General features: G+C 43.5%; 2 protein-coding genes across 3 annotated transcripts; one reads left to right on the plus strand and one right to left on the minus strand.

Annotated features, from left to right (window-relative positions):
• The first annotated feature begins 32,752 nt into the window (after positions 1–32,752).
• CD99L2 (CD99 molecule like 2) lies at positions 32,753–134,908 on the plus strand. 2 transcript variants are annotated; one of them, XM_008158703.3, is made up of 11 exons: positions 32,753–32,883; positions 92,748–92,807; positions 103,398–103,466; positions 105,056–105,130; positions 112,053–112,121; positions 112,231–112,314; positions 119,595–119,660; positions 127,089–127,127; positions 127,632–127,751; positions 133,424–133,489; positions 134,725–134,908. In XM_008158703.3, the coding sequence occupies exons 1-11, from the start codon at positions 32,817–32,819 to the stop codon at positions 134,787–134,789; spliced, it is 780 nt and encodes a 259-aa protein (XP_008156925.1). In that variant the 5' UTR covers positions 32,753–32,816; the 3' UTR covers positions 134,790–134,908. The 2 variants fall into 2 exon arrangements, with proteins under 2 accessions (XP_008156925.1, XP_054573293.1); XM_054717318.1 differs by lacking the exon at positions 105,056–105,130.
• Positions 134,909–138,809: 3,901 nt separating this feature from the next.
• Positions 138,810–205,473, minus strand: MTMR1 (myotubularin related protein 1). Its single transcript, XM_008158701.3, has 15 exons — positions 205,207–205,473; positions 198,051–198,156; positions 178,883–178,958; positions 176,261–176,355; positions 175,789–175,896; positions 173,829–173,930; positions 173,438–173,521; positions 170,298–170,447; positions 169,064–169,252; positions 158,376–158,561; positions 157,724–157,930; positions 155,355–155,447; positions 147,763–147,876; positions 146,191–146,367; positions 138,810–141,201 (listed from the first exon to the last, which is right to left on the minus strand). Exons 1-15 carry the CDS (start codon positions 205,347–205,349, stop codon positions 141,040–141,042), a joined length of 1,992 nt encoding a protein of 663 aa, XP_008156923.2. The 5' UTR covers positions 205,350–205,473; the 3' UTR covers positions 138,810–141,039.
• Positions 205,474–228,906: the final 23,433 nt, after the last annotated feature.

The following is a 228,906-nucleotide window of genomic DNA, read 5'->3' on the forward strand; positions in this document are numbered from 1 at the left end:
ATAAATAGAATCATGGAATACATGGTCTTTTGTGATTGGTTTCTTTCATTTAGCATGATATTTTCACAATTCATCTATGCTGTAGCATTAATCACTACTTTATTCCTTTTGATGGCTGAAAAATATTTCATTGAATGGCTATAACACAATTTGTTTATTCATTCATCTGTTGGATGGATCTTTAGGTTGTTTCCATCTTTTGGCTATTGTGAATAGTGTTATAATGAACATTCATGTACAAGGTATTTGTTTGAACACCAGTTTTTAATTCTCTTAGATATAAAAAAATGTAGAATTATTGGGTCATATGTTAATTACTTTTAATATATTTTTATTGATTTCAGATAGGAAGGGAGAGGAAGAGAAAGATAGAAACATCAATGATGGGAGATAATCATTGATCAGCTGTCTCCTGCACGCCTCACACTGGGAATTGAACCTGCAACCCGGGCATGTGCCCTGACAGGGAATCAAACTGTGACCTCCTGGTTCATAGGTTGATGCTTAACCACTGAGCCACACCAGCCCAGCAGGTCATATGTTAATTCTATGTTTAATTATTTTTTAGAAAGTGCTAATCTGTTTTCCACCATGGCTGCATCATTTTACATTCCCATCAGCAATATAGGAAGGGTCCAATCTGTCAATTTCTTGATAGTGTCCTTAGAAGCACAATGATTTTAAATTTTGATTGAGTCCAATTTATCTACTTTTTCTTTGATCACTTGTGCTTCAGGTGTCATATCTAAGAAACCATTGCCTAATCCAAGGTCATACAGATTGACAACTATGTCTTATTCTAAGAGTTTTCCATTTTGAGTTAATTTTCGTATATGCTGAGAAGTAGGAGTGCCAATTCAGTCTTTTGCATGATTCCCCAGCACCATTTATTGAAAATATTATTTCTTGCCCAACTGAATTGTTGGGGCACAATTGTAGAAAGTCAATTTGTCATAAAGTGAGTTTATTTCTGAACTCTCAACTCTATTGCATTTATCTATTATCGATTCTTATGCCAGTACCACACCCATGGATTTTTTTCTCTCTTTTTTTAAATCCTTACCCAAGGATATTTTTTTCCATTTATTTTTTTTTATAGAGAGTGGAAGGGAGGGAGAGATGGAGAGAGTTGGGGCAGGATTGAACCTGCAAGGTACATGCCCTTGACCGGGAATGGAACCCATGACCCTTCAGTGCACAGGCTGATGCTCTAACCATTGAGAAACCTGTTAGATGCCCATGCCATTTTTATTCAGGGGTATTGAAACAATATTACAGCAAGGAAGTATCCTCACCAGGATATATCCTTGCCAGGATGTATTTTTTGAAAAGAACTGTTTTTAATTTTAATGCAGTTCCATTTACCTATTTTTTTCTTTGTTAGCTTGTGCTTTTGGTGTCATGTCTAGAAAACCATTGCCAAGGTCATGACAATTTACCTCTATGTTTTCTGCTAAAGATTTTATACTTTTATAGTTGTAGCTCTCATATTTAAGTCTTTTATCCATTTTAAGTTAATGGCAAAAATGACAGGTTTGATTTATATTCTGTCTGGCTCAAAGTCTCATTTGCTAAGGTTGCTATTTCATTTTTAGTTTCTGAAGGTGAAGTGCAGTCAATGCTTGTTCTGCTATAACTTGATCAAGAGGCTTTGCAGGGGAAAGAGTAAGACTCTTTCAGCAGGGTCTGGGGAGCCTGCCACCAGACCTCACCCTCTGGAGGGAGGATCTGAGCACAGGAATTTTTAACCATCTCCCATTTACAAACAAAGAGACTCTCTCTGGAAGGGAGTGGCTGGCTGAAGGTCACACAGTCAACAGGTCCACTCTATGAACTCCAGTTCATGTCTTTTGACTCAAATCCTATGTTATTTATATTCTGTCTTGATGCCTGCCTTAAAATGAAACAAATAAGAATCAGCAGAGGCCCTGGCTAGTGTGGCTCAGTTGGTTGAATGTCTTCCCATGCACCAAGGGGTCGCCGGTTCGATTCCCAGTCAGGGCACATGTCCAGGTTTTGTGTCCCCAGTAGGTGTGCAGGAGGTAGGCAATCAATGATTCTCTCTCATCATTGATGTTTCTATCTCTCCCTCTCCCTTCCTTTCTCTGAAATCAATAAAACTATAATAAAAAAACAAACAAATAATCTACATATAAAAGACTAATGTGCTAAGTGTCCTACCATCAGACTGGTTGCTATAACGCACACTGACCACCAGGGGGCAGATGCTCAACCTAGGAGCTGCTGAGCTGCAGTGACTTGGCAGCAGTGGTTCTCGGGTGATGACCCCGAAACCAGAGAGGAGGGAGCCTGATTCCTCACGGGGCCACACAATTCCACCTTCCGCTGTGGGTTATGTTGTTGCTGGGGCACTGTAGGCCCCGAATATGGTGTACTGCACACTTGCGTTTGCATTCCACACCCTGTACGACAGCAACTTTACAGAATGCCCTCTTGCACTCCAGGACCCTTCGGGGGATGTCAGAGAGCTGGTTTTGGCCCAATCCCCACAGGCCAGGCCAAGGGACTCCACTCACTTTGCAGATGCCCATTGAGCCACAGCACCACCCCAGATGTGGCTGGCAGGCCCACCTCGCCAAGTCCCACCCCACCAGCGACGTTTTAATTAATTTTCTTTCAATGTGCACGAATCTGTGCACTGGGTCACTAGTAAACAAATAAAAAAAAGACTGAGAGGCAGACTGCCTTTAAAACTAAACGAATCAGCAGGGGACAGAAGACCAGTGGGGAGAGAAGGAAAGAAAGTGAGTTCACAGCAGATCACTCAATGGGTATCTTTTAGCAGTGACAGTTTGGACATAGGAGAATTTATGGGTCTTGTAAAAATGGTGGAATAAAGTTTATTGCAGTGTGGGTAATTCCTAAGAAATATTAAAGGAGTTGAAATGATTTCACCTAATCAAAAGGCCTAAGTAAAGAAATGGTGCTTTTCTGGTCTATGAATGCTCTATTTAGAAGCTATTGTACACTTACCCTGAGAACTGAACAAGAGCAAACAAAATGGGTTTTCATAATGGTAGGAAAGATTTAAAATAGCCCCAATGAAGAGCTCCTAGCAGTGGAGTTGTTAATTGAGAAGAAGCCTTAGCAATGACCTTGAAATGGTCCAATCACCTGGAACCCCTTTACATTGACCTTAATGCTCTCTGGGGCAAAGACCCAGTCAGCCTTGAGCACCTAGCATGTGCAAAGCAGTATGCCTGGGACTGAAGGCACCAATCACTTTCGATACCATTGGTGGGGAGCCTGTACATAGGGAGGTAGGAGATTTTACCTCATGGCATTTCCAAGTGGGAGAGTCTTCTACAGAAGACACAGAATGACTAGGGTACAAAATATCCTCCGTTTCTCTCTCACAGTAATCCTCTGAGAGAGACTGCATCAAATGATCAATCTAAAAAGGAACTTCATGGGGACAAACTGTAGTCTATTTTTGTACTTTTGCACGTGGCTTTCCAATTTTCCCAGCCTCTTTATTGAAGAGGCTTTCTTTTCTCCATTGTATGTTTTTGGCTCCTTTGTCAAAAATTATTTTTCCATATACATGTGGTTTTATTTCTGAGCTCTCAGTTGTTCCATTGGTCTGTGTGTCTGTTTTCTTGCCAATACCATGCTGTTTTGATTATCGTTGCTCTGTAGTAAGATTTGAATTCAGGTAGTGTGATATCTCTGATTTTGTTCTTTTTTCTATATATTCAACCCAATGTTTATTGTGGCATTATTCACAGTGGCCAAGACATGGAAACAACCAAAGTGTTCTTGGATAGATAATTGGATAGAGAAGATGTGGTACATATATACAATGGAATACTATTCAGTCATAAGATGAAATACTGCCCTTGCAACAACATGGATGGGCCATGATAAGCAAAATAAGTCAGTCAGAAAAAGCTAAGAACCTTATGATTTCATTCACATGTGGGATACAAAACTGAAACTGGGAGACACAGACAACAGTATGGTAGTTACCAGAGGGAAGGGGTCAGGGGGGTAGTAAAGGGGAAAGGAGGCCAAATATATGGTGACAGAAGATGATTTGATTTTGGGTGGTGGACATACAATGCAATCCTATCTAATAAAAGAGTAATATGAAAATTAACCCTCACTCTGCTACACCCATAAGCCATGCTCACAAGCCACGCCCACAAGCCAATCAGGGTGAATATGCAAATAAACCCAACCAAGATGGCTACAGCCACAGAGAGGAGGAGGGAGGCTTGGGTTTCCCAGGCAATGGAGGAAGCCAAGCTTCCTGCCTGCTTTTGCTGGCCTAGGCCTCCACTCAAGGCTACAAAGTTTCAATTATAGAAGGTAAACACATCCAAACAGAAATGGCGGCAGCCACAGAGCTGAAAAGAGCGGGAGGCTAGGGTTGCCCCCAGCAATGGAGGAAGCCAAGCTTTCTGCACACCCTGGCTGGCCCAGGTCTCTGCTTAAGGCTACAAAGTTTCAATTATAGAAGATACATACCCCAACAGAAATGGCTGCTGCCACGTAGCAAGCAGAAGGCTTGGCTCCACTCCCGGCTACAAAGTTTCAATTGTAGAAGATAAATAAACCCCAGATACCAGGGCCTCCACTTGGGTGGCCGGGGGGTGTGGCCAACCTACAAACCACCACAGGCCCCTTGCCCAGGCCGCCCCATGCCCCAAGGGAACCCCCATGCTGATCCGGGACACCCTTCAGGGCAAACCAGCTGGACCCCACCCGTGCACCAGGCCTCTATCCTATCTAATGAAAGAGTAATATGCAGATTGACCATCACTCCAACACACAAGATGGCTGCCCCCATATGGTCAAAGATCCTGCCCCCATGTGGACACAAGATAGCCACCATCATATGGCCAGCAGGGGAGGGCAGTTAGGAGGGACCAGGCCGGCAGAGAAGGGAAGTTGGGGGTGACTGGGCATGCAGGGAAGGGCAGTTACGGGGAGAACCAGGCCTGCAGTGGAGAGCAGTTGGGGGGCACCAGGCCTGCAGGGGAGGGCAGTTAGGGGTCACCAGGCTGGCAGAGGAGGGAAGTTGGGGGTGACTGGGCCTGCAGGGAAGGGCAGTTGGGGGGGACCCAGGCCTGCAGTGGAGAGCAGTTATGGGGGACCAGGCCTGCAGGGGAGAGCAGTTAGGGGTGACCAGGCCTGCAGGGGATGGCAGTTAGGGGCAAACAGGCTAGCAGTGGAGCAGTTAGGCATCAATCAGGCTGGCAGGGGAGAGGTTAGGGGGTGATCAGGCTGGCAGGCAGAAACGGTTAGGGGCAATCAGGAAGGCAGGCAGGTGCGCAGTTGGGAGCCAGCAGTCCTGGATTGTGAGGGATTTCTGCCTGCCCGTTTAGGCCCGATCCTGGTGGGATCGGGCCTAAACGGGCAGTCGGACATCCCTCGAGGGGTCCCAGATTGGAGAGGGTTCAGGCTGGGCTGAGGGACAACCCCCTCCCCCTGTGTAAGAATTCCATGCACCTGGCCTCTAGTATACACATAACTACCATAGAAATATACATTTGAGACCTACATAATCCTATTCACCAATGTTGCCCCAATAAATTTATTTTTTTAAATCCTCCACAAACTTAAAAATAAAATAAAAAGGAACTTCACTGCTATCAGCTCCTCCCCAAGAAAATGTCCATTCCTAAACCCAGAACCAGTGACTATCTTACTTTCCATGGCAAAAAGGATTTTGCAGTCAAGGATCTTGGAATGCAGAAATTATTTTGAATTACCCAGGTATACCCAATGTAATCATAAGGGTACCTATAACAAGGATAGAGGAAGGTCAGAGGAGAGAAAGAGAGAGAGAGAGAGAGAGAGAGAGAGAGAGAGAGAGAGGAGATTGAAATATGCTATGTTTCTGGTTTTGAAGATGGAGGAAGGGGGCATGAGCCAAGGAATGCAGGTGGTCTCTAAAAGTGAGAATAGGCAAGGGAACTGATTTTCCTCTAGAGCTTTCAGAAGAAATGCAGCCTGCCCACACTTTGATTGGAAAACTTCTGATACCCATAACTATAAGTTAACACATTTGTCTCATTTGAAATCACTAAGTTTGTAGTAAGGTGCTACAGCAGCAATAGGAAACTAAAACATTCACCAAGCTGCAGGCTAGCCTTAATACTATAGAACAGAACAGAGTGGGGGTAAACATCAATTATCTTCAAAAACTAAGTACAGGTTATTCAGCAAACATAGATTTCCTTGTTGCATGTCAACTGAACCCAAGTGATAATTTTAAAATGTGGGTGGGGTACAGCAGAGTAGTATTCCCTTGTATAAATGAGCCATAACTTTTTTTAAATGGCCTGTCCAGTAGCCAGTGCCACCTGTGGATTTTTATTTTATTTTATTTTATTTTTTAAATCTTTATTGTTGAAAGTATTACAGTTGTCCCCCTACTTCCCCCATTGACCCCTTCTAGGCTGCACCCACCTCCTGCCCCAGGCCTTCACTGTATTATTGTCTGTGTCCATGGTTATGCATATCCTATATAATAAAAGGCTAATATGCAAATTGTCCCCTTGGGAGTTCGACTAGGAGACCAGGAGTTCGATCGCTCGCTATGACATGCACTCACCACCAAGGGCAGCGCAGAACATGGCAGCCGACCAGCAGCTGTGTTGGCAGGGCACTGAGGGAGTGAGGGAAGGAGGGGGCAGAGAGGCTGGGAGGCGAGGAACCTGATCAGCCCTGATCACTGGCCAGCCTAGGGACCCTACCCATGCACAAATTTCATGCACCGAGCCTCTAGTATGCATACAAGTTCTTTGGTTAATCTCTTCCCACCCACCCACCCCTGCCTTCTGTCTGAGATTCGACAGTTTGTTCTATGCTTCTATGTCTCTGGATCTCTTTTGTTCATCAGTTTATTTTGTTCATTAGAATCCACATATGAATGAGATCATGTGATACTTGTCTTTCTGGTTTATTTCACTTAGCATAATGCTTTCCAAGTCCCTCCATGCTGTCTCAAAGGGTAAGAGATCCTTCTTTTTTACTGCTGCATGGTATTCCATAGTGTAAATGTACCACAGCTTTTTTATCCACTCATCTACTGATGGGCACTTGGGCTGTTTCCAGATCTTAGCTATTGCAAATAAGGCTGCAATTAATATAGAGGAACATATATTCTTTTGAATCAGTGTTTTGGGTCTCTGGATATATTCCCAGAAGTGGGATCACTGAGTCAAAAGGCAGTTTCATTTTTAATTTTTTGAGGAAATTTTATATTATTTTTTACAGTGGCTGCACCAGTCTGCATTCCCACCAACAGTGCACCAGGGTTTCCTTTTCTCTGCATCCTCACCAGCACTTGTTTGTTGATTTATTGACGGTAGCCATTCTGACAGGTGTGAGGTGATATCGCATTGTGGTTTTAATTTGCATCTCTCTGATGATAAGTGACATTGAGCATCTTTTCATTTGTCTATTGGCCATCCGTGTGTCCTTTTTGGAGAAGTGTCTATTGAGGTTCTTTGCCCATTTTTTATTTTTATTTTTAAAATATATTTTATTGATTTTTCACAGAGAGGAAGAGAGAGGGATAGAGAGTCAGAAACATCGATGAGAGAGAAACATCGATCAGCTGCCTCCCACACCCCCCCCACTGGGTATGTGCCTGCAACCAAGGTACATGCCCTTGACCGGAATCGAACCTGGGACCCTTCAGTCCGCAGGTCAATGCTCTATCCACTGAGCCAAACCGGTTTTGGCTCTTTGCCCATTTTTTAATGGGATTGTTTGTTTGGTGTTGAGTTTTATAATTTCTTTATAAAGTTTGGATATTAAGTTCTTAGCAGATGAATCATTGGCAAGTATGTTCTCCTATCCAGTGGGTTGTCTTTTCATTTTGTTGATGGTTTCCTTTGCTGTTCAGAAACTCTTTAGTTTGATATAGTCCCATTTGTTTATTTTTCTTTTGTTTATATGCCTGTGGAGATATATCAGAAAAAATATTGCTATGAGAAATGGCCAGAAAAAAAACACACCTCATAGACACAGGCAATAGTATGGTGATTACCAGAGGGAAAGGGGAGGTAGGAAAGGTAGAAGAGGGTAAAGGGGGGGTGGGGAACACACAATATAATATACAGATGATGTACTATAGAACCGTATACTTGACACCTACATAATTTTATTAACAAATGTCACCCCCTAAATAAATCCAATAAAAATATAAAAATAAATAAAATAAATATATTTCTTAAAAATTATGGGTGGGGTAAACCCAAATTAATTAAATAAAACAACCATGTAATGTCAAGGCAGTTGAGTGTGAGACTTTCATACAAACATAGCTGGATGGGAAATATATATATATATATATATATATATGTATATATATGTATATATATATACTAGAGGCCCAGTGCATGAAATTCATGCACAGGGGGGGTGTGTCCCTCAGCCCAGCCTGCACCATCTCCAATCTGGGATCCCTCTCACAATCCAGGACTGCTGGCTCCCAACTACTCGCCTGCCTTCCTGCCTGATTGCCCCTAACTGCTTCTGCCTGCCAGCCTGATCACCCCTTAACCACTCCCCTGCCAGCCTGATCGATGCCTAACTGCTCCCCTGATGGCCCGATTGCCCCTAACTGCCCTCCCCTGCTGGCCTGGCCGCCCTCAACTGCCCTCCCCTGTTGGCCTGGCCCTCCCCCAACTGCCCTCCCCTGCAGGACTGGTCCCCCTCAATTGCCCTCCCCTGCAGGCCTTGTCCCTTCCAACTGCCTTCCCCTGCAGGCCTGGTCCCCACAACTGCCCTCCTCTGCAAGCCTGGTCACCCATAACTGCCCTCCCTTGCTAGCCTGGTTGCCCGTAACTGCCCTCCCCTAATGGCCCAATTGCCCCTAACTTCCATCCCCTGCTGGCCTGGTCACCCCTAACTGCCCTCCCCTGAAGGCCTGGTCACCCCCAACTGTCCTCCCCTGCTTGCCCAGTCATCCCTAACTGCCCTCCCATGCAGGTCTGGTCACCGCTAACTGCCCTCCCCTGCAGGCCTGGTCACCCCCAACTGCCCTCCCCTGCAGACCTGGTTGCCCCTAACTGCCCTCCCCTGCAGGCCTGATTGCCCCCAACTGCCCTCCCTTGCAGGCCTGGTCCCTCTCAACTGCCCTCCCCTGCCAGCCATCTTGTGTGTTGGAGTGATGGTCAATTTGCATATTACCTCTTTATTATATAGGATATATATATATATATATATATATATATATATATATCATACATACATAGGTAACAAGAAATTATAGCATGTTTTTAAGTAGCTCTATGGGAATATAATTCACATATCACATAATTGACCTATTTAAAGTGTAAACTGCAGAAGTTTTTAGTATATGCAATGATCAACATAGTTAATTTTAGAGCATTTTCATCAATTCAAAAAAGAAACCCTGTCTGTACCTTTTAGCTGTGACAGCCCTTTACCTCCACCCCACCTCCCCATCTCTAAGCACTGACTGATCTGCTTTCTGTCTCTATAGATTTTCCTGTTATGGACTTTCATATGAATAGCATCACACTATACGTATGTGGTCTTTTATGTCTGGCTTCTTTCACTTAGCATGAAGTTTTCAAGGTTCATTCATTTTATGGTATGTATCAGTACTTCATTCCTTTTTTTGCCAAATAATATTTCTACCATATGGATAGAACACAGTTTGCTTATCCATTCATCTGTTGATGAGCATTTAGGTTGTTTCTGCCTTCTGGCTATTATAAATAATACTGCTATAAACATTAGTGTACAGGTTTCACTTGATCCAAGTTTGGGGCAGAGGAATACCCACCATTGCTGATAGCCCCTCGCAGCTAGGCCAGATTGACTGAAGTGAGTCAGGAGAGTAATTATTCTATGATGTCTGGAACTATGCACATTTATTCATTGAGCCTGCTCGCTGATCTTGAATACCCAGGCCCTGGAGGTGGCTGCTTCTTATCCCAACGTTCTAGATAGCAGAAAAAAAAAAGGAACACGGTGGACACTGAATGGGAGGAACAGTCAGCTTTGCCTCAAAGTAGCAAGAAATTGCAAGACTGTTTGGAAGATATTATGGGTTGAATCATGTCCCCAAAAGGATATGTTGAAGTCCTAATCCCTGGTACCTGTGAATGTGACCTGATTTGGAAACAGGGTCTTTGCAGATGTAATCATGTTAAGATGAGTCCACACTGGATTAGGGTGGGCCTTAAATCCAACAACTGGTATCCTTGTAAGAAGGACATATGAAAACAGAGGCAGAGATTGGAGTGATGCTTCTATAAACCAAGGAACACTAGAAACTAGGAGAGAGGCCTGTGACAGATGCTTTCTTAAAGCACTCAGAGGGAGCATGGCCCCTGGTGAATGTTTGGTGAATGAATAAGCAAATATAGATCAGACTTTAAGCCAAACATAGTTGAAAGCACAACGTAGAAACTCATAAAAGTCTGATGATTACTAAAATAAGCCAAGAGATCGTTTCTTGAAGTAGACCCTAAAGAGGAGGTTTGTTAAGACAGTGGAAGAATAATACTCCTGCCAAGCCAGCATGGCTCAGTGGTTGAACATCAACCTAGGAGCCAGGAGGTCACAGTTGGATTCCTGGTTAGGGCACAAGCCCAGGTTGCAGACTCAGTACTCAGTAGGGGGCGTGCAGGAGGCAGCTGATCAATGATTCTCTATCATTGATGTTTCTATCTCTCTCTCTCTCTCCCTTCCTCTCTGAAATCAATAAAAAATACATTTTTAAAATATTAAGAATAATACTTCTTTGACCATATTCTGCCCTGACAGGTAGGGCAGATGGCACTGTCAGATAGCTGGGCAGAGTTGGGCAGGAATGGCTTCACCCAGAATCCCTGGCTAAAGGAATCTGATCCTGTGCACTAGGAAGCTGCTCTGCTAAGATTGAAGAGTGTGGCCCTCCACTATGTCTCCTGTTATCCTATGGAATATGCCAGCAAGTGCCAGAACAGCCGGGGCAATACACATAAAGGAACTTAGTTAGGCCAGTTTAAACTGTCCTTGGCAAGGAGCAAATGCACACTGAATGCCCTGTTCTTGAGCCCAAACTTCTGTGACTACAGTAACTTCTCAAAAGCATATCACATCAGGGGAGTTGTATCCATTTCCTTGGGCTGCTGTAACAAGTTACCACCACATCGGAGGCTTCAAACAATATATCTTTATTCTCTTAATTTCTGCAAGTCAGAGATCCAAAATCAGTTTCACTAGGCTAAAGCCAACATGTGGGCTGGGCTACCTTCCCTGAGGAAGCTTTAGGAGAAAATCTGTTTGCTTGTCTTTTCCAGCATCTATAACTGCATTCCTTGTGTTTCTTGGTTTATGGGCCCTACTTCCATCTTCAAAGCCAGCAGCAAAGCATCTTGATTCAGTGGTCACATTGCCTCTGTGGGCAATGATCCTCTGTCTCCCTCTTATGAGAACATTTGTGATTATATTTAGAGCTCAGCTGGATAATCCAAGATAATCTTCCCCCCAAAAAAAGAAAGAAAAGAAAAACAAGATAATCTCCCCATATCAGGATCCTTAACTAAATCACATCTGCAACATCTGTTTTGCCATATAAGGTAACATTCACGGGTTCTCAGAATTAGGATTCAGATATCTTTGTAGGTCAGCCTCCCATAGGAATGGAGGTGGCAAATGTATGCCTGTGGATTTGAAATTTCCATTGACCAACCCAAACCTTCCCCCCTTAAATGGCAATGAGAAAGGCTCCAGATCCCCTAAGAGGTTCTCTTTCTGCTGGTCTGTGTCACAATGACCCCAATTCCCATGCTCTCAGGTGGAGGGGAAGCAGCCACCTGGTGGATCTAGAGTTGACTATAGATCCACATTCCCTGATTCTTGTTTGTAGACCACCTGCTTTTCTTTGTTGATATATCATGGCACTTTCCAGCCTTCATATATGCAATTGGTGTGGCTTAGTGGTTGAGCGTCGACCTATGAATTAGGAGGTCATGGTTCAATTCACGATCACAGCACGTGTCCAGGTTGCAGGCTCGATCCCCTATGGGGGGTGTGCAGGAGGCAGCCAATAAATGATTCTCTCTCATCATTGATCTCTCTCTCTCTGAAATCAATAAAAAATATATTTTTAAAATTTACAATTTGAATTTCAGCTCCCCTCCTGAACCATGAAATGACCTCCTAAACAGATTTCTGATGTATGTAGGGGGTGTTTTTTTTTTTTTTATCTTCTAATCATCACTTTAGACTAGAGGTTTTTGCCTTCAGAACTCTTAGGCCAAAATCTAAAATCAATGTGTGAAAGTGCTGCTCCATAGATGTCCTATATGGTGAGAATGTGTCCACATGTAATGCACGAACAGCTATTTTGTTAATGCCTGGTCCTCAACTTAAATCCATTCAAGTGAATCTCTTTGAAGACATGCCACCTACAGGTCAGGGTAGTTCGACATCAGTTGAATTCTTTTCAAGTACACTCTGTGACAATTTCTTCATTTGTACAATATTTGCCTTTGAGACAGGCCTTGAGCTTATGCGTTTAAAGGGGGGAGTGGGATTGAGAGACTGTCAAGCAAGCTAAATGATTTGGGTTGGTTTGTTCTGTTCTGTGCCCATGAATAGCACTTGATTCATGGACTGCAAATGGAACACTGCACAGGATAGGCTCGTCAATGGGCACAGCAGAATTAGTCTCGGAACACTCTCCAAACCTCTCTTCTTCTCTTACCAGATGGCAAGCCAAACTGAAAATAAGCACAAATCCTCTAGTAAGAGTAATATTGTTTGCACTTCCAAAGAGCCCACAAGAAATGGCACTAAGAGAAGCAGCATCACCTGTAAATTAATGCTTGCAAATTACAAACATTAACTTACTAACATTTAGATCAACAATTATCACCCCTTCAAATGCTGGGCTCCATTGGAGAGAGTCAAGTTATCCCTGTGCTGGGTCAGTAGCTGGTCCCTCCTGCGGTTTACAAGTGAAAACCCTGCTGGTGGTTAAAAACCACTCTGCTTGATTCGAACTTGGCAGAAGAATCTGACGCAAATGAAAGGCCTTCTTAGAGGACCAGGTGCAGGAGTGGCCCCCAGGGAGCCACTAAACAGCCACGGTCTAGGAAACTGCACCAACAACAACTCCACAGAAAGGCAGGAGGCCTGTTTTACATAATTGATGCTGTGTGACCTTGGACAAGTGGTTTTCCCTCTTTGGGCCTTAGTTTCTTCATCTTTATATTAGGGGCTGCTGAACCAGATAATATTGAAGGAAGGAGCCTTCTGCGCTATTGGGCTGAGCTAGGAAAGCCTCCCATGTACCACCTTTCATCATCCATCTCAATGAAAGAACTCTGTAAAGGCATGGATCACACTTAAACGTCAGAATTTCATTTTTAAGAGATGAAAGGGCATTGTGTACTTTAGAAAGGATGTGCTGGGCCCCAATTCAGCAGCTAGACCCTGGCCTTGATCTAGATAGAATCCCAAGACTTTTTTTTTTCAGTATGTTTGCTTTTCCTATTCATCCATTCATCTTGCTTCTAAATACAAAAGCTCCTGGCAGAAGCTCTCTCACAGCCTCACTTTCTCAGCTCAGCATCACAGGGTAAGAATGGAAAGGTAGGCAGAAAAATCTATGTCCATTCAACTTGGCCACAGGCAGGATGTGGCAAAGCCTCAAAGGTGTGTCTCAAATTGAGTTTAGACTAAACAGAGGACCTGCCAAACCCTCTGTTTGCTTTGCTCTAACAGTTTTGGAAACCAGCCTTTCACTATTGTCCTGGCCAAAACCTGGTCGGGGGGGGGGGGGCGGTCAGTGTGTCATAAGGTCTCCAAGATGAAAGGAACATCAAAGAAGGACTAGAGAACCAGGCCTAAGCATCCCTAAGAGACCAGCCAGCTCTTCCATCTTGAGGTTGTTCTACCTCTTAGAAAGTTCCATCATCCCATAACTTGTCCCATTTATCTTTGTTTCCACAAATTGAGGCCACTCACAACAGTTCAAATCCCCCATAAATACCCTACAGGATTCTCCTTCATCACCCTTCCCCCTTTAACCCTTTAAAGTCATCTTTTTCTCTTACCTGAACACTTCCCAAGATTATTCCTTGTATGAAAATCCTGAGTTCCCTTTGACATCCTGATCGCTTGTTCCTAGAACAAGTCCAGCTTGTTAATTAATGCCTCTCAGAGAGGTTACTGGTAGCCAGAACAGAGTATGCATCCTGAAACTGTGGGCTGACCAGGAGACAGGAGGACTGTCACCTCCCTCCTTGTACAGCAGAACAAGGCTTTTTGAGAGGGTATAAGGAAAAAACATGTAAAAATATTTTTTGACATTTTTTTATTGAGGTATTATATGTGTACATATCTTAACATTGCCCCCCCACTCCACACCCATACATGCCCTCACCCCCCAGAGTTTTGCGTCCATTGTTTATGCTTATATGCATGCATACAAGTCCTTCGTTTGATTTCTTATCTCCCCCACCTCTCCCTAACTTTCCCCCTGTAATTTGAAAGTCTGTTTGATGCTTTACTGTCTCTGTATCTATCTTTTTGTTCATCAGTTTATAATGTTCTTTATTATCCATAAATGAGTGAGATCATGTGGTATTTTTCTTTCATTGACTGGCTTATTTCACTTAGCAAAATGTTCTCCAATTCCATCCAGGTTGCTGCAAATGATGAGAGTTCCTTCTTTTTTATGGCAGCATAGTATTCCATTGTGTAGATGTACCACAGTTTTCCGATCCAGTCATCTGCTGACGGGCTCCTAGGCTGTTTCCAAATCTTAGCTATGGTGAATTGTGCTGCTATGAACATAGTGGTGCATATATCCTTTCTGATTGGTGTTTCTAGTTTCTTTGGAAATATTCCCAGGAGTGGGATTACTGGGTCAAATGGGAGTTCCATTTTCAGTTTTTTGAGGAAACTCCATACTGTTCTCCACAGTGGCTGCACCAGTCTGCATTCCCACCAGCAGTGCATGAGGGTTCCTTTTTCTCCGCATCCTCGCCAACACTTGTCGTTTGTTGATTTGTTGATCATAGCCATTCTGACAGGTGTGAGATGGTACCTCATTGTTGTTTTGATTTGCATCTCTCGGATAATAAGTGACTTTGAGCATGTTTTCATGTGTCTCTTGGCCTTCCTTCTGTCTTCTTTTGAAAATATTCTGTTTAGGTCCGTTGCCCATTTTTTTATTGGATCATTTATCTTCCTTTTATTAAGTTGCATAAGCTGCCTGTAGATGGAGATTAAACCTTTATCAGTGGTAGCATTTGCAAATATGTTCTCCCATGCAGTGGGCTTTCTTGTTGTTTTGTTGATGGTTTCTTTTGCTGTAAAAAAGCTTTTTATTTTTATGTAGTCCCATTTGTTAATTTTCTCTTTAGCTTCCATTGCCCTAGGGGCAGTGTCAGTGAAGAAGTTCTTTTGGCATATGTCTGAGATTTTGTTGCCTGTGGATTCCTCTAGTATTTTTATGGTTTCTCTTCTTATGTTTAAGTCCTGTATCCATTTTGAGTTTATTTTTGTGTATGGTATAAGTTGGTGATCTAGTTTCACTTTTTTGCATGTATCTGTCCAATTTTCCCAACACCATTTATTGAAGAAACTGTCTTGACTCCATTATATGTTCATGCCTCCTTTGTCAAATATTAATTGAGCATAGTGGTTTGGTCGATATCTGGGTTCTCTATTCTATTCCATTGGTCTATATGTCTGTTCTTGTGCCAGTACCAGGCTGTTTTGAGAACAGTGGCTTTGTAATACAGCTTCAAATCTGGTATTGAGATCCCTCCTACTTTATTCTTCTTTCTCAGGATTGCTGTGGCTATTTGGGGTCTTTTTTTATTCCAGATGAATTTTTGGAGAGTTCTTTCTAGGTCTGTGAAATATGCTGTTGGTATTTTGATGGGGAGTGCATTGAATCTGTAGATTGCTTTGGGTAGTATGGACATTTTACTGATGTTGATTCTACCAATCCATGAACATGGTATGTTCTTCCATCTGTTTACATCTTCCTCTATCTCTTTTTTCAGTGTCCTGTAGTTTTCCACGTATAGGTCTTTTACCTCCTTAGTTAAGTTTATTCCTAGGTATCTTAATTTTTTTGGTGTGATGGTAAATGGGATTGCTTTTTTAGTCTCTCTTTCTGTAAGTTCACTATTGGTGTATAGAAATGCCATAGATTTCTTGGCGTTAATTTTATATCCCGCTACATTGCCGAATTCATTTATTAAGTCTATTAGTTTTTTGATGGAATCTTTTGGGGTTTTTTATGTACAATATCATGTCATCTGCAAATAAGGACAACTTCACTTCTTCTTTTCCAATTTGGATGTCGCTTATTTCTTCTTCTTGCCTAATTGCGATAGCTAATACTTCCCGTACTATGTCAAACAGGAGTGGTGAGAGTGGGCATCCCTGTCTTGTTCCTGTTCTTAGGGGAAATGGTTTTAGTTTTTGCCCATTGAGTATGATGTTTGCTGTGGGTTTATCATAAATAGCTTTTATTATATTGAGGTATGATCCTTCTATTCCCACCTTGTTGAGAGTTTTTATCAAGAAAGGGTGTTGGATTTTGTCAAATGCTATTTCTGCATCTATTGATATGACTATGTGATTTTTATCTCTCAATTTGTTCATGTGATGTATCACGTTTATTGATTTGCGGATATTGTTCCATCCTTGCATTCCTGGGATAAATCCTACTTGGTCATGATGTATGATCTTTCTGATGTATTGCTGGAGCCGATTTGCTAGGATTTTGTTGAGGATTTTGGCATCTATGTTCATGAGGATATTGGTCTGTAATTCTCTTTCATTGTGTTGTCTTTATCTGGTTTTGGTATTAGGGTGATGCTGGCTTCATAGAAGGAGCCTGGAAGTGTTCCTTTCTCTTGAATTTTTTGGAGTAGTCTGAGGAGGATAGGTTTTAGTTCTTCCTTGAAGGTTTGGTAAAACTCTCCTGTGAAGCCGTCTGGCCCCGGGCTTTTGTTTGCTGGAAGCTTTTTGATGACTGCTTCAATTTCTTCCATAGTTACTGGCCTGTTGAGCTGTTTAGATTCTTCCTGATTGAGTTTTGGAAGGTTGTATTTGTCTAGGAATATGTCCTTTTCCTCCAGGTTGTCCAGTTTGTTGGAATAGAGTTGTTCATAGTATTTTTTAACAATCCTTTGTATTTCGTCGGGGTCTGTTGTTATTTCACCTCTTTCATTTCTGATTTTGTTTATTTGGGTCCTCTCTCTGTGCTTCTTTGTGAGCCTGGCTAGAGGTTCATCAATCTTGTTTATCCTTTCAAAGAACCAGCTCTTGGTTTTGTTGATCTTTTGTATTGTTTCTTTGGTCTCTATGTTGTTTATCTCTGCTCTGATCTTTATTATTTCTTTCCTTCTGCTTACACTGGGTTTTTCTTGTTGCTCTCTCTCTAACTCTTTGAGTTGTTGGGTTAGGCAATTTATTACCATTGTTTCTTGTTTTTTGCAGTAGGCTTGTAGAGCTATGAACTTCCCTCTCAGGACTGCTTTCGCTGTGTCCCATAGATTTTGGATTGTTTTCATTGTCATTTGTTGCCATGATGTTTTTTTATTTCTTCCTTGATGCCTTTGGTAACCCAGTCATGGTTTAATAGCATGCTGTTTAGTCTCCATGTGTTTGATTTCTTTGGGTTGTTTTTATTGTAGTTGATTTCCAGTTTTATGCCACTGTGATCTGAGAAGATACTTGATATGATTTCTATCTTCTTGAATTTGAAGAGACTTTGCCTATGTCCTAACATATGGTCTATCTTTGAAAATGACCCATGTGCACTTGAGAAGAATGTATATTCCATGGCTTTGGGGTGAAATGTTCTGAAGATGTCGATTAATTCCATCTGGTCTGGTGAGTCATTTAGGATTGATGTTTCTTTGCTGATTTTTTGTTTAGAGGATTTGTCCAATGGTGATAGTGGGGTATTGAAGTCTCCTACTATGATTGTATTGCTGTCAATCTCTCCTTTGATATCTTCCAGGAGTTTTTTAATGTATCTTGGTGCTCCTGTATTGGGTGCATATATGTTTACCAGAGTTATTTCTTCTTGTTGGATTTCTCCTTTTAGTATTATGAAGTGGTCTTCATTGTCTCTTGTTATGTCCTTCACTTTGAGATCTAATTTGTCAGATATAAGTATTGCTACCCCAGCTTTATTTTCATTTCCATTCGCCTGGAAAACCTTTTTCCATCCCTTTACTCTCAGTCTGTATGCGTCCTTTTTTTTGAGGTGGGTTTCCTGTAGACAGCAGATATATGGGTTTTGTTTTCTTACCCAATCTGTTACCCTGTGTCTTTTGATTGGGGCATTCAATCCATTTACATTTGAAGTTATATTTATAGGTACTTAGTTGTGGCCAGTTTGATTCTATACCCCTGTGTTTCTTCTTTGCTTCCTATTTCTTTCTTTTCTGTCTTTTTTTTTTTTTTTTTTTTTTTTTACAGCAGACCCTTTAGCATTTCTTTCAATGCTGGTTTTGTGGTGATAAACTCCCTTAGTCCTTTTTTTTCTGTGAAGCTCCTGATTTCACCTTCAATTTTGATTGATAGCCTTGCTGGGTACAGTATTCTTGGATTGAGACCCTTCCTTTGCATGACTTTGTATATTTCATTCCATTCCCTTCTGGCCTGATGAGTTTCTGTTGAGAAATCACTTGCTAGTCTGATGGGGGTTCCTTTGTATGTAACTGTCTGTCTCTCTCTGGCCGCTTTTAAGATTCTTACTTTGTCGTTGGTGTTTGCCAACTTAATTATAATGTGCCTTGGCGTCAGTCTTTTGGGGTTCATTTTGCTTGGAACTCTGTGAGCTTCTTGGATTTGTGTGGGTTTTTTCTTCCCTATATCAGTGAAGTTTTCTGTTATTATTTCTTCAAACAGGTTTTCTATTCCTTGCTCAGTTTCCTTTCCTCCTGGTACCCCTATTATCCTGATGTTGTTTTGTTTTGTGTTGTCCCGAAGTTCCCTTAGGCTCTCCTCATGCTTTCTAATTTTTGTTTCTAGAAGCTGTTGTAATTGGGTATTTTTTTCCATCTTGTCTTCTAGCTCACTTATGCGGTCCTCTGCTTCGTCTAGTCTACTCTTGATGCTTTCTATTGAGTTCTTTACAGTAGTGATGTCATTTTTCATTTCTTCTTGGTTCTTGTTCATTTCCTCTTGACTCTTACTCATATTGTCGAATTTGTCTTCCATCCTTTTCAGCCACCTTATGACCATTTCTCTGAATTCTTTCTCTGATAGATTGTTTGCCTCTAATTCGTTTACTTCCTTTTCTGGTGATGCCTGCTTTTCTTTCCTATGAGGGCTATTTCTTTGTCTCCCCATGGTCTCTCTTCTCCGGATGTCTGGTTATATAGTTCTCTCTCTCCTGCGTTGATTTAAAGGTATAAAATACAACACAACCAGGCACAACACATGAGGCACTGAACAGAACTGTATTCATGATATTAATAACCTCCAATAAAGGTAACCACCAGAGAAAGACAAATTAGGGAATAGGAGTGGAAGACGGAGAGTAAAAAGAAAGAACAACAACAGAAAAAAAGAGTGTGAATCTGAACTTGGGAAAAGAGCAGGAAAAAAAAGTAAGAGAGACAAGAACGATACTAAGAGAGAAAAGGGGAACAAACTATATATATGGGGAGTAAACTCCACTAGAACAACCACTAATCCCAGCAAATTCCAGCAACACGGGCCTGGAGATTAATACAAACTGCAACACCAACTAATATCAAGTGAGGCAAGGGAAAACAAAAGTAAAAAACAAACAAAAACAAAGCAAACCAAAGAACCAACCGAACAAACAAAAAGAATAATCAAAACAATCTCATATAAAAGCATAAAAATTCAATCTAATCAACATTCAAGCAAACAACAACAAAAGGCCACAGAGAAAAATAATTTTTTAAGGTAGCATAGAGAGAGGTATGTATGGATTTGGAGCAGGGGGTTGGGAATTAGATATATAAGTAGGGTGAAATTTTAGCAGAGGGTAAACTGAAAAAGTAGGGAAAATCTAAAGCCAGAAAGGATTAAGATAAACAGGAGACCAAAAGGGGAAAGGTTAGGAGGAGAGTGATGGCATAATGTTAGCGTTGAGATAGGGTAAAATGATTGTAAGGGAAAGATGCAAATAGAATGTAGGACACTAATCCCAAAATAAAAGAAAGAGAAAATAAATCAAATGACATTTTTAAAAAAAGTAAAATAATAGTAATAATAATGCTGATTGAAAATAAAAATGTAATAATTAAAAAGGTGAAAATCGAGTGAGGAAAAGGAAGAAAATTTAGTTTCTTAAGTAAAAGATGCAAAAAATGAAAATAAAATAAAAAAATTAGAATAAAAAAATTAAAAAAAATTGAAAAAAGAATTTAAAATTAAAAAATAGGAAGACTAAAATGTGCAGTAGCGGCTGTCATTCACTTCCTCTATTATTCTGTTTGGTATGCCTGTTTCCAAGTCTGGGCAGTATTTCAGTTCAGCTTCGTTCCACTGCTTCTCAGTGTTGTAAGCCAGTCCTGCTTTTTTCAAAATAAGTAAAAATATTTCTGTTGTGATTCAGGAAGTATACATAACCCAGATGATTTCCCTATTGTGCCTCCTTCCCTTCTCACCTACTATTTTGTGTACTTTCCATGTGTGTTAATGTATTTTTTAAAATATATATTTTTATTGATTTTAGAGAGGAAGGAAGAGGGAGAGAGAGATAGAACATCCATGATGAGAGAGAATCATGGATTGGCTGCCTCCTGCAAGTCCCCCACTGGGGATTGAGCCCACAACCTGGGCATGTGCCCTTGACTGGAATCTAACCTGGGACCTTTCAGTTCACAAGCCAATGCTCTATCCACTGAACCAAACCGGCTAGGGCATGTGTTAATGTATTTTTGCAAGCCACCCAGTCTATGGCACTGTTATAGCAGGTCGAACAAAGACAACGTTCCCAGCTGCAATCTTTGAGGGTTTAAATTCATCCATATCCCCACCAACACTTTATCTGCCTTTTTTTATTATAGCCTCCCTAGTGGGAATGAAGTGGGATCTCATTGTGGCTATTGCTTTCTTTAGAGAGTATTTATTGGCTTCATACTGGGAAAAAGCTCCCAGATGGGAGGAGTGCTGAGGAGACAGTGCTTGCAGAGGAGGTGAATCTTTCAGGATTGGTTGTGAGTGTTCAGACATTCCAGGAAAGGGGATGGCCTGGACTGAACCCAGAGACATCCATATTCCCACTTCATTTTATAAGTAAACAAAGTGTGCCAGTCCAAGCCGGTTTGGCTCAGTGGATAGAGTGTTGGCCTGTGGCCTAAAAGGTCCCGGGTTTGATTCTAGTCAAGGGCATGTACCTCACTTGCAGGCTCCTCCCCAGCCTAGGTCCTGGTCGGGGCTCGTGCAGGAGGCAACCAATCAATGTGTTTCTCTCACATCAATGTTTCTTTCATTCTAAAAATCAATGGAAAAATACCCTTGGGTGAGGATTAAAAAACAAACAAAACAAAACAAAACAAAACAAAATGTGCCATAGTGCAGTATCAGAGTCATAGGAGTTATGACAGGGTCTGAGCCTCAGGGTCAGATGGTGGGGGTGCCTGGAATCCCACATTCAGGAGCTAGGAGACAAGTTGCCATTTGTAAGCTCAGAAGTCAAAGGAGGAAATCTGTTTCAGGAGAGCCACCCAAATGCCTATAGAGCATGGGTTCGTGGGTGCAGTGCTGGAGGCAATGGGACCAGGGAGCAGCTGGTCCAATTATCCTGATGTGAGATGGGGACAACTGGAACCAGGGAAAAGACAGTGGTGACAGCATGAAGAAAGTCTCAGAAGACACAGTGAGGAGATCCCTTAGTGAGGTACTTTAATTCAGTTCTTTTTTAAAAAAACATTTTTATTGATTTCAGAGAGGAAGGGAATTGATTTCCTCTGGAAGGGAGAGGGAGAAAGAGATAGAAACATCAGTGATGAGAGAGAATCATGGATTGGCTGCCTCCTGCACGCCCCTCACTGGGGATCGAGCCCACAGCCCAGGCATGTGCCCTGACCAGGAATCTAACTGTGACCTCCTGGTTCAGAGGTCGCTGCACAACCACAGAGCCAGGTCGGCCAGGCTCACTCAGTTCTTTCACAATTTTTCACCACAGAAAGATAGTCTCAGAAAAATTCAAAGGTCAGAGTTTCCAAAGGAAAATTCCCACAGATGACAAAGGGAAGGTTACTGACCTCCCTATGCTCTATGCCCAATGCCGTCTCCCCTCTCCCTGAGAGTCTGACGGAAAGAACGAAGGTGCAGAGGAAGGAGGGACTCAATATTTAGATGTTCCCCTCCTTTTCACCCAACCAACTTGACCAAAATTCATTTCATATCCATTACATGCACTGTGGAGAGAAACACAAAGTAAGAGGTGTCCCTGGCTTCCAGAAACTTTCCATCTAGATAAAATCAACATCAGCGTATATGTGAAAAATAGTAAAAGATGGGAAATGCCCACCCAAGATAGTAACAGAGGATAGCTCATTAAATAGACAAATAATATCTGACTTTCAAAGGTTTAGAGAAAGAGGTACAAGTTGACCTTGGGCTTAGGGTTATTAGCATTTGGATACCAGGATATCCATTGTGCTAATGGGTAGCAGAAAGGAAAAGATATGTTCACACAAACACTTTTACATGCATGTTTATAGCAGCATTAATCATAATAGCCCCAAACTGGAAACAACCCAAATGTCCATCTATCAATGAATGGATAAAATGTGGTCTATCCATACAATGGAATATTATTTAGCCATAAAAAGCAACCAGGATCATGCTACAACATGGATAAGCCCTGAAAACATTATGCTAAGTGGAAGAAGCCAGACACAAAATGGCACATAGTATATGATTTATTTGTATGGTATGTCTAGAATAGGCAAATCCATAGAGACATAAAGCAGATTTGTGGTTGCCAGGGGCTGGGGAGGAGAAATAGGGAGTGCCTACTAATGGGTATGGGGTGATGGAAATAATCTGGAAGTAAATAGAGGTGATGGTTATGTAATGCTGAATGTATTGAATACCACTAAATTGTACACTTTATTTATTTATTTATTTATTTATTTATTTATTTATTTATTTATTTTAAACTAGGGGCCCAGTGCACGAATTCATGCACCTTGAAAGGAACTGTGGCCTGCGAGGCTGCAGTAGGCACAAGGGCTGGTCTCAGCCCATCCTTTGTGCCCTCTGAGTCCCTAGTCCCCTGTCTGTTGGCAGCCCCGCTCCTGCCTGCTGCTGCTGCTCCCACCCGCTGATGGTGTGGAGCGATTGGGGCCAGCGCCAATAGTGGGTGTGAGAGGTGGCTGCCAGCTCCAATTGCCCCTCAGGAGCAGGGGGAGGTGGAGAAGCAGCAGGTGCGAGTGCCGGGGCGGACAGTGGAGTACAGGAGCAAAGAATTTTCAGTAACCATCAGAGGCTTGCCCTGATGACAGCAACTGGCACCCCGCCTTGGTCTGGCGCCCCCGCTCACCTACTCCACCATCCTGCCTGCCGTGGCTGATGCCCGCCATGTTCTGTCCTCTGCTGCCTGCTGCCAAAGCTGGCCATGTTCTACACGCACCCCCTGGTGGTCAGTGCACATCATAGCGACCAGTTGTTCCACCGTTTGGTCTATTTGCATATTAGCCTTTTATTGTATAGGATTATACACTTTAAAAGGGTGGATTTTGCCCTAGCCGGTTTGCCTCGGTGGATAGGGCATCAGCCTATGGACTGAAGGGTTGTGGGTTCAATTCTAGTCAAGGGCATGTATCTTGCCAACCAATCGATATGTCTCTCTCACATTGATGTTTCTCTCTCTGTGTCTCTCCCCTCCCTTCTACTCTCTCTGAAAAAAAAAAGGGGGGTGAGTTTTATGTTATGTGAATTTTACCTCAATTTATAACAATTTTTTTTAAAAAAAGCTTCTATCATGTCACCAGGGCTGAGAACTAGGGGATCAGTGAGAGGAGACAACAATTTTCAAAGTAGCAGGCCCAGTTCTAAGGGAGAGTCAAGCACAGAGATCATAGGAGTAGAAAGAATGGGCCCCTCACCCTTCTGTGGCTGTGGGGGGCGGGATAGGGAGGGCAGTGTGCTCTAGTAAGGCCTGGGGGATAAAACAAAGCCAGCCAGGTGGAAAAGAGAAGGAAGGTCATTTAGTCAGGCATTTGGATTTGCTCTAAGTGAGATGAAGAGTCTTTAACATGAGATTTATGGATTTTAAGCAAGGGAACAACATGATCTGATTTATTTTTAAGAGTCTCCCTCTGGCTGCTGGGTGGAGAATGGGCTGGAGGCAGCGACACAGTTATTCAGGGCAGAGATGGGTGCCTACATCCAAGGCTGTTTAAAAATATGTTTTTATTGATGAGAGAGAGAGAGAGAGAGAGAGAGAGAGAGAGAGAGAGAGAGAGAGAAACATTCATCAGCTGCCTCCCATATGTATCCCCAGACTGGGGGTGGATCGAGCCTGCAATCTGGGCATGTGCCCTGACCGGCCTCAGTCTTTCAGTGCACATGACAACACTCAACCAACTGAGCCAAACCAGCCAGAGCCATCCAAGGCTGTTTAGAAGGCAGAGTTTTTTGGACTTGATAATGGAGTGGATTAGACCAGGAGAGGAGTCAAGGCTGTCTCCTAGGTTTGTGGCACCAGCAACTGGGAAATCCGTGGTGCCATTTACTTGTGGGGACCATGTGGGGGAGTGGCAGGGTGAAAAGGATGGATAGTTCTGTTTTGGACATTGCAATGCCTCTGAAAAATCCATTAGACAATGCAGAACATCCATTTGAATGTAGATATCTAGTTTCACAGAAGAAGCATGGCTGGAGAGGTAAAGGTGGGTATGATCTGCATGTGGGTATGAATGAGATGGCTCAGGGAGAGAGTTAGAAGAAAGAACCTGGCAGAAGGTACAGTGTGAGCAAAAACACAGTGAAAGCAAGAAGCACAGAGGTTTGGGGCCCAGCAAGTGCTCCAGTGAGGATGGATGCTGGGGCCAGGAGTGGTGGGAGGAAGATGGTTGAAGATGTCATCTGAGGCCAAGTCCTGCAAGGTCTTGGATGCTGAGCTCAGGAGTTTACACCAGGTCCCAGGAACAATGGGAAGAAGTTTGAGCAGGGCAAGGCTGTGATCTGACTGAACACTTTCAGATCCCTCTAGTGTGAAGAGTAGACAGAGAAAGGGAAGTAAGGATCCCAGTTAAGATGCTCCATTTTCTTGCAGTAGTCTCAGGTGGTCACTTGTGTTGGGGTGTCCTTAGTGGGGATGGAAAGAGGGAAGTGCTTTGAGAAGTCTTGAAGGAGTTGAATTGCTAGGTATTTAATACATGGTAATTAAGTTTTGTTCAAATTTACAAAATCAGTTAGTGGCAGATCCATACTGCTCTGATTTTTCTCTCCCTCAGGTTACCCATGCCTGGGGATAAAAGTCTGCAGTCAAACAGAGGTTTGACATTTGCATAGGAGTTAATGGAATAGATTGGTCTTGTTGGATGGACTGGTATTTGGCTACTATAATATCCAAATTCACGTCCACCAGTACCCTGTGTGTGTGTGTGTGTGTGTGTGTGTGTGTGTGTGTGCATGCGTGCATGTGTCTGTCTGTGTGTAGAAGGGTGTTTGATGTATTTGGTGCCCCAAAGAAGTGGCAATGCCCATTGAAAAACAGCAGGAGGTAATCTGAACACAATATTGTTACTATTAATCGGATGCTGCTTTCCACATTTGTGTCCTGTAAATATTGGTTTCTGTGGGTTGTGTTTCCCAAGTGCTTCAGGTAGACTTCACTACGTAAGTTAAATAAGTTCCTACATCTTCACATTTGGTAGGCAAATGTTAAGTCCTGTTCCTGCAGAGGTCAGGATTCAGAGTGGAAAATGCTGCCTCGGAAGTATTACAGAGACATAAATTATTTCTTGCCAAGTGCTTATGCAAATTTCATATTAATTCGACTGAGCACTAGAAAGAAATGTACAGAACAGTCTCTTGCATTAGGAAAACATGCAGGTATGAGGTTTTGCCCTGCTTAACTTGGCACACAGGCTTCCAGAAGATGGGAGGGTGTTCTGCATTTAGATTTCCAGCGAAGAGGACTCCTCATGATAATGAGCCTTGAAACCAAGTCCTGACCCATTGGCATTTTGTATACATCTTCTTTTCCTCAGTATTCTTGTCACCATGACCACCATTGCCATTATCATCACTGTTGTATGGTCCTTGATGTATTAAGAAAAAACTCATGGGGGGCGGGAGCAGCCGGGGAGAGGTCAATGGGGGAAAAAAGGAGACATATGTAATACTTTCAACAATATAGAATTTAAATTAAAAAATAAAATAAAATGAAGAGAAAAGAACTGAAACCCCCAAAGGGGAATTCTAACAGAAATAAAAAGGATGAGATGATTAGTATCTAATGGGAATCTGTGACACTGGATTACAAAATGCTCTGATCAAAGGATCCCTTTGGAGGGGGGGGGTCGGGCGTTGAGCAATTTTATGACATGAAGTTGCAACAGGTGTGATTGGGGAGGAAGGATTCTGAAGAGGTGACTTCCAGAGAGATCGAAGTCACCTCTTTCTGTGAAGCTTCAGCTCCTGACCAGCCACACTGGGTTGTCTCCAGGCATCCAGCAGAGCCTGAGAGTCTACATCCTAGCTCCCTGCTCTGCCTAAGCCTGGCTAAGCACTCCTGGAACTCTTGTCCCAGCCTCCTCACTCTTCTCCCTGCCTCTATGCCCCATCAAGATCCCCTCTCTACTTTTCCCAGCTTTTTATTCTTCAATGGCTCTGTCACCTAGAGCAGCATTTTCTAAGGGAGATGCTGGATTTTGTACAAGAGACCCCTGAGTCTCAGTAAAGAAATGGTCCATGAGCCTGGCTGGCGTGGCTCAGTGCTTGAGTGTCGATCTATGAACAAGGAGGTAGGTCATGGTTCGATTCCCAGTCAGGGCATATGCCTGGGTTGTGGGCTCGATCCCCAGTGAGGGATGTGCAGGAGGCAGCCGATCAATGATTCTCTCTCATCATCGATGTTTCTATCTCTCTCTCCCCTTCCCTTCCTCTCTGAAATCAATAAAAATATATATATATTTTTTAAAAGAAATGGATCCATGAAATATCAATCTGATCTTGTCACTCTGCAGTCTCACCCCGGCCCCACTGAAAACTCTTCGAGGTTCCCAGTTGCCTTTGGATAGAGTCAAACTTCACTTGCTTAGTGAGTCCTACATGACCCGGATACAGCATACAGCTGTCTCATATTCCTTATGTTTTGAGCTTTCCCATTTCTGGGCCTTTGCTTCATGGGTTTTCCACGCCCCGCCCCCGCCACACACACCTATCTATCTGCATGGTGAATTATTACTTTTCCTTAAATCAGCTCAACCCTTGTCATCCAAATGGGATGGGCCCCACAGTGCCCTGTGCTCCCCTCTCTAATTGCCTGTATCACATGGATTATAATTGCTTGTCATCTGTCTTCTCCCCACAGGGCACCTGGGACTAGCTTTCCTCCCTGTCCTGAAAACTGGTCCAGACCTACATACCTATCCCCTTCTTTCATGGACACTGCTTCCTCTACCACATATGTACTCTGAATCTAAGTAAACTTTTCTCTTCAGCCCCACAGATCCCAGCCTCTCCCCCCTAGATGATGCCAGTAGCCACTCCTATAGCCACTCTGCTGTTTAATGGTTAAAACCCTATAGTGGCTTCCCTTTGTTCTCAGAATCAAATCTTTGCTCATTAGCATGGCATTCAAAGCTCTGCCTGACCTTGCCTTATCATAAAATCCAAGAACTCTGTGGAGAGGCGTAGAAGACTGAGAGATAATTTGCTTACAATTAAAAACTATGAAAGGGAATATTGTTTTAGAATCCATTTTCAGGGCTTTTGTTTACATATGGGGTGTGGTGTGTTAAAAAAAAGTCCTGTTTCAGGGTCCTGGGTGGGCTGAATATGCTGGTATAGAGAGTGATTCCCAGACTTGTGAATTTTACTAACAAGTAGATCTTTCTTTCTTTCTTTCTTTCTTTCTTTCTTTCTTTCTTTCTTTCTTTCTTTCTTTCTTTCCTTTTTCTTTTTTAAATTTGGGGATGGGTAGGGTTGCCAACTTCCTATTTTGCAAAGTAAGCACATTAAACAAAACACTGCCATCTTTTCATGAAATAAAGGACTTTTGTATACTAAAAAGCCTATGATTTCAGAATAAAGGTCAGTACTCTAGCTTTATAGGGAAAAACTTGCAACAACAACCTCATTTTTCTTCTTTCGCCTGGGACTGGTAAAGACCTGATGTGTGATGTCAGGCATTTGGGGAACTGTTGTAGCCCTTGGTGCTCCTCCTCCCCTCTGCTAGCTAGCCTCTGTAATTCCCATTGAAATGCACGAAGTCTTTGTCTCTTAATTGGCCTGCACAGTGGGGAGTTCAGGGGGTAGGGGAGGTGTTGCTCCCTTTCCCACCCCTATGGTGCAGGGCCCCACAAACTAGTTTGGTTAAGAGGGATTAACTAAAGGCTGTGCCAGAAAAGAGGAAGCAGAGGGAAGGGCTGTTGAAACCATGAGCACAAGCTGAGCTGCCTTGGGTCCCATCAGCCTTTGTCGCTGCCCTCCTCCATTCTGCCCCCCCCCCCCCAAGGATCAATGCGAGTGGAGGTTAGCAGGAAATGGCACTCCTGACATGGACAGTGGTGCTCTCTAGTGGCTCCTTCCACTCCACAGTGGTGGTGGCAGAGGCAGCGGTGGCAAGGCCTTTCCAGTGGCCTGGTGGGCAGATGCTACTAGTGATTTTGTTTTTATTTTATTTTTAAATCTTTATTATTGAAAGTATTACATATGTCCCCTCCTTTTTCCCCATCAACCCCCTCCACTCACCCCCATACCCCGTCCCAGGCCCTCACCACTGTTGGGAGTGATTTTGGCCATGGGTGAAGGAGGTCCCCTTGAGGGACGTTGCAAGGAAGGGTCTGTGGCACTTGTGATCTTGACTGGAACTCTGCACTAGTGATAGTGAGATATAGCTGTTTTGGAATTTAGAGCACTCTTCCCAAGACTATGGTGTGTAATAAGGGTGGGGGCAGAGGTTGGAAAATGGTGGAATATCAGGCTAGCCCTCAGAAGTCCTCCCAGCTTCATCTTTGCCTCTCTTGTACTCTCAGACTCAACTCCCTTAATGGCCATTTGTCTATTGCATACTTCTCTGTCAGAGCTGAGGAAAATAGGGCCTTTTAGGAGAGGAGCTTGTCAGACCAAATGGTTTTCCAATTGGTGACAATTTTCAGGATGTGAGAAGTTCAGGAAGGTGTAAGGAGTTACAAGAGGGTGGGGACAAGGCCGGCTGGGCCAGGAGTTGGCCTCAGTTCCCATGTTCAGGGGCAGTGGGGAGTGTGTGTGTGTGTGTGTGTGTGTGTGTGTGTGTGTGTCCAGAGGCAGGCACAGAATCAGAGTTTCTAAGTGTAGAATTTCCTGTTTGTAAATCAACTCCATGTTCTATTTCAATTCAGCAGGATAACCACTATCTGACTGACAGGATTACCAAGTTCTAGGCTGGTCCTCAGCCTGGCAGACTCAGGACCTAGATGTCAACAGCCTTTTCAGACTCACACTAACCTAATTTACATGAGACTTAGAGACTAGCCTGGGCCAAGATGAGTCATTTTACTAAGTACATAGGGAGAGTTATCTGGTAGGATAACTGAACTCAGACATTTTCAATGTTTGAAAATTGATTAATTACAATAATTTGTAATCAATTTGTAATTGATTAATTACATTTTTTTGAGTGGGTGTCTTTTGGCACATGGTAAACATTACCCTTTCCTTTTTTAAAAAAATATTTTTATTGACTTCAGAGAGGAGAGGAGAGGGAGAGAGATAGAAACATCAATGATAAGAGAGAATTATTGATTGGCTACCTCCTTCACACCTCACACTGGGGATTGAGCCTGCAGTCCAGGCATATGCCCCAAACCCGAATCGTGACCTCTGGTTCATAGGTCGACACTCAACCACTGACCTACGCCAGCTGGGCAACATTACCCTTTTCTGTTGGTTCTTATTTCTGTGTCATCCTGTGCTCTGGTGGAGCACACTGTTTAGGTCTAGCACCATCACCTGTTAATATTCATCCTTGTCACCCCTGGCTGGTGTGGCTAAATGGTTGGGCATTCTCCTTGTGCACCAGAAGGTTGCCGGTTTGATTCCCAGCCAGGGCACATGTCCAGGTTGTAAGCTTGATACACTGCAGAGGGTGTGCAGGAGACAACCAATTGATCACATCCATGTTTCTCTTTTCCTCTCCTCTCCTCTCTAAAGCATTCAATAAAAAAATATTTTAAAAATATTCATCCTTGTCAGAGTTCAAGCTGCTAGAACAGAGGCCAGCAAACTTCTCTGTAAAAGGCTAGGTAGTAACTATTTTAGGCTTTGTGGGCTCCATGATCCCCATCACAATAACTGAACTCTGCTGTGCCAGCACAGAGACAGCAATCAACAATACAGAAATTAATGGGTGTGGCTATGTGCCCACAAACTTCATGGGCCCTGATATTTGAATTTCATATAACTAACTCTCCCATACCACAAAATAATCTTTTGATTTTTTTAAAGCATTTAAAAATACAAAAACACTCTTAGACTGCAGGCCATGCAGAGACAGGTGGGCTGGATTTGGCCAGTGGGCTAATTACCCCTGAGCTAGAAGACAGTTTTACTGTGTATTACACCATAACCAGTGTTCTGCTGGTGGGATTTAGGTGTCTGCATTACACATGTACCAGTTAGAGCTCCTGGTGGGTGTGACTGTCCAGGGCATGTTGACTGAGATGGCCTCAACTCAGAGGCTGCATTTTCCTCACCTCCTCAGTGTAGGCCACCGACTTTCCACTATGTCAATTAATCCTTAACACAACCTTATTGAGTCCAGCCAAGATTTCATCTCTGCCTGACTCTAAAGCACATGTTCTTAGCCATTCACCCACTGGGCTTCCTACTGATCCCCTTGTGTCTATGGACACTAAGGAACTGGAGTTGATTTACTCCTCAACCTCAAGGAACCTCCATTTTGCTTCTTTCCCCTCATTAATCATTGAGGTGTTACATGAAGTTGTGAGGAATTAAAAAATAAGGGCAAAATACCTAGAATATACCACGCATGTAGTTTGTGTTCAATAACTAGCTATTTCTGCTGGTAGTGACACAGAATAAGTAAACACTGCCCTGAAAATCGAAACAGCCACTTACTCCTTACGTTTTATTTTTCAAGCCCCAGGATTCAGGGCAATGGATGGAAGTCACAGGCTCCATTTCAAGGAGACCCTTACCCCCCACTATGGCTCAGAGAGTGATTGATGGAAGACACTGGTGTGTGTGTGTGTGTGTGTGTGTGTGTGTGTGTGTGTGTGTGTAGGGTGTCTTTGGAGGGGTGGGCCCGGCGGTGTGGGGCACAGGAAGTCTGCGAAGGGACACTGGGTGGACGTGGTAGTAGCTGCCCTTTAAGGACGATGTGGCCAAACGCAGCCCATGTCGAATAATGGTAGGGACAGGCTCGACGCCCCTACTCTGCCACTCAGGACAGCAGCGGTGCTTTCTCTTTGTCCTCGAAAGCTGGCTGCAGCTGGAGCCCTTCTTGAGGGCGTTGGCGGGCGTCAAAGGCTGGAATGGGTATTTGGCTCTTCAGGGCAGTGCCAGAGTCTGATTTTGCCCGGTCCAGGACAAGGACTTCGTTTGCGGGGGTTCATGGGAAAGGACTGCAGCGCGTTTGTCTATTAGTGAGCACGTTTACAAAGCGACTCTGCAGATATGAACTTGCGCTTTCGGCGCATTCATCAAAGTCTCCGGAGAGCTAACCCTTTGCCTACCCCCTAGTCCCAGGGGCCCGCGGCGCTCCAGTTTAGTCCACCCCCACCCCTTCCCTCTGGCCTGCCAGGGCGCCCTGACCTCGGGCTAGTTTCCTCCAGACGTATCGCTGTTTGCCAACCGCCGCCAGACACGAAAACAGCCCTTTTTGTTAATCTCTGGACGGGGTTCCACTACAGTTTCCTGCAGGCATCAGCGTGTGGGCGGGCAGCCAGCGCCTCAGAAAAACTAAGGTCGGCCACAACGACTGAGGCAAAAGCGCGGGTGCCATCCTGGAGCAGCAGCCGGAGGGGCCTCTAGGGAAGAGCCTTTTACCCTGAGGACACCAAGGTCAGAAGGGGTAGAGCTCTGTCCAAGGGTCACCAGTCTGGCAGACCGCACTGGGCAAGTGCGCCGCCCTAGGTCCCGCTAGGGCCCGGAGTCTGGCGGCGCACTGCGTGTAATTCACCTCACACTCGACTCCCGCGCCTCTGGCTCCTTCACTACTGTTGACTCACTGCTCAGGGCCCGCAGGGTCCACCTTGGAGACTTCCATCTCCAGGACCCGGGTGGGAAGGGCCTGCGGGCAGCTCGCTGATGCTGGCCCCTCACCCAACCCAGACAACCTCACCCGCGGGGTGTCCTCTGGATCCGCCCCTGGCGCACCAGCCCCGCCCCCGAAACTGCAGGCTCCCCCAGCCGCTCGCGCCTCTGTCGCAAACCCTACCCCGCACCCTGTCACCCAAGCAGGGCGCGCACCTGGCGTCAGCGCTCGTGCGCGCCCCTGTCGGCACTCCCGGAGCGCGCTGCACGCTCCGGCTCTGGGCGGGTCCTGCGGTGGTGGCAAGGCTCCTCCTCCTGCTGCTCCGCCCCTTTCCCCACTCCATCTGGACCTACTCCTCGGGTGCTCTCGCGCAAACTGTTCTCCTCTGGGTCCCCTCTGTCCGCTCCCAGCAATGGTGGCCTGGCGCTCGGCGTTCCTCATCTGCCTCGCTTTCTCCTTGGACACTCTGGTCCAGAGAGGTAAGGCGAGCGGGGTGCACGCGGGGACCACCGCCCTGGGGCCCGTGGGGCGGGGGCTCGACGCCCTTGAGGCCCAGTGGTGCGCATGAGCGGACCGGTGCCCGCCCCAAGGGCCTGCGCCCGACACAGTTGGCGGGCGGTGGGGCGGGGGTGCGAGCCCCATGCCCACTGGGGGCTGACCCTGCTGCGATCCACGTGGCCGGAAAGGAGGCAGAGGGACCCCTTCTGGTGCTGGGCTGGAAACAGCAGGATAGTACCCCTTAAAATCCTGAACAAGGTGTCACCACCGGTGACAACAGCTGTCCCCAGGAGATTGCCTTTGGGAAACCTTGAAGAGAGCACTCATTCCCTCCAGCGGGGCTTCCCGAAATGTGTTTCTAGGCCGCCTGCGACAGAAACACCTGGCGAGCTTCTTGGGCGCATTCCTACCCCACTTTTCAGGATCTCTGCAGAGACTGGGACATGTAGGTCTAACCAGCTCCCCAAGTGCCTCTGGTGACCTCCCCAGTTTTTGAACCATTAATGACATTTTGCCAAAGATGGGGAGAGAGAAATTCTGCCTAATCAAGGCAGTAAGTTTCTTAGATCCTGGCTATTCAAAGTGTGGTCCAGGGCCCGCGCTCCATCACCTGGGACTTGTTAGGAATGCAGCATCTGAAGACCCCTGCCTCTGATCTATGAGTCAGATTCTTTATTTTATCTGGATCCCCGCATAATTTGCACTCAAGTTTGAGAAGCATTTTAGAATAAGTTGTCTGTGGTTAAAAATAGGGTCTCACACTTGTACTGGCAGAATCTTCTCACAATTATTTATATCCCATCCCCACATCAAAAAAGGGGTTTTAAAAAAACACTGCAGTTGAGTACAGAATTGTGCTCTGAGCTTCCTGACAACCAAGGCAAATTCAACTAATGAAAAACAAATGAGCTGAGCAAAAATAAGTTTGTCCTAGTACTGACTTCTTGTGGGATTTATGTTACATATAAGGAGCACTGGAAAGCAGTAGACAGCGCTAGACAAAATAATTTTGCAAAAGATGCAGAAATGTTTCTCATCTGGGCAATTCTCCTGGAGTTGGTACAACGTGGGACAAAGGTGCTAGGTTCTGTTCTAGACACTGGTAGTGCAGTGAACAGAACTGGACTGTCCTCATGGAGCTGATATTCTGGTGGGGGGTGAAAACAAATACAAACATGACAGTCTATATCAGGGGTCCTCAAACTTTTTAAACAGGGGGCCAGTTCACTGTCCCTCAGACCATTGGAGGGCCGGACTATAGTTTAAAAAAAAACACACTATGAACAAATTCCTATGCACACTGCACATATCTTATTTTGAATTAAAAAAAAAATGGCAAAAACACCCGCATGTGGCCCTTGGGCCATAGTTTGAGGACGCCTGGTCTATATGGCATATTGTTAGTGCCTTGAAGAAAAACGAAGTTACAGGATTGTGGAGTTTTCTATTTCTTTTTGAGGTTAAAATTTTAATTTTGTGTATAATGCATTTGTGGAAAAAGTATAATCATTTAATTGACTTACATCTAATGATGTGGAAAATTTGAGTGTGGAAGCACAAAAAAGTTAGGAAAATGATACTCTTTAAAGGCTCTCTTCTGAAAGTTTTCAACAGGGTACGTACATTGAGAAGGTGAGGAATGTAAATGATCAAGTCTCAGTTTTTCACCATCACGTGTTACACTAGGTGATTTAGGAGGTGGTGGAGGAAACTGCGAACTGGTAAAACCATTAAAAATTTTTTTTGTGGCCCAGCCAGCATGGCTCAGTGGTTGAGCATCAATCCATGAATCAGGAGGTCATGGTTCGATTCCCAGTCAGGGCACATGCCCAGGTTGTGGACTCGATCCCCAATAAGGGATGTGCAGGAGGCAGACGATCAATGATTCTCATCATTGATGTTTCTATCTCTCTCCCTCTCCCTTCCTCTCTGAAATCAATAAAATTTTTAAAAAAATTTTAAATGAGCAAATATTTTTTTTTAAATTAAAAAATGAGCAAATATTTTTTGGTTTAATTCTCACTTGAGGATATATATATTTTTTTAAATATATTTTATTGATTTTTCACAGAGAGGAAGGGAGAGGGATAGAGAGTTAGAAACATCGATGAGAGAGAAACATCGATCAGCTGCCTCTTGCACACCCCCTACTGGGGATGTGCCCGCAACCAAGGTACATGCCCTTGACCGGAATCGAACCTGGGACCTTTCAGTCCGCAGGCCGTTGCTCTATCCACTGAGCCAAACCGGTTTCGGCGAGGATATATTTTTAAATAATTCTTTATTGTTGAAAGTATTACACATGTCCCCCTTTTCCCCCCATTGACCTCCTCCAGCCCGCCCCTACCCCAGGCCTTCAGCACCCTATTGTCTGTGTCCATGGGATATATATATATATATATATATATATATATATATGGTCTTTGGTTGATTACCTCCCACCCACTCCCCCTCCCCCTTGTTCCCTCTGAGATTCTGCACTATGTTCCATGCTTCGAGTCTCTGGATCTACTCCGTTCAGCAGTCGAGGATATTTTTTCCATGTTTTTTTCAGAGAGAGTGGAAAGGAGGGAGGGAAGGGGAGAGAGAGGAAAGAGAGAAAGAAACATCGATGTGATGTTAGAGACACATCAGTTGGTTACCTCCTGCACACTCCCTGACCGGGGCTGGGGATTGAACTTGCAACCCAGGTACGTATCCTTGACCAGTAATGAACCCGAGACACTTCGGTGCATGGGCCGACACTCTACTGGGCCACGCCAGCCAGGGCCGGTGAAACCATTTTACAGATAAGTAAATGGAGGTGAATAACTTCTCTCATGTGGCAAAGCTAAGATTTCATCCAGGCTTGTCTGATTCCTGATTCCACAGTCCTTGCTTTCAAGCACTATATACACTGAGTGGCCAGATTATTATGATCTCTGAATGCATAATAATCTGGCCTCTCTCTCTCTATATATATATATATATATAGATAGATAGATAGATAGATAGATAGATATAGATATAGATATAGATATAGATATAGATATAGATATGGATATGGATATGGATATGGATATAGATATATAGATATATCCCATGTCCCCTCCCCCTGGCCAGACTGGCCAGACCCCACCCATGCATGAATTTGTGCATGGGTGGGGTCTGGCCAGACTGGCCAGGGGGAGGGGACATGGGCGGTTGGCCAGCCTGCCTGCTGGTCGAACTCCTGGTCGAGGGGACAATTTGCATATTAGCCTTTTATTATATAGGATATACACTGAGTGGCCAGGTTATTATGCGTTCAGAGATCATAATAATCTGGCCACTCAGTGTATATGCCCTTACTCCTGGAGGCTGCCCTCCTTCTACAGCTTACTGGCCAAGTGGCCTTGGTAAAGTACTCTGAACCTTGGCCAGTTTGCTTATCTGGATAGTGCCTAACAACTCACAAAGATTTGTGGAGGGGACCAGGCATGTGTCACTCAGATCTGCAGCACTGTCACCAGCTGCCATCTCCAGGGTGCTTGCTGTGTGCTAGGCACTTCACATTTATTGTTTTTAATTGCCCCAACAATTTTGCTGGTCCTTCCAATTGAGGGACACCTGGTCAAATAGCTTAAAAGAGAGAGAGCCAGGATACCATTAAGCTGCTACCCAGTGAGCTTTTTAAATTTTATTTATTTTTAAAATATATTTTAATTGATTTTTAGAGAGAGAGGAATGAGTGGAGAGAGAGAGAGAGAGAGAGAGAGAGAGAGAGAGAGAGAGAGAGAGAGAGAGACAAGGAGAGACACAGAGAGAGATTGATTGGCTGCCTCCTGCACACCCCTTATCAGGGATTGAGCCGGTAACCTGGGCATGTGCCCTGACCGAGAATCGAACCTGCAACCTTTTTGTGCAAGGACCATGCCCAACCAACTGAGCCACACTGGCCAAGGCCCTTTTTATTTTAAGTAAGAAAGCTGAACCAGAAGAAGTTTTTTTTTTTTTCAGAAGAAGCTTTTGCTTCAAGGTAGAGACCCAGGTTTCTGGATCTTTTGTGCAAAATACAGTGATAATTATGGGTTTTGCATTGTTGTTTTTTTTCAAGGTATGTGGGCAGTTACAGTTTTAGAGTGGCTGTGTCTCCTGGAGCCCCAGAGTGCTAGATTGGGTGGGCCTGCCCAAGAGCCACTTTATTCTGGTCCTCATCCTCAGCAGTGAGGTATGACTGAGAAATCCTGGTTGGCCTCAGAAAGCGCACACAATCTTGAAGCATGGTTTTTAAAAATATATGTATTTTATTGACTTTTTACAGAGAGGAAGGGCAAGGGATAGAGAGCTAGAAACATCCATGAGAGAGAAACATCCATCAGCTGCCTCCTGCACGCCCCCCACTGGGGATGTGCCCACAGCCAAGGTACAGGCCCTTGACCGGAATCGAACCTGGGACCTTTCAGTCTGCAGGCCGACGCTCTGTCCACTGAGCCAAACTGGCTAGGGCTTGAAGCATGACTTGTGAAATCCCTCCAGATGCTGGCAAGTTGAGACAGACTTTAGGATCCAAGGAGTTTAAAACAGTGGTTAAGAAATCATCCCTGTTCTAATTAGAGATGGGTTTTTAGTGCACTGTGTATTTTACTAGTTCAGAGAGCTCTGAGGACAGGTCTGTAGCCTGTGTGCACCTACAGAAATGGGAAGCTGTTCTTTTGAGCAGTGGGGAGAAGCAGCTCAGTGGTACAGGTGGGTAGTAATCATAAGGAGGGCTCCGTTTCCCCAATGTCTTCCACACTCCAGGCCCTCAGTGCCTCACACACATCTCCTCATCATAACTGCCCAGAAAGGTTGGCATGGTGACTCCTTTTGTCTCCTGAGGTCTATAAGGAACGTTTGCTTATAGCCTTGAAAGTAACTGAGTGGTAACCCATATCTCAGATGAAAAATACGTGGTCCAGTGAGGTTTAGGACTTGAATGCAGATTTATCCTGAATAACCAAAGCAGAGGGCGTGAATGCAGACACTTCCAGGATTGAGGTAGGTCATAGAAATGTGAGAAGTGGCTGAGAATAAGTGTGGTGAGAGAGCCTGCTCCCTTAAAGAGAGGTCGCCCAGCTGACAGGGAGAGTGCAGGCTTTGGAGCAATCCTGTCCAGTGCTACTACACCCTGGGCAAGTCACTTAACTGCTTGGTACTTTGGTTTTCTCATCTGAAAAGTGGGGATAACCACACCATCTATCTCATGGGATTGCTATTAGTATTACATGAGTGCAGTGCTTAGCAGAGCACCTGGCTCCAAGTTAACTTTATGTTAGTAATTATTTTCATTGCCTAACACCTTCCAAGCCACATTTGAAAAACACACAATGCCAACCTTGAAGTAATTATGCTAAGTGAAAGAAACCAGACACAAAACCCCACATATTGTATGATCCCACTTATATAAAACTAGAGGCCCAGTGCATAAAATTTGTGCATGGGTGCAGTCCCTAGGCCTGGCCGGTGATCGAAGTGTGAGCGTCTGGCATGGAATGGCAGGTCCCAACTGACCTCTGGACCCTGGGCAGCACCTGGGCCACTGGGACCCTGTGTGCCCACCTCCGCCTGAGTCACAGCACCTGAGTCCCCACACAGAGATGTGGTGAGCGCGGCCAGACGCCAAAGGCCAGGGCACAACGTGGGCCTCTGGGCTGCCCAGCAGCACTGCACAGAAGCCAGGCAGGCAGCGCTCTCTCCTGGCCGGCCTAGCAGACTGGCTCCTGCGCGAACCCACAGGGAGACTGACCAGCCCTTGCGGTCCCAGCGGCTGTGGCCTTGCTCACCCAGAAGAGGCTGCGCGGGTGCGAGGTGGTCTCCTCACGGGCGCCTGGCACCTGAGTGATGGGGCTTCCCCGGCATGCAAGCCAGGGTGTCTGGGGGGAGGGGCGGGTAGCAGGAGGAGTGAGAGTGAGCAGCGGACACCTTGCATTCTCACCATACCTCTGTCCCATCACCCCCGCCCCCACATAGCCGGTGAGAGGTCGCAGCGCATTGCCAATGCCTGCCATGTTCTGTGCCACTCCCTGGTGGTCAGTGCACGTCATAGCCAGTGGTCAAACTCCTGGTCTCCCAGTCGAATGACTGCCTGAGGGGACAATTTGCATATTAGGCTTTTATTATATAGGATGTCCAGAGTTGTCAAATCCATAGTGATAGAAAGTAGATCACTGTTTGGCAGGTACAGAGGGAAATGGGGAGTAACTGTTAACAGGTACAGGGTTTCCTGATGGAGTGATGGAAATATTCTGGAACTGGAAAGAGGTGATGGTTGCACAACCTCGTGAATGTACTAAGAACCACTGAATTATACACTTTGAAAGTGTGAGTTGTATGGAATGTGAATTACATTGCCATTAAAACATTAATTAATCCATTAGAACAAATGAAGGAGGTGGAGCATGTGACCCATGAGTTTGAATTGGTCTTCAAGAGCCCTTGGATTTGGTTGGGCAGGGGAGAAAGCAGAGCAGAGTGGGCCCCAAGGGCCGGTTACACTGAGATGCCAGGCTAGAATTGAGACAGAAACTCTCTGGGCTGACTTGAGCTGTTGGGTACGAGCCATATGGGCCACAGGGTTGGAGAGAAATGCTTAACCCACTTGTCTGAGTTCTGGAATTGCCCCTGGAAAGGAATATCCTGGGCAGAGGAGGAGAACCTTCCCTTTTCTGGATGGCTCAGCGTTACCATTATGCACCCCAGATAGTCATTGTATTAGACTGAAATGATCTAGGGACTGTTTGCCTTGAAGTCTCATTTGTTTTGGTTTTTGGCTTCTTCCTAACTGTCACAGGTCACACCCCTATCCCCTCATCATTTTTAAAAAAAATTGTTTTGTTGATTAAGGTCTTACATATGTGTCCTTATTCCCCCATTACCCCCCCCCCCATTCATGCCCTCAACCTGTTATCTGTGTCCGTTGGTTAGGCCAGTGGTCAGCAAACTGCAGCTCGCAAGCCACATGCGGCTCTTTGGCCCCTTGAGTGTGGCTCTTCCACAAAATACCACGTGTGGGTGCGCACATACAGTGCGATTGAAACTTCATGGCCCATGTGCAGAAGTCGGTTTTTGGCTCTCAAAAGAAATTTCAATCATTGTACTGTTGATATTTGGCTCTGTTGACTAATGAGTTTGCCGACCACTGGGTTAGACTTATATGCATGCATACAAGTCCTTTGGTTGATCTCTCCACCTTACCCCCACCCTCCCCTACCTTCCCTCTGAGGTTTGGCGGTCTGAAAGATGCTTCTCTGTCTCTGGATCTGTTTTTGTTCATCAGTTTATGTTGTTCATTATATTCCACAAATGAGTGAGATCATGTGATATTTATCTTTCTCTGACTGGCTTATTTCACTTAGCATAATGCTCTCCAGTTCCATCCATGCTGTTGCAAATGGTAAGAACTCCTTTTTTACCTCAGCGTAGTATTCCATTATGTAGATATACCACAGTTTTTTAATCCACTCATCTGCTGATGGGCACTTAGGCTGTTTCCAAATCTTAGCTATGGTGAATTGTGCTGCTATGAACATAGGGGTTCATATATCCTTTCTAATTGGTGTTTCTAGTTTCTTGGGATATATTCCTAGAAGTGGGTTCATTGCATCAAATGGGAGTTCCATTTTTAGTTTTTTGAGGAAATTCCATACTATTCTCCACAGTGGCTGCACCAGTCTGCATTCTCACCAGCAGTGAAGGAGGGTTCCTTTTTCTCCTCATCCTCGCCAACACTTGTTGTTTGTTGATTTGTTGATGATAGCCATTCTGACAGGTGTGAGATGTACCGCATTGTCCTTTTGATTTACATCTCTCAGATGATTAGTGACTTTGAGCATGTTTTCATATGCCTCTTGGCCTTCCTTCTGTCTTCTTTTGAAAAGTATCTATTTAGATCCATTGCCCATTTTTTGGTTGGGTTGTTTATCTTCTTTTTGTTAAGTTGTATGAGTTCCCTGTACATATTGGAGATTAAACCCTTATTGGTGATAACACTGGCAAATATGTTCTCCCATGCAGTGGGCTTCCTTGTTGTTTTGTTGATGGTTTATTTTGCTGTGCAAAAGCTTTTTATTTTTTATGTAGTCCCATTTGTTTATTTTCTCTTTAGTTTCCATTGCCCTAGGAGCTGTATCGGTAAAGATATTGCTATGACATATGTCTGCTATTTTGCTGCCTATGGAATCTTCTAAGATTCTTACGATTTCCCATCTTACAAATTATTAAGTACTTGATCCATTTTGAGTTTATTTTTGTGTATGGTGTAAGTTGGTGTTCTAGTTTCATTTTTTTTACATGTACCTGTCCAATTTTCCCAACACCATTTATTGAAGAGACTGTCTTGACTCCATTGTATGTTCATACCTCCTTTGTCGAATATTAATTGAGCATAGTGGCTTGGGTCGATTTCTGGATTCTCTATTCTATTCCATTGATGTATATGTCTGTTCTTGTACCAGTACCAGGCTGTTTTGAGAACAGTGGCTTTATAATACAGCTTGAAATCTGGTATTGAGATCCAACCTACTTTGTTCTTCTTTCTCAGAATTGCTGCAGCTATTCGGGATCTTTTTTTATTCCAGATGAATTTTTACAAAGTTCATTCTAAGTCTGTGAAATATGCCGTTGGTATTTGAATGGGAAGTGCATTGAATCTATAGATTGCTTTGGGTGTATAGACATTTTGATGATGTTGATTCTACCAATCCATGAACACGGTATGTTCTTCCATCTGTTTATGTCTTCCTCTATCTCTTTTTTCAGTGTCCTGTAGTTTTTTGCATATAGGTCTTTTACCTCCGTAGTTAAGTTTATTCCTAGGCATCTTAATTTTTTTGGTGCAATGGTAATTGGGATTGCTTTTTTAGTCTATCTTTCTGTAAGTTCATTATTGGTGTATAGAAATGCCATAGATTTCTTGGCATTAATTTTGTATCCTGCTACATTGCTGAATTCATTTATTAAGTCTAATAATTTTTTGATGGGGTCTTTAGGGTTTTCTTTGTACAGTATCATGTCATCTGTGAATAAGGACAGTTTTACTTCTTTTCCAATTTGGATGCCTTTTATTTCTTCTTCTTGTCTGATCACAATGGCTAGTACTTCCAGTACTATGTCAAACAGGAGTGGTGAGAGTGGGCATCCCTGTCTTGTTCCTGTTCTTAGGGGAAATGGTTTTAGTTTTTGCCCATTGAGTATGATGTTGGCTGTGGGTTTGTCATATATGGCATTTATTATGTTGAGGTATGATCCTTCTATTCCAACCTTGCTGAGAGTTTTTATCAAGAAAGAATGTTGGATTTTGTCAAATGCTTTTTCTGCATCAATTGATATGACTATGTGATTTTTATCTCTGAATTTGTTTATGTGATGTATCACGTTTATTGATTTGCGGTTATTGTACCATCCTTGCATCCCTGGGATAAATCCTACTTGGTCATGGTGTATGATCTTTCTGATGTACTGCTGTATCTGATTTGCTTGAATTTTGTTGAGGATTTTGGCATCTATGTTCATGAGGGATATTGGCCTGTAATTCTCTTTCATTGTGTTGTCTTTATCTGGTTTTGGTATTAGGGTGATGTTGGCTTCATAGAATGAGCTTGGAAGTGTTCCTTTCTCTTGAATTTTTTGGAATAGTCTGAGGAGGATAGGTTTTAGTTCTTCCTTGACTGTTTGGTAAAACTCCCCTGTGAAGCCATCTGGGCCTGGGCTTTTGTTTGCTGGAAGCTTTTTGATGACTGCTTCAATTTCTTCCATAGTTATCAGCCTATTGAGATTTTTAGAATCTTCCTGATTGAGTTTTGGAAGGTTATATTTTTCTAGGAATACGTCCATTTCCTCCAGGTTTTCTAGTTTGTTGGAATAGAGTTGTTTATAGTATTTTTTTTTAACAATCCTTTGTATTTCTGTGGGGTCTGTTGTTATTTCTCCTCTTCATTTCTGATTTTGTTTATTTGGGTCCTCTCTCTTTGCTTCTTGGTGAGCCTGGCTAGAGTTTCATCAATCTTGTTTATCCTTTCAAAGAACCAGCTCTTGGTTTCATTGATGTTTGGTATTTTTTTTTTTTTTGTCTCTATGTCATTTATTTCAGCTCTGATCTTTATTATCTCCTTCCTTCTGCTCACTCTGGGCTTTGCTTGTTGCTCTCTTTCTAATTCTTTGAGTTGTAGAGTTAGATGATTTATTACCATTTTTTCTTGTTTTTTGAGGTAGGCTTATAGAGCTATAAACTTCCCTCTCAGGACTGCTTTCATTGTGTCCCATAGATTTTGGATTGTTGTGTTTTTATTATCATTAGTTTCCAGGATGTTTATAATTTCTTCTTTGATCTCTTTGATAACCCAATCACTGTTTAATAGCATGCTATTCAGCTTCCAAGTGTTTGAATTTTCTGGGCTGTTTTCATTGTAGTTTATTTCTAATATTATGCCATTGTGGTCTGAGAAAATGCTTGATATGATTTCAATCTTCTTGAATTTGGAGAGACTTTGCTTCCAACCCAATATATTGTCTAGTTTTGAAAATGTGCCATGTCCACTTGAGAAGAATGTATATTCCATGGCTTTTGGGTGAAATGTTCTCAAGATGTCAATTAAGTCCATCTGATCTAGTGAGTCATTTAGGATTGCTGTTTCTTTGCTGATTTTTTGTCTAGAGGATTTATCCAGTGATGTCAGTGGTGTATTAAAGTCCCCTACTTTGATTGTATTGTTGTCGATCTCTCCTTTGATATCTTCCAGGAATATTTTTTTCTATATTTGGGTGCCCCTGCATTGGGTGCATATATGTTTATTAGGGTTATATCCTCTTGTTGTACCAATCCCTTTAGTATTATGAAATGGCCTTTCGTACCTCTTGTTATGGCCTTCACTTTGAGGTCTATTTTGTCAGATATAAGTATAGGTACCCCAGCTTTTTTTTCATTTCTATTTGCCTGAAAGATATTTTTCCATCCCTTCCCTTTCAGTCTGTGTGAGTCCCTTGTTCTGAGATGGGTCTCTTGTAGGCAGCACATATATGGGTCATTTTTTTTATCCATTCACTCACTCGATGTCTTTTGATTGGAGCATTTAGTCTGTTTACATTTAAAGTTATTACTGAAAGGTAGTTGTTTGTAGCCATTTTTATTTTTTGTGCCTGCGTTCTTTCTTACCTTTTTATTTCTTTTTACACCAGTCCCTTTAGCATTTCTTGCATTGCTGGCTTGGTAGTGATAAATTCCCTCAGCTTTTTTTTTTTTTTTTTTTTTTTGTCAGTGAAGCTCCTTATTTCCCCTTCAATTTTGAATGATATGCTTGCTGGATAGAGTATTCTTGTATTCAGTCCCTTGCTTTGCATCACTTTGTAAATTTTCTTCCATTCTCTTCTGGCGTGATGTGTTTCTGTTGAGAAATCATTTGATAATCTAATAGGAGCTCCCTTGTATGTAACTTTCTGTCTCTCTCTTGTAGCCTTTAAGATTCTGTCTTTTTCCTGAATATTTGCCATCATAATTATGATGTTTCTTGGTGTGGTTATTTTCGGGTTCATCTTGTTTGGGACTCTCTGTGCTTGTGTGACTTTTTTCTTCCCCACATCAGGGAAGTTTTCTGACATTATTTCTTCAAATAGGTTTTCTAACCCTGTTCCTCTTCCTGTTGTTCTGGCACCCCTATTATTCGTATGTTGCTTCGTTTCATGTTGTCCCATAGCTCCCTTGTGCTCTCCTCCTGTCTTTTATTTTTTTTTTCTCCAATTGCAGTTCAGTTTGGGTGTGTTTTGCTTCCCTGTCTTCTAATTCGCTAATTCGGTCCTCCGCTTCTCCTAGTCTACTGTTGAAACTTTCCATGGTGTTTTTTATTGCAGCTATATTACTCTTCATTTCTTCTTGATTCTTACATAAGTTATTGATTTTTTCATCCAATTCTTCCTGGTTCTTTCATAAATTTTGATTTATGACCTGTATGACTCTTTTTCTGATATATTTCTTGCCTCTGTTTCACTTAGCTGCTTTTCCGGTGATTCCTCCTTTTCTTTCCTTTGGGGGTTTCTTTATCTACCCATTTTTGGTCTCACTGACTGATCTAGATGTCAAGTCGTGCAGGGGCTGCTCCTTGGATGGCAGTGGCTCCTCGGGCTGTGGTTGCTCCTCAGGCTGTCGCTGAAGTGGCTGCTCCTCAGTTGGCAGCTGCTCCTCTGGTGGGTGCTGTTCGCAGCAGTGGTGTCTCCTCTGGCTGGTGGGGGAGGCTGCTTGCACATATGCTGTTCCTTGATGGGGATGGGCTACTCACGTGGCTGCTGCTCCTCAGACAGGAGCGGACTGCTCACAGGGATGCTGCTCCTTGGATTGGGGCTGGCTGCACACTGCTGCTGTTCCTCAGATGGGGCGGGCTGCTCGTGAGGCTGCCGCTTCTTGGACAGGGGCAGTTTGCTTGTAGGGATTCCGTTCCTCGTACAGGTGCGGGCTCCTCGTGCAGCTGCTGCTCCTTGGACAGGGGACGGGCTGCTTGTGTGGCTGCTGCTGCTCAGGCGGTAGTGAGCTGCATGTGCGGCTACTGCTCTTCAGTTGGGGGCGGGCCACTCACCCACCCAGCTGCTGCTTGTTGAGCAGGTGCAGGCTGCATGTGGCTGCTATTCCTCGGACCAGTGCAGGCAGGGCAGGACTGTTGGTCCTCAGATGTGGGCGGTTTGCTCGTGTGGCTGCTGCTCCTTGGTCCAGGGTGGGCTGCTTTGGTGGCTGCTGCTCCTCAAATGGGGGCGGACTGCTTGTGGCACTGCTGTTCCTCGTACGGGGGCAGGCTGCTCCCACAGCTGCTGCTCCTCGGATGGGGGCAGGCTGCTCGTGCAGCTGCTGCTCCTCGGACGGGGGCAGGTTGCTTGCACATCTGCTGCTCCTTGGACTGGTGCAGGGTGCGAGCTGCATGCAGCTGCTGTTCCTCGGATGGGGGTGAGCTGCGCGGGGCTACTGCTCCTCAATCGTTGGCGGGCTGCTCTTGCAGCTGCTGCTTCTCAGATGGGGCGGGCTGCTCACATTGTTGCTGCTCCTCGGACGAGGGAGTGGGCCACTTATACAGCAGCTGCTCCTTGGACAGGGGCAGGCCACATGAGGCTGCTGCTCTTAGGCCTGGGCGGGCTTCTCACGGAGCTGCTGCTCCTTGGACAGGAGTGGGCTGCTCACATGTCTACTGCTCACGTGGTTGCAGTGCCCTGGGCTAAAGCGTTGGGCCGGTCAGAGGGGAGCGTGCTTCAGAACTCACAGGAGCCTGCACCCAGGGTGGCTGGAGACTCGTTGACCATGGGACCACAGCCAAGGTAGCAGGTCCCTGGCAGGGGTGGCTGTAGAGTCCCAGGTGTTATCTGAGGGCACCCTGGGTGGAGGTGAGGCTGGGCTCCCAGTTACAGCAGCTCTCTCCTTCAAAAAGGCTAGGCCTCTGAGGACAAGCTGGCCTCCCAGTACTGTTTGCAATGGTAGCAGAGGCTGCCTATTTAGGCGAGCCCGGTTAGCCTGCCCTCGAAGTCCTGTGGGATCTAAATGTGACACACACACACACACACACACACACCCCACATGACCACACACTCCTCTTTTGCTCCCTCCATCACTCACACTCTCACCCTCACTGCCGTCTTCTTCCTGCCTCTGTAGTTGCATCTGGGGTGTTATTGTCCCGTTCGTGGATGGAGTTTCCTCTCTAGGTGTCTGGTTATGTGGCTCGCTCTCTAGCTCCTGGCCGTACAGGATAAAATTCACCTCGACAAGACCAAACACAAAGGGAACAAACACGAATATACTCACAACACCAATGACCCCACTATAAGTAACCACCTTTCTCCAGGGATCCTATGTCCTTCCTGGCTGCAAACTGTCTCACCCGCTGAGTCTCCTTTGCCAATTCGGGTTGATGTTATTCGTTTCAGCTGTTCATTCTATCTGCTCCGGGACAAGGCTCGGGACATGTCTGTCTATTCTGCCGCCATTTTGTTTCCCGAGCTACTTTTCCCCTTCTGACGATATGTTTATTGATTTTTATAGAGAGGGGAAGAGGGGGGGAGAGAGAGAGAGAGAGAGAGAGAGAGAGAGAGAGAGAGAGAGAGAAGAAGGGAGGGGAAAGAGAGAGAGAGGGAGAGAGAGAGAGAGAGAGAGAGAGAGAGAGAGAGAAACATTAATCAATGTGCCTCATGTATACTCCCCAACTGGGGGTCAAACCTGCAACCTAGGTATGTGCCCTGACCAGGAATTGAACTCTCAACCTTTTGGTGTGCGAGATGACACTCCAACCAACTGACCCATATCGGCCAGGGCAAACGTGTTTTTTGAAACAGCAATGCAGAAATAATCCACGAGTCAGCACCAGCAGGCACTGATGAAGGGCCTGAAGCTGCCTCCAGTAGAGATGACAGTAATGAGGACAATGAGGCTCTTTGGCCACTTAGAGGGTAGTGTGGAGACAGCTGGTTTTGGTTCTTGTGGGTTCCAGGAAAGGTACCTTCCAGGTGCACTGACTCTCCTGTTCTGGGTTCTTCCCCCACCTGCTGTTGGCGCTTCCCCTGATGCAAGTCCACTTCTGCTCTGCCTTTGGCTTGTATTCCTTCGTTGCTCTTGATGTGCTTGGGAGGACTGGCTGCAGGGGTTCCAGTCCCCCCAGCCCAGACTTTGCCCTCCTTGAGGCTTGGTCACAAGTCCACTGACTAGCCAGTCTTGGTTTGCATGTAAAAGCTTAAAGTCATACTAAACACGTAACAAATGGGCAGGAAAACCTTTCTTGCAGGTGCCAATGGAGGCAGGTGGTAATAATCCTATATAATAATAGACAAATATGCAAATTGACCATACCTCCGACACACCCACTAAGCCACGCCCACAAGCCATGCCCACCATCCAATCAGAGCGAGTATGCAAATTAACCCAAACCAAGATGGCTACAGCCACAGAGAGCAAGGTTTCCTAGGTAACAGAGGAAGCCAAGCTTTCTGCCAGCCATTGCAGGCCTAAGCCTCCACTCAAGCTATAAAGTTTCAATTATAGAAGGTAAACAAATTCAAACAAATGGCAGCAGAATGGAGCTTGAGAGAGCAGGCCAGGGTTGCCGCCGGCAACAGGGGAAGCAAAGCTTTCCACACACCCTGGCTGGGCCCACCCGCTTAAGGCAACAAAGTTTCAATTATAACCCCAACACAAATGCCTGCGGGCCTCGGAGGGAGCCCCAGGCTTGGCTCTGCTCCAGGCTACAAAGTTTCAATTGTAGAAGGAAAATATATTCCAGATACCAGGGCCTCCGCTTGCGTTGCCAGGGGGCGTGGCCCATCTGCAAACCACCACAGGCCCCTCACTCAGGACGCCCCACGCCCCAAGGGTACCCCACCCTGATCAGGGACACCCTTCAGGGGAAACCAGCTGTCCTGCCCCCATGTGGACACAGGATGGCCACCACAAGATGGACAGCAGGAGAGGGCAGTTGGGAGGCACCCGGCCTGCAAGGGAGGGCAGTTGAGAGGGACCAAGCCTGCAAGGGAGGGCAGTTGGAGGTGATCAACCCTGCAGGAGAGGGCAGTTAGGGGTGACCAGGCCAGCAGAGGAGGGAAGTTGGGGGCAAACAGGCTGGCAGCAGAGTGGTTATGGGGTGATCAGGCTGGCAGGCAGAAGCGGTTAGGGGCAATCAGGAAGGCAGGCAGGCAAGCAGTTGGGAGCCAGCAGTCCTGGATTGTGAGAGGGATGTCCAACTGCCCGTTTAGGCCCGATCCCGATCTCAGGGATCGGGCCTAAACGGGCAGTTGGACATCCCTTGAGGGGTCTCAGATTGGAGAGGGTACAGGCTGGGCTGAGGGACAACCCCCCTCCGTGCACGAATTTCGTGCACCGGGCCTCTAGTAATAATAATAATGACCCCAGAGATGTCCATGCCCTCATCTCTGGAACCTGTACCTATGTTAAGTTACACGGTAAAGGGGAATTAAGGTAGCAGATGGAATTAAGGTAGTTCATCCTGGGTTATCCTGGCCATTTAAAAAACAGAGTCCTTTAAATATGGAAGAGGGAGGAAGTAGAGTCAGGATCAGAGTGATGCTATGCAAGAAAGATTCAGCTGGCCTTTGCTGGCTCTGAAAATGGAAGAGTCCTTGTGGTAAGGAAAGCACATACAGCCTCTAGAAGCTGGAAGAGGCAAGGGAACAGACTCCTAGAGCTTCCAGAAGAAATGCAGCCCTGCACACACCTTGAATTTAGCCCAGTGAGACCTTATTGGACTTCTGACCTCCAAAACTGTAAGATAAAAATGTGTTTCAAACCCCTAAGTGTGTTGTATTTTGTTATAGCAGCAAGAGGAAACTAACAGAGAAGCTGAGGGGTAGATATTAGTGTCCTCTTCATTCTTTAAAAAAACAAACAAACAAACAAAAAAAAAAACAACCACTAGCTTGTGATGTTTCTTTACATTGTTTTAATTTTTCCAATTTAAATCCATCACCAATTCTCTCTGAGTTTAGGATTTTAAGATAAATGTGCATAAAATTGGGTGGCAGTGATTATTTTGGTGCAGCAATAAACCTCAAAGGGCTCTGGAAGGCAGCCTGATTTCTTTAGCTTGGCTTTGATTTTTTTAAAAAAATTTAAATTGATTTCAGAGAGGAAGGGGGAGAGAGAGAGAAACATCAATAATGAGAGAGAATCACTGATCAGCTGCCTCCTCACACCCTCCACTGGGGATCGAACCCGAAACCCGGGCATGTGCCCTGACTGGGAATTGAACCATGACCCCCTGGTTTATAGGTTGATGTTCAACCACTGAGCAACACCGGCTGCACAAGCTTGGCTTTGATTTTAAACTACTTCACAAGGAGATTGGGGCCTGCCCCTGTTTCAGAGTGCATCCCGTTTTGTAGGCCTGCAGTGGGGGCCACCGGCTGTCTTCCCAAGAGGCCCTTCTCCCATACCCAGTCCTCATGGCTGCTCATGAAGCAGGAAACAGTCTAGGGCCAGCAGACAGAAGGTGTTTTTGAACAATTTTGGGGAGGAACATTACTTGTAACCTTGGTGTATCAGGACAATGCTCTAACCCACTGAGCTGCCAACTGGCTACGGCAGACAGGGTTTCTTATTTGTTGAGGCTAGGCCTGCCCCTTTGCTGCCAGATGACTGCTCTCTGGAGACAGGTCCGGGGAGAGGAACAGAGCAAGGGTCAATAGCCTGGACCTCCACTCCAGCTTCAACCAGTTTTGAGCTCTGTTTTTATTAGTTTTCTTCCTAGGGCTGCTCAGAAGATGTCAGAGGGTTCTGCAGCTTTAAAACAAACAGTTGTCCTAGCTGGTTTTTCTCAGTGGTTAGAGCATTGGCCCACGGACTGAAGGGTGTCAGGTTCTATTCCAGTCAAGGGCATGCACCACAGTTGGAGGCTTGATCCCTGGTTAGGGCATGTGTGGGAGGCAACCAATGGATGTCTTTCTCACATCGATGTTTCTCTCTCTATATCTCCCCTGCCCCCTCCCTAAAAATCAAAGGAAAAAAAATCTTCAGGTGAGGTCAATAACCACAAAAACACACAAACCAAACAAAAATAAAATAAAACAAACAAAATCACTTTGAAAACTAACGCAGAAGAATGCTTTAGTTGACTCCCACTGAGAGGAATGCCCCTGCTCAGTGAACATCTGTTTAAAGGAGAAGCTCGACATTTGGCTGGCATCATGAGGTGGCTTTATTTGGGATTATTCTACTTGGGATTATTTTCTAAATTAGAGGCGGTATCCTCAGCAGGAAGCATTGTTGCAGTGCAGAACTCATTACGACCGACCAAAACAGTGCCAAGGCACAGACGGGGCTCATTTTGGCATTTTTCTTTTTATTCATTTTTTGCTGCCTCAGCTAGCCTAGGGTGAGGGAATTAACACAGGGCCTGCATTCCAGTGTGGCCCCACCATTTGCTGTCAACAGTGGTCTTATCTGATCTCTGCTTTGTTGGCCTCACAGAATTGTCCAAGTAGGCAATTAATTACTAATGCAAACAGACTGTGTGTTGTCAAGGTATTACCCAAGTTAGTCTCCCTAGAGGGCAGTGGTCGGCAAACTCATTAGTCAACAGAGCCAAATATCAACAGTACAACGATGGAAATTTCTTTTGAGAGCCAAATTTTTTAAACTTCTTCTAACGCCACTTCTTCAAAATAGACTCGCCCAGGCTGTGGTATTTTGTGGAAGAGCCACACTCAAGGGGCCAAAGAGCCACATGTGGCTCGCGAGCCTCAGTTTGCCGACCACTGCTAGAGGGGACTGGAATGCAAAAGGGGCCACCTGCTTCTTTGGTTCTAATGAGAATCCAGGGGCTGATGTTTACAGCGTTTGCTTGGCCAGAACCAAAGTGCCAGCTAAATTAGTGAGCTGGGCTCAGAGTTTGAATGAGCTCAGGAGGAATTGCCCCAAGAGCAACTCTAATTGAGTGGCTTACATATCCTCTTGGCTTCCTGCAGAGTTTTTTACAGTTCATTTGGCTATCCAGCTAAAAAAACCCCAAAAAAACAAAAAAACAAAACCAAGAATCCAAAGTATTACATAAAAAGAAACCAACAAAAACCATGTTTTCATCTTTTATTTGTCAAATACAATATACCATGTGGAGTTGTAGTTTGGGGCTCTCATTAATTGCCACCCAACACTTTGCTTCCTACATCTCCCATGAAACTGCTCCTTGCCATGGTCAGTGATGTCTTCTGTGTTGCTAAATCAGGTCATCTGACACCTCTGATCACACCCTCCCCCTCGAAGCATTTTCTCTAGCTTCTGGGAAGCCACACTTTACTAGTCATTCTTGCCTTTCTTACCTCCCTGACCTCAGGACTGGTGGCAGTGCCTGGGGATTAGTTTTTGGTCAGCTTCTTCCTCAACAGGCTTCTTTCCCTCCACTTGCTTTCCAGATGGCTTCCACCAGCCTCATGGCTTTAAATGCCTGTGAGTCTTCAGTTTCTATCCCCAGACCTGCTCTCTCTTGACCTCCAGGCACCTACACCCAACATCTCCACTTGGTTGTCTCATGCCCTGATGGGGTAGGTTATTGAAATCCTTCAGGTTCACTTATTCCCACCCAACATCTGAATCCTGGCTCTTACCCCAGGGTCTCCGGACCTCCCCGAAGCCCAGCAACCAAAGGGTTCATGCCCTGCACGACATGCTAAATTATTTTGACTATTACTCCTGCTAATAGGCATCTCGAAAGGACTCTGTGCAAACCTGAGTTTCTGCTTGCTCCCTTCAAACCCCCTTCTCCCACCTGAGTAACTGGAAGCCCCATTCTGCTGGTGGTTCTGGCCACTCCTCCAGTGTTGCCTTTTCTTTTTGCCCCACAACTGATCTCTCACTAGATCACATGTGAGTACCCTCAGAATCATCCAGACTCCCACCTCTTTTCACCTCCTGTCTGGCTCCCTCCCTTATCTGGACCACCATTCCCTCTCATTGGAGCCCTTGCAGTGTCCTCCCCACGAGTGTCTCAGAGTCCACTCCTGCCCCTACAGTTATCTCCATATAGCAGCCAGACAATCTTAGAGACATAAGTCACATTGTGTCCCTCTGCTTAGAACCCTCCAGTGGCTTCCAGCTGTAATGAAAATAAAACCCAAACCCTTATCATGGCCTACAAGTCCCAACAGAATGGACCTCTGCTGGTGCTCTGACCTCAGCTTCCACCCCTGCCCAGGGCTGGCTTGCCAGTCTTCCAATGTGCTAAGTGCTCCTCCACTTTGGGACCTTGTGTTTGCCCTCTCCTCTGGCTAGTTCTTCTCCTAGGGAAGTGTCTGTCCTTACTCTTACTTCTTCCCAAATACCCCCACCTTGGAGAGGCCATCCCTGAGCACTGTACCTGAAATTGTACTGTAAATACCCTTCTATCACCAGCTTGCCCTTATCTGCTGATATTATCTGCCCACCTGTTTGTTTACTGTCTGTCTCCAGCACTTGACTTTGGGCTCCATGAGGGCAGGGATTTTGTTTTTGTCTGCTTTGTTACCAGTATCTAGAACAAAACCTGGTGAAGTCAGGGACTCGCCAGGAAATGGATGGCATCCTCAAACCTAGTAATTGAATATCTAAGCAAAAGGCTATTTACAAGATATGGGCAGGGTTAAGGGAGACCAACAAGGGGTGGTGAAGCCCCTTAGGTGATGAAGAAGCATCTGGAGGGTTTACCACCCTGGGCTTTGTGGAGTAAATCAGATCATAGCCAATCTTTGTGTATTGGTAGCAGCTCCCTTTGACTCTAGGACAGTGGTTCTCAACCTTTCTAATGCCGCGACTAGTCATTCTTGCCTTTCTTACCTCCCTGACCTCAGGACTGGTGAGGTCAGGGAGGTAAGAAATTTTGCTACTGTTAATGAATTGTAATGTAAATATCTGTGTTTTCCGATGGTCTTAGGCTCTACAACAGCGGTTCTCAACCTGTGGGTCACGACCCACAGGTTGAGAACCGCTAGCAGGGTCACCTAAGACCATCGGAAAACACAGATATTTACATTACGATTCATAACAGTAGCAAAATTACAGTTATGAAGTAGCAACAAAAATAATTTTATGGTTGGGGGTCACCACAACATGAGTAACTGTATTAAAGGGTCGCGGCTTTAGAAAGGTTGAGAACCACTGCTCTAGGAGTATACCCTAGGCTCCTTGGTGAGCTTTGAGCTCATCCTAGTTAGATCAGGCACATCACTAATCTCTTTAGAGAGTTATGTTCTGCCTAAATTTCCAGAGATGGCTACCCCGTTTATTTTGTGTTGATCCTTATTAGTCTCAATTTTAGATGGTGGCCTTGTCTTGTTAAATATGTTTTATGATTTTCTGAGAACTGGTGGAAAAGAATAAACAGAAAACTGAGCCGAAGACTTGACCAGGCAATTCATACAAGAAGAAATCAAATTGGACAACAAACATGAAAAGATTCTCAGCTTCATTAGTAATTGGAGAGATTCAAATTAAACGATAAGATAAAATTACATACCCTCCAGTAGGCTATAATTATAATAAAATCTGACAGTACCATGTGTTTACATGGCCAGAAGAGTAATATGTGCTCTTGGTAGTAAACTTGCAAATATAGAGAAAATGCAAACCCCATAACCCAGGGTTAGCCATTGTTAACATATTGGAATACAGTATTTCAATACTTTATTTCTCTGCAGAAATATATATTTTACATTATTGGTATCAACTTGTATATATAGCTTTTCCCCTTTTTGTGAAATATAAATACAGAAAAGTGTGCAAGGTCTTTAATGAATAAGTGTAAAGTGAAAATCTGTGTTATCACCAATCAGGGTGCGAAATAGAATGTTGACAAACACCCAAGTAGAACTCGTTTGCCCCTCTTTATCACAGCCCCATATCCCCTCAGAGGTGACTACTAGTTTCACTTCTATGCAGTCATTTTCTTGCTTTACCACCTATAGTTTAGTGTGGCCTGTCTTAGAAATCAAATTACACTGTATACAGGCTTTTGTGTTTTGTCTCCTCCCCCGCCCCGCCCCCCAAAAAACCCCATAAGATTATGATTTGTTGTGTGTGTTTGTGCTTCATTAATTTTGATTGCTATGCATTATTCCACTGTTGAAATAAACACACTTTTTTTCTTAATTCATTCTTTTATTGATGGGCATTTGGGTAGTTTTCTCCTTTTGACTGTTTCAGGCAGTGCTGCCATGATATGGTTATACAGATATGCATAAGTTTCTCTAGGGTACTGGTTCTTAAACTATGATTTGGGGACCCTTGAAGGGCCTCTGAGACTTCAAGGCTTAACTATTTTCATAATGACACTAAGATGTCAATTGCCTTTTGCAGTGTTCTCAAGAGTGTACAGTGTTTTCCAAAGTTGATGTGACATGTAATATCATTGTTCTGATGCCTAATAGAATGTGTACTGTGTCTTCCTGTCTTTAAAATTTTGTCGGTTTTAATTTCTTTTAAAAATATTTTTATTGATTTCAGAGAGGAACAGAGAGGGAGAGAGAGAGAGAAACATTAATGATGAGAGAGAATCATTGATCTGCTGCTTCCTGCACACCTCCTACTGGGGATTGAGCCCACAATCCGGGCATGTGCCCTGACTGGGAATTGAACTGTGACCTCCTGGTTCATAGGTCGATGCTCAACCACTGAGCTATGCCGGCTGGGCCTCAGTTTTAATTTCTAATGTGAGAAATATAATGGATATAACCCACATAACAAAAGCTCTTTCGAGATTCTTAAATTTTTGAGTGATAGAGTCCTAATACCAAAAAGTTTGAAAATTGTGGTTCTATTTGGGTTCTACCTAGGAGTGGAGTTTATGGATTATGAAGTTTGTAACTTCAATCTTGCCAGGTGATGCCACACTGTATTCTAAAGTGGCTGTACCACTTTATACTCCTATCAAGATTGTATAAAACTTTCTGTTGTGCCAAAACCTCACCAACACTTGGTATTATTAGACTTTACTATAATTTTAGCTATTGATAAGTGTGTAATTTTATATTATTACTAGAGGCCCAGTGCATGTGCACTTGGGGGGTTGCGTCCCTCAGTCCGGCCTGCGCCCTCTTGCAGTCTGGGACCCCTTGAGGGATGTCAGACTGACAGTTTAGGCTCGCTCCCTGGGGGATTGGGCCTAAGCTGGCAGTCAGACATCCCTCTGGCAGCCTGGGAGCGGTCCTACGCCATTAGTCGGACATCCTTAGTGCTGCCGCAGAGCCAGGAGAGGCTCCCGCCACTGCCACTGTGCTGGCCAACCATGAGCCGGCTTCTGGCTGAGTGGCACTCCCCCTGTGGAAGCTGACCACGAGGGGCCAGCTCTGGCATTTAGCGTCTGCCCCCTGGTGGTCAGTGCACGTCATAGCAACCTGTCGTTCTGCCATTAGGGTCAATTTGCATATTACTCCTATTATATAGGATGGTTTCATTTGCATGTCTTTTGTTACTAATGAGGTTGAGCATCTTTCCATATGTTTATTTTCCAAATTGATTTCTTCATTTATGAATTGCCTGGTCAAGTTTTAGCTCATTTTCCTGTTATTTTTCTATGGTTCTCACTCATGATGCTTTATTTCCTCTTGTGCTTGGTTATTTTTGGCTGTGTACTGCTCATTGTTCTTAAAATATACTTGTGGGGCTTCTTTGAAGTCTAGGGTATGTGTGCCTTCTTCCAGGGGAGATTTGTCTTTGATTTTTGTCAGGTGCCTTGGGATGTTATTAGCCTGGGACCATCTGAAATAAGTTCCCAACCTTTTTCCCTTGTTTCCCCAGCACCAAGAAGCCTCCCTTGATCTGCTCTGGAGGTTGAATTAGGGAGAAGCAAGTTTGTTTCTGAGTCACCGTTACATCATGGGTGTAGCCCTTTGGAGTCCCAGTTTAATATGGGAAGGCATTCTATTAGACTCTTCAATTTAGGTGGTCATAGGCCTAACTTCAGTCCCTTTGCCTGCCTTGGAAGGGGGCTGAAATGAAAGGCCAAGTTTGTCCAGCTTTCAAATGCCTTCAGATTTGTTGGCTTCTACATTTGTAGACTTTATGCTGTCTCTTAGGTTTTGTTTTGTTTTTCCATGATCAGTTTTATACCATCTTGTCAGTTCTTCCATCCTTTTAATTAGATGTTTTTAAAATGAAACATTTTAGTTGTTTTTAATTGGAAGGTTGGTCCATATAATCTATTCTGCCATTACTAGAAACACAAATTGATATATATCTTTATCCTATTTAGGTATTTAATCTTATTTGAGTATTTTCTTATATAATTAAAATGGTTTTGAATATATGATTTTTGATGGATATTGTGTGGACTCCAGGTCTTTGCTGTTATAAAGTATATTTCAGTAAGTATCTTTGTACATAATATTTAGCTGAGGATAATGGTACCTAATTACAGAGTGGCTGGGAGAGGTGGGAGAGAGAAGTTCTGAATCTTACTTAATAGGTATTAGATGCATGCCAACTATTGTTACTGTTATTATCACATATGCACATGGAGTGGTCCTGTCTGATGGCTTCAGTCTTTTCTATGGATGGGGAGGCAGGTCTTGTGCTAAGAGTGCTGGGAGCTGGCTAAAGAGTTAAGGTTGGAAGGAGTAATGCCAGGGAACAAAGGGAGCTGATTATGGAAATGTGGATTTCCAAGGTACCCTGAAGGCCTGTCTCAAGTCAAACATTTTGAACTGGCAGTTGTGATAATGCTAGTCAGCACAGGGATGTGAGACCTGCTACTGCCAAGTGACGCCACCCCAGAATGCAGCAGGTCAGGTGGCGGGATCACTTGGTATAGTCAGTTTATTTCAAGCAGTAATTAAATGCTGCTTGAGTGCCAGGCACCCTGCATAGTGCTGAGCCAAAGGAAATGACTCAGACACTGGCCTTGTTTCAAAGAGCTCTCAGTCTAGTGTGGCTAGAGAGTGGGTTCTCCTGTCAAAGTTGGGGATTGGTGGGAGAGGGCAGAATGTTGTGACAGGGATTGTCGATGCTGGCTTGAGTCTCTGCCATGACTGACTAGGGACTGTTCCAGGTGGGAAAAGAGGAGGAGACAGTTAAATATCCCTAAGGAAAATAGGAAGGGATGGCAAAGGGCTGTCTGGCAGGTTCTGCAGATTTGCTGGGGCAGGAGGTCTAGCCAGAATTGGGAAGATAGTGCCAGGCCAGAGAGTGAGATTTCCAACGTGGCACAGTTTCTTTTCCAGAGTGGGGATGGAGTTGCCTTTAGCTAAGTGAGGTGAGTGAAGGATGTTGGAGATGAGGAAGGAGGTGAACCATGGCTTGGTAATATAGTTTGATGTCTGGTATTGTGATCCCTCCAGGATTTGAAGTAGATCCAGGCCATAGATGCCAGCATAGGACAGGCAGACTTAGGGTAGTGAGAGAGAGAGAACCCAGCCATTGCCAAGCAGCATTACCTCATTCCATGACTAGGAGGCATTGTGCTAGATGTCATAAGATTATGGTCTCAAGGAAAGGGGCTGCAGCCTTAAAAGTGTAGGGAGGGTTCTTTGACAGTGAAGGTGAGTTGCTTAGAGGGCCCCAATATTTTCTCTAGAGGAGGAAAGGGACTTGCCCATGGTCACAGGTGGGACCTTTATATCTGCTACCTCTGAACTACAGAAGCCTTTGTATAGCAGGTTGATTTCATTTCCCCTCCCATATGTCAAAACAGTTCCATTTTCATATGTTATACAATTCACCTACTTAAAGTGTACAATTCATTGGTTTTTAGTATATTCAGATTTGAATGACCATTTCCTCCACTGAATTTTGGCACATATTTTTCAACCCCAAAAGAAACCCTTTAACCCTTTAGCAGACCCCTCCCCCAGGAACAACTTTTCTGCTATTTATATAAATGGAGTCATAAAATATGTGGTCTTTTGTCCCTGGCATCTTTTAGTGGCATAATGTTTTCTTTGTTGTTTTTTTAAATTAAAATTAAAAAAATCTTTATTGTTGAAGGTATTACATGTGTCTCCTTTTCCCCCCAATTGACCCCATCTAACCTGTCCTCCCTCCCCCTGCCCCTGGCCTTCAACACCCTTTTGTCTGTATCCATGGGTTATGCAAATATGCATACAAGTTCTTTGGTTGATCTCCCCCACCTTCCCTCTGAGGTTCCACAGTCTGTTCCATGCTTCTATGTCTCTGGATCTATTTTGTTCATCAGTTTATTTTGTTCATTAGATTCCACATATGAGTGTGATCATGTGCTACCTTTCTTTGACTGGCTTATTTTGCTTAGAATAATACTCTCCAAGTCCATCCATGCTGTTGTACATGATAAGATTTCATTTTTTACAGCTGTATAGTATTCCATTGTGTACATGTACCACAGCTTTTTAAAAAAATTTTATTGTTTAAAGTATTACAAATAATAGTACATATATCTCCTTTTCTTCCCCCATTGACCTTCCTCTGGCCTCCCCTCCCCTACCCCCGGCACATGCCCTCACCCCACCGCCCCAGTGTCTTGTGTCCGTTGGTTATGCTTATATGCATGCATACAAGTCCTTCGGTTGATCTCTTAACCCCCACCCCCAACACTCCCCAGCCTTTCCACTGTAATTTGACAGTCTTTTTGATGCTTCTCTGCCTCTGTATCAATCTTTTTATTCATCAGGTTATAATGTTCTTTATTATCCATAAATGAGTGAGATCATGTGGTATTTTTCTTTCACTGCCTGGCATATTTCACTTAGCATAATGCTGTCCAGTTCCATCCATGCTGCTGCAAATGGTAAGAATTCCTTCATTTTTTATAGCAGCATAGTATTCCATTGTGTAGATGTACCATAGTTTTCTAATCCATTCATCTGCTGATGGGCACTTAGGCTGTTTCCAAATCTTAGCTATTGTAAATTGTGTTGCTACGAACATAGGGGTGCATATATCCTTTCTGATTGGGGTTTCTGTTTTCTTGGGATATATTCCTAGAAGTTGGATCACTGGGTCAAATGGCAGTTCCATTTTTAAATTTTTGAGGAAACGCCATACTTTTCTCCACAGTGGCTGCACAAGTCTGCATTCCCACCAGCAGTGAACGAGGGTTCCTTTTTCTCCGCATCCTCTCCAGCACTTGTTATTTGTTGATTTGTTGATGATGGCCATACTGACACGTGTGAGGTGGTACCTCATTGTTGTTTTGATTTGCATCTCTCGGATGATTAGTGACTTTGAGCATGTTTTCATGTCTCTTGACTTTCTGAATGTCCTCTTTCGAAAAGTGTCTATTTAGGTCCTTAGCCCATTTTTTGGTTGGGTTGTTTATCTTCCTTTTGTTAAGTTGTATGAGTTCCCTTTAAATGTTGGAGATTAAACCCTTATCGGAAATAACATTGGCAAATATGTTCTCCCATGCAGTGGGCTTTCTTATTGTTTTGTTGATGGATTCTTTTGCTGTGCAGAAGCTTTTTATTTTGATGTAGTCCCATTTGTTTATTTTCTCCTTAGTCTCTCTTGCCCTAGGATCTGTGTCTGTAAAGATATTGCTACGACATATGTCTGCAATTTTGCTGCCTATGGAGTATTGTAGGATTTTTATGGTTTCCCTTTACATTCAAGTCCTTTAGCCATTTTGAGTTTGTTTTTGTGTATGGTGTAAGTTGGTGATCTAATTTCATTTTTTTTTAATATAGTCTGACCAAATTTTCCAGCACCGTTTATTAAAGAAGCTGTTTTGGCTCCATTGTATGCCCTTGTCCCCTTTGTCAAATATTACTTGAGTATAATGGCTTGGGTCAATTTCTGGGTCCTCTATTCTGTTTCATTGGTCTATATGTCTGTTCTTGTGCCAGTACCAGGCAGTTTTGAGAACCATGGCTTGGTAATATAGTTTGATGTCTGGTATTGTGATCCCTCCAACTTTGTTCTTCTTTCTCAGGATAGATGTGGCAATTCGGGGTCTTTTTTTTTTATTCCAGATGAATTTTTGTTCTAGATCTTTGAAATATGCCATTGGTATTTTAATAGGTATTGCATTGAATCTATAGGTTGCTTTAGATAGTATGGACATTTTAATCATGTTGATTCTACCAATCCATGAGCATGGTATGTTCTTCCATTTGTTTGTGTCTTCCTCTATCTCTTTTTTCAATGTCCTGTAGTTTTCCGAGTACAGGTCTTTTACGTCCTTGGTTAAGTTTATTCCGAGGTATCTGAACTTTTTTGGTGCAATGGTAAATGGGATTGTTTTTTTTTCATTTTTCTTTCTGTGAGTTCATTATTGGTGTATAAAAAGGCCATAGATTTCTGGGTGTTAATTTTATATTCTGCTAAATTGCCAAATTCATTTATTAGGTCTAGTAGTTTTTTGATGGAGTCTTTGGGGTTTTCTATGTATAGTATCATGTCACCTGCAAATAAGGACAGTTTTACTTCTTCTTTTCCAATTTGGATGCCTTTTATTTCTTCTTGTCTGATCGCTATGGCTAGTACTTCTAATACTATGTCGAACAGGAGTGGTGAAAGTGGGCATCCTTGTCTTGTTCCTGTTCTTAGGGGAAATGGTTTAGTTTTTTCCCATTGAGTATGATGTTGGCTGTAGGTTTGTCATATAGGGCTTTTATTATGTTGAGGTATGATCCCTCTATTCCCACTTTGCTGAGTTTTTATCAAGAAAGTGTGTTGGATTTTGTCAAATTGCTTTTTCTGCATTGATTGATATGATTATATGATTTTTGTCTCTCAGTTTATGTGATGTATCACATTTATTGATTTGCGGATATTGTACCAGCCTTGCATCCCCAGGATAAATCCTACTTGGTCATGGTGTATGATCTTTCTAATATAATGCTGAATCCGATTTGCTAGAATTTTGTTGAAGATTTTAGCATCTATGTTCATCAAGGATATTGGCCTGTAGTTCTCTTTTTTTGTGGTGTCTTTATCTGGTTTTGGGATTAGGGTAATGCTGGCTTCATAGAAAGAGCTTGGAAGTGTGCCTTCCTCTTGAATTTTTTGGAATAGTCTGAGGAGGATAAGTTTTAGTTCTTCTTTGAATGCTTTGTAGAACTCCCCTGTAAAGCCATCTGGACCAGGGCTTTTGTTTGCTGGAAGATTTTTGATGGCTGTTTCAATTTCTTCAGTAGTTATTGGCCTATTCAGGTTTTTTACTTTTTATTTTTATTGGTTGAGTTTTGGGAGCTTGTGTTTTTCTAGGAATATGCCCATTTCATCTAGGGTGTCCATTTTGTTGGAATAGAGTTGTTCATAGTATTTTTTTCATAATCGTTTGTATTTCTGTGGGATCTGTTGTTATCTCACCTCTTTCATTTCTGATTTTGTTTATTTGGGTCCTCTCTCTTTGCTTCTTTGGTGAGCCTGGCAGGAGGTTCATCAATCTTGTTTATCCTTTCAAAAAACCAGCTCTTGGTTTTGTTGATGTTTTGTTTTGTTGTTGTTTTTTTTGTCTCTATGTCATTGATCTCCAATCTGATCTTTATTATTTTCTTCCTTCTGCTTACACTGGGCTTTTCTTGTTGCTCTCTTTTTAACTCTTTGAGTTGTAGGGTTAGATAATTTATTACCATTGTTTCTTATTTTTTGAGGTAGGCTTGTAGAGCTATGAACTTCTCTCTCAAGACTGCTTTCACTGTGTCCCATAGATTTTGGATTGTTGTGTTTTCATTGTTTTGTTACCAAGATGCTTTTTATTTCTTCTTTGATCTCTCTGGTAACCCAGTCATTGTTCAATATCATGCTATTTAGCCTCCAGATGTTTGGTTTTTTTATTGTTTTTATTGTAGTTGATTTCTAGTTTTATGCCATTGTGATCTGAGAAGATGCTTGCTATGATTTCTATCTTCTTGAATTTGAATAGACTTTGCCTGTGACCCAATATATGGTCTATCTTTGAAAATGACCCATGTGCACTTGAGAAGAATGTATATTCCGTAGCTTTTGGGTGAAATGTTCTGAAGATGTCAATTAATTCCATCTGGTCTAATGAGTCATTCAGGATTGATGTTTCTTTGCTGATTTTTTGTTTATAGGATTTGTCCAATGGTGATAGTGGGGTATTAAAGTCCCCCACTATGACTGTATTGCTGTCAATCTCTCCCTTGATATCCTCCAGAAGTTTTTTTTTTTTTAATGTATTTCAGTGCTCTTATATTGGTTGCGTATATGTTTACCAGAATTACATCTTCTTGTTGGATTGCTCCCTTTAGTATTATGAAGTGGCCTTCCTTATCTCTTTTTATGTCCTTCACTTTGAGACCTAATTTGTCAGATATAAGTATTGCTACCCCAGCTTTTTTTTCATTTCCATTTGCCTGAACATCCTTTTTCCATCCCTTCACCATGAGTCTGTGTGAGTCCTTTTTTCTGAGGTGGGTTTCCTGTAGACAGAAGATATATGAGTCATGTTTTCTTATCCACTCAGCTACCCTATGTCTTTTGATTGGGATATTTAATCCATTTACATTTAAAGTTATTATTGATAGGTATTTGTTTGTTGCCATTTTTATTCTTTATGCCTGTGTTCCTTCTTCGCTTCCTATTTCTTCTTTTTACAGCAGACCCTTTAGCATTTCTTGCATTGCTGGTTTGGTGGTAATAAACTCCCTTACTCCTTTTTTGTCTGTGAAGCTCCTGATTTCACCCTCAATTTTGATTGATAGCCTTGCTAGGTACAGTATTCTTGGATTCAGACCCTTCCATTGCATGACTTTGTATATTTCATTCCATTCCCTTCTGGCCTGATGTGTTTCTGTTGAGCAATCAGTCGCTAGTCTGAGGGGGGATCCTTTTTAGGTAACTTTCTGTCTCTCTCTGGCCACTTTTAAGATTCTTACTTTGCTGTTGGTGTTTGCCAATTTAATTATAATGTGCCTTGGTGTCGGTCTTTTGGGGTTCATTTTGTTTGGGACTCTGTGAGCTTCTTGGATTTGTGTGAGTTTTTTCTTTCCTGTATGAGGGAAGTTTTCTGTTATTATTTCTTCAAACAGGTTTTCTATTTCTTGCTCAGTTACCTCTTCTTCTGGCATCCCTATTATGCGGCTTTTGTTTCATTTCCTCTTGTCCCAAAGTTCCCTTAGGCTCTCTTCCTGTTCTTTAAGTTTTTTTCTAGATGCTGCTCTGCTTGGGTATTTTTTCCTACCTTGTCTTCTAGCTCACTGATGCGGTCCTCTGCTTCTTCTAGTCTACTGTTGATGCTTTCTATTGAGTTCTTTATAGCAGCGATGCCATTTTTCATTTCTTCTTGGTTCTTCATTTCCTCTTGGCTCTTACACATATTGTTGAATTTGTCTTCCATTCTTTTCAGCAACCTTATGACCATTTCTCTGAATTCTTTCTCTGACATCTTGCTTGCCTCCATTTAGTTTACTTCCTTTTCTGGTGATGCCTCCTTTTCTTTCATATATGGACTGTTTCTTTGTCTCCCCATGATGTTTCTTCTTGGGTGTCTGGTTATGTAGCTCTCTCTCCTTTCCCTAGGTGAAATCTGACCTTTCGGTGAGAAGGTGCAGAGGTCGTCTGAGTCCGCGTATTTGTGCTGCTTGAGATCTGGTGTTCCTGGGTTCACAACTGGTCCCTGGGTGTTGTGGTTGTAGCGTCCCGGGATGTATAGGCTTCTGGTCACAGTCACTCTCCCCTTCAAGATGGCATGGTCTCCGTGGCAGAGCCAGTCACTCTGGGAGAGATTTCAGCAGCAGTAGAGGCTGCCCAGTCAGGGGAGCCCGGTCCAGCAGTCCCCAACAGTCCCTTGGAGTATAGCTGTCCCTTACCCACAAATATACACTCCCCGTACGTCCACACACTCTCCTTTCATTCTCTCACTCACGTTGGCAGCCATCTTCAGTCCTCCTGTACCACAGCTTTTTTTATCCACTCATCTGTTAATAGGCAATTGTGTTATTTCTAGTTCTTATCTATTGTAAATTGTGCTTCTATGAACATAGGGGTGCATATGTTCTGATTGGTGTTTCTGATTTCTTATGATATACCGGTATTTCTAGAAGTGGGATCACTGGGGCCCATGAAACATTTTTAATGCTTTATATGGTTTAAGGGAAGTAACTTTGGAAGCTTGTCAGGGGTGGGCCTGCAAAGGAGAAGAATGGAAGCAAAAAGACCAAGGCAGGAGTCAGTAAAACAGTGAACTGGGGGAAGAGCCAAAAATCACCTTCTAGAATCATCTAGTTCAATCTAATTGGTGACCAATGGTTGCAGGAGGAGCAGGCAATTGGGCATTCCAGGAACATTATCAAATCATTCAAAAGCTCCATTCTGTTTCATTTAGCACCAAGGATGGGAAGGGAAATGGATAGACAAACACTATTTCAAACATTCCCAGATCCTGGCATAGAATGTCAGTGGTTACCAGATGATTCAGAGTGTGAGTTTTTCAGAGAAGAGGGAGGGATAAGCACACTTCCCATAGTAAGTTTACCAGGGAATTTGGAGTCTGTCCATGGAAAAACTATAGACAGCTTAAATAAGGAAGCTTTGCTGGATTTAGCAATAAAACTCCATTCTGTTCTGAGAGTCAGTTAGCAAGATTTGACCAGTTGGGCCAAAGTCAGACCATTACATCTAGCTGTAGCCTTCCTGTTATATTTATTACCTAAATTAGCTGCTGAAGGAAGAGCTTATGATTATATCAAGTTCTGAAAGAACCCAAATGGTAGAGGTTGAATTTCATCCTCAAATTTTTTTGAAGAGGATCCCTGATGTCCATTTCACCTGGACTAAAATTTAGTAGCAAAGCAAACAATATTAATATTGATTGAGCACGTACTATGTGCCAAGTACTTAGCTAAATGCTGGACTTAAATTTACTTATTATTTACTTATTTAATCCACATAGCATCCCTCCAAGTATGGTTAAATATCACTCTCACATCCATTCACACTTTATCCTGTTTACACTATTATTATCTCCATTTTACCAATGAGGAAACTAAACTGGTGTGCAGGGAATTTCAGTAACTTATCCAGAGTTACCCAGTTAAGAAGTGGCAGAGCCAGGATTTGACCCAGGCAGTCTGTTTTTGGAGCTGTCACTACCAACCACCCCATTGTCCTGCCTCATATCTATATTGTGCTGCTCTGGGGTGTAAAGCAGAATAGAGACACTCCCAGAATTGCTTGAATGTGCCTCTTGCCTTTTTTATTACTACACTGATAGATGTCTGTTGGGATTTGTTCACAGCTGCCCTATTCACTTGGGATTTCAGACATTGTGTAGTAAAAGCCTTGCTAATTTTCCAGTAATGAATTGTAGGCAAACTAACTTAAGGGAGAGGTCTGAATTAAATAGTGATTCCATAAATTCCATGTGGTGGCATGTTTCTTTCCCTCTGTTTTCAGATCTGTGATTTCCCTGTAATACTCAAGGGTGGTGGAGGTGAAGCAGATATGGTTATCTTCATTTCTCAGATGAGAAAATTGATGTTCTGATTTCAAATGACTAGGCAAAGTCACACACCTCTTATTGCACAGGAATTAAGGGATGACATAATATTCCTAGGTAGATGATTTATCTCTTCTGGTGATCATTTTTAAAAATATATTTTTGTTAATTTCAGAGAGGAAGGGAGAGGGAGAGAGATATAGAAACATCAAGGATGGGAGAGAATCATTGATCAGCTGCCTCCTGCACAACCCCCACTGGGGGTCGAGCCTGCAACCCAGGCATGTGCCCTGACAGTGAATCGAACTATGACCTCCTGGTTCGATGCTCAACCACTGAGTCACACCGGCTGGGCTGGTGCTCATTTTTTTAAAGAAGTCTAGGCAGAAGGATCAAATCACTTATCAGAGGAAAAGAAGCTATGTTTACTTCACCCTTTTTCATGACAGGAGTTGATGTCAGAAGCCACCAGGGCCATACCTCTACATAGCTTTGAGGGTAGGTAACACAAAGGCACTCTGAAAAATGTAAAGCTTCCTATCTCAAAATGTTGATGGCAGCTTTATTTCTAATTACCAAACACCAGAATCAGCCCACATGTCCTTTGATGGGTGAATGGATAAACAACCTATACATCCGCCCCATGGAACTACTCAGCAATAAAAAGGAGCAAACTGTTGATACAATAAGCTGGATGAATCTCAGATACATTATGTTGTGTGAAAGAAGCCAGACTCAAAAGAATACATACTGCATGGTTCAATTTCTATGACATTTTTGAAATAACATCATTATAGAGATGGAGAGCAGATTAGTGGTTGTCAGGTGTTAGGGGCATGTAATATAGGAGACAGGTAGGTATGCTTATAGAAAGGCAGCACGAGGGATCCTTGTGCCAATGGAACTGTTCTTTATCTTGACTGTGGTGCTGGTCACATAAATCTACACATGTCATAAAATTGTATAGTACTTAATAAATGCACACAAATGAATGCAAGTAAAACTGGGGAAATCTGAATGAGATGGGTAGATTGTATCAATGTCAATATCTTGATTGTGATCGTACACTATAATTTTGCATAATATGACCTCTGCAGGAAATTGGGTAGGTATAAAAAGGATCTCCTTGTATTATTTCTTTCCACTCTATGTGAATCTATAATCATCTTGATAAAAATTTCAATTTAAAATTGTAATGCTTTGGAAGCTGTGTGTCACTCAGGAACCCTGCTGGAGACATCTTATCTAATAAAAGAGTAATATGCAAATTAATCATCACTCTGCTACACCCACAAGCCACGCCCACCAGCCAATCAGGAACAAGTATGCAAATTAACCCAACCAAGATGACTGCGGCCATGGAGCAAGCAGGAGGCTAGGCTCCGCTCAAGGCTACAAAGTTTCAATTATAGAAGATAAATAAATCCCAGATACCAGGGCCTCCACTTGGGTCGCTAGGGGCGTGGCCAGCCTGCAAATCACCACAGGCCCCTCACCCAGATCGCGCCACGCCCCAAGGGACCCCCCACCTTGATCTGGGACACCCTTCAGGGCAAACCAGCCGGCCTCCACCCATGCACCAGGCCTCTATCCTATCTAATAAAAGAGTAATATGCAAATTGACCATCACTCCAATACACAAGATGGCTGCCCCATGTGGACACAAGATGGCTGCCACAAGATGACCAGCAGGGGAGGGATCAGGCCTGCAAGGGAGGGAAGTTGGGTGTGATCAAGCCTGCAGGAGAGGGCAGTTAGGGGTGACCAGGCCAGCAGAGGAGGGAAGTTGGGGGCAACCGGGTCTGCAGGGAAGGGCTGTTGGGGGGTCCCAGGCCTGTAGGGGAGGGCAGTTAGGGGTGACCAGGCCTGCAGGGGAGGGCAGTTAGGGGCAATCAGGCTGGCAGGGGAGCAGTTAGGCATCAATCAGGCTGGCAGGGGAGTGGTTAGGGGTGAACAGGCTGGCAGGCAGAAGCGGTCAGGGGCAATCAGGAAGCGGTTAGGGGCGATCCCAGTAGGATCAGGCCTAAACGGGCAGTCGGACATCCCTCGAGGAGTCCCAGATTAGAGAGGGTGCAGGCTGGGCTGAGGGACACACACCCCCGTGCACGAATTTTGTGCACCAGGCTTCTAGTCTAGTTAATATTACAAAAGAGCCAAGCAAGGGGTGATTCAAAATAATGATTCAGAAAAGGGGAAGCCAAGGGAAGGAAGAGCTGGCAGTAAACACTGAAGCATTTCAACAGATCTCAGGCTGATAGATCAGAGAGGTGTGTGACAGGAGGCCCTGGGTCCAGAGCTCAGAGCCACTTTGTGTTGAGGATTTAGATTTGGGAGGGGGCAATAAGAACTGAAATTATGGGCCCTAGCCGGTTTGGCTCAGTGGATAGAATGTCGGCCTGTGGACAGAAGGGTCCCAGGATTGATTCTGGTCAAGGGTACATGCCAAGGTTGCGGACTTGATCCCCATAGGGGGCGTGCAGGAGGCAGCTGATCAATGATTCTCATCATTGATGTTTCTATCTCTCTCTCCCTTCCTTTCTCAAATATATTTTTAATGGGAACAAGTAGGATCACTCTGGGAGACGGTGAACATGAGCTATCTGGGGAACACCAAAATTGAATGAGAGGGGAGAGTCAGAGTAGGATCAGTGAAGGAGAATGAGAAGTAAGAGGACAAGAGCCTGAGGAGGAAGTGTCGCCCAGATTCAAGATAAAGTGTTTAAAGGAAGGTGTCACATGCTGTGGAGGGGGCAGAAAGATGAGTCCTATTGTAAATCATGCTGTAGTGATCTAGGGGTGAATATATCGTTTCAAATTAGTGTTTTTTATTTCTTTGGATAAATACCCAGAAGTGGGATTGCTGGGTCCTATGGTAGTTTTATTTTTAATTTTTTGAGGTAACTCCATACTGCTTTCCACAGTGGCTGTACCAATTTATAATCTCATCAACAGTGCATGAGGGCTTCCTTTTCTCCACATAGTTGCCAACACTTGTTTGTTGTTTATTGATGATAGCCATTCTCACCAGTGTGAGGTGGTATCTCATTGAGGTTTTGATTTGCATTTCTCTGATGATTAGTGAAGTTGAGCATCTTTTCATATGTGTATTGGCCATCTGGAGGTTCTTTGAAGAAATGTCTGTTCAGGTCCCCTGTCCATTTTTTATTCAAATATTTTAAAATTAATTATTTATTTTAATATTTTTATTGATCTCAGAGAGGAAGGGAGAGGTAGAGAGAGATAAAAACATCAATGATGAGCCCTAACTGGTTTGGCTCAGTGGATAGAGTGTTGACCTGCGACTGAAGGGTCCCAGGTTCGATTCCAGTCAAGGGCATGTACCTTGGTTGCGGGCACATCCCCAGTAGGTGGTGTGCAGGAGGCAGCTGATAGATGTTTCTCTCTCATCGATGTTTCTAACTCTCTATCTCTCTCCCTTCCTCTCTGTAAAAAAAAATCAATAAAATATATTTTTTAAAAAAACATCAATGATGAGAGAAAATCATTAATTAGCTGCCTCCTGCATGCCCCATATTGGGGACTGAGCCCACAACCTGAGCATGTGCCCTGACAGGGAATTGAACCATGACCTCCTGGTTTATGGGTCAACACTCCACCATTGAGCCACACCTGCCAGGCCAGGTGTTTTTTTTAAATGTTGGATTGTATGAGTTGCTTATATAGTTTGGATATTAACTCCTTATTGGATGTATCATTTGCAGATATCTTCTCCCATTCATTTTATTTCACTGTGCGGATTTTTTTTAGTTTGATGTCTCAGTTATCTATTTTTGCTTTTATTACCTTTGTCAGAGGAGACATCCAAAAATATATCACTATGACCTCTTTCAAAGAGTTTATTGCTTTTATTTTCTTCTAGGACTTTTATGGCAAGGCAACTGATGGTTACTAGACTGGTGGTGATGACATCATAGCTATATAAATGTCAAATCGAATCACTTTGTCGTACACCTGAATACCAAGTATCCTATATAATAAAAGGCTAATATTTGACCGGGAGACTGGGAGTTTGATCACTTGCTATGATGTGTGCTGACCACCAGGGGGTGGAACATGGCACGTGACCAGCAGTGGTGGCGGGGCACTGAGAGAGCAAAGGAAGGAGGAGGTGGGGAGGCAGGGAGGCGGGGAACCTGATCAGCCCTGATCATCGGCCAGGCCTAGGGATCCTACTCGTGCATGAATTTCATGCACCAGGCCTCTAGTACTCAATAAAAGGCAATTTTTAAAAACTCAGAAGGATGAGTCTTCAAGTCTGCCTGGACATGGCATTTCTCCCCAAAGCTGGCCTCTTCTTTTATGCTCCCCAGCTTGGTGGGTGGTATCACCATTCTAGCCCACATGCCAAGGGACATGTGTAGGTCATCCTCATATTCCTCTCACACCTGCATCTCTTCTTAACTATCCTCACTACCCTTACCCAATATGGCCTTTCTCATCTACCTTCTCTGGCAATTTCCTGCCACATACTTGGTTCTAGCCCTCCTAATTTCTCCCTCCTCATGGTACCTCCTTGCTCTCTGAGAATGGCGGATGGGCTACTGTATCTCTAAGGCAGAGGTGGGGAACCTTTTTTCTGCCAAGGGCCATTTGGATATTGATAATATCATTCGCGGGCCATACAAAATTATCCACTTAAAAATTAGGCTGCTATATTTGGTCAAACATTTAATTAACTCATCCCTAATGCCTTGGCAGGGCCAGGCCAAATGATTTCAAGGGCCTTGGGGTGGACGTTCCCCACCCCTGCTCTAAGGCTTGACTCAGGAGGTTTCCTTTGTGCCAAGGTCCTCTCCCCTTGCTCCCAGAGTATGTCACCCACTCCTTAAAGCCTGCCAGGCAAAGCTAGTGATGGGCTGCCAAGATGCACAGCATCTGGCACATGAAGCTATCATTACCCCAATTGTTTAAATGTCTCCGCCACTGGACTGAGGTTAAGAACTGTGTCTTTTGTTGTTGTTGTTGCTGTTGTTGTTGTTGTTGTTGTTATTGTTGTTGTTGTTTGTTAGTTTATTTTCATCTTTCTCTCTTCCCCAGTCTCTGGGATCTGCTAGGTCCGTGGTCAGCAAACTGTGGCTCGTGAGCCACATGCAGCTCTTTGGCCCCTTGAGTGAGGCTCTTCCACAAAATACCACAACCTGGGCGAGTCTATTTTGAAGAAGTGGCGTTAAAAGAAGTTTAAGTTTGAAAAATTTGGCTCTCAAAAGAAATTTCAATCATTGTACTGTTGATATTTGGCTCTGTTGACTAATGAGTTTGCCGACCACTGTCTAGGTCTTCAGTGTTTGGTGACTAAATAATTCTGTGTGAACTCTTTTTTCATAAGCCTATGAAAAACATTCACTAAGGATTTCCTTTAAATGAAAGCTCCTAGAGTCACTGAAAATAAGATTGGATTTGCAGAAATTTGAATCACATGTAACAGAGTCAGAACACTTTAGTTGTGTTTAAGCAAATCATACCAGGCCCTGGAAGTACACCCTGTTTTATATTTGGGCAGTCAGGCTCAGACCCTGATTAGGAGCCAGGTATATTTATAGTGGGTAAAGACATCTGCCCTATCTCTCCTCCTCTTCACACCCCGGGCACTGCTTACTTCCCATTCTCCCTCCCACTTCCTATTATGCAAGCCAGCCCTGGTTCTAGATGGGAGTAGGAGCTGGGGCAGCCAGAATCCAGCCCAGCTCCCTGTAGTCTCTGACTCAGATCACCTTTACACTGGCTTCCCTGTGAATATATCCTCTTGAAATGTAGTTTCCTTTTTCTGTGGCTTAAAATTTTTGAGATAAAATTCACAATAACATAAAATTCACCCTCTTAAAGAGTGGCATGGAAGACATTCACAAAGTTGTGTGACCATCACCTCTGTCTAGTTCTAAGACATTTCATCACCCCAAAAGGAAACCTCGTACAAATTAAGTATTCAGCCTACATTCTCCTCGTCCAGTCTTTGGCAACCGCTAATCAGCTTTCTGTCTCTGTGCACTTACCTATTCTTGATGTATCATATAGTATATGGAATCATGCAGTATGTGCTCTTTTGTGTAAGACTTCTTTCAGCAAAAGGTTTTCAAGGCTCATTCAGATTGTATGTAGCATGTGTCAGAACATCATTCCTTTTTATGGCCAAATACTCTTTCATTGTATGGATAGACCACTACCTCTAGAATGCTGCTCTGTGAGGGCATCACTTGGAGCTGCCTTGTTCATGGATGTTTCCTAGGGCTGAAATCAGAAATGGGCACCTTGCCATGCTGATCAGTAGCTATTTGTTGGATGAATGAATGGAGGTTGCTGGTTTCCCTGTGTCTGGTGATTCTCTGTGTCTGCTTGTATGCTTGAGTGGAAACCCAGCTGGAATTTCCTCTTCCTGGGCAGGAGGCTGGCTGCAATCTGGGAGGATGGGAAGGCTGCATATTGGGGCTGTGGATGGTGAGAGAGCTAGTGAACAGGCTAGGGTTGGCCTGAATGTATCCCCTTCTAGGTCCCAGGACTGCTCAGCTGCCAGCTCCTCCTTGCCAGCTTGCTCAGTTTCTTTAGAGCAGCGGTTCTCAACCTGTGGGTCGCAACCCCTTTGGGAGTCGAACGACCCTTTCACAGGGGTCGCCTAAGACCATCGGAAAATACAGATATTTACATAATGATTCATAACAGTAGCAAAATTACAGTTATGAAGTAGCAACGAAAATAATTTTATGGTTGGGGGTCACCACAACATGAAGAACTGTATTAAAGGGTCGCGGCATTAGAAAGGTTGAGAACCACTGCTTTAGAGAGATTTCCATTTTCCCTGCAGTGAGGGGGCTGTGCAGCAGGCCAAGGGGAGCACCAGGTCTGCACACAGTTCCTAGGCTCCTCCTCCTTCCATCTCCCACCATCTGCCTCCCCTGACACTGAGTAGAGGAAGGGGTAGGGGTTCTCCCACCTAGCCCGCACACCTCCTTCTGGACAGATGATGTGCTCCTGAGTTTGGTTCCTTTCCACATTTTTTCTTGTTAGTTTCTTTTTTATGGGAAATATGTCATATTTAGAAATCAGGGAGAATTGAAATCTTTATGATATTGTAACTTCCTATCCCCAACTTAGTATTCAATTGTTCAGGTCTTCTTTTAGTTTCTTTAGTATCATTTAAATTTTTTTTATTTACTTAATTCTAGTACATTTGCTAAATATCTTTTTAAATTTACATACAGGTAAATGCCAACTTGAATGCATATCAAAACAGACCATTTCTATCACCACAGAAATTTTCCTTATATCACCTCCCAGTCTCCCTCTCCCCTGTGCAACCACTGATCTGATTTTTACAATATAAGATAGTTTTATCTCTTCTAGAATTTCATAAAAATAAACCATACCATGTTTACTCTTGTGTGTCTGGCTTTTTCATGCAGTATGATGCCTTCAAGGTTCATCCATGTTACAGCTTATATCAGCAGTTCCTTTAAATTGCTGAGCAATTCTCCATTATATGGATATATCACAGTTTATCCATTCTCCTGTTCACTGACATTTGGGTTGTTTCCAGCTTTGCCCTATTAAAAATCAAGCTGCTATAAACATTTGTGTACAAGATTATTTGTGAACATATGTTTTCATTTCTCTTGGATGGAGACCTACAAGTGGAATAGCTAATTCATGGGGTATGGATAGGTTTAACTTTTGTTGTTATTGGTAATCCTCACTGGAGGATATTTTTTCCATTGGCTTTTAGAGAGAGTGGGAGGGAGGGGAGAGAAACATGGATGTGGGAGAGACACATCGATTGGTTGCCTCCTGCATGTGCCCCAACCAGAGCCAGGGATTGAGCCTGCAACTGAGGTACTTGCCCTTGACTGAAATCGAACCCATACTCTTCAGTCCACAAGCTGATGTTCTATCCACTGAGCCAAACCGGCTAGGACAGGATATGTTTAACTTTTTAAGAAACTGGTAGAGTTTTCCAAAATCATTGTACCATTTTCCACTTTCACCAACAGTGTGAGAGGTCCAGTTCTCCCACATCTTCTCCAATATTTGGTGACATTCAGCTTCTCTGACTTTGATTTATCTGTTATTCTGATGTCATCCACCTTTGTTTTTCTGAAGTTCATCTCTTCCCCACCCCTTCCTGCTCCCAGTGCTATTTTGAATGCACTCAAGCGCGCTCCTTTTCTTATATCTCCCAGTGGTTTTCAGAGACAGGGGGTGTAAATATGCTTGGTCCACCATCTGGAACAGGAAGCCAGGGCAGATTTTTAGTTATCTGAGTAGTCTCTAGTGTGACATTTTATCTTGAAGGTCTCTGTAAAAAAAGAAAAAGAAAAGGCAAAACAAAAACAAAAAAAACCCAACTGTTCTCCTGTCTTGTTTTCTTCCTCTTTTCTGCACTTGTTTTCAAAGCAGCAAAGAACAAAATCAGTGACTTTTGTTTTCTCCACACTTTCCAATAAAGGAATATTAACATTTCGGCCTAAACTTGTTTACATGTCCAAGAATAACTTATTTAAAGGGAAATGGGACTATTGACATTTTACACAATTTTAAATGTTAAAATTTTTTTCCATGGGTGGGATTGAATGGAAAAGGTCTGTATGAGATGGAGGTGGAAGATGAGTGGTAGGAATTGTTTCACTCACTCCGGGGAATACTCAGCCCCTAGCCTGCATCTCATGTGCAACTGGTACCCTCACTTCTTGCATTTCTCCTTCTCTGGAGTATGTGTTTGCATGGTCTTGCTTGTCACATCTTCAGGAAAATAACTGCCTGAAGCTTTTCCTTCTCCCCGGAGCAATACAGTTTCTCCCCAGAGGGTTAGGGAGTCTAAGGCTGGTAGGAAGGGGGTGAAATGGGGCGAGACAGTGGTTCTGGCTGTCCTTGCCCCAGTTAGAGGAGTGTAGTAGGTGGGTCTTTCTGCTGGCAGCAGTGCCTGGGCTGGGTGAATATATGACAAGGACATCCATTGTGACCAGGCATTAAAATGTTTCATACACATAACCTATACTTTGGGGGTTTGATGTATTGCTTAGGTCAGTGGTCGGCAAACTCATAAGTCAACAGAACCAAATATCAACAGTACAACAATTGAAATTTCTTTTGAGAGCTGAAAACCGACTTCTGCGCATGGGCCATGAAGTTTAAATCACACTGTATGTGCGCGCCCACACATGGTATTTTGTGGAAGAGCCACACTCAAGGGGCCAAAGAGCCACATGTGGCTCACGAACCGCAGTTTGCCAACCACTGGCTTAGGTTATCTTTTTGAGAATAGAATATGATATATCTGCAGAGCAGGGTGGACAAATTTGCATGGTGCTAAACTGCCAGGAAGCAAATTCTAGAATGCATTGCTGCTGCTCCTTTGCTGCTGCCTCTGAAAGTACTAGTATGGCTCAGAATCTCTGTACTCTGCAATGTGTCCACTTTTTCTCCTCCCTAACAGTCTTTGACTGTCTGTTAGTCTATCAGGGATGTTTTGAAGAAACATAAACATGCTTTCAGCAAGGAATATTCTGCCTGGGAGGGAAGCACAGGGTGTCAGCCCAGGTTGTAGGCCTGCCGATTTGAAACATCTCATTTCAACAGAATGTCTCATAGCCAGCGAAGCTGGGAGTGGGGGGTGGGTAGAGTAAGGAAGAAAGCTAATTATGCAAATTTTGATCTTAAACCTTTATTCATATGTTTCCTGGCAGGCTGTTCTTTAATCTCAAGAGCAAGATTGCTCAGAGTTACCATGTATTCCAGTTAATTGCGATAAAATTATAGCAAAGGTTGTTTTTGCTATAATCAAGAGTGATTTTGATTAATACTTATGAAATCAAATGCCTCACCAGCACTGGGAATGAGAACAACCTTTTCAGTCAGCCTTCTCTTCTTTTCCACGCCGCCCCCCCCCCCCCTCCGCCCCGCTTTTCCCCAAAGGCCAAGATAGAAATATATTTGAAAGGTTTTCTTTTTTAAATCTACTTACTTATATGGATAGTCATTTTTAAATAAATTTTTTCAAAGAGGGAGTCTGATTATTTCCCTCGGTCTTTAGTGCAAAGTTATAAAATAGCTCTTTATTGAGGAAAGCAAAGAGGGCCTCAGCAGAGGTCTAGGCTAGTGACAGTGACAAGAGCACATGCCATGTCCTGATTGGCTGTCCCGGTACTGGTAGAAATTCAGGGCACTCTAAAGGGTATTTTCTATTGGATCATTAGAGCACCTTGGGAAGATCCAGAAGAAACCTGCTGGAGAAGAGATGACAACACACATGAAGAAGACAATAGAATTAATATAGGTATCAGATAACAAAGTGGAAATTAACTATAGAGCAAGGTGTGTACACTTAGTTAAAGGACTAGGGTGGTGAAAGTGGGCATGAAAGAAATGGCTGGACTTGTGTGGCTCAGTTGGTTGAGCATCATCCCATGCACCAAAAGGTTGCGGGTTCGATTCACGGTTAGGGCACATGCCTGGGTTTCTGGCTCAATCCCCAGTAGGGGGTGTGCAAGAGCCAGCTGGTAGATTTTTTTTCTTATAGATGTTTCTATCTCTTCCCTCTCCCTTCCTCTGAAATCAATAGAAAAATATTTTTAAAGAGAAATGGTTGGACTTAATATTTTTCAGTTGAATTGACTGCCTTCATTGATGAGTTGGATGTGGGTGGTGAGGAAAAGGAAAACTCAAGGGTAACATAATGTCCAAATTTTCAGCCTGAGTGGCAGTAACTGGTAGTTCCACTTACTCAGATGATGATGATGATGGGTGATGATTTGGGGAAACCTAGTCTGGAGAAGAAAAGGAGAATGCTTGCTTTTTAGCTCTGATAGAAGCAGTAGGCAGTGGGTAAGACAGCAAGAGCCTCTAGAGTCATTCTAGGGTGTACCCTTTCACCTCAGGGTTGCAAATCTACCTCTCTCAGTCTGGTCACTCCTCAGTAAGGACCAGAATAAGTCCCACTTGGCAGAGGTATTCATGAGAGCATTCTGGGGGATGATGTAGAACACCTAGTACAGTGCCTGGTACCAGCTTCTTCCTGAGCCTTCTGGGTATAGTAACAAACTACAAACGGAAGACTGCTTATCTTCCCCATCAGCAGAGAGGTTGAGAGTTGGACTTGGCAAGGATGCACAGTGTTAGGCCAGTGGAATCACCTGCCAGTATGGATGGAATGATACAATTTGAACATACTTTGTATGTCAGAGACCCTTTACTTTTCAAGTACTTCTGCATATGCTGTCTAACTTTTATATCCAAACGTATACTCTGTGCGGACAGTAGAGCTATTGTCCTGACTTAAGAGATGGTGGAATAGAGGGATAGAGAAGTTAAACTGCAGATGGCCACATAGCATGTTATGTAATGAGCTTTGGAGTCAAGAGACACCAACCAAAACTAAGCACCTACTGTGTGCCAAGTACTGGGCCGCTTCAGTAACTCTGAGATATGTAGGGATTGTCAGCTCCAATAAATCAAAGAGGAAATGAGTCTTGGGTGTAGCTATGCTCACAGGAGAGATCATGGAATGGCCTAGGTTAGGGCTGGAGACATAACTTGGGAGGTCTCAACATGAGATGAAAACCAAGTCATGGTCCTAGACCACATCACCCAGGAAAGGGGGTCAGGAAGGAAGAGAGGGAGGGAAAAAGGAAGGGGTAACAGCATAGTTTAAGGTTGAGGAAGAGATGTCATCAGGAGCCAGAGAGGAGATGGCCAGAGAGGTGAAAAAAAATCAGAAGAATGAAGCCAGGGTGGAACAACTCAAAAAACAGGGAGCCCTTTCCTGTGTTCTAGCTCATGTTCCTGAGAAAAGTTTCTGGGAGTGCTGGGTGGTGGAGTGAGGCCTGGAGTCCCTTTTTGTCTTGCCTAGGGAGTGAGGGAGGGATAGAGAGGGCAGTGGCTGAGGGACAGCAGGGGCTAGGGAGACTTGACTATTTCCCAGGCTGTTCAGGAAAGGAGATAATAGAGGTGGGGGAGGATACCATTACTGGAACGAATGCCTCTACATACATGCACATCCAGGATCTCATCAGGGCCTCCCAGGACCTATAGGAAGTATAATGGAGAAAACAGAGGTTCTGGGAGAGGTACAAATCTGTCCAAGGTCACATAGCTAGTGAATGGCATAGCTGAGTTTGGATGTAGTTGGCCCAGCAATTTTGCCTTTCAACGGGTTGCCAGCAGGCCCTATGGCTGGAGCTCTCAGTATTATGTTCCTGAGTAGGAAGTGTGATTTTCAGATCAGCTCCCCACTGACTTGGTTGGGCTGCCTTCCCCTAGTTGATCTAGTTGTGTGTCATCTCCATGATTAGCCATACCTCTGTGGTCAATGTTAGATACAAAGATGAGGGAATCTCAGGGCTGGACTTTGGGACTGGGTGATCACTGTAGGAAGTGGGAGCTGGTACCTCCCTGGCTACTTCTGAGGGCCTTTGTGTCAAAGACAGTGCAGCTCCAAAGATGGGTCTGTAGACAAGTAGAGGCTGGAGATGAGGCCAGGAGTCCAGGTGAGTTATCTGTGTAGTGGAAGCAGAGTCTAAAATGTCTACAAGGGCTTAGATCCTACTTGACACAAAACACTTCCATGGGCTCTATTCAAAGGAATGAAGTCTCCAAAGGAAGCCACCCACCTCTTTGAGTCTCTTAAACCCAGGCTGAGAAGTAGGATGAAGTAGGTTCAGGGACCTGTCAGAACTTTAAAAAAAAAACAAAACCAAAACCTTTAAATTTTAGACCAGTCTTATATTTACAGAAAATGTTCAAAATAGTGCAGTTCCCATATGCCCCATACTCAGTTCCCCTGTTATTAACATCTTAAGTTAGTATGGTACATGTCACAATTAATGAACCAATGTCGAACTAGGGTCCCAGCTTTATTCAGATTTCCTTAGTTTTCCCTAATGTCTCCCTTCTGTCCCAGGAACCCATCCCCTACCTGGCATTTTGCATCTGACAATTACTGGGCTGAATGGTCAAGAATTCCAAGATTGGAGTTCCCAATGCCTTTGGGTTCTCCATGGCCTGAATTGTAGAAAGTTTCCTAAATTGGGTTTTTAAAAACACTACTACCCAAACTTTAGTATAGCTTTCATCTTCTTTTTTCCTGTTGCAATGAAAGCTGATGGAGTTCAAAGTTACCCCATGAATCTGTTTCCAAGTATGCCCATGGAAAAGCATGTTAATGCTGGGGAGGGGAGAGTTTCCTGTGAGAGGACTTCCTGTGCACCAGCCACTGTGATGGGCTGAGGTCTTCTTTGCCTGGTTAGTCTTTCTCTCTTAGCTCCCTAGTGTGGATAATGGAGTTCATCTCACTTCTTGGTACCGGCTCACTGTCACCATGGTGGCCTTACAAGGCCTCTCTTTCATTTTGTTTTATATTAGTTTTTATTCCCCTTCATCCCCGTCCCACCTTCTTTCACCCCCCTTCATTAAGCACTTGTTCTTTTTTTTAAAAAATATTATTTTATTGATTTCAGAGAGGAAGGAAGAGGGAGAGAGATAGAAACATCAATGATGAGAGAGAATCATTGATCGGCTGCCTCCTGCCCACCCCCTACTGGGGATGGAGCCCACAACTCGGGCATGTGCCCTGACTGGGAATCAAACCATGACCTCCTGGTTCATAGGTTGATGCTCAACCACTGAGCCACACCAGCCGGGGTAAACACTTGTACTTGATACATGTTATTAAATATGTACATTTCTGTGAAATGTGTGGAGTGTGTGATTTGCATAAATCATACAGTGCCTGTCTGTTTCTTGTTTGCATTCAGTACCATGTTTTCAATATCTCCCCATGTTATCACATTGGATTTGTTGCTTCCAGCTGCCCTATGGTATGAATATTTTTTTGTAAACATTCACCATGTTATACTTTGATTCTCTGCCAGCCGTGGACACCCTCTGGAGTTGTCGCCAGTTCTCCACCTTGCTCCCTTGCTCCCTCTTAGACTATGGATAGAATCCTTGCCTCTTCCTAGCTTCTGGTGGTAGCTGCAATCCTTGGCGTTCTTTGGCTTGCATCTGTAACGCTTTAATCTCTGCCTCTATCTAAATATGGAGTTCTTCCCTGGGTCTGTGTTCAAATTTCTCTTAATAAGAATACCAGTCATTGGATTAGGGGCTATTCTAACCCAGTATGACCTCATTTTAATTTCATTACATCTGCAAAGACCCTATTTCCAACCAAGGTCAAATTCACATGTTCTGGGTGAACATGCATTTTGTATTCTGGATTTGAATGACCAAAATATGCTTTTCTCAGGTAAATAAAGGCTCTGGTAGTTAGACCACCATCATTTGTCACCTTGCCCTGCAAGTACAATAATTGGAGAAAACTGCACAAATGACAGAACAATGGTGTAACGTTCACAAATGCCAACTTATGGCAAAGGTCTAATAATATACTAGGTGTGAATTATGGACCATAAGTAAAGCCTTTGTCAGTCATATTACCCAATTAGAAAATCCATAATTGTAAGTAGGACTCTTTTTAAAAAAAGAGTAATTGCTTGTTGAAAGGGTGACATTACAGGTTTAGCAGAATAGGATCTGGAAAGATTTCTAAATTAATACTGCCAACCTGTTAAAAGCAAAGGTGGGCACTTAACCTCTTTCAAACAGTAGCATTTCTGGTGACTTCTCCAGGGCAGGGAATGCATTGTTCTTGCTGTTCTCCAGGTCTGGGATAATGTGTTGCTCAGCAAAGTTTTGTTGACAGAACAGATGAACACTTACATGGAAGAAAGGAAGGTAGGTCTATTGCTGCTGTAACAAATTATCACAAACTTAGAGGCCTAAAGCAACACAAACATATTTTCTTACATTATGGACATTGGGAGTCTGACACAGATCTCACTGGGATAAAATCAAGGTGTTAACAGAGTTGCATGTTTTTTTGTTTGTTTGTTTTGTTTTTGCATGTGTTCTTTCTGGAGGCTCTAGGGGAGAATCTGTTTCCTTGTCTTTTCCAGCATCTGGAGGTTGTTTACAATCCTTGGCCCATGGCCCCTTTTTCCAATCACATTGACTTGTGTACCCTCCCTTTTCCCTCTTTTACTTATAGGGACCCTTGTAATTAGCTTGAGTTCACTCAGATAATCCAAGATCATCTTCCCACCTCAATAGCCTTAACTTAAGCATATCTGCCAAGTCCCTTTTGCCATATAAGGTGACATATTCACAGGTTTCCAGGTTAGGCTGGGGACTTCTTGAGGGATTCTGCCTACCACAGCGGATATTGGTTACTTTGTGTTACATTACATTGCTTGGTGTTTTTTTTTTAAATAGTTTTGTTTTTTAAATATGAAATTAATAGAATCCGAGAAAATAAAGAAGAAAACAGGCATCTCCTCTGGACAACTACTGTTAATATTTTGTTATATATTATTCCAGACTTTATGAAAACACCTTGAGGAGGTTGGTGAGGTGGGCGGTAGATCTGTGGGCCCTCAGAGGCTATTGTAAGGATTTTGGCATTTACGTTCCCCCGAAATGGGTGTATTTTTTATTAGCTTTATTGAAGTATAATGCACATACAATAAAGTGCATGCATTCAAAGTGTATGGTTTGATCAGTTCTGTCATATGTATACACCTGTGAAACCATCACTAGAATCAAGATAATGACTCTTCATCAGCCCTAGATGTTTCCTTGTGCCCCTAAGAAATACCTCTCTGCCCTTATCCCTATCCACGGGCAGCACTGATCTTTCTCTCACTATAGATTAGTTTACATTTTCCAGCATTTTTAAGAAATGGTATTATGCAGCATATACTCTTTCATTTTCGCCTGGCTTCTGTCACTCAACATACTAGTAATTATCCTTAGATTTATTGATGTTGTGTGTATATTAGTCATTCGTTCCTTTTCCTCCCACAAATGAGAAAAGTCTCCTTTTTGTAGGTTTTCGTGTTACTAAAAAATACTGGGCTAGGTGACTTCATTTAACAAATGTGCTAAGTGCCCAGTGGATCCATGCCACACCTGGCCTTGCTTCAGGTGCCATGGAGGAGAAGAGGCACAAATTTCAGCCTGAGATCTCCTAGACCAGCAGTTGCCAACCTTTCAGACCTCACAGACCACCAGTGGTCTGCAGACCACCGGTTGGCGACCGCTGCTCCAAAGGTTTCCTCCTAGATACCTTTCTGTGAATAAGGTAGTTATGAAGAGAAGTTAGAATTCAGCTTGCTGAATTTGTTTCTGTGTTTGTCAAAGGTGCCAAGACAATTCAATGAGTAGCCTTTGTTGCATCATTTGTTGCTAGGTGCATGTCTAGGGATGCAAACTATGTTTCTACTAACTCTGGGATCCATGTCAGCAACAACTGGGAGATACATATGGTCTGATGAGTTGCTGAGGTTCTTAATGTTGAGCGTGTCCACTGCTGAGCCTGGCTTGGTTCATGTTTTAAGGGACACCTTTGGGCTGAAAAGAAGCTTAACAAATAGACAAGTTGGATTCTGCTCCATGACACACAGGAAGCTTTCTTGGGGCCCTTCCAGCTTCCCTCTCCAAACTGAGCAGAAATGTTCAACAAGGGAGACTTACAGGATGCTTGCCATTTCTAGTGGATTTTTAAAAATTGTCATTGTATCCTTAGCATCACCCCCCATTGGCTTGTGTACAGAGACACAAGTAGAGTGGTGAAAAGGGGAAAGGTCAGCTGAACAGCTATGATTTCATTTTGTATAGTATTAAATACATTATTTGATTTATATTCACTCAAAGAACTGGCTGATTTAAGGACTTATTTGACTAAATCAAGCAGACACAGGCCTGGATGTTTCTTAAAGTTGCTATATAGCCTAAGACACCAATCTTCCCTTTTCTACAGAGGTGAAAACTGAGGAGGAGGTCTCACTCCTTTTGAGAATTTGTGTTAAAGGATGAGTTAAATTGATGGCCTACTTCAATGATAAGCTAGCCCTAGAAGGAGGTTATGGTGCAGAGTGTATTTATACCCACAGACTGGCTTTTTCTGTTTTACACACAGCTTCAAGGTTGCTTACTCAGTGTTTACAGAGTGCCATCCAAGTGCCAAGGGATGTCTGTCATTGGATATATCAGGAAAGAGAATTGGAGGAAGGTATTTCTTGCAGATATGACACACATGGACAGGTTCATGGAAAAAAGTCGTTCAAGTCAAAGGGAGGAAGGGGTTGAAGAAATGAGGCATGTGGCAGGGAGATGAGATCTGGTGCTGGTGACTGGTGACCCTCACCACAGAATTCAGGTGTCTGTCATGGGCAACTGGGGATGGACTTATTCGTTGTAGTGCCAGAGGATCAGGGTCAGTTTGGGGTCAACACAAAAAAAGAAGTTTCCAACAACCTGCTTCTTCCAATGAATGACTTTCAAAAGCACCTGCTAGGGCCCCCAACTCAATTGATTCTGAGAGAAGAGGTTCCTAAGTTTGGTCAGCCGGTCCTTCCTGACTGAAAATCTCTGAGTTATACATTTTGAGTTTGCTGTATTCTGAGGAATGGTTGATTAGCTTACATTTAAGGTTCTGCCCAAAGTTAATAAGTCCTGAGATAGTTGACCTTGCCTTTGTGAAGTTTGTTTTTAAGAATCATAGCTTGCCCCACCCGGTTTGGCTCAGTTGATAGAGCATTGGCCTGCAGACCCAAGGGTCCCGGGTTTGATTCCAGTCAAGGGCACAGACCTCGGTCGCAGGCTCCTCCCTCGGCAGGTGGCTAGGTCGGGGCTCCTGCAGGAGGCAACCAATTGATGTGTTTCTCTCACATCGATGTTTCTCTCTGTCTTTGCCTCTCTCTTCCACTCTCTCTCTAAAAAAAAAAAAAAAGCAATGGAAAAAATATCCCTGGGTGAGGATTATAAATAAATAGTGTTTTTTAAAAAAAGAATCATAGCTTGCTGTGGTTTGTTAAATTTTTAATTGTGGAATTAAAAAAAAGCAAAAACAATTGTGGTAGAAAGCACAAAACCTAATGTTTACTATTTTATACATTTATGAGTGTACAGTTCAGAAATTAAGTATATTCACATTGTTGTGCAACCATATTCACATTGTTGTGCAACCAATTTCCAGAAGTTTTTCATCTTGCAAAACTGGAACTCTGTACCCATTAAACACTAACTCCCCACAATCCCTCTCCCCTCAGCTCTTGAAAACAACAATTTTACTTTCTGTCTCTATGAATTTGATTAATCTAGACTTCACATAAATGGATTCATACAATATTTGTTTTTTTTTGTTTTTGGCTTATTTCACTTAGCATAATGTCCTCAAGATTCATCAATATGATAATCACTTGCTAATATTTTAATTCTTATTTTTTCACATCTTGTAAGATTCCCAGGGTGGACATACGTTATTTGAAAACAAATTTAAAAATATACATAACACAGTGAGAGGCATAGTACAAGAGAGACTTACAGAGAGAGGTAGGCAGGGGCCAGGTTAGGCTGGGCTTTGCAGGCTATAGTTTGGCATGTGGAGTTTATATTCAGTGTAGTGAGGAGGTCTTTTAGCAGGGAAATGATGTGCTGTGATGTTTGTTTAAAAAAGAAAAAGGGTATCTCCCTGCCTACTGTGTGAAGAATAGGTTACGGTGGGGAGAAGACTTAGAACGCCCAGGTGGATGGGTCTTATAGTTGTCCAGGCAAGAGATGATGGCTGCAGTGGAGATGTGGATAAGTGGGTGGACCAAGGGCATGTTGTGGAGGTAGACTGGACAGTTCTTGATGGTAATGTGGCTATGGAGTGTGGGAGAGATATCTAGGATGATGTGCAGTTTTCTGACTTGGACAATGGGTGGGAGTGAAACAGATGAGCCCAGGACAGGGTCTAGTTTGGTGGGGCAAGTGCAGGTATTTGGTTTTGGACATGCTGAGTATGAGGTGGCTTTGAGGCATTAAGGAGTGATTGGAAGGGGTGAGAGTGAAGGCATCGAGTAAAAACAGCCATTTTATAAGTTTGGTTATGAAGAGGAGGAGAGAGAAGGCAGTGTCCATTTGTACAGTAAAAAATAAATTTTCTAGTTTAAAGTGGGAGAGATTTTAGCATGTTTAAAAATAGATGGGATAATACTTCCCAAATTGACCTACAGATTTAAGGCAATCTCAGTCAAAATCCCAGCTGTTGCTTTTGCAAAAATTGACAGGCAGATCCTAAAATTTATATGGAGATTCAAGGGACCCATAATAGCTAAGTTTTGAAAAACAAGAATGAAATTGGTGGACTCACACTCCCCAATTTGAAAACTTATTACAATACAGCAGAATTCAGGACTGGCTAGTACTCGCACAAGGATAATCCTATAGATCAATGGAATTGAATTGAGAGTCAAGAAATAAACCCTCAAATTTATGATCAGCCAAATTTTGACAAAGGTGCTAAGATAGTTCAATGAGGGAAAGAACAGTCTTTTCAACAAATAGTTCAGGGACAACTGGATTTATATATATATATATATATATATATATATATATATATATAAATATATATATAAAAGAATTTGGATCCCTACCTCATACCATACACAAAATTAACTTAAAATTGATCATAGATTTTTAATGTAAGAACTAAAACTATAAAACTCTTCTGAGAACCTTTGGGATTTTCTCTGAACAGCTGTGTGGAAAGAAAGAATAAAACTGTTCTTTTAATGAGGTGACTTACGCAATTTATAATTTTTTAAAAATCCTCCTCCCACCTTTAAAATCCAGCTACTTTCCATGTATGTAGGACACATAGATGCTTCCTAGAAATATGTAAAAATGCTTTTAGCAATGACACCTGAATCTAAATCCTTCTCTTGTTTACCAAGTTTTCCTTTAAGTAGCAGGTAACTGGAGTGCAGTGTGTCCTGTGAATACCTGTAATCAAGCGCCTGGGTCGGACACTGCAGGTGTATTAATGGTGGTGGCTGTTTTGGACTGAAATGCTGATCCCTGGCTTCTGGCCTTTGCATCATTATTGTCCTCTCTGGGAGTGCTTTAAATTTATTCATGAAACTAGTGGGAGCTCAGGTGGCAATAGCTATATCCATTTAGTAATCAGAATAAGAGGAAAGCCATTTTCATGTTCCCTTACAATGCTGCAGTGCTTAGCTAACCTAGAGGATATTAATTACTCAGCATGCTTTAAGGTGTAAAAGCATACATTTAGCAAGACAAATGTGTTCAAATCTAGATTTAAACAACAAGAGTTAATTTAAAACAGTGCAAACTTTCAGGGAAATCAGGGGCTAGCATAATTTAGCGTTTTTGGTTTGCTCCCACCCTCTCTAGCACCAGGTGGGAGACCTACTTGTTTGTGTTAAGGGAGAAAAGTTATTTTTACCAGAGACATTTGTAAAATTGACCATACATGCCAATGAGTTTGTTGCATCTGCAGTGTTCAGGAATGTTTCCATGGCAGGCAGAGGCTTCCTGCAGCACAGAGGTTTGAAGTTGTTTTTCTGACCTGCAGGTTTTCCTTTTATTACTCACTAGAGGCCCGGTGCACGAATCCGTGCATGGGTGGGGCCCTGCAGGCCTGCCCCGATGGGGGCCCATCAGGCTGGGCCAGTGCGGGGAGGGGCTGTGGGCAGTTGGTGGCCGGCCCCACCCTTGATTGGGGTGTTGGGGGCTGATGGGGAGGTCAGTCAGGGCCTGGATCAGGCTGGTTGGCTGCTGCAGTGCATGTCATAGCAACTGGTCGTTCTGGTCATTCTGCTGTTCCGGTTGCTGGGCTTTTATATATATAGATGGCCTTAGTGGCCCCCTGCTAGAGGGCAGGGGAAACACATGGCTTTTACAAGCTGCCCCATCAGGTGAGGTCTTTATTGTATTAAGGTGGAGCATCTTTCTTCTATAGCTTATTTCAGGTTAAATCAAGTTGTCCCCCTCACCCCTCCTTCTTTAGGTTCAATCTTTTAGGGCTGATTTTAGTCTTATTTTTTTAAAATATATTTTTATTGATTTCAGAGAGGAAGGGAGAGGGAAAGAGAGAGAGAAAGAAACATCCATGATGAGAGAGAATCATTGATCTGCTGCATCTTGCACGCCCCCTAATGGGGATTGAGCCCACAATCCGGGCATGTGCCCTGACCGGGAATCGAACCATAACCTCCTGGTCTGTAGGTCACTGCTCAGCCACTGAGCCACACCAGCCGGGCTAGTCTTATTTTCTGAACCCAAGTGATTATGGGTGTACGCCAGAGTCCTGTTAAATGTATTATGTTTTGACCCCTCAGGTAGGAATTTGATTCTTGCCTACCTTCTAGTGGGTCCTCCCTGCATTGGACAAATTTAAGTATAACATAGATGTTTATGGAAGCTCCATTTAGACATACAAATGGAAAATCCGGAGATGTCATATCAATGATTTACCAGTCTCAGGTGTCCCTTGCATTCTTATTCATCCACAGAAAATGGCCAAGATTTTAAAATTTGGAAACAAAAGCAGTTTATGTGAGTTTTTATTCGTTTAGGATTTGTACTGGACCCTTTCCAAAAAGAAAAAAAAATAGAAAGTGTCTCATATGTACAAAGGAAAAAGGGAGATGAGAAACCATCCTTAGAGAGCAAGGGAATAGATGTAATTGGACACTTGAGAGGCACCCATCTCCATGGCTGAGTTGTGACTATAACTCCGAAATCTTCAGCAGCCAGAGGTCCATATCTCTGCAGTTCTTAATCCATCAGCAGAGAGCAGACATGTTCCTCTGCAGAGATGAGTTTGCTCTTGGCATGAAACCCAAATGGATTTGTTACAAAGTAATATCATGTACTATCTACTGGTGAGTTTGTGGGGAAAAGATCGAAGGTATTCTCACAGTATGGAGACACCCTTTGAATAATCACAATGAACAGAGAGTACCTCCTTGCTTCTAAGGCCTGTGCATAGGCATAGAGATGACCAAGTCCTAGTCTCTGCTTCAAGCAGCTCACTGTCTAGAGCAGCACACTCCAATGGAACTTTCCATGATGATGGAAATATTCTCTGTTGGTGCCTTCGAACACAGTAGCCACCAGCCCCATGTGGCTATGGAGCACTTGGAATGTGGCTAGTGTGACTAAGGAACTGAAACTTAACATTTTTATTGGATTTTCATTAGTTTTAATTTAAACAGCCACATGTGGCTAGTGGTTCCCATGATGGACAGGACAGGGCTAGAGAGAATGAACATAGACACATACCTGCAAGGGTCAAGCTTTCAGGAAAAACTAAGTGGAGCAGGCAGGAGAACAGATGAGATAGTGGCTAATTAAATAAAATCCAAATAAAAGACTACTTAAGGGGCACATCATGTGGGTGCTCTCGTGGATCAGAGATTTCAATAAAGACAGGTGCTGGATCCTGCCAGTTCCTGGTAGAATTCTCCAGCAATTGCCTGCTGTGCCTTGTTTTACAGCTCTTGTAAAAGTTCACCCTTAGCTTTAGACCCCAGTCATGGTGGGTCAGGTTGCAATATGAGATCAAGTTTGTGTTCCCTCCCCAAGGGACAAAATCTACTTTAGGACAGACACAGGCTGCTGGGCTATCTGTGGGTAGAAGCAGCATTTTCCTTACTAAATGGATCTTCTCAAGGACATACACAAGGCTTTGTGTAATATTTCCAAAAGTTCTGCTCTATGAAAGGATGTTTTCATACAGGTGTGACCAGTTCACTACATGCTTTTTCCATTAAAACAAATTTTGGTGACCCTCTGCAGTGGAATGAGGTAACTTTTTCTTTTAGAAAAGCAAGCAAGAGTTTATTGACGGCAGCAAAAATATCATGAGGTCCCTTATAGGTTGGGGAATATGTCCCTGCGGGGGGTCGGGGGGCGAGAATGGCATGAGTGTGCTACCTGGAGGGGGAGAGGGCTGAATGAGGTAAATTTTCTGCCCAATACTTGAACACTGGTCCCCCAGATACACAGTGATTTGGGGCTTGTAAATTGAGCCTACGATGAATAAGCTGATTTCTAATGTGTGCCTGGTGCCAAAGGGTGAATCAGTGTTGTTAAAGTGGGGGAATCCTTGTCTGCCTGCACCCAAACTGAGTTGTTTAGTTACAGATTGTATAGAAGAGGTATGGAATACAACCCTACTTTAGACCATTTGAGATGTGGTATTTCTCATAAAAATATTTGTTCCCATCTTGATTTTAGCAGCTATGCTTGGTCGTACGCTCTGAAGTAGCCTTAAGAGCTCAGTATGTATAGATTGAGATAGAATGGTTTTGTCCACAGATGGTTTGGGTCTATTGAATCCAAGGTCAATGAGGAATTAAGAAATACTGCAAAACTGTGTTATATTGTTCCTAACTCTTTACTTGATGATATATAACAGAATGTGTCAGCAAACAGTAGTGGGATGGCTGAGGCTAAAAATATTACCCGTGCAAGATGTTATTTGGAAGAACCGATTCTTCCAATTCTTGAGTTAGAAAGTAAGAATAGAGTTTTAAAGGAAGACCCAGTAGGATGATAGGCTTATGATTTTGGAGGGTTGATACAGAGCTTTTAAATTATCCTATATAATAATAGACAAATATGCAAATTGACCATACCCCCGACACACCCACAAGCCATGCCCACAAGCCACGCCCACCTTCCAATCAGAGCGAGTATGCAAATTAACCCAAACCAAGATGGCTACAGCCACAGAGAGCAAGGTTTCCTAGGTAACAGAGGAAGCCAAGCTTTCTGCCAGCCGTTGCAGGCCTAAGCCTCCACTCAAGCTACAAAGTTTCAATTATAGAAGGTAAACAAATTCAAACAAATGGTGGAAGAATGGAGCTTGAGAGAGCAGGCCAGGGTTGCCGCTGGCAACAGGGGAAGCAAAGCTTTCCACACACCCTGGCCAGGCCCAGGCCTCTGCTTAAGGCTACAAAGTTTCAATTATAACCCCAACACAAATGGCTTCGGGCCTCGGAGGGAGCCCCAGGCTTGACTCCGCTCCAGGCTACAAAGTTTCAATTGTAGAAGGAAAATAAATTCCAGATACCAGGGCCTCCGCTTTCGTTGCCAGGGGGCGTGGCCCACCTGCAAACCACCACAGGCCCCTCACTCAGGCCGCCCCACGCCCCAAGGGTACCCCACCCTGATCAGGGACACCCTTCAGGGCAAACCAGCTGGCCCCCACCCCTGTGCCAGGCCTCTATCCTATCTAATAAAAGAGTAATATGCAGATTGATCATCACTGCAACACACAATATAGCTGCCCCCATGTGGTCAAAGATCCTGCCCCCATGTGGACACAGGATGGCCACCACAAGATGGCCAGCAGGAGAGGGCAGTTGGGAGGCACCCGGCCTGCAAGGGAGGGCAGTTGGAGGTGATCAACCCTGCAGGAGAGGGCAGTTAGGGGTAACCAGGCCGGTAGAGGAGGGAAGTTGGGGGCAAACAGGCTGGCAGCAGAGTGGTTAGGGGGTGATCAGGCTGGCAGGCAGAAGCGGTTAGGGGCAATCAGGAAGGCAGGCAGGCAGGCAAGCAGTTGGGAGCCATCAGTCCTGGATTGTGAGAGGGCAGTCGGACATCCCTTGAGGGGTCCCAGATTGGAGAGGGTACAGGCTGGGCTGAGGGACAACCCCCCTCCATGCACGAATTTCGTGCACCGGGCCTCTAGTCATTATCATAATCACAGTAAGAGAAATACATGTACATTATTAAAAACAAAAAAGGCAGAGAAAGGTTTAAATTAATAGTAAAATGCTCCTTCTTCCTGACCTCTATTTTTTCATTCTCTAGACATAACTACTGTTACCAAATTTTCTGGAAAATTTTTATGGATATGCATATAGATAAATGGAAAAACTCTCTGCACCTTGCTTTATTTATTTAATACTCTATCTTGGAGCCCTCTCCTACGTCATTATATAGGCTTTTGTCATCCTTTTTTCAATAGATTTTATTTTTTATAGCAGTTTTAGGTTCACAGCAATATTGAGCAGAAAGCATGGGGTTTTCTCATATATCTTCCGCCCTCATACATGCACAGTCTCCTCCATTTTTTTTTTTCATTTTTCATAAAGGTCTATTTTATTATTGGTGGCTAATGCATTTAACAGTTAAATACATTAAACAATGTATGGGTGACTTCATCCTCCATTATTAACAACCCCCACCAGAGTGGTACATTAATTATAATTGATTAATCTATATTGACACATCATTATCACCCAGAGTGTATAATTTACATTAGGGTTCACTCTTGGTGTTATATATTCTATGGTCTTGGACAAATATGTTTCTCACTTCTTTTTTCCATTTAGTGACTTTTTTGGATTGATTTTAGTTATTGTTGTTGAACTTACATGTTTATTTATTTATTTATTTATTTTTTTTAAATATATATTTTATTGATTTTTTTTACAGAGAGGAAGGGAGAGGGATAGAGAGTTAGAAACATCGATGAGAGAGAAACATCAATCAGCTGCCTCCTGCACGCCCCCTACTGGGATGTGCCTGCAACCAAGGTACATGCCCTTGACCAGAATCGAACCTGGGATCCCTCAGTCCGCAGGCCAATACTCTATCCACTGAGCCAAACCGGTTAGGGCTTACATGTTTATTTTTGGAAAGAGTTGAGGTTACAGATCATACATCTCTTAGTGGTTACCCTTAATTTTTGCTATAGGAAATGGATATTAAAATACACTTTATTTTTATAACAGTTTTAGATTTAGAATGCAAAGCTAGTGCAGAAAGTTCCCATATGCTCCACACCTAGTTTCCCCTATTATTAATATAGTACATTTGAGCCCTTGCCAGTGTGGCTCAGTTGGTTGAGCGTTGCTCCATGCACCAAAAGGTTGCCAGTTCGATTCCCGGTCAGGGCACATACCAAGGTTGCAGGTTTGATCCCCAGTCTGGATGCGTGTAGGAGGCAACTGATCTGTTTCTCCCTCACATTGATGTTTCTCTTTCTTTGTGTGTGTCTCTCTCCCCCTCCTTCCCTACCCTTTCTCTTTTCCTTTCTGTCTCTCTAAAATAAACAAAAACATATAAAAATATGGCACATTTGTCACAATTAATGAACCAATATTGATACACTATTATAAACTAAAATTTCAGATTTCCTTAGTTTTTATCTAAAGTCCTTTTTCTGTTCCAGAATCCAATCTAGGATACTACTTGACTTTCCATAACTATATCCCCTTAGACTCTTCAGGCTATTCCAGTTTCTTAGACTTTCTTTGTTTTTGATGATCTTGATAGTTTTGAGGAATACTAGTCAAGTATTTTGTAGGATGCCTTCAATTGGAATTTGTCTGATGTTTTTCTCATGATTATACTTAGGTCATGTGTTTTTGAGAGGAAGGCTACACACGTACTATAGCGCCCTTCTCATCATATCATATCCAGGGTATATACACTATCAATATTACTCATCACTGTCCGTGTTAATCTTGATTATCTGACTCTCCAACAGTGAGAAACCTAGCTTCTACAATCCACCATTCATTTACTTATTCAGTTCCAGTGGGAATGCAAAGCTGTTTGCTTGAGACTTGATAATGTATATACCCTCATGGGAAACTAGTACATGCCGATCTCAAGGGAATGATAGCTATCAAATTCCAAAACAAGCAGCATTGGGCAGATGGAGTGGAAGATTCTTTGTGGAAAGCTTTTCCCCAGAGTCTTTTCAGTTATGTGTGATTGGTTAGAGCTACTATGCTAGGTGTAGTTGCTAGGGCCGTGGGGTACCCTGAGTTGACAAAATGCAGAGTAGCCTTTGTGAAACCTGGGGTGAGGTGAAAGATCTTAGCCCATTTTCAGTGGAGCTTTGGGCTCCAATATTCCCTGTTGCAAAAGTCATACATAACATGTAGTAATATTTTTGTAAGATGGTACTTTATGTTCTATACAGTTGAGCCTTCCAACTTCTAATGGACTGAAGAATTTTTTTTTTTTTTTTGGTGGGGATAAGTTGTTTGTGGAAGGATATCAATTCATTATATCTTTGGGAAGCTTCAACTGATCTTCTTTTGTGGCATTACCTTCATGATACTAAAGAGAAATGACCATTACAAGAGAGTATTTTAGTATTATTTTGTTTCATGCAAAGATAGTTAAAATTAAAAATTTTTATTTTTATTTTTTAGGATCTGCAGACTTTGATTTCGATCTGAGTGATGCATTGAAGGAAACTTCCTCAGTAAAGCGTGAGTAGTAAATTAAATAATATGTTAAAAGCAAACAATAGCAATTAATATGTACCATCCACTCAGAAAACATACTCAAGGAAAACGGGTGGCTTGTATTGCACTTGATCGGATAAAATATGGGTATCATAAATTATATTATTCAAAAGAAAATCTGAATATTTAAAATTCTTTGTTTCTTTTGTGGAGAGTACCAAGCAATATGTTATAATTGATATAGCATTTTCTCCAGCTCTAGTCATAGCCTGTACTGGTATAACATGCCATCAGGCAGTGGCCTCCAAGCTCAGAATATGGTACTTCCCTAGCTCAGAATAAGGTACTTTGAAGTGAATAAGGGATTTGTTTCTCCTTTTAGATTTTAAAAAAATAATGGCTTTACTTAAGATGGTGTCTGCATGTAATCTCTCAAATGGGAAGCTTTGTCATCAGCTTGTCTTTACATTTAAAAACATGTGTGAATGCTTAGAAAGTAAAGCTGAGATTTTCCTTGACCCCTCCCCATCCTACTAAAACCCACTCCCATCTCAAGAAGGAACTGATGATTAGTGTTCTATGTCGTTATGCACATCTATACACATAGTTGTTTTTTTTTGTTTGTTTGTTTTACATGTGTAGGGCTTTTTAATTTAGTTTTATGCATATTATTTCATAACTTGTTTTTTTAGTTAATATGTATCGAAAGACCTGAGTGAATATATTTATTTGTATTAGTTTCCTAGGGCTGCCATAACAAAGTACCACAAACTGGGTGGCTTAAAACCACAGAAATTCATTCTCTCAGAGTTCTGGAGGCCAGACGTCCAAAATCAAGGTATTGGCAGGACCATGCTCCTTCCTAAGGCTCAAGGGGAGGTTCTTGCCTCTTCCAGATTCTGGTGGTGGTAGCAATCCTTGGTGTTCCTTGGTTTGCCGCTGTGGCATTCCAATCACTGCCTCCATCTTCACACAGCCTTCTCATTTGTGTGTGTCTTTTCCTCTTCTGTTTCTTATAAATACAGTTTTTGTTGGATTCAGAACTCACCTGGGTAATCCTGAGTGGTATCATTTCCAGAACTTTAACTTAATTACATCTGCAAAGATCCTTTCTACAAATAAGGTCCTATTCCTGGGTTCTGTGGATTAGGTCTTGGCTATATAGTTTGGGGGCCACCATTCAACCTACTGCATTATTCATATACCTATATCTCAGACACAAACCTGTGCTTCATGGAACTAGCATTCCAGTGATGTGGCTATGGCTGTGGCCATTTTGTTACTGATGGACATGTGGTTTGTTTCTATTCTGGACAATTACAAATAGGGCTTCAGTGAACATTTCTTGTCCATATCCTTTGTGCCCAAGTACAGTGGAACTACAAGGCCAAAAGGTATATTTATTTTATATTTTAACAGATTTTGCCAAATTATTTCCAAAATGAATTTACCATTATGTACTCCCATTGATACTGTTATGATAGTACCTTTTATCCCAGCCTCACACCACCACCAGATTTTACCAATCAAAAACATTTTACCAATATGATGGACAAAATATCTTATTGCTTATTATACATTTACCTGATTATGCTAAGATGGAGTATTATCTACACTAATAAAAGAGAAACATGCAAATAACAATCACTCTGCTATGCCCACAAGCCACGCCCACCAGCCAATCAGGAGTGAGTATACAAATTAACCCAACCAAGATGGCGGCCAACCACAGAGCTGGAGCAAGCAGGAGGCTTGGGTTGTCCCGGCAATGGAGGAAGCCAAGCTTCTACCCGTGCTGGCTAGCCCTGGCCTCCGCTCAAGGCTACAACGTTTCAATTATAGAAGATAAATAAATCCTAGATACTTGCTTCCAGCCGGCCCTGGCCTCTGCTCAAGGAGGCGCTGAAAAAAAAAAAGAAAAAGAAAAAAAGGAGGGTCTGGGACCTTGGGTCGCCGGGGTGGGGGGTGATCAGGCCAGGATGGGATGGCAGGGGCCATTGGGGGTAAGCAGACCAGCAGGGGGGCCAGTTGGGGGTGAGCAGACCATCAGTAGGGGTCAGTTGGAGGTGATGAGGATAACGGGGGGGGCAGTTTGGAGTGAGCAGACCAGTAGGGGGGCAGTTGGGGGTGAGCAGGCCAGTGGGGAGGAAAGATGGGGGCGAGCAGGCCAGCAGGGGGGGCAGTTGGGGGTGATCAGGCTGGCGAGGGGGCATTTGGGGGCAAGCAGGCTGGTGGCAGGGGGCAGTTGGGGGCAAGCAGGCCAGCAGGCAGAGTGGTTAGGGGCAATCAGGAAGGCAGGCAGGCAGGTGAGTGGCTGGAGCCAGAAGTCCTGGATTGTGAGAGGGATGTCTGACTGCCGGTTTAGGCCCGATCCCTGTAAACTAGCAGTAGGACATCCTTCAAGGTGTGTCCTCGAAGCAAGGAACACCCCCCATCCCCGTGCATGAATTTCGTGCATCAGGCACTAGTCCTATATAATAAAAGGCTAATATGCAAATCTACTGAATGGCAGAATGACCGATCACTATGATGAGCACTGACCACCAGGGGGCAGATGCTCAATGAAGGAGCTACCCCTGGTGGTCAGTGTGCTCCCACAGGGGAAGCACCGCTCAGCCAGAAGCCCTGAGCTGGCTTAGGCCGTCAGTCAGACATTCTCTGAGGGCTCCCGGACTGGGAGAGGGTGCAGGCTGGGCTGAGGGATGCCCGCCCCGCCCCCACCCCCCAGTGCACAAATTTCATGCACTGGACCTCTAGTTTTATATATTTACTAGAGGCCCAGTGCATGAAAATTCATGCACTGGAGAGGGGCAGTCCTCAGCCCGGCCTGCCCCCTCTCACAATCCAGGAGCCCTCAGGGGCAGGAGACGACCTGGCGATCACACCTCTGCTGCTGCCACTGCCAGCAGTGCAAACCTCGGCCGGCCCTGGTTACCTGAGTCTCGGGCAGCCCTGGGCGGCTAGGCAGCCGCCAACTGAGGCTTGCCTGCGCCTCACCCTGGGTGGCTGAGCAGCTGACATCAGAGGCTTGCCTGCACCTCGGTCTGGCCCTGGGCAGCTGGCCAGCTGCCATCCGAGGCTTGCCTGTGCCTCGGGCCAGCCCTGGGTGCCTAGCGGGCTGAGGGGACTGGGCGCCACCATCTTGTGGCTGTGGGTGCCACCATCTTTGAGGGCATGGTAGTCAATTAGCATATTCCATCCTTATTGGCTGTGGGTGCCACCATCTTTGTGAGGGAGTGATGATCAATTAGCATATTCCTACTTTATTAGATAGGATTGACCATTTGCATTTTTCTCTTTGGTGAATTATCTCTTCATATTCTTTCCTCATTTTTCAACTGGGTCATTGGTCTTTTTTTTTATGGGTTTGTGGGATCCCTTTGTATATTGTGGATTGAGAAAGGCAGGAGCTCTGGGGTCAGATTTCCTGTGTCTGAATCCTGCCTCTGCACTAATTAATTATCACCTTGGGCAAGTCATCTGACTTTTCTGCTCCTCAGTTTTCTCATGTGTTACATGAGGCTGATAATAAGCACTACCTCCTAGGATTATGGTAAGGATTAGATGAGCTGGCCCATGTGAAGAACTATGCACAGGACTTGATATAAGGTGAGTGTTCAGTAAGTGTATATCATTATTGTTGTTCTTCGACTGATTTGATTGGAAGGATTGGGTCTCCAGTGTAAGAGTAAGGCATACATAAGAAATGCTCACCTGCTTACATTGATCAACAGACTAAATGCAATTTCCCGTCAAAATCCCAGCTAGAGTTTTGCATAAATAGACAAGCTGATCCTAATTTCAAAGGACCCAGAATAACTAAAAAAAAAAATCTTGCAAAAGAAGAAAAAGTTGGAGGACTCACACTTCTCAATTTCAGAACTTACTACAAATCTGCAATAATCAAGTAGTATGGTACTGGCATAAAGATAGGCATAGAGGTCAATGGAATAGCATTGAAAGTCTAGAAATAAACCCTTGTATCTATGACCATTTTATTTATTTCTTTATTTGTTGTTGTTGTTGTTAATCCTCACCCGAGGATATTTTTTGATTGATTTTTAGGGAGAGTGAAAGTGAGAGGGAAGGACAAAGAGAAACATCGATGTGAGAGAAACACATTGATTGGCTGCCTCCCGCATGAGAGGAGCCTACAACCAAGGCACGTGCCCCTGACCAGAATTGAACCCAGGATCCTTTGGTCTGCAGGCTGAGCTCTATCCACAGAGCCAAACCAGCCAGGGTGACCATTTGATTTTTAAATTTTTTTTCTATTTCAGAGAGGAAGGGAGAATGAGATAGAAACATCAGTGATGAGAGATAATCATTGATGGGCTGTCTCCTGCCTCCTGCCTCCCACAACCTGGGAATGTGCAAGGAGGTCACAGTCCACAGGCCAATGCTCTATCCACTTAGCCAAACTGGCTAGGGCTATTTACTATTATATTGTAACACATATTATAAAGAATCACTCCTGGTAGGAATGCCATATTGCTGATAGTGTTTGCTGAACAGCAAAGAATCCTTTCTAAGTTTTATTTTGAGAAAGGCTTCATAGAAATAGGTTTCTTTACTTTAGGAACTCACTGCTTTAGCGAAGTTAACTACTCTTCTAATTCCTTTATAAGTAACTAGAGTTTCCTCATCTCACTTAATACTATTTAAAGGCTAACAACAAGATCTGTTGTTAATATTATCACAAAAAGTGCACAGATCCAAGCTCATGTTCTATATCACCGCAGGCTCAGGCTCTGACAGAGCAACTGGTTCCACATGCAGGTAAGGAATGCCCTTTCTTGAAATGGCACCTGAAGATCTTCAGAGAAACCAGACTTTTCCAGAAACTGTGCATAGTAGGGAAGAACTCCCCAAAGCTGTAGTAATCAAGACTTGTGTGATATTGGCATAAGGACAGACATGTGCAGCAATCAAACAGAAATGAGAGTTCAAAAATAAACTTTTACATCTACTATGAGTTGATTTTTTTTTAAACTGGGAAAACAACTATTTTTATGCCAGAGCTGTTCAAGTCATACAGATTTTAAGCTAATATTATATAATAATGGTTTTAGTAATATAATTTCTTTTTCCTATTTATACATATCATCATAATATAGATATACATAAAGAGCCTCATTTAGACAGGTAAGCGGTACTTCCTAATTTTACAGGTGCAAAGTCAAATGGAAATTATAGGCATAAAATCATCTCTAAACTGATGAGCTAGATTAAAGAAATATATATGATGACAGCAGGTTATCATATGTGGTTCTCTTATTATAAAAATTTGTCCAGTCCAGCTGGTGTTGCTCAGTGGTTGATCATCAACCATTGAGCCAGGAGGTCATGACCCATGAACCAGGAGGTCACGGTTCAATTCCTGGTCAGGGCACATGCCCAGATTGTGGGCGCGATCCCCAGTGTGGGGCATGCAGGAGACAGCTGATCAATTATTCTCATCATTGAGATGTTTCTATCTTTCCCCCCTTACTTCCTCTCTCTGAAATCAATAAAAACATTTTTTTAAATCCATCCACTGGTGTGATCTTCATATTGAGCTATACATTAGTGTGCACAAAGCCTTCTCAAAAAGTAAACATGATCATTTTAAGGGAAAGACTTTCCATGTTCTCAACTTCCATATATATTTTGCTAAAACTGAACTGTGGTAGAATGCACATGGAGTTGTGGTGATGGTCTCCTTTCCTATCCTTCCCTCGTTATAAAAAAACTATTTACTGAAGTAAAATTCACATAACAAAATTAGCTATTTTAAAGTGAACAATTCAATAGCATTTAAAGAAATTCACAGTGTTGTGCCCCTCCATCCAGTTCCAAATCATTTTTGTCACTAAAAGTAATATCCCTTACTCATTGAACAGCTTCTCCTCATTTGCCCCTCCCCTATCCCTAGACAATCAGTCTACATTCTATATCAATTGATTTTTCTGTTATGGATATTTCCAGTAGATAGTATCTTACAATATGTGGACCTTTTGTCTCTGGCTTCTTTCACATAGTATAATGTTTTGGAGGTATGTCTACCTTGTAGCATATATCAGTGCTTCACTCCTTTTATGCCTGTTTATTATTTCATTATATGAATACACCACAATTTGTTTATCCATTCATTATTTGATGGCCATTTGGCTGTTTCTTTCTTTTGGCTATTGTGAATAGTACTGTTATGAACATGCATGCACATTTTCTTATTTGAAAACCTGTTTTTAATTCTTTTGGGTATATATCTAGGAGTGGAATTGTAAGGTTGTATGGTCATTCTATGTTTAACTTTTTGAGGAACTACCAAACTGTAAGGTTGGTGGTCAGTCATTCCTGAATTTAGTAATTTAGGTCTTTCTTTTTATCTTGGTCAGTCTACTGACAGGTTGTCAATTTTGTTGAAAGAATCAACTTTTTGGTTTTGTTTACTTTCTCTATTATTTTATATTCTCTAATTCATTTATACTATAATAATTTCTTTTTCTGCTTGATTTAGGTTTAGTTTCTTCTTTTTCTAGTTTGATAATGTGAAAGAATTAGACTTTTGATTTGAGATTTTTTTTTTTAATGTAGTTGTTTACAATTACAAATTTTCCTCTTAGCACTACTTTTACAGCAACACATAAGTTTTGGTATATTGTGTTTTCATTTTCATTCATCTCAAAGTGTTTTATAATTTCCATTGTGGTTTTTCTTTGACCCATTGGCTATTAAGAGTGTGTTGTTAAATTTCCATATACTTGTGAATTTTCCAAATGATCTTCTGTTAATGATGTCTATTTTCATCCTATTGTGGTTGGGGAATACAATTTGTATTATTTCAGTCTTTTTAAATATGTTGAGATTTGTTTTGTAGCCTAGCATATTGTCTATCCTGGAGAATATTTCATGTGTTCTTGAATAGAATGTATTTTCTTTTATTGGGTGGTATATTCTATATATGTCTGGTGGTCTAGTGTTGCTCAAGTGACATCTTTCCTTTCTGATTTTTTGTTTTATGATGGAAAGGACGGTATTGAAATCTCCAACTATTATTGACAGGTTGTCTGTTTTCCCCCTCAATTTTGTCATTTTTGCCTCATGTATTTGGGGGCTTTGTTGTTAGATACATATATGCTCTTTGGTTGTTTTTTGTTGTTAATCTTCACCTGAGGATATTTTTCCATTGATTTTTGGGGAGAGAGAAGGAAAGACAGAAACATCGATGTGAGAGAAATACATTGGTTGGTTGTCTCCTGCACGAACCCCGACCAGGGCCCAGGACAGGGAGGAGCCTGCTGCCAAGGTATGTGCCCTTGACCAGAATGGAACCCGGGACCCTTTGGTCCACAGGCTGATGCTCTATCCGCTGAGCAAAACTGGCTAGGGCCATATATGTTTTTTTTAAATCTTTATTGTTCAGATTATTACAGTTGTTCCTCTTTCCCCCCTATACCTCCCCCCCCACCCAGTTCCCACCCCACCCCATGCCCTTACCCCCCCCCCACTGTCCTCATCCATAGGTGTATGATTTTTGTCCAGTCTCTTCCTGCACCCGCAACACCCCTTTTCCCCCAAGGATTGTCAGTCCACTCCCTTTCTATGCCCCTGATTCTGTTATATTCACCAGATTATTCTGTTCATCAGATTTTTTATTCACTTGATTTTTAGATTCACTTGTTGATAGATATGTATTTGTTGTTTACCTTTTTCTTCTTCTTCCTCTTCCTAAGAATACCTTTCAGCATTTCATATAATAGTGGTTTGGCGGTGATGAACTCCTTTAGCTTTTTCTTATCTGTGAAGTTCTTTATCTGACCTTCAATTCTGAATGATAGCTTTGCTGGGTGTGTTGTTAATCTTGGTTGTAGGTTCTTGCTATTCATGACTTTGAATATTTCTTGCCACTCCCGTCTGGCCTGCATAGTTTCTGGTGAGAAATCAGCTGACAGTCGTATGCATGCTCCCTTGTAGGTAACTAACTGTTTTTCTCTTGCTGCTTTTAATATTCTCTCTTTGTCTTTTGCTCTTGGCATTTTAATTACGATGTGTCTTGGTGTGGTCCTCTTGGGATTCCTTTTGTTTAGGGTTCTGTGTGCTTCCTGGACTTGTAAGTCTATTTCTTTCACCAGGTGGGGGAAGTTTTCTGTCATTATTTCTTCAAATAGGTTTTCAGTATCTTGCTCTCTCTCTTCTTCTGGCACCCCCATAATTCAGATGTTGGTACGCTTGAAGTTGTCCCAGAGGCTCCTTACACTATCTTCATATTTTTGAATTGTTTTTGCTTTTCTGGTTGGGTGTTTTTTGCTTCTTTGTATTTCAAATCTTTGACTTGATTCTTGCAATCCTCTAGTCTGCTGTTGGATCTCTGTATATTATTTTTAATTTCAGTCAGTGTATGCTTAATTTCTAGTTGGTCCTTTTTTACATCCTCGAGGGTCTTACTAAATTTATCAGCCTTTACTAGAAAATTCTTGAAAAACCTTATAACCGTGGTTTTGAACTCTATATCCAGTAGTTTTCTTTCCTCCATTTCTTTCATTTGTGACCTGTTTCTTTGTCTCCGCATTTTGGCTGCTTCCCTGAGTTGATAGAGTAGCTTTGTATGCTAGGTGTCCTATAGGGCCCAGTGGCTCAGCCTCCCCAGTTACCTGAGGTGGACACTCTTGGTGCACCCCTTTGTGGGCTGTATGCACAGTCTTGTTGTAGTTAAGCCTTGATTGTTGTTGGTATCATTGGGAGGAATTGACCTCCAGGCCAATTGGCTGTGAGGATTAGCTGTGTCTATGGTGGGAGAACTTCTGTGCTGGAGACACCCTTATGGGGCAAGACTTGCTTCAGTGGAGCTTTGGTGCTCACTGAGTCTGCCCCCTGAGTGTGTTCCTTATGTATCTGAGGAGTTGTAATCTGGATGGTCCTACTCTGACCCCTGGGTACACTGGCTCTTGGATCTCCAAGGAGGTGCTAATTTATCCTCTGCCTGAGGCCACCCAGCAGGAACTATGGAGAGACCTACAGATTCCTCTTCTTTGTTTGGATTTTGGAGGTGCCCAGACGAGGCCCAGCTGTGAAGCAATGCAAGCTGCTGTAGGGCCTTGGGCCTTCTTTTGGATGTTCTGGGTCTTTCTGACTCAGATGCAGTTTGTTAGGTAAGTTTAGATTTCAAAGGACCAGGCCATTCATATGCAAAAGCCTCTGCACACAGCTTGGATGGGGCGGAATCTCAGGGCGGAGCAAACAGCAATGGCTTCCTGTCAGCCCTGCCCTAAGAGGCCCTCGGGTCTCAGTGTCCCTTGGTAATCGCTGCAAGCACCTCTGAGAGAAAGCCACCCTTGAATTCTGCCCGCTGCCAGACAGTCCAGTTTCTCCCCGTATGAGTCTGGGTCCCCAGAGTCTCGCCCGGAACTGGAGTTCAGAGCAGACAGGAGCTTGTGTCTCCCTGTGGATTGAAAAAGCCAGCCACATACTCAGTTGCCAGCCCTCTCCACGTGCGCACCTCCATACCTCTGGACTTGACTTCCACAGCTCCTCTGAGTCTCAGTGTGCTTTTCTCTTCCCTTCTAGTTGTAGAATTTCTACTTAGCCAGCCTTCCTGTGGTTCTGGATGATGTCCGTTTTGTCTTTTAGTTGTAGTTTTGAAGTGGTTGTGCGCGGCAGCAAGTTCAGGTGTTTACCTATGCCGCCATCTTGGTTTCTCTTGGTCGGGCCATATATGTTTTAAATTGTATTTCTTCCTGCTGGCTTCATCCTTTCATCATTATAAAATGTCACTCATTGACTCCTGTAATAATGTTTGTCTTAAAGTCTCTTTTATCTGATGTCATTACTCCAGCTCTCTTATGATTGCTATTTGCATTCTATAGCTGTATCTATCCTTTTACTTTAAATTAATTTCTATTTTGTGTGTTTTTTTCCTGAGTAGTCAATAATTATTGAGTGATTGCTGTATATAAACCTAAACCTGTTTCATCTCTTCTTTCCCATTACTCAAATTTTCTTTCTCCCTACTACCTCCAATAGTTGTAACAGTTACAGTATTGGAAAACTTATACATGGCATGCCTTGTAATTAATGTGAAAGAATTCCACAAATTTAAGGAATATGGTTAAGCCCACAGACCTAATATTGGCAGTAGTTGCCACACTGATATAAAATATTTCCTTGGTGTTATAACCACTTTAAGTTTATAAGACACTCCCATACTCTATGGGGAACATAACTTCCATCCACCCATGGGCAGTAGTGTCTGTGGTTATGCTGCCAGGTTGATAGTGGTTTAAACCAAGGCTTGAAGCTCACAAGGGTCATGCTCCAACTCTGGAATTCACTGGACCATGTAGCCACCTCTAGCAGATCTGGGAGGAAGCCCCAGCTCCATTAGTCACAAGTTGCATGTGGGACAACATCCACCTCACTACCCATCCTCTGAAGAAATGTGAGCAAAACTTGTCTCATTTAAACCTCCTACATCTCCTTGTCATCCTTCTCTAAGTGATTCTCAGAGGCCTACGAGGAGCCTCAAGGACCAAGACCAGGGTACGCTACTCATGATGTGACTTCCCTGAGCCATGAAGTGGCTGCTGTATTTTGTTACTAAATGTGCTTCTCTTGCTGTCCCCCTCCCTCTTTTAGAGAGATGGGACCATGTCACTACCACAACCAAGAGGCCTGGAACGACCAGAGCTCCGGCAAAGCCTGCAGGTAACATGCTACTCTAATGAGGGCAATGAGGAAAGACCCCATGGAGCTCTCTCTGGGGTAGTATAGTCTCCAGGTGAACTACCCATAGTTTTAAGCCCTGTATATGCAATGCCAACCAAGACCTTTATCTGAACATTGGATTTTACTTAATAGAGGATATAGCTGCCAAATCACTGTGACTTTTTTTTTTATGAAAAGGTTTGCTTGGGAAAATTTCAAGAGAAAAACCCATTTGAATTTTCTTCCCCTTTCAACCATTTCACATTCTAAAATCAGGGCAGGTGTAATTGTATAGGTTTATGACCCCCCCCCCCCACGTCAAATGCTTTCTTAGGCAGTTGGAACATTTTGGATTACATTTATTTTACAGTGTCATTTTCAGTAAAGGATTTTGGAACTTGAGTCTTCTTTGTGACTTTTTCCTGAAGTTGTTTTAACCTTTGTCCGGATGGGCCATCTTACTATTTGGACATCTTCACTGATATAAAGACAAACTTAGCATTGGGGTGGGAGGTACAATCATTGCTTCCATCAGGCAACTTGTTACTAGTATTTAGGAACATGCTACCATGTTCCTTGAAGTAGAGTTACCTTTCTTCTAAAGAGACAGTCTTGAATCAAGAGAGATTTACTGCTGCTTTATGATTTGCCCTTGTGTCTTCACATTTCCACCCTCAAAAGGGTGGTTTGTGTGTGTGTGTGTGTGTGTGTGTGTGTGTGTGTGTGTGTGTGTGTGTATGACTATGAAGACTCCCTCTTGATTGTCCAGTTTATGCCCTCTATGAAGCTGGTTTTGAATATTGGCTTAATATCTGTAATCAGTGAGTATGCTGTGGTCTGACTGCTGGCCTAAGGAAAGCATATATAGAAATATAAAAAGTAGAAAGTCCTCCTATATAGTAAAAGCCTAATATGCTAAGTGTCTGGTTGTCTGGTCAACTGGTCGGCCGTTCAACCAATCAAGGTGTAATATACTAATGATATGCTAAGGCCCCTCAACCGCTCGCTATGATATGCACTGACCACCAGGGGTCAGCCAGTCAACCGATCAGCCAGTCACTATGACATGCACTGACCATGAGGGGTCAGATGATCCGACTGGTAGGTTAATTTGCTGCTGGGGTTTGGCCAATCAGGACTGAGCAAGATGGACTGGACATGCCCTGGAGCCCTCCCACGGTCCCTTCCTGGCTGGCCAACCTCCTGCATCTCTCCCTGGCCCTGATTGTGTGCTGGTGGGGTCCCTCGGCTTGGCCTGTGCCCTCTCGCAATCTGGGACCTCTCGGGATGTTGGAGAGCTAGTTTCGCCCCAATCCCACAGGCCAGGCCGAGGTACCCCACTGGTGCATGAGTTCATGCACTGGGCCTCTAGTGGTAATATTATGCAAAGGCAGAAAGCAGTAACTTGCTCCATCCTGCTGGTGTTTTCGTTATTGATATCTGTAGAAGGAGTTAGAACCCAATTTAAGGTTTTTTTTGTCTTAATCCATTGATTAACTGAGCTCATGGGTGTAGTTTTGTCTTTTGGGAATCTTGCACCCAGTTGTTAATCGGTTGGCTGTTTCTTTATGTTTTGGTGCCCATTGAAGGTGATGATTTTGACTTGGCTGATGCTTTGGGTGATCGAGATGATGGCCGCAGGAAGCCAAGTGCTGGAGGAGGAGGTAAATTGTAGCTGGTTGAAAGCACTGGCCAGCATAGTAGCTTACTGGTCGAGTTGTAGCTCATTCACTACTATAGCCCACAGAGCCACTCCTGGCCTGGCAGAGCTGGGGGCACTTCAAGGCACAGGAGAACCCTAAAACAGTGTTCTCAAACTTTTTGGACCCCCCCAAATTATTGAGGATCTCAAGGGTTTTTGGTTTTGTGGGTTACATCTGTCAATATCTATCATCTTCACCCTAGCCCAAGCATGTAGGAGGTAGCCAATTGATGTTGATGTTTCTCTCTCATCGATATTTCCATCTCTCCCTCTCCCTTCGTATCACTCTAAAATCAATAAAAACAGCCCTGTCCAGTTTGGCTCAGTGGATAGAGTGTTGGCCTTCAGACTAAAGGGTCACAGGTTCGATTCTGGTCAAGGGCACATACCTCGGTTGCAGACTCCGTCCCTGGCATGGTGCATGCAGGAGACAACCAATCGATGTGTCTCTCTCACACCTATGCTTCTCTCTCTGTGTCTCTCCCCCTCCCTTCCACTCTAAAAATCAATGGAAAAAACATCCTCAGGTGAGAATTAAACAAAAACAAAAAAAGTGAAGTCAAATTAATAAAAGCATATTTTTTAAAAAAACACACATTTAGTATCTTACTGTTCTAGAGATCAGAAATATGATCTGGGTTCCACTGGGACAAAATGAAGGTACTGACAGGTCTGCATTCCTTTGGGGGGTTCTAGGGGAAAATCTGTTTCCTTGTCTTTTCCTGATTCTAGATGCCACCTACATTTCTTGGTTTGTGGCTGCTTCCTCCATCTTTAAAGCCAGCAGTATAGCACCTTTAAATTTCTCTCTCACTCCCATCCCTGCTTCCATCATCACATCTACTTCTCTGACTCTTTTGCCTCCATCTCTTTCCCTTATACGTGCTTTTATAATTACATTGAGTCTACTTGGAGAATCCAGGATAATCTCCCCATCTCAAGGTCCTTAGCTTAATCACATCAGCAAAGTTCCTTTCCCCAAGTAAGGTAATACAGTTACACGTTCAGTATTGTTGGCAGAATTCATTTCTGTGCAGTTATAGAACTTGTATCTACTTCTTTAAGGTTAGCAAGAGAATCAGAATCTGTTTCCTCTAATGTCAGCCCAGGGAAGGCCTAAACTCTCTTTTCAAGGGCTCACCTGATTAAATCATACACAATATTCTCCATTTTGAGTAATTTAGTCATACTGATTGGGCATCTTAATTCAGCCTGCAAAATCCCTTCACCTCTGCCATATGTCATTACCTGATTATGGGAGTGAAATGGTCCCTCTCATACTCAAAGGGCTGGGATTAAATGGGGTATGTATACCAGCAGGGCAGGAGTCTTGGCAACTATGTTAGAGTTCTACTTACCCTATTTATCTAGGACATTAAGTGAAACTGGCATTCTCTTTCAACTGCTATTGTATAGTGAAGAATCTAATGGCTCCTTGTTCTGTTTGGTGTTACTGCCTTGGTTCATTCTAGGGCCAGGTTTACTCGCCCTTGCTTTTACATCATAGTGCAAATATCAACCCTGTTAAAAGGGCAAAGAATATCTGAGGCTGGTTATGAAAATAGTTATGACCTCATGGACCCCAGAGGTCCATGGAACAAACTTTAAGAACTTTCTGAGAAGATGACTACATATTTATGTAGCATTCGTATGTTTTCCTTCAAATCACTGAGCTCTTCAATATTAATGTGCAATGCGCATATATTTGTGGAGTTGGGGCAGGAAGGTCATTTTTATATGTCTTCTGTGTATTAAGTTACACTTTTATAATTTCACTTTTGTGATAATCATATAAATTAGTTAAACCTTTTAGGAGAGCAATTTGACAAAGTCTTTGAATGAGCAGTTCTACTTCAAAGCATTTTCCCTCTAGGTGCACTTAAGTATGTGTGCAGAGATACAGTTGGAATAGCTTTTGCAGCTTTCTTGTGTTTTGTATCCATCTAAAATTACTCTCACCAGGCCGGTGTTACTCAGTGGTTGAGCATCAACCCAGGAACCAAGAGGTCACCATGCCCGGGTTGCTGGCTCAATCTCCAGTAGGGCGCCTGCAGGAGGCAACTGATCTCATCGATGTTTCTATCTCTCTATCCCTCTCCCTTCCTCTCTCTCTACAAATCAATTCAAATATTTAAAAAATTAAATACTCTCAAATCTCAGGGTTAAATTCATAAATTCTAAACCATTCATACTCTGCAGCCATTACAAAAAATATGGTAGATCTCTAGAACTGACATGAAAAAAGCAAGTCACAGAACAGGATATATGTAGTATGACTCAAGTTCTTATCAAATATAAGTGTATGTGAACATGCAGACATGCACACGGGCATGCATGCAGGTCTGAAAAGATTCATGGTAACCACTTCTGGAGAGAGATTTGTGACTGACCATTATATTTTCTCTCTTGCCATTCTATACCATTGGATTATTTTTTTTATATTGAGCATATATTCCCTTTTTAATAAATTTCAACTTTAAAAAAACTTAAAGCCATCTTTATTAATGAGGAAGAACTCTAGATGACATAACCCCGGAACACCTTAATGAATATGTCCTCCCGTCATTGTTCAGATGAGAGGAACTTGTCCAACATCCTGCTGCAAGCTAACAATGCAGCTGGACTGGAGCCCAGAGATTCTGGCTTTACCTTGAGGACTTTTTCCTCTGCTGCATGCTGCCATTGGAAGTGCTTGCACAGGCAGGGTAATGATGACCCCAAAGGTGAGTTTAAGGTCACTTGATGCACCCTGGCTGAAGAAGCCCTGGCAAAGGCCTCTACTCAGCCACAGGTCAGCCTGCCCCCAGAAAGTTGTTGCAGCACCTCAAAGCCAAAAATATCAGCTTTGACTTGTAGTATGTTACTGGTCTGCTTTGCAGTGTTCCTAGCCCTGGAAGGTTAGATCCAACAATCTAGGAAGCTGAAAAAGGGACTAGTCTTTATGAAGTAAGCACAGTGTGATTACAGAAAAAAGTGACCCCAGGCTCTCTAGAAAGGTTGTGTTTTATATACTCATTTCAAATAGAGAATTGTGTTACTTGCTCTAGAAAGATACCCTCTCTAGAAGAGTTTCAGTATTGTACAAACCATTGGGATCAGGAAGGAAGAAGCTTCAGTTGTCTGAAAACTTTCCTTGTGTATACCACCTCATTTCTAGATGTTCTTACTGCTATGGTCCCCTAAGTCAGGACTACATGATTTGCTCCTTAGTTTTTCAGATTGATAATAGACATTCCTGGGCCCCTGAAGACCAGTCATTTATGCATCAGAATTTTTATTGGGGGTATAAAAATGACCTTGATGCTCAAATCAATCTATTTTTTATATGTTTTTATTGATTTCAGAAAGGAAGGGAGAGAGAGATAGAAACGTCAGTAATGAGAGAATCACTGATTGGCTACCTCCTGCACACCCCCTACTGGGGATAGGGCACATGCCTGGGTTGCATGCTCAAACTGGGAATAGAACTGTGACCTCCTGGTTCATAGGTTGATACTCAACCACTGAGCCATGTCAACTGGGATAAATCTTTAGTTTTAAATTGACTTTTTCTTTTGAGGTAATTGTAAATTCACATGGAAGTGTAAGAAATACTACAGAGAGATCCTGTACATCCTATACTCAGTTTCCCAATGGTAATATCCTGTAAAATTATAATGTCACAGCCAGGAGATGGACATTGATATAGTCTAGTGATCTTATTCAGGTTTTTCCAATTTTACTTGTATTCATCTGGATGTGTGGATGTTTTCCCTCTTATGCAATTTTTTTAAAAAAATATTTTTTATTGATTTTAGAGAGGAAGGGTAAGGGAGAGAGAGATAGAAACATCAATGATGAGAGCAAATCATTGATTGGTTGCCTCCTGCACAACCCCCACTAGGGATTGAGCCTGCCACCCAGGCATGTGCCCTGACCAGGAATCGAACTGTGATCTCCTGGTTCATAGATTGACGCTAAACCACTGAGCCATGCCGGCTGGGTCCTCTTATACAATTTTATTACCTGTGTAGGTTCATGTATCCACCTTGATAGTCCAAACAAAGAACAGTTCCCTGATTACAAAGAACTCCCTTGCTGTCCTTTTTATAAACAGAACCCCTCCCTCCTGCTGCCCTCCCACCTTTTCCCTCACCTTACCACTAATTTGTTATCTACCCATAGAACTTGGCAATTTAGAACAAGTTATGTAAATGGAATCATCTAGTATGTAATGTGTGGGGATTTTTTACTAAGCATAATTGCCTTGAGATCCATCCAAGTTATTGCATGTATCAATAGTTTGTTTTTTCTTGCTGAATAATATTCCATGATTTATCAGTTTATGAAGGTCATCTGGGTTGTTTCTAATATTTGGCAATAAGTACTTATATACAGGTTTTTGTATGAACATGAGTTTTCATTTCTTTGGGGAAAATGCCCAGGAGTATAATTGCTGAGTCATATGATAGTTGTAGATTTAGATTTTTTAAATAATATTTCAAAACTGTTTCCTAGAGTTGTTTTACCATTTTATATTCCCACTGGCAATATATGTGATCCAGTTTCTCTGCATTGTCAGCACTTAGTGTTATTACTGGGTTTTTTTATTATAGTCATTCTGATAGGTGTGTAATGGTAAATCGTTGTGTTTTAATTTGCATTTCCCTAATTCCACATGCTTTCTGGCCATTTGTATAAACTCTTCAGTGAAATTTCTCTTCATGGCTTTGCCCATTTTCTAGTCAGATTTTTTTTTACTGTTGAATTTTGAGAGTTCCTCATATATTCTAGACACTAGTCCTTAGTCAGATATGTTTTGAAATATTTTCTTCTACTCTGTAGCTTGTCATTTCATCTTTTTAACACGGTCTTTTGCAAAAGGAAATGTTTTAAATTTGGTGAGGTCTGATTTAACTTTTTTTTTTTCTTTTATGGATCATGGTTTTGCTTTCAGGCCTATGAACTCTTCACCCAGATCTTAAACTTGAAGATTTTGATAGGGCTTATGTTAAAGACATAATAAGGTCAATTGGAGGAGAGTTGACATCTAACTGAGTCTTCAAATCTATGAACACAGTATGCCTCTTTGCTTATTAAGGTAGTCTCTGATTTCTCAGATTAGCATATTATTTTCAGCATGCTCTTTTTCTGTTTGTTATCAGGTTCATAAAATGAGTTGGGAATTAGTCTTCCTCTGTTTTCTGGAAGAGATTGTGTGAAATTGGTGTTAATTCCTCTTTAAATATTTGGTAGAATTCAGCAGTGAAATCATAAAAACCTGGAAATTAAGTTTGGGAAGTTTTACATTTAAAAATTCAGTTTCATTAATGGTTATAGGAATATTCAGATTATGTGTTTCACCTAGGTTGAATTGTGGTGTTTTTGTGTGTATTTTTTAATGTATTTTTATTGATTTCAGAGAGGTAGGGAGAGGGAGATAGAAACATCAGTGATGAGAGAGAATCATTGATTGTCCGCCTCCTGCACGCCCTCCACTGGGGATCAAGCCCGCAACCCAGGCTTGTGCCCTTGACCAGAATTGAACCCAGGACTCTTCAGTCTGCAGGCTGATGCTCTATCCATTGAGCCAAACCAACTAGGGCATTGAATTGTGTTTTTATTGTAGTAAACATACTTAACAAAATTTACCATTTTAACCATTTGTGTATGATTCATTGGCATTAACTACATTCCCAGTATTTTTTAAACATCACCAATGTTTAACCTTTTGAGGAACCACCAAACTCTTTTCCACAACAGCAGCACCATTTTACATTCCCACCAGCAATGTACCAGGGTTTCAATTTATTCACATCCTCTCTAAAACTTGCTGTTTTTTTCTTTTGATAATTGTTATCCTAATGAGTGTAAAGTCGTATCTCATTATGGATTTAATTTGCATTTTCCTAGTTTCTAGCAATGCTGAACATGTTTACATGTGTTTATTGGTCATTTGTGTATCTTCTTTGAAGACATGTCTATTCAAGCCCTTTGCCCATTTTAAAATATCACTGGTTTTTTAATGTTGAGTTGTAGGATTCTTTTATATAGTCTGGATTTTAATGTCTTACTGGATATGTGATTTACAAATATATTCTCTTATTCTATGGATTGTCTTTTCACTCTCTTGATAGTGTCTTTTGTACAAAAGTTTTCAAATGTTCATCCAGGCAAATTTATCTATCAGTTTACCTGTGCTTTTGATGTCATATCCAAGAAATTATCACCAAATCCAATATCATAGTTTTCCCCTATATTTTTTCTAAGAGTTATATACTTTTAGCTCTTGTGTTTAGGTCTTTGATCAATTTCAAATTAATTTTTATATATGGTATAAGGTAAGGTTCCAACTTCATTTTTGCATATTCAGTTTCTTGGAACCTTTGTCAAGAATCTATTGACCATATATGTGAGAGTTTATTTCTGGGTACTCTATTCTATTCCATTGGTCTATATGTCTGTTCTTATGCCAGTACCACACTGTTTTGATTATTATAGATTTATAGTAAGTTTTGAAATTAAGAAAGTGTGAATCCTTCAACTTCTGTTGTTTTTCAAGTTTGTTTTGGCTATTTGGGGTCTTTTTAGATTCCATATGAATTTTAGGGTGGTTTTTAATATCTTTGCAAAAAAATGTGAAAACTATTGAAGGTCTGTAGGTCACATGTGGGACAATATCCACTTCACCACCTATCCTCTGAAGAAATGTGAGCAGAACTTCTCATTTAAACTTCCTACATCTCCTTGTCATCCTTCTCTAAGTGATTCTCAGAGGCCTACGAGGAGCCTCAAGGACCAAGACCAGGGTACGCTACTCATGATGTGACTTCCCTGAGCCATGAAGTGGCTGCTATGTTTTGTTACTAAATGTGCTTCTCTTGCTGTCCCCCTCCCTCTTTTAGAGAGATGGGACCATGTCACTACCACAACCAAGAGGCCTGGAACGACCAGAGCTCCGGCAAAGCCTGCAGGTAACATGCTACTCTAATGAGGGCAATGAGGAAAGACCCCATGGAGCTCTCTCTGGAGTAGTGTCCAAGTGAGCTGTCATTTAACCAACTGATTTTCTCTTTTATAAAGTTGATGATTTTGACTTGGCTGATGCCTTGGATGATCGAAATGATCGAGATGATGGCCGTAGGAAGCCGAGTGCGGGAGGAGGAGGTAAGTTGTAGCTGGTTGAAAGCACTGGCCAGCACTGTAGCTCACTGGTCGAGTTGTAGTTCATTCACTACTACAGCCCACAGAGCCACTCCTGGCCTGGCAGAGCTGGGGGCATTTCCAGGCACAGGAGAACCCTAAAACAGTGTTCTCAAACTTTTTGGACCCCCCAAATTATTGAGGATCTCAAGGATTTATGGTTATGTGGGTCACATCTGTCAATATCATCTTCTAACTTAAAACTGAAAAAATAAGTATTTATTAATGAAAAATAAGCACCAATAAACTCATGCATAATAACATAAATAGCATAGTATCATGTGAAATAACAATGCTTGACAAGACAAAAGAGGACTTTAATGAGAAGAATTTTTGCAAATTGATATAATGGCTATCTTAGTGGAAGTGCTAGAGTCTCACTGCTGGGGTCTCACTGCTGGTTCCGGATTCAGTTGTAACATGTTATAATGGTTGAAGTATATGGAGGGAATCTGGCCTCATATAGATATGCAGCTGGGAAAGGGAGGAATATTTTAATAGACTTTTCAGATCACTGTGGACATTCTTGGATAAGACACTAAAAACTTAAACTCACCGAAACTGGTTTGGCTGAGTGGATAGAGCGTCGGCCTGCGAACTGAAAGGTCCCAGGTTCGATTCTGGTCAAAGGCACGTACCTTGGTTGTGGGCACATCCCCGGTGGGGGGTGTGCAGGAGGCAGCTGATCGATGTTTTTCTCGCATCGATGTTTCTAACTCTCTATCTCTCTCCCTTCCTCTCTGTAAAAAATCAATAAAATATATTTAAAAAAATAATAAAAACTTAAAACTCAACCAGTAGTTACTTCTTTCAGGCTAAGTGCAATCTCTACATATAAAAGGCTAATATGCAAAGTGTCCCCTCAGGAGTTCAACTGGGAGACTGGGTGTTTGATTGCTCACCATGATGTGTGCTGACCACCAGGGGGCAGCGTGGAATGAAGGAAGGCTCTGGTTGGCCCTGATCACTGGGCAGGCCTAGGGACCCTACCCATGCACGAATTTCATGCATCGGGCATCTAGTGTGAAATATAAAATTGTATCAATGAATTTCCTATAGTTGAGTTAAACACCATTCTTGATTATGTACATTGTGATTTGGTCATTTGGAAAATATTGTTGCCCCGAGGTCCTTTGATCTTCCAAATAATGCCAAGTTTCATTATGCAATTCCCTAAATTCACTTAAAAAATATATATTTTATTGATTTTTTACAGAGAGGAAGGGAGAGGGATAGAGACTTAGAAACATCACTGAGAGAGAAGCATCGATCAGCTGCCTCCTGCACATCCCCTACTGGAGATGTGCCCACAACCAAGGTACATGCCCTTGATCAGAATTGAACCTGGGACCCTTCAGTCCGCAGGTCGATGCTCTATCCACTGAGCCAAACTGGTTAGGGCTAAATTCACTTTTGTTGATATTACCACCCATCTCATCAGAAAAAGTCTTTTTTAAAAAAATATTTTTACTGATTTCAGAGATGAAGGGAGAGGGGAGAAAGAGATAGAAATATCAAAGATGAGAGAGGATCATTGATTGGCTGCCTCCTACATGTCCCCTACTGGGGATCGAGCCCATAACCCAGGCATGTGCCCTTGATTAGAATCGAACCTGGGAGAGAGAGCTAGAAAGATGGCGGCAGAGGTGAAAGGCTGATCTGTTGCCTCGCATGGCAGTTTCGGAAATACAACTGAAACATGGACTGGTGAGGGTGGCGACTGCTGCTCGCGTCTCCCCAGACCAGGCGGCTGCTCCTCTCAGTCAGCACCGCAGCCAGGGCCATGGGCTGTGGCGGCGGCCGCGGACTCGGCGCAGCGGCTCTCAGTGAAGGAAGAGACCATCTTTCTGCAGGAGGGGCTCATCCACGCCACCGACCTGGCCGAGCTGCGCAGTGAGATCCTCGGGGCCCCGGAGGCCGCCAACACCGATTTGGAGGATTCTTAGGAGTTCTCATCTTACATTCAAGTCCTCTAGCCATTTTGACAGAGGAGAATCAAGAAGGCGGCTAAGTTAAACAAAGGAACTGCGAACTGCGCTGCGCACAGCAATTTCAGGGGCACGACTGGAGGACAGAGCGTCTGCAGCCCAGAACTACAGGAGAGATGGCTGAATGGTAGATTTACAGCTAAGAGGGAAGAGGAATCCAGCGAAATCGGAGGGGACGAGGTGCAGAGGCGCGTGGGTTGGGCTGGTGGCAGGGGAAAGGGGCTTTTGTTCCAAACCTAGGAGAGATTAGCTCTCCATCACCCTGCAATCCAGCTTCTGGGGACCCACGGGAGACCCAGATGCCTGCGGGGAGAGGCGGGACTCTTGCGGAGGTGTGCCCAGCAATCAGTGTTTGCTGTGCTGGAGTGAGGAACGAGGGGACTTAGAAACGTGGAAGGCAGAAGGAGCAGACTCGCAGCCATTGTGGCTCGCCGCACCATGGCCTGTTGGCGCCCTGAGACCCCGCCCCGCCCTGGGACCCGCCCCGCCCTGTGACCTGCCCTGCACGGTTTGAAGACCCGCCCCGCAAGTCTTGCAGGCGCACCTGCGCTCCAAGCAACGGCTTATGCATGTGGGTGGCCTGCCCTCTGGCAGCGGACCAGATGAACTGCTGTTCTAGTCGGACTGCTCCAGGGCCACTCAGACAGGAGGAGGAAACTACAGTTTTTGCTGTAATCCCTGCTGAGTGCCTAAGGCAGTAGCTGATCTACACCCCATTGGAGACCCAGAAACGAGGGCATCTAGTGGTCTGTGGGAGATGACACCAGATTTCAACCACGCGCATAAGGGACACATTCAGTGAGCGCCAATGCCTTGCTGCACCAAGACCCGGCCCATAAACGTGTCTCCTGCACAGCAACTCTTCCTTTATAGACAAAGAGAGCCCTCCCAGTGACACCAACAACAATCAAGACTTAACTATACAAAGGAGGACCAAGATGGAGGCATAGGGCGGAAGCCTGATTGTTGCCTACCACAACAACTTTGAGACTACGACAGGAGAGCGGAGCAGACACCATCCAAGACCACCATAGGGCTGGCTGAGTGGATGCTCTACAACTAGAATAAAAGAGGGGTATGCGGGATGATGCTGATGCAGGTGACCCAAAGACCACACTTTAAGAACTACGGCTCAGGCGACACAATGGCGGCCTGGAACGTGCTCGGCGCAGTTCCCCCGGCGGTCTCCGGCTGAGGGGACGGCTCCACTGGCTGCCGAGCACGGACAGACGAGCCCCTATGAGACATGGGGTGGGAGACTCCGCGCTTGCTGACCTCCGAGTCCTTCAAGAATCTCAATGCCCCGGAAGCGGCCAGGTGCGCATGCTCGGCGACCGGCCACTGCTGCGGACCCAAGGGCCGACGCAGCGACGCCGGACCGGCCCGCCGCCATGCACCGGGCGCACCGGAGCTTCGCCGAGCAGCCGCCCGACGAGTTCTGCAGCAGCCGTCCTGGAGCTCTGGCAGGATGGCCAGGAGAATTGCTGAGGGGGGGTTGACCGGCAGGAATTGGGATTGGGAGGACGGGGCCCCGCTGGGACCCAGGTGCGGGCGGGGTTGCGCGCCTCTGGGCTCGGGTGTGGTCACACGCCTCTGGGTATAGGTGAGGCCTCACGTCCCTGGGTCTGGGTGAGGCCACGTGCCCCTGGGTCCAGGTGAGGCTGAATTCCGGGTCCGGGTGAGGCCATGTGCCCCTGGACCCGGATGACGCTGGGTCCCGTGCCCGGGTGAGGCCAAGCGCCCCTGGGTCTGGGAGAGGCCAAGCGCCCCTGGGTCCGGGTGAGACCATGTGTCCCTGGATCCGGGTGAGGCCACGCACCCCTGGGTCCGGGCGAGACCATGTGTCCCTGGATCCGGGTGAGGCCTCGTGCACCTAGGCCCGGGTGAGGCCACGTGCCCCTGGGTCTGGGAGAGGCCAAGCGTCCCTGGATCGGGGTGAGACCATGTGTCCCTGGATCCGGGTGAGGCCTTGTGCACCTAGGCCTGGGTGAGGCCACGTGCCCCTGGGTCTGGGAGAGGCCAAGCGTCCCTGGGTCCGGGTGAGACCATGTGTCCCTGGATCCGGGTGAGGCCTAGTGCACCTAGGCCCGGGTGAGGCCACGTGCCCCTGGGTCTTGGAGAGGCCAAGCGTCCCTGGGTCCGGGTGAGACCATGTGTCCCTGGATCCGGGTGAGGCGTCGTGCACCTAGGCCCGGGTGAGGCCACGTGCCCCTGGGTCTGGGAGAGGCCAAGCGTCCCTGGGTCCGGGAGAGGCCAAGCGTCCCTGGATCCGGGTGAGGCCTCGTGCACCTAGGCCCGGGTGAGGCCACGTGCCCCTGGGTCTGGGAGAGGCCAAGCATCCCTGGGTCCGGGTGAGACCATGTGTCCCTGGATCCGGGTGAGGCCTCGTGCACCTAGGCCCGGGTGAGGCCACGTGCCCCTGGGTCTGGCAGAGGCCAAGCATCCCTGGGTCCGGGTGAGACCATATGTCCCTGGATCCGGGTGAGGCCTCGTGCACCTAGGCCCGGGTGAGGCCACGTGCCCCTGGGTCTGGGAGAGGCCAAGCGTCCCTGGGTCCGGGTGAGACCATGTGTCCCTGGATCCAGGTGAGGCCTCATGCACCTAGGCCCGGGTGAGGCCAAGTGCCCCTGGGTCTGGGAGAGGCCAAGCGTCCCTGGGTCCGGGTGAGACCATGTGTCCCTGGATCCGGGTGAGACCATGTGTCCCTGGATCCGGGTGAGGCCTTGTGCACCTAGGTCCGGGTGAGGCCACACGCCCCTGGGTCTGGGAGAGGCCACACGCCCCTGGGTCCGGGTGAGACCATGTGTCCCTGGATCCGGGTGAGGCCTTGCGCACCTAGGCCTGGGTGAGGCCACGTGCCCCTGGGTCTGGGAGAGGCCACGCACCCCTGGGTCCGGGTGAGGCCATGTGTCCCTGGATCCGGGTGAGGCCTAGCGCGCCTAGGCCTGGGTGAGGCCAAGATCCCCTGGGTCTGGGAGAGGCCAAGCGCCCCCAGGTCCAGGTGAGGCCACGTGTCCCTGGATCTGGGTGAGGCCTTGTGCACCTAGGTCCGGGTGAGGCCACGTGCCCCTGGGTCTGGGAGAAGCCATGCGCCCCTGGGTCCGGGTGAGGCCATGTGTCCCTGGATCCGGGTGAGGCCTCGCGCGCCTGGCTCGGGTGAGGCCACGTGCCCCTGGGTCTGGGAGAGGTCACGCGCCCCCGGGTCCGGGTGAGGCCATGTGCCCCTGGGTCCGGGTGAGGCCTTGCGCCCCTGGGTACGGGTGAAGCCGGATCCTGTGTCCGGGTGAGGCCGTGTGCCCCTGGATCCATCTGGGTGAGGCTGGGTCCCGGGCCCGGGTGAGGCCACGCGCCCCTTGGGTATGGGTGAGGCCACGTGCCCCTTAGTCCGGGTGAAGCTGTGCCCCTGGATCCGGCCGAGACCAAACCAGAGGGAGTCAGACCTCTGTTACCACCATTTGTCCACCATCCAGAGCTGAGGGGTCAGTGCTGACATGTACACATAAGGAACTGGTGGACATTGAAATTAGGTCTCAAAAGAACTGTTGGTCCAGAAAGAAACTCACTACAGACTGATTCATTTGCCTGTCAGCATAACTATTATTGCTCGTCTCACATTCAGTTCTCATAAGTATATATCTAGTGACATATGATCTCGCTCATCTAGGGGAAATGATGAACAACATAGACTGAGGAACAAGAACAGAACCAGAAGCAAGGAGGCATCGATCGGACTGTCGGGCCTCAGAGGGAGGATAGGGAAGGGTGGGGGGAGGGGGAGAGTTCAACCAAAGGACTTGTGTGCATGCATATGAGCCTATCCAACGGTTAAGTTCAACAGGGGGTTGGGGCATGCGTGGGGAGGGGGGTGGGATGGGAATGGGGGGATGAGGACAAATATGTGACACCTTAATCAATAAAGAAATTTAAAAAAAAAGATGAAGGTCAGATATATTGTCTGGCTTGAGAGCTCATAACAGGAAAAAAAATAAAATAAAATTTTAATAAGATTAAAAAAAAAAAAAAAGAATCGAACCTGGGACCCTTCAGTCCACAGGCTGATGCTCTATCTACTAAGCCAAACCAGCTAAGGCAGAAAAAATCTTTATGTAGGGGGAAGCTATTATGTTCACAGTGGTAGATAAAGATATTTGAAATTTTAATTCTTATTTGAAATCTTATCATTGACAACAAATACCTCCAGGGGTTTTAAGTGACAGCCTATTTTATTCATTTTTAAGAAATCATCAGCCAAATATTTAAGCTGCCACAATCATAGTTTGCCCATAATTCAATCTTCTTTCCTGTGAAAGTTGTCTTCCATGACACAAAGCAGCTAAAACAACTCATGACTGAACCAATCACGCAGGTGCTTTTATGAATCAACTATAATGTTTTGGAGTGCAACAGAACTGCTTTAAGCATACTTTCACTTCATTACATAGAATATTAAAACAATATGTACTTAGTGGTTGAGCTACAATAAAATTAATTACTCTGTTTCCTAGTATTAGTTTTCTATTGCTGCATAACAAATGATCCCAAACTTAGTGAGTTAAGACGACACTCATTTATTATCTCAATTTCTTTTGTTGGGGAGTTCAGGAACAGCTAAGCTAAGTTTTCTGTTTAGGGCTTCATACAGCTTCAGTCAAGATATTAACCAAATCTGTGGTCTCATCTGGGATTGGGTTCTCTTCCAAGGTCATGTAGTTGTTGACTGAGTACATTTCCTTGCAATTGTAGAACTAATGGACCTTTGCTTCTCCAGGACGAGTAGGAGAAAGACAGTACAGATACAGAGAGGGGTAGAGTGGAAGAGGACGACTAACTGTCATGTTTCTAGTATCTGAGTTTAGAGAAGGTCTCAACACTGTTTTAAAGGTCTCATCTGATTAAGTCAGGCCTTTCCAGGATAATCTCCTGTTTGATGAATACAAAGCCATACTCATTTGGTGCCTTAATTACATCTGCTAAATCCCTTCACTTTCGTAATGTAATATAACCTAATCACTGGGGCAATAGCCATCCTATTCGTGGTCCTCCTGGCACTCAAAGTAATGGGATGTTATACAGGATGGGTATACTAGTGGGAGGGAATCTTGGGGGCCATCTTAGAATTTTGCCTACCACATTGATCAAGAACATTCTTAAGGGGCAATCATTGTCTGGGGTTGTTGGGCAACATTAACTTATACAAGTTTCTTGTCACTGAAAAATGTATTTTTGGCACTGAAGTATATATTTTTTTTTCTCCAGGTTTTTCAGACAAGGATCTCGAAGACGTATTAGGGGGTGGTGACTACAAACCCGACAAGGGTAGAGGTAGGGACATTGATCTGTCCAAACACCTTATTCTCATTTACAATGTGATTACATGATTAACCTCTGGGAAGTCAGAGTTAGTTCCCAGACATCTGCGCTTGCAACTTGGGGCTCACTTGGAATGATGTGAGCTTTGCAGCTCAAGGAGGAGAGTTTATAAGCCAATTTGGAAAAGTCACACATTTTCTCTGATGTTCCTAAAGCCAGGGTGCTGCATGGGTTATCGTCTCTACATTAGAAGAAGTCATTTGCGAAGGCAGCACCAGTTACAGTAACTGAGGGTTACAGGACTCATTGGGAAGTCCCCAACCTGGGAAGCCTGTCACTTTTGGGATGGGAGAAGAAAAATCACTGTGACAAGCATTTTTTAAAGAGACCCATAGCAAGCCAAACATCTTTTAAAAAATAAAATAAAATAAATATATTTATTGATTTTAGAGAGAGAAGAGGGATAGAGAGATAGAAACATTGAGGAGAGAGAAACATTAATCAGTTGCCTTCTGCTTGCCCCTACTGGGGATTGAGCCTGCAACTTGGGCATGTGCCCTGACTGGGAATCAAACTAGTGACCACTTGGTGTATGGTTTGATGCTCAACCACTGAGCAACATTGGCCAGACAAGCCAAACAGCTTTTAAAATGTCTTTTTATTTTGACATAGTCTAATGCCCACAATAAGTAAAAGCTGTGTATCTATCACCTAGTTTCCCTATCTTACATAACCATAGTACATTGTCAAAAACAGGAAGCTGATATTGGTATAATACTGTTATTAAGTCAAGCATCAGCCTTGTTTAAATTTTATTAGATTTTATATGCACTCATGTGTGTGTTTGTGTGTGTACACATGTGTGCATGTAGGTCTATCACATTTTATCACAAGTGTAGATTTTAGTAACCATGCGCACAATCTGTATTCAAAATGCATAACTCTTCCATCACAAGGGAACTCCCTCATGCTAAACCTTCACAGTCACATCCTCCCCCAAAGCCAGTTATTTTTAATTGCCCAAAACACCAATGATGCAAAACTTTTATCATAATACTAGAGGCCCACTGCACGGGATTTGTGCACTGGTGGGGGGCATGGCCTGTGGGGATCGGCCCACTGTGGGAGCGCCGCTCATCCGGGTCATCTGAGTGGCTGTGGACCCGCCCTCTGAGTGGCTGCTCCCTGGTCTGGCATCTTCCATGGAGCTGGAGCACTCACCTCTCCAGGGGACCCGGTCGGGCCCGGGCCCAGGGACAATAGCACTGAGAGGCGGCGGAGTAGGCCTCAGTCCTGCAGCGGCCATGAACCTGCCTCCCAGCCTCTGGGGTCAGCTCTGCGAGCCTGGTGGCGATGCTGCATGGCCTGTGGGCATCTGGAGGAGGCAGCAGTGAGCAAGGAGGAGAAGCCTGGGGTGAGGAGGCGACGATCGCAGCCCAGGTTCCTGCCTGTTGGCTTGGGGTTTGCAGCGGGACCAGCCACTCATCCCGGTTAGCCAAGTGGCACTCCCACCATGGTAGTGCACTGACCACCAGGGGGGAGCCCCTGGTGATCAGTACGCGTCATAGCGTCTGGTCCACTGGTCATTCTGCCGTTCACTCGCTGGGCTTTTATTACATAGGATATGTCAAGATTTGATCCTAATATGGAGAGAATGTTAGCCAAATTTGATATGACACAACAGGTTATGGTTGTAATTTGTGATTGTTACATATGGTTGTAACCTGTTCTGATGGTAAGCTATGGTTGTAGCAGTTTGTGGTTGTAACTTGCTGTGATGGTACATTGTTGCAGTTATGCATGTAAGAAGTTATGAGTGTATTTGGTTGTAACCCTGTGACACTCCATGCAGTCCTGGCAGTGGTACTAGCATTTGCTCCTTTCTTGCAGGAACTGTGTACTTTTCATATGGAAAGAGTGTTTTCTTCTGATCAAAGGATACTGTAGTCAAATTTGTCCTTCAAAACACATTTCCAGACAGTGTCATCTTGAGTAAAAAGCTCTAAAGGCCTCTAAATGAAACTTGCAGGTGTCAGGAGAACATGGAACATTTAAAGGGCAAACCCAGCAAATGAGCCAATTACTCCTGGGTGACAAATGGTATTTCCAGATGGGGAGATGAGGGCAGTAGTAGTGTACGTACCAATGCACATGAATAAAATTCTGAATGATTTTATTCCTTATTAAAAGTACATGCTTTAGCAATGAGGAAGTGTTAGGAAATTCTTTAATTAGGCTCATATTTGAACTTGTCTTATAAAGAATAGTCAGTTGTTAGCTCAAGTTTTACCCTCTGTCATTATGGATGTCTGTAAAGGGAGATAAAAGGGGTCCTAGCAAAAAATACAAGTGTGAAACTGAAACATTTTGATAAGCACATGATGCATTTCTCAGACACTCTCCTCTGTGCCAACATGCTAATGCCATGAATGAAGATAAAACATCACATTTAAATAAATGATGATCTTCAGCCTAAAAACAATTATAATTCATGCAATCTTGGTTCTTAGGCACATAGACTCAACTATAGTTTTGGAGTGTAATTCTGAAGTGTTCTTTGTTATATATTTTTTCTCGAGAAAACATTTCTGCTGGCCTTATAGGAGCCCCCTTGCCTGTAGGTGACAGTGACAGTCTTGTCAACAGGTTACATCTGTCATCTCACCTCCCACCTTCCTATGAAATCCCTGGTTGGTGGCTTGCTCAGGCTAAAGGAGCTGCTGGCTCTCCCTATTCTCTTGCTACTAAGATTGCCACATTAACTGACAATGCTGCAAGTCACATGGGTCTCCTTTAGCAGCTGCAGTGCAGTTGCTGGTTTTTATGGCCTGTGCACTCCACCTCAGTTGAACTAGTCTGGGGGAAGGGGAAATGCGAGTAAACCTGGGCAAAAAGGCCACAGACTCCAGCTGTTCTCACTGTTCCCTAAAATGGCTGTCTTTGATTGTCCACGGTTAGAGTTGCTTTTTGAGGAGATGATCTATTCATTCCCTCATGCCAGAAATCCTCCCCTTTAGTATCTTTTGAAACTGGAATACTGACCAGTTTTGCTCAGTGGATAGAGCGTCAGGCTGTGGACTGAAAGGTCCCAGGTTTGATTCTGGTCAAGGGCATGTACCTTGGTTGTGGGCAAATCCCCAGTGGGAGGTGTGCAGGAGGCAGCTGATGGATGTTTCTCTCTCATCGATGTTTTTAACTCTCTATCCCTCTCCCTTCCTCTCTGTAAAAAATCAATAAAAACAAACAAAACTATTGTATAATAATGAAAAGATAGCCCAGCTAAAAAATGAGCATATGGTTTGAGCAGAACTTCACAAAGGAAGTTATATGAAGATGTTCAAAGTCATTTTTCATTAAGGAAATGCAAATTAAAACCACAAGAGATATCACAACACACCAACAAGAATGGCTAAAATTAGACAAACAATACCAAATGTCAGTCTGGATGTGGAGCAACTGAAACTCATACGTTGTTGGTGGGAATGTAAAGTTTCTTATAAAACTGAACATAGACTATGCATTGACCCTACAATTTCACGTATATTCAAGAGAAATGAGAGCTTATGTCTAAAAAAATACTTGTAAAAAATGTTCACGGAAGCTTTATTTATAATAGCCAAATAAAAGCAAAAAAACTGGGAGCAGCCCAAGTATCAATAGGAGAATCAGTGGATAGATAATTTATAATACACACTCATATGATGGAATAAATTACTGGTACACATAAAAACATGGATAAATGTCAAAACATTATGCTAAGTGAAAGAAGCCAAAGGGGGAAAAAAGAGTACATACTAAATGAGCCCAAACATATGAAGTAATAATACTTGCAAACTAATGTGTTATGTTAGAGATGAGATTCATGGCCGCTAGGGCTGGGATACAGATAGGGAGTAATTGAACAGGGACATGAGAGAACTTTCTGGGGATGATGGTAACATTGTGTATTTTAGTGGGTATATGGATTTTGCAAGTGTATTCATCTACCAAGACTTATCAAATGGTACATGTAAGATTTGTGTATGTAAACTTTACCTTCAAAAGGAATCATAAGCAAATGTGGAACTCTAAATATGTTTAGAGGTCAGTGAATTGATATCTGCAACTCTGAAATGCATCACAAAAATAAGAAAGGGGTAGATGGACAATGATAAAGCAAATAATGCAAAGTGTTCATTATAGAATCCAGATATTGGATATATGAATGTTCTCTCTACAGTGCTTTCAGCTCTTTTGAATGTTATAAAACTTTTTTAAAGCAGCAAAATTCTCTTTAATGACTCCCCTGCCTACAAGATACATTGAAGCCCCTTAGCCTGCTGCCCTATCTTTTAGCCCTGGACCACCAGGTTCCTTTTATTTCCAAACATACATATGAACAAGTAATGCATATCTTTGGGCCTTCACATTCTGTTTCTCTATCTTAAAAGCCTTTCTTCCACCCGATGAATTCCCACTCATTCCCCAGAGTGCTAAGCCATCCATCCTTCAAGAGAGACCTTAGATTGCTTTTTCTCTGTTTTCCATAGCAATTAGACAATTTTACATTCCCATCAATAATATCTGAGGGTTCCAATTTCTTCACATCCTAACCAACACTTAGCTACTTTTTTTTTTTATTATTATAGGCATCCTAATGTGTGTAAATCAATATCTCATTGTGGGTTTAATTTGCATTTCCCTAATGACTAATGATGTTGAACGTATTTTCATGTCCTTATTGGCTATTTGTGTGTCTCTGAAGAAATGTCTATTTGCATCCTTTGTATATTTTAAAATCTAGTTATTTGCCTTTTTATGATCAAGTTGTAGAAGTTCTTCATATATTGTCAGTACTAGTTCCTTATTAGATACACAATTTGCAAATGTTTTCTCCAATTTGTGGGTTTGTCTTTCCATTGTTTTGGTGATATCCTTTAAAGCACAGAAGGTTTTGATTTTGATGAAATCCAATTTATCCCTTTTTTTTATTTTGTTGCTTGTGCTTTTAGTACTAAAGTTTTTACTTTTGATATATTTTCCTTTTTAAGTTTCTGGATTTAGGGTCATGTTTGGAAACTCATTCCTTGCCCCAAGACAATATAAATGTTGTCCTACATTTTCTTGTAGTGCTTTTATGGCTTCATCTGTTTTATGTTTATTGGGAATTTCCGTGGAAGGTATTGGATTAGATAAATTTATTTTATGTCGGTGGTTCATCAGTTGTCCCAATACTATCTTTTGTACAGCATGCATTTCATAAAGGAACTGGGTTCATTCTGTGCTCAGAGGAAATAGAGTTCTGTTGCCAAATGAGGATCAAAGCCATGACATTGGCTTGGCTAACTGCAATGGCAGGTCTGTGTGACTGACTTTAATTCAGGTTCATGCAACTAGAAGGGATGGAAGGATCTTAAATGCCTATTTTTTTCTAATTGTTTGTTTAACCTCATAGTGTTTCTAGCTCACATGCCCATCTGAGTAATGATTCTCCCACAGGATGAGATCACTTTTTTTTGAGGTAGGGGGGAATAACATTTTTTTTTTGTAATCTTAGGATAACGCTTCCATAGTCACAGGTTGTCAGATAGTGAGGAATTTGTAGAGATGTGTTGAGATTTTGAGTCTTTTTGACAGCCTGGGAGAGTACCAGGTCTCTCTGTCTGCATCTGGATGAACAATAGCCAGCGGCAGTCCTGTTTACATTTCATGTAACACCCTCTTAACTCAGCCATCATACAGACTGTGAGGTTCAAGTTGCTGTGAATCCGCATGACCATATCATTAACAAGGAAGGAGAGATTTGTGAACACTCAGCTTCATTCCACATCAAGGTGAAAGAAACAATAGGTTGAATTGCTCAGATCTGTCTGGAAATCTGGTGACATGTCAGCAGAGGACACCTGTGAGGGGGCTCGCCTCTCCAGCACAGCAGAGGAAGGCCATTGATGAAGCCCTATTGTGGTTTTTAAAATGCCAGTGTTCCTTGTTTTGTAAATAGCCATTCAGATTCAATAATGGATCTTTATAAAATGCATTTAATCCAAGGGTTCAGTCCCAGGTGGGAACATAACAAACCTCATTTTCTCCCACAAGACTCTTTTAAACTTTATTTTTTAGAGCACTCTTAGGTTCACAGCAAAATTGAGCAGAATGTACAGAGAGTTCTCATATCAACCTTGCTCCCACACACCCACAGCCTCCCCCATTACCAACATCCCTTCCCAGAGGGTGGACATTTGTTACGATCCAGGAACCCACATTCTCCCTGATTCTTTGATTGGTGAGGGAAATGTCAGAGTTCATTGCCTCCAACATCCCAGGGCAATTTCCCCTAAGGACTCAGCTTTGTGAACAGTCTCCCTCCATTAATGAGTGTTATGCCCTGAGAAGAAGAGGACGACATGAAAGGAGTGCTCAAAGCTAATTAATGTCTTGAAATGGCACCGGTTGCTTGGCAGGGAGCTGCTGATCTGGGGGAGTGTGTGTGTGTATGTGTGTGTGTGTGTGTGTGTTTTATGAAACTTTATCACATGTACAGATTCCTGTGACTACCACCACAGTCAAGATAAAGGACAGCTGTGCCACCACAAGGATCCTGCCTGTTTTCCTTTTATAATCACAGACAGTACCCTCCCCCCCTCCTTAACTCCTTTCAGCCACTAATCTCATCTCCATCTCTGTGATATTTCAGAACCTTTTGAATTTCAAAATCCTGGGTAAGGGATTGTCAACCTGCATTTGTGTATGTTCCAAGAACAACTCCAAATCTATGCCAAGCTGGACGTGGAAGCCCTTAAAAACTCTTATGATTTAATCCTGTAGCATCTCGTAAGGATGCTGTGTATGTACTTAAGTTACATGAACAGAAATATCTGGATTTGAAGAAAAGCAGATAAAGTACTAGGCACAGGAAGAAAGTAAATTGAAATATTAATCGTAAATCTCACTGGCTGGTGGGGTTATGAATATTTATGCTAGCCTTTCATCTTTTTTAAAACAAAGTTTTACATAAGCTTCAGATAAAGAATAAATACTTCTTACCATAGTAGATACATGGGACACACATACTGTTGTCATTCAGAGTCAGGCTCACCTGACATGGGCCCAGCTCAGCCACCTGTTGGCAAGTCCTTAAGCTTCTGCTCTCTCTTCTGTAAGATGGGGGTGTTAGGTAATCTGCCTCACTCGATTGCAAGGAAATTCAGTGGAGTACTGTGCATTAGGATCTGGGATATAACAAATGCTCAATGCATAGTTGCTCTCATTTTGAAAATAAAAATTCCTACCTGGAATCCTGGGCTTTGCAAGTACTGCTTCATTTGGGAGGTTTACTGCCTGGAGCCTGTGCAGGGGGTAATCAGAAGGGTCAGGGAGTTGGAAAGGGGCTGTCTCTCCTAACCCCGAGCTGAATGGTCACAGACTCACAGCGGACACTATGTGCTTTCATCCTTTCTCCAGGTGATGGTCGGTATGGCAACAATGACGACTCTGAAGCCGGTGAGTTTGAGTCCCAAGATTTCTGTTAGAAACCACAAGGAAACATAGTGCTGGCCCACTCTCCTCACAGAGTTGGCCTACCAGACCTTCCCCTGAATGTTTCTGCTAAAGAACGGTGAGGCCAACAGCAGAGGGACAAAGTCATTTAAAGGAATGAATCATGAAAATATGGATCCCCAGGGAGGTCGTCCCATGGAAAGCTCGCTGGTGTGAGACCCAGAGACCTAACTGGAACTGAGTTAAATAGGGACTGCACCATTTCCATATCCACCTTTTAGGCTTCTCAAAATGGAAATCCTTACAGAAAATGAGAAGCATTTGGCAAGTCCAAGGGGGGCACTATGTCATTTGAACCCTTCTGATACAAATGGCTGGGTCTCTCAACACTGGCTCAGAAGTCCTGAGCATTAGAACAAAATTAGGTCAGTGTCTGAGCTAATCCTTGTGTTAACTGTTAGCTTGACCTCAAGTCTTCTCATTTCTCCCAACCTCACCTTTACCCAGGAATGTCACCAGAGACTGGCACCATTGCCGGTGTGGCCAGTGCCCTGGCCATGGCCTTGATTGGCGCCGTGACCAGCTATATCTCCTACCAGCAGAAGAAGTTCTGTTTCCGCATCCAGCGTAAGTGGATCTGCCTTGCAGCCACTTGTGGCTGTGCCCGCAGCAATTGCATTCCCCTCACTCTTAGACATGAACGAATGGTTAAGGCCTTTCAAGGGAAAGGGGCAGAAACATGAGCAAGTTGAGATTCTGGTCTATTCCACAGTCTGCCTGAGAGCAACTCCAGAGAAGACTTCCTGGGCGGCGGGGGGAGTTGCAGTTTTGGAAATCCTTGAGGACAGATCTAGGCCAAACTGAAGTGTAAACCAGCTTAGAAGAGAGGATGGGGCTGGACACATTGACCTCGGTCTTCCAGGTTTCCAGTTTCTGGAAGCCAGATTTCTGTGGGGGCAGAGCCCAGTGGCCATTATGATGTTTCCTTGTCATAGAACAGGAGAGACCCTGGGATTTCTGTATGGCCTCAGATTTCACCCAAAGGAATTTGGGAGCTTCAGAGGCTCTGGGGTCAACAGCTCCCTCTCATGCTGTCATTTTTCTCCAGAGCAGAAGACAGCAGTCTCTGGGGACCACTCATTCTGGCAACCTTTCCCTTCCTTTCAGATCCCAAGAAGTCACTGCTCTGGTGTCCCTGCTCCTTCCCTCGTGAGCCAGAACATCTTAAAATACATGGAATTGTGAATTGTTTTAAAGTAGGAATGCAAGAGAGAAACGAGATGTAGTTTTGCCTCTTCCTTTACATGCTAGATTTGTGAAAGCTAGGATGCATCTGTTTTAGGGCATGGTTTTCTATAAGATGTGGTACAAATGGAATTCTATCTTGGAAGCTGTCAGGTACCCCATACCAGAAGCCCTGTGGGAATGCTGTTGGGGCAGGAGACAGTAAAACCACACTTGTTGGTTTTATAAGCACAGCATTGGTGTGTCACTGTTTGCTGAGAGTATGTCTCTAAGACTGATGATTTTTAGTTCAAGGGACAGTATCTGACTCAGCAGTAGATTTCCTCTTTCCTGAAGCTTAGGATTATCCCCTATGAGGCTTCTCTTCCTCTTCCTCTAGGACTCTGCCCTTAATTCTAGTTGGGAGCTGAGCTCCCCAGAAAATTAACCTGAGTACCAGAATGATTTGCATGAGGATATTGCTGAAATCTCCAACTACTTTTTCATCTGGCCATCATATTTGCTTCTTTTAGACAACATTCTTGACCAGGGCCACCACATACAGCTACACAGACTATGCACAGTACTCTGGGGGCACTATTCACATCCCAGTGCACAACCTGCGCAACTGTTCATGGTCTCCCTGCTTGAGATACTGTCAACTCACCAGGGATTGCGAAGCTTGGCTGTAGAGTGGTGTGAACAAGGAATAGTCAGAAGGAGTGCAGACCTGGAGACTGGATTGTCCTTAGAGCTTTCCTTTGTCCCAGCGCAAAATAAAATAAACAGACTGGCTTAAAACAACAGAAATCTATTCTCTGCCAGTTCTGGAGGCCAGAAGTCCAAGATCAAGGTGTCAGCAGGGTTGGTTCCTTCTGGGAGCTCTAGGAAAGGATCCTTTCTTGCCTCTTCCAGTTTCTGGTGGCCCTAGATGTCCCTGATAAAGGCTACATCACTTCAGTCTCTGCCTCTGTCTTCACATGGCCTTTCCCTCTGTGTCTGTCTCTCCTATTTTGTCTCTTATACGGACACTTGTCATTAAATGTAGAGTCCACCTGAATAATCCAGCATGATCTCATTTCGAGGTCCTTAACTTGATCACTTCTGCAAAGACTCTTTTCCAAATAAGGTCACATTTACAGGTTCCAGGACATAACGTTTTGGGGGCCACCATTCACTCCAGTACAGCATCATTACCCGAATAGTAAGACCTCCCACAGCCCCATTGGGTAGAAATGATGTACACCCTCATCTCATAGTTGAGACAAAGGCACAGACAGTCCTTGAGGAACTTACTCCAGATGGGAAGCCATGAATCCAGAAGGGGAGCGAGTAGGTAGAAACAGGGAAGAGAAAAAAGGTTGATTTCCAAACCAAAAAAGAGATGTCTGGGTTGTATCTGTTTCTCTGTGGGGGTACTGATGTGAAATGAGAATACATTATTTTCACATAAAACAGACAGATCTGAGGTTTTGCAAATTGGATTATCAGGGAAGACAAATAAAACGTGAACACATGAAGGACTTGGTATGTAGAACTGAGCAATTTATATGATACTAGAGGCCTAGTGCACGAAAATTCATGCACTAGGGGGGTCCCTCAGCCCGGCCTGCCCCCTCTCACAGTCTGGGAACCCTCAGGGGATGTCCGTGGGAAGCAGGCCTAAGCTGCAGTCTGGCCTCCCTCTGTGGGAGGCGACCAGACTGATCAGGGGAAGGCACCACCCCCATCACCCCACTGCTGCTGCCACTGCTGGCCGTGGCATCTTCGAGGCCTGAGCCCCAGGCCTCACAGCCACTGGGGCTCAAGGCTGCTGTGAACCCTGGGCCTCGCAGCCACTGTGGCTTTGTCTGGATGGACATCCACCCTAATTAGCATATTACCCTTTTATTAGTATAGATTTGGGAAAGAATAAACCCAAAAGAGGGAGTGTTAATGACAGCTGAAAGTTTCGTGGCAACAAAGCTGGAGGACATGGATGTGATCTTCCTGGGGGGCAGCCTCGAGGTGAGGGTATTGCTGGGCCAGGTAGTGGGGGTGAGCCTGCTGGTAGGGTGGCATAGGCGAGGGAAGCAAGTGGGTTTTTAGAGCTAATGATGGCTCTGAAGAAGTTCATGGAACCCACTGGCCTCACAGATCCCTGCGTGGGAGCCAATAGGCCTCTCCCCAGCCCCCCATTCAGTCTAAGGGAAGGCTTCCCTCCCTGCTACAGGCTTCAGATCACACCCACTGGCTCCTGTATGAGTGGACCCTCCACCTGTGTCTTTAGCCCCATTTTCCCCCCTTCAGTCTGTTAATGATGTCATTATCATTGTTTAACCTACACTGTCCTGAATCCCTTTACTGGACACTTGTGCAAGTGCTAACATCACTCCCAATTTACACAGAAGGGAATCAAGTATGAAGTATCCCCCAGTTTTGAAAAGGACCTCTTTTGCTTCTGTATCCACTCCCTGTACTACCAAATTTCTCTTCAGTGTTTTTAAGTTGTGTCCATCCTGTCCCTGTGGCCACCCTCACAGATTCCACCAGTCCTCCTGGATCCTCCTGTCTCCTCATGCCACATCTGTGGCTTACCAATCCTGGGGCTTGTGCCCCCTGCTCACACCACCACCATGGCCCATGCCTTTCCAGGGCCAGGTCTCCTAGTCCTCTATCTGGACGGTTCCATCAGCCTCCTGCCTGTCCCTATGTTCCCCACACTTCACACTGTGCGGAGCAGCTGAGGGTCCTGCTTAAAAATGCACAGGACCAGCTCTGCCAGGACCTCCCATGTTCCCCACTGCTCCCAGGTCATGGCTGAGCCCCTGAGCTTGTCATTCTGTAGTTGGTTCCACTCAAACCACAACCCTCCCCCTTTCGTTCCCCTCCCCACCCTCGCAGCTCTGGCCCCATAAGATTTTCACCATAGCCATACTCACTTCCTTGAGTATGCCCTGGGGCCTCCAGCATCCTCTCTTGCTGTCCCCTCTCCTCACTTAGCTTCTCTCATTCTTTGGGCCTGGGCTACCTTCCCAGGAAGCCTTCCTACCCTCCCAGCCTGAGGGCCCTGACCAGATGCCTCTCCTGAATGTGCCCACAGTGCCCCCTGCTGACTGGTATGGAGATCATGGGGCAGGATTGGGCTTGGTGGTTTGTTTCTGCATCTGTGACTGCTGCCCCATTCACTCTCTGAACTGTCAGCCTGTGGGAAGACTGTGTGCGTCTTGTGATATGTACCTGGTACCTACGCCGGGTGGGAATCAGGAGGAATCCCGGAGGAATCCCATGGATGTGGGGGTGGCTAAGCCCATTGTGAAGCTGGGGGCTGGGAATTCCTGCCCAGGGTGGCTTCAGCTACCACTGCATGGAGGTCAGGAAAGGAAGAGCAGAAACCACTTTGCACTGGGTCCACCACGAAGCCCCCGAAGGAGTGGTGCGTGGCTACTAGGAGGGTCTCTTCCCACTGTGGCCCTCAGGGGCTTCCAGCCTTTTCTGCCATCAAAAGGGCTCAGGTTTGGGGAACCCTTTGCTTCCCGTCTCTGTCTTCAGTGCCAAGGGCCAGCGTGTTTCACCGAAAGCCCGTGTGCTTTGTTACCGGGGGCTGAGTTCTTGCTCCAGGGTCCTAAGTTTTGTGTCTTGCCTTCAGATGCAGCAGAAGGTCAAGGTAATAATGTACTTTGACTTATTTTTCTCTTCTGCTTTGGCCTCAATGCCTCATTGTCTCCCCTCCTCCTCCGCCCTCCCCCCATCCCGCTGCTCTTGCTTCTTCTCACTGCTCTCCAGCCCATCCTCTTCCTTGGCACTCTCCAACTTGGCTGCAACCACACCATCTTTACCTTTCCCTGATACACGTGGGAGGTTGCCACCTGCCAGACTTTCTGTCCCTAGGCTGGGTTCAGGGATGTGTGGGTGGGGGTGAAGGTCCTGTGTGGGATTCAGATGCCCCCTGGCGGTCATCCCTGAGGAGCAACCAGATGACTGCCGACAGATAAAAGCCAGTCCAGTGCATGCCACGATAGCAGCTGGACAGTGATCAGAGGTCAAGGCGTCTCCCATCCCCCGCCCATTAGCTGGGGATAGCTTCTCCCAGCTGTATCACCTAACCTCTGTCCCATATCGGGGCCAGCTACACCTGCTGACAGATGCCCACATTTTTACTGGACCCATCTGGTGTCGCCTTGAGCCCAGCAAGCATCAGGGCATACAGACATTCTTTTCAAGGCAAAGAGCCTGAATGCAGCCCAGGAGAGTGGAATGACTTACACTGGTGCCTACTCATTTGGTTGGTTGGTTGTAACCATGACCCAGTGTTCCCACAGACCCAGAGCTCTGATGAGATTTCCAGTTTCTTGCCCATCTAAGGATAAGACAGGGGCTCTTGACTCTCCCCAAGCAGCAGCAGGGGTGGGGTCCACTCCGAGTCCTGAGTGTCCAGCATGGTGCTGCTCAGTGGCCAGAGCACTGGCATGCAGAGGATGCTTTGTAGAGTCCCCAAGTCCCTCTCGGAAGTAGGTGGGAGAAAGCCCAAATAACTAGACCAGAGCAGCTGTTACTGGGCCCTAGCTCCTGCATGCGCTAAGGCAGGGACAGTGCCATTCCCACTGCCTAGAGGAGGTGGTTGGCCTCTCCATGCCGGTGTTGCCGGGAAGGCTTTGCAGGTATCTCCAAAGTGAGCTCCACTCAACTATCTGCCCCTCTCTACTCAGCATCCATCAGTTACTCATGCAATGCTTGGCTCCCTCTCTGTCTCCCTGGCCCAACATATGGACCCACGAGTGACACTGAGCCCTGCTTTGGGTGCCCCCTCTGCTGAGCAGAGCTGCTGTCTGGCCCACAATCTACATGCAGTGCCACCTGCCCTATGCGGATGGGGTTTGTTAGAGGCCTTTGCCATGTGATATCATTTCTGAGGATGATGAGAATTGGGCAGGCAGCACACTCCCAGCCAGCCACTCTGCCCAAACAAGGACATTTAGGTGGCTCAGGGTGCAGGGTCTGAGTCTGAAGGGAGTTGGAGGACTTGGTTGGGAGTGCTTGATCATGGTGGGAGACCCTTTGGTTCAGTCATTAACTCTGCCCTTTGCCCTTTGCAGAGGGTCTCAATGCAGACTACGTGAAGGGAGAGAACCTGGAAGCTGTTGTGTGTGAAGAACCTCAAGGTAAAGACTTTTTGGTCAGTGTCCCTTGCCAAAGGTCCCCTAGTTGGTGAACCCAGCACTGTGCTAGGGAAGCAGGAAGTGCAGAGGTGTTTGTTTCTAGAATATCCAGGCGGAACAAGAGCTGCAGTGGCCCAGAGGTCCCTGCACTCAGCCCCTCATCAGATGACCACCACAGAGAGTGGGACCACAGCGAGGGACAGCTGGTGCTGTGTTAAGGACTTCAGTGTGCTATTGGAGCTTGGGCTGTGCTCCTGAGTTATCTGAGCATGAGCCCCTGGCCCATGTACTCGCTGCAATGAAAATAGATGACTCCAGACAAATTCTGATAGAGCCCTGGGGGATATTTTACCCTAGACACATAAACTTTTAATTTGAAAATTGCCAAAGGCAAGAGGGAACTTGGTTAAAACACGGACCCTATTATTGGAACCCGCCTCCCTCCCTTATTTCCTCCACCCTCCCTTCCTCCTTCTCCCTCCCTCCCTCCCTCATTTCCTCCACCCTCCCTTCTCCTCCTCCCTCCCTTTCTCCTTCCTTTCCTCCCTTTCTCCCTCCACCCTCCCTTACCCCCTCTACCTCCCTCCCTGTCTCTTTCATGGTCATGAAGTCCGCTCTGGGTGCAAGAGCCATCAGCAATGGAGGCTGCATAAGGTCTGCTGGCCTGGAGGGGCCAATTTCTCAGGGTAGATACCACCTATGGCTCCAGAATTCGAGTGGGGTGGTCAGGAAAGGCTGTTTTCCTCAGTAGAGGCTGGGTAGGCATCTTGTGGCTGTATTAGAGGGCAGCAGCAGTGGGGGTGCACAGGGTGCCCCATGCCCTTGCTTAGGATGGGTACTTGACAATACTGCACTGAATGAATTAAAGAGCCCTGAATTAAAACATGGGAAAACTGGCTCTACAGTAGCATTCACTATAAGTATTTTTGAAACTGTTAGTCAACATTGTGTGAGCATGTTCTGTGGACCAGATACTGTGTCGAGTGCTTTATTTAAAATCTGCCCAGCAACCCCATCAGAAGCACTCCCATGTTATCGATGAGGAAAGGGGTTGCCCTGACAGGGGACAGAGTGGGCACTAGAGGGGAGTTTGGCCAGGCAGGGCTGTGCTGCCCCAGCCCCTGGACAGGACAGACAGGGAACCAGCTCGCTGTCCCCAGCAGGGGCTGACTTGTGTATTTGTGCCTTCTGTGCAGCATGGAAATGAATCCCTTCTAATGGGCATCTTCTCTTCCCAGTGAAATACTTAGAACTGCCACCACAGTCCGCGGAGCCACCGCAGCCCCAGCCGCCTCGGATCTGAGGGTCCCTTGCAGCAGCCGCTCACAGTGGTCCTGCCACTGAGGACCAAGATCCTTATTTCATTAGGACCTGCACCTGCTGTACTGTTCCTTTGATATCATTGGCTTCTCGTTGTTCTAAGTTTTTTGGATGAGCTCTTGGTGTTTGTGAGTTTGGTTTCTGTGCCCTGCAGACAGGGTGGGGTGCCCTCCCTGCCAAAGGTACCCTGAAATCCAGCCTTGGGAGCTGCTGGGTCACCCACTCCCCAAAACTAGACAGTCCCAGGCCTTAATGAGCTGGGGAGGGGGACCAAGCTGAGGGAGGCCAAGAAGACACTTATGCTTAGGGGACAAAAGATTGGCCACAGGGTAGTGTGATTCCTGAGGTATTACACTGACTCACTGGCGGGTTTCTGCCAAAAGGCATCCCTGGTGTGACCTCAGAGAACTAACACAGCTAACACACGGTGCTTGGAGCCCCTGCAAGGAACGAACCAGTGAACACCAGGTAACGCTGGGCACACACGACACCTAGGGTGGAGGTGGGGGGTCATTTCTGCCCTTTCCAATTCCAGTTTGACACTTGCTGCTGGGCTTCCAGAGAGCTGGTCAATGTGGAGACTTTACATTTTACATTTATTTAATTGCAAAAATGCATGCCATGCTAGTCCTGCCCTCAGAGTTTAGGAATTTTCTAGACAAGTAGAAGTTGTGACTCTCAGGGCTAATTCCCATCTGATTCCATAGGGGACTGGATGTGGTCTCCAGGCTGACATCATTAGTTTTTAGGAATCATTAATGTACTGGAAATGCATTTATCCCCCTCCCTCTTGTGTTCTTATTTGGTAGCAAAAGCTACAGACATCAAGAATGAGTATCAAAGCCAGAAGCATGCTTGTTGTTTGCTTAGAAATATATTTGAGGGGAAAGGGAGAGGAAGGGAAGGGAGGGGAGGGGAAGGGAGAGGAGAGGAGAGGAGGGGAAGGGGAGAAGAGGGGAAGGATGTTTGCTTGGTTTAGCGACATATGCCTGCCTTGGCAAGTTTAGAGATATACTGCCTGGCCTGCTGATGGTGAGCACTGGGGGCCTGCTCACTGTGGGAAACACCAGAACCTGGGGACTGGCTCCTCACTTGACCTGGCACTATCTTGTTTGGGCTGGAGCAGAGCTGACTTCCTGGAATGTTCTCTTTGGCCCATATGTAGTCCTGTTTCTGGGAGCTCTGCTGTCAGAAGCTGAGCTAGAGTGTGGAGTCACCGTCTACTGATTATAAGTTTGGAGTGTCAAAAGTCACTCCCTTAAAGCATAATGAAGGTCAGCAGGAAGGTAGGCTCCTATTTACACAAGTTCATGTGCCTCTGCCCTGCACGGGAGGCCCCACCAGTCTCCCAGGCTCTATGTTAGCTCCTTGTCTACTGAGCTGAGAGAGCCAACTCCAACTTAAGGAAATAGTTGAAATCTGAACAGACCCCATAGGTTATCTAATGCATGCCTCATGTGTTCATTTATGCACTTGTTTTAAAAATATGCTCTGTTGTATGATGGTAATCAGTTCAGTTGGATTGTGTGGCTCAGTGCTGCCCTTCAGATCCATTCCCAATGCAGGCCTGCGGGTCCTAAAATATCTTCTGTGTGGGGGTACCTCCCATTCAGGCCAGGAGTGTGTGTCTTTGCGGGGGCGTGGAGCACAGGACACTGGAAGAAGGAAAATGTGGCCTCCCCATGTTCCAAGAGATTGAGCAGGGGAGGCATTGCTTGCAAGGTATGCCTGTTTCTAACACCTCCCAGCCCTCACTAGCCAGATTGTTGTGAACTTTGCTTGGCTTCTCCATCCCAATGATGACAAGAGCTAATGGCCTGAACCCTGGCCAGTGCTGGGCTGGAGGCAGCTATGAAGGATTTTTGCATCTGTGGCTTGTTGCTATGTAGATAGGTTGACCTCAGGACCCAGGGGCAGCCAGTGTCCTAAGGACAGGAGTCAGAGAGGGATTGTGTTAGGATGTCTGGGCACCAAGGCCCTCCTGAGGCCTTTAAAGGGGAAAAATAGGGCCAGCGTTTGCGTGTGATTAAATACTTCTCTACCTGCCACCGGGAACTGTGGACATTTATAGGGAAGTCAGCCACAGCAGCGAGTAGGATGAGGAGTGATGTAGCTTGTGTGGCCCCTGGCATGGTGAGGATTGGCACTGGAATTAGTGCTGTTGGGTTTCTCCCCTTAGCTTTAACCTGAGGCTTGCAGTGGCAAAGAGCCTGCACTCCTCCATCTGGGATGAGAAGTCAACACACTCTGTAAAGCCACATTCTGAGCAGCACTGACTTCAGTTGCCAAACCCATTTTGTTCCTCCCTAGCTCTCTGGATGCCTTTTGCAGAATGAGTGCTCAGACTTGCTGCTAGTGGCTGGCCAAGCCTGGAAAGTCACTCAGCCACCCATTTGCTGAGCTGTCATCCCAGGTGGAGTACTGATACCTGCAGAAGCCTACAGGGCTTTTGTAACTATGTGATTATCTGAAAGTTGCATTGGCTGGTGTGGGCCTCTCTCAGGTGATAAGGGAGATAAAGTGAGTGAATTAGAAGGGCCAGTTGAAAAGAGCCAATCCGTATTAGCTTAACGTGGTGGGCAGGTTGGGGGGAGCGGGGGAGGAGAGCTGGCTCAGTGTTAATAACTGAGCACGTGGAGGAAGGAGACATGGCAGTTTTGTGGGGTGGAATACCCTCTCAGGTCAGACCCATAGAACAGTGCCAGTCCACTGCCTTGGCTACATGGGTTGGGAGTTAGTACCAGTTCTCTGAGGAAGAAGAAATAGAGACTGAACGAGTCCCTAGTACTTTTTATGTGCTTGTATTTAAGTGTGAATTGTAAACTGTCTCGTCTTTGCATTAAACAAAATGGAACCTAAGAGATTATTGCATTGTGATGGTGTCTAAGGCACTTCCTTTGTCAGGTGATGCTGTTTTTTCCTTAATTATGATATGGAGCTGACCTCCTCCACACCCTCCTCGCCAAAGGTATTTCTCTGGAAGGAGAGAGGTAGGTTAGGGCTTCCAGGGGGTGGCCCCCCTCAGGGTATAAGGAGCTAAGGCCTAGAGCTATACAGTGACGTGCCTGATGTTCCAGGGTGCGTAGGGGGTAAGGGGTGGGCGGGAGAGCAGAGGCAGGCCCCAGACTCTTGACTCCCAAGCCCACTGCTTTGCCTTCTTCAACGAAAGTCAGTATCAAGGGTGGCTGTGAGGTCTGTGCAGTGGTTTCAGCCAGACAAACTGAGCAGGGAGGGGGGCCCTGCACACCATCACTCATTGCTGCTCTGTGTGGAATGGCCTGTTTGGGATAAAGTGTGCTCTTGTCATGACCCCACAGCTTGGCTTACAAACTGAAAAGACAGCCTGACATTTCAGCGTGAGCAAGATGCGGTGGACACTAGGAGGGCTTCCACATTGAGGTGGGTGACATTTTTGTTGTAGTAGTAAAACAGCACTAAGTCTTCAAACCCAAACCCACCGAGTGACTTTTCAGTGCAGAGGTTCTGCATGGCCAACTGGGGTCTCACACAGTGGCCCTCCTAGCCTTGCTACTCAGCTGTCACTGCTGAGGACTACAGCTCCAGTGACTGCTCCATGGAAAGGGACAGGAACCCAGGACTTTTTAAGAAGGGTGAGCCTCAGGGGTACCATGGTTTCAGCCAAGCCCTTATGTGGGCTTCTTAGAAGTGCACCCAGTTTTAGGCTGCAGGACTTGTGGCCTGGAAAGACAGCCCTGCCTCCTCAGAGCTGCACCTGGTTCTCAGGTGTCTCCAGTCCTTTCCTGTGTCATTAACATTTTTTTCAAGGTTAAGGTCAAGGGGCATTTCAGATTTTTAAATCACAGTACTTACCCATTTCAGTCAAAACACTGAGGACTTAAGATAAATTGCATTTATGATTTAGTAAATGAATTCAATTATTTAAAGGCACATAATAAAATAACATGGATTGAATGTTTATCATTACTAATTTTCCCCAAGGGGAAAAATCTACCAAAACACTTTAAAAAAGAAACCACAGAGCAAAGATATTATCATTTTAATTACAGATTGTAATATAGTGCATCAGGTGAGGCAAATACGATACTGTACCAGTTTTTAAAAATCTGCACTGTAAAGGTTTTACATTCTAATACACTTAAATAAAACCGAAAAAAAAAAAAGAACTGCTTAGGTAACAAAACTATACTTCAAATTATTTTAGAAATAGTTTTGTGCTAGGAACATATAAAGGAGAATGATCTTGATTGCTGCTTTCAAATCCAATGGGAGTTTCTAGGGCTCCTCCTAGGGCCCCGCATGCAGAGGAGGGTGCGACAGCCCAGGCCAGGCCCCCACACTGCCCAGCACCAAGCTAGCTGACCTGGGCAAGAATAAGCCCACTCTGTTGCTCTGGTTCTGTCAGAAGCCTCATCCAGTCCCCACCAAGTTTAATAGTCTTAGTGCAGCTGGGGATTAAAGGATATTTCTAGGGAACAAAAAAAGGGAATGTCTCCATTTAGAAAAAAAAAATCAGTGTATCAATGAATAATCCAGTTTATCCATTTGTAAATAAGCTTTCAGATATGTTGGAAGCATAAATCAAAAGCTAATATAAATTGAACTGTGATTTAGAAACAAATCCCCAGCTGATAAAAATGGAGAATTCATTTTAGGTAATCAAATCACTTTGAAGAAGTACTTCTGATACCTTACGAGTACCAGATAATTTTCTTTAAGAATCAGAAAGTTCCAAGTTGAAAAAACATCTATCCTCATAACTATTTGTAAAAAAATCTTTTTTAAGAATATATTTTCAAAAATAAGGTCAATATGTAAGACTGTGCATGGCGTCCACTGATTAAACAAACTAGATATTCCAATGCAGTTGTACTCAGCTCTAACCCTATGGGCTTCTGAGGCCTCCTGACTCCAAAGGCAAGCTTAATTCCTGCAGTGATGGGGGTCCCAGTGACTGGCAAAAATGGGCAGGGCAGGGGAAGGGTGTGACCTGCTGGGGAGGGTGCAAGATTCTGTGACATCACACAGAGGAACTCAGCTCTAACGCTAGTGGATGGACCAGCTGATGGTAAATTAGTTCCTACCCACACTGACAGAGTCCCAGAACCCAAAGTCAGGAGGGAAGGCTCAAAACTGGGAGGAGAGGCCTAGCCAGAGAAGGTTGTCTCTGAGATGAGAAAACCCAGGGAAGTGCGTGTTATGCTTTTGGCAACTGAAGCCACAGGTCAGTGGTTGCTTTAAAATACTGACATGAAGTCATATGAATAAACTGAATTAAAGTGATCTTCAGACAGGCAGGTAACAGGCGAGAGTGGACTCAGAAGCAGGAGGCTGCAAGGTCAGACAGGCCAGGAGCTGTGGACAGCTCTGTGAAGGAGCCCACAGGGAGGCCAGTGCAGAGCTGCCAGAGTCCTCTCCCTCTGCAAAGCCATCCCAAGGGAAACTGCTGCTATTGCCATCAGTGGCCTAGGCTACCTCAGGAGGCAAGTACCAAAGTTGGATGAGGCTAGAACACAGTGCCTTTTAAACAAATGTATTCAAGTCATGTTTCAAATGTACCACATAAAAGTTATCATGAGCTGTTTTTGAAAAGAATTCCTCACACAGTCCAGTTAGCAGATACCTCCTGGGGTGACTAGTATAAACATAAAAAAGGACATAGGAAAATAAATGCATATTTATCTTTTTAAAAAATACCTTACATGTACACAACAGTAATTGGTACAGGGGCCCCCTTGCAAGAACTCTAGAACAGAGGGCAATGGTCTGTTTTCCCCCCAAAATAGTTAACTTTAAAACAGTCAAGTTGTAGCAAGGAGCTGAAAGAAGCCCAGGGCTAGCAACATGGTCTCTAAGTAAATGGTGTTTGTTTTAATGAAGGAAAGAAAGGGTATGAGACTTTCTTGAACCTAAGCACTATGTTCCATTCACTATGGCTTCTCCCAAGCGCCTGGGCCAGTCACAGGGTCAATGGGACAGACAGCCACCCCAAGAAACCCAACAGGAGGGAAATGGGATGTTCAGAAAACAAAAAAGTATAGGTGACAGTGGGAGCTGGCACCTAGCCACACACAGGGTTGCTGGTTGGAAGTGCCGTCCAGATGTGGAGGACACTGGGCCTAATCCTAAAAGACAAGATCACAATCTATAGCTGGAACAGGTCGCAGGACCCTTGCCTGAGTCACCGGGGAGAGCAGTGGAGCTGCAGGATGGCCTTGATGGCTGGACTCACTGGAACCGCCATCTCTGCAGCATCAGACTGAGGTGTGGACGGGTGTGACTGAGTGGGCAGGCGAGGAACCCCGCTCAGATGGGGATGAGGCTCGAGTGGCCACCTCCCGCTGCAGGTCCTCCACCCTCTTCTGCAGCTCCGCCCTCACAGCCAGCAGCTCCTTGAGATTTTGGTGAATTGGCATCTGGAGGCAAGCAGGACATAGCTGCGTTAGCCACTCATGGGCACTTTCAGCATGCAGATGCTTCTAACTGCAGGATGAGTTCACAACCAAGGTGCCCATGTGTCCTCATGCCAAGCTACAGGGACTCCCTACCCAGGAGCCGGAGGCTCCAGCTAACCCTGTAGGGATGCTTTTGTCACCCTGTGCTCCCCTGCCAGCTTGGCAAAATTCCCAGAGAACACAAGTGGGCTCAGTTGAAACCTCAACCTGCGCATCAGGCAAGGCCACAGGTACCGACTGGGAGAAGGACACTCAATCTTTTCAGACTGGTTGTAAAATGCTACTGGCTTGTGCCCCTTGCACGCACACATACCTCCATTAGCTCTGAATTTTTACAATTTTATAAATAGCTCTACTGACTAAAAATGCTTCTGTTAAACCAGCACTTGCTACAACTTGAAGTTTTATTCATTTTCATCTATTGGAACAGGAGCTAGCAGAAGCCCCTGGAGAGGGCAGTGCCAGCAGAGGGGAGTCCCCTGGGGACATTGGCTCTTCCCTCCCTCCTTCCTTCCATACAGCTAGGCACAACCACTTAACACCCTCTAATGGCTTCTTCCTGCCACCCTAAGGGTAACAGCCTGGCCTTGTCCTCAAGGCCCTGTGTGGTCTGACCCCAGCCTGCCTCTCCTGCTCACCTCACCAGTTCCTGCTGCCAATCCCCTCCAGCATTCCAGAACCTTCCAAGTATTGGAAGCATGTGCTGTCCCTTCTGCCTGGAGCACTCTTCCCCCACCCTTTTCACAGACATGCTTGCTTCATCCTACAGGGACCAGTGTAAAGAGCACATGCTCTGGGGGTGGAGGGCGCTTTGAGACTCTCCACTCCTACCGGGCCTGTTTATTTCATCATTTATCTCCACCAAAGAGTGAACTGTCCCATCATGGAAGCCAATGATGACAAGCCTGACTGGAAGGAAGAAGGGAGGTGGAAGACAGGTGAGAGGGTCAGAGATCAGAGAAGGGGGAAACATATGAGAGGGAGGGACAGAGAAATGAGTGAAAGAAGAAGAGATAAAGAGACAAGGGGGTGACAGAGATGAGAGGGAAAGAGAGGGACAGGCAGAAAATGAGAGCTGGATGGAGATGTGAGTGAGCGAGCAAGAGAAGAGGAAGTGAGATGAAAAAGAGGGCAGCTAGGTGCCCCCATCATAGCAGGGTGGCTTGGTGACCAGCACGGAAGAGGCCAAGAACAAACTGACTTTGGCAGGTCAGAGGAAGAAGGGAGGGGACACCAACATGAGAGTCTGACAGCAAAGGCCCCCATAATAAGAGAAACTTACCTGATTTGGTGCTGATGCCAAAGCCACTGTGAGGTGGGCAACAGCACCCCTCTTGGCCTTAGGACCTATTTGGCATTTTCCTGTTTGCAGGATCATTTGGTTCCAATCAGATGATGGATTATTTTTCAATCAGGGTCCCATTACTAATACACATGCACACGGCCTCAGAGAGAGCAGACCATGCAGGGAATATGCAAGTTCACACACACCCAGGGCCTAAGAGGAGCATCATGTATCTCCATGCAGCCTTTCGGGTCTTTTCTTATCTGTCATCTTCATTAAAAAACGAAGACAAAGTCATGCTTGCTCAAGAAAATGCCCACTTAAGGGTCAGTGGGTACTAGCATGTATGAAACATAAGCCAAGAGGATCCCAAAGAATATAAGACATGTGCTAGGCCCTCCCCTCCCACTTGGCCATCCTTTGATGGATTCCCAGGAGCCCCTCTCAAGGCAACTAATCTAGGCAGTCCTTCACAGGGGAAAGAAGCCCAACAAGCTTGTGTCCCATGTATCCTCCCTGTTCCTCCTACTCTCTGCTCAGCCTGGCTCACTGTCCAGTGTCATGGACACCCACATCAGGCATCAAAGACAGCCGTGTTGCTGATCCCTTTGCTACAGGTTTCACTTCCCCCTCCCCATTTCTGTCCACCTTAGTGTTACCAGAGTGAGCTTTCTAGAACATACACCAAGTGTTGCCTAAAAACCCTGGCAGGGTGATGGGGGGATCCCATAGCCCCTGGGATAAAGTGCAAACTCCTACGGATGCTTCACAAGGGCCTCTGCAGCCTGGGCCTGCCAAGCTCTGGCCTCTGATGTCAGTCACCAAGGCCCAGCCTACTCCCCAACATGCTCTGTGTGCCCAGCACCTAGAAAGTCTCCAAAGCATGCCTGTTGTGTTGAGGATAAAAAGCCATGGCCCATGGACTGCCTTCCAGTTTTCCCTTCTATGTAGCACAGTGCAGGGAGAACACAGAAAGTTGGATGACCTGCCTACCACCCTTAAAGGTAGGAATTCATTTGACACTTGTACCCCCACAAGGTCTCAGCGATCCTAAGGGCCCTGCCCCACATCAGGCATCAGAGACAGAATCACTGCCAGAAAGGATTTGGCCCTGGCTGCTTGGGGGCAGCCTTCCCTTCCTTAACTAACTGCACCAGGAGGCCCTGTGTGACTGATTTTGGCCACTAGGGGATGAGTCGTCCAAGGAGTAGGCCACTCCAAAGAGGAAAGGAGAACAGATTTTGGAACTGTGCTTGTGAAGAAGCTTTCTGGAGGCCACAGATGATTGCTAACTGATATCATGGCACTCTGCGCAGATGCCACAGAGCTACTAATGGCTTACTGGCCACAAGTAAAATTTTTAAAAATCTGTATTTAAAGCATTGACCACTGACCAATGTATACTAAATGTATACTATTTGTTTTCATGGAGTAAAGAGTTGTGACGGTGTCTCTCCAGCTTCATATGTTCTTCAATAAAGAAAATATTTTACAACTCTTAGAAGTTAGCATTTTTGCTACTCAAAGCACACACTAAACCCAGAACCCATTTGGTATTTAGAAATGTGCTCTGGCTGCCTTAGTGCTAAGATCCCCTCACACCAGTGTGGACATGTGTGCTTCCCTTGCTACTCCGTGCTGTCATAACATAGGAAGCTGCTAGTAGTCCCTTGCACCACGTTAGAAATCTGCATGAGACATGCTAACAGCAGCTGGGCCCTCATATAGTAAATGGAGGTGAGTTTCAAGTAAGGGAAGGCTCCTAAAGAAGGTTCTGAGACCACCAGCTATTGCAACCATGAGAGGAAGAGTAGGGGGTGATTTAGCAGCAGCCTGTGAGGCATGGAGTCCATCAGCCTGGGAGGAGGGGGTGGCAGGGGAACCCGAGGCCTGGTTCTAGGACCTGCTTGGACAGAAGGACAAGTACTGGGCTGAGCTGACCCTGATCACGGTGTTCTGGAAAACAGGCCTCAGGTCTTGAGGGTGGCATGGCTGACTCAGAGGTTTCAGAGGAGGAAAGGCCTTTTGTAGCTAAAGCTTCGTGGAACAAATGGAATGAACCAGACACAGAGAAAGAAGAAGCAAGTGATGAGCACCTTGGGCTGTGGTGTGAGAGAGAAAGGGAGCCAGTTAGGAGATGAAAAGCAGTGCCTTGGGCAACGATTTGCACCTGTCAAACAGAACCTGGAGCTAAGTCTACAGTGAGTGAACTTTCCAGTAGGGTGGGAAGGTTAGTGAAGTGACAGTACCTTCGAAGTTCAAGTGCCAAGCCAACTGAAAAGGGAAATGAACAGTTTGGTCTTCCCCAAGGTTAGTGGGGCTTGGGATTGTTATAGGTGGACTCGTATCCTATCCCCTCATTCATATGTTGAAGTTCTAACCCCCATACCACAGATTGTAACTATATTTGGAGAAGAGTTTTTTACAGAGTTGATCAAGTCAAAGTGAAATCATTAGAGTTGGCCCTAATCCAATATGACTGGTGTTCTTATAAAAAGGGGAAGTTTGGACACAGAAACACACATAAAGGGACGATGATGGCCATCTACAAGACAAGGAGAGAGGCCTGGAGCAGATAATTAATTCTCTCATGGGCCTCAGAAAGAACCAACCCGGCTGACACCTTTCATCTTGCCCTTCTAGCCTACAGATCTGAAAGACAACACATTTTTATTGTGTGAGCCATCCAGCCTGTGGTACTTTGCTATGGCAGCTCCAGCAGATTAAGACAGAGATGAAACGTGCCTGGAGAGACTGAAGACACTGAATGAGAGGGAAGAAGTGAGAAGGAAGAGGGCAGAGAGGAAAGGTAGATTTGTGTATCTGTGGCCAACAGAAGCGATAATGTTAAGCAAGGCCCTGGAAACATACTCCAGGTGGACTGCCAGGAAATCCTAACAACATTTAACTTTAAAAAAACAACTTCGGCTGCCTCTCATCAGTGTGTTCCCCACCTAGCACCAACCATGTCCTGGCCACCCATGTGGAGGAGATTGAGGGTGGGGCATGACTGTGTAGAGCAGAGGTTTGGAGGAGCACCTTGGGGACCCTAACTGGTAGTGTCTGAACCATAGCTCAAGTTCAGCCCCTGAACACCAATGGTGACCAAAGCCAGGCTGCCTGGCCTTGATGTGCACTGTTCTCTAATTATTTTTTCAATCTCAGAAAATATCAGAGTGAAAAAGTGTGGCAGGAGGGGGAAACTTTACCCTTTCTTCAAGGGGCACTGCTCTGCGGCTCAGCACAGGCCCCCTTTCTGCTGTGCTACTAGAATCTAGAAACGAACCACGATGCATTTTTCAAATACCCTTCCACTGACTCCACATATGGTACCCTTCATAATTGGTACTGCTACCTCATTACACCTCTGAGTCAAGTTCCTAGAAAAGCTGGGTTAAACTTGGTAGCTAGTAATACTTCATCTATGTACCATCAGCAGAAGACAGAGGTGCTAAAATTTTTAACTCTAACCCAGCAAATGGCATCTGGGTTGGTGTGTGGAAGGAACCTGCTGGAACATGACTGCAAAGGGTTGAACCCTGAGAGTCAAGGGCAGTGGGCCTTCAGTATAATGTGCTTACACCTAGCATGCACCCATTTCTGAAACACCATCTTTACTTGAACAGAAAGACATGCTCTTGAAAAGAAGAAAAACAAAAAGATACCTGAGGCCTCATTCGTGGATTCCATCGCACGTAATAGTTTACCCATAATTCCAAATGACTCATACTAGCAACAGGATATAAGACATGGTTTTCATAATTCACAAAGAAGGGGTTAGAAAATTCATCAAGCTGACTATTGATATAAGACCATAAGGATATAGTCTTTGTATGTATATCCTGAAAAACAAAAAAGGAATACATTGAGATAAATTCAGCTTTTCTTTATATCCTCAAGAATTTGTATTACATAAAGAAAAGGACTTGCATAACAAATGAATTGAATTCAAATTTTTATTTGAATTCAATTTACTAAGCCCCACACCCATTCCTCTGTCATGCATCACCTCATGCTAGGGATGACACGAAAACACACACTGATTACTGTCCTGGAAAAATGGATTGCTGAGTTAGTTAACATCTGGCAATTGCATCTGTGTGAAGGCGGAATGAGAACTTTCTAACAACCATGGAATGATAGGGCTCATCCATAGCAAATACATTTTTAATTCTGGTTTGCAGTTTGTTTTTTGACTCTTAATATTAATGACTGGGTAGAATTTACAGATAAGATTCTTTTCATTGGAAAACCATGGCTATCTTGTACAAAACACGCCAGGGTTACAGGCTGGAGAAGCCTTATATAGAGAAGTCAATATATCATTAAATTATATCTCCCCACCACCTGATTTTGCAGTACATGGTTTAAAAATGTTATAACCATTTACACTGTTCATGTTTAGAAATGCTATCATCATTTACATTGCTCATCTGAATGAGAATATCCTGGTGGAACAGGTAAACATTAAACATGGATCAAGCACAGTGACAAAATCAAAACAAGAAAATGATGAGGCCAAGAGTATTTTCTACCATTTTGCTCTTCCCAAGACAGCTGACTTTCTCACAAGCTATCCAGACTCAGAAAATTTAATTAGGACCTTTTCATATATTTATAAGAGAAACACCAGCATAATTCAAGGGACTCCGAATAGCCAAAACAATTTTGAAAAAGAACAAATTTGGAGGTCTCACATTTGCCAATTTCAAAACTTATTACAGAGCTGTAGTAATCAATACAGGTGGTGGTGGCATAGGATGGATACAAATGTGGATCAGTAGAATAGAAAAGAATACAGAAACAAACCCTCACATTTACAGTCAACTGATTTTCAATAAGAGTGCCAAGAAAATGGGGGAAAGATGATGGTCTTCTCAAAAAATGGTGATGGGATAACTAGATAATGACATGTAAAAGAATGAAATTGGACCCTTAACTACACACTGATGGGAAGTGATTGCTAATGAGTATAGGATTTCTTTTAAGGTGACGAAAATTTTATGAAAAACGGTGATGGTTGCACACTCGTTATACTAAAAACCACTGAACTGTACACTTAAAAGGTGAATCTCTATCTCAAGAGAGCTGTGTTTTTTTAGAGTAAATTTTGGCAAAAATAAAAGGGGGGGCTAGACCTACGTCTGTCTCCATTCAGTCCCCCTTTTACAGTGGTACTTAATGGGAAAGGCATTTGAGCAACTTGGAAAGCAATGGACAGGATATAATGCACTTACCTCTTTGAACCGCTGCTGTTCACAATTGCACAAGAAAGTCCCAAAGAGACAGCTATAAAGGTGATCCAAGATTGTAATCAAGAATAGCTCATTAAATTCGAACGCTGAAGGAAACTTAAATGGAGAGGGAAATAAGGTTAAAGTTCAATGTCTAAGACAGAGTGGTACCAATATTTTTGTGAAAAGACAGCTGACACAAGTCCAAGCTTATAGATCTGGCTGAACTGGAAGCAACAAAAATTGTATCTTCAATGCCTAAAAAGCTTATGGAGCCCTGGCTGGTGTTGCTCAGTTGGTTGGGCATCCTCCCGTGAACCAGTGGGTTGCTGGTTCAATTCCTGGTCAGAGCACATGCCTGAGTTGTGGGCTCAATCCCCGGGGTGGGCAGGGGGCGTGCAGGAGGTAGCTGATTGATAATACATTCTCACATCCATGATTCTCTCCCCCATCCCTTCCCCTCTCTCTAAAAATCAATTAAAAATATGAAAAAAATAAAAAAAGCTCATGGAGCTCCCATTTCTCCATGATGGTAGAAGTTCATATTCATCCTTCTGCCAGAAACAACTAGAAAGCTGGACAAGATATATGAAACATCTGTTTTCAGAAATTAGCAACAGATAGCATGGGACTGTGTCCCCCAAGAGAAAGGAAACAGGGAGGTGAGCCCTACTATTGTCCCAGGTTTCTACATGGAGGTACATTCTGGGCCATGGAGAAGAGTATGTGTGTGGGGGGGGATTACAGGCACAGCATATATCAGAAGTGACTCAAGGAAAAATAGAAAGTCTATTTGTATTAAAGGAACAACTCATAATTTAAAACCTTCCCATACAGAAAACTCCTTGAACACCGCCCCCCCCCCCAAATACTTACCAATATATAAGCAAATTGAACCTGGCAATACATAAAAAGGGTAGCAATACATGTGGGGTTGATCTCAGGAAGGAAAGATTGGTTTAACATTTGAAAATCAATAATGTTACCAAAAATCAGTTAGTGAAATTCACCATATTAACAGAGTGAGGAAGAAAATTACCTCAACTGTTGTTTTAACTAATTCTTTTTTTTCTTTTTTAAATATATTTTTATTGATTTCAGAGAGAAAGGGAGAGGGAAAGAGAGAGAGAAACATCAAGGTTGAGAGAGAATCATTGATTGGCTGCCTCCTGCACGCCCCCAACTGGGGATCAAGCCCGCAACCCAACCTGGGCATGTGCCCTCAACCAGAATTTAACCTGGACCCTTTAGTCCCCAGGCCGACGCTCTATCCACTGAGCCAAACCGGCTAGGGCTGTTTTAGCTAATTCTTAATGGGATTTTGGAGAATTCTAACAAAGATTTTTCCTTTGCTAGGAGGTTCTAGCCAGTAGCTGGCATTTAGTAGCCATGAGAAGGCAATCTGGAAATGATGATAATGATTCTAGTAACAGGCATGTACTGGGGGGGGGGGGGGGGCGGTTCTACCCTGTGCCAGAATTCTAATTTTAAAACAAAGTGCCCTATGATAGAGGACTGGATAAAGAAGATGTGGTATATATACACAATGGAGTACTACACGGCCATAAGAAAGGATGAAATAGTGTCATTTACAACAACATGGATGGACCTTGAGAACATTATGCAAAGTGAAATAAGTCAAACAGAAAAAGCTAAGTGCTATATGATCTCATGCATATGTGGAATATAAAACTGAAACTTATGAACACAAACAGCAGTGTGGTGGTTGCCAGAGGGAGGGGGTGAGGGGAAGAAACGGGTCCTAATATGAGGTGACAGAAGATATGACTTTGGGGGTGGGCACATGGTTCTATACACTGAGTGGCCAGATTATTATGATCTCTGAACGCATAATAATCTGGCCACTCAGTGTATGTGTGTGTGTGTGTGTGTGTGTGTGTGTGTATATATATATATATATATATATATATATATATATAGAGAGAGAGAGAGAGAGAGAGAGAGAGAGAGAGAGAGAGAGGGAGAGAGAGAGAGAGAGAGAGAGAGAGAGAGAGAGAGAGGCCCAGTGCATGAATTCGTGCATGGGTGGGGTCCGGCCAGTCTGGTCAGGGGGAGGGGATATGGGCGGTTGGCCAGCCGGCCTGCTGGTTGAGCTCCTGGTCGAGGGGACAATTTGCATATTAGCCTTTTATTATATACGATATACCCTGAGTGACCAGATTATTATGGGTTCAGCGATCATAATAATCTGGCCACTCAGTGTATACAGAATTTGTAAATTAGTAATCCACACATGTAACCTATATGTTTATGTTGACTAATGTCACCCCAATAAAAATTAAAAAAAGAACAACAAAACACACACAAAAAAACATAGTAAAATATTAATCATCTACTGAATGAAACAAAGCCAATTAGAGCAAAATCAAATAGAACTACCCAGCATGTTTTGTCAGTTTAAAGACTATTCCCCACTCAGAGTGATGTTGGCACACTATCATGACTAATCCTGTCATCTCTAGAGTGACAACCAGGGTCACTGATAGACAAGTTTATTTTTTAGCTTAGTCAGGACTGTCCAAACTCCAACTGAAATTATTTTCCTCACCAGGATATTCCATTCTCCAATTTAACCAGTTCTGCTCAGCTACCTTGGATTGAGGTCAGTTTCTCTCCATATTAAGGATTGCTCTTATAGAAACACACAATTCTGTTCTAAAAAGCCCCATGAGAATACCATTTATTCAGAAACTTCTGGGAGCTGTGGTGGTTGTTCCTTTTAGCATTCTTGTTCACAGATTAACTAAATTAATGATCAACTAAATCTGGCTGACATGTTAAAAATAGCTATTGGTTAATCTCCTCTCAGAGCCTTTAAGATTGCCCCTTACAACTCTGACAATGGCCTCACATTCCAAATGGCTTTTAAAAGGCCAAGTGTATTATATGTCCACTTTCTCAGTCTTTTACTATGCATCTTAGTTATGCCCTATTCACAAATTATTAGAACCATGAAGTTTAATTTTAAGCAAATATATAACATTTGTGTATATTGAAGCATTATTAAATCAAGGATAGGAATGGAAAAATCTATTTTCTTTTCAAACATTTAAAAATATGTTTACTAACAGGACAGCATACTAGAGGCTCAGTGCATGAAATTCGTGCGGGGCGGGGGGGGTCCCTCAGCCCGCCTGCACCCTCTAGCAGTCCGTGACCCCTCGCTCCTTACCACCTGCCACCTGCCTGCAGTGGAGGCAGGAGAGGCTCCTGCCACCGCCACTGCGTTTGCCAGCCGTGAGCCCGGCTTCTGGCTGAGCAGTGCTCCCCCTGTGGGAGCACACTGACCTCCAGGGGGCAGCTCCTGCATTGAGCATCTGCACCCTGGTGGTCAGAGCCCATCATAGCGACCAGTCATTCTGCCATTCGGTTGATTTGCATATTATGCTTTTATTATATAGGATTTTTGAATCTTATGAGTCTTCATTGGATCTGGGAGCTCAGTTAGGTGCATTCTAAAACCACTGACTCTGAGCCTTATTCTGGCTTAGTTGGCACCAGTTATGTAAGGTGACGATGGGGCGGCACTCAGCCCAAGTCTATCAGCACTCAAGACACTGGAATGCAAAGGCTCCATCTACTCACCTCAACTGCTATTCTCACTCAAAGGGCATTGTGGCATTAAATTCAACTCAGAAAACATTTCATTAGGGTGAGTAGCAATAATTTGTTTTGGCCTCTTCTCCTGGAAACTATGCCATTTACCTAAAAAGTGTGGTCTTAAACACTCCACTGAAATCCATAATAAAATTCTGCATTCCTTGAGGGACAAAAATAACAACAACTTAAACTTATCCAAAAAAGTAGAGTCTGTTAAAGTCTGGATGTTGTAGAATGTCTTTGAGACTCTTTTCTAAAGAATCCCTCAATTACTTTTCCCCTTAGTTCATTTTATATCAATTTGTGCACAGAGGTTAGTTCATTTTATTCTGAGTTTTCTGACAGCTTTATACTGCATTAACTTACTTGATTTAGCAGTAGACAACCTAAAAATAAGTTAATCTTATTAACACATCTTTTCTAACAATCTACAGCCATTCACTTGTGACTTAATTGATAAAGACTAATCATTCATGTTTCTACATCTAATGCACTAACAATATCATTTAAAAATAATTATGCACATTTCATGGACAGAGTCTTAGAGCTGTGAAAGGCATCTGAAATTTTCTAATCCAAACCCCTTATTTTCTTTCTTAAAAACAAGCAGTACAAAAATGATGCAGATTAGACATAAAAATAGGCACTAATCAACATGACAAGTGGTAGTCAGATTGAAGATGTTAATAACAGATGCACATTTACTTAGATATTTGGGAGGAATAAGCTACTTCACATCCACGAATTGGTGCTTATCCCTTCAGAAACATCAGAATTATTTTTTGTGTTCAATTTTTTAAAATATACTTTTATTGATTTTAGAGAGGAAGGGAGAAGGAGAGAGATAGAAACATCAATGATGAGAGAACATCATTGATCAGCTGCATCCTGCACACCCCCCACTGGGGATCAAGCCCACAACCCAGGCATGTGCCTTGACTGGAATTGAACCATGACCTCCTTCTTCATAGGTCAACGCTCAACCACTGAGCCATGCCGGCTGGGCTGTGTTCAACCTTTTTATACATTTTTTCAATGATGGATTTCATACTTCCTTTTCTTAACCTGAATGTAACCAACATTTAATTTTTATACTGGCTTAGTATCAACATGAACAGCAAGAAGTGCATGGCACACAAAACAGTGAGACTTCTGGCCAGCCATGTGAGTACGTGTTTGCTGTTACCTGTCTGTCATGCATACCAGGGTGCCTGCCTGTGAACACCCCTTTTACCACAACAATCTTCTAATTGACTGCTTTCAGTCAGCGGTGACCTGGCACTCAGATGACTGTTGAGCCCAATAAGCTCCCTGGTCTAAAAGTAAAACTGAGTTCCAAGAGAGGCCCAAGGACTCTGGGAATTTACTTTGGTTGCTCTGATCTGCTGCCCCTTTTTTACTTATTTCTGAAGGTATGTCTATGCTCTCTAGATCCTTGCTACTCCAAGTGTGATCTGTGGACCAGCAGCACAACTTGTTAGGTGCTTGTTAGAAATGCAGATTCTCAGGCTCACCCTCAGACTCACAAATCAGAATCTATATCATCATTTATAATAAAAGGGTAATATGCAAATAGACCGAACAGCAGAACAACCAACCAATCGAAGCATAATATGCTAATGATATGCTAAGGTTGCTCAACCACTCGCTATGACATGCACTAATCACCAGGGGGCAGACAGTCACTGGTCAACCAGTCGCTATGATGTGCACTGACCACCAGGGGGCAGATGCTCCAACTGTTAGATTAGCTTGCTGGTGGGGTCCTGCCGATTGGGACTGAGTGAGATGGGCTGGACAAGCCCTGGAGCCCTCCGTGCTCCAGTGGGATCCCTCAGTCTGGCCTGTGCCTTCTCACAATCCGGGACCCCTTGGGGGATGTCGGAGAGCTGGTTTCAGCCCTATCCCGCAGGCCACTCCCCATGGGAGGGCGCCAGACACAGGGCTCATGGCGATAGGGACTGATTGGGCGCGAGCCTACAGCGGGCACAGTGGGGCCAGGATGAGTGGGAGTGGCAGGTAGGAGCTGCAGGTGGCACTGGACTGCAGGTTTTGGCCTGATCCTTGCAGGCCACCCAGAGGGACCCCACCCATGCATGAATTCATGCACCAAGCCTCTAGTTTTACTATAAGCCTGAGGGGATTTCTGTGCTCCCATTAAGTTTGAGCTGCACTGGTCTAGGGAAGAATCCTCTGCCTGCTCCCAACCTCTCTCCTTGCCTCTCCCCCTCTCCCCACCTCTTCTCCCTACCTCTGATTCTCTTTCTCTAACCCTGCCCCCTCCCTCTCTCTTTACATCTCCCCTCTAGCTCTCTGCCTCTCTATCTCCCTGCCCCCTTCTGCTTCCCTCTCTACTCCCCTCCCAGCCCCTCACCCCACGCTCTGCTTCCTTCTTTCTTTGCCCCCTTTCCCTGTCTACTCTCTTTGCCATCTCTTGTGTCCCCTCTCTCCCCTGCCCCCTCTCTCTGCCCCTTCTTCCTCACCCCCCTCTCTTTCCTACACTCCTCTCTGTGTCCTCTCCTACACCACTCTGTCTCCTGCTCTTTTTCCTGCCCTCTTTCTGCCCCCCTCCTTGTATCTTTGCACCCCTCTCTGCCTCTCTTTCTCTGCCCTTCCCTGACCCCTCTGGCACTTTCTGCCACTCTCTGCCTATTTCTGCCTGTCTCTCCCTGCCCCTCTGGCTCTTTCTACCACTCTCTACCTCTCTTTCCCCTTTCTCTCTGCTTCCTTCTCTCTGTCCTTGCCCCTCTCTGCCTTTCTCTGTCCCTGTCCCTGCTCCTGTTATGCCCCCTCTCTCTCCTGACCTTTCCTCTCTGCCCCTCTCTTTCCTATACTCCTCACTCTACCACCCCTCTCTCCTACCTGCCCTGTCCCCTCTCCTACCCCATTCTCTGCCTCCCTCACTACCTCTTTCTGTAGCTCTCCACCCCCCCCCCATGTCTGCCTTTCTGCCCCTCTGTCCCCCCTCTCTACCTCTTTCTGCCTCTCTCTGGCCCCGTCAGTCTCTGCACCTCCCCCGTACCTCCCTTACTCCACCTCTTTCTGGCCCTCTCTCCTTGCCCCTTTCTCTGCTTCTCTCTACCACACTGTCTCTCTGGCTCTTCTTTTCCCCTGCCCCTCTCTTTCTCTGTCCCTGTCTCTCTCTGCCCCTCTGCCCGCCTCTCTCTGCCATCCTCTCTCTGTCTCTCACTGTGTCTCTGTCTTTCTCTCTCTGACTGGCTCTGGCTCTATCTCTCTCTGATTCCAGGTCCATTTCCATGGCACAATCTCCCATCATGATGGTAAATCCTCAAACTCGGGTTTGGATGTTGGAGATGAGGGAAAAAACAGTACATACCTCATGGTCTGCTTTGAATTAAAGCCTCCCCGGGCCCAACTGGCTTAGGGAAAGGTGGTCCATGTATGGACTTCTTGATTACCAGGGCCCTGTGTATTGGGGTTTTGCAACTAAGCACCAGGAGATGACAAAATAATCTGCAGCTTTCTATCTGCCATTGGTTCTTGAATAGTCATTTCCCTCAGTGACCTTGGGGTTAGAGGGGCTGTGGCCTGGGGGAAGGGTATGGAGACTCCTGGATTCCTTGGTCAATCCCCTTTGTTGGCCTTTGGTCCCATCCCCATTTCTAACACACTACATTTCCGACCCAGCAGGGGACTGTGTTTCCTTGCACTGACAAAAAGGGAGCAAGAGTAGTAGAATGGCTGAGGAGTAGGGCCTTGGCTTGCAAGGCTGGGGGACAGGATGTTGACAAAAAACACTTGCACAAGAAAAGTAACTTTTGGTGAGAAGTTGTTTCTAATTTTCTGCTTATATTTCTAAATCTAAGTGAATAGAATCAAAATGAATTAAATAACAGAAGGGATCATATTTTACATACGTCTTCATTTTGAATGAACATGAAAGTTTACTCTTCAACTCTAAGGAATGTTTGAAACAGACTGTGTAGGTCAAAAATGTATTTTAAATCTCTCACCTGTCTTGTCATTTGCCAAACACAATCAATAAACTGAAGAAATATTGGAGACCGGTCGGCATCTGCATGGTTGTCATTGCCATGGCCCACTCGCTGTAAAGAAACAAGAGGTTAAATGTTTTAATGTACGCATGGTTCTCTCAAAATTGCCTGCTGACAAGAATAATGTCTCTTCAGAGGGAAGGCAGGGGAGGGTGAATGGGAAGAGATCAATCAATGAACTTGTATGCATATATGCATAACCCGTGGAAACAAACAATGGGGTAGAGGAGATTAATGGGGGGGGGGGGAGGAGGAACTATATAATACTTCCAACAATAAAGATTAAAAGAAAGAAAAAAAAGAATCATGTCTCACTCGTATGTCTCAAGACCTAACAGAATTACTGGTACATAATAGGTACTCAAAAATGTTCATTGACTTGAACTCACTTTCATTAGTCTTAGGGAAAAAAATTCAGTGTACTATATTTTTATATGTTGATTGTTTTATACTGTTTCTTTCATATAGTTGGGATCAAGAGTTATAAGCAAAGAGCCAGCATTTTTTCAGTCCCAATGATGGGGTCACTCACAGCCACCACACCAAGTGCACAGAGTGTCACCCTGGGACTACCAATTAGCAGCTCATAAAGCACATTATGATTGCCATTTTCTCCACAAGTAAGAAAAAAACATTTTTTCCATTGTTCAGAAATGTCAGGAAAGTCTGAGAATGAAAATAATCATTAACAATATACAACTTTTAAGCAATTCTCTATGACTCAGAGAACCCCAAAAATCTCACTCTTGAAATAGTAATGGCTAAGGTCCTCGTTCTAGGAGTCCAATGTTGTATTAATTGTTTTCCAGTTGAGATATAATTGATAGCTATAATTGTCTTTCATAGTGTTTGATATTATAGACAATATTAATAGATTCATACAAAAATTAAAAGATAATTTCAATCACATAAATAGGACTGATAAAAACCATTGAAAATAAGTCAGATCAAAACTGAGATTCTTTCTTTTAATAGACATTCACTGTACTCCTATGGTGTCTGTAACACATCTTGCCTGGCCCTCGGGATTTCAGGCATTTTCATGGTGTCTGGTAGAGTCCAGGACCTTGGTTAGGCATCTGGGGTACAAAGACAAATGAGACAGAGCACCCATGCTTGATGATTAATTCATTTATGGTCTAGTCATGGGAGAAAGATTTATAAATAACTAGGGCAATAAAGTGTTCCAAGGGCCACAAAGGAGCAAGTGGCCATCTTAATATGGGGTAGATGAGGGAATGAGGAGGAAAAGTCATATAAGTCAGTCATGGAGGAGGTCTCATTTGAGATAAACCTTGGAGGACAGGGAGATGCCTGCTACCTGGCGGGCCAGGGGGACAATATATCAGAAGCAATGGGGGCACCAGGGTGCGATTATTAGCTGGGCACAACTGAGGTTCAGAGGATGAAGCACAGGAAGAGAGGCAAAATGAGGCTGGAAAGGTGGACTAAGGCCAGATCACCAAGTGCCTTCAATGCTGCACTGAGGAGTTTGCCCACAATCCCATAGGCCATAGGAAGACTCTGAGGTATTCACGCTGGGGAGTGGCCAGGGCCTAAACTCTACACATTAAATGGTTAATTCTATGTTATATGAGTTTTACCTCAACTTTTTTTATTTTTTAAATATATTTTTATTGATTTCAGAGAGGAAGGGAGAAGGAGAGAGAAATAGAAACATCAGTGATGAGAGAGAATCATTGATTGGCTGCCTCCTTGCATGCCCCACACTGGGGATAAGCCCACAACCCGGGCATGTGCCCTGACTGGGAATCAAACCGTGACCTCCTAGTTCATAGCCTGATGTTCAACCACTGAACCATGCCAGCCAGGCTCAACTTTTATTTTAAAAAGCCATACTGCCCTAGACAGTTTGGCTCAGTGGATAGAGCGTCGGCTCACGGACTGAAGGGTTGCAGGTTCAATTCCCAGTCAAGGGCACATACCTCAGTTGCAGGCTTGATCCCTGGCCCTGGTCAGGGTGTGTATGGGAGGCAACCAATCAATGTGTCTCTCTCACATGGATGTTTCTCTGTCTTCCCCCCTCCCTTTAACTCTCTCTAAAAATCAAAGGGAAAATATCCTTAGGTGAGGATTGACAAAAAAAAAAAAAAAGAAAGAAAGGTCATATCTATGTTAAAAAAAAAAAAGAATGCCCTACAGGAATATACAATGCTGAGGGTCCACAGTATTATATTAGGGCAATTCAGGTATAATACAGAGCAGAAAGCCTATGCTCATGTACATGTGTGTGCGTATATATTCTGTGATACACACATGCAAATAATGGAGCAAAACAGTTGAAGCATGAACCTATCTCAACTTACCAGTGCAAATCTATGTCCAAAACTTATCCACTCCTTTTCTATGAGAATCTCAAATCCTTTAATGGTGCGGTAATAACTGTCCAGCATCAGCATAGCCAGAGATGTCAGCTGGGCTGTTCTGTCCCAACCATCACTGCAACGCACCACCACTGAGGTTTTCCCAGATTCTATTTTATCAGCAATTCTCACTGCCCCGGCAAGAAGCATCTTCAGAAAAGAAGGCACATTAGAACAAGCAACATATAATTTCTATTATAACAAAAATAATTCTGGGGAGAACATTGTAAGTTCAGATCAATAAGCCAAACAAGAATGCAAGGAATTGAAAATCACTAGAAAACATTAGTAGTATCATGGGAGGGGGAAATTTATACTAAGAAAAACTATAGCAGTAACTAGGGCCCTTTACTATAACAGCCAACATGTACTTAAAAGACCTGATGTAAGGTAAGCACTATCTCTTTTTATTATATCACAGAAGCCCCCCAAAGAAGACCAAAGTCTGGATGCTTCTCATAGAAACTAAGGAAGCCCAAGCACACAGCAAAGATGTGCTAATTTGCAATGTTGAGAAACCACTTGGATACAGATTTATGGCACCAACACAGAGAAATCCTATCCAGAAAGCATGTAAGGGACAGGCCCTCTTTACCCTGATATACTCTAGCCAATGTGTCCCATCCACGTTTGATAGCCACCGTGTCTCATCAATCGAAGGGTACACAATCTCTTTTAATTTACGTAGTGACTCTCTCATCACATGAATGTTGTGGATCTCCAAGAAGACGAGTTCCGCATTTGGGTAAGCACTTTCACTTTCATATCCTCCACCCTTTGCCTGTGAAAGACAAAAGAAAGACATCACTTCATCTGAGTTAACTTTTGTCCTCTGTAGTATTACCAAGTAGAGACCATTTAAAGAAGCAACAAACTCATCTGTTTATTATAAACTTGCTACATCTTTCTATGACTTTTCTGTGGCCACTGGAACAAAGCACCACAAACTGAGTGGCTCAAAACAACAGAAATGTCTTCTCTCACAGTGCGGGAGGTGGGGAAGTCCAAAATCAAGATATTGGCAGGGACGTGCTCCCTCAGAACCCTCTTGGGGGGATCCTTCTTTGCCTCTTCCAGCTTCTCGCGGTCCCAGGTATTCTTAGTTTATAGACACATTACTCCAATCTCTGTCTCATCATCACAAGTCCTTTTCCTGTGTCCATGTCCCTTCTCTTAAGGACACCAGTCAGATTGGATCAGGGATCACCCTAATCCAAAATGACCTCATCATAACTTGATTACATTTGCAAAGACCCTCTTTTGAAATAAAGCCACATTCACAGGCACCAGGGGTTAGGACTTTGACTTTTTAAAAATATATATTTAATTGATTTCTTACAGAGAAGAAGGGAAAGGGATAGTTAGAAACATTGATGAGAGAGAAACATCATTCAGCTACCTCCTGCACACCCCCCCAACTGGGGATGTGCCTGCAACCAAGGTACGTGCCCTTGACCGGAATCGAACCTGGGACCCTTCAGTCTGCAGGCTCACACTCTATCCACTGAGCCAAACCGGTTAGGGCGACTTGTTTTGTTTAATGGAGATACAATTCACCCCAAATAATCCTCTTATCACCCACTGTAAGTTTTTAACCCATTAAGAAATGGATCTTACTCAAGGCAAATTAGGTTTAAAAAGTTCTGTTAATGCTATCTGAACACAAAAAGTTATACAACCACAAGATTAATAAAAATAAAATCGTTTGTAAATCTCTAACAATGATATTTATTTAAGCAATTTTAGTAAACTAAAATTGTAACAAAAAAGGGGAATATGGTTCACCCCTTGGTAATCTCATAACAAAATATGATCGAGCTTATATTTTGTAGAGATCAACATTTAAAACACATCTTTGATGAGAATGTAGAGAAGTTGAAACTCTAATACATTGCTGTTGGGAATTAAAATGACACAGTTTGTGGGGGGAAATTTTGGTGGTTCCTCAAAAACTTAAATATGGAATGACCATATGACACAGCAATCCCAGGCCCACAGGATTGGAAACAGGTATTCAAACAAAAACTTGTACACAAATGATCACATCAGCACTATTCACAATAGCCAAAGGTGAAAACAACCCAAATGCCCATCAATGGATGAAGGGATAAACAAATTGTTGTCTAACTATGTAATGGAACATTTTTCAACTATACAAAGGAATTAAGTACTGTTCCATGCTACAACATGAATGAATCTTGAAAACATTATATTCTAAGTTAAAGATGCCAGGCATGAAAGACCACATATTGTATGATCCCGCTTATATGCAATGTCCAGAACAAGGAAATCTATACAGCAAGTAAATTAGTGGTTGCCAGGAGTTGAGGGGGAATGGGAAAGAATGGGCAGTGACTGCCAATGGGCACAGGGTTCCCATTTGGGGCTATGAAAGCATTCTGGAATTAGACAGTGGTAATTGTTGCAGAACACTGTGAATATACTGGAAGTCACTGAACTGTAAAACTTTGGAATGGTTAAATGGCAAGTTTTGCTATGTGAATTTTATATTAATAAAAGCAATAAATGCATCTGTCAACCCAAAGACCACACTCATCATTTAGTCTCCAACCATTTACCCAGTGGGTACGAATGCTCAACCCTGAGCTAAATAATGGAGCAACAATTATGAACAAGTGTAGAATATAATCCTTAAGGTCTTCAACATCTAGTGGGGTAATCAGGTGAGTAAAAGGGCACATGAAGAACAGGGGGTAAGTCCTTTCCTGTAGAAGAGTGTGAGGCTCCCAGGGTGGGCAGAAGAGATGTCTACAATGAGAAGATAACACAAGTTAGGAAAGCTTTGCTGTGGGGAGGAAGGTCAAAAACACTCAAGGTAGAGGGGCCAATCATGTTTACATGACCAGAGATGGGTGAAGATGTGGTTTCCTGAGAGACAGGCAAGAAGTTCAGCAGAGAACACTAGGGCAGTGATGAGAGCAGGAAGAGAGGAGGCCAGAGTGGTCAGGTCCTGGTTCAGACTTGCACTGTAGAATCATCACTGGCTACATAGGGACAGAAGGGACTGGGCAAGGGGGGACCTTGTGCAGGTGGGCCAGCTCAGAGACAGGCGATCACCCGGCTGAAGGAATCATGATAGAGGCACCAGGACAGAGACATGCACCTGAGTTGATATATTTAAGAAGCAGGACATGGTGCTGATTGGGACAATGGAACTGGGTAGCACAGGAGGTGTCACTGATGCCTATAATTTTGGACTGGGTAACATGAAAGATGGTGGTATTATTTACTGGGATACACTATTAGAGAAGAAACAGTGTTTGGCTTTGAGTATAGTGAATACAAAATGCCTGTGAGGAATACAAGTGGAGAGGCCTACAGGATTCGGGATACACAGGTCTGAAGTTGAGAAGAGAGGTCTGAGCTGTGCATATCAATATGAAGTCGAGGACATGTGGATGATACTGGAGGACAAAGGTCTGGCACATGGTGCTCAAGGACAGCGTGTAATGTGAAGAGAGAAGTAAAGACCAGGAACTTGAATAAGGCCAACATTTAAGGAATATAAAGCAAGAGAAGATCAGCCAGAGATTGAAGGAAAAGAGAAAAAAGGGAAAAGTATTTTGAAAAGGAGAAAGTACTTAATCATGTCAAAAGTTCACGAAAACAAGGAAAAGAACTAAAAAAATAAATAAATAAACATTGGATTTTGTGACAAAAAAACACTTGGGGACTTTACCAAGAACAGCCTGGGTAGGATGAGGATGGGAGCTAGTTTCACATAGCTTAAGGGGTGAGTGAGTGGCAGTGAGCACTGAGGGGTATCAAGGAGGCAGCTCCTCCAAGAAGTCTTGTAAAGGGCAGGAGGAGTTAGCTGGAAAGAGACAGTGATGATGATTCCAGGGAGGGCTTATATCTATGTAAATGAAAATGACTTCACGGGAAGGAGTCAGTGGAGGGGAAAGGTCAAAGATCCCAGAGCAAGAAAAGGGATGATTGAGCAGGTGGAGAGGTTGGGGGCTAATGGCAGGGCACAAGGAGGAGGCCACCCCTTCCTCAATAACAGGAGGCAAGAGGCTGCCACAGACAGCAATACAAGCTAGTTTCCAGGTGTGGTGGCAGGAGCAGTTGGAGTTCCTGAGGATTGGTTTGCCCTCTGTGGAGAAGGAAGGCCAGCTGTTGAGGATGAAGGGGATAGAGCTGGGTCCTACATTAGACAAGAGTCATTAAGAGGCTGAAACAGCTCCTGGGGAGTCTATAGGGTGACTGAGGGGGAAAAACTTCTCAGCAGTGATGAGGGCCCAGACTGGAGAGTATAAATCTGGAGTGGCTCCAACCTGCACATTGTGAGCCTCTTATCCTCCTGGAACACTCAGCAGCCCAGGTTGTGGGCATGAGAAAGGCAGGCAGGAGAAGTGAACTGGGTCAGGCAGGAGTGCTGGAGGGCGAATGAGCCAAGATTCGGGCCAGGAGACATTGGACTAGACAGCCTAAGGAGCCCAGGCTGGGCAAGATCACGTGGATATTCCCAGAGCCGAGAGAAACAGGAGGAAGTGCGGGGTCTGGGGGTCCGTGCATTGAGGACAAGCTGTGGAGTGGCCTGTGAGCACTGGCACAAGAGGCTAAGGACTGAGAGGGGAGTTTGCATCTGAGAATTCAGAAGGAAAGCTGTTCTGGGAAAGACCAGAGGCTGTGTGTGAGGCTGAAAGCCCGGTCTCCTGGATGTAGGAACAGTTGCTGAATATCTGATAAAGTCTGTAAGTGGCAAACATGACTGACAGTAAAACAACAGAATTTTTGTACATTTGGATGCCAGCTTATACTTCAAGTTATTCTATAGAATTATATGGGACACTTAAACTTCATTAGAACACTTTTTGAACACCAACTATGGACAAAGCAGTTTAGAGCCCAGTCCTGCTTCTGTGGCATAATTATGTTTTTCATAAAAAATATAAACCTAAGACCAGGCTCTCTTGGACAGGGAGAGACTACCACCGCTGCAGGTACTCCCCAGACTAGGGGACTCGGGCATGGAGCCCATGCCATCTTGAAGGGGAGAATGGCCTTTTCTAGGAGCTCATCAGCACCACCACCCAGACAGGCCTTGGAACTGTCCATGACCCAGCAGCCACTCCAGCCAAAATCCTGCTGCCCCACCCGCAGACCCGCGGACCCTAAGACCTCCACCTCCAAAGGTGCACCGCTTGGCAGCAGTAAGTGCAACTTCCCCCTCCCCAGCGGCAGCACTCCGGACACTACATTCTTGCGTTTCCAGCGCGCAGGCATCCAGGGCACACCACTCCATAGGCAGCGCCTGGGAGCCACTGGGAGCCCCCGCTGGGTGTGATTTTGTACAGACAAGGGCGCGCTGCCCTGCAGTAGAAATTCTGAACTCCCTCTTCCTGAATAACTGCCCATGGACACCCCAGTTGTGCAACTTCAGTGCCAGGGCCCCTCAGAGCTCTGCACAAACACACCTCCACAGTCACGTATTTCCAACAGGCAGGCACCCTGAGCCCATCTATCCATAGGGCGCTCCTGGGAGCCGCTGTGAGCTCTCACTGGGTGTGATATTGGACAAACAGGGACACACTCCCCCCCGCCCCATACACACATAACCCCACCCCCTCGGCAGTAGATATTCTGAATTCACTCATCCTGGATACCTGCCCACAGACGCCTCAATTACGCAGCTTCAGTGCCAGGGCCCTTCAGAGTGCTTCAGTGTGCCTCGCTGGCAAATGCACCGCGGGTGCCCCTGTGAGCTGCCACTGGGAGCATGTGACTATCCACCACAGGTGCAGCAGCAAAAGCTGAGTCTGCCCACCCGACAACTACAGAACTCTGGACATCACAGTCACACCTTTCCAGAGCACAGGCCCCCTGAACCCCATTACCCCAACAGACAGTCCCTGGGTGCCTCTGTGGGCTTGTAATCCCAGCTCTGCCACACAAATGCCACCTCAGCTTTCTTACCTGTAAAAATCTCAAAGGGTCACTGTGGGGATTAACTGCTAAGTAAATCCTATCTAATAAAGAGGGAATATGCTAATTGACCCTCACACTGTCGATATGCTAATTGACCCTCACACTGTGGAGACAAAAGATGGCAGCACCACAGCCAATAAGGAGGGAATATGCTAATTGACTGCCCAGCCCTCAGCTGCCCAGGGCCAGCCTGAGGCGCAGGCAAGCCTCAGATGGCGGCTGCCCAGGCGCCCAGGGCCACCCGAGGCTCAGGTAACCAGGGCTGGCCAAGGCCTGCGCTGCCGGCAGTGGCAGCAGCAGAGGTGTGATTGGGGTGTCACCTTCCCCTGATCGCCAGGTTGCCTCCCACCCCTGAGGGCTCCTGGACTGTGAGAGGTGGCAGGCCGGGCTGAGGGACCCCCCCTCCAGTGCATGGGTGTCTAGTTAATAAAATAAAATAAATTATCTTAAAGATAATCCATGCAAAGCTTGGTGCCTGTCCAACATCCCTCAAAGTTACTCAAGCACTAATATAGTATTGCCTCACCAGCACCTACCATGTCTAAAGCCATGGACCAGGTAGAGCCCTTCCCTGAGGGAGCGCTGAGGAAGAGGCTCTAGGAAGGGTTGGGTGGGGCGTCGTGCTTATCAAGCACGTCATCACGGAGCCCTTGCCAAAAGCTAGTTTTAAACAGGAGAATGTATAGCAAGGCAGTTTGTTGCCTGGAAGCTAATTACTAAAGATCCAAATGAGGCAAATGACAATCAGAAAATGGGGTTATAGCCAAAACCTAGCGGGTTTGGCTCAGTGGAAAGAGCATTGGCCTGCAGACTGAAGGGTCCCAGGTTCAATTCCCATCAAGGGCACATTCCTGGGTTGTGGCCTCCATCCCCAGTTGGGGGCATGCAGGAGGCAGCTGATCAATGATTCTCTCTCATCATTGATATTTCTATCTCTTCTTCTCTCTTCCTCTCTGAAATCAATAAATATATATTTAAAATAAAAAATAAAAAATGGAGTTATAAAAGAAAAATAGTGTGATTACCCATTCCAATCCAGGACACAGAGAACAGACAGCTGGAGGTCTTGAGACAGAAGAAGAGGAAGGAGGGTGAAAAGCGCCCCTGCCTATACTCCCAGCCGGAACAGGGAGAGAGTTTCAGAGAGTTCTGGAAGACAACTTGCTGGCCAGACCTCTTTCTATGGGGGCAAGCAGGGCTCTGAATAGGAGCTAGTGACACTGGGGCACTGTTACAGACCAGCCCCCAAATCTGCAAGAATAAGTTGATAGCAGCGGAGATAGGGCCATACCAACACTTTTGGGAATAGGAAACCTGAATACCGGCAGCCAGCTGAAGGATGTACTCAGATTTCCTTGATTTCAAACAGCTATTCAGTGCTTGTTGAAGGTGTGCCACACTCTCCATCCATCAGCATGCCAATCCTCAGTAGCAGGGAGGGCTCCCAGGTGAGAACACTGAAGCCTCAGAGAGGGCAGGCAACTCCTAAAGGCCAAAGGGATAAACTGCCAGGGCAGGATTCCCATATCCCCAGACTCAGAAATCCACACTATTCATTATGGACTGCATGATTCTGTCCCTGAAAAATTCTTATGTTGAAATCCTACCCCACAAAATGATGGTATTAGGAGGTGGGGCCTTTGGGAGGGGATTAGGTATTGAGGGTAGAACCCTTATAGGAGACACCAGAGAGCTGGCCTCTTTCTGCTCTTAGATGTGTGAGGACACAGCAAGAAGGTGGCTATCTAGAAGCCAGGAAATAGGTCTTCACCATACACAGGATCTGCTGGCACCCTGATTTTGGAATTCCAGCCTCCAGAATTGTGAGAAGTAAATGTTTATTGTTTACTAGAGGCCTGGTGCATGGATTTGTGCACCAGTGGGATCCCTCAACCTGGCCTGCGCCCTCTCGCAATCCGGGACCCCTCGGGGATGTCAGATAGCTGGTTTCAGCCAAATCCCTGCAGGCCCGATCCAGACAAGAAGGAGCCCAATCCCTGCAAGCCTGATCCAGACAGGAGGGAGCCCGATCCTGTGCATTGAGCATCTGTCTCCTGGTGGACAGTGAGCATCATAGTGACCGGTCAACCGGTCGTTCAGTCGCTTAGGCTTTTATATATATAGATAACTCACCCAGTCTGCAGTGTTTTGTTATATCAGCCAGAGCTGAAACACCCCCTTCCATGGTGTCCTGATTCTATCTTTTCCACACTGGATGAAGCACAATGAACTGCCCTTGCTCTGTGGATGTTTTGAAGATCGCCTCTGTGAATATAGCTTTCATCTTGTGTTTTATTTCTTTGGGATAGTATTACAGTGGTGACAGGAAGTATGCAGAGACATAGTAAGACTGACAAGGGTTAATGAACCATCAGATGTGGGTAGCAAGAGAAACTAAGGTATCCACATTAAATCCCTGGCAACTGTGAGCATGACCTTTTTTTGAAAAGGGGGTATTTGCAGATGTGATTAAGTTAAGGATCTTGGGATGAGGAGAAATCCTGGATTATCTTGGGTGGGCCGTAAATGCCATCACAAGTATCCTTAGAAGAAAGGAGGAGATGACATAGACACAGGGCAGAAGGCCATGTGAAGACACAGAGGCAGAGATTGGTGTGCTGTGGCTACATGCACAGAACAGCCAGTAGGATCTGCAAGAGGCAAAGAAAGATTCTCCCCTGAAGCCCTTTTAAGGGAGCACAACCCTGCCAGATTTCAGACTTCTGGTCTCCAAAACCATGAGGGAATAAATTTGTGTTAAGGTGCCAAGTGTGTGGTAATTTGTACAGCTGCCTCAGGAAACTCATGTACTGCTCATCTCCATCCCCACCCTGTTCCTCTTCCAGTCTTTCCCATCTCAGTAGCCGACACCACCCATCACTCCCCAGGCCAGACACCTGAGGCAGTGAGCTTATCAATATCATGTACTGAGTTCTGAGGATGTACCCAGCATTGTGCTGAGTCCTTTACGTGCATTCTTCTCACTTAATTTTAATCCTTACACAGCCCTCTACACGAGGTACTGTTACCTCCCATTTCATAGAAGAGGAACCTGAGGCTTATGAAGAGGTGAGGTAAATGGCTCAGGGCTCCACATAGCATCAAGTGGAAGAACCTGGAGAAAAACTCAGGTGTAAGTGATTGCCAAGCCAAGGGTTCTTACACCCTGCCTCTCAGTTTGGTATGCTGAAGTTGTTACCTGGGAGACAGCCAAGTGGAGATGGCAACCAGACGACAGATGGAAATTTTGTCTAGACCTCAGGAGGAATGAAAGTGGGATATAAACTTGGGTGTGAAACTCAGCATATAGAGTGTTTAAATTCATGGCATAGGAGGAGATTGCACAAAGTTGAAAAGAGGATCCCAGATTGAGTTCAAGGAGCACTGCCATTTGCAGGTTGGGAAGAGGAAGAGGAACCAGTGAAGGAGACCAAGCCAGGCAGGCTGGAGACAGAAATCCAGGGTGTGAATGTCATAAAAGTCAAGAGAATGGAGCAGTACACGCTGAGGTCAGTAACAATGACAGCTAACTTGAACCGAATGCTTTCTCTCAGGGATAGGTAGTGTCCCAGGCTCTTTACAGTTGTCTCATATCCACTCCAGGAAGTAGGTTTACTGTCACTGCCACTTTAGAGACTAGGCAATCATAGTGCAGAAAGATGAAGTCATATAGCAAATAACCAGTTTCCTTCGATGCTCTCTCGGAGCATATTTCACGTTCCTCCATACCTCAGAGGATAACCATGTGGCAGTTGCTGCAACCACTTGTTCAGCGTGTCTCTCCCGATACCTAGCAAATGCCTGGCCCATAGAAGGCACTCAAGTACTGAAGGAAAATGGAGTATCTGATGGCTCATTTGCTCCTTGAAGTAGAAGGTAATGGCTTCTCTCCAGAGTGAGATGGGAGGGTGGTTTTTTGGAGATTGTGGTCAACAAAATAATCACTGAGAAAATAAGAGGTTCAAGTTGCCCAAAGAAACAAAGACCTCCCTAAGCACTGCTGAGGAGAACATGAGGGGTCATGACCATGCTCTCAGACATCTTCCTTCTTGCCACTCTTGTGAATGATGTGCTCTGGCACACTGTTGAGTAGGTACATGTGTTCTCTAGAATGCCCTGCTTGTCTCCTCCCGCTAACCACCCAAAGCCAGCTCAAATGGTGCCTTCTTCAGGAAGCCTTGCCCAGCTTCACAATCAGGCCTGGCCAGTCTCTTTCCTGGCTCCGCCAGCATACTGAGTTGATACCTGTAAATAGCACCTCGCCTGGTCTGTTGTGGTATTTCCTCCTAGTAGGTGCTTATTACATGTTTGTTGCCAAAATGACATGAGATGGTAAGGGCTGTCACCACCTTCCTGATACCTGAAATTACTTGTGGAAGGGGCCAAGCCCTCTGACTGCCAAATACTTACCTGTAGTAACACATTGCTGGAAAGTCAATCATGGGAAGTAGAAATGACTCAGTTCTAGAGCCTTTTCTATTTGGATAGTGGGTACTGGAGGCTTTATGTCATAGCTATTGAAGGATCCTGTCCCCTTCAGCTACTGGGAATCAAATGGAGTGGTCTGCAGATGCTACTGCTCCATGTGATATATGGAAACCTTTATACACTGAGTGGCCAGATTATTATGATCTCTGAACACATAATAATCTGGCCACTCAGTGTTTGTATGTGTGTGTGTGTGTGTGTGTGTGTGTGTGTATGTGTGTGTGTGTGTATATATATATATATATATATATATATATATATATATATATATATATATATAGAGGCCCAGTGCATGAATTCATGCATGGGTGGGGTCCGGCCAGCCAGCCTGCCTGCTGGTCGAACTCCTGGTCGAGGGGACAATTTGTATATTAGCCTTTTATTATATAGGATATACACTGAGTGGCCAGATTATTATGCATTCAGAAATCATAATAATCTGGCCACTCAGTGTATTTCCCTAGTTTCACATATTTGACTCCATTCTAATAGGCCTTCAGACCAAATATGAATTAGTCAAGCAATTACCATATTTCCAAGGTTAAAGGGACTTCCAAGGGCCTTACGATCATTTCATTAACATACTTACTTGTTTCTTTAGGTGATAATTCTCTTTCTGGGTCTTTGCTTAATTAACTCAGCAGACAGGATTGTGGGGGAACAATAGGAGAGACAAGATCCCAACTCACATGAGACATCCACAGGGAGGGATAGCTATGGGCTATTTGGAAAGATTCTACCTTCAGGTGGGGAGGAAGTCAACGGCTATTTGAACTGCATAACAACTTACAGACAGTACATGAGACAAGACCTACTGGTTCTGCAATGTCATCAAGAATGTACCTTGTTGGTATCCGCGACACTGATTTGTCGGGCATCAAAGATGATAAGTTTGTGAGACTGTGCATTAGCATCCATTATTGTCTGCAAGTATTTTTCATCTTCTTTGCAGCGTTTATCACTGGGACCCACAAGTGGCTGGCTGCACCGAGTGATTGTTGCCTGACTTTCTGGATGAATCCATGACAACACCTAGTGTGTGTAAGTAACAAATATGAGTACAGTTCCTAAAACAGTATGTGCTCTAAATACCACGTAGTAAAGGCAAGTTCTCTTCTCAAGCACAGCTTCTTCTGTATATTTTCCTCAAAGTGGAGGGGTCAGGCCAATCACAGCAACAATAGTGGCTATGAGATGCAATGTTTGGGTCAGGATGAAAGAAGTCTGACTAGATGAGCTCTAAAAAATCCCCTTCCACATCTAAACTTCTATGATTCTAAGAAAAGCAGAAACTAAGTGAAAAGGTTACTAACATCAAGCCCCGTTCCTAATTGATTGACTAGTTTTATTTTGTCTCCTAATTGAAAAACATCTTTGTATCTCAACAATGATATATGTGGCAAGATAAGGACAAAGTGAATATACAGTCTCTCGTAAAATCTAAAGCTATATCCCCAAACCTTCTTTTTTCCTCCTGTGGCCAAGAGAATCAGGATTGTACCAGACTGCAAATTCTAGGCTCAAAAATGTTCACTCCCTCCTGGGTTGTGGTGACAGTACCATGGGGGTATGCATATGTCCAAACTCATCACATTTTATACATTAAACATGTGCCATGTTTTTGTATATCAATTAATCCTCAATAAAGCTATTTAAAAAAACCCATCCCCTGCTGGCTCCTATGTTTCTTTTCATAATGGTATTACTCCCATGCAGCTGCAGCCTTGCACTCAGCATCCAAGAAAGAGTGTCTTTCTCTGAGATGAGTTGATGAAACCAGAGACACAAACCATTAAAGCAGTAACATGCTAACTCTTTCTTGCTGTCTTTTGTTATACATACTACATTTTGAGAGCTAAACTGAAATTACCCTTGTACTTAGTAATGTGAAGTCATATGAGGCAGTCAGCAAACATAATGTTTACATAATTAGGTAGTTCCTGAGAATCAAAGATATGTTCAGGTTTTTAGACTTATTTTTCTACTTCTCATTTTGTTCACTAGATTTTTTTCTATTCTCTTCCCATATTAGATCTAATACAATGTTTATACCTAAATGACAATGTTTATTACTTACAGGGACTCTGCCTTTCGCTCGAAAGGCTGCTACTTTTGCAAGGTCATCATCTTTTACATTAGTTGGCACAACAATGATGGCAGGGTAAGTGTCACAGAGCTCATAATTACTGTTTACTTTGGCTATTTTCCAACTCTCATTTGGCAAGCCCTGTAGGGTGTTAGAGAAGAAAGAAGAGGGGAAAAGCATACTTTTACACTTTTGAAAAGTACTAAGCATGAACCATATCCATTTCTTATTTTGTGCTAAAATCCTACCTAATAAAACAGTAATATGCAAACTGACCGCACCTTCGCTACGCCCAAGCCACGCCCACCAGCCACACCCACCACCCAAAGCCACGCCCACCACCCAATCAGAGCGAGCATGCAAATAAACCCAACCAAGATGGAGGTTAATTTGCATACATAGGCGCCCTGAGCTGACCCCCTGGGACAGATTGCAGGGAGCTGGGATCCGCTCTGGCACCAGACCAAAAGCCTCCACCAGAGGCTTTTGGCCTGGAGCCGGAGTGGACACCCAGCTCCCCGCTTTCTATGGATGGTGGGCGTGGCGGACACCCAGCTCCTCGCTCTGATTGGATGGTGGGCGTGGCGAGCAGACACCCAGCTCCCCTGCCATCGAAAGCGGGAGCCGGAGCGGACACCCAGCTCCCCTACCATTGAAAACAGGGAGCTGGGTGTCCGCTCCAGCTCCAGGCCAAAAGCCTCCGGAGGCTTTTGGTCTGGTGCATGAGCGGACCCCCTGCCATCGATTGCAGGGTGCTGGGGGTCCGCTCCTGCCCAAGAGGCTTTTGGTCTGGGAAGGCCTGGGTAGGGGCTGAGCCAGTGATCAGAGGGAGCTGAAGAGGCCTGCCAAGGCCTAAAGCTTCGGCTAGAGGCTTTAGGCCTGGGCAGGGCCCAGCCCTCCACTGGTGTGAACTGTAGAGGAAACACCTTTTCTGACTGCACATTGGCTAAGCTCCCTGTATGCCACGGGTAATATTCTTAGTAACTTGGGTAATAAGAATCCAAAAAGGTGATCTAGGGTTTTTCCACCACACTTCTGGAGAAAAAAATGAAGGTCCGCTGCTGGAAGGCTAAGAAATGTCATATCTTGCCCTAGCTGGTTTGACTCAGTGGATAATGCCTCAGCCTGCACACAGCAGGGTCTGGGTTTGATTCTGATCAAAGGCATGTACCTAGGTTGCAGGCTCCTCCCTGGCCGGGGCCCAGATCAGGGCTCATGCAGGAGGCAACCAATCAAAGTGTTTCTCTCTGTCTTTCCCTTTCTCTTCCACATTCTCTAAAAGTCAATGGAAACATACCCTCAGGTGAGGATAAAAAATAAAGAAAGAAATCCATATCCTATGAAAGACACATCTTGAAAATGCCTAAAGAAAGTTGTCATTTTTTTCTTGGTGAAGGAACTGGAGTCCGTGTTGATGAAAACACCTTGGTGGCTGTGGTGACTGATAGTGGCTGCAGCAGTGGGGTGATGGGGCTGGTGCCTTCCCCTGATCAGCCTGGTTGCCTCCCACAAAGGGAGGCCAGACTGCAGCTTAGGTACGCTCCCTGTGGGGCGCGGGCCTAAGCCATCAGTAAGACATCCCCTGAGGGCTCCCAGTATGTGAGAGGGGGCAGGTTGGGCTGAGGGACCCCTGACCCCCAGTGCACGAATTTCATGCACCGGGCCCCTAGTCTGTTCATAATTTGTTCAGTGCTAATTAAAAGTTTAAATATATATTTATCTAATATGACCCATTGCCTACCCATTTAAAATTTAATGAAGCATAAGAATTTCCAAACATACTAAAAAAAATGAAGATTATATACTAGAATCCCAGTCCTATACATTTCTTGTAGTGTTTTTATAAAGAATGAGCATAGTGTTGTCTTCAAAAATACTCATGAAAGTCCTTTGGAGATAGAAATTTCTTACCAATGTCTAAAATAAATAATACATATCACTATACCAAATATAAGGTGGAGACAAAGATTAAATATCATGAAATAATCTTCTTGGAACATCTTGAAACTGACAATGCACTAGTTTCTGGTAGGGAAATACCATAACAGAGTGATATAATCATGTCATATATTTAAAATATAATTTAAACCATTGGTTTTAATCCTTACTCATCAACTCATTATGAGAATCTATAATAATAAAAGTATAATATGCTAATTAGACCAGACAGCCAAACGATCTTCCAGACATCATTCTGGACGTCCTTCCAGACGAAGCCATGGCAGCAGGGGCTGAGGCAGAGGCGATTACGGGTGATCAGGCAGGCAGGCGAGTGGTTAGGGGTGACCAGGAAGGCAGGCGAGTGGTTAGGGGCGATCAGGCAATCAGGCGAGTGGTTAGGGGCGATCAGGCAGGCAAGCAGAGTGGTTAGGAATGGTCAGGCAGGCAGGCAGGCAGAGTGGTTAGAGGTGATCGGGCAGGCAGGCAGGCAGGCAGGCGAGCAGTTAGGGGCAATAAGGCAGGCAGGCAAAGCAGTTAGGGGTGATCAGGCAGGCGAGTGGTTAGGGGTGATCAGGCAGGCAGGCGAGTGGTTAGGGCCGATCAGGCAGGCAGGCAGAGTGGTTAGGAGTGGTCAGGCAGGCAGGAGAGTAGTTAGGGGCAATCAGGCAGGCAGGTGAGTGGTTAGGGGCGATCAGGCAGGCAGGCAAGTGGTTAGGGGCGATCAGGCAGGCAGGCAGGTGAGCAGTTAGGAGCCAGCAGTCCCGGATTGTGAGAGGGATATCCGACTGCCTGTTTAGGCCTGATCCCACAGGGAAGTTGGACATCCCTAGGGGTCCCTGATTGTGAGAGGGTGCAGGCCAGGCTGAGGGTATCCTCCCCACCCTATGCATGAATTTTGTGCACCTATTTCATGTACTAGGCCTCTAGTATCTAATAAAAACCATCTAGTCAATTTTCTTTTTAAACCCCAGTTCTTGTACTCCACTTGTCTCTGTAAAAGGGATGTGGCATAGTCAAAGGTATGCCACAGGGGGAACAGGGCATCCCAAAGATGAAGAACCTACAAGCTAGGTAAATTATGTCTATGTACAGTTTGTTTCAAAAGGTTTCTTTTCCACAACATTTCTAACCTTTTAGAAGAGAAAAAGATGTTCAACCTATTTTTAGTTTTGATAAGCAACATACTTTACCTGTCTTTTATATTCAGCTACTGGATCATAAACTTTCCATCCATTAATTGGAAATTTTTCTTTATAGTTGAATGCAAAGAGTGTCTGGATATAAAAAAACACAAAATACATGTCAGCATTTCTTTGCTACGTCATATATCCAATATTAAAACTTTTCATTCAGTTATAAGCTGAATGTATTAAGATTCCTCTTTCAATTTGTAAATGTTGAAGCTCCAAATATACAGTTTTCTTAATCATTACACAGAACTACTGAATTTTAAATATTCTAATACTAGTTTCCAACAGAGAGAAAACAGATAAAGGCAACCTCTGAAAAAGGGAATAATTAAGCATGAAATTTTGGACCCCCACAAAGGAATGCAAAATAGGTTTATTTTGGTGTACTTACCTGCCCATTGGAAAGAGGAAATGCATGTTTACTAAGGTTTTCAAATATTCCCAGTTTACTCTGTTCTTCTTGTTTATATGCAAGTCGCAAGTTTCTCATATCCTGTTAAACAATTAGCAAAGCTCATTTATTCAATGTGTATTGAGTACCTATTAGAACCATGCTGTAAGAGATCAATAAAATATTTTTGTTCATTTCTCATGTTATACTTTATCTTGCTCCAACTAACAAAAGGCAATTAACAAAAACACCTCCAACAAGATTTTTTTTCCTTTTTTAAAATATGTTTTTATTGACTTCAGAGAGAAGAAGGGAGAGAGAGAGATAGAAACATCAATGATGAGAGAGAACCATCCATCTGCTGCCTCCTGCATGCCTCCTACTGGGGATCGAGCCCGAAACCTAGGCATGTGCCCTGAGTGGGAATCAAACTGTGATCGCCTGGTTCATGGGGCAACACTCAACCACTGAGCCACACAGGCCAGGCCAGTGTGAAAATTAAGTGAGAAAACTGGAACAGAGGACATGTGTTGGGGGAAAAAACTCTTCAGATGGAATCAAGAATAAAGTTAGTACATCAAGACCTGTGCATTTACTTCCCAAAGATATGAGACACACAATCAATGGTGAGCTTTAAACTATTGAAAGAATCAATTACAGATCTTGCACCCTCCATAAAATAGAAATGTGACAGAGGTTCCTTCCCAGGACTCAGAGCAAGGACTCTGTCATAGAGAGACTATTGCCCTCAGTGACTTCCTTACAAAAATGATAATGCTCTTTCTAAAGATCAGTTTCTTAAAATGCCCCACCATGCAAGCTGCTGTCCAAAAGCTCAAGTGAAGGTGGGGAGGAACAATTCCTGTGAGGTGGCTCAGCTGGGGCAATTTCTTCCCAGGACTGGTTTGAGTAGTTCCCCCCCACCCCCGAACCTTCTAAAACCACTGCTGGTAAACACAAAAATATCACTATTCTTTAACATTATTTGAAATTCAAAAATAATTATGGCCACAAACAAATTTAAGGTAGAGTAATTTGGAAATGAGGAAGTTGGTAAATGTCTGTCAATAGAGGCTGACTACAATATAATGGAATAAAAGAGAGCTGTTAAAAACAAGACACAGCTCACTATGTATTGATGTCAAGGAGCTCCGAGATACATTGTTAAGGGGGAATGAGAAGGGCAGAAGGTTTTCAAAGATTATACATACATCTTATGTGCAGAGGGTATCTGTGGAAACTGATAACAGTGGGTGCCTGCAGGTACTGCAACAGGGTGGCTGGGATGTTGGGTGAAGAGAGACTTACTGTCTGTCCAGCCTGGCTCAGTGGTTGAGTGTCAACCTATGAACCAGGAGGTCACGGTTCGATTCCGTCAGGGCACATGCCTGGGTTGCAGGCTCCATTCCCAGTAGGGGGTGTGAAGGAAGCAGCCAATAGATGATTCTCATCATTGATGTTTCTATCTCTCTCACCCTCTCCCTTCCTCTCTCTCTAAAAATCAATAAAAACATATTTTTTTAAAGTTATATGGGGATTTTCGACTGCGCAGGCAGTTGGTGCCCCTAAGCCCCACATTGCTTGGTGGTCACTGTACTGTTGCCCCTTTAAGAAGTCTTTGACCATGCATTGTTCTGAAGATTAGTCTTAAAACAACAAACTGGGAAAATATGGATCTCTGCTTTCCACTTGATTTCTCTGAAATGTAACAAATAATATCAGCATTTAGATAATAGGTCCATGCTAATTAGAATACTTCAATAGGAAAGAAGAGGTTTACTTCAATGGCTTACATAATGGTATGAATTGGTTGATACAAGATTTAAAGAGGTTTCTGTCCTAAAACATTTGAGTTACTAACAGTACAAATTACTGTGACTGTCCAAAGAACAAGAAAATTGTGTCAGAAAAAGTTCCCAGCTGACTGCCTCTTGCAGTCTTACTAGTGTTGGTACCATACCTTGCACACTATCTCTATACCACAAGAATTGTCCCCATGGCTCTGTGCTCCAATCTTCTCAACTCTGCTGATCACTCCCAGGGGAACATCCAGGATAAAATGTGGGTCCTGAGTTTACAAATTAAGATGGATGCCTATTAGTGTCAGCCAACAGAGTTTTCATATTTTAAGTCTTCCCTGGCTTAAAACTTGTTTACTTCACATTTCCTCTTTGTCCTAGCTAAGAAACTGAAGTCAGATTTATAACATGTTTTCTGAAGATGGTGAGATGATAAACTTCCCCTCCAGGTATAAGTGCTACTTCAACAGTTTTTTTTCTCAAGATACAAAATCTGGTTGTCAATGTGCACATCTTAAAACTCACCTGGTTCTCTCAGGGTGATGGGATTTCAGGGCACTTCTTCCTTTCTTCTTTATTGTTTACTCGCTTCTGAAGTGTTTTTTAAAATAAAACACACTTTTAAAAACTCACCCTCTCTACATTTTTGAAGTACATCTTAAAGTCCGTCACAGTCAGCGTTCCACTCACAGCTCCCATAAATGGGCAGATATACATGACATCTTTCACTGAAAGGAAAAACTCAAAGTAGCAACTACTGCCATAGACTTGTGCTTCAATAAATTATGAATTTTTTATTACTTTAAATAGACATTGATAGTCTTCTAATAAAATTCCTTTTTATCAAACAAAATTCTATTTTGGTACATAATGAGGTTTTAAGTGAAGAGCTTCATAATAAGCTACATTTTGTCACTTTTTCCAGGTGGTTAACTTTTTTCTCTGAGTGATAAATTAATCACATCAAAACATATTAATTAAACTCTGAAGACAGTGGGCTACCAGTTAATAAATTACTGCTAATGAAAACTAAAGCTAAAAACTAGCCGCTAATGCACCTCCTAAAAGCAACTGCTTTACAGATGACAAAAAACAAACGACATCAATGGACTGGAAAAAAAATTCTTTGCTTCAAATTCCTTATCAGCTTCCATATAGACTTTTATTTTCGTATTTGGAATATCAATATCAGCATGTTTAATATGGTATCAACAGCATATTGATTCCTATGTGTGTTAAGAACCTCATGCCTATCACAAAGATACCACACCTACACGATCTTCCCAAAGCATCATTCCACTGGAATGACAAGAATGTACATAGCTACAGATGAGTCCAACTGGACCAATTAAAGGTACAAAAGTTGTCATCCAGACAAACACTTCCATTAAAGTTTTCTATAACTTATTATGTACTGAGTGGCTTCTATTGTTGGGGTTCTAGTTCCTGCCCACAAGCAGCCCGTGGCCTCTGAGCGACACTACACATAAAATGACCATTATACTATAGCCTGATAAATGCTATCATAATCATGTGGACACGATGTGATAAGAGCTCAGGAAAGGATCAACTTAACTTGGCAAGGAAGCAGGGGTGAAGTGGGGGGAGAAGGGGGAAGGAGAAAAGAAAGAGCAGCCAGTTGCTGGATCAAAGAGTACATGAGGATGATAGGACATGAGGTCAGAGAAGACTTGTTTGTAAATGTTCAGAGGAGCTTTATTGGTAATAGCCAACCAGTAGAAACAACCCAAATGTCCATCAATAGATAAAGGGATAAGCAAACTGTGGTGCATCCATACAATGGAATACTATTCAGCAATAAAAAGGAATGACTGTTAACCCATATCACAGTATGAATAAATATCAACATAATGATGCTGAGTAGAAGCTAGACAAGAATGAGAATATACTCAATAATTATATTTCTAGAAAACTCTAGAAAATATAATTTAGTCCAGTGATGGGCAACCTTTTGAGCTTGGTGTGTCAAACTTCGCCAAAAAACTGAGCATAACTCGGGTAGTGTGTCACTTTGAGGAAAAAACTAACTCCAAGACTCTAGTCACAAATGTTTCATCCTCAGGAGCAGCAAATGTTTCATCCTCGGCATGCGGCCGCATGTCATCAGAAATGGCTACGCGTGTCAGTGCTGACACGCGTGTCATAGATTCGCCATCACTGATTTAGTCTATAGTGCTTGGGAATGGGGAGAAGCCATGGGAGTGAAGCCTAAGGAAACCTAAGGAAGCCTAAGGAAACTGATGGGAGATGAAGGATATGTTCATTATCTTGAATGTGATGATGGTTTCCCAGGTGTATAATGTGTCAAAACTCTTCATGTTCATTTTAAATCTGTGTAGTTTGCTGTCAGGAAAAGAAGCAGAGGCATGACATAATTAGCTCTGCATTTTAAACAGATCATTTCCAAAGCAGCTTGGAGGCAGGGCTAGAAGAATTCTCAGGGAAATAGCAGCCAGAGAGGCCAGAGGACTACCACGAGTGAATGAAGTACCAAAAGCCAAAGAGAGAAAGAATGCCAAAACCAAGCACAGGTTTGGCAGGGTCCAGAGCTACAGAAGAGGATATTTAGTGGGGTGGCTGTTTGCAGGTCGTGGTACGAGAGTCCATTTACTCAGAACTTGTTGACACAAGATGACCATACTCTGAGACTGAACACACATCTTCGGAAAGGAGCCATGAGGGAAGAAGGCAAAACTCAGCCTAGCAAAGCAGACTGTCCTATCCAAATCCAGCAAATATGAGGTGAAAAGGTCGCACCCAGCTGTCCCCTCATCCACCCATGGTGCAGTGGACTATCTGCTGAAATGCCTGCTAGTCCACAGTGGGGATGTGATAGCCTTAGGCCATTGCCCTTACAATCCAGAATGGCAACACATCTCCTTTTCTTGCACTAAAATTGTATTTTCTTGATACATTTTCCTTATAGTGAAGGATTCCAACAAAGCAATGAACTGACATAGCAAGTCTAATCAGCCTTCAGTTCATCAGGAAAAGGTGGGGTCCTCTTCTGTTAGTAATGCCAACTAATACTGAATCAGAGTTTAAAGTGATTCTCTATAGTCTTCTATCTCTTAAGGTCATAAGGACATTAATAAGATTGAAAAGACATAGTCCATTTGTCCTCTAAAGAAAGTGGTCTGACTGATCTTGAGCATTTACATCACCTGTGCTCCCAAGGAAAGTGCCATGTCATTTTATGGATCACTATAAGCGAAGTGTACACATTAAACTTACCAATGGCCTTGATGGATTCTCCTGGAAAAAGCGGTGCTTCTTCCATCTGTGCCAGCTTATTCCCATCCCTTAGAGCCTGGCAAAAAAAAAAAAAAGCAAACAGGAGTAAATCTCACTTCCCATCTGTATATGTGGGAATAATTGTGGTGTTCTGTGCTCTCGCTACAAAGCTACAGAAGCGTGCAGAATGTATGCTCCCTCCCCTTACAAGACAGTTTCAAAGCTCAGCATCACAGGACACCATGCTGCACAGTCTAGCAAATTATTACATATAAAGTTCACAGAAAGCATTAATACAGAAATGGCTTGACATAACAGATACATACTGTAATCACTACAGACAGCTATTATAAGGTGCCTCCAAAATTTGGAAATAAAGTTAAAAAAAGTTATCTTCTGAGCATGAAACTAATTCAAATAAAATCAAAATTAAATGTAGGTGCTTAGCTAGTTGTAGAAATGGCCCAGCTTATGAGATAATGTGGGAAACCCTGAAGTCTAAAGTAGTCAGGGAGGTGTCTCAGGGCAGTGATATTACTAAGGAAAACTCTCGGCTTTTGTACTGCAGCCAGCTATCCATGTCTATATACACTGAGTGGCCAGATTATTATAATCTCTGAATGCATAATAATCTGGCCATTCAGTATATATATGTGTGTGTGTGACCTGGTGCATTAATTTTTGCATGGGTGGGGTCTGGCCAGCCTGGCCAGGGGGAGGGGACATGGGCAGTTGGCCAGCCTGCCTGCTGGTCGAACTCCTGGTCGAGGGGAAAATTTGCATATTAGCATTTTATTATATAGGATATACACTGAGTGGCCAGATTATTATGTGCTCAGAGATCATAATAATCTGGCCACTCAGTGTGAAAGTTCAGCAACTTGTTAGTGTATATACCATCCAGACCACGAGAAAGCATGCCCTCATATGGCAGACAAGAGTATGTAAATCAAGACTGTGGAGCAGAGTAATCAAGCTTCGTCAAAGTCAATTCACCCTTGTGCTGATTCCCTGCTCACCAAGCAAATTGCTAATGAGGTACAGGGTTTCCTGGCTACAATGATACTAGGAAAAGTATGTCTTGTATAGATGATTATTACAAGGTGCCTGGGTATAAATATGGGTACATGCCCAGTTCTCCAGATTGGCACAGAAGCCCAGTAGTCAGTCTCTTGTGAGTTTGGTTGGATAATGCCAGGGAACTCAGGGAACTTGAGAAAATAGTGCTCTCAAACTACAAAGCTGGGGACCAGAACCTGAACTTTGGGCCTATTCCAAGGTACTGCCACCCCCTGCAATGCTGCCAAGGAAACTGGTTATTTTCTCCTTGGCATCTCTGACACAATGTATCACGAATAAGAATAAAATGTTCAAAACCCTAGAAACCCCCAAGCTGTGTTTCACAGAGCATTAAATTCCCAAGAGATGTGAATAGGTCTTTTTTTGTATGAAAAGTTTAGGAAATGCAGGATTAAAAAAAAAACAAGTTAAACTTTGTGTGTGAGAGAGACCAATATTTAGCATGTTAATGTATGCCAAATCAGCAAGAGGGCGCTAGAGTATGTTGCATTTCCCATACCTATTTGGTCATGAGCTGCTTTCTCCAAAAAAATATTAACATCAGGAGGCCACTAGTGTTCAGAGGAAAACAGATTGGACAGTACCAAGTTTTCAGCATAATTTTGTGAAGTAAAACATTAAAACTTGATAACTTTTTAATTCTAATAAAAATTATTGAAAGTTAAAAGTAACTACTTTTCATAGTTATGAGTATTTCATTGTGATTTATTAAAGGGACTCATTTAAAAACTCTATACATAGTAGTTTCATCAAAATTTTGAAATTAAAGAAAAGGAAAAGGTGAAGACATAAAGAGCAAATTCAATGCTAAATGTTGGTCTGGATATGTCCGCTCTATGGGGAGGGCACAAAATAACAAAGTCCATCCTCCTCCTTATCAAGAACATGATTAAAACAATATAGATGACCTCCAAACAATTTTATTTCATTTGAATTTTTAGTCCAGATTGGTTTTTAAGACACTTTTCAGCCCAAAATTTTAGGGACTTAGAGAACTACTAAAGAGGAAATGAGAAAGTGTTTTTGAATTCATTTTAATATCCACACCTGATTTGGAAATATATCTTTTACACACTAATGCATATACCAATACTTATATTTTTAAATGTCTAGTTTCATAAACAATAAGAAATCACAAATCCTTAATAGAAGCCTTAATTTAAAAGTCACCTTCTTTAATTTATTGCTTGAACTAGAGGGTAATTTTATAATATAGTTACAATGTGAGAAAGCCATTTTAATCAATATTCAATTTTGTATTACTTCAAATATTACATTGTTAAAGCTTATTTTAACGGCTAAATATTATCTTACATATTATATAGACTTTAATTCCTTAACTTATATTTTTAAAATAAATGAGGATAGGTTATTTTGAAATATATTTACTAAAGCAAGCTGTTCTAATTAACTATATCTAACTATATCTGGAAAGGATGGGGAAAACGTGGCTCACTTTAAGCCTTATGTGGAGCCACATCAAACACTTTAAAATCCTCAACCCAGGACTACCTAGCAAAATGTTATGGATGGGAGACAGCAGTGATTGGGACCATTTTGAGAATATACAAGACTCTCAAGATAGAGGTTAAAGATCAAACATTTCCCTTTTCTTCTGAAAGCCATGTTGAATTTGGCTTAAAACACCTGTGCATTTATATGAAGCATAACTGTGTTGGTGAAACAAACCTCTCACTAATAATAATTAAATTTGGGGCATGCTCTTTAAGTAATGAGAAAGCAACTGTCAGAACAAAACAAATGATCCTGCTCCTTCAGATTTCCCCATAAAATGTTTATTTTGTACAGGAAACACATTTCACTTTAGCATAGGAATTCCAGAGGAGAATAGTTTTTAAAGGCTCATTGTTTGGTGAGTACAGTTTACCAAGCTGGTGTTAGGAAATGGGACTCACACTTGTGCTACATTAAGCTTTTGTTGCAACTACTAAGTTGCACAAGACATAATTTGACCCTTGATTTATCCAACCCATGTACAGCATAATCAAAGAACAGATTATTGTGAACAAAATTTGATCCCATGAACACACCCGTTCCTCTTGGTGCCTTTACTCCAAGTGTTGCTCAGTTGAGGAATTTCCTCTGATGATCTCACCCAAATCCTGTTCCGGAGACCCTGAGGGTCCAGCTGAAGGCCCACCAGCTCCCTGGTACAAGGTACCATGCTGGGCACGGACCATGCACATTTGAAGAAAGCAAAGTCCGCACCCTCAAGGAGCATGCTTAGCATATGCATCTGTCCCCTCTAAGTCTCTGTAAAGGCCCACCAGAATCCTATTATGACTGAGGTTCATTAGCACATCAATTACCCTATGTGGGAAAACCAAGAAGTAAGGATGAACAAGTTTCTCGTTGACAAAATGTTGGATAAACCAATTTTTGCAAATAATGTCATCATGGAATCTATCAAACTTGGGCAGGTGGGCACTATTGTAGTGGTAAAAACATTTGCTTATCGTCTAAAAATCTAGTATGAAATGGCTTCTAAATACACACTCTGTAGCTACAAACAGATGAACATGTAGAACTTGCCACCTGATCAGCTTCAGCTTCAGAAGGGTAGCCATTGTGTTCTTCCTGAATCTCCTGCACAGCACCAGGTGCATGGACAAGAAAAAGCAAAGAGGAGAAAGAGAAACACGTGCAAACAGACAGGTGAAAGCACAGAACTTCTTTTTTAAAGAGACAGTAAGCATGTAAAAGTCGACACACCTTTCATGGCTTTGCAAATCACAACATTTCACCCCTTGGAGGTAAGAAAATAACGTGTAGGCCATCTATAGAATCCTCAGCCTAAATGGAGTATCTATTCTGTATTTGTGTTGGGGTGGAAAAATGAAAAGCAAACAAACATCATGGATTTCAAGGAATGTACTGTCTTTTTAAAATCAAGCAATATGCACTATAGCATACAGTCAAAGAACAAAACAGCAGAGAGATAATATGCTCATGGAAAATAAAGAACACCACAGAAACCAGGTAAAGGGCAAAATCCAGCCAAAATACAAAGGCAGTTCATAGACATGTATTTTAAACACAGTAAGTATTCATATATTCTCAAGAATTATTATATTGTCCAGCAATCAACTCCACTGGTATTACCAAAATTTTCACAAACATGCTCATGCACGTATCACATGCTAGAAATATACATATACATGTAAGTATATGTATACATATAATCTGGTACTTATTGCTTATTACTAAATATTTCGAATTATAAATCAATGCCATATTAAATATTTCTAATTACAGTATCAACATGCTTCAAAGAAACAGCTGAGAGATCACATATCTTTATTTAAATTTTTTCCAATCCCTTTAAGGTATAGTGTTCTTAATTTAATTTCTTCATAGAATCAGTTTTTGAAACTTTAAAAATTGGACATTTAGTTCAGCAGATGGTATAAAAAATATGAATACTTAAGATGACAAAATTATAATACCTTTTATTGTATCAAGTCTCTAAGGCTGAAAATATTAAAATTTAGCATAGATATATATTTTTCCTTCATGAAACTGGTTCCAATGACTATATTTCTTTGAAAGGCAATCAGTGAAGAAGTAACAGAGATTTAAAAGAATTTACTATTTCCCATCTTTCATTTTTGTCAATAAAGTGGAATTGTCACTTAATACATTTCTATACTTCATATCAAACTGAATTTAGTACACAATTGGTACTGCTACCCTTCAAAGAAGGGTGATTTTTAAAATGCAGCCAGTTTTTTTTTAACTTTCCATTTTTAAGTACAAAGAGAATTGAATCATTCTTTGACAAAAATTTTAAAAACGGAAAAATGAATGGCTAAACAACAACAAAAATCACACAGCATTTCAAAGTCCATGCAAGTGTAAAGCCAAGCACTAATATTTAACAATGTGAATCAGTGAAAGACAGTGATTCTCACGAGTGAAAGAAAACATGGTGAAAACAAGATTAAACAAAGATAAACCAACTAGAATCATAAGAATTTGATGTAACCTGCTTATTTTTGTACTACTTATTGGCTTCAATAAGATTAAGAATTTTAAACTGAAGTCCCTAAATTATTCTATCAAAATCCACATTGTTTTCATTTAATGGAAATAGGTTAATTTTCAACATCTAATACTCAGGCTTAAATGCATGCACATTACCAATCTTTGTCTTGCTTTATGAATACTCTGAAATAAAGGGAAGGAAAATCATGAAGAAATATAAGCTATAACCCATTAGATGTAATAGTTATATCTGTGTTTTAAGAAATACTAAATGGGACTGATTTTGCTAAACTTATCTTTAGGATTAGCACTTCTGCTTTTGGGATTCAGCATGCAGACATGAAAGTAACTTAAAATCTTACTTAGCTAGGGTGGACAACAACTAATAATTTTGTTGTTGTTGCTAAATTCTTTAGCATGAATTACATGCTAAACAAGGTTAAAAGAGGACTCTGCCTTATAAGCCCCTGCCACAAAGATCCATTTGGTCAGAATTCATGTAACACAACAAAAGTCAGTATTTCACACTGGCAACAATTTTAGCATCCTGCCCTCATACACATTGGTTATTATTACACATAAAACCATTTTAACAAATAAAGCGTTTCTAGTGAACACTCAAAGCTATGACACAGCAGAGCAAATTGATTTGAGTGACTCATAAAAACCAGTGAGAAGGTAAAGAACACTAAATAGACTGTTCAATAAAGCACAGAGACACACAAGTAGGAGGCCCATCTGCCAAACATCCTTACCCTTATATCAGGCCTCCTGAAAACCTGTTAGTTAAAATACAGAACATCATCATCACAAACACATTACTATTGACCTGTACAAAATGTCATTAAGTTCACCATCCCATTCCCTAATAAATATCATAATCCTGTACATAAAACCAACCAGATCAATCCTAACACATTTGCCCTTTAAAGTTTCGTTCAACATCAAATCAATCTTAACACATTTGTCCTATAATTTTCAGCCAAGTCTATGGTTTGAAGAAACTTATTGCCCTTAGGCTAAGACAAACAACATTATTTTAAACACAAACCCCTTCTGTCAAGTGCTATTACAAGCCATTGTGAACAGGCAGTGTTTGAAAAGTTCATTTGTGTGCCTGTTTGGAATACTGAATACATTCACCGCATAGAAACAATTATGAAAAAAGGCAGTTCTAATCCCAAACCAGCCCACAGAAACCAAACCAAACCCAAAACCCACAAAAGTTCCCACATTTGACCCAGAGCATAGCTCAGCTACAGTGTTAATGGTATCATGAAGCTTAGATAACCACAAATCATAACCTGGTTTCTGTAGAAATTATATTTCCAACTCGCACTTGGGACTCCAGAATTTGACTCCTGGATGTGGCTGCCCCACCAAGAGAAAAATGCCTCTCTTGACCCCCAGGCCCCGCTGCCTGGATAAGGACAGTTCCAGGTGGGAAGAGGTAGCTAGCTGGTCTGGGACGGCCAGAGAACGGGAGGGGAGGCCCAGGCTGCTGCCCCTGCAAGGGGAAGCCAAGCTTTATTGAATAAGGACACTAATTTCAACAATGTTCTTCCTGCACCAGTAGCCTATGAATACTACTTGAACATGCAGCATATGCATTCAGGAAGCCTAGGACAGAGGAAACAATACAGAGAATGAAAGAAACTTTTGAAAAGTGAATAGTGGTAATTGTCTGAGAAAGACCTGAATCATGTGTTCCCCACTCCAAGTCTGATTTCTGATCATCTAACCCAGTGGTCGGCAAACTCATTATCAACAGAGCCAAATATCAACAGTACAACAATTGAAATTTCTTTTGAGAGCCAAATTTTTTAAACTTAAACTTCTTCTAACACCACTTCTTCAAAATAGACTCGCCCAGGCCGTGGTATTTTGGGGAAGAGCCACACTCAAAGGGCCAAAGAACTGCATGTGGCTCGTGAGCCGCAGTTTGCCGACCACGGATCTAACCACTGGATGTTCTATGGAAAACAGATAATTTTAAAAAATCACCAGAGGTTCTTATTAGCTGTATAGATTTTCCTCAGGATAGATAAGCACATGAAGATTTCATCTCTGTATCATCATTAAATGAAAATACACTTGAAATAAAAAAAAGTTTTCTGAATTACGTGATGTTGTAGCACAAAGAGATTTATTTAAGCCCATAAGTTCCTAAACTTAGACTATTTAGACTAAGAAGCTTAAACCTGGCTTTTTTTTAAAGGGGGCAGGGGGTTATATATATGTTTGTCATCTTAATTGTGGTAACCGTTTCATAAGTGTATACCTATTTAAACTTATTAAATTGTATGTGCTAAATATGAAAAGTTTATCGTTTGTTAATGACAACACAATAAAGTTAGTATAAATATGCATACTTGTGTTAATAAAAACTCAAAATGGGACATATATGGCAATAACACTCAAAATAGAAAGTCTCCACTCCCTGAGCTTCATTCCTCAGTGATAACCATGTTTAACTGGACCTATTTTTAATTCTGAGGATCGCCTCCATAACCATAAATATGGTCACACCTCAACTTCTTGATTTGTCTACCTTAAACAGTAGCTAGTTTTATCCTATATTAAAAGATGAGGAAATAAGCTTTCTCAAACTACTACCTCCCTCTTCCTAATCTCTGATTATTGAAAATTTGATTTTTAGTTCTTTTATTGTCTTCCTTAAGCAAAGCTGCATCATAAAAAAACTCATGGGGGTGGGGAGAGTTTGAAGAGACTCATGGGGTAATAGGAGGATAAATAAAGGTGAGGGAAGGAGACTTGACTTAGGGTGGTGAAAACACAATACAGTATACAGATGATGTATTATATAATTGTACACTTTAAACCTATATACTTTTATTAACCAATACCACTCCAAAAATTCAATAAAAATTTAAAATACTCATGATATGATTTTTAGGTGCCAGACACTCTTCTAAGCACTTTGTATGTATTAACTTATTTTATTCTCAGAACAAACTTGTGAGATAAAAACTATTGGCTCCAGTTTTGATGAGAAAACCAAGTCAAGGTTAAATAATTGGCCAAGTTCAAGGTGGCAGAGCAAGTACTTAAACCCAGATGGTCTGCTACACTGCCTTAGGATGGCGTCACTATAATTAACACATTTAAACTATAGTCTTCAAGCATACAATCAACCTTTTAGGGTTCATGTAAAAATCAACACCACTATCACTTCCCTCGCTTCCCCTTTCTACCTCCAAACCTCTGCTCTAGCAAGCCATTATTTTCACATTTATTCTGTAACTACAATATTTCTGACACTTTCTCTATAACGTGATACCAACAACTAAAAATAACAAAGCAGCATTCACAAGTAGTGTAACTGAGCCTTCCTTCCTTATATGTAGGACATATACCATTATCAATAAGCCTTTCGTATTGGAAGGAGAGACTAACTCAAAAGCCTAGAAAGGGATAGGATGATACGTGCTTTTACACTCACATAATTCTTTTCTTTTAAATATATGTTTTTATTGATCTCAGAGAGAAAGGGAGAGGGAGAGATAGATACATCAATTATAAGAGAGAATCATTGATTGGCTGCCTAATGCACACCCCACACTGGGGATCAAGGCCCCAATCCCGGCATGTGCCCCGACTGGGAATTGAACCGTGACCTCCTGATTCCTAAGTTCATACTCAACCACTGAGCCACATCTGCCGGGCCTACACTCACATAATTCTTTACCGACTATAATGAAATCCTTGGTATTCTTGGTAGAAGACCAAGAAGGTCTCCCGAAAGTCTATAAGTTAATACCCAAGTGTTTCTCTCTGGTTTAGTTTACATTTCTTCTGAAATAAGCCATTTCAGGTACACAGAGAGATTAATTCTATTTTTCTTGAACTGGATTCTGACTGAAGCTGGAGAAGAGAGCAGTGGTTTTAAGTTAGGAGGCCTGGTTCCTATTTATGGCATATATATATATATATATATATATATGGCCTCTTAATGTCTGTACTTGGTCCCAGTCTCTACACATACAAAAGGAGTCTCCAGAATGACTGCAAGGTCCTGACCAGCTCTAAATCCACAGGAGTTATGTGTCTAATCCTCATGGAAATACTTCAGAAAACATCTTCCCAACCAAGGCTTCTGGATGCAAACCAGCATAGTGGTTAGAAGAATGAACTCTGGAGTCAAATCTTGCGTTACTGCCCGGCAGATCCCTGATGAGCAACACAAGCCCTGGGAGTTTTAGTCTCTTTCTTCTTTAAATCAGTGATGCTGGGCACATTTCCCTTGCAGGTTGTTGGGAGGGTTAAATTGGGTAACACAATTGTACCTGGGTGGATAAGTACTCAGGAAGCAGTTGTTAGCATAAGTACTATTTAGGCAACCTTTTATAGTTGATTAGAGGCCTGGTGCACGAATTCCTGCATGGGTGGGGTCCCTTGGCTGGCCGGCCGGGGGAGGGACCATGGGAGGTTGGCCAGCCACAGGAGGTTGGCTGTGGGAACCCACTGACCACCAGGGGGCAGCTCCTGCACTGAGCATCTGCCCCCCTGGTGGTCAGTACGCATCGTAGCTACCGGCTGGTTGGCCGGTCATCCAGTCATTCGGTCATATTGGTTGCTTAGGCTTTTATATATATAGATGGGTCTCAGCCTACCCAGCTTGCACCACAACTATCTTGACCTGCCTCACATCCCCTCTCTCACCTCCTACACATGCCAAGAACTTATGAGGTGCAAAAAAGTTAATGATCTTAGTCTATTTAACAAAGCAAGCAGACTACCTGGAAGTTAAGTATGGAATTCAGAGTGCTTCTGGATTGAACACATGCTGGGAGGGTGGTTCAACTGCCCCTAACTCCAGAGGGGCAGAAACTCCTGCACTTGGGACCCTCCCAGACCTCGTCATTGTATCTCTTCATCTGGCTGTTTATCTGTGTTCTTTATCATACCCTTTAAGAAACTGGTAAATGTTCAGTGTTTCCCCGAATTCTGTGAGCTGGTCTAGCAAATTATCAAATTCAACAGGGGGTCGTGGGAGCCCCTAACTTGTAGCCAAGTCTGGCAGAAGTTTTTGGGAAACTGGACACCCACTATTTGCTTTGGCATCTGAAATGGGGGACAGTCTCATGAGACTGAGCCTTTAACCTCTGGGTTCTGCATTAACTCCAGTTAGTGTCAGAATTTAATTGAATTGGAGGACTCCCAGCTGGTGTTAGAGAATTGGTTGGTGTGGGGGAAAAACGCACATCTGGTGTCAAGAAGTTTTCTAGGTATGCAATGTGAGTAGCTGAGAGGGAAAGAGTGAATTATTTCCCAGAGAATCCCCCAAATTTAAATTTGTATGAAAGTTTGTTTGGGGCATAAAACTCTCTTCCTCTGCCCTCAGGTTCCATTCAAGTCTTTCTTTGGGGGCTCTCCCCACTAGAGAGGCAAGGGCTCAGGATGATCACTTGCTCTGGGTGGATTTGGGGAAAAGAGCTACTGTGCTCCCCTTTGCCTCTCTGGGCTTTGTGTGCCAGCCTGCCTATAGGGTACAGCCTGGTCTCCTGGTCCCATGAAGAATTTGCCCACGTGGGCTCTGCCCCAAAGGAAAGGTCAAAGTTGTTCAGGGCTGCCTTTGGGAGAGTGTGTATTATCCAGGGCCCACTGTGGCCTCAACACCTGAGCCAGGTCCTTCAAGTCAGCTTTGAGCAATTATTATGGTCTATATCAGTTCAGCTTCTGTTTGAATTCTTCTTTAGGTAGTTGACACCCCTAAATCCTCAACAGCGTGAAAGTTATTTCAGAAAGTTTTCAAACCCAGCCAGTACCAGTAATACAAATATCAACAAGATCCACTCAATTCCAGCTGCTGTGGTAAATGTTTTAGGTGTTATCTCAACCCTCCCAGACACTGGGAAAGGAGATTCTACTATTATTCCGATATGACAAATGAGGAAACCAAGGCAGCAAGAGGTGAAGTAACTTACCCAAGGTGATAGAGCCAGCAAAGCAGAGTGGGGAATTCAAACCCAAGCTGGCTGGTTTTAGCATCCATGCTCTTAACCTGGAAAAGGCCCCACCTAAACCTGTTCCCCTTCCGGAGGAGGCTGATAAAGGCCCTCAGGCTCAATGCCCAGAATGCCATGCTCTGCCCCCTCCTCTCCTCCCACCACACCTTGTTTATTTGTCCTTTTAATGCTCACCACAGTCCAATTTGTACTATGTTTTCTGGTGTCTCTTTCCCCTACTATGAATTCCATGCAGCCCAGCCCTTGAAAATAACAGGTGCCTTACATCACATTTATAGAAGTGATTTGGCTCTGCAATTAAATACACTTCTCTTGTATTTGTTTTTACATATCATAGCATAACTATATGTTTCATTTAAATCATACTTTTGATATATCATGAGTTTTTAGAAATATTAATCAAAATATATTTTACATGCAATACAGAGAGATTCCATGTACTATGTACTATGTCATCTGATTCCCCCAATGGGCGTATATAACAAAACTATACTGCCATATCAGAACCAGAATACTGACACTAACACAGTCAAGACACAGAACAATTTAATCACTACAAGACCCCAAATTTGTTCTTTTATAGCCACATCCACTTTTTCCCTGCCCTTCCCTTTCTTTGCCCCTGTTAACCACTAATCTATTCTCCACTCCTATCATTTTGTCATTTCAGGACTGCTATATAAATGAAAACATACAGTATATAAATGAAAACATACAGTCCATGACCTTTTGGGAGTGCTGTTTGTTTTGTTTTGTTTTGTTTGTGTGTGTGTGTGTGGTTTTGGCTTTATTATTGTGTTTGTTTTTTAATCCTCACTTGAAGATATTTTTTTCCATTGATTTTTAGAGAGAGAGGAAGGGAGAGGGAGAGACAGAGAGAAACACAGATGTGAGAGACACATGGAATGGTTGCCTCCTGCATGCTCCGACCAGGGTCGGGAGCCTGCGACCGAAGTACATGCCCTTGACCAGAATCAAATCCGAGACCCTTCAGTCTGCCAGCTGATGCTCTAGCTAGGGCAGGAGTGCTATTTGTTTGTTTGTTTATTCAGTGTAATTCCCTTCTCTCTGTCCTCTCTATTCTGCTATTGAACCCATCCATTGAGTTTTTTTTTTTAAAATTTCAGTTATCATATTTTTCAGTTTTAAAATTTCCATTTGGTTGTCCTTTATCTCATATTTCTTTGTTTAAACTTTTCTATTTCTTGTCTGTGACATTCTATTTTCATGATTTCAAGTATATTTGTAATTGCTTATTGAAACAATTTTATGATGGCTTCTTTCAAACCTTTTTTTACATCATTCTAATATCTGTCATCTCAGTTTTGGCATCTATTCTCTTTTTTTCATTCAGTTTAAGATCTTTCTGATTCTTGGCATAATGAATAATTTTCTTTTTTAATCTTCACCCAAGGATATTTTTCCATTGATTTTTAGAGTGAAAGGAAAGGAGGAGGAGGCAGAAGAGGGAGGGAGGAAGGAAGGAAGGGAGGGAGGGAGGGAGGGAGGGAGGGAGGAACATCTATGTGAGAGAGACATATCAACTGGTTGCCTCCCACATGTGCCCCGACCGAGGCCAGGGATCAAACCTGCAACTGAGGTATGTGCCCTTGACTTGGAATAGAACTTGCGACCTCCCCTAGCTGGTTTGGCTCAGTGGATAGAGCACTGGCCTGCAGACTGAAGGGTCCTGGGTTCAATTCTGGTCAAGGGCTCGATCCCCAGTAGGGGGTGTGCAGGAGGCAGCCGATCAATGATTCTCTCTCATCATTGATGTTTCTATCTCTCCCTCTCTGAAATCAATAAAATTATATTTAAAAAAGAACCTGTGACCCTCTGGTCTGAGGACCAACACTCTAACCACTGAAGCAAACTGGCCAGGGCTCATGAGTGATTTTTTAAATAAAAATCTAGACATTTTGAGTATTATAAGATCTTATTTAAACCTGCTGTTTGAGCTGGCTTTCTCTGACACTGCTCCAGCAGAAGGGGAGGTTGGGCACTGCCTCATTACAGCCTAGCAAGGGTTGAATTTAGGCTCTCCATTTGGCCTTGCTGGAGGGTGGGTGTGGGGCCTAAACTTTTTCTGTAGTGTTTGGCTGGAGTACAGTAGTTAGTGTCTAAGAGTTTTCTTTTTGTTAGGCTGCCCCTTTCATGGTCCTTTGGTTACAGAGTAGGCTTTTGTTGTCTGTGCCTGTTGGCATTTTGGGGTTGCTGGCTTCTTCAGCAATAAGTCTGGGACATAACAGTATGTAGCAAAAATTTCACCACCCTATCGTTCCTTGGGTCCTGAGGTGCCTGACCAGTTTGCCTCTTCTCTCTCCCTTTCATAGAATTCTTATGTTTATTTTACAGATTTATGTCCAGGGTTTCTAGTTGTCCTTAGCATGAAGAATAAGAAAAAGTTTTTTTTAAAAAAAGAATAAGAAAAAGCACATCTGCTCCATCTTTCTAGAAGCAAAAGCCCAAATCCTGATATTTCTAAGCAAAAATTCTTCCCCACGTGTAACCCTGGGAGACAGGATAGCACTTTTCTATTAGAGTGGTTACAAATTAGATGCCTGCTGCTCAAATAGGCAGCAGGGTTTTTTTTCTAATTTAATTATTCTAGGGGGAGTTGCTGTACTCTCCAGTTCTCCACAGACCCCTCCTATATCTGCCCAGCTTGTTAACTATCTCATGTAAACATTTGCGTTTCCAAACTCAGATTTAATAAATAGATCATGAGGTCAAGCTATCAACAACGGATTACAGCCATGGATTCTGGAAGATCATGCTAAAGCCTCCCTTTACATAGATAGTACTCCATTTAAGAAATATTAACTAAGATTTAGTTCAATCATAATTAAGCCTTCCCCATACACTGCATTCCACTTCTCTCCAAAGCCCTTCAGGAAATTTTTGTTGAGCATCCAGAACTTAATCACTGTACTAATTTGTTAAAGGATTAAATTTAGTACAGGACCCTCTCCATTATCTTCTTCAGAATGTTTAAAGATAAGATCTAGCTACTGTGTGTTTATGGATGAGGAGAGGAAAACAGGAGAAGTACATAGATTTGAAGATGATAATGACGATGATGGAACCAGAGGAAGGAGGATGATAACATTAAAATTATAATGTCCTAATTTCCTGAAGGCCAGCCAGAATCAAATCCTTTTTGGACAAAACAGAATTGAAGAATGTTCTACAAAGAAAGGAGTTTAGAGACTTACAATCTAATCCAAACTCTTTTATCCTTACAGATAAGGAAACTGACAGTCATGGGTTATACAAGTTCACAAAGCCAACCAGTACTGTTTGTACTATTCCATCATGTTCCTTCTTCCTGGCCTAGTTTTACTTTCTCAGCAATGGAAACTGATCAACTGTGTCACTTTTAATAGTTCCTAAACAATTCTTAACTATATTATTTTATCTAATCTATGGAACATTACATTCTGATCTTGTTCTTAAATTTATTGACAAATTCAAGAGAGAATTTTACTCTTTTAGCCCAGTAAAAATGAAAGCAATTGAGTAGTAGAGGGAAAGGGCAAACAAAACAAAACATTTTATTATATTTCTTCTAGGAGTGTTAATTATTAGTCAAATATTCAGGATGACTTGGCATTAAAGCAAACATTTATTAATTTAGTTGATTTACAAATCAACATAAAGGCTATCTACTCTTTCATCTGCGACAATGTTTCTCAAACTTCTGTCATTAGTTATATTGACTCTACAAGATGGTTTGCTGTATCTGTATAGCGCCTGTACTAATATTAGTATTTACCTTTATATGGCCTTTAAATCTACTCCTTTTTCATACTTTGCCTAGCTCTACAAAATAACATCCATTAAACTACAAGTTTGATGTGCTCGTTTTACTAAACTCATTAAAATAATTGTGTAACTGTTAAAAATGTCCATGGACATGCCATCTAAACTCATCTCACGTGAAACCGGTGACTTTCTTACCACACTTTGGGTGACCTGATCCTGAGCTGTCAACTTATGATATGAGTAAATAATAAAACAATCATCTCCAAAATCTATCATGTGTTGCTAATTATTCAGATTTGTGGACATGTACCAAAAATGTATGGTCCCATCACTAATTTCAACAGATATTAACCTCGGGAACCTAGCTTTTCAGATTTTATTGTACGTAAGAAATACATGAAGCACTGGGTTGCCTGCCTTCAGAGATTCTGATTCACAGAGTAGGATGGGGTCCAAGGAAGGTGCATTTTTGCAGGCACCCCATTGAGTGCTGATGTGAGAAGACCCAAGGGCCACATTTTGAAAAACAGTGGGCAGAGGGGTGGGACAAATTTTAAAACTCATTCTAGCTCTTCAATAGAATGATTTGGGTTCAAATCCTAGTTCTTTTTTTTTTTTTTTGTCAAGTTGTACTAGCAAAACATTAGATAGAGCTTTAATACCATCTTGAGTTCAAATCTCAATTCTGACTGTGTGATACTAAGCAAGTCAAGTGACTTCTCCGATGCTTGGTTTCCTCATCTGTTAAATGATGATTAAAATAAAAGTGACCTTACTGGGTTAAGGCTTAAATGGGTGATATGTCAAAACCACAGAACCCTGTACATGCTAGGACAGTGATGGCGAACCTATGACATGCGTGTCAGCACTGACACGCATAGCCATTTCTGATGACACGCAGCCGCTGAGGTGGCCACATGCAGAGGATGAAACATTTGCTGCTCCTGAGGATGAAACATTTGCGAAATAATGTTTTTTCCTCAAAGTGACACACTACCCGAGTTATGCTCAGTTTTTTGGTGAAGTTTGACACACCAAGCTCAAAAGGTTGCCCATCACTGTGCTAGGAGGTTGATGAGGATGTGGAACCACTCTCAGCAGCCTACCACTCAGAAGACAATCAGCATCCTATATAATAAAAGACTAATATGCAAATAGACCGGATGGTGGAACGACCAGTCACTGTGACACACACTGACTACCAGGGGACAGACGCCCAATGCAGGAGCTGCCCCCTGGTGGTCAGTGCACTCCCACAAGGGGAGCTCCACTCAGCCAGAAGCCAAGCTCACGGCTGGGGAGCACATCGGAGGCGGTGGGAGCTTCTTCCGCCTCCGCAGCAGCGCTAAGGATGTCCGACTGATGGCTTAGGCCCACTCCCGGACTTTGAAAGGGCACAGGCCGGGCTGAGGGACCTCCCCTTCTAGTGCACAAATTTCATGTGCTGGGCCTCTAGTTTCAAATAAAGATACAAGTGCTCTGTTCCATACAAACACCTGCTCCCATTTAATTACAAACCTTGAATTTTACCTATAATAAATTAACCTCCAAATTGAGTGTGTATTTTATTTTTTTTATTAAATTGACTGGGGTGACATTGGTCAACATGAACATATAGTTTTCATGTGTGGATTTCTATGTTACATGTATATTGCACTGTGTGCCCATGACCCAAAGTTTGAGTGTGTATTTTAAATAAGATATTTGTACAATAGACAATTTCAAATATTACTGATTGATGACTACAAATTAAATTATCAAAGAATTGTATCTGGCCCTATCTGGTTTGGCTCAGTGGGTAGTGTTGGCCCTCGGACTGAAGGGTCTTGGGTTCCATTCCGGTCAAGGGTATGTACCTCTGTTGCAGGGTCCGGCATCCCAGGGGCACATGCGGGAGGCAATCAATGTGCCTCTCTCACATCGACGTTTCTCACTCTCTATCCCTTCCACTCTCTCTAAAAAATCAATGAAAAAATATGCTCAAGTGAGGATTTTTTAAAAAAGAGTTCTATCTGGACCTTTAGGGAAAACCCCAAACAATGGCTCCCAGGCCAGAGGTGTCTCAAAGGTAGCTTATCTTGGTTACTCTGATTTTAAGAACTACTTTATAAGTAGCATGTAAAATTATCCTTGTGGTTTAGAATAAAAAATATGTATTATTAAAAAAAGAAACACTTGCTCATAGAAAAAAATATAACTCCTGAATGATAACTTAAACAGCAACTTTGTAGATTTGACTACAGGGCAAATATAACAAAGACAATGATAAGACATACTGTTTTATAATAATTCATCAAAGACTTTAGCCATGATCTGATGTAGATAGTTAAAATTCAATTTACAAAATATAGAAAAGCCTTAGTTTTTTCTGAATACCATCTGTTAAACCATTCTGATATGAGCCAATTCTGCTACACAAAATTTGTTAATAGACTAAAATTTAAAAAAACCAGTTGCTTTATGTTAAAGTACAGACTCACTCTGATCTATTAATAAAGAGGTTAGAAAGCTATGCACACAGTCAACATTCAATCTTTCATAGAACCCACACAGCACTAACAAATATTCAACCAAATGAAAACATTACAGTTAATTCATTGTCAGTACAGAAAATCACTCTAAGGACTAAGATCTAGCTATTCTCTGCTAACATGGGTCCTTGAGCCTCTCCACTCAGCAGGGCACTTACTCAGTTAAAGTGGAGGCAATAGGGTGACCAGTAACTGCTCAGTGACCAGCCACTCAAGCATCAGTGATACAGCAGATGTTTCTCCCACCTGGAGATGGCATATTTGCCCAGCCGGGTTTTTTTTTTAATATATATTTTTTATTGATTTCAGAGAGGAAGGGAGAGGGGAAAAGAGATAGAAACATCAATGATGAGAGAGAATCATTGATCCACTGCCTCCTGCATTCCCCACACTGGGGATAGAGCCCGCAACGCAGGCATGTGCCCTTGACCGGAATTGAACCTGAGACCTTTCAGTCCACAGGCCGATGCTCTATCCACTGAGCCAAACCAGCTAGGGCGCCCAGCCAGGTTTTGAGGACCAGGAGTCCCAGCTGCTACTAGGTGGGTAAACACAAAATTCAAATAGCAGGGAAACTTATTAAGGAATACACTGTCACCCTTCTTGTTAGGCAGATTATCCAATTTCTACTAATCCACAAACAATGCTTTCCTTTAGTAGGTGTCATCAAAAGCATTTGACAGCTTGTATGAAGCAAGTACAGCATGACAGCCAAATTTCAATTACATGGCCTCTTGAGCCAGTCTTTGCACTTATGTTATGAGCTAAAGAGGAACTGAGTCCAGTGTCCTTAAACAAGGAGCGGCTATTAGGAATGAATTAGAGTCTTTATTGTAGTTCTTGAATTGTTTGTAAGATTTGATCCCTGGCAAGGACCATGATTTTGAGAGACTGTTGATTGAGGGTAGTCTGGAAAAATGTAATTTGCAAATACTTATAAAAATCAATTATCTCTTACTACCAGGCAAAATTACTATAATAAACAGAAATCTCAAATCAAGCAAACATTACAACCTGAAACGTAAACACAGTTTCATTTAATGTACCTGTTAATAGTTTATTTACATTAAGACAAAGTTTATCTTCAACCTAAAAGATGGAATACTCAAGTGTTTTATTTGTTAATTGATTCAACAAATATTTATTGAGCATCTGCTAAGTTCCAAGATCATGCTAGGGAAGCAGTGTTGAGTAAAAGAACCCCAGCCCCTCTCTACTGACAAGGAGCTTATCACTGTTAACTTTAGAATAAGCAGGAAATCCAACTTTAAAAATAAACAAGAAGATATTTCTTAATTTAATAAGAACTAAAATATCAGGCCGCCCATAAAAATATTCTTGAGATTTTACAAAATTTTTACATTATATTATCACATGTTAATGCTGAATACCCACTGGTAGTATACAGAAACAAATTGTAGGAAAATACTGTACATCAGACATTTTCTGAAATTTAGAATATTAACAAAGAAGATACAGGTATTTATTATAATAAGGTAAAAAGTAATATATAATATAATGTATGTTAAATCATAAAATGTAACTGGAGTTTTAAAAGAATGATTATAACATAAAGACATCTTTTCCTCTCAATTACAAAATTATTACCACATATACTAGATCCTGGTAAAGTTTCTCTTCTAAAGTTCACATCTAACAACAGAGAACATTTCAGCCTTGTTCCCAAGCAAATAGCCATCCAGCAACAAGGAACCAAAGTCTCACTCGATTTAAAATTGCAAAGCTTCTTGGCTACTTAGCATATTGGAAATGAATTAAGAACTCAATGCTGCTTACCTTATAATCTCTGGATACATTTTCTGATGTCACTGAACCTGAAATCTGACTAGAAATTGTAGCAGCAATAAGCTGTTTACACCATTCAACATGTGATCCTGTGGGACTAAAAGAAATAGTGTGATTAAAATATTTTAAGACATAAGTTCTTGGTGAGAAAAATGAGCACTGACTGGGGATATACACTGAGTGTCCAGATTATTATGAGCTCTGAACGCCTAGTAATCTGGCCACTCAGTGTGTGTGTGTGTGTGTGTGTGTGTGTGTGTGTGTGTGTGTGTGTATTAGAGGCCTGGTGCATGAATTCGTGCATGGGTGGGGTCCGGCCAGCCTGGCCAGGGGGCAGGGACATGGGCGGTTGGCCAGCCTGCCTGCCGGTCAAACTCCTGGTCTAGGGGACAATTTGCATATTAGCCTTTTATTATATAGGATGTACACTGAGTGGCCAGATTACTATGCATTCAGAGATCATAATAATCTGGCCACTCAGTGTATATATATACATTTCTTTTTTTCAGATGAACTTTTATTATACTACTAGAAGTCCGTTGCAAGAAGTTTCGTGCAATACTTTCCTTCACCTGGCTGCCGGCACCAGTTTTCTGCCAGCACCAGTTTTCCTCTGGCCACCCGCCGATGGGAGCGCCTCCCGAAGGCTGAAGGCGGGACTCGGGAGGCGCTCTGATCGGCGGGTGGCCAGAGGAAAACTGGTGCTGGCGGAAAACTGGTGCCGGCAGTTCTGCCACTGGCATCTTCCTTCCGCTGACCCCATGGGTCCTCCTGCAGCACCAGCCAGCGGGAGGAGCGGGGGGGCAGGGACTCACGAGTCCCTGCCCCCCGGCTCCTACAGCCAGCCAATCAGCCACCCTGAGTCCCGCCCCCCACGCCTCCAGCCGGCCCAATCGTGGGCGTAGCAGAGTGATGCAATTTGCATATTACCTTTTTATTATGTAGGATTTGGTTACCTTTACATTTACTATAAGAACTGAAATACTGACTACTAGGAAGTAAGTTAGCTTTCAGGTTGACTTTAAATGAATTGAAAATTTATTTTTAAGATTCTAAGGAAGTTATTCCCTATCATTTAATGGAATTTTACTCTTACAATTACAGGGGTGGGCAAACATAGGTTTATAGTTGTAAATATGCAAAAGTTTATTCTTGTATTATTACTGATTAATTATTGTATTATTTTGCCAACCCCTGTATATAGAATGGATATTCTTAATGTGATGTATACAGGAAATTAATTCTAAAGTGAAATATTTATCTTAAAGCATATGCTTTTAAAACATTCAATTGATTTCATGTTGGTAGTTTCAAATCTAGAAAATGTAATTTTGAATAAATCAAAATAACTCTTAATGTAGCAACATTGATTATGTGATTTTTAAAAGAACAAAATAGAAAAATGATGTCTGTGTCTAGTAATAATGCTTTCTTATACTTCTGTAAGGGCTTTGATGACTTACAAAAGGCTCTTATAGTCCTTACTAGAGGCCCGTTGCACAAAGATTCGTGCAATAGGCCTTCCTTCCCCTGGCTGCCGGCACCGGTTTTCCTCCAGCACCTGGGCTGCGGGCCTCAGTGGAGCCAAGCCTTCAGCCTTCAGGCTTGGCTCCGGCCACAGCGGAGCCTTCAGTCTTCAGTCTTCAGTCTTCGCTTCATGCCTGCGTATTCAAATTAACCTGCCATTTTGTTGGGTTAATTTGCATACTCACTCCTGATTGGCTGGTGGGCATCGCAGAGGGTCAATTTGCATCTTTCTCTTTTATTAGTGTAGATTATATCAGAGCCTCACAACCATGGAATAAGAAGACAGAACAGAAAATAGCCAACTTGTTTCTGAGATGAGATAATTGAGGCACAGAGGGGACATGCCTGGTAAGAAGGTGGCAGGCCTGCCTTCAGTTCCATTAGGGCTATTCTGCCAGAATATGGCAAAACCAGTAGTGGCCAACTCACTGAGCTGGAGGGCAAAACAGAGGCCAGTACCACAGATGCCAACCACTGCCTACATGAGAACACCACATTGCAATGAAAATGGCACCATCCACTTGTATGGTGCTCTAAAATATTCAACACATTTCTACTCACAGCCTCACCCCAGCCTCACAGTGACTCATCTTACAGATGAGAAAACTGAGGTTCCAGTGTTTGACCAAGGTCACATGGCTGGTAAGTGTTCAGGGCTGTGCACTCCTGACCTCAAGGACCTCATAAGCAAACTAAGCAGAGAGGGAATTAAAAACTGCCCCTAGGGGACAGATTTTTCTCTCAACTGGTCAAAGCACTGAAGAAATCAAGCAAAAGGGCAAAACATTTACCTTGCAGGTAGCTTTCACTGTAAACAATGTTCAAGACCTTTAAAAATCTCATCTCTAACTAAATACACATTCATGTATGGAAGAATAGAAAAACCTGGATTACCTAGGTAGTATTTAAAATAACCTAAGTAGTAAAATAAAGATATTTGGTGTTCTCTACTAGTGATCTAAATTGTAGTCTGACAAAGGTGCTCAGTGGTTATCTGTGGGACTGAAAATATAAGTAAAAACATGCGCTAAATGGGCAGACATTCCTATATGTTAAGAATTCATTTACCACAATGTCTAAGAGGAAGAAGGAAGGAAAGGGGAGGGATTTTAGTTTCCTTTTTAAAAGCTAAGTCACCTTTATTGCCCAGTTATAGCATACTTTTCTTATCATGTAGCCCCTTTTCCTGTCAGCATCTACCCCTGATTGCAAATCTAACAGAAATCTGCCTGTGTACCCACCATGGGTGATCTGTTGTTACCATCTACCCAGCATTCTTTCCCCCTTCTTCTGATAAGGACACCTCTCTCTACTGTGGGGAACAACCCCTCAACTTCATCGGCTTCTGTGGGGGAGGGAGAAGAAGAGTGACTGACCTCTTGTTCTTCCTGCCCCCACTTGTAGGGAAGTGACCCAGGCTGGGCTAATTGAAGCTTTTCTCTTAGACCCTGGGTTGAATCCACCCCAGCCCACTGAAGGCCACTCCCCACCCTCACCACTTTGAGGAACCCACAGAGATAAGGAGTGAGACAAGAAAAATTCAACAGATGGAGGGGGGTGGGTGCTGACAACACTATTTGCAACTCTGGTGCCAAATGTGCTATGGCCATTTATCTGCAGCAGTGATGTGCAACAAGACAGTTTGGCTTAAGCTAGAATGATTTGTATTTTTTGTCACCTGCATCCAAAAGTGTCCTGGCCAACAAAGTTACAAACAGTGTGGTTTAGTGGGAGGGTAGAGAGGAGGTCTGGATCCAAGTCCTGTTTCTGTCATCTGCTAGCTCCGTGACCTTGAACAAGCCACATCCTCTTGTAGGACCACAGATTTGACATCAATAAGAGAAGTACAGTATTCAGAAGACAGAAGAGGGTCCCACAGTCCATGGAGTGGGGCTGAACCACGGCTGGAGAGCCAGGTTTCACTCTCATGGTCCCTCTTAAGAGTGTGAATCAGAACTGTGAATGACAAACCTGAGAAGGGAAGCCATATCTCCTCTCCCCAACCTCTTCCCTTTAGTCTGTGAAATTTCCCTCCACATGCCTGGTATCAACAATCACTTGGCGCCTCCCAGCCTTGTTTCTCCAACCTGGGTGTGGATGCCCATAATCCTAGGAGACATCACTAATTGGTCTCAGAGACCCTGCCAACTCAAACTTTCTGAACCATCATCAGGCCCATGTTTTCTAAATTAGAGGAAAGCACAGCCAGTTACCCAGTCCCCTAAGGCCTAAAAGCTGGGGTTTACATTGGAGTCCACCCCTCACTTCACTCTCACACCTGATATCACAATGCACCTTGCTTGATTGCTATTCTAGTTTCCCTTTTCAGACACCCATCATTCTTCTGTGTTCTCCTCCTTCCTCATTTACTTAAGCCCAGTCTCTATGCTTAAACTCCCAAATTGAGGTCTGCAGCCCAGACACCACCTCTGAACTCCAGGATCATATAAACAAACTGCCTCCAGGACAACTGGCATCTCATAACTCAGTGATGGGCAACCTTTTGAGCTTGGTGTGTCAAACTTTGCCAAAAAACTGAGCATAACTCGGGTAGTGTGTCACTTTGAGGAAAAAACTAACTCCAAGACTCTAGTCGCCAATGTTTCATCCTCAGGAGCAGCAAATGTTTCATCCTCGGCATGCGGCCACGTGTCATCAGGAATGGCTATGCGTGTCAGTGCTGACACGCGTGTCATAGGTTCGCCATCACTGTCATAACTGATAGTACAGAGGTAGAGCCTGCCAGTCTCCTAAAACTGTTTCACTTAGAGGCTTCTCCATCTCAGCAACACCACTTCCTACAAGCCAGAAACCTCAGGATTGTCCTGGATTCTTCTTCTATCTTACCCAACAACCAATAATCAGCAAACCCTATTGGCTCTACCCTGGACATTTTCTTCAAATTATATCCAGAATCTGATCACTTCTCCATCCTCCACCCCTCACTGTTCCAGTCTAAGCCATCATCCTCTCTCACTTGGATGACTGCAGTAGCCTCCTACTTGCTAGTCTCTCTGCTTCAACCCTTACCCCTTTTGATCTGTTGTCCACACTACAGTCATGGAGATCTTACTGAAATCTAAATAGATTATATCATTCCTCTGCTCCAAGACCTGCAATGGCTCCCCATGACTCCCCACCATCTGCCCCTGTGACCTCTCTGCCCCTCGTCCCCTATTGCTCTCTCCCTAGCTCCCTACTGGCTAGTGACACTGGTCTCCTTGCTGACCCTTGAACACTTTGATCACAGTCCCATAAAGGGTGCACAGGCTTCTGCGTAGAATGCAGTCGTCCCAGATATCTGTATGACTGGATCCCTCACCTCTTTAGGAACATTATTCAAATGTCACTTTCTCAGGTAGGCTTTCTGTGACCACCCTAAATAAAATTCCAACCACTTCCCAAGTGCATATCCCCAACAATTCCCATCCCTTTCCCAACTTACTTTTCTCCTCTAGCACTAATCATCATCTAGCAGAGAACACATTTCACTTGTATTTTTGTCTTTCTCCCATGAAACATACACTCCTCAAGGGCAGGTATTTGTGTCTATTTCCTGCTATACCCTCAGCCCAACATAATGCCTGACACAGAGAAGGCACGTGTATTTGCAGAAGAAATGAATGAATGATTAGTATTTCCATAATCTGATAAATAAGACTACCTGCTTCCAGTCCATTCTCAAATGCCAGTCCCATACTGTAGTTCACTTGATGGAAATCCTTTTGTGGTCCCTGCAGTAGGGTGACCATATATTTTCCCCTTCCAAACCAAATCACTACTGTGAGTTATAGAACACTATTAATAATTACACTGGCCCAACTAGTAAACCAGTACCATCCTGGGCAAAAGAGACCATGTGGTCCACCCTACATGTAATGCCAAGTGGCTGTTAAAAATGCAGAATTCCAGACTCCACCCCAGAGGTGGATGGACCAGATTTAGGGTGAGATCCAAGAATATGCATTTAAATCAAGCAATGGAGGTGATTCTGTGGCAGGTTATACAGAACCATGCCCTGAGAAGCATTGGCCCAGAGGATAAAGGCAAAATGCCCTGGGAAGGCACACAGGTCCCTTCAAAACCTGGCCCCTGCCATCCCACCAGTCTTTTCCCTTACCAGTTCCCCACATCCAGTACCACCTACATGACTACACATTCCACTCCAATGGCTCAAAGCCCTTCCCACCCTGTCCCCTGGCTAACTTCTCATTCTTTACCACTCAATTCAAATCTCAGCTTCCTCAGAGGGCCCTTGCTTACTGCCCATACTTGCCAATCCCCCCACCACTAACAAATAAATCAATTAACCACTTCCGTGTACCCACAATGTAGTAGATCACAGCTTAGGCTGTGACCTTTTAGTTTACTAACTTCTGGGCCTCCCCCAAACACCCTGAATCAGAAGCCTCAGGAGGGGGGCCTTGCCCCATGGATTTCTTTAAAAGCTTCTCAAATGATCACCATCTAGAATGTTTGCATGTTCAGCCTACCTTAGCACTTACATTCAACTTAAACTGCTGGTTTGCCTTCTCCACTGGTAAGAGAGCAAATATTCTCTGACTCTCCAAGCCCTCAGACATTACAGTGTCCACAATGAGGGGAAAATTCTGACCATTCCAAGTACTGTCTTAGCTGTGCTTAGTTTTCAGTGAAGCTGACCACTTGGGTGATTAACTTACTAAAATACACTGTAATTACACTGGGGTAGAAACAAAGGGAGTGTTCCTTGTTGTTCCCATGTTTTTGGAAATTTCCCAAAGTTCAGCTCAGTAGTGTGACTAAGCCAGGCAAGAATAAACATTTGAACCTGATGGAGCTGTCTCTCTCGCCTAACTGCACTCTGGTGTCAAGTGAAATGGCCAAGATGTGGGAATACTGGATATTCTGGAGGTGGCATAACCCACCCATTGCATTGGGGGCAGTAGGATGGCCCTCCCAGTTGGACATGGTCAGTTTATGCTTATAACTGATGGATCTTAGTTCCGAGACTGAGTAATAAGCAGTAGGTTCATGTGTTCAGGAAAACATGCAACCGGTTCCTACCAAGGGTAGAGAACTGAAAGTAAACGATTGCGTGTTCTGCATCAGGAGCAGTTTGGACGTTTTCCATCCCAATTTTTCAAATCAGGGTATCTTTGCCCCCATGTGAACCAGCTCCACACCTGCGGGGTTCCACCCCCTGGCTCCCACTCTCAATCCCAACATCAAAGACCCCAAGCATGGTGCGGCTGATATATAGTGGTCTTCAAACCACAGGAGGCAAGGTCACTCTATGAGAGGAGAGCCCGGTGAAATATCCTCCCCAGTGATTTGTGGCTGGGGCAAGGCCAGCCCAGGCACAGTAAGAGGTGGCACTGGAAATGGTTTGACAGCTGCAAAGCCCCTCAGGGGAACTCCCGCGTGCAAGGCGGAAGTGAGCCAGGTGAGGGGGTCCAGGATGTTGAGATGGGGTTCGGAGCCTTGGAGTGGGCCGAGTAGGGAGCCCAGGAGGGGGACGCCGCACTCCGACCTCCGACCCCCGACCCCCGACCCACGCGCACGGAGCGGATGGCTGGGGCTCATGAGGGGCCCTAGGGAATCAGGGTGCGGAGGCCTCGGCTGGCTAGGCCCCGCTTACCTGTCCAGGGTCTCCACGCTGGGCTGCCGGGAGCCGGAGGGCGGGGCCCCCGCGATCCGAGGGGGTCTCCAGCCCGCAGCCGGCCCCGGGCCCGGCCCCCCGGCGCCCTCGCTGCCCGCTGCCGCCGCCGCCTGCCGGTCCATGGCGCGCCGAGACCGCCGCCACCGCGGGGAAGCCGCGATCAGGATCAGAGAAGCAAGCAGAATGTTCTGCCGCGCTCCTGAGGCCCTAACTGCCGCCTGCCGGCTTAGGCGGTCGCCGCCATTAGCTGTCACCTGGCGGCTCCGCGTTACCCACAAGTCCACGCGCGCGCGGGAGGGGGGGTGGGGGGTTCCGAGGGGGTGCGGCGCTGGCGGCTAGAAGGCCTGGCGTCCGGTCGCCCCTCACACCCGCCCACGCCCACCTATGCTCCCGTCAGGGAAACCGGAACAGGGGGCAGTGGCTGGAGAAACTTGGACACGACCCAAGCCATTTGGGGTCGCAGTCTACAAACAGATGGTACAGAACGTGCTTTGCTCAGGGAACTACCAGATTGATTATTGAGATACAGCGTTTTTTTAAAAAAAAGTTCAGAGGAATTAAAGGATTAAAAGTAATTTATTTTCTTTTAATTTTTCTTCCCACTTTTAGCCAAGCACTTTGTTACAAGGAAAGTTTTGGGGTGTGGAAGCTCAGACCCCTGGGCGTCCCTAGTCATGACATCTCCAAGCGGGAGTAATTCCATACATTTTAGCAATTTCATTCCACCCCTTTTCTCCCTCCCTCCCTCCCACAAAACCCACCTCCTGCCATCTGTAGGGCAACCAAGTGTTCTAATGCCGCCCTCGGAATTTCTGCCCTTGGTTTATATTAAGAATAACATTTAACTAATGTTGGTTAAATCAGTGCAAGAAAGCAAGCCAATATCTGATCCTGGACTACACTTATGTCCCTGCTCATTTCCGCTAGGGTTCACATATCCAACTTCTCACCCCTTGTCAACTCACCTCTGGTTTTGTTGGAAATCATGGCTAGGCCCCATCGCCTATGATTGCCCTCGGCATGGACAGCAGACTTATGACCCTGGTAAAAGACAGACCTAGAGACATGAAGTTCCCGCTTCCCATCCCAGACCCATCCTGCCCTACCAACTTAATAACTTCAAACTGAACCTTAACATGTGATTGCTGGATCCCCAGCAGCCATATTACTCACAAGAGGAGATAAGCCTGGGGTGAAAGGGCAACAGGAGGAGGAAGCATGCAAGGAAGGAAGGAGAGATCTCTAGGCACACTGTAGACCTACCTTCTGCAAGGTTCTGTTTTTCCAAAATTGTAAGTCAAATGTTTACCCCACTATTATAGACTGAATGTTTGTATCTCTCCTCCTCAAATTCATATGTTGAAGCTCTAACCCTCAATTGATGATAATTGGAGATGAGGCCTTTAGCTGATGATTAATTCATTAGGAGGGGGGCCCTTGGTCTGATGGGATAAGTGCCTTTATAAAAAGAGACACCGGAGAGATTGGTTTCACTCTCTCCATGTGCAGGCATGGAGGAAAGACCATGTGAGGACATAGTGAGAAGGAAGCTGTCTACAAGCCAGGAAGAAGGCTCTCACCAGGGCTCTCATAAAACCTTGCCAGAACCTTGACCTTGGACCTTCTATCTGTGAATGTCTCCTTATACCAACATTCTTAACTTGGCTATAAATTCATTCACTCAGAGGTCCAGGAACATTCAGAAACCTGAGGTAGTCATGGAGAATTGCCTTTCAACACACAAGTGCCCCAACCCAAATCAGGATTGTTGGGTTGACCACACTGCCTTCCCAGGAATCACTTAAGGGGACATATATTCATCTGTGTGGTAGGAGGCAAGGTGAGGAATGAATTGTCAGGCCTGCACTGGTGAGATACTAGGACACTAGCACTTAAGAGGCAGGTGAGAGGAAAGGAGCCTTGGAAGAGCCTGAGGCTATGCCAGAGACAAGTACAAGAGCCAAGGTAAAGGGGACATGAGGGCCAAAAAAGTAGAGAGTTTTAAAAAGGAATGGTTTAGTGTCAGGTGGTGCTGAGACATGTGGTAAGGTAGGGCAGAGAAGTGGGCCCTGGAATCAGCAACGTGGAGGTGGTGTGGACATTGATAAGAACACTTTCAGGGGACAATTTGAGCTGGAGGTAAGGGTTGAGAAATGTCTGGGAGGGTGTATTAACTTCTCCAGAGAAACAGAATCTATCGCTCTATCTCTAATTTCTATCTCTATCATCTCTATCTCTATATCTGACTCTATAGTCATGCGCCACTCAAGGATGGGTGTAGGTTCTGAGAAGTGCATAGCTACATGATTTCTTTGCTGTAAAAAACATCATATAGTACACTTACACAAACCCAGATGATATAGCCTCTACACACCTAGGCTATATGGTCTTGCTCCTAGGTACAAAACTGTACAGCATGTTACTTGTACAAAACAACATGAGATCAAATCAAACACAAGAAAAAAAGATGCAATCAAGTGAGGAAGTAAGCCCGAGATGTATGAGGCTGCTGCTGGTATAACATTACATACTGTTTCACAACAAACTTATAAGTAGAAAGAGCACACTCTAAAATGATGATAAAAAGTATAGCACAGTAAATACATAAATCAGCACCATAGTCATTTATTTTTATTATGAAGTATTATATACTGCATATAATTGTATGTGCTATACTTTTATGTGAATAGCAGCACAGTAGGTGTGTTTACACCAATATCACCACAAACACATGAAGAATGCATTGCACTGTGGTGTTACAATGGCTATGATATCACTAGGTGATAGGAATTTTTCAGCTCCATTTTAATGTTATGTGTCCACCTTTGTATAGGCAGTCCATTATTTACTGAAACGTCATTATGCAAAGCATGACTGTAATGAGATTTATTATACGAAATTGGCTCACTTGATTATGGAGGCCAAGCAGTCCCATGATATGCTATCTGCAAGCTGGAGACTCAGCAAAGCCAGTGCTGTATTTTGAAGGTAGACCCTTAGTCTGGGTCTGAAGGCCTGAGAACAAGGAGCACTAAGTACAGAAGATGGATGTCTGGGCTCAACAGTCAGGCAGAAAGAGAATTCCACCTTCCTCTACCTTTGTGTTTTATTCAGGACTTCAATGGATTGGATGAGGCCCCTCACTTTGGGGAGGGACATTGACTTTACTCAGTCTACAGATTCACTGATTCAAATGTTAATCTCTTACAAAAGTCCTCACCGACACACCCAGAATTAATATTTTAACAAGACATCTGGACATCCCATGGCCCAGTCAAGTTGCTACATGTAATTAGCCATTACACAGGGGAAGAAAGGAGACACTGAGTTCAAACCAGTTATTCCCAGACTTTTGAATTGCATGGACCAATAAAATGAAAACAAAAACAAAACAGCTCTAGCCAGTTTGGTTCAGTGGATAGAGTGTCAGCTTGTAGACTGAAGGGTCTGGGTTTGATTCTGGTCAAGGGCACATACCTTGGTTGCAGGCTCAATCCCTTGGTCCTGGTCGCGGGGTACATGCGGGAGACTACCAATTGATGTGTCTCTCTCACATTGATGTTTCTCTCTCTACCTCTCCCTTCCACTCTCTCTAAAAAAATCAATGGAAAAATATCCTCCGATAAGGATTAACAGACAAAACAAAACAAAACAAAAAACCCAACAACAACAACAAAAAACCGCACAAGATTCTGCACCCACCCTCACCCCCACCAGGGGAGTAACATAGTTGCCAAGCAACAACTTTATACATCTACTTCCAGCTTTTTGAGCAAATGTTTAAGCATTCCATTGACCTGTTTATTGTGCAGAATTTGGGGGAATTTTTTTCATTCTGAACACTATCCCATGGGGCTCAACCAAGTGGGGAAAAAAGCATGCAATTTCTTTGCCACCTATGGCAGCCAGGTGCTAGCACAGTTAGGTGCTAGGCCGAGATGGTTTCCAGCCCTAAGGGTGCCAAAGGTGAACTGCTTTTGCAAGACCTTCAGTGGAAGGTTTTAGCAATCTGTTTTGAGTGTTACGAATTTTTTGAATGCTAAAGGTGTCTATATTCAAATATAAGTTAAAATACCAACTGTTATATAAGTTTTACCCATTTCTGTTCCCAACTCTGAAACAGCATGGATAATTGGCTTGATGTAATCAGGGGCTGAAATTTATAGACAGTAAACACTGAGGAGTGGAGATATGTTTATTTAAATACAAGAAAGATATTATAAAATGCTTTAACAGGATTCCAAGTCCTTTGATGAGGCACCAGAGTAAAGTACACCAGAACACAGACTCCCAGCCACAGTAGTTTGGGTTGAAACTGGATCCTCTACCCAGCACCTGGATAACTTTGGGCAAGTGAATTCTCTGTGCTTAGTTTCCTCCTTTGCAAAGGGGATGATGATGATGGTGATGATACAGCTAATCATAGGCTTGTTGTGGCAATTAGATTAATTTTAATATATATAAAGTACTTAGTACAATGCCTGGTATGTGTAAGCATGATGCAAACGTAGGCTATTAGTAAATGGCAACTATAAAAATTTGTCTCCCTCTTGACAACATAGACAAAGTAGTTTTAATGTTGACATGGACAATGTTGGGACTGTGAGTGGTTCCTCTCTGGCAGCTTTATCACCATCTGCCAGCTGCTGAGAAAGTTGGATGCTAAGGACTCCCAGGCACCCCCTTCTGTGGAGGATTTCCTTCAGGTATGGGACCATCATACATTCTCTCCTCCCTACCCTGGGGCAGCTCACAGCCAATGATTGGCACAGGAGAACAGCAGTCTGCCCCCTTGTATAAAAATGAAACAACTGGTGAGGTACAATTGCCACTCCAGAGCTGCTCATGAGATCAGGCTGAAGTCAGAGTCTAGCTGCCACCACATCCTTGGGCAGCCCCTTTCTCTGCCCTTCCCTGCTTCCTCACCCCCTTCTCCTGAGAGCTTGTACATCAGGTGCCCCCACATACCTGTACCTCTGCTTCAAGGATCCTAACGTAAGACAAATGTTAATGTGTTATTGGGGAGAACATCAGATTTTAGAGCTGGAATGGATCTTGGAAGTTAAACTGAAAAAATAAATTCAAGTTCCAAGATTTGATCACTTTGTAAATTATATAAATGTCTAACCACTATGCTGTACACTTGAAACTAATATAATATTGAATGTCAACTGGAATTAAATTTTTTTAATAATAAAAATTGCCAAGATCTCTTTGAATTTCTTACCATGCTTACAGTATTATTCTATAAGAATGTTATCATTTTTGGGTTCCATATAAAATTTTGGAATATTTGTTCTAGATCTGTGAAATATGCCATTGATATTTTAATAGGAATTGTATTGAATGTACAGATTGCTTTGGGTAGTATGGACATTTTAATGATGTTAATGCCAATCTATGAACATGGTATATGCTCCCATTTATTTGTATTTTCCTTAATTTCTTTCTTCAATATCCTATAATTTTCTGAGCACGTCTTTTACCTCTTTGGATAAATTTATTCCTATGTACCTTATTTTTTTGTTGCAATAGTAAATGCCTTATGACCCAGCAATCCACTTCTGGGAATATTTCCTAAGAATCCCAAAACACCAATTCAAAAGAATATATGCACCACTATGTTCATAGCAGCATTATTTACAACTAGTGGCCCGGTGCATGAAATTTGTGCACATTAAAAGGGAATTAATTAGAGGAAATATTTTAATATTGCTATTTGCCCTTTCTCTATAATAGAAGTGTTGGAGATGAAAGAAAATTAGTAAAATGTATATGAAAATCTCCCTCCTGTCAGAATCTGGGCTGTGTTGTGGGACCCATGGTCAAGTCCCCGCCCACCCGCACATGCCTCAAAATTGTGCAAGACCCAGACCTGGGAGGCCCCACCCCGTCAAGACCCACTGGGCGAGGGGTGAAGACTCAGGTCCTCCGGCCCTGGTGCAAGGACTCGAGGGTGGGAGGGTGTGATGACCATTTGCATATTAGCTCTTTATTATATAGGATAGCCAAGATCTGGCTCTGACCAATGTGGCTCAGTTAGTTGGAGCATAATACCATACACCAAAAGGTCGTGGGTTCTGATTCCATTCAGGGCACATACCTAGGTTGCAGGTTTGGTCCCAGATCTGGGCTTGTAGAAGAGGAAACCAATCGATGTTTCTCTCTCTTTCTCTTCTTGCCTCTCTCTAAATCAATAAACATATACTCTAGTGAGGATTAAAAAAAAAAAAGATACAATAGCCAAGATCTGGAAACAGCCCAGTGCACATCAGTAGATGAGTGGATAAAAAAATTATGGTACATTTACATGACATAATACTATGCCGCCGTAAAAAAGAAGAAAATCTTACCTTTTCAACAGCATGAATGAACCTGGAGATTATTATGCTAAGCAAAATAAGCTAGTCAGAGAAAGACAAATACCATATGATTTTACTTACATGTGGAATCTAATGAACATAATAAACCGAAGTACAAAATAGAAATAGAAACATAGATACATGGAACAGACTGACAGAGGTCAGAGGGGTGGGGGTTGGGGGACACTGGATGAAAGAAGGTGAAGGGATTAGTCAAAAAACATGTATACATAACATACAGACACAGACAACACTGTGATGATAGCCAGAGGGAAAGGGGGTTGGGGGTTGGTGGAAATGGGCAAAGGGGTGATAAATGGGGACAGAAAGAGACATTGCTTGGGGTGATGAGCACACAATGCACTGTGCAGATGATGTTCTGAGTTGTACACTTAAAATCTGTATGGTTTTGTGAACCAATGTCTTCCCAATAAATTCAGTTAATAAAAATAAATTTTAAAAAAGAACCTTGTCATTGTGGCATTATTCTTCTTAATAGAAATAGGTAGAAAGTTATATATTTGTTCACTTAAACATTATTGAATGCTTAATATGTGCTAGATATTGTACTAGACCTGGTGGCCATACATAGATGACATGCTTTCAACTGGGTAGAAATGGAACTTCAGGATATCCAGTGGATTGGGTTCAAGCTTCACAAGACCCTGAACAATCATAGAAAGCCACCTGGTTTGAGTACCAGGAATAGTTGTCCTTGAAACATTTTATTTAATTTTTATATTATTTATATATATATACTTGTTATTGATTTCAGAGAGGAAGAGAGATGGAGAGAGAGATAGAAACATCAATGATGGGAGAGAATCATTGAAAAGTTGCCTCCTGCACGCCCCCAACTGGGGATTGCACTCGAAACCTGGGCATGTGCCCTGACCAGGAATCAAACCTAGGACCCTTCAGCCCGCAAGCGGAGGCTCTATCTACTGAGACAAACCAACTGGGGCTTAATTTTTCTTTTGTTATTTAAAATATTGCATATGTCTCCCTTTTCCCCGATTGACCCCCCCCTCCACTCCACCCCCAGAACCAGCCCCCACTGCCCCAGTGTCCGTGTCCATTGGTTATGCTAATATGCATGCATACAAGTCTTTTTGTTGAACTCTCCCCCCACTCCCCTGCCTTCTCTCTGAGGTTGGATGGTCTGTTCAGTGTTTCTTTGTCTCTGGATCTACTTTTGTTCATCAGTTTATGTTGTTCATTATATCCCACATATGAGTGAGATCATGTGATATTTATCGTTCTCCGACTGGCTTATTTCACTTAGCATAATGCTCTCCAGTTCCATCCATGCTGTGGCAAATGGTAAGAGTTCCTTCTTTTTTAAAGTAGTGTAGTATTCCATAGTGTAGATGTACCACAGTTCTTAATCCACTCATATGCTGATGGGCACCTAGGCTGTTTCCAAACGTAGCTATGAACATAGGGGAGCATGTGTCCTTTCTGATTGGTGTTTTAATTTCTTGGGATATATACCTAGAAGTGGTATTACTGGGTCAGATGGGAGTTCCATTTTTAGTTTTTTGAGGAAACGCCTACTGTTTTTCCACAATGGCTGCACCAGTGAGCATTCCCACCAGCAGTGAAGGAGGGTTCCTTTTTCTCCGCATCCTCGCCAGCACTTGTCGTTTGTTGATTTGTTGATGATAGCCATTCTGACAGGTTTGAGATGGTACCTCATTGTTGTTTTGATTTGCATCTCTTGGATGATTAGTGACTTTGAGCATGTTTTCTTATGTCTCTCGGCCTTCTTTATGTCCTCTTTCAAAAAGTGTCTATTTAGAGAAGAAAGAGAAAGGCAAGAAGAATCACAAACATTAAGGAAAAATATGACACAAACATGTACTTATCAATAATAACATTAAACGTAAATGGATTAAATGCACCAATCAAAAGACATAGAGTAGCTGAATGGATAAAAAAAACATGACCCATATATTTGCTGTCTGCAAGAGACCCACCTCAGAACAAAGGATTCACACAGACTGAGACTGAAGGGATGGAAAAACATTTTTCAGGCAAATGGAAATGAGAAAAAAGCTGGGGTTGTTATACTTATATCTGACAAAACAGACCTCAAAGTATAGGCCATAACAAGAGATAAGGAAGGCCACTACATAATACTAAAGGGAGCAATTCAACAAGAAGATATAACTCTGGTAAACATATATGCACCCAATACAGGAGCACCCAAATACATAAAAAAACTTCTGGAAGATATCAAGGGAGAGACTGATAGCAATACAGCCAGAGTAGGGGACTTTAATACCCCACAGACACCACTGGATAAATCAACTAAACAAAAAATCAGCAAAGAAACAGCAATCCTAAATGACACACTAGATCAGATGGACTTAATTGACATCTTTAGAACATTTCACCCCAAAGCTACAGAATATACATTGTCTCCAGTGCACACGGAACATTTTCAAGGATAGACCACATATTAGGACACAGGCAAAGTCTCTTCAAATTCAAGAAGACAGAAATCATATCAAGCATCTTCTCAGATCACAATGGCATAAAACTGGAAATCAACTACAATAAAAATATCAAACACCTGGAGACTAAATAGCATGCTATTAAACAATGACTGAGTTACCAGAGAGATCAAAGAACAGATAAAAAACATCATGGCAACAAATGACAATGAAAAACACAACAATCCAAAATCTATGGGACACAACGAAAGCAGTCTTGAGAGGGAAGTTCATAGCTCTACAAGCCTACTGCAAAAACCAAGAAACAATGGTAATAAATTACCTAACCCTACAACTCAAAGAGTTAGAAAGAGAGCAACAAGAAAAGCCCAGTGTAAGCAGAAGGAAGGAAATAATAAAGATCAGAGTGGAGATAAATGACATAGAGACCAAAAAAAAAAAAAAAACAAAAAAAACAATACAAAAGATCAACAAAACCAAGAGCTGATTCTTTGAAAGGATAAGCAAGATTGATGAACCTCTAGCCAGGCTCACAAAAAAGAAAAGAGAGAGAACCCAAATAAACAAAATCAGAAATGAAAGAGGAGAAATAACAACAGACCCCACAGAAATACAAAGGATTGTTAAAAAATATTATGAACAACTCTATTCCAATGAACTGGACAACCTGGAGGAAATGGACACATTCCTAGAAAAATACAACCTTCCAAAACTCAATCAGGAAGAATCTAAACATCTCAATAGGCCAATAACTATGGAAGAAATTGAAACAGTCATCAAAAAACTTCCAGCAAACAAAAGCCTGGGGCCAGACGGCTTCACAGGGGAGTTTTACCAAACATTCAAGGAAGAACTAAAACCTATCCTCCTCAGACTATTCCAAAAAATTAAAGAGGAAGGCACACTTCCAAGCTCTTTCTATGAAGCCAGCATTACCCTAATCCCAAAACCAGATAAAGACACCAGAAAAAAAGAGAACTACAGGCCAATATCCTTCATGAACATAGATGCTAAAATCCTCAACAAAATTCTAGCAAATTGGATTCAGCATTACATTAGAAAGATCATACACCATGACCAAGTAGGATTTATCCCGGGGATGCAAGACTGGTACAATATCCGCAAATCAATAAAATGATACATCACATAAACTGAGAGACAAAATCACATAATCATATCAATCAATGCAGAAAAAGAATTTGATAAAATCCAACACCCTTTCTTGATAAAAACTCTCAGCAAGGTGGGAAAAGAAGGATCATACCTCAACATAATAAAAGCCATATATGACAAACTCACAGCCAACATCATACTCAATGGGCAAAAACTAAAACCATTTCCCCTAATAACAGGAACAAGACAGGGATGCCTGCTTTCACCACTCCTGTTCAACATGGTACTGGAAGTGATAGCCACAGCAATCATACAAGAAGAAGAAATAAAGGGCATCCAAATTGGAAAAGAAGTAGTAAAATTGTCATTATTCACAGATGACATGATACTGTACATAGAAAACCCTAAAAACTCCATCAAAAAATTATTAGACTTAATAAATGAATTCGGTAATGTAGCAGGATACAAAATTAATGCCAATAAATCTATGGCATTTCTATATGTCAACAGTGAACTTACAGAAAGAGAGACTAAGAAAACAATCCCATTTACCATAGCACCAAAAAAATGAAGATACCTAGGAATAAACTTAACTAAGGAGGTAAAAGACCTCTACTCAGAAAACTACAGGACATTGAAAAAAGAGATAGAGGAAGACGTAAATAGATGGAGGAGCATACTGTGTTCATGGTTTGGTAGAATCAACATCATTAAAATGCCCATACTACCCAAAGCAATCTATAGATTCAATGCACTCCCCATTAAAATACCAACGGCATATTTCACAGACCTAGAAAGAATTCTCCAAAAATTCATCTGGAATAAAAAAAGACCCCGAATAACCACAGCAATCCTGAGAAAGAAGAACAAAGTAGGTGGGATCTCAATACCAGATTTGAAGGTGTATTACAAAGCCACTGTTCTCAAAAGAGCCTGGTACTGGCACAAGAACAGGCATATAGACCAATGGAATAGAATAGAGAACCCAGATATCAACCCTAACCACTATTCTCAATTAATATTTGACAAAGGAGGCATGAACATACAATGGAGTCAAGACAGTCTCTTCAATAAATGGTGTTGGGAAAATTGGACAGATACATGCAAAAAAAATGAAACTAGACTACCAACTTACACCATACAGAAAAATAAACTCAAAATGGATAAAGCACTTAAACATAAGACAGGAAACCATAAAAATACTAGAGGAATCCACAGGCAGTGAAATCTCAGACATATGCTGAAGCAATTTCTTCACCGATACTGCTCCTAGGGCAATGGAAGCTAAAGAGAAACTAAACAAATGGGACTACATCAAAATAAAAAGCTTTTTCACAGCAAAAGAAACCATCAACAAAACCACAAGAAAGCCCACTGTATGGGAAAACATATTTGCAAATGTTATCACTGATAAAGGTTTAATCTCCAACATTTACAGGGAACTCATACAACTTAATAAAAGGAAGATAAATGATCCAATAAAAAAATGGGCAACGAACCTAAATAGATACTTTTTGAAAGAATACAGAAGGAAGGCCAAGAGACATATGAAAACGTGCTCAAAGTCACTAATTATCTGAGAGATGCAAATCAAAACGACAATGCGGTACCATCTCACACCTGTCAGAATGGCAATCATCAACAAATCCCATCTGCTGGCGAGGCTGTGGAGGAAAAGGAACCCTTGTGCACTGCTGGTGGGAATTCAGACTGGTGCAGCCACTGTGGAGAACAGTATGAAGTTTCCTCAAAAAACTAAAAATGGAACTCCCATTTGACCCAGTAATCCCACTTCTAGGAATATATCCCAAGGAACTAGAAACACCAATCAGAAAGGATATATGCACCCCTATATTCATAGCAGCACAATTTACAATAGTCAAGATTTGGAAACAGCCTAAGTGCCTGTCAGCAGATAACTGGATCAGAAAACTATGGTACATCTACACAATGGAATATTACGCTGCTATAAAAAAGAAGGTATTCTTATCATTTGCAGCAGCATGGATGGAACTGGAGAGCATTATGCTAAGTGAAATAAGCCAGTCAATGAAAGAAAAATACCACATGACCTCACTCATTTATGGATAATAAAGAACATTATAACCTGATGAACAAAAAGATAGAGATACAGGTGAGGCCGCACGCCCCTGGGTCCGGGTGAGGCCACGCGCCCCTGGGTCCGGGAGAGGCCACGCGACCCTGGGTCCGGGTGCGGCTGGGACTCGGGTCCGGGTGAGGCCGCACACCCCCGGGTCCGGGTGAGGCCACACACTCCTAGGTCCGGGTGAGGCCGCATGCCCCCAGGTCCGGGTGAGGCCACGCACTCCTAAGTCCGGGTGAGGCCGCGCGCCCCCGGGTCCGGGTGAGGCTGTGCGCCCCCGGGTCCGGGTGAGGCCGCGCGCCCCTGGGTCCGGGTGAGGCTGGATCCCGGGTCTGGGTGAGGCTGTGTGCCCCTGGGTCCGGGTGAGGCCACGCGCCCCTGCGTCCAGGTGAGGCTGGGTCCCAGGCCCAGGTGAGGCCGCACACCCCCGGGTCCAGGTGAGGCTGCACACCCCTGGGTCCGGGGGAGGCCGCGCGCCCCTGGGACTGGGTGAGGCCGCGTGCCCCTGGGTTCAGGTGAGGCCACGCGCCCCTGGGTCCGGGTGAGGCTGGATCCTGGGTCCGGGTGAAGCCGCGCGCACCTGGGTCCGGGTGAGGCCATGCACCCCTGGGTCTGGGTGAGGCCACGCGCCCCGGAGCCCGGGTGATGCTGGGTCCTGGGTCCGGGTGAGGCCGCGTGCCCCTGAGTCCAGGTGAGGCTGCACCCCTGGGTCCGGGAGAGACCAAACCAAAGGGAGTTGGACCTACATTACCATCATTAGTCCACCATCCAGAACTGAAAAGTCAGCGCTGATATGTACACATAAGGAACTAGTGGACATTGAAATTGGGTCTCAAAAGAACTGTTGGTCCAGAAAGAAACTCACTACAGACTGATTCATTTGCCTGTCAGCATAACTATTATTGCTCGTCTCACATTCGGTTCTTATAAGTATACTAGAGGCCCAGTGCACGAAATTCGTGCACGGAGGGGGGTTGTCCCTCAGCCCAGCCTGTACCCTCTCCAATATGGGACCCCTTGAGGGATGTCCGACTGCCCGTTTAGGCCCGATCCCCCACCAGGATCGGGCCTAAACGGGCAGTCGGACATCCCTCTCACAATCCAGGACTGCTGGCTCCCAACTGCTTGCCTGCCTGCCTTCCTGATTGCCCCTAACCGCTTCTGCCTGCCAGCCTGATCACCCCCTAACCACTCTGCTGCCAGCCTGTTTGCCCCCAACTTTCCTCCTCTGCCAGCCTGGTCACCCCTAACTGCCCTCTCCTGCAGGGTTGATCACCTCCAACTGCCCTCCCTTGCAGGCTTGGACCTTCTCAACTGCCCTCCCTTGCAGGCCGGGTGCCTCCCAACTGCTTTCCCTTGCAGGCCGGGTGCCTCCCAACTGCCCTCTCCTGCTGGCCATCTTGTGGTGGCCATCTTGTGTCCACATGGAGGCAGGATCTTTGACCACATGGGGGCAGCTATATTGTGTGTTGCAGTGATGATAAATCTGCATATTCCTCTTTTATTAGATAGGATAGAGGCCTGATACAGGGGTGGGGGCCAGCTGGTTTGCCCTGAAGGGCGTCCTGGATCAGGTGGGGGTTCCCTTGGGGTGTGGGGCGGCCTGAGTGAGGGGCCTGTGGCGGTTTGCAGGCTGGCCACGCCCCCTGGCAATCCAAGCGGAGGCACTGGTATCTGGAATTTATTTTCCTTCTACAATTGAAACTTTGTAGCCTGGAGCGGAGCCAAGCATGGGGCTCCCTCCGAGGCTGACAGCCATTTGTGTTGGGGTTATAATTGAAACTTTGTAGCCTTAAGCGGGTGGGCCCGGCCAGGGTGTGTGGAAAGTTTTGCTTCCCCTGTTGCCGGTGGCAACCCTGGCCTGCTCTCTCAAGTTCCATTCTGCCGCCATTTGTTTGAATTTGTTTACCTTCTATAATTGAAACTTTGTAGCCTGAGTGGAGGCTTAGGCCTGGCAAGGGCAGGCAGAAAGCTTGGCTTCCTCTGTTACCTAGGAAACCTTGCTCTCTGTGGCTGTAGCCATCTTGGTTTGGGTTAATTTGCATGCTCACTCTGATTGGATGGTGGGTGTGGCTTGTGGGCGTGGCTTGTGGGTGTGTTGGAGGTATGGTCAATTTGCATATTTGTCTATTATTAGATTAGATTTCTAGTAACACATGATCTCACTCATCTAGGGGAAATTATGAACATCATAGACTGATAAACAAGAACAGACCCAGAAACAAGGAGGCATCGATTGGACTGTTGGGCCTCAGAGGGAGGGTAGGGCAGGGTGGGGGTAAGGGGGAGAGATCAACCAAAGGACTTGTGTGCATGCATATGAGCCTAACCAATGGTTAAGGACAACATGGGGGTAGGGGCATCCGTGGGGAGGGGTGTGGGATGGGAATGGGGGGATGAGGACATATATGTGACACCTTAATCAATAAAGAAATTAAAAAAAAAAAGATAGAGACAGAGGCAGTAAAGCATCAAACAGATTTTCAAATTACAGCGGGAAAGTTGGGGAAGGGGGCGAGATAAGAGATCAACCGAAGGACTTGTATGCATGCATATAAGCATAACCAATGGATGCAAGACACTGGGGGGTGAGGGCATGTATGGGAGTGGGATGGGGGGGCAATGGGAAGATATGTACACATGTAATACCTTAATCAATAAAAATAAATAAAAAGTGTCTATTTAGGTCCTTTGCCCATTTTTTGATTGGATTGTTTATCTTCCTTTTGTTAAGTTGTATGAGTTTCCTATAAATTTTGGAGATTAAACCCTTATCAGAGATAACATTGGCAGATATGTTCTCCCATGAATTGGGCTTTCTTGTTGTTTTGTTGATGGTTTCTTTTGCTGTGAAAAAGCTTTTTATTTTGATGTAGTCCCATTTGTTTATTTTCTCTTTAGTTTCCATTGCCCTAGGAGCAGTATTGGTGAGGATATTGCTACAACACATGTCTGATATTTTGCTGTCTATGGAGTCTTCTAAGATTTTTATGGTTTCCCATCTTACATTTAAGTACTTTAACCATTTTAAGTTTATTTTTGTGTATGGTATAAGTTGGTCATCTAGTTTCATTTTTTTTTTCATGTATCTGACCAATTTTCCCAGCTCCATTTATTGAGAGACTGTCTTGACTTCACTGTATGCTCTTGCCTCCTTTGTCAAATATTAGGGCTTAATCTTTATCTTAAAGATACAACGAATTAGAAACCAATCATGTCATCTTGTGCTTTACTGAATGCTTCAGAGACAAATATGTGTCAAACTTCTGGTGAGTGTATAGAATCTTGAAGCATAAATTCTAATAAGCTTATCAATTGTCCCTACTTTTGTCTTCCGGTTTCCCTGATTAACTAGTTTATTTTATCTTGTTTTAATTTTTGTAATTTGCTTGAAATTCTTTTTTAAAAAATGATTTTGGATATCTATAATAATAAAAGCATAATATGCTAATTAGACCAGACAGCCGAACAACCTTCCGGATGTCCTTCTGGATGACCTTCTGGGGCTGCAAGGGCCGAGGCAAGCTGCCGCAGCTGTGAGGGCCAAGCCCCTTGCACAAATTTCCTGCATCGGGCCTCCAGTTATATATAAAAGAGTAAAACTTAAAGCTACAGACTTGTTTTTTCTCATGGAGGTAATAATTCTCTAAACTGCTCAAACTCACTTCTAGGACAGAGATATGAATCATCTTATCATGGTTTGTAATCAGTTTGGGAAGGTTTCTAATTTAAGTTCTATACTTTTGTTCAGCTCCTTTTTGCTTTGTGTGACATTCCGGAAATAGACCCTTGGTCTATATTGTAAAGCATTGATGAAAACCACAACTTCCCCCTCTCAAACACTCCCTGAAGAAAAGATGATAAAAAATGATTATGGGACTTAGTAGACTATCAGTCAGAGTCCAATGAAAAGACAGAAACCACACGGTCGTTTGGATAGGGGAATAGTAATAAGAGGAACACTAATGGGATTGGAGTAACAAGAGTTTGACTAGTAAGTAAAGAGGCAATTACTACTGAAAAGGTAGTTTGTTAAACTCACAGATTCCCAAGAGGGGACATGCCATAGCATGGAGGGCCAAATGTAAAAGTACCAGGGTCAGGGGAGGGAATTGTGGGCTCTTGGTATATTAGTGGAACTGGTACATTAGTGTTCATTCTTTGTTTTGTACATTCTATGGGTTTTTTTAAATTTCTTTATTGATTAAGGTGTTACTTATGTGTCCTTATTCCCCCATTACCCTCCCCATCCCCCCCCACGCATGCCCTCACCCCCCTGTTGTATGGGTTTTAACAAATGTATAATGACATGTTTTTACCATTGTTATATCATAGAGTATTTTCACTGCCCTAAACCTGTATTGTGGTTTCTGAGGAAAAGGATGGGCGAAGTTGGGCTAGCAAGTTTAGGATTAGCTAGTTCGAGTAATTTCAGCAGGGTGTGTGTGTGTGTGTGGCGGGGTGCATATGAGCTGTCCCTAGCTGCCTTGCCCTAAGGTGATTAGGACAAGTGAAGAGTGGCCTGGAGTGTGAAAGCCAATAAAAGAGGTGGCTGGGGCTCAGGGCCCTGGATTGTTTGGTTTGCATTTGTAAAGAGTGCTCACTGGCAAGTTATTTACTATTGCTAGGAACTGGCTTACCCTGGGAGGGGCTGTCCTCCAGAGTCAGCAAGGCACCAGATATCAAAGCATCAGAATACAGAAAGTAAAAGACAGAGTGAATGCAGTTAGGAGCCAAGCACAGAAGACTCCTCCAGCTCCTGAGCCAAACACTGGAGAAAGCTTTGCAGGCTAGCAAGCAAGACGTACCAGCCCTGGAAGGAAATCCCTTTCTCTTCCAGTATCTCTCTAGCACTCTCTGCTGACAAGGATTAACAGTTTGTAAGGGTGAAATATTTACAAAGCCCACCTCCCTCATCACAGAACAGTTAAAGACGGGTGGATTTGAAGCTGAAAAGCAATCAATGGAAAACCAATGCAGAGACTCATGGACTTGCTATGTTGGAAGAAACACTAAGGTACTCAAGTTTCTCCTATTTCCAATCTACATCCCATTTCATGATTGAATTCCTCCTACAAGATCCCGTCAGGCTCTGGTCCTACAGGTGTAGAGGCAAAGAAAGAAAGCCCTATATTTTAAGCATGCAGTTGTCCAAATTCTCAATACAACAACAACACCTTCTAAGGGAAGCAGACTTTATAGTCAGTGATGAATCGTTTCAATGGCATCTATTTAAGGATGTATTTTGACCAAAATGCACGTATTGCTTAAAACAGTAGTTTCTAAACACTTGGTGCTGGACTAGCTGAACAACATTACCTGGGATGCCTTTTAAAAAAATTAATATAATTTCTTTGTTATTGTTGTTTTTGGAGCAGTTTTAGGTTTTTAGAAAAATCAAGTGGAAAATATAAAGTTCCTATATACCCTCTCACAGTCCTTCAGTTTCCCTTATCATCGACATCTTGTATTAGTGCAATAAACCAGTTACAATAGATGAGCCTATAGTGACACATTATTAAGTAAAATACGTCATTTCCTGGTATGTTAGTGTTCATTCTTTGTTTTGTACATTCTATAGGTTTTAACAAATGTGTAATGACATGTATTTACCATTGTTATATCATAGAGTATTTTCACTGCCCTAAAACTCCTCTGTGCTCTGCCTATTCATCCCTCCCTCCCCACAACCCCTGGCAACTACAGACCTTTTTACTGTCTCATGACATATAATTACAATCATATAGTATATAGCATATCACTTTGGCTTCTTTCACTTGGTAATGTGCATTTAAGGTCCCTCCATGTATTTTCATGGCTTGATATCTCATTTCTTTTTATCACTGAAGAATACTCCATTCTCTGGATAGGCCACAGTTTATTCATTCACTTACTGAAGGACATCATGGTTGCTCCCAAGTTGTGGAAATTATGAATAAAGCTGCTATAAACATCCATGTGCAGGTTTTAGTGTGGACATAACTTTTTAATTCCTTTGGGAAAATACCAAGGAGCACTTTCGCTGGATGGTATGTTTAGTTTTGGGGACTGCCAAACTGTCTTTCAAAATGCTATACCATTCTGTATTTCCACCAACAATGAATGAGAATTCCTATTGTTCCACATCCTCATTACTGTTTTGTGTTGTCTGGATTTTAGCCACACTAATAGGTGTGTAGTGTTGTCTCATTTTAATTTGCAATTCCCTAACCACATATAATGTTGAACATCTTTTTATATGCTTACTTGCCATCCATATATGTTCCTTAGCATCACATCTTTTGTCCACTTTTTAATTGGTGTTTTGCTTTGTTATTGTTGAGTTTCGACTTCTTTGTATATTTTGGACAACAGTCCTTCATCAGCTATGTGTTTTCCAAATATTTTCTCCCAGTGTTTGGCTTGTCTTTTCCTTCTGTTAGCAGTGTGTTTCACAGAGCAGAAGTTTTTAGCTTTTATGTGGTCCTTTTTGTCAATTTCTTTCTTTCATGGGTAATGCTTTTGGTGTTGTATATGAAACTTCATTGCTAAACCCAAGGCCTCCTAAATTTTATTTCTTTAAAGATAATATGAATGATAATTTTACAACCTACATCCAGTGGTGTGCTGGTAAAGTTTTAATCATCAGCTCTCTGAAGAAAAATAGCCCTGATTTATAAAATTTTCTGATTTCTGTGGTATAAAAACTCCCACCTTGGCCAATTTTAAACTACTATCTTGATATCACTGATAAATACGAAGTTGTAGAGAGATGCTTGGCTTTCTTGAGTCTGTATGAGTCAACTCAGCATGTATCCGATAATCTCAATAATTTGAAGTCTTACAAATCTTTCCCTGCTGTCTGTTGTTTCTATTGGTTTTCACTGAGGGCTTTCTGTCTTTGCTGTTTGTTACCATGAGCAAAATTATTTGTGAGAAACCGTAGAGCTCTAGAATGAAAGTATGTTACTCTAGAGCATTTGAATTTGTTTCAAGCAAGCACCTGGGGGCGCCACAAGACTGGTGCCTGAGGATTTTTTGACCTGCTGAGGTGAAATGAATTTGAACTATACACCAGAGAGCTGGCTATTAATTACCACTTCTCAGGGTTGTTTTCATCTTCTTCCCTCTCCTCTGCTTCAGGCTAATTTGAAATATCTTACAGTCCTCTGATATTGTGTGTGTGTGTGTGTGTCTGTGTGTGTGTGTGTGTGTGTGTGTAAGAAAATTGGGTTAATCAGGCAGGGACTCCCTCAAATTATCTGTCCCCAGTGCATTAGTTTCCTATTGCTGATGTAACAAATTACCACAAACTCAGTGGCTTAAACAACATTAAGTTATTCTATAACATTCTGTAGGTCAAATGTCTAACACATGTCTCACTGGGCTGAAATCAAGAAGTCAGATGGCTGTGTTCTTTCTGGAGATTTTAGAGGGGGAGCCATTTCTTTGCCTTTTCCAGCTTCTGGAAGCCACAACATTATTTGGCCCACAGCTCCTTTTTTCATCTTTAAAGTCAGCAATGGCATGGTGAATCCTTCTCACAGGGTACTGCTCTGACACTGATTCTTCTGCCTCTCTCTTCCACTTTTAAAGACCCTTGTGACCACATTGTCAATTCAAGGTGATCTCCCCATATCAAGGTCATCTGATTAATGTCCTTAATTCTATCTGCAAGATTACCCTTTGCTATATAACATCACATATTCCCAGGGTCTGGAGATTAGGATGTGGACCTCATTGGGGAGCCATTATTCTGTTACCACACCTCTCCATGAAATGTTTCTTCATCTGCACCCACCATCCTCTTCTCCACTGTTGAGGAAGAGAAGTCCCTTGTGTTGTTCAAGGCCAATCCTTATCAGCCTATATCCCTGGGCTCATACCCACTGAGATCTTGTTTTGTCCGGCAACAGCTCTCTTCCTCTATTGTGAATCTCTATCCTCTGGCTCCTTCCTCCCCATATGCTCATACTTAAGTCTATTCCTTCAAAAAGTCAATTTTTCTTGGTCTTCTCTCCCAATATCCATCATGCAATCTCCCTCTTTTTTTTTTCTTTTTTTTTAATAGTCAACCCGCTAGAACAGGGATGGGGAATCTTTTTTCTGCCAAGGGCCATTTAGATCTGTATAACATCATTCACTTAATATAATTCACTTAATATAAATTTATGTTGCTATGAAAAAAGCTTCTAGATTTATTGAATTTCGAGTCCCATCTGCGGTTGCCCTGGGAGTGCCAGACTAAATGATTTTTTTGGGCCTAATATGGCCCATGGGCCAGATGTTCCCCACCCCTGCGCTAGAAAGAGCAGCATACACTTGTCTAGATATTCATTCTTTCATTTAGTCATTCATGCATTTCAATAAATACCTATCATATTCCATGTACCCTGTTGGGCACTACAGCCAAGAATAAGACATAAATGGTCACTTTCACACAGGTTATAGTGTAATGAGAAAGAAAAACATTCAACACATAATTTCAACAAATTATGGCAAATGGAATGATAGGGGATATATAGAGTGCCAGGGGAGCTTAGGACAGTGAGACCAAAGACGGTATTGAGGGGAGGGTCATGGGGGAAGACTTCCATAATTGGGTGACATTTAGGCTAATAGAGCTTTATAGATATTTGTCGAATGAATGACAGCAAGAGGTGGGGCTATTCCTCCTGTTTCTTTTTCTCTCTTCATTGTAACATGGCCCTTTATCCTGGGATCTGGAACAAGCCATAGCACTTCCTTGCTCCTTGGTGGTGCTAACAAAGGCCTGGTGTCAAAGTCAGTTTCTCAAAACTGAGCTTGTGTGCCCGGCAGGTGTGGCTCAGTGGATGAGCATTGACCCATGAACCAGGAGGTCACAGTTCCATTCCCAGTCAGGGCACATGCCTGGGTTTCAGGCTTGATCACTAGTAGAGGGTGTGCAGGAGGCAGCCAATCAATGATTCTCTCTCATCATTGATGTTTCTATCTTTCCTTCTCCCTTCCTCTCTGAAATCAATAAAAAACATATATTTAAAAAAAAAACCCTGAATTTGTGCTTCCTTGTAGCTGTCTGAACTAGAGTCCGGGCCAGTGTCCTTTTTTTTTTTTTTTATTTGGAGGGGGGGGGCGGGAACCGCGGCTTTTAACTCATTGTTATTTAGCTTCTGCCCCATGAAATAGCTCTCATATATGTCCCCCAGGGACCTCCTACTGTCCAAATTAAATGGACATTTTTCACTAGCTCTCTCAGGCTAAGCACTTGCTCACTCTTTCTATTACCTCTCATAGTACAACTGTTTGCTTCTACATTTCTTGGACCTTCCTTCTTCATCTCATTCCAGTTCTCCTTTTCCTCAATCTGCCCCTTAAAATCTGGAGTTGGGACTTGTCACCTTTTTTCACTCATTTGCATGGGCAATATCATCCACTCCATGGTTTTATCTCCAAATTTGTTTTTATCCCTGACTTATTTTGTGAGCTTCAGGTCTTTATCCTCAACCACATCTTGGATGCCTGTCCTCTTACATTCAGCATGTCCCAAACTGTCTTCAGCACTGCCCCCATTTGCTCTTCCATTGATATCCCCTTTCTGGAAATACCTCTTGCCACCAAATTACCTTAACCAAAACTTCCTTATCATCATTGACTTCTTCCTCACCTCTTCCTTCCAATCACTTACCAACTCTTAATTACTATTTCAATCTGCATCTTTACTTGTCTGTACTCCAGGCTGTCTTCCACATCTAGTCAACTAGTCTAGCCTCGAACTGGCCTGTCCCTGTTTCATCACTCTGTTATGCACCCTCCAAATGGCTGCCAGAGTGACTCATATATTATCCTATCCCTTATGCCCACAACCCTCCAATGGCTCCTAGGATACAGAGAAGAAAATAAAAGTTCTTTAACATGGCCCCTATGGAGCTCCATGACTGGTTCCTGCCTACCTCTCAGTCATGTTTCGACCTCCAGAACTGTATAATACTAAACGTGTTTTAATAAATCACCACTAAGTTTGTGATGATTTCTTACAGCAGAAACAGAAAACTAATATACAAAGCAAAATGCCATCTTGTGCCATAAATATCGTATGTGCACAAGTGATTAAAATGCATTTCTGAGAAGGGTTGTTTTTGGGGTGTAAGAACCTTCCAGAATGTGCATCGCATACCCTTGCTGAACAGATGGACACTTAGCGCCCCCCCCCCCCAGGCCTCACACCTTCCATCCAAGAAGTAATTCAGAGCCCAGACAGGAATCCAGGTCTCCACACATCTCAACCAGGGCTCCTTCTAGTGCATTTAAAGCTCTTGAAATGAGGTGAACAACTTTCTTTTATAATTTATGTGGAATGCACTGTGAAACACAATTTTAGAAGCACATACGTATTAAACACTGTAAATGAATAAGTCATGTTATCCAAATCTACTAGAAAAATTAACTGTTAGGCCTTCACAGTCATATGAACCTTTAGCTATCCTACGTGGATACATTATTGCTTTGATTTTAAAGGACAAATAATTGAAAATAAGGAATAAGCCGTATCTAAATCTAAGCTTCATAAGGAAATGAGAATACTGTTTTGCTGATCTTTCCTCTTCCAAATATGTTTAATACAAAAGTAATTTGTTGATAATTATTTAAAAGTTATAAATCTACCAATAGATGTTGGTATTTCAGCATCGTGCATTTAGTGATTCTGTGAACCTACAAAATTCAGCTGCAATCTACAACCATGTAAATTTTTTCTGCAAGTGTGCTAATCCTTGTTCTTGTTGGACTGCATGCTGTATACAGTTATTTCCTTTGGGTATCCCCTGCTTTTGCTTTATGGTCACCAATAGCTATGTTCATGAAATTTCAGTCATAGGTGTATAGACTCTTTAAGAATGTTCACTTTAGCCAAAACCGGTTTGGCTCAGTGGATAGAGAGTCGGCCTGCGGACTGAAAGGTCCCAGGTTCGATTTCGGTCAAGGGCATGTACCTTGGTTGCGGGCACATCCCCAGTAGGGGGTGTGCAGGAGGCAGCTGATCGATGTTTCTCTCCCATCGATGTTTCTAGCTCTCTATTCCTCTCTGTAAAAAATCAATAAAAAAAAAATATATATATATGTATATATAAAGAATGTTCACTTTATATAGTCCTGTTTTTGCCTAATTCCCCCAAATGACACAAGAGCTATCTGGATGACTGACACCACAAATCTGCATTCTGTAGAGAGGGCTGTAGGTGATAAGATACTAGTCAGCTTATTGAAACTTCTAAGTATTATTCTTTCCAAAAAAGCATAAGGATAAACTTTGCTTTCAAAAATAGACCAAAAAGTGCTTTGACTATATTAAGAAGAAACTGTTATATTATCAAAAGTATATATGGTTCCAAATTATTTGGAGGGCTGTCCCAAAAAGAGAGATTTTTCTATTTCATTCCAGAAAGCAGATCTAAGGTAGTCAGTGGGAACTTGAGACAGGGAGAATTCAGTTTAATCCCTGTATACATTTTATTTTTGATGCTGTGGGACTTTTGGCATGTCAGTATCCCCTGGAGCAATGGCCTTCTCAGCTGATAAATAGGGATAATAGAATACCATGTAGTGCATGAGGTTATAGTGAGGATTAAACACAGCAATGTCTAAGGAAGAACTTTACAAAACATTTCAAATACTCATAGTTTTA

The sequence above is a fragment of the Eptesicus fuscus genome, chromosome 1 (genome assembly GCF_027574615.1).
Source record: "Eptesicus fuscus isolate TK198812 chromosome 1, DD_ASM_mEF_20220401, whole genome shotgun sequence".
NCBI classification, from domain to species: Eukaryota; Metazoa; Chordata; class Mammalia; order Chiroptera; family Vespertilionidae; genus Eptesicus; species Eptesicus fuscus.

Bases quoted from the DNA above. Each gene is read 5' to 3' on its own strand.
- CD99L2 (XM_008158703.3), top strand. From the start codon at position 32,817: ATGGTGGCCTGGCGCTCGGCGTTCCTCATCTGCCTCGCTTTCTCCTTG. The intron at 112,122-112,230 runs GTAACATGCTAC...TCTTTTATAAAG, and splicing joins AGCTCCGGCAAAGCCTGCAG to TTGATGATTTTGACTTGGCT. The intron at 127,128-127,631 runs GTGAGTTTGAGT...ACCTTTACCCAG, and splicing joins CAATGACGACTCTGAAGCCG to GAATGTCACCAGAGACTGGC.
- MTMR1 (XM_008158701.3), bottom strand. From the start codon at position 205,349: ATGGACCGGCAGGCGGCGGCGGCAGCGGGCAGCGAGGGCGCCGGGGGG. The intron at 155,448-157,723 runs GTAAGTTGAGAT...GTTTCTTTACAG, and splicing joins TTGGACATAGATTTGCACTG to CGAGTGGGCCATGGCAATGA. The intron at 141,202-146,190 runs GTATCTTTTTGT...GCTTGCCTCCAG, and splicing joins ATCCACGAATGAGGCCTCAG to ATGCCAATTCACCAAAATCT.